General features: G+C 39.2%; 3 protein-coding genes, 2 long non-coding RNA genes and 2 other non-coding genes across 18 annotated transcripts; 6 read left to right on the top strand and 1 right to left on the bottom strand.

The window, feature by feature from the left end:
- The first annotated feature begins 8,066 nt into the window (after window positions 1-8,066).
- Window positions 8,067-61,626, top strand: LOC112858735 (alpha-fetoprotein-like). 9 transcript variants are annotated; one of them, XR_015250408.1, is made up of 15 exons: window positions 8,067-8,224; window positions 9,376-9,427; window positions 9,568-9,709; window positions 11,042-11,253; window positions 21,383-21,515; window positions 24,518-24,615; window positions 26,122-26,251; window positions 33,072-33,286; window positions 34,801-34,933; window positions 36,832-36,929; window positions 39,123-39,261; window positions 41,769-41,888; window positions 50,101-50,233; window positions 56,817-56,894; window positions 59,821-61,626. XR_015250408.1 is itself a non-coding variant. In XM_086704854.1 (15 exons), exons 1-15 carry the CDS (start codon window positions 8,140-8,142, stop codon window positions 57,184-57,186), a joined length of 1,962 nt encoding a protein of 653 aa, XP_086560980.1. In that variant the 5' UTR covers window positions 8,067-8,139; the 3' UTR covers window positions 57,187-58,650. The 9 variants fall into 9 exon arrangements, 7 of the variants coding, with proteins under 7 accessions (XP_086560980.1, XP_086560986.1, XP_086560983.1 ...); XR_015250409.1 differs by lacking the exon at window positions 59,821-61,626 and adding an exon at window positions 57,100-57,147; XM_086704854.1 differs by lacking the exon at window positions 59,821-61,626 and adding an exon at window positions 57,100-58,650 and having other exon boundaries at window positions 41,769-41,995.
- A 2,136-nt stretch (window positions 61,627-63,762) lies between these two features.
- Window positions 63,763-118,924, bottom strand: RASSF6 (Ras association domain family member 6). Of its 4 annotated transcripts, XM_086704864.1 has the most exons (12): window positions 118,687-118,709; window positions 101,520-101,618; window positions 89,412-89,565; window positions 86,137-86,215; window positions 81,832-81,971; window positions 76,067-76,164; window positions 74,443-74,627; window positions 70,467-70,568; window positions 70,069-70,120; window positions 65,063-65,181; window positions 64,859-64,956; window positions 63,763-64,757 (listed from the first exon to the last, which is right to left on the bottom strand). In XM_086704864.1, the coding sequence occupies exons 3-12, from the start codon at window positions 89,459-89,461 to the stop codon at window positions 64,682-64,684; spliced, it is 999 nt and encodes a 332-aa protein (XP_086560990.1). In that variant the 5' UTR covers window positions 89,462-89,565; window positions 101,520-101,618; window positions 118,687-118,709; the 3' UTR covers window positions 63,763-64,681. The 4 variants fall into 4 exon arrangements, with proteins under 4 accessions (XP_086560990.1, XP_086560987.1, XP_086560989.1 ...); XM_086704861.1 differs by lacking the exon at window positions 89,412-89,565 and having other exon boundaries at window positions 118,687-118,921; XM_086704863.1 differs by lacking the exons at window positions 89,412-89,565; window positions 118,687-118,709 and adding an exon at window positions 118,787-118,880.
- Window positions 74,946-81,689, top strand: LOC147581934 (uncharacterized). The gene is made up of 3 exons (XR_015250410.1): window positions 74,946-75,149; window positions 80,374-80,453; window positions 81,318-81,689. It is a non-coding gene; the product is annotated as an uncharacterized LOC147581934 (long non-coding RNA).
- Window positions 118,925-127,011: 8,087 nt separating the features above from the next.
- LOC112859122 (U6 spliceosomal RNA) lies at window positions 127,012-127,114 on the top strand. The gene has a single exon (XR_003223441.1). It is a non-coding gene; the product is annotated as a U6 spliceosomal RNA (small nuclear RNA).
- Window positions 127,115-128,730: 1,616 nt separating this feature from the next.
- On the top strand, window positions 128,731-134,551 carry LOC147581933 (uncharacterized). Its single transcript, XR_015249792.1, has 3 exons — window positions 128,731-129,298; window positions 130,559-131,942; window positions 134,319-134,551. It is a non-coding gene; the product is annotated as an uncharacterized LOC147581933 (long non-coding RNA).
- A 47,062-nt stretch (window positions 134,552-181,613) lies between these two features.
- Window positions 181,614-181,715, top strand: LOC112859132 (U6 spliceosomal RNA). The gene has a single exon (XR_003223451.1). It is a non-coding gene; the product is annotated as a U6 spliceosomal RNA (small nuclear RNA).
- A 29,953-nt stretch (window positions 181,716-211,668) lies between these two features.
- Window positions 211,669-215,354, top strand: CXCL8 (C-X-C motif chemokine ligand 8). Its single transcript, XM_025921942.2, has 4 exons — window positions 211,669-211,825; window positions 213,221-213,356; window positions 213,642-213,725; window positions 214,200-215,354. The coding sequence occupies exons 1-4, from the start codon at window positions 211,762-211,764 to the stop codon at window positions 214,219-214,221; spliced, it is 306 nt and encodes a 101-aa protein (XP_025777727.1). The 5' UTR covers window positions 211,669-211,761; the 3' UTR covers window positions 214,222-215,354.
- Window positions 215,355-240,046: the final 24,692 nt, after the last annotated feature.

The following is a 240,046-nucleotide window of genomic DNA, read 5'->3' as shown; positions in this document are numbered from 1 at the left end:
AAAATCTGTTATTCGTAGAGAGGGAGGAGCACCCACGATCCTTGACAATGGCTCTTTTCTCCCGCTATTCCAAGACATAATTGCTGTGAATGCTGGAGATGTAAGTGCTTGTCAGTCATGTCTCAGCAGAGCCTGGTGGGAACAGAGAGGAGACGAAGGTTGGTCATGGGCTCAGGGCCTGACTGTTCTCTAAACTTTTAATGTTCTTAGTGTTTCAGTGTCTGAAATTGAAGATGACGACCATTTAGTAGGTAATACATGAGAACAGTCACAGAATTTTTTTGGCAAAGCGTTTGCAATGAAGTCTTGGGATTTTGATTTATTTCACCAACAGATAGTTATTAGTCTCCCACTGTGGATACAAATGTGAGCCAATTAGAGATGGTTCCCCATGGCAGGGGAGACGGATAGTAAATAAGCAATCACATATGATGTCATAGGGATAGAAAAAGTCCTCTGCTGTGGGAGCACATTGCACAGGCACTCAATCTAAGTGAGAAGGGGTGGGAACATCAAATGCCTTCTGCCATTAACTTGCTGTATGGCCTCAGATAAGTTCCCTACATTCCAAGACCTCCATTTCTTTGTGTCATGTGGGAGAATATTCTCCACATCACAAAGGCTTTAGAGAAATGTATTAAATTACTGTATAAAGTACCCAACACGATGGCCAGCAGATAATAGATGTTTATTTTATAACGTTATTTTGTCCTTTTGCCATTTTCCAAACACTTCCATTTACTAATGAGGAGAGCGGGAAGAAAGTTTTACTCAGATAATGGATAATAAGTTTAGCAAACAGAAGCGAATCAGAGCACAGTTAGCTAATTCAATTTTGTACCTAACAGTGGATTCTGCTATGTGTCCAATACCGTGCTAAACATGGCAGATATGAAACCAGGGATCCAGGAACTTGCTGCCATCACAAGACTCTATGGTCACAGAGAGTATTGTCAAAGAACTCTCTACTGATATGCCAGAGAACACACTAGTAAAAAGCAGGTAAACAGGGTGATGTGAGGTAAGGAGGGAAAGGAAAGAGGATGGTTTCTTCAAAAGATATATTTTACCTAGAGAGGAGAGGATGTGGAATGAGGGCAACTCACACTTACTCTGTATTGCTCAGACAGAACTCACACCAGTGAATAGAACATACCAGCACTCAGCACATGAAGAATTTACTAGTACTAGAGATGTTCCTCAGCGGGATAAGACTCACGACACAATAATTAGTGCCAAGATTGCATGTGCATGAGCAACCCCCACCCAGGTTTCAGGTGGGATCCAGGGATCCAGTCCTGGTCTTTCTAAGTTTTCTTCAAACTCTCTTTCTATGACTCAGATAAGAATTAGGTTTGTTATGGGGCACCTGGGTCGCTCCGTCTGTTGAGTACTAACTCTTGATTTTGGCTCAGGTCATGATCTCATGGTCATGAGGTTGAGCCCCCCATTGGGCTCTGCACCTAGTGCGGAGTCTGCTTAAGATTCTCTCTCTCTTGGGATGCCTGGTTGGCTCAGTCAGTTAAGCGTCTGACTTCAGCTCAGGTCATGATCTCGCCATCCGTGAGTTCGAGTCCCCCGTCGGGCTCTGTGCTGACAGCTCAGAGCCTGGAGCCTGCTTCAGATTCTGTGTCTCCCTCTCTCTCTGCCCCTTCCCCACTCATGGCCTGTCTCTCTCTCTCAAAAATAAATAAACATTAAAAAAATTTTAAAAAGGATTGTTATATCTTCAAAAAAAAAGAGATTCTTTCCCTCTCTCTCTCCCTCTCTCTCTCTCTCTCCCTCTATCCCTCCTCCACTTGCATGCATGCACACCCTCTCTCTCTCTAAGAAAAAACAGAATTAGTTTTGTTGTGAAATAGTATTTATTAAAAATCATCACTGTGTCTTATACTTGTATACCTTCCATTTTTTATCTGAAAAGTCAGTGTGAAGATCTCATTCTTTCAGAGAACAAATTCTGTGCTGTCTTTTGAGTATTATCACAAAACTCATCCCCTTGCCTTTGTTTATTTTTTTATTTTTTATTTTTTCAACGTTTTTTATTTATTTTTGGGACAGAGAGAGACAGAGCATGAACGGGGGAGGGGCAGAGAGAGAGGGAGACACAGAATCGGAAACAGGCTCCAGGCTCTGAGCCATCAGCCTGGAGCCCGACGCGGGCTCGAACCCACGGACCGCGAGATAGTGACCTGGCTGAAGTCGGACGCTTAACCGACTGTGCCACCCAGGCGCCCCGCCTTGCCTTTGTTTAAATAATCCCCACTACTTGTTTTTCCTCTGGTCTGAAATTCCATCATTAGTCACTGACAAAGGACTTCGCATCTTTTTATGTTTTCAAGAATCTCTTGTTCTGAGAAGAAAGTTCCAATAGGATGTTAGTTTTCTCCAGTTTTTTAAAAAGAAGAATTAGTTTAACACACATATATGTTTTGTTGTGTTTTTTGTTTTTTTCATCAGCTCCAATCAGTTGATAGTGTCTCTCTTGTGGCATTGTGCAGTGAATAATCCTAAGGCTGAGCCAAGGTTCAAAGAGAAAGAGTGCAGTGATCAGTTAGTAACGTCTGCAGTGGGTGACAGTCTGTCAGAACTCATCCAAAGGATTTGTCACTCCTGAGTAATAAGTCCGTTTCTGATTGTTCCAGGAGGTTCAGAGTAAGGTCTCAAGGGCATGGCTCTAAGAATGTACAACAGAAGAGATGCTGGGCATTAGAACTGTCTAGAGGACCCCGAAGAGGATTATAAAAACCTGCCAAAGATATTTTTTCCTTTGTTGACCCTAGTTTTCCATCACACATCATCCATATTCTTTATCATTGGCCAATGTGTCCCAAACCTAAATAATAACAGAACTGTCATTAGTTTTCAGGTAAATATATCTTTCTTACTTGTAGTATATTTTTTGCCTAGGAATCCAGAATTGAGAATATATGGGTAGTAGAATTAAGCAATGGACTGACAGTCTTAGATCTTATCTGGTCCAAATCCTCCATATATAAATGAGGAAACTAAGGACAGGAATTGTTAGAGTAGTAACCAGTGATCTCCCATTTACAAAACTTTTGGACTTTACATTTATCTTAGACTTTTTATTTAATCAGTAATTACCTGTTTCTTTAGATTCCCAAACTGGATGTTAGGTAAAGGGGACAATAGCTGAGGAATGTTGACATCTCAGTTTTCAATACTAGCTCTTGGGTGGTGTGGGCTCCAGAACCAGACAGACCTGAATTTCTACTTGTGGATCCATGAGTAAATTATATGATCCTGATTCTGTTGTTGCTACTGATCATTTTTTTAAATTAAGTTTTTAATTTTAATTCCAGTATAGTTAAGATACAATGTTATATTAGTTTCAGGTATACAGTATAGTGACTCAACAATTCTATACATTACTCTGTGCCCATCATGATAAGTGTACTCTTAATCTGCATCACCTATTTCACCCACGCCCCCTCCCACCTCCCCTCTGGTAACTGTCTTTGTTCTCTAGAGTCTGTTTCTTGGTTTGTCTCGCTCTCTTTTTTTTTTTCCTTTGCTAGTTTTGTTTCTTAAATTCCACATGAGTGAAATCATATGGTATTTGTTTTACTCTGATTCATTTTGCTTCTCATTATACTCTCTAGCTCCATCCATGTTGTAGTAAATGGCAAGATTTTATTCTTTTTTATGGCTGAGTGATATTCCATTACAAATATATATATATATATGTATGTATATATATATATATATATACATATATATATATATATATAAAATGGCAAGATTTTATTCTTTTTTATGGCTGAGTGATATTCCATTACAAATATATATTTATGTATATATATACATATATATATGTATATATGTATATGTAATACATATGTGTAATATATACACACACACACACACATATATATACATATATATACACACACACATACCGTTTCTTCTTTATTCATTCATCTATTGATGGACACTTGGGATGCTTCCATAATCTGGCTATTGTAAATGATGCTGCCATAAACATAAAGATGCGTGTATCCCTTTGAATTTGTGTTTTTGTATTTTTTGGCTAAATACCCAGTTGTGCCATTGCTGGATCCCAGGGTAGTTCTATTTTTAACTTTTTGAGGAACCTTCATACTGTTGTCCACAGTGGTTCCCCAGTTTGCATTCCCACCAACAGTCTATCAAAGTTTGTTTTTCTCCACATCCTCATCAACACCTGTTGTTTCTTGTGTTTTTGATGTGAGCCATTCTGACAGGTGCAAGAGAACATCTCATTGTAGTTTTGATTTGCATTTCCCTAATGATGAGTGATATTGAGTGTCTTTCCGTGTATCTGCTGGCCATCTGGATGGCTTCTTTGGAGAAATGTCTGTTTATGTCTTCTGCCCATTTTTTAATTGGACTATTTGTTTTTTGGTTGTTGAGTTGTATTGTTTCTTTATATATTTTGGATACTAACCCTTTATCAGATATGTCATTTGTACATGTCTTCTCCCCATCCAATAGGTTGCTATTTAGTTTTGTTGATTGTTTTCTTCACTGTGCAGAAACTTTTAATTTTGATGTAGTCCTAATAGTTTACTTTTGCTTTTATTTCCCTCAGGAGACATTATCCAGAAAAATGTTGCTATGGCCTATGTCAGAGAAATTATTGCCTGTGTTTTCTTCCTGGATTTTTATGGTTTCATGTCTCATGTTTAGGTCTTTAACCCATTTTGAGTTTATTTTTGTGTATGGTGTAAGAAAGTGGTTTCATTCTTTTGGATGTAGTGGTCCAGTTTTCCCAGCACCATTTGTTGAAGAGACTGTCTTTTTCCCATTGCATATTCTTTCCTCCTTTGTAGAAGATTAATTGACCGCAGAATTGTGGGTTTATTCCTGGGTTTTCTATTCTGTGCCATTGATCTGGCTGTCTACATTTTTTAAATTTATTCATTTATTTTAAGAGAAAGAGAGAGAGAGAGAGCAAGTGGGGGAGGGTCAGAGAGAGAGGGAGAGAGAGAATACCAGGCAGGCCCTGCACGGTCAGTGCAGAGTCTGATGTGGGGCTTGAACTCATGAACCATTAGATCATGATCTGAGCTGAAGTCAGATGCTCAACCAACTGAGCCACCCAATCTGTGTGTCTTTTTTTGTGTGTGTGCCAGCACCATACTGTTTGGTTACTACACTTTTGTAATAGAACTTGAAGTCCAGAAGTGTGATACTTCCAGTTTTGTTTTTCTTTTTCAAGATTGTCCTTTTGGGTTTTTGTTTTTGTTTTTTTTTTTTTTGTTTTTTGTTGTTTTTTTTTTTTGTGGTGCCACACAGATTTTAGGATTGTTTGTTCTCGTTCCATGAAAAATGCTGTTTGACAGAGATTGCATTAAATGTGTAGATTGCTTTGGGTAGTATAGACATTATAACAATATTTGCCCTTCCAATCAATCCATGGGCATGGAATGTCTTTCCATTTCTTCGTATTGTCTTCAAGTTGTTTCATCAGTGTTTTATAGTTTTCAGAGTACAGGTCTTTTTCCTCTTTGATTAAGTTTACTCTAGGTATTTTATTATTTTTGGTGCCATTGTAAATGGGATCATTTTCTTAATTTCTCTTTCTGCTGCTTCATTATTAGTGTATAGAAATGCAGTAGATTTCTGTGCATTGATTTTGTGTCCTGTGACTACTGAATTCATTTTTTCAGTTTTAGTAGTTTTTTGGTGGAGTCCTTAGGGTTTTCTATATTTAGTATCATGTCATCTACTAATAGTGACAGCTTTACCTCTTCCTTACCAATTTGGATACCTTTTATTTCTTTTTGTTTTCTGATTACTGTGGCTAGGACTTCCAGTACTATATTGAATAATGATGGCAATTGTGGATATCCTTGTCCAGTTCCTGACCTTGGGGGAAAAGCTCTCAGTTTTTCCCCATTGAATATGGTGTTCACTGTGGGTGTCTCATAGATTTATTATGTTGAGGTATGTTCCCTGAAAACCTACTTTGTTGAGGGATTTTATTATGAATGGATGTTGTACTTTGTCAAATGCTTTGTCAAATGCTTTTTCTGCATCTATTGAAATGATCATATGGTTTTTGTCCTTTTTCTTATTGATGCGATGTGTCACACTGATTGATTTGTGAATATTGAACCACCCTTGCATCCTGGGAAAAAATCCCACTTGATTGTGGTGTATGATTTTTTTAAATGTATTGTTGGATTTGGCTGGCTAGTATTTTGTTGAGGATTTTGTCATCTATATTCATTGGAGATATTGACCTGTAGTTCTCTTTTTTAGTGACATCTTTATCTGGTTTTGGTATCAGGGTAATGCTGGCCTCATAGAATGAATTTGGAAGTTTTCCTTTCTCTTCTATTTTTTTGAAGTAGTTTGAAGAGGGTAGGTATTAATTCTTCTTTATGTTTATTTAGTTTTGAGACAGAGAGAAACAGAGCATGAGTGGGGGAGGGGCAGAGAGAATGGGAAACAGAGGATACGAAGCAGGCTCTAGGCTCTGAGCTGTCAGCACAGAGCCTGATGCGGGGCTTGAACTCATGAACGGTGAGATCATGACCTGAGCCAAAGTCGGACGCCCAACCAACTGGGCCACCCAGGCGCCCCAAATCTTCTTTAAATGTTTGGTAGAATTTGCCTGTGAAGCCATCTGGCTCTGGGCTTTTGTTTGTTGGGAGATTTTGGTTATTGATTCAATTTCATTCCTGATAATTTTTCTGTTCAAATTTTCTATTTCTTCCTGCTTCCAACATGGCAGGGAAATCCAAGTCCTCTAAGTCTGCCTGTTTTCTGAAGTCCCAGGCGTCTGTAATAAACCAGATTTCTGGTGTCTCTTATTGAGGATACCATGGTTAGCATGCTGGAGTCAGTTCTTGCAAGGCTTCCAGATTTTTCTGCTCTGCCAGTAATCAGGGCTCCCAAGTATCTCTTAGTGAAGGATATTCCTGCAGTCTGCCAAGCCGTGTCCTTGAAAACCAGTCCAGACTCCTCCACCTGTACCTTATAGATAGGCTGCATGATGTGTTCCTAGTCTTCTCCAGGACTCAAGGCTCCCAGGTGCTGCTTTTGGCTGGCTTCCCAATCCCATGAGCAAACCCCAATTTGTCAGGGCAAATCTAAGTCCTCTGTATCTGCCTCAGATATAAGCCTCAAGAGCAGGATACACTAGAAAGTGATTTCTGGTTGCCTGTCCTAGGTCATCAAAAAAATTCATTCCTTGAATTGATGGAAGAAAAGGCCCAATTTCATTGCCAACTCCCATTTCTCATAGTGCATTTTTAGCACAAGGATGCACTTCATCTGCACATTTGCATCCTGATGGCTTCATTGGTCCAGCAGCTCCACGTAGTACTTGAGTTTCAAGATACCTTGAGTTTCGTGATGCTCTCAATCACATACAGCCACTGGGCCAAGAGCCTGTCCATGTTGTTGTCTTGGTTCACTCTCATCAGTGCTGTCAGCAGCTTCATGGTCTTTAGACAGACTGCACAATGTGTTGCTGGCCTTCTCCAGAACTTGAGGCTCCCAGGTGCCACTTTTAGCTGGCTACCAAGTATGGTGGACAGGCCCGTATGATCCTCAGTCTTAATGTCTTCTTCAAGACACAAGAAAAGTGTTATCTAAATACAGTCATATAAAGCACCAGATTCACAATAAGCACTCAGTAAATTAGGTCCCATTTCCTTGGGTTTGCTTCCGAGGCCTATGTTTCCCACTCTCACCAGGGACTTGAAAATGTGCCCAGCACTGGAATCAGGGCTTTAGCCATTTATTTGAATCTGTTGTAGTTCATGTTTACTTTCCTCCTGCCACTTCAGAACTTTGTACATGTCAACAAGCATTTCCAGGAAATGAGATATTTACCAAAGGCGCATATTGATTATTACAAGGCCTACATGGTATAATCTTGAAAAAACAAGTAGATTCACATGACTGATTTTAAAATCCAGTATTCATTAATGAATGCCATCTATTAACAATATTTCTTCATTGTCATGAGATTCTTAAATTTTATCAGGGTCGTACTGGCCTGGAAAAAATATTCACCAGGAAAAGGTTAATTATTAATAGTAATTACTTGAAAAGAGTATAAAAGGATTCTTCATTTTTTTCAGGTGATAGAGCACCCTCTTTAAAGTTTCATCTAAAATAATGAAGAATCTTAGACCCATATGTTTTCTTGTTTTCTTCAGCTACGTTCAATGCCAAACTCTACAGAGAAGTTTACTAGCTGCAGGTAGGGATCCTATTTACATTCTATATATCCCATGTGCCAGGAAGTAAAGGCATAGCAACTACTTAAATATGTATGGAAAGGTTTATCTTTCTCAGTGCTCATCATTGTCAATAGAGTCATTGGAAATGGCTAGAAATTAATTTGTGGAACGGATGCAGAAAGAGAACTAACATATTGAGGCAACACACACAGGAAGACCTCGTTTTAGTCTTACTTCCATTCTTGGTGATGGAATGATCCATTTCAAACTTGTATTTGAAATCGGATAAATGATTTTGGATAAAGTAATTGTATTTATAGTAGCAGGAATAATATTATGATCTATCTTCTTCAGTACCTATTCTGTGGCAGGCACTGTACTTGGTGCGTCACACATGTTTCCATTTAATCCTAACAAACATCCAATGTGGTAGAGTTTATTTACATTTTGTAGATGGAGAAGCAGCAACTTTGAGAGCTTAAGTAATTTTTCCAAGGCCACAGTCAGTATTAGAGCTAGAAGTTGAACTCAGAGTAACTGACTCCAGAATGTTTCTCTATATTAACAGGGCAAGTAAATAACAATGATTTCTTTATTTCACATGTAGCTGCTAAGCTCTTTAGGAGCTATTAGTATAAGCAGAAGGTATTGTTTTCAATACAGAACGTGTGTGTGTGTGTGTGTGTGTGTGTGTGTGTGTGGTGAGTGGAGGTGATAAGAAAGATAAAGTTGATGAGTAAATCCAAAATGGGTGAGATAATGTCTTTGCCAAATGAATCCTGTTGAAGTGCTAATGTTTGTATGTTTGTTACCAATGTTAAACCTTAATTTTCTTAACATTCCTTGGATGTTCTAGTAACTTCTAATATAAAGAGTTAAATAACCAAATCACATTAATTAATTCAAGTGTGTCAACACAAGTACATGCAACTTAATGGGAGGCCAATGACAGATTTCAAGTACACAATATATTTGAACAGAAATAAGTTATTCACAGAATGCAGTTTAAACACAAGTGAATATAAACTCTGGTAACTTGTTTTAATTTTTGAGGGCAAATGGAATTGACCTGGAAATTTATAAGTGAAAAAATACACATTTCAGAATTATACAGGGAGATTTCAATTTTGAAAATATCCTCTTGTGCAAATAAAATTTCATTTTTCTTCAGCCTTGAACCACACTAATAGCCAGAATTATCTGCAAGAGAACTTAAGAGACATGTGAGTTGTATTATCGATATTCTTTTGTCTGAAATTTGAAATCATACTTATTCTGGAGGGGGGAGGGGGCAGTGATCTCACAACGATGGGGGAAGAGTTTTGATTCTATCTTTAGCACTCTCACAAGTGTTATGTTTCAGCACTAGCATTATGGTTGCTCAGTTTCTTCAGAAATCAACTTATCAAGAAGTACAAACCATAGTTGAAGAGTTGGTAGATCGCGCAGAGAAGTGCAAGGTCCTCAAGCCACAGGAATCACCGTCCGAATGCTCTCACCAGTTGGTAGGTGAATCATGTTCTGTCTTTCTCTCTCCCTTTTTTTTTTAAACCGAAATTCCACCCAGAAGGTGTTGTTATGAGGTGGGGTGCTGAACAATTAGGTAGGGGATTTTAAGGCAGCGATGTGTATGTGAATCACACTCAAAATGTAAATTTTATAGGTTTATAAACCTACAGTTTTTCATTTCATTGCTGGGAGGTCAGACTCAGAGAACAAAACACTCAAGCGACTATTATAACCTAAAATGCCAATTTGTTCGTTTAAGTTGGTTGTTCTTCTGCCTCTAGAATACTATTGTCTAATATCCTTATATAAAGGTAACTGGGAAATCAAAGTACTAACTTAAAAAAGTTTCTAAGAGAATATGAAAAAGAAGAAAGAGGTGAATATTATTATAGGTTCCTTTTACCAGTTAGTAGGAAATCTTGGGGACTACTACTATCTCATAAAGTATGTCTGTCTTGTAATTAGTGAATTCTTGATAAACACTAACAACATATTTGTACAGTCTACAGATTTTATGGATCACTTACCTCATGCCAAACACTTTAAACTACAAGTCAGTGGTTTTCTTATTTCTTGGGAGGTTTTTCTTTTTAAGTCCATCTTCTTGGAGCTAAAACTCACCTATCTTTTACTAGACTCTAAGTAGACAGAAAAATTATCAGTCTTATGAGAAACACATTTTAAATGAAATGCTTCTGCCAATGACTAGTCTCACTTACTTTATAGTGATTACTTCTTATTTCTACTTCAAAAGATGGCCTTTTTTTTTTTTTTGCCCTTTCCCCCAAATCTAGAAATATATGTCTTTTGAGGTTTACAGCATCCCACACATTTACTGCCACTCAAAGGTATTTGAAAACTAACTAAATTATCACATTTTCATTTGAATATTTGACATTGAATACACACTGCCTCAGAGTTGCATTCTTAAAATAACTTCCCATGGAAACCAAACTGAAAACAATTTGGAAGCAAGGAAAGCAAATTACCATCTATTTCTTGGTGGATAGTTCTCATAAAAAAATACCTGAACTTCGTTAGGCTCTATAATTTTGGCTTGTGTTTAATACCTCTTAACAACTATATGAAAATGAACCAATTACATAGGAAAGGAGAGAGTGATGAATTCCTTTTGGCCCATGTCAGTATGTGGGAGTTTAGACTTCAAAACCTAAAAAGCTTTTGCTCTAAAGAGCTATGTCCAGGGACTGTTAAATACAAGTTGTACACTCAGTGGTCTTTTCCTGAAATAATTCTTTAACTTTCCTATGGTTAGGGATGTAGATCATACATTTTTCACCTTTAAATTATTATTATTCCTCCTACAGATGACTACCTTCCTAGAGCATGTTTGTAACAACCAAGGAATGGCTGACAAACAGGAGTTTTCTGACTGTTGCAATATAAATAACAAAGCAAGACTCAAGTGCTTCCTATTATACAAAAAAGATGACACAGAATATAGCGATGTATTCCAAATTCCAAATCTCGGGCAGATCTGCGAGGTAGACAAAGACAATCAAGCATCAGTGAAGGAGAGGTAAGTCATTTCTCCTTGCCATACTCTCTGAAGAAGAGTGTTTTCCATTTTGAAGACAGATTTTTTTTTTTTAATATATGGGCTCTGAGAACACACTGCTTTATTACATAGAATTGAAGTAAAGGTTTGAGCTACAATATATATTTTTCTCCCTCAGAATGACAATTACAGTCTTAGTGAATATACAGGTCTGTGTATAGAGGCATTAAAAATGACTAGGATGAAAAAAATGTTTAAATAAATTTTAAAAATGACTAGGACAATGTAAAGAACCCACCTCCTTATTGGTTAGATTAGTCAGACCAGTAGCAAATGATGTTACAAGGTATAGCAATCAGGCCAAGCATAATAAACAGAGAGTACTGGGGACAGAGAGCAGGTAACAGCTCTGGCAAGAGGCTGGCATTTGGGAGATTCATCAAGGGATAGCAGAGAGGGTACCTGATAGGCATGGAGAGAGCCTTTCATATGGAACCTAGGAATAAGTGACAATTGCAGATTAGACAGAGATGCTTTTCTATTCATAAAGTCTGATTCTATAATTCCCACCTGGAGTGAATAGCAGTATAGCAAATGGGTAGGCAAGGTCATTTTTTCTTCTCATGAGCACAGAGGTCTATGTATGTGTGGTGTGAGCAAGTGACTGGGGTTTAGAGGCAGGTAACCAATGCCTAGAGAGAGAGAAATGACAAGGGAAACACAAAGCTTCAGTTCTCAAGGAATGAAGTTTTGGCCATCTTATCAAGATAGGTTCAGACAATGGGAATAAGGCAAAGGTCTGATTGCTGATTCTAGACTGCAAGGAGCATAGTAGTGATTTTATTTCAGATTTTAGACATAAAATTTTAGACCACAGATAAACGAGCAGACAGGATGATTTGATGCTGAATAATACAAACTCCTTTAATTCACCCATATAAGGGCAGAATTGCCCCCAGAGATTACTGAGCCTTCAAAAGGAAATTAATTGGCCCCAGCTACTTAGGTAGAAAGGACTAAGGAACAAGGGGTTGGGCAGGTTGCAACTCATCTGACTTCAGGGGAAACCAAATGGGAACCAAAATAGGACCCAGCTACCTATTTATTTGTAGTTCCTCCACTCTAAGGAGAAGTCTAAAATCAGGTTTGAGTTGAACATTCAGAGATTACGGAGTCTGACCAATACTCAGGCAGTGAATCTAGTCTCTTCTTGAGAATTTACAATGAAATCAATGTTGAGTTATGTTATATGTTAATCGTTTTTTTTTTTTTTTTTGCAAGTTTTTATTCAATTCTAGTTAACATGCAATGTAATATTGGTTTCAGGAGTAGTATTTAGTGATTCATCATTTACATATAACATCCAGAGTTCATCACAAAAAATGCCTCCTTAATATCCATCACCCATTTAGCCCATTCCCCTGCCCCCCTCCCCTCTAGCAACCCTCAGTTTGTTCTGTATATTTAAGAGTCTCTTATGGTTTGCTTTCCTCTCCTTTCCCCCACCTACTCCTTATTCATGTGTTTTCTTTCTTGAATTCCACATATGAGTGAAATCAGATGGTATTTGTCTTTCTCTGACTGACTTATTTTGCTTAGCATAATGAACTCTAGCTCCATCCACATTGTTGCAAATGGCAAGATTTCATTTTTTATGGCTGAGTAATCTTCATATATATATATACATATATATATATATATATACCACATCTTCTTTATCTATTCACCAGTTGATGGGTATTTGGGCTCTTTTTATAGTTTAGCTATTGTTGATAATGTTATTTTAAACATCAGGGTACATGTGGTCCTTTTAATCACTATTTTGTATATGTTGAATAAATACCTATTAGGGCAATTGCTGGATTGTAGGGTAGTTCGAGTTTTAACTTTTTGAGTGACATCCATACTGTTTCCAGAGTGGCTGTACCAATTTGCAGTCCCACCAACAGTGTAAGAAGTTCCCCTTTCCCTGCATCCTCCCAACATCTGTTGTTTCCTGTGTTGTTAATTTTAGCCATTCTCACAGGTATGAAGTGGTATCTCTCATGGTTTGGATTTGTATTTCCCTGAAGATGAGCGATGTTGAGCATCTTTTTCAGGTGTCCGTTAGCCATCTGTATGTATTCTTTGGAAAAATGTCTATACATGTTCTGCTCATTTTTTAATTGGATTATTTGTTTTTTGGGTATTGAGTTTGATAAGTTCTTTACAAATTTTGGATACTAACCAATTTATCAGATATGTCATTTGAAAATATCTTCTCATATTCTGTAGGCTGCCTTTTAGTTTTGTTGTTTCTTTTGCTATGCAGAAGCTTTTTATCTTAAGGAGATCCCAATAGTTTATTCTTGCTTTTGTTCCCTTTCCTCCAGAGATATTTGCTTCCATGTGTTTTTTATTTCTTCTTTGATTTCCTGGTTAACTCATTCATTCTTCAGTAGTAGGTTCTTTAACCTCCATTATTTGTGGTCTTTCCAAATTTTTCTTGTGGTTGACTTCAAGTTTCATAGCATTGTGGTCTGAAAATATGCATGGTATGACCTCAATCTTTTAGTTGTTATTGAAGCCTGATTTGTGACCCAGTATGTGATCTATTCAGGAGAATGTTCCATGTGCACTTGAACAGAATGTGTATTCTGGGGCACCAGGGTGGCTCAGTCAGTCGAGTGTTTGAATCTTGATTTCAGCTCTGGTCATGATCTCACAGTTGTGCACATCAGTGCAGAATCTGCTTTGGATTCTCTCTCTTCCTTTTGCTTTGCCCCTCCCACCCTCACTCATGTGTTGCACTCTCTCTCTCTCTTAAAACAAATAGATAAACTTAAAAAAGGAGAAAAGAATGTGTATCCTGTTGCTTTAGGATGAAATATTCTGAATGTATCTATTATATCTATCTGGTCCACTGTGTCATTCAAAGCCATTGTTTCTTTGTTGATTTTCCGCTTAGATGTTCTGTCGTTGTTGTAAGTGGGGTATTAAAGACCCCTACTATTATTGTATTATTATCAATGAGTTTCTTCATGTTTGTTATTAACTGATTTATATATTTGGTGTTATCAAGTTGGGGACATAAATATTTACACTTTTTAGATCTTGTTGGATAGACCCCTTAATTATGTTATAGTGCCCTTCTTTACCTCTTGCTGTAGTCTTTGGTTTGAGATCTAGTTTGTTTGGGGGCACCTAGGGGGCTTGGTTTAAGCACCCAACTCTTGATTTTGGCTCAGGTCATGATTTTACAGTGATGAGATTGAGCCCCGTGTCAGGCTCTGCGCTGAGTTTGGCACCTGCTTAGGGTCCTCTCTCCCTCTCTCTCTGCCCCTCCCCCCTCTCAAAGCAAGCAAACTTGAAAAATATTTAAAAAAATAAAATCTAGTTTGCCTGATATAGCTACGGCTACTCTGGCTTTGTTTTGACATCCATTAGCATAATAAATGGTTCTCCATACTCTCGTTTTCAATATGCAAGTGTCTTTAGGTCTAAAATGAGTGTTTTATAGGCAACATACAGATGGGTATTATTATTTTTATCCATTCTAATAACCTATGTCTTATGATTGGAACATTTAGTTCATTTACATTCAGAGTGATTATTGATAGATATTAATTTAGTGCCATTGTATTATCTGTAAAGCCAGTGTTTCTGGAGATTTTCTCAGTTTCTTTCTAGTCTTTTGGTCTTTCTTTCCTACAGAGTCCCCTTTAATATTTTTTGCAGGGCTGGTGTAGTGGTCACAAACTCCTTTAGTTTTTGTTCATCTGGGAAACTCTTTATCTCTCCTTCCATTCTGAATGACAGCCTTGTTGGATAAAATATTCTTGGCTACATTTTTTTCCCATTGAATGTATCATGCCACTCCCTTTTGGTCTGCCAAGCTTCTGTGGAGAGATCTGATGCAGACCTTATTTGTCTTGCCTTGTAGGCTAAGAATTTGTTTTTCCCTTGCTGCTTTCAGGATTCCTATCTCTGCATTTTGCAAATTTCACTATGATATGTCTTGGTGTTGGACAGCTTTTGTTGATTTTGATGGGAGTTCTCTCCTGGATTTGGATGTCTGTTTCCTTCCCCAGATTAAGGAAGTTTTCAGCTATAATTTCCTCAAACAAACCTTCTGCCCACTTCCCCCTCTCTTCTTCTTCTGGGACTCCTGTGACAAGAATGTTGTTATACTTTATGGAGTCACTAAGTTCCCTAAGTCTACTTTCATGATCTAATGTTTTTCTTTCCTTCTTCTTTTCAGCTTCACTATTTTCCATAATCTTATCTTCTATATTATTAATTAGTAATATAATCAGTAGTCTGATTCTTCCATCCTTGTTGTCAATACATTCAGTAGGTTTTTCATCTCAGTTATGGCATTTTTTTTATTTCAGCCCGAGTAGTTTTTAGGTGTTGTTTTTTTTAATTTTTTTTTAACGTTTACTTATTTTTGAGACAGAGAGAGATAGAGCATGAATGGGGGAGGGTCAGAGAGAGAGGGAGACACAGAATCTGAAACAGGCTCCAGGCTCTGAGCTGTCAGCACAGAGCCCCACGCGGGGCTCGAACCCATGAACTGCGAGATCATGACCTGAGCTGAAGTCGGACGCTCAGCCGACTGAGCCACCCAGGCGCCCCAGTGTTTTTTTTTTTTTTTTTTTTTTTTAATCTCTGCAGTAAGGGACTCCATAGTGTCTTCTATGCTTTTCTCAAGCCCAGCTAGTATCCTTATGAGTGTTGTTTTAAATTCTGATTCAGGAATATTACTTATATCTGTTTTGATTAGATTCCTGGCCATGACCTCTTCCTGTTCTTTCTTTTGGGATGAATTTCTCTGTCTTGGCATTTTGCTAGACTCTGTCTTCTGTGTGTTAGGAAATACTGTTGCATCTCCTGCTCCTGAGGGTAATGGCTATATTAAGACGAGGTCATATACTGTATAGGTCTTGGTACTTCAGGAAGATTTTTTTGGCGTATGCCTGTGCACTTTGCTGTTATGCTTTGGCTGCTCTTTCCCTCAGATCAGTTCTCTGCAGAGTTTCTCCTTGCCTGCAATGGGAAGCGTTTGAACCTTGTCCAGTGTGTGGTGAGTTTTAACTAGGTGTGTTTTGATGTGCTTGTTATAAACGGCTGGATTCTATTTTCCCTAGAGCTGAAGTTTGTAGCACTCTGTGATCAATAGACTTGGTGCATGTGGGAGGTTTGTGCTAGTCTTCTGGGGGAGAGTCTTGTTGCACTGGTTCTCAGGCACTCCTGTCCTAGTAAAGATGCACCTACAGGGCTCAGTGGGGTGGGGCTTGGGGTAAGTGGCTCCAGCCTCCACTGGGGGTGCTGTGCTGCTGCTTATGGAAATCCGTCTGTGCGGATGGGCTGGGGGGAAAAATGGCATCAGCTAGTTCTCTCATCCTGGACTGGGGACTTTGCACCTGCCGCTGTTTGGGAAGCCCTCAAGAGAGGAGCGAAAAATCTCTGTTGTGTTTCAGGCTTCCGTCAGATCTTTGCATTCACCCTGTCTGCGTCTGAGCCAACTGCCTGCCTTGTGGCATAGTACTCTTGTGTTTTATCTCGGGCACGGGCCTGGGTTTCAAAATTCCAAATTTTAGGGACCAGGCATGACACAGACCCATGCTAATCCTCTGGGGGAGGGTCTTGTGCTGTGGCTGCTGTCAATTTGTCCCAAAAGGGCAGTTTCATGAATACACAGGGGCTCGGAGTTTATGGTGAAGCAATGCCAAAAGCTGACTTCTGTGTTAGCTGCCCTCAGCAGGTGTCTCTGCTGCTATGCTGATTAATGGGGCTGCTCGATGGTGCCCACCATGTCTTTTGTCCCCTGAGAGGCAGTGCCACCTCTCCCAAATGCACTCCAAGAAAGGGAACTCTCTCTCCCAGTGTGGCCCAGAGGATCTTCAGAGCACCCTGTCCACTCCAGCGCCTCTGCCCTCCTCCACATGAACACTGGAAAGCTTATCAGCCTTTACCCGGTGATGGCCCAGACTTCTAAAACTTCAGACATTGAACTCCACTGCTTGCAAAAACTGTGATGATCAGCCTCTCTCTTTTTCCCAGTCAATGATTTTGTGGAAGTGTTTTTCTTGTGTAATCCCATGCATGCTGCTTTCTCTCTTTCTCTCTCTGCTCTCCATGATCAGGGTTCCCTCCCTTCCACAGCACCCACAACTCTTTTGTCCCCCAAATCAACTCTCCATAGCTTCTACCTTCCACAATGTGGCCATCTCTCTCTCTTTAGATGTGTAGTTTGTTCTCTTAGTTCTCAGATCGATTTCCTGGGTGTTCAGAATGATATGATATTTATCTAGCTGTGTTTGAGGGACAAGGCAAGCATAGGGTCCCCCCCACCCCACTACTCTGTCATCTTAACTCTCTTCCTATGATAATCTTTACTTATGTGCAGACAACTATGAATATTCAGGGGAAAAATAATTTTCTAACTACTTTTCTCCTAATTATAAGGCAATAACTTTGCTTAATTCTCAACCAAGGAAACAGTAACGTATATATCAAAGCTGGAGTGAAAAGTCAGCTCTTTCAGACTTTTCAAAAGGTACATATAGTATACAGATACACAAAACCATAGTTACTGTACCTTTGGATTATCTAAGAAAATTTCAATAGCAGTTTTAATTATTGTAAGCTTCCATTGTATGTCTGACTATAGAACCCAACTTCCGACCAAGCATGACCCTATGTTATCTTACAACAGGGACATTCCATTGTGTAAATGGCTGTAATTATTAGAAACCTTTTCCTTATACTAAATTAAACTTTGCCTTTGGAGATTTGAAATTAGATTGGCTCATATTGAATATCTTCCAAGGGAACTAAGTTACTGTAGTACAGTAATGAACTCTTAATTTAGCATGCACAGTAGAGAGCAGAGGTATTGAATGGCTTTGGTGAAATTTCATTTTGATCAAGAATTTTGCCTTATGTTGGGAGGCCCGGTATATGTTGATAATATCAGTTCTGCTCTTCTGTTTCTACAAGTTGGGCCTGAGAAACTCTGCTGATAGAAATCTATTGACTAAACTTCCAAGGGCTTGAGAGCCCCTTGGTGAGAATGAAGAGCATTTGCTTGTTTGTTTGTTTGCTTTCTGTTTTTGTTTTTGTTTTGCCAAGCACGCACCTACTTTTCTAAGTCTTGCTAATGAATCATGTTCAGTTCTATTATTTGGCCTATTTCTCCCCTTCCATGGTTTGTAGATGATATTTTCCGTTATAGGTTTTTAAAGAGCAAAAGGATAGGCTAAATTTAGTGTGGTAGCAAATAAGCAAACAATCTCTAACTTTCAGCAGCTCAATATGACTTTTTTTTTTCTTCACTCATGCTATCTGTCCAATGTAGATTGGTAGGAGGCCTGATTATCATAGTCACTTAGAGACCTAGGTTGAGAAAGACCCAACACTTGCTTCTTTGATTCCTATGTCAAGGGAAGGGGATGATAGTAAATCATGCACTGTTTCTTAAGCTTGTTTAGAAGAAATACTCATCATTTCTACTCAGACATCACTAACCAGCAAGTCACATTGTCATACCTCACTTCAGAGGGGTTGGGTATGTACAGTCCTACCACTTGCCTGAAAGGAGGGGAACTGGAAATATTTAGTAAACAACTCTAATGGCCACCATCTTGGTCCTCCACCAACAAGAAAAGATTTTGTACTTTTAACCAAAAGCAAATGTTACCACAGGATTGCTAAACACATCCGTTGTAAATAAGGTCTGTTTGGTTGGTGCTTCAGGTCTCCTGCAAAATCTCTCATCTTTCATTATGGTGCCATGATTCTCAATCTGGCCCTAAACTTCAGAAAGCAGCAAGAAATACTCTTCTAATGCAGTCACATGTGGATATAGTTCGTGACTCCAGAAACTCTAGCCACTTTCTTGGGTGTGATTTTGTTTTCTAGACCCGGTAACGTGTGGGGATTTCTCTTCAAATATTTTAAGCATTTCCTTGGCCATTTGTCATGAAATATAGTTGTTTTTTTCAATCATTTCAGGGAAGGCAACAATACCAACTTGTTGTTTGACTTCAATGGCTGCAGCAGCTGTGTCCTTAGCTGGTATCCCAAAAGAAATTGGAGTTAGAGAAGTTGCAGGAATAAAGATTTATGTGTTATCCAAGGAACTGGGGGCGGGAGGAAATTAAAACATGAACCAAGTCCCTGTTCTATCTATCATCTCCTCCATTACCCTTTTAATGTTAAAAACCTGGTTTTCTGGTGTCACCATTTTTCTGGTGACATATGCCTACTTTATAGACATTACATCTTAAACTTTTATTAAGTTTTATAATAATCAGGATGGACTAAGCTATTCTGTGGTCACAAGTAAATCCTATGTTTAGAAATAAGTCCTAAAATCCTAAATATTGACTTAATAAGGATTTATTTCTTGTTCATATCACAGTCTAAATCGGGTAGTTCTCTTTGGTGACTCTCGAAGAGTCTGGCTCCTGGCTGAATCCTGAGCATGATTTTTTTCAGGCCTGGCAATTACAGATGACATTCCTCATGGGGTAAAGCTGTCATTCCCATTCCAGATTGGAGCAAAACACATTTCAGCCACTGAAGGAGTCGCAGTCAAGGACTCAGTCCCTTCCTCCCTCCAAACTGGCCATACTTTTGTGCCTAGCTTCATTCCTAGCCCAGGTGCCTCTATTGAGACTTTCTAATGGGGAGGGGGGGAGATGAAGGGAGAAACTTGAAGAGAATTTTGTGCATGTTAGCTTAGCATTCAGAGTTTTCCAACTCTCAGACCTTTCCCTTCCCCTTCCCCCCTGCCCCAGTGTCCTTAAAACCACAGGGGCCTTTTGTTTGGGACTCCTTCAGGAGTAAGCCATCCTCACATCTGTGATGATCTACCTGATCCTTGACTGGTGCAGGTCCATGGGGTGGGGATGGGGGGGGGGGCGGGAATGGACAAGGGGACAGGGTGGGGAGTCAGCACTTTCTCCGGTTTAACCTCTTGCTCATACTATCCTCATAAGTGATTAAAGTCTTAAGTGTTACTTTCAATTCGTTTTAATTGGCTACTCTGACACTTTGAAGCTCATCTCTCTCTAACTTGGCTCAGTCCCTGACAATTCGTCTCCAAGCGGTAACTCAAGAATGCAAGACAGTTCCATCTCTATATTATCTGGAGCGTGTGTTTCCACGGTTACCGTGAGACAGAAAAGGAGAAAACGGGGGAACTGTGCTAAGACATTAACAGCCACACCTCAAAGCGGTGTAGAGCACACTCATTCATATTTCATCATCCAGGACTCAGTTATATGTTCCCAACCTAACTGCAAGGGAGGCTGAAGTAAGACTCTCCCTGTACAAACAGGAAAAGAAATGAATTTGTGTGAGCCTCGAGACAGTTTTTGCCTGTAATGTCCTCTTGTCGAGTATATTTGCATGCGTGTCTGTGGGGTATTTGGAACAAACTTTGCCATATAGGAGATATAATTATAAGTGAAAGGCAGACCTGAAGCCCAGGCTCTATGAGTAGGAAGAATGAATAAACCTGAGAGGGAAATAAAAACTGGGGACTTAGTAATAAAAATAAATAAATATAAAAATAAATATATAAAAATAAATAAAATAAAAAAGTAATAAAAATAATATAACTTAGTAATAAAAATAATATAATAATATAAAATAATAACAATAAAAAACTGGGGACCCAAATATTGGGGGGCACATCTTGGAGGGCAGTGACATTAACTTTCCTCGTCTAGAAAGAACTTCTGGATGATCTTGAGAGACTCCTTTACCTCCACCACTAGCTCCTAAGTGTAATCCTCCTGCACCAGCTGTGCAATTGTGCATTTACAATTCAGTTTGGACTATTGAACTTTCTACCTTCCACTCCTTATATAAAAGCGACAGGTTTTCATTATTTTTTCTTTCCCCACCAGCCTGGTAGTTACAGTTGGCCACTTCAAGGGCATTCAGGGAATGTCTGACTAACTTCACAGGGATCTGTCCACAGTGATGTGTGTGAACGTGTGATGCATTTATGTATACTGCTACCTCATCTCTTTCACCACGAAATTCTAGAAGTTTCAGGTTAACAAAACAAAATGAATCCTAAGTTTTTAAGAGACAGTGTTGGCACATGTTCTTGAATTCTAAATTTCACAACTCCGCGTTTGCCACATTACAGGTACATTTATGAAACATCTAGAAAGCATCCATTCTTGTATGGACCTACTATTCTGACCATGTCTGCTTGCTATGAAACAGCTATTCGGTCATGTTGCCAAGAAGAAAACAAAACTGAGTGCTTCCAGATAAAGGTAAAATATTTGTCAATTGTTATTTAGAGCCTTGTTATGCAAAGGGTGGATGTGAACTGGCATCACACCTACCTTCTGGCAGCTTGTTGGAAATGCAGAACCTGAAGCTCTTCTCCAAACCTACTAAATAAGATTTCATTTTAACAAGATATGTAGGCAATTCATATTGTCAATAAAATCTGAAAGCATAATTTAGCATAGACAGTACTTCATTACAAATATTTAATATTCTAGTTACTATTGTTGCATAACAAAGCACCCCAACATTTATTGACTCAAGACAACAACGATCATTTTATTCTCTCTCATGATTTCTGGGGGTCAGTTCGGGAAGGGCTCATCTGGGCTGTTCTGGCTCATCTTTCTTGTGGTTGTAGTCAGACAGTGGCTAGATCTAGGACTCTGGGGGACTCTGGGGGTTAGCTCAACACCTTTTTCTTTTCATATAATCTCAGGGCCTCTCCATGTGGTCTCTCTGCCCTGGCTAGCTCGGGATTCCTCACAGCATGGTAGCCTCAGGGCGGCTGGACTGCTTACAAATGGCCCAAATCTTCAAGAATGAGTATTCTAGTGGATAAAGCAGAAGTTGTATGGCCTTTTATGACCTAGCCTCAGAAATAACTTCCGTCATGGTCTATTGGTTGAAACACCTCACCGGTTTGAAGGGGACAGTGTATATAGTGTACCTCTTGAGGAGCAGATTGTCAAAGACTCATTGTAAGAGGAACACAGACGGAAGATATTGCTGCAGCCGTCTTTGGAAAATACAATCTTACCACTCTTAATTTTAACCATGTGGCCTTTTCTCCTTCATTGACTAGTTCGATGATAAAAGTACTTTGTATGCATGCTCATTACCGGTTCTAAATCTCAACATGAAATAACCATCTTTACTAGAAAAGGCACTACATGGATTTTCCCAAAGGTTGTGTTTAAATGAGTAGTAGTTTGATAATCGTTTGATGAATTCCTCAAGACTAAATGCAGTGCTACTTTGTTCTGTTTCCTTTGATTTTCTCAGTGCAAATTTATCTCATATTCCTCAAACCCCTATTTCTCTATTCCTCTACACCTATTTTTCCTATGGAGCTCCTCATCATTTATCTGGTGTGAGAAATTAAATAATGTATCTAAAGAGTTCTGGCATATGCTAAGTACTCAATAATTATAGCTATTATCATTAAAGCTATTTATATGTATATTTCTTACCTCCTTTTCTATTTGTCCCCTAGTGATGCCTTCAGAAGCCAATTCTGAATTTTTAAGCAGGACAGTCTTTTTTTTTTCTTTTGGTTTTATATTAATTAAAAACAACAAAAAATAAAAGATCGTGCAGTCTTATGTCTCATTACTTTGCATTTCTGAAAAAAATGAACTTTTTGTGGAGTTTAGTTGTTTTTTTTTTAAGTAACTTATGCTTGCTCTTCTAAGTTACAAAGTTTTTTTTTTTTTAATTTTTAAATGTTTTATTTATTTTTGAAAAAGAGAGACAGAGTGCGACCAGGGGAGGGACAGAGAGGGAGGGAGACACAGAAACTGAAGCAGGCTCCAGGCTCTGAGCTGTCAGCACAGAGCCCGATGCAAGGCTCAAACTCACAAACCGTGAGATCATGACCTGAGCCAAAGTCGGATGCTTAAACCGACTGAGCCACCCAGGTGCCCGTAGTTACAAAGTTTTCTTAATCTTAACCTTTCTCACTGGAGAATTTTCCTTAATGTAAAACATGCCCCTATAAGTTAGCTAAGAGTTCTTCCCTTCTCTCCCCCACTTTATGATCTTTACAGTATTGCTGCTTCCAGGGTGTCTGTTCCCAGTAGTTCTCGCTTCTTCCTCAGAGAAAATTCCATAACCAAATGCGTAAAAATTGTGTCTATGATCAAAGAATGTGGTTTATGAGTTAAGTCTTCAGAGACTCTCTCATGAAGAAGTGTATGGGCTTGTTTGTATTAGATTTTAAATGAGTATAATACAACAAAATGACTAAAGTAATAATTATATGTGTAAGTATTATAAAAATATAATTAGCTACATTTAATCATAATTATTACATTAAATTATAACTGTTGTGCCAGTTTTGTGGTTTGAATATTGCCTTTGTATATATTTTCTAACTTGTTCTTAAAAATAGCACTGTAAGGTGCAGTTACCCAAAGTAAAAACAATCTATCGTCATTATAATTTCTTAAGTGAAAATATAGAACTGTTCTGAAATTTTAAAATATTACTAATATGCCCAGCATACAGAGATACCAATTTGGTGTATATCCTTTTATTCATTTTTCCACTCACAGATTTTATTTTGTGCACTGTTGTGATCACACTGAATATATAGCTTCGATTTGAGATTTAAAAATGCGAACTTTTTATTAAGAGTAAACATTTTGTCAAAATTAATATGCCATTATTTACCTTACCGTCACTCTGCTGTTGAGACAGTTTGTCTCTAAATTTTTGCTTTCATAACAAAACATGCATGTTCTCATTTTTGCATAATTATGTTTTTATTTATTTAGATGAATTTTTTTGCGATAGTTTCCAAAGTAAAAATCCTAGGTTGAAAATGGCAAACATACTTGAGGGGTGGGGCGGGGGGACTCCATTAATATATATTGCAAAACTGGAGAGCATGTATTTTAGATTTGCAATAGGAAACATGTGCCAGATGGCAGAGCTAGTAACTTGAATAAAAATAAAACACAACTGTAAGACATTGTTGCAATTTATTCTAGTGCTGTCTGGACTTCTGCTTGCTCACTTTCTTGTCTTTATATTCTAAAGGTTTGAGCTTCTAGACCAAGTGATCTCTGGGAAGTGAGATGCTATTTTATGAAACCAACCAACCACGTTGTGCTTTTGGATTTGGTATCTTTTAAACAAAACAATAAGGACTTTCTAATTTTGAGATACACAACTTTTACTTTTCTTTCTTATTTACTAATGACAAGATTAACTTTTTCTATTACTACCACATGTCTTTGATCCATTGTTTTTCTGATTACAGTTAGAACCCATCAGGAAATACGTGAGAGAAATATCTTTGAGGCATCACCATTTATGTGAAATTGGGATTAAATTCAACCACAAAGTATCAAAAGCAGTGTAAGTTACTGATTGAGATATGTGAACTTTGTTGCTGTGGGATCACCCCATTTGATCAAACTCATTTGAAAAATCAATTTTCTTTCTTTCTTCTTTCTTTCTTTCTTTCTTTCTTTCTTTCTTTCTTCTTTCTTGTTTATTTATTTGAGAGAGAGAGAGAGAGAGAGAGAATGAGCAGGTGAGAGGCAGAGAGAGAAGGAGACCAGAATCTGAAGCAGGCTCCAGGCTCTGGGCTATCAGCACAGAGCCCGAAGTGGGCTCGAATGAAGTGGGCATGAACTGTGAGATCATGACCTGAGCCGAAATTGGACGCTTAACAAACTGAGCCACCCAAGCACCCCATTCTGGTCAAAAAATCATTTTTCTTTCATTTAATAATGTCTTTCAGTACAAACCTGGTTCCTTTCTCCATACGGATGCTACCTGCCTGTTCAATAGGGCACATAAAGCTGGACTTGAAACCACACTATTCCTCATCTAAACCCACTATTTCCTGCCTCAATTTCTTCTATCTGCTCAGATCCCTAAGCCTCTGCCTTAGTGCGCAAAAGATTCTGTACGTTCAGATGCAGGCACTTAATCGTTCTGCATGATAAAGGCTGGAAGATAAAATGTATTCTTGTCTCTGTGAAGATAAAAAGGATTTTGGCTCCAGTGTCTTGCAGTACAGAAAAATCGAGGGGCTTCTGGGTGGCTCAGTCAGTTAAGTGCTGACTTGGGCTCAGGTCATGATCTCGCAGTTCGTGATTTCAAGCCCCTGTATCGGTATCGGGCTCTGTGCTGACAGCTCAGAGCCTGGAGCCTGCTTCAGATTCTGTGTCTCCCTCTCTCTGCCCCTACCCCACTTGCACTCTGTCTCTCTGTCTCTCAAAAATAAATAAACTTTAAAAAATTGAAAAAAAAAAAAGAAGAGAAAAATCTAGTGACGTTTTCAGGGTAGGGATGGAAAGTGTGGGAGAATTTGATGTTACTCCGTGTGCCTCTTTCTTGGCCCAGATGTATCCTTCCTTTTATCACCTTCTTCCCCAATTTGGGACAGACCTGAGCTGCATGGAAGCTTAGTTCTCCTTATAAGGCAGGCCCGTTTTCCCTCTTGCCAGGGAAATTTCAGGGATGCTGCTCAGTTGTTCACAAGGACAGGCAAGGGAGACCCAAGACTCTTATAATTATTTTCTTTGTGATGAAGGATTTTACTTAGAAAGTTGGGTCAGAGAAATTTCCAAATTACCCATCTAAGCAACTCAGCTTCTTTAAGCGATAATTTAAATGTTGAAAATGACTATATCTTGCATGATCGTGAACCGAATGGTGTTTGTTTTGTGATTGACATCTTTGCGTGGCTCTGAGTGCTATCATTGAAGAAACAGAAAGCATTTAAAACATAGTCTCTTCATCCTACATTTGCAAATGTGTTTCTATTATTTTGGTTACTCAATGAACTAGAACTAATTTTAGAAAGCATTGAACTCAAAATACGGTTTAAAATGCACTTCTTTTTCTTTTCAGGGAATTGGTTCTGCTGACTAAGAAACAACCGAAAGCTAACTTTTCTGAAATTGCCAAACTGGCCGGGGATGTTAAAAATCTGCATCAGACCTGTTGTGAAGGAGATGTGGTAGCCTGTGTACTTGGCAGGGTGAGAGCCTCCCCTTTCTTAAAACTCACTCAGCCTTTAAAAAACTTGGGCACTTGGGTGGCTCCGTCGTCAGGTGTCTGACTTTGGCTCAGGTCATGATCTCATGGTTCATGAGTTCGAGCCCTGCTTCATGTCAGCTCCTAGCCTGCTTCAGGTAGAACACAAGCCCCACTTCTGGTGAACCCCACTTCTCTCTTTCTCTCCCCACCTTTCTGCCCCTCGTGAGATTCTATCCCTCTCTCTCTCAAAAATAAATATACAAAAAAAAAATTAAAAACAAACAAACAGAAAGAAACTCTACTCCGCATATTTAGAAGGAGTCCTGGCTTTTCAGGACAGGCTGAGAGTGTTATTTGTATGATTAGGTGAACTTGGGGGAAAAGTAAGAGAAATTGGGGGGCTGACAGAATCAATCATAATTAAAATAAAACAAAACAAAATCTTTAATATCCTTTACACAGAAACAATACCTGCGCCAAGCCAGGAACTCCAGAACAGGTCCATTTGTAGTTCTGCACCATGTCAGGAATGCCAGAACAGTCTTGAATAATTTCATAGCATTGGCTAGTGTTCACAAACAATATAAAATAACTGTGGACTGCTCTGGCATTCCTGTCTTTGTCCAGACTTTCATGGACAAAGTTCAAAGTTACTGGCTTGACAAAGATATTGTTTATGTGTTAAAAGATTTTCATTCCAGGGGTGCCTGGGTGGCGCAGTCAGTTAAGCGTCCGACTTCAGCCAGGTCACGATCTCGCGGTCCGGGAGTTCGAGCCCCGCGTCAGGCTCTGGGCTGATGGCTCAGAGCCTGGAGCCTGTTTCCGATTCTGTGTCTCCCTCTCTCTCTGCCCCTCCCCCGTTCATGCTCTGTCTCTCTCTGTCCCAAAAATAAATAAACGTTGAAAAAAAATTTTTTTTAAAAAGATTTTCATTCCATTTTAGAGATGGTTTTGTTTTTAATTAGGATGGATTCTGAACATTAGTAAGTGTTCTTTTGTCTTCTGGGGATGATCATTTGATTTTCATTTAATTTATTCGTTGAATCATAGTAACAGATTTCTTAATTTTTAACTATCTTTAGATTGCTTAAGTCAATCTCCTTTTACTGTATTTCTGGATTTTATATGGACATAATTTCCAATTTTTTGCATTTGTGTTTACATGTGAGATTGATCTAGAACTTCCGGGTTTTGGTATTCAGTTACGCTAACTTCCAAAAATTTCATTGTTTTTCCTTTTGAAGTCTCTGAAATAATATAATAGTATTGGGTCTTACCTGTTTTGTGAAGGTTTGAAAGAACTTGTCCATGAGACTGAAGCAGAGACTGAGACAAGAAATTGGTGTGACAGCTTTTCCATTTCTTTTGCTATAGATTTCTTTTAACATTTTTCAGTGGATCCTCATTGTTTATTAATTCTGTACTTGTGAACTACTTATTTGCCAGAATTTATTTGTAACCCCCAAATTAATACTCAGAGCACTTGTGTGGTCATCCACAGACCGGGGCATGCTCAGAACAGTGGAGCATTTGAGTTGCCTGATGCACAGGGTCCCAGCTGGGAGGGAATACGACCAGGCTCACCTTCTTGTTTTAGCTCTCATACTGTAAATAAGCTTCCTTCCTACAGTCTAGTGCCACATTTCCCACATTTTGTGGGTTTTTTTTTGTGGGTGATTTAGCTATTTGAAGTGGCCCCCAAGCCCAGTGCTGAAGTGCTATCTGGTGTTCCTAAATGCAAAAAGTCATGATGTGCTTCTAGAGAAGACAATGTGTTAGATGTATTTCGTTCAACATTAATAAATCAACAATATATATTAAATAAGGTCTTTTTATTTAAATAAATTTTTTAAGTTTATTTATTTTGAGGAGAGGAGGGGCAGAGAGAGAGGGAGACAGAGAATCCCAAGCAGGCTCTGTGCTGTCATCACAGAGTCTGATGTGGGGCTCAAATTCATGAACCGTGAGAGCATAACCTGAGCCAAAGTCTGGCACTTAACCAACTGAGCCACTCGGTGCCCTAATAATGTGTCTTTAAACAGAAACACACACAAAACAAAGTTACGTCTTGATTTGTTGACAATGAAAATGTGACCAGGGGCTTATAGGAACCTGATCCTATATTCCCTTAGGGCTCATTATTCAGTATTCACAAATTCAGTGAATTTCAGACTGTTGTGACTAATGAGAATCAACTGTACCTTTTTGTGGTCAGGTTTTATAATATACATTTTTTTTTCAACGTTTATTTATTTTTGGGACAGAGAGAGACAGAGCATGAACGGGGGAGGGGCAGAGAGAGAGGGAGACACAGAATCGGAAACAGGCTCCAGGCTCTGAGCCATCAGCCCAGAGCCCGACGCGGGGCTCGAACTCCCGGACCGCGAGATCGTGACCTGGCTGAAGTCGGACGCTTAACCGACTGCGCCACCCAGGCGCCCCTATAATATACATTTTTAAAAATGTTTATTTATTTTTGAGAGAGAGAGAGACAGAGTGTGAGCAGGAGAGAGCAGAGAGAGGGATACACAGAATCTGAAACAGGCTCCAGGCTCTGAGCTGTTAGCACCCAGCCCATTGTGGGACTCAAACTCACAAACTGTGAGGTCATGGCCTGAGCCGAAGTCAGACACTTAACCAACAGAGACACCCAGGCACCCTATAATATACATTTTTTTTTTTTAAAGTTTCCTTTGTCAGCATTTTCTTATTTACCTATTAAGTTCCACATAATATTATTATTTGATAATTAAAAACATCAAATATGTAATTATACTTCCTTTTCTCCATGTATTTTGTGTTTTCTCCTTTATTTAATTAGCTTTGCAAACCTCCTGTTTCATGTATCAGTGTTCTCCAAGAGAAAGTTCTGGAACTTATTTATTATTTCTACTGCGTTTATGCTTTTAATTTTATTCTCTCAGGTTCGCTTAGGTGTTTTATCTCAGCTGTTGGGTTGACTTCTTAGATTTTTTTGTACTTACTCTTTTTTAATAATTTTGTTAATAAGAATTATTTCAGTTGTACTATCATTTCTTTGATACACTCTATTCCACTAGAGGAAGGAAGGAAGGAAGGAAAGAGGGAGGGAGGGAGGGAAGGAAGGAAGGAAGGAAGGAAGGAAGGAAGGAAGGAAGGAAGGAAAGAGGGAGGGAAGGAAGGAAGGAAGGGAGGGAGGGAGGGAGGGAGGGAGGGAAAGTAGGAAGAAGGGAGGGAAGGAAGGAAGGGGGGGGGAAGGAAGGACAGAAGGAAGGAAGAACTTTAGCTCTCTTTCTCTCCCTTTCTTTCCCTCCCTTCCTCCCCATCTCCCTTTCTTTCTTTCTTTCTTTCTTTCTTTCTTTCTTTCTTTCTTTCTTTCTTTTTCTTTCATTCTTTCTTTCTCCGTTGAAAACATTTCAATTCCAGTGTAGTTAACATATAGTGTTATACTAGTTTCAGGTATGCAAAATCGTGAGTCAACAATTCTGTGCATTACTCAGCACTCACCATGAAAAGGATACCCTTTCTACTGTTTATTTTTTGTCTCGATCTAATTCTCTTTTAATAGAGTATTTCTCCCAATGCTTTCAGGAATGTTGCATGGATTGTACACATTTAAATTGTATGTCCTAGAAAGCTTTTTTGTTTTTATCAATGTTTATTATATCATCCCATGATGCTTCACAACACCACACCAACATAAAAAACAAATAATCTTTATACTAGATGTTTTAATACTAAGTGATGTGAGTTAGTAGGGCTTAACAGTCTATTATAATACCCAGTCCATGTAATTCAATTTTACATTGTAAAGTTCTTTCTCTTTCTTTGACTTCAAGGCACTATTAGACTGACATTCTGGGACTGTATAATAATTGCTATAGCACAAACTTTTAAAAAATGATTTCTGTGTGCCAGGCATTAATTTCAAGCATTTCATTGTTACTTAATGAACACTTTTTTTTTTTTTTAGTGCTTAATCTGTTCCAGGCTCCTTTCTTTGTCCCTAATAATTACTAGTCTGTTTACTTCCCACAACCATAAGATGTTAAGTATTATTTTAACCCCACTTTATAGATGAGGAAATTGAGACATGGAGAGGCAAAGTAGCTTGCCTAGGTCACACAGTCAGGAAGTAGCAAAGTCAAGATTAGAACTCAGGAAGTCTGACTTTAGAGCTAAAGCTGTCAACCACGGCAACTGGTTTATTTTTCCAGTCAAATAAATTCTCAGAAGCATTTACTATTTCTGCATAGGGGTGTCTAGAAGGTAAGAAATGGAGGGAGAGGTTTTTCATCTACCTGGAATGCCTGTTTTCTTACAGTTCTTCTCATCAATTTTCTTCCCCTCTTCTACTACGCTTTAAAAATGGTTCTTGGCCTTTTCCTTTCTTATTTTACACATATGGTCCAAGATGGTTGGCCATCTTTCATTCTCCTTTTCCATGACCTAGATGAGTTGCTGAGCCATGAACTACATTTTCTGCCTGTCTCACAACTTGGTGAGGGCAACCTGACTGAGTTCTGGTCAGAAGTGATTTATGCCATTTCTAGGCCTGGCCCATAATAATCTCCTGGCCCAAGCACCCCAATCCGAAGGCAATGTTAGAAACCACAGGTGCAAGATGACATAGCCTCTGTCAGCCTGGAACTACTCCTACCCCCAACGACTGCCTGGAGGCAATATGACTGTCTTCTCACAAGGCATTCTTTCTTTATTAAGAAAGGAACAAACCTACTTCTAGTAAGTCACTGAAAGCCTGCTGGTTACCTAACTAATGCACAGACTCTCCCCTAACAGTCTCAGTGTGACCCTGTTGATATAGCTTCAACTTACTACTTTCATATTTAGACCTTTTGCTCATTTTTCTTCTTTTTTCCTGAGTCCTTAATCTAAAGTCCTAACTGCTTAGAGGAAATCTCCATGCAGATGCCTAATAGATGCCTTAAAACATCTTAACTCTTTGGTGTCCCTTTTCGGCTATTCTCTTAAAATCTGTTAATTTCTCTTGAATATTAACTTCAGTAAATAGCGCTAACCTCAGTGTCCTACACCCTTCTAGATTCTTCGTCCTCACCTCACCCCCTGCCTCCAATCTAATTATCGTTTATGAAAATCTTGTCAATTCTATGCGTCAGCTCTTACGTCTGCCCAATCATTCATTTGGTTCAAGCTCCATAATTTCCTTTTTTCTTTCTTTTTCTCTATTATTTTTCTCCATTCCAAGTTTTTATTTAAATTCCTGTTAGTTAACATCCAGTGTAATATTAGTTTCAGGTGTAGAATTTACATACAACACCCAGTGTATTCCTTAATCCCCATCACCCATTTAACACACCTCCCTGCCCACCTCCCCTCCGTTAACTTGTTCTCTATAGTTAAGAGTTTATTTCCTCATTTCCCTCTCTTTTTTCTCCCCTATGTTTTTCTGTTTTGTTTCTTAAGTTCCACATATGAGTGAAATTATATGGCATTTGTCTTTCTTGGATTGACTTACTTCGCTTAGCTTAATATGCTCTAGCTCCATCCATGTCTTTACAAATGGCAAGATTTCATTCTTTTTCTTTTGAATTATTTATTTTGGACACAGAGAGAGCGCCGTGGGGGAGGGGCAGAGAGAGAGGGAGAGAGATCTGAAGCAGGCTCTGCACTGACAGCAGAGAGTCAGACATGGGCTTGAACCCACAAACCGCAGGATCTTGACCTGAGCCAAAGTTAGGCACTTAACCAACTGAGCCACCCAGGCTCCTCAAGAGCTCATTCTTTTTTATGGCTGAATAATATTCCATTGTATACTTATACCATGCCATCTTTATTCATCTATTGATGGACAGTTGGGCTGCTTCCAGATCTTGGCTATTGTAAATAGTGCTGCTATAAACATCAGGGATAACGTATCCCTTTGAATCAGTATTTTTGTATCCTTTGGGCAAATACCTAGTAGTGCAACTGCTGGGTCATAGGGTTGTTCTATTTTTAACTTTCTGAGGAACTTCCATACTGTTCTCCATCATTTCTCAACTACATTTTCTCAAAACCCCCCAAATATCCGATATATCATTTCCCCAAATATGTCATATTCTCTCACTTCCAAGATTTTTATATATAAAGATGAATAACTTTAGAATGTTCTTCCTTTTCATTGGTTTCCAACTAAGTTTATTTGTCCATCAAGACTCAAATTGTTTAAGATCTTCACTCTGACTCTATCCAGTCTGGATTGCCAATCTTTTCTCTTCCAAAGCATCACATATGCACTTCTCTTACAACTTCTATTATACTGCATTACGATTGTTGTTTAATTATTTGACTCTTGAATTAGATTGTTTCTTAAGTGTAGAGAGATTAGCTTATTCATACACACATGCACATAATATTTGCGTGTAAATTTGTAAAATTTAATATTTCTAAATATCATTCACACATAATATTTGTAAGTAAATATGTTAAATATGTAAACATAATAGTAATATGATAATATATATGGTAAATGACAGAGACAAAATGCTTTCCAAACTGGAATCCTAAAACAATAACCACAATAGCAGGACAATAAAACTCTTCTCTTCATTTGTATTTTGTGGGGCTAACCATGGACACTATTATTGTGTCTGTCTCCCTTTAAGTGCAAGAGATGTTGAAAGAGCTTGTGACACTTGAGGAAGATCAAACAGAGCAGCTCTCCTTATTAGAACAATTCACTATAAATGACCTTTTCAGTCTCTCAATTTGCCAAGAGTAAAGGAGTGCCAAGTTTTTCTCTGGTTTTCTAGCAAGAACAACAAAAATAAATAAGTTCAGAATGAAGTCATCAAAAATAACTACCTTTTCATGTTTTATAGAGCCAGCTTATGAACGATACCTGTTCTAAACAGTCGGCCCTATCCAGCAAAATCACTCCCTGCTGTGCACTGTCCGTGCCATTCCGAGGGGAATGCATTATCAACTCAGAAAATGATGACAAACCTGATCTTTCATCTCTGCCACTCAGCAGGTTTACAGAAGACCGATTTGTATGCAAGCAATTCATCGACAAGCAAGATGATCTCCTGCCAGAGTAATACATATATACATATGTACATATGTATATATATATGTACATATATGTATATATGTATGTATATTGTAAAATCTTACTAATGGAATACTATACTTATGCATTTTGGGGGGAAAGGTTGTAAACCTGAATGATGACGGAGGCTGGCCCATGACGTAAATGAGTGGCTGCATGGGAACGGTGATCCAGAGGAGATGCTTTGTGGAGTCTAAAAGGTGGCAGTTATTTGCACAGCTCCAGCCACCTGTTAGCATGTGGGAACGCAGGCTTTGGGCTGTTGGGTCCACTGCATTTTGAAAGAAGCTGGAAGTCGCTTGATTTTTTAAATACTGACGACTAATACAGGTATTTTTAAGAACACAATGAGGGTTAAGTGTTTGCAAGTTTTGCTCTAAGGGACTCATCTCTAAGGGCTTCAGATTGGAACACCTGGTCAGTTCTTCTATTCTAATTAATTTAATACCTATTGCCAAAGCCATGGTGGGGCATTTAAAGATTAGAGAGATGGGCTATTAACATCTCCGGTGTCCGTTCAGAAATGCATACTAATTTGTGCAAGACAAACTGATTTCAATATGTAATATTAAAACAATGTTGCTGTGTGATTGAAGTATTTCCAAAGTCACTTTGTGAAGCATTATTTGAAGCAACTAAACTCCAACAAAGCGTAAGAATTTGAATTTTCTCCAAAGTTCTTTGTAGAATGACTTTAGCTATATTTCCAAAATTACATTTGATACGGCTTATAAAAGTAAATGTCACTGCCTGAAAGTACTCATTCCTAAACTTGCATTTGGTACTGGAAAAGTCGATAGGCTCACCTTCCTAGTGGAAATCACATTAAACTATGAATTGGGAGACCGGAGTTCCAAGTCTAGTTTTGTCATGCATAAGCTTTGGAATGTAGGTCAAGCCACTTAATTTCCTCAGGCTCTAGTGTTCCAGCTATAAACTGAGGTGGCTGGATAAGTTTGCCTCCTGTGATTCTGTGATTCCTTTGTAAATATCCTAGAGTCCAAATTTCTCTTTCTTGTGACACAGAAGAATGTGTAGCTTATGCTTGGACTACTCAGGTTTGAATGTTTATCTGGACAAGAGGGGAAGATGGTGATTTAATACCTAGCTGGCACTTTCTTTCAAAAAAAATTCTAATACTTATAAAATCTAGCCTCAAAGATGCCTGAGAAAAATGTACTCTCATTCAAACACTTGAAATTAATTTCTCATAAAAGTTCCTGTGCCAGGAACCCATCAGCCAATCAGATTGTTTTAGTGTCAGATTCTGAATCTGACACCCACTCCTGTGTACCTTTGGAAAAATCACATAATTTTACTGACTTGGTTTCCTTCTCTCAAAATGAAGTCAGTAAAGCCTCCTTGCCATCCTCTCAAGGTTTCCAAATGCCTAAAATCAGTTACAATATTGAATAAATTTTATAATCATAATTGGCTTTTGAGAGAAAACTCACGACTTCTAAATTTTACTGTTTACTATCTGTTTCATATGGATATAGGTTTCTTTATGAATATTCAAGAAGACATTCAGAATTGGCACTTTCTGTGATTTTAAGAGTGTATACAGTATATCAAAATTTATTGGGAAAATGCTGTAAATTAGAAAATCCTCTGGAATGCTATAGCCATGGGGTAAATTCCTTTTTATTTTTTAACTTGTTACTCACAAGTGATTACAAACATGAGAAAAATTCCAGTGCTGTTAGTAGTGTCCTATTTTGTAAAATGATTGTGCATATTCTTGTTAATTGCGAGCACTGAACAAGGAATGTGATTCTCCTCTAAACCAAAGGCCACATCGTCATACTGTAGCAGTTCTCTATATGAATCCCTGTCTTGTACATTCTGTGCTTCACGAAACCTTCTCTGTGCAATCTCCTCTTTTAATGAGTGTCTCCTGGGCATGGTAGCTAGCAGCATTAAAGCACAGTGTATTAGGGTATGGGAAGGTTGACAGTTTCCAACAAGCAGTCCCGGAAACCGTCCTTATTTCAGGCCAGATGATGTTGTTTACAGGCAGTAGCTCTGTTATGCATTTGACATGAAAAAAGCAGGTGACCTTACAAATCTGACCAGGTGATCACTTATCCACGGATTACCAGGAACCAAGTGACTCTGGCTTTTGTTATCTAAGCAGTGGCTTACATGTTTACAGAGGGTGGGGTGCTGGTGGAGGCTTGAAGGCATCCCTTGTCCTGTCTGGGCCCAAGCAGGTACATCTACCATCTTTCTGTTTCTAGAGAGAAGGATCGATGAAGGTAATTTAGTCCCCTGTAGGTGAGCACCCTTTTGTAGCCAGTAGACCTCCACAATAATCACTATGATAATAGCATAAGCGTGAACGTTAATAACAGGATAAGCATGAACGTTAATAACAGGAGCGTGGGTGTTTAGAGTTTACAAAGCGACTTTACCATCAGCGTCCTATTTGATCCTGACACCAGTCCAGTGACATAGGTAATGCCAGAATTATTAACTGTATTCTGGATGACGGTATTGAGTTTTAGAAGGTTTAAAAGACTTGCTCAATATCACACAGGCAGTAAAGGACAAGGGTAAGTGTTAAATCCAGGTAAATAGTTTGCAAATCTGGTAACATTTTCACTGTAACAAACACTGCTTATTAGGATCAGGTGCACTGGGTCTGATTGGTTAAGATGATAACCAGTCCTCCTACTGAAGAGTTAAGGTTAGAAGGTCGCTTGTATTTTCCCACTGGAATTTTATGTGCATGGCTGAAGAACTCTTTGAACTTGCGGTTACTTCTGAGAATTCCATTTGATTCATTTCAATGTGTATTTGTGGAGTGCTGTACTATATTGAAGGCTGGTAGATGTTTTTATTAAACCATGACTTCTTAATATGTATCTCTATTTCTTAAAAAAAAAATTTAATGTTTATTTATTTATTTTTGAGAGAGAGAGAAAGAGAGACAGAGTGTGAGCGGGGGAGGGGCAGGGAGAGAGGGAAACACAGAATCTGAAGCAGGCTTCAGGCTCTGAGCTGTCAGCACAGAGACCGATGAGGGGCTCAAACTCATAACTGTGAGATCATGACCTGAGCCGAAGTCAGATGCTTAACCGACTGAGCCACCCAGGTGCCCTGAATCTGTATTTCTATTCCTATATCTATATCTCTTTATCTGTGCTGTTTATGTAAAAAGGCTGTCTTATTAAATATAACCAACACACTCTGACCAATCAAACTTAGCTCTATAAACTACCTTTAGGAATGTCTTTTTGGCTTGATGAATGATTGCCTTATTCTTATAAAATACGCCATTTAAACCCACAAATGAGTTTATACACCAGAAACTAAACATCAATCTCGTACCACTTCTTTTCTCGGCAAAGTACATGGACATTCCTGCTTTACCAAAACATGTTTTTCAAGATTTGCAAACTCACTAAGTAAATAAAGCCCTGGATTTAGGAAAACAGTTACATTAAACTGTTACAGAAGACGGTTTTGCAATCTTACCTCAAGATATATTGCTACAGTGATAAACATTGATTATCTTTATTTTCCAGAAAGAGATGTTCCAAAGAGTGGTTGGTGAAAGCCATGAGCGTATAAAAAATCACTGTGATTTACGTGAGAAATTAGGAGATGCTAACTTCCATGACAGGTATGCTTCCAAGATATTGTCCAGGTTTATATGTTTGTTGGTAGGTTTTTGCTAACTCCTGATGCTGAGAGCTGCTATGAGTCTACATCCAACCTTAAAATGTCAGAGGCCAAGGAAAATGTGAGTTGAAAATTAACCTATCTTTGTCTTAATAATACAGATATCTACACAGACTTATGTGCCTTTACCTGGCTCTCCAGGCCAGTTTCCAGAATTCTGGTCAACACCCACAGGTTAGGGAACCAAGCAGGCCTTGACTCCCGTCCTGCAGTCTCTTCAGGGTCCTCTCCCTCACACTCCTCCCTCATATCCCTCACACCCCTCCCTCATATCTCTCCCTCACACATTTAGTTTGGGGGGCTTTGCCTGCAGGGTTTTTTTAATGTTTACTTTTGAGAGAGAGAGACAGACAGACAGAGTGCAAGCGGGGGTGGGGCAGGGAGAGAGAGGGAAACACAGAATCCAAAGCAGGCTCTAGGCTCCAAGCTATGAGCACAGAGCCCAATGCTGGGCTCCAAGCCACGAACTGTGTGATCATGACCTGAGCTGAAGTCCGACGCTTAACGACTGTGCTACCCAGGCACCCCTGCCTGCAGTTTTAAGTCAAAGCTACAACAAGCTAACTTAGGGTCCCTTTGTCAGTGTCAAGTCAGTTCCTATAGCAAATTTAGTATTTTCAGCACCTAGGGTAGAGATGAATGGATACCATAGCTATTTGCCAGTGAGAATACATGAACCTCTTGTGTGCAGAGACTGGTGGAGCCCACTGTATTTAAAAGATTGGTATATTCAAAAACAAAAACCAATTTTTAGTAATCTTTAGGATCTTACTGTAATAGTCTATTTAGAAGCAGAGTGTTGGGGAAAAAATCAGTTTGATATAGTGTCCAATAATATCGAGCTTAAAACAGGTGTCCAGAATAATAGATCCAGAAAAACGTATTCTTTCCGAGAGAATATTTGGCTTATTACTTCTATGTTATGTTTGGTTGCAAATATCTGGTTTAAGGATTAGATGTTTGGTTCTCAAACTTTACAATACATCAAAATTACCTGGAGGACTTGTTAAAATACAGCCCCATCCCCAGAGTTTCTGATTCAGTAAGTCTGGGATGGGGCCTGAGAATGTGCATTTCTAGTAAGTTCCCAGGGCTGCTGATACTGCTGGTCTAGGAGTCCCACTCTGAGAACCACTGGATTAGGTTGCTTGTTTCATTGGATGTTACAACTAAATTCTTTCCCTGACTCCATTTCAATATAAAATGCAATGATCGAGTCTGATTTTTTGTTGTCTTCACATCTGGGTCTGTAAGAGTCTTCTTCCTTAAAAAACCTTTCTCATGTCCCTCTGTTCTCACCACTTTCCTAGTTCAGGGTATCAGCGTCTCTCTACTGAATTTCCGGAATAGTCTTCAAACTGCTTCTTCCTTCACATTTGCTTCTTGCTCACCTCCATTCATTCTTTACATGGCAACTATAATTACCCTAAAAATAATGCAGTTCTGATTCTGTAACTGAGCTTTCTTTCTTGCTCTGTTTCTGATTCCCAATTTCCTGCCCCCCCCTCCAAAACAAAACAAAACAAAACAGAACAAAACAAAACCCACAAAACAAAACCAAAATCACATTCGGTGGCTTCCCTCCCACTTGCACTCCCTTTCACCTGGTTCATTTTTGTTGTTTTTAGATCTCAGCTCACGTGTCGTTTCCTCCAGGAAGGCTACCTGACCTGCCTGGGATGGGACTGCTTGCCATTCCATGTGTATCTACAGCACTGTGTACTCCCCTCACTACCTCAAGGGTACCTGCTATCTTGCCCAGTACGGCGTGAGCCCCAGGAGAGTAGGCACTATTTGCTGATCACTGTTGTAGGCCCCTGTTCCTACACATTGTAGACAACCAATGCAATCTTTAATGGACTCTGTATACAATTATTTCAGAAGCTGTCATCCAAATTAGCTGTCCTAGTATCTTTGGTGGATCAGGGTAGAGCAATGTGTGAGGTGAGAAGAGAATCCCAGGTATATTGATGAAGTTATTGGGCCATTGGAATAAAGATTAAAAAGAATTAAACCCAGTTTAATGCTTTGTTCAGCCTAACCCACAGCTTGTCAAATATTAAGGAAAACTCTAGAATTCTTCCATCATTGGCACATAGTCGTTGCCAGGAGTAAGAGGAAATTATTCTTTCAGGCTCATAATCCTTTATACTAAGAAAGTCCCACAACTATCTGCTCAAGAGTTGGTTACATTCACGAAGAACATGGCAGCTGCTGCCACCAAATGTTGCCCACTGAGAGATGAGCAGCGATTTGTCTGCATGGAGGACTCGGTAAGCACATCTGTGACTTCATGTTTGCCTGTTCTTAAAGTTCTAATCCCCAACCTCCAGCAATCCATCTCATATTTGTGGACACATTCATGAACTGTCAATGGAGCATAATACTTCTGTCCCCAGGAGAAATTCTTTTAGGCCAACTCATGCCAATTGTCTTGATTAGCAGCAGGGGTAAGACTGTCACTTCCCTAATGGTGGCAATATCAGATTCAACACGTCTTTGTCTGGATCATACCCTAGGGTCTAATTCTTGGATTTTCAAGTCAACAAAAATGACTTTGCCAACAACTTCAAAGATAATGCTGATTTTAAACTAACTCGAACGTATAGGAAAACAACAACAGCAACAAACTAGTCTTCTTCCCATGTTTCTCCTTTAATCTTACATAACTATCACACTCACAACATCTCTGGCACCAAGTGTTTTCCCCCACGACAAGCAATTCTGTGTGACACCAGCTGAGTATCCTACAATTTGTCTCATTCTGACACCATCTGTCTGGAGATAGTGTGAGATCCCACAGGTTAAGGGCTCAGTCCTATAAGACTGCTCCCATCCCACTTCAGATAACAATTACAAGTCCAATTGTAATTCTGTGTGATTCTGTGTGATTCTGACTGGTGAGCTATAAAATCTGAGGTTCCCATGACTCCCTCCTCAGGTTTGATTAATTTGTTAGAGCAGCTCGCAGAACTCAGAGAAATACTTACTTAAGTTTAGAAGATAAGTAAAATGTATGATAAAGGATACAGGTGAACTTCCAAATGAAGAGATACATAGGACTGGAAGAGGTACATAGGGTCTGGGAGCATCCTGAGTGCAGAAGCTTCTGTCCCTGTGGAGTTGGGGTGTGTCACCCTCTTAGTATGTGGATGGGTTCACCCACCTGGGAGCTCTTCAACACCCATACTGCTGGGATTTTATAAAAACTTCCTTATGTATACATGATCAATTATTAACTCCATTTTCAGGCCCTCTCTCCTCTCTGGAAAATGGACGGGGGGGGACTTAAAATTCCAAGCTTCTAATCACTACGTTGTCTTTCTGGGGACCAGTGCCCATCCACGAGCCCACACAGAGTTGCCTCATTAGGACAAAAGATTCCCCTAGTGCTCTTATCACTTAGGAATTTACAAGGGTTTTGGAAGACGGTTGGCAGGATCTAGGGTCAAAGATCAAATATTTATATTTTCTATTATCTCACATCAAACTCACAAGTGTTAAATTTATTAGACAGAATACCAGTGTGCTCATTTACAGTGGAAATGTCTTTCCAATGACAGCAATAATTGGGCCTAACAACTAGACTGCACTTTTTCCTGGATCAGAATACTTGTGACGATGAATTAGGATATGACTAGTGCAAATGGAATCAGAAGAAGGGAAAGAATAGTCTTAAGGGATATTTCTTCCAGGCTATAGTGAAGAATGATAAATTATGTCTTCCTCACAATGGAGAACATCCCTCTAGGGACCTGTATGCTCACATCTCCAAGATGCAGGCTCCAGATCTCTCTCCAGTGGTATTATTTTAACACTACTAAATTCTTGTGTGGTGACAGCTTTCTCTGCCCTATGTTCTTGATAGAACAATTCTTTCATGCTAAATTGGTCTTTCTTCTGATAAAATATATTTTTTTTGATTGCATATTTAAAACATTATTATCTAGCCTCGTCTCCCTTTTATTTTATTATAAATTTTTGTTATCTAGTGCCCTGCCTTTCTTGGGGAAGGACTTTCAGTTAGACTTCTAGATTCCTAAAGCCTTATTTTTAGGTAATCTCTTTGGTTACATTTAAAATGGATAAACTCATACATGAAATGTTGATGCTTATTGGCCTCAATGACTTCATCCCCAAATACCTAAATGATAGGGATTTGGGGGTAGTCGTACTTGGAAAGGCACATGGGCAGGCTTGCAGAGAGCATCAGGATAACAATCAGACACCACAGAAGCAAGGCAAGGTGACAGCTTTAGAAGAGGACCAGAAAATGAAGGAGATAATTGAAATAGGATCCAGGGATTTCTCTCATCATTCATTCATTCTGCAAATATTCATAGAGCATCTACCATATGCCAAGTTCTGTGGCAGTTACAGATGTCCACTTACAAAAAAAACAGAAACAAATTGGATTTGAGCTTCAGTCATATAACTGAGTCAAATTAGCAGTGCTGTTGACTTGAGGCTTGATTTTAATTTAAAAGAACATAAGAAACTCCAACCTTAAGTCAACACTGGTCTATAAACTGGACTGGAGAGGAACCTGGAAGTGGAGTCCAAGTGAGCTCAACTTGAGGATGAGAAGAGGGAGGACAAGTCTGGGAACAGGCTGCACTTGACCCTCCTGATTTTTCCTAAACAGTGAAATCCAGGATGAACTAGCAGAAACCAGAATCTGAGAATACTTATTAGCCCTATTCTCTATGGAGTAAAAAAAAAAAAAAACAAAAAATGACCACAACCTTATGGCTCTTATTTTAATTCTCTTCTGGGAAAGGCGAAACTAATTCTTGGAGCTTTATGCAGAAGACACGAAGCAGAGCCTATCAATGCTGGTGTGGGTCACTGCTGTGAGGACTCATATGCCTTCAGGAAGCCATGCTTTGATGATCTGCAGGTAGATAGAACTTACATTTCTCCACCTTTATCCTGTGACCAAGTCATCAGCCTTAAAGAGGACTTGTGCAAAGCTCGGGAGGAGCAATTCCAAACTGAGAAGCAAAAGTAAGAATCTTTGTTTAGTTTGTCCTCTAATTTGTTCTGCCAGCAGGGGAGCAGGTATGGAGAACGGTAAACTGGGCTCAGGTATAAACATTGTATAATGAACGGATCAGCTAAATGTTACATTGGAGGTCCAGTAGAATTGAGAATGTTGGCATATTTTGCAACCATGGCTATCGTGGTTGCTACCCCAATCAGATCGGTTAATGAGATTGAGTCTATTGGTCAGAAAATATTGACAGAGAAGTACATTAAAGTATTTTTCCTAACATGCAAAATTTGGAACATTTGCACGTGGGTGCATGCATGTATGCGTGTGTGACATATACATATATAATGCATATGAAAACATTTATAAATTAGATAATTTTGTGAACATAACTTATTACTTTGCAAAGTGCTACTCTGATTTGGCTGCTGTTACCAATACTGAAGCCTACTGGTCAGAAATGCTGCCAGTAGAATACAACGTCTTTACGTTTGAACAGGGTTTCCCAATGTGTATTCTAATGTAAAAGGGTTTCTGGATGCAGTCAGCAATGGGGTCTGTGGGTTGACTGCATGAGTCTGTTGATCTGGGGCGAGCCTCAACCATTCTCAGCTGGGCTTGCTCAGAAGACTCTATGGTCAGCTGCTAAGTCAGCTGGGAGCTGGCTGGCCTGGGCCACATGGTCTTCTGTCCTCCAGCAGGCTAACCTAGGCTTCTTCACATGGCAGCTGGGAGAAAGTGGCTGTGTGGAGGCCTCATGAGGCCCAGGTTTGGAAGCATGCAATGCCAATGCTTCTGTAAAGTAGGTCATGGGGGCAGCCCAGATTAAAGTGGTATGGAAATAGACTTCATTTCTTGATAGGAAGGGTTGGAAAGTCACATCATAAAGGACACGAATACAGAGAAAGATGGACAATTGGTCCATTTTTGTAATCTATCAGCCACTGTGGATCATTAATATAGCTGTTGAAACTATAGAAAATAACAAATGTCAAGATAATGGTGGAAAAAGAGGTGATTAACTGGGTCTGAAGTCATCAGAAATGAGGGGGATGACAAGACTTTCTATATGCGGCAGAAATAAGTAAAGATAAGGGGTGTCAGAGTTTGATGACTTGTACTTCAAAGGAGCTGTGGCTTTCAAATGAGAATGAAGGAGTTATATTGAAAGCAGTAAAAAAGAACTAGATACAAAGGTAAGTGGATTTCAAGCAAAAACAGTCTCATCTTGCAAGGTCTTGGGGGAAGTTATGTGCTCTGGGTAGCCTCCTGTTTTCGTTTAGAGCAAGACAGAGAAGTTCAGAAGAGAAGCTGTGGATATGGGAATGTTTTCTTTTTTTTTTTAATGTTTATTTTTGAGAGGGGGGGAGGGGGAGAGAGAGGGGCAGAGAGAGAGAATCTGAAACAGGCTCCAGGCTCTGAGCTGTCAGCACAGATCCCGATGCGGGGCTCGAACCCATGAACCGTAAGATCATGACCTGAGCCGAAGTTGAACGCTTAATGGACTGAGCCACCCAGGTGCCCTGGGAACGTTTTCTTGAGAAAGCCTCATGTTACAGAGGAGACAGAGGACCAAAAGAGCAGGGGATGGGTCAGATTAAGGGCATAGAAACATCAGCATGATGACAGATGATCTGGGAGGCTTAGATTTCTGGTTGTGACTGAGGCTGAGGTGACAGAGGCATCACGGGCTGAGCTTTGGAAGTAGCACACACAGCACAGAAAACTTTAGGGCAGCTGATTTGCTCTTTGCCACTGACAGCACAGGTGATTAAGATCTCACAGGCGGTTGGCATTTTCTCCAATTCTCCCCACTCCTGCGTAGACGGATCGAACGGAACTCATTGTCAGGTCTTAGTAAAGAGACTACTTGCTTGCTGCTGAAGACAAAGAATTATCTTTCTTAGTGGCATTGATCATCCATCTCTTCACTCCCATTCAGCTCCTGAGCTTAGAGCCAAGATATTCTCATGGTCCAGCCATTCTCCCTCAGCAGGAATTCTGCTGCTGGTGAATGTGATGTTAGAGGCCCCATTTGGAGTTGCCAAAAGTGACTGTTCTAGAAAAAGGCAAAGGGTGAAATTCTAATATCCCTGAATCAGCAGGATGCATTGAAAGCACTCCTACCCCTGACGGTGGGGCGGTTCCCTCCTAATGCCCCTGATCATGTCCTCAGGAGAAAGCATGCAAGCCCTCCTCCTCATTGTTCCTTCTCCCCCAGCTTCATTAGAAATGGTAGCTTACTGTATTTCTAGTTAATTTATTTACTCAAAGACATGCATTTGCAGGGTCTAAATACTAGGTCCAACAATATCATCTTGCCAAGTGAGGCAAAGGTTTTTTTGCTTCTGGAATGAATACATACTCATGGGCAGCAAGCACAGGTTGTTGCTTGGTCTGTTTTATCACAGTACTTGCAACTCCTACGCCAGCTGACCCTTGGAATCCTTTCTTCAGTTCCCCAAGGTGAGCTAATCACAAACTAGCCTTTAAAACCTCCCAGTCAACACCCAAAGACTGTTGAGACATTTAGTTAGCCATTCTTTCTTTAGTTCAGGCTTGATGTGAGAATGTAGAAGAAACCACGGTTGGAAGCAACCGTTAATTTGAAATGGAAGCAAGTTGTGCTATTATTATTATAATTGTTCATCGTTCTTATTATCTTTGACATTATTTAGTGCCTTAAGTACACCAGTTACTGTACTCAGCCCTTTAAGACGATATTTTTGGTCCTTGCAAATACCTTGCAATGTAGGTGTTCTTTTACTTCTAGCATGCAAATTTTCTTCCTCTTCAGGAAGTCTCTGAGTATAGATAGGCACCACTCTATGTATGGCATCTCATCAAATTCTTACACACAAATTTATGAGGGAGATAACATTATATGCCATTTTAATTGTAAGGAAACCGAGGCTCAGAAGGCAAGAAGACTTAGTATGAGACAATGCAACAGGTAAATATTTGTTGAGCTGCAATTTTCACCCAAGCTATCTGGCTGTAACTACCAACATATAGCTCTTAGTGTGCCAGAATCAAGGGGTTAGAATATTCGTTATAATTTCTTAAACATTGAGTTATTCTATAAAGGCTAGATAATAAAAAGTATAAAATATTAGGAATCGTCCCTGTCCTAGCGAAATCACTGTGTTCTCTGTATGGAGAAAACAATAGCATACAGATAGTTAATGTAAAGATTTCTGGAATATTCTGGGAGGATCCATATTGGGAGTCAAGGGTCAAGCTGGAAAAAAACCCTTCTTACTTCCTGGGATAGCGGCAAGGGCTCTGTATGACTGGCTATCACAGCATAAATTTGCAAAAACACAAAAGGGAAAACAAGCAAAGGAGTTTCTGGAGAGGAAAGAAAAATTCAGCAGGATAGAAGAGAAGGTAGGAGTTGAGATCATGTAATAAGACAGAGACAATAAAAAGGAAATAGAAGTTCCAAGTAAAAGAATTTAAAATCCAGTTAAAAATATTGAGTGGCAATGAGAAGATTTAAGAGAGTATATAAAGATTTAAGATAGTATATAAAGACTAGACTATGCTTTAAATGAAGTGGTGGGTAAATTTAATGAAAATAAAAGATTAATATCATAGAAATGAAAAACTGAAAACAAGTTGATGGTACTGAGAATCAAAACTAGGATTTAAGATTTAAAAAGGTAAGTTAAAAATTTTAAGCTAAAAACATAAAGAATTACGGGAACTTTTAAAAAAATTTTTATTATAATTTTTTTAAGGGAACTGTTTTTAAATAACAGCAGTAGGGTTGGTAGGTAGAAAGATCAGAGTGGGAGAGGAAGGAAGTGGTCAGGAGGGGTAAATCAACTCCAAGCAGGTCACAAGTATGTGACAATCTGGGGGGGAGGGAGTCAAGCTTTTAAGTGGCACAGAATCCCCCACTTTAGAAGCAGCAGCCTTTATATCTGGGGTTTTAAGGAGAGATATCATGACATCCTGATACCCCTGCTATGAATCTCATTCCCAGACTTTTTGTCTTCTCATAATGGGATCCTTTTCTTCCCCTTGCTGGTTCCAGGACAATTGGAGTGTTTCTCCTGGTTGAAAGAAGCAGTTGCTCTCTGGTGTTCTGGAAACATAGCAGTCTTGCCTGTTTTCCCCCTACTGGTCCCTCTGGGGAAGTGCCTTTGGAAACCAGCCCACCCAGCAGGACAAAGAGGAAAGCCGGGTGACTCAGGCATAAGTGAAGGAAGGGAGAGAAACTGTTGGGGGTGAGACTAGAGAGTTTGGGAGGGGCCAAACCATGAACACACTTGGATCTCACAGCTTGTGAGACAAGAGGAGGGTATAGACAAGGGAGCTTTCCTGCCTCTCCCGTTAGGTTTCTCTATTACTGTGAGATCCATAGCTCAAATCCTCAGGGAAATTGTAAAGATGCTCGTTAATTCTTTGCTGAATGAATAAGTGAATAAATAGGAGGAGAGCTGTGACAATGTACTATTTATTGTGGGAGTCAGGGAGGACAGGAACCATGGTTGGAAGCAACCGTTAATTTGAAATGGAAGCAAGTTGTGCTATGATTATTATAATTGTTCATCGTTCTTATTATCTTTGACATTATTTATTGCCTTAAGTACACCAGTTACTGTACTCAGCCCTTTAAGACGTTAGTTTTGGTCCTTGCAAATACCTTGCAATGTAGGTGTTCAAACTTACTTTTTATAAAGGTCAGAGAGGTTAAGAATCTCACTTACCGTCACACTAACTAGTTGAACCAAAGTAAGTTTGACTTCAAAGTCTGTGCCCTCTTTATGATATTAGAAGGAAAGAGAAGTCCAGATTTTGCATGAACCAGTGGTAAACCTCGTCCCCTTCCTATACCAGCTTCTGGACTTTTGGTGCTGAATGCCCTAAGCCAGACTACAGAAGCCCCAAATGAGTGTTTGGAAATAGGGTCATTCCCACAGTATAAGTATCCCTGACAGCTAGTGTTTATTGCCTGGGACTTAAGTAATCCTATGCTTTCATGGATAGGTCAGTGAATTTCATCATCATGGGTAATATTGTTTCTATAAGAAAGTATATTTTAAGACAAAACCCACCAAATTCCAATGGGAAATAGCCTGTATTTCTCCACCTTTACTAATTAATTTCTTAAAAACCGATACTGATTATTCGAAGGTAGGGTAAACTTCTTTGATTATTTATCTAACCATACAGACTTAAATTATATAGAGGCACTTAGAAACGAATACAGCATTTTCTTTCAAGTGGGATCAGGTTTAGGTCTAATTAGAAGAGTAAACATGTACAGAACAGCTGGGTAGAAAAAATGCTGATACTATTCTATTTCTTTTTAAAATATTGGTTTATGTTATTATTGAAGTAATGCACAATCATTGCAGAAAACTTAGAAAGTACACAAGAGAGAAGGAAAAATCATAATGATTTTATTCCAACACTGCAGAGTTACCCATTATAAATATATGTGTAGTATAAGAATATATGTCACATATGTATGCAAGTGCACACTCCCGCAATTGCCCTTTGTGGTTCTAATATTTAATAATACAAGTTTTGCACAGCTTTGTGACTACCTGCTTCCACAAATTTCAGTCCCAGCAATTATCCCTAGAGTCCTCAGGGGAGAGCTTATGAAACTCCCTCCCCCTCCCCCTTGGAGCATTCTCCAAGCATGCTCTCCCTGGCACCACTCCTGGGCCACTGGGAACAGTCGTGCCCTCCAGGGGCTGCTGTCGCCTGCTCAGCTGCAGACTGGATCACTTGAAATGACAAAGCTACTTTATGTTTTGTTGTAAGAAGAAAGACAGCCCTTTCCCCTGACTCCCAGGATTATGCCCTTTCAGCAGGTACCAGGGCGGGGCTGCTCCCGTGTGTCTTCATGGTTTGCAGAACTTTAACGAAAGTTCTCTTACGGTGCTTTTTCAAAGAGTTACCCTGATCCCATGTGACTCAGAAATGAGTCCAATGAAGTCTTGGTTCGGGAACCACAGAATCATTGCTTCTTCCACTGACCAAGCCTTTCTTCCAGGACGGGAAGGGTATAAGCCTGACTTCTTGTGTTGGGATGAGTTCTCCCACGTGGTTCCCAATCCTCATGCCTTCTGGGAGGGAGGCTCACTTCCCTGGTTTGCTGTAGGTGCCCAGAACTATAACACTCCCAGGGAATGTTTCTAATGCAAAATGGAGAGGACATAGAACCTTATTAAAAAGCTAACAGACAGTATTGCATGGGATAACATCGGTAAGTTATCGCACCTTGCCTGGATCATAGTAAACATCAGCATACTCAGAGGATGTTGGCCGTTGCCATTATTTTTAATATTTCTGGGGGGAGGTGGCGGGGGTGTGAGAGTTGGAGGAGTGGGAGAGGATGAGGCTGAAACGGCTAGTTCAAAGAGGCATGTCCCCTGGGCTGCCATGTTAAGCTGGATACCTTATTTTATTGTTTAATGGGATCAGCATGCTATGGGCAACAGGGCACGGCTGTTTTTGTAGGTCCTGAGGGCACTGCTTGATTGGGCTAGGCTTGAGAGCTGCGAATGGCCAAGTTTGCTTTACCCACGTCCCCCTCTTTGCTCCCGGTGCCTGCCTTCCCTGCGAGTGACCATGCTCACTGCTGCACAGTGCCTGAGCTGTGCCACTTACATGTGGGGGACTTCGCTGTTAGTCACTGCTGGGCAGCAAAAGGTGGTGGCATCTCAGTCCATGAGTCGAATGACTCAGCAAGTTGCTTGGGCCAGCGGCCCACATTGAGGTAGCTGGGAGAAGAGGAGGGCGTGTCTGGGGCCCAGAGTGAACCTAACCACAGTGCGTACCTCCTCTCTCATTGCCCGGTCTCTCTTCTCCCTCTTCTCCAGCTGACGCAACTGGACACAAACTGTGGCTGCCACATGGGGCAGCCCACCCCAGGCAAACAGGCGTTTGGAGTATCACATTGCACTTCTATATTAGCCTCCATTTACCTGTCTGTGGGCAAAGCCTAAAATCTTTACTATCTGGAATTATTTACTGGACGTCTGGTTTAAATTGTCATAGAAATAGCTACTTAGAGCTTTGAGATATTTTCTTTCATACCCATCCAAGGCACAAATAAGGCCACTAGGTAGTATACATGTGAACTTGAAAATGAAGAATAAGGAAAGGTTTTTGGTGAAACAGTAGAAGACGGATTAATGTATATTTTCCCTACCCTTCATGCCTTATTTTCCTTGTGGTTAAATCTGTCTTGGTCCAAAACAGTAAAAAAAAAAAAAAAAAGAGAGAGAGAGAGAGAAAGATAACATTGGAAGATTTGGAATACTATTTCGTCAAGTAGAGAGACAGAAACCAAGTTACACTTTTGAAGATTCATAGTGGCAAGAAACTACAGTTGTGGGGGAAACTCTTTTGTGAAGGAAATCGGAGATGACTGTCAATCCATTATAGTTTCATATTAGTTTATTGGTTTATCATTAATAACATATGAAAGACCCTCAACTTCGAGGCGTGCTATACTTGTAATATTTATTTGGAAGTTAGTTGTTCAGAATAAATGTTCATTACAAAATGCGATAGGAAAAAGCATTTAATTTTAAGATATAATCTATTTATCATCCAATGCAATGAAAAAAGAAAACAAACATGTTTACCCTAGTAATAGTCATGTAAAATAATTAAATTTAATGTATCAATTATGTTAAAGAGATGTGCTGGAAGAAAAGTATGTTGGATAAAACACAGAGATGGAGATGGGCAGTGTGAAAAGTATGAATACACCATGGCATTTTCAGGGCTTTTAAATATTTTTAAAATGTATTTATTGTTGGCAGAGAGCATGTGGGTGCATGTGTGTGGGGAAGGGGCAGAGAGAGAAGGAGAAAGAGAGTCCTAAGCAGGCTCGGAGCTGTCAGTGTAGAGCCCGACGTGGGGCTCAATCTTGATGTCACGGGAGATCACGACCTGAGCGGAAATCAAGAATCGGATGCTTAACCAACTGAGCCACCCAGATGCCCCAGGCCTTTCATAAACTTCAGAGTGGGAGTGACAAAGAGGCGTGGGTGGTGTTCAGCTCTAAGTTAGCAGGGCAGGTGTGCAGGCTGGCCATCTAGAACTCAGGCAACACTTGCATTTTTGCCACTGATTTCCGATTCAGGCTCCTGAGCAATCTTGTGAAGCAGAAACCACGGGCAACGGAGATGCAGGTCCAGTCAATTATTGCAGATTTTGCTCACCTGGTGGAGACGTGCTGCCAAGCAGAGGAAAGTGAAATGTGCTTCAGAGGAGAGGTATCCCTGTTTCCTTGTCTATTCTCTTAGGATTTATTGAAGTTCTAAACAAAGTACTCTGTCCATTCCAAACGTGAACGGATTGGGAGAAAAGCACAGTGTAGACGGATTGGTGTAATTGACTACATTTGGGTTCAGGGTATGTTACTATTTATGCTTATTTGAGGAAACCAGCAGAATTGAATACCAGAGTCGTGGCACCAGATGGAGGTGGATTGGGGGTGGGAGAGAGAAACATGAACTGAAGACTTTGGTAATTGTAGAGAAATGGTGTCCTTAAAAATAGAGTGAAATTTTAAAGAAATGACAGTTTGAAGACCTTATGGGCAAACTGTAGTTTTGTTCCAGAAATTTCTGGGGGGCACAATAGGGAATAGTTGCCAAATGTAATTGGGGCTTAACTAAGGAATCAGGGACAAGGGTTTCATTTTCTTAGTGGCCAGAAGATCATTGGAATAGGGGTGAAGACTACAGAGAGGAAAGAGAAATGACCAGAAAAGAGTGCTCGTGCTTACTCACCAAACTGACTACTACATTAGTTTCTGTAACTAATCTAATTGCGTATGGTTACCAAGTAAATGATTTTTCCTAAGATGGTAAAGTTATAGGACTTAAACTGCTAAGAATATCACGGTAGGCTGTGGCCCAGAAAATTCATGTCAGTTCATGGAAGGGACCTAGGACAAACTGCTCTCCCAGGGACGTGATTCAAGGAGCAGAAACTCAGATATTGTAGTATCTGAGTAAAGGAATGCAAGTGTGTAGTTAAAAAATAATAATAATAAAGCAGTCTTTATAGTGAAAACAGGCTGTGGATGGTTCAGATGGGGGATACGTCTAGCAATGGCCAAGGGAAATGTTTTCACAGGTAACAATTTTCCTGAATGCCTTGATTACCTTCAGTGGCTCTTTTCTACCTATTCAGCTAAACTGTACATGTGTTTATGTTAAAAGTCACATATCTATAGTCTAGCCAAGGGCAGGCAAACTACAGCTCTCAGGCTAATGGACTCCACTTCCTGTTTATATAAATAAGGTTGTATTGACAGCCTTGCCCGTTTATTTACATATTGTCTATGGCTGCTTTCTGTCTATAACAGCTGAATTAAGTAATTGCAGGATTGAGTGGCTGTGACAGAGACTGCGTGAACTGCAAAGCCCTCAAATATTGACTATCAGGCTGTTCACAGAAAAACTTCACTGACTCCCAGATTAGCTGATACAAAAAATCAAAGTAATCACCTATGCTAGAATCTATTTATTTTAGTTTTTTTTAACGTTTTATTGTTGAAAGACAGAAAGAGAGCTCGAGCAGGGGAGAGGCAGACACAGAATCTGAGACAGGCTCCAGGCTCTGAGCTGTCAGCGCAGAGACTGATGCGGGGCTTGAACCCATGAACCGTGAGATCATGACCTGAGCAACAGTCAGACGCTTAATTGACTAAGCCACCCAGGCGCCCTTCTATTTATTTATTTTAAAGCCTTTTTACTTTTTGTAAAGCATTCAGAAAACATGTTTCCATCTAAGCGACAACTCCATAGCCACACAGATCAACACTTTGAAGAAGGGCCTATTCTGGGAACTCCCAAGGGAATTTTCTTGAGGCATTCTTGCTCCTGAGTGAGAATACTACTTGCTCAAACTGTTTAACCAATGGCCTGCTAGGAAGATTTCTGTGCGCTTTCCCCCACATTTTTTGCCTAACAGTAATCTTCAACTTAGGGGTTGAAAAGCCCAATATCTTCCCCTTTCCCCCTTCCTTCTCTACTTTCCTTTAGGATTTCTCTCCCCCAAATTAAAGGAGAAAACAGAAGCTATCTGAAGAATATATCATGTTAATTATAATTTGCCAGAATTACTTCTTCAGATAAAAATGCTTATTATCTGTAATTATGCATTATCTCTAAAGTTTGGTCAAGTTGATCCTTGTATGATTATCCTAAGGCAGTGAGTCTGAAACTTTAGTGTGCATTAGAATCACTTACAGAGCTTACTCAAACAAAATCAGTGTTTTCCACCCCAGGGTGTCTGATTTCAGTAGTTCTGGGATGGGGTCTGATAATTTGCAGTTCTGGGTGCTGCTGGTGCTGCTGGTTTGGGGACCACTTTAAGGATCACTTTAGTAAGGTGCAAGTAGATAATCATAAACTGTTCCCCCGTTCCCTCCCCATGTTTCTGAATTGTCTAATTCTCAGTGAGAAGTTGGAACCAAGGACGGTAACAGAAATAATGAAACAATTGGAAAATAACATATTTATAAAAGGAAGTGAAAGGATTTGTGGATATTAGATATGAAGATAAGACTGGAATATTTACAAAATAACCTTATAGTATATAAACAGGCTTAGCAAAAAATGTGGGAATGGATGATAAAACTACTTTAGAATCTTATCCTCAAGAATTTGTGCAAATCTCCATGCTTCTGTGTTTGTGAAAGGAGTCTAGGTTTGACAATAGGGCAGAGGAATAATGCCTAGAGACTCCAGGAGCCTCCATGGAACCACGACCCCAGAAGCTCAGAGGCTCAGCCAGTTGGCAGTCTGTGGCTGTTCCAAGTTAGCTATAAAAGACTAACCACTCCAGGGACCTACGGGCATTTTCTTTGTTTTCTTTTCTGACATTATAGTAGTCAATTATGTAAACCTGTCCTGCCTGCTAAAAGAGAGGGTGAGCAGGTTTGAAGACTGCCTTTCTAGCTCTGGCTGTTGGGAGGACAAAGCATTTTTAGATAAGATGGAAGACATAGTTTGAGAAGGAAGCCAAATTCTAAGGAGAAAAAGGGTGAATCAACAATGTTGGAACGTTGACAAGAGAAAAACGAATATATAAGAGGAAAAAAAAAGAAACTCGGCTGTACAGGGTGAATTTGGATTGTCCAAAGAACGGGCATCTCTCACATTTCATGAAATAATAACACAAATTGTAGACCTCAGCAGGTTCAAGGAGAAAACCCTACTCACAGATACTCTCTGCCAGGTCAACGGGGAATGATAATTATAGCCTGAGATATTTCTCTGTCAACCAGCAGAGTATAATATAGAAGAAAGCAAACATGAATTAGCAGAAATGCGGGCAGGTTGGAACAATGCTTTGAAAATAATACATACAATTTCACAATGAAAAAAAGCGAAGGTCTACTTTTAGATGCGACTTAACACAAGTTCATGGGAAAAGATCTGCTGGGTAAGTAGTCTGTACCCAACAACTTGATGGGTCTACTGTCAGAGCCACTGTAGTCTTGGATGCATTTCCAAAGAAAAAACAAGGACCAGGTTAAGCAAGGTGATAATCCCAACGTAGGTGGATCAATGTGGGTGAACTACCAATGCAGGTGGTCACAGGTTACTATGTTCAGTTTGTTGTAATACATTACACAAGCTTTGAAAATTATATAAGCAATACATGAACACAACAAGAGCTCAAACAGAACACCAGGGTACATTTCCCCTTCCCAATTTTGAGTTCTTTCATCTAGTTTTCCTAGTGATTCCCATCATCACCTTGATAGTTTCCTAAAATATTCAAATTATTCACATCACATAATGAATATGGTGTGCTTCTGCTGACTTCAAGAACCCTATCCGGAGACTCTTTCTTAATTTATTTAAAAGTATTTTTAGTTCTTTTATTGCTTCTATTTCTTGGCCCTTCAGTTCCAGTCAGCATCTAGTGATTCTCCCAAACATAAGTAACATGTCTAAACTTCCTTTGACTTCCTGCCAAGTTTACTTTTTAAAGCTATACCATTGTTCTACATTGTCTGGGTTTATGTATCTGCTTATTAAATACAAAGTTTATATGCTTTGTTCAGAAGTTAATGCTAAAAACTGGAAATGACTCAATAGTACATTTAATTGTGTGTTTACTTTGAATATTACTTATATCAGTACCATGAATGGATTGACCAACCGAATGATTTACCCTGTTAAAAGGTGTAGAGATTAAATGAACACTCTTCTCTTACCACTACCAGCTGCAGAAAATCATGCCACTTTTATTTAGTTTCACATATTTGGACTGTGATTTCCTTGTAGACCCTTCTGTATTTGAGAGTTTCTAATTGCCTTTCTTTTTCTCTGTTGGCAAATAAAGCACGCACTTTCATCAGATTACTAGAATGTTTTAAGTTCTTAATAAGACAGTTTTTTAATAGAATATTCTGTCATCTTAAAAGAATTTTTCAAAAAGCCCTCTGAGCTAATATTTCAATCAGATGTAGTTATTTCTGGACTTATCCATGGCTATTCACATAGGGTTTCATTTCAGTGTAATCCTGGGTAAATTGGACTATTTCTAAATACAATTTTTTTGTTTTTTTCTTGGACTAGTTTACGTTTTGTTGGGCTACATTCTTAACATATGTACATATGTATGTATGTATTATTTCAGAATAATATATAAACTTTCTGGGTCCTTGTATTTTATTATTTTTTAAAGTTTATTTATTTATTTTGAGAGAGACAGACAGACAGACAGACAGAGAGAGAGAAAGCCTGGGGAAGGGCAGAGAGAGAGAATCCCAAGCAGGCTCTGTGTTGTCAGTGCAGAGCCCAACACAGGGCTTGATCCCACAAAACATGAGATCATGACCTGAGCTGAAATCAAGAGTCGGAAGCTTAACCGATTGAGTCACCCAGGGGCCACTGGGTTCTTGTATTTTAAAATATTATTTTGTCCATATATTTGCACAGTATTTTTGCTGATATGTCAGTGGGGGCTCTTTAGGTGTAAACAATAGGATCAAATTCTGGCTAAGTAATATTAGTTTACTGAAAGAATAGTGATGGCTACAGTTTGAAAAACAAGCTGAGCAGTAGACCAAAACCAAAAGCAACTCAGAAATTAGTGACTTTCTGGTATTTTACTGCTATGACATATCATCATTTCATTATTCTTAGCCCCTATTTTTGCACTTTGATATTTTGGTCAATGTCATACTGATAGCCTTTTCTTCCCCCTTAGCCGTTCATCAATATCTCTTACATTGATTTTTTTTTTTTCTTTTTAGCATCGACAAGGCTTTCTTCTTTTTTAAAAGCATTTTTACCATTATTTCACTGGGGTCTTGGAAGAGATGAGAGAAAACACATTTTAAGGGGATATTAGCTGATTGTTATGTCCAGAGAGTATCTAGAATGAAAAAAAAGGATTGAAATGCATGTCACAAGGATATGGAGAAATTGACTGGTAATGGTTATCCCAAAGTCTTAGGATGGGTGACCTGTTAGCAGTCTACCAACATGTCCAGGATTATAGGACATCAGAGTGACTAATTTGATGTCAGTGTAAGGAAAATGTTTCCTCTTTCTTTTCTCTGTTCTCTGCATTCCATCACCTCATGGAACATGAGTCCATGCTTTCTGTTTCTAAATCTTGCTTGTGCTTTGCCTCAAGATGTTGAGTTATCATCCCTTATTTCATGTAGGACATTTCTCATTATTACAGTAGTTTTTCAGATTCCTTTCTTCTACCTTACCTTACCTTTACCAGAAACGTTTTCCCCCCACCTCTGCATCTGTCATCATTACAAGTGAGAAATTTACCAAGGAACTATGGAATAAATAGGAATAAATAAAGTCAGGAAGGACGGATATGGAGAAATAGGACTTACCCACTAATATTAGGTTCAGAGCAAATGGATAAGATTAAATATGACGGTCTTGAGGTTGAGCTTATGGGAAAATGTCCCATGAAGATTGATTTAAAAAGTCATGGGTTCCCAGAGAAACAAAGATTCCTTAAACTGCAGAGCTATTTTGAAAACCAAACTTAAATAGATTCCAGTCTCTAGATAATTTAGATGTGGTACTGTTTGAGGGTAGGAAGAAAGGCTAAATTAATAGACTTTTAACCATGTCCCACAGGGTGCTAGGAGCTCTGGGGAGTTCAGGTCACCTATCCACTAGGGTGCGCGGGCTCGTGTGTGTGTATGTATGTGCGTGCACACGCACACACACTCGCTCATGCACTAATCTTAGCAATGGAATTCTAGGGGCCCTATTCCCACTTCACTAAAGATCACTTAACTTTTACCTATCTCTCTGGGCTTCCAAGAATGACTTTCATTAGAATAAAGAGCAAACAGGTAAAAATTGGGGAAAACTGCTGGACTTAGAATAGAGGTCAATACCAGTGTATATGAAGATGGTAAGGACACGGATCAATGTTCGTGGTTTTGATCCTTTTGAATTCTTATACCTGATTATATAATGATTTAGCATGGGATTAGCCTAGAGCAGTTTTAAAATGCATTAAGAAACTGATGTTGATTGTTTTTACCCTGCGCCAAAAGAGTCCCATAATTTTGTGAGGAAAAAGCAAAGTTTTTTTTTTTTTTTAAATCCAAATCTGGGGTCCTCAGAGTGAGAGAGGCATTGCAGTTAAGTAAGAGCTTAAGCTAAGGGACTAGGCTGTGAGAAATTCTAAGATCTTGAGCAGTGAGCACTTAAGAGCCCCCTCAACAGGCATATAACAGGTAAGTCTTAAAGATTTTTCTGTTTGGGGATCATAAATGTTCGGGTGTCTTCTTTTGTTCTGTTTTTCTCTTTCTTTACCGATGTACTTATTTGCTTTCTTTTCTAGGGGTCCAAACTGATTGAAAAGTGCCAGTCTCTCTTTGGGACACAAATGATCCCAGAAAATGTCAGTGTGGAATCTTTGGTGAGATCCGCTTTTTATTTTTCATCAGTAATCAAACCCATGTCTGAGATTCAAAATAAGATTCAACAAAATCATTTCTTAGCTACTCACAATGTTACCCAAGAACACTAGCGCGGCTACACTAAATCTCTCCTTTTCTACTCAGAGAAGCCTACTTATCGTAACCCTGATACAACCAGCTTACACTCTTCCTTTCTCCCCTAAGCTTTCAGCTTCTCAGAAGCAGCACCAGAAATATGAAATCAAGGGGCCTTTCAAAGCCTCAGGTAGACGCGATGGGCTGCCACACTGAGCTGGAAACTGGCTGCTGGGATTCCAGAGTGAAAAAGACCCGCCTGCAGTTTGGAAGTTTCTGTCTATATCACTGCTGAAAATGATTATTGATGAACTGAATGGAATATGCTTTATAATAAGTTAACTTTGGAATTGCTTTGGCTTTTTTTTTTTTTTTTTTTTTTTTGAGAAAGTGTGGAACCGGGAGGGTACTTGGAACTGCTTATAACATTCATTCATTGAATAGACTTTTAGTGGGTCTAGTGTATGAGGCGCTATCCTAGGAGCTTGTGATACATCGGTGACCATGAAAAACTAAACAAAATCCCTATCTTCCTCATGTTTACCTTCTGGGGGAGGTTGGTGAAAACATATCTTTCCTTCTTTTTGTCTCTCTCTCTCTTTCACCATCAGTTAGACTTGAACTAACTAGGACTTTGCCTTGTGCCTATGGCATTGAACACATGATGAAATCAAGAAAATATTTAACGTTCTGTTTGCCAAGAGCCTTTGAGTTACTTGCAAAGCTACAAAAGGTCATAACTGAGGTGGGGAATAGGTTCTGTTGGCCGTACATTGTCTCCTACGTGCCAGATAAGTCTGCTTTTGCAACAGCCGGTGTCCTAAAGACACATAATTACACGTAACTTCTTGCTTATTATTGTCACTGGCTACAGTAATAATAACTAGCATGGTGCCAGATACTAAATTTTTACCTGTAAAAACTCATTTAGTCCTCATCATAATCTAATGAGGAAGGTACAATTAGTAACCTTCCCATTCTACAGACCAAGACGATGAGCACAGAGAGGTTAAGTATCTTGCCCAAGTATTCACAGATGGTTTGGAACCAGGTTTCAAATCTAGACCATCCATCTCCAGAAACTGGGCTCTTAATCAGTGCATTTGTGCTTTTTTGTCATGCCAAGGAACATCATTATCTAAAAACTCAATAGCAGAGTAATCTCCCTAAAGCACTGATTGCAAACAGTGGTAGTTTTCTCTGCACAATGTTGAGAAGAGAATGGCTAATTCCTTCTGTGAACAGCGAACCAAATAGCTCGCTCTGTCGCCTTTAACCATTGATTCTGCCACCAACGCCTCAGCCTTGGAAGAATCCCCCAGAGGTTCATTCAATTTCTCATTCTTTTTTCTCTATCTCTTTCTTTCTCTCATCTCTTTAATATATATTTGTTAATTCCTTTTTCTATGTGTGCTCATTTCTTTCTTTAAACTTTGAAATTGAGTTCTGACCCCCTTGGCCCATTTTTCTCATCCTTCCACCTTTTATCTTTACCCTAGGTATGTGAGGCTGACATTGGAATGCAGGAGCCCTAATGTTTATTAACTTAAGCTTTCGGTGATGATTTGTATGGTAGTCTTTTCCCCAGCAATCCTAGGATCAATGACATAATGAACTTATCATTTGGACTTATGTTTATTTTTCCAGATTTTTTTGTGTTTAATAAAAAATAAGCAGTAATAGTGTAGTGCTTACTAAATAAGTGAGTTATTCTGATTAGAGAAAAAATTCTCATTATATTGCATCTCACCTTGATTTTAAATAGTTTTACCTCACTCCAGTGATTTCAACGTGTTCATATACATTAGCAAATTAGATGTGAAAAAACGTTTGCAAGTTCCTATTGTGTCTAATACACTGCTAGGTGCTATAGAGAAGAATATGAATTTACTAAGACCAGATAACTAATGCATTTATACAAGAGACAAACACATAAGGAATTATAACAAAGGGCAGATTTCAAATTTCCAGTGTCACAAGAGCAGAGCTAACTGATAATGTGATTCACAAGAGTTTGAGTTCACAAACTGTCACAGAGACCAGGAAAAGTCATGGAAGAAGTGACCCTGCCCAACGACTAGAAGTTAGGCAGGGTTTGAACAGATAGAGAAGTGGTGGGATGTGAGGTGTTTTGGGGAATGGGGAGTGATTCAGTTCGGTCTGTTGTAAGACAAAAATTAAGTAGTTGTGGGCAGTGCGATCCAGTGGAAGATAGGGATACAAGGGTGGGTGGGGACATACTGTAGTTTAATTTTAACAACAGTTAAGGTTTATCACATTTTTAATGTGTAAGGTGCCAGCCTTGACATGTATTATTCCTATAACTCCCACAACCATCCAGTGAACTACTATCCCATTTTACAGATGAGGACAAACAAGAATGCCAGACAGAGAGAGTGTAGTTTAGGGTGAGGCCATAGATTATGGGGGTTGAGAGTGTGGATTCCGGAGTGTGGTTCAAATCCTACCCAGCTTTTCTAAAGACCTTAGCAAAGGTTAGACCTCCTAACCTCTCCATGGCCTTCCTCATCTATAAAATAGGGTAACGTCTTTGTGGGACTATAATAAAGACTAAACCAGCTAATGTAGGTAAAGCTTAGAACAGTACTTGACAAATGGTGAGTGCTATTAATTTGAATGATGTGAAATTGCCAGTTTGGTAGGTTAAATATTGACAATTTCAAAGGGCTCAATCAATCTAATAGGTGTTAACTATTATTATTTAGAAGACAAATGAAAAAGAAAAGAAAAAAGAGAAAGAAAAAAGAAAAGAAGAAAAAAGGACAAATGGATGCCATTGAAGGGTTTTGTTCTAATGCATCCTATTCCTTTCTTTCCTTTCCCGTGTAGCTATAACAACATGACAGTTACACCTGCCATCTTGTCCACCTCATAGACTGCCTTGAAAATGGACTTCTTCCCCGTTCAGTTCCTGAAACCAATGTGAACGGCCCTAAGCAAAATTCCATAGCAACACTGCCTAACTGAACATTTCATATAGCCGAGAGATAGTAAAATATACCACCAAATCAGAGAAAACCATACAGAAAAGATTCTATATTTCTTTAGCTACTGGGTCCGATTTGTGAAAAGGATGCATATATACAGGAGCTTTTAGAAAAACATTTCATATAACTCATTTGCACATTCTTTTGTTCACTGATTCACTAATTCATTAAGTCTTTTATTCAACTGATTTTTATTAAGCACATCCTATATACAAAACACAGCATTAAATTCAGCCAAGTATACAAAGATGAATGTAACAGGTCCTCTACCATTAATAAGTATAACATTACTGGGGTTGAATTTGAACTAATATGTAACTGGTAGTAAAAAACCTGAGCCACCTGAAGCAAGGATAAAGAGTTTTATGACAAAAGTTTATACTCTTGTATTATGCAAAGATGCCTCCGAACAGATTTTTCTCTCTGAAATTGTATTGCCATGTAACAAATTATCCTAAAATTTGGCATACTACAACAACCATTTATTTTCTCATACATTTTCCAAAGATCAGGAATCCAGGAGTGGGTTAGCTGGGTTTTCTGGCTCAGGGTGTCTCAGGAGGCTGTAGTCAAACTGTTAGGGCTGTGTCATCTGAAGGCTTGACCGGGACCAGCCCATGGCCCACTCATCTGGCTGTGGACAGGAGGCCTCAGTTGTTGCTGGCTCTGGCAAAGGTCTCCGTTCCCATGATGCAAATCTTTCTCTGGGGCTGCTCTCGCCATGGTAGTCGGCTTCCCCCAGAGCCAGTGACCCAGGAGAATGAGCGAGAAGGACGCCACAGCGTTATATGACCTAGTTGCCCAAATCGCACACTGTCACTTCTGCTGTCCTCTGCTCATCAGGATTGAGTCACTAGGTCCAGTCCATTTGCAAGGTGGGAAGGATTAGGCCCCACCTCTTGAAAGGAGGAATATCAAAGACTTTATGAATATATTTTAAAACTACCACAGAAGCGAAGTTAATGTCTTATTAAATAATTTTATTTTTCTGCATCTGGTAGGACTCTGTGCTTGCATATACTTGCTACTTCTTGTTGGTAACTTTCTAATCATAACTTATCTATGCCTTAATTCAAAAAGTAACACGTGTTTATTATAGGCTATTTAATAAGCATAGAAAAATAAGAAATGATTCACCCATAATTCTACAATTCAGATATAGCCACATCTAATGTGTTTTTGGTTAGTGTACACACACACAAACATATTTTATGGATAATAGATATTTTGAATATCTGTATGTATATTCTTATTTAGATATCGGATATGTAAGAAGAATTTCTTCCATAATTACAATTTATTTGGAAACATAATTCTAATAGCTGCATAATATTCTGTGGGTAAATGTTTTTTTCCTTCTGTTTTTTTCCATAATTTTGAAAATTTAGGCTATTTAATTATTTTTATCACAATAGCAATATAATAAGTATCTTTGCACAATGGCTTTGTATGACTGATTATTTCAATATAGGATCCTCTAAGCTGAATTATAGGATGAACTTACTGCTGAACTGCTTTCAAGAAAAGTTATATCCACTTGTATTTCCACCAGTAATCTCAGTGGCCATCTGATTGTAATTTGCTGAGTATTTAATCTCATTTCTTAATCTTTTCCAATAGAACAAAAAGTGCATTTTGCTTTTCTTAACTTTGTGTTTTGATGACATCCGAGTTATTTTGTTGACTCTGTGCTCCAAATTCATCCTTAGCTGTTGGTTCTTTGAAAACTGATACGGACCCTTTAGAATTATTTTATTAACTCTCTCCTCCAAATTTGTTCTTAGCTCTTGGTTCTGTGAAAATGGATATGGACCCTTTAAGTGTGTTTCCTTTGCATTGTGCATGATGCCTTGCTTCGTCGGTAGAGGGCGCTGAAGAAGCATTGTAGCGGGAAATTTGGTCTTTCCAGATTCCCAGGGCTGACTGACAAGGCTTTGGGGAAGCCCCCTTTTTTCCTCCACTGCTTTGCCCAGAGTGCTTTCTCCAGGGCAGTTTGCCTGTAGGGTGCAGCTTTCTTTACCGCTTGTATCCCCAACTCCTCCATCTTTCGATTTGGTTTGTGGTGGCACAGCCTGGAGCTGAGCACACATCTGTACCTGAACACAAATCGCTGCTCTCCGCACCACCCCCTGGATTCAGTGCCTGCTCACAGAGAGGGCCCCCAGAGGTGGCCATCTAGTAAGCTACCTGACCAGCCTCTGTCCCACACAGCTTCAAAGATACTGCAGCCCAACTGATGCACAGAGTTGTACTGGGTTCCTGCAAAGGAGGCCCCTATAGCTCCCAATCCTGGCACACACACTTCTGCTTTACAGTTATTCTCCTATCATCACAGCTTAATTAAAAAAAAAAAAAAAAAAAAAAAAAAAAAAAGGCCATTTATTTATTTTGAGAGAGAAAGAGACGTGGGGGCGGGGCAGAGAATTCCAGGCAGGCTCAGCACTGATGGCGGGGCTCGATCTCACATACCATGAGATCATGACCTGAGCCAAAATCAAGAGCCAGACGATTAACCCGCTGAGCGACCCAGACCCCCCACAGCTTAATTCTTTATATTAAACTTCTCCTGCTTAAATCACTGTGTTTCTGTCTCCTTACTGGATACAGTTGATCACCATTAAGATACAACTTTCCTCTCACAACACACCTAGTAGCTCTTTGTATTTCTTCTGTGATTTTACTTTTCATGTGTTTTTTCTTTTTTTCTATCCATGTCTTGGAATTTTTCTTACAGATCTTGTAGACTTTCAGTATATTGATGATTAATCTTTTGTCATTTAGGACAGGTACTTGACACTGATTTAAATTTTTATAAGTATACTGAATTTTAACAATTTAATTTGCCCTACTTTAGCAAGATGAGACCTTTTTCTGAATTTTAACAATTTCATTTGCCCTACTTTTTTAGCAAGATGAGACTTTTTCTGAATTTTAACAATTTCTTTTGCCCTACTTTAGGAAGATGAGATATTTTTCTTTTCTTTTTTTTTTTAAGTTTATTTATTTTGAGAGAGACGGGGTATGTGAGCAGGAGAGGGACAGAGAGAGAGGGAGAGAGAGAGGATCCCAAGCAGGGTCTGAACTCATGAACTGTGAGATCATGACCTGAGCTGAAACCAAGAGTCAGATGCCCAATCGACTGAGCCACCCAGGCACCCTGAGAACATAATTTCTTATTAACTGATAGCTGGAAAGATAATGATGCAAGCCTCTGTTTTCCTCAATAAAAGATTTCCTAGGACTCAAAGGTCACAGCACACTTTTACCTTCATTGAGTTTAGGTTTCGGTTTTGGTGACACTAGGAAGTAATAGCTTTGTCTAAAAATGTTTCGTATTTTAATTTTGATAGTCTTCGAACTTGGGCTTGTTACATACAACCTTTTCCCTTAGTACATGTAATGTAATCAAACCAGGTAACACAATGCCTGTGAGGAATGTGAATGAAAGTGGTTTAGGGAATGGACCAATGTTGCATAAAATTCCATTTTAACATAGAGTTCACAAATAATATCATAGATGATACTTGTGGCATTACCAGTTTTTTGTCCCCCCTTTCTTCAAGTCAGTTTTAGCAGACTTTTAAGTATCTTGGGAGTTGTGGGATGAGTTGTCTTGGAGAAAAAGAGCAGAGCTCCAGAATCCCTGCCTATTTTTTGCTACAAGTTGTGTTATCCTTTGTTTTCATCTGGCAACAAATGGTTATTGTGGATCAACTCTTGTCCTAGCCCATTAAACGTATTAAGTCTCTGTGGTATACTTGTTTGGAAAAATAATGAAAACCAGTTTAACTGACTTTTTTAAAATGCTTAAGAACTCAGGGCACCTGGGTGGCTCAGTCAGTTAAGTGTCTGACTCTTGATTTTGGCTCAGATCATGATCTCAGGGTCATGAGCTGGAGGCCCACACCAGGCTTTGTGCTGACTGTGGAGTCTGCTTGAGATTCTCTTTCTCCCTCTCCCTCTGCCCCTCCCCCCTACTTTCTCTCTCTCTCTCTAAAAAAAAAAAAAAAATTGCTTAAAAATACTTTTTGAAAGTCATGAGAAGAACAGAAAAAAAAAAAAAAGAAGGGTTCGGGTTGAGGAAATTGCAATTTGGATTTCTTAACAGAAATCCAACCATCTTTTCTATCCCAAAGGACAGATAGCTCTGATGTTACAAATAGCCGAAAGCCACCAACCATATAGAGACAGCCCTGGGTTTCATGAAGAAGCTAGAGTTTGCACGGAGCTGAGAAACATGATCACTCACTATCAGACTCCTTTGTAGGGTAAGAGTGTGCTTCCTTTTTATTTCAAGAGCTGGCAGCTTTTACTCCTGAATCAGTTCTGAGAATCCGTTGATGATTTTTTAATTCTCTTGACAGTTCAAGCTGAAAGAAGTTTACCCTACATGATATCTGAAGACATCATTTAGATTCAAGTTCATGGAGTGTTTTACTATAAGAAAGTATTTTGGATACACAGTATCCAAGCTTGTTTCAGTTCCTGAAACAAATTCCAGCTCCTTTCAGTGCAACTGTGAAGCCTAGATCAACTCATCACTTCAAAGAGAGACAAGCTTTTTCAACATTCAATTTTCCACAGATTCAAGTTCACAGACATTTGTATGAATGCAAGTATGGAATTTGTGCATTCATCAAATAGTAATATCCCTCTAATTTTGCTGAAGTGTTTCAGAGTTCCAGCAATTACAGCCTGGTCTGCTAAACGGTTGTCTCAGTTTTTACTACCCGTTTACTTTGGAGACATTTCATTATAATAGCCTTTTCTGTACTGAATCTGAAAAGGAGAAGGAGAAAAAGGGTATTAAAAATTGAACACAATTTGTGTGCTGAACCTCTTATAGGAATAGGCACCCAGCATACATACTCCCAACTTACTTTGTTATTGTTCTTTGAATCTCTCTTTTCTCTTCTTCATTTAATCTTTGAAGGATGGATTCCAGGAGAGGGAAATGAAAGTTAATGTACTGAGCCACCTGAAAAGGGAAACAAAACAAAACAAAACAAAAAAGAATGCAGATTCTGTGAGAGGTGCTGGGTCAGGAGGAAGCAAAGAGAGATTCAGGGTGACAGTATCCATACATCACTGCTAATTTCTTTTTCATCTTTGTCCATGAGGAAAATGCGAGCATTCTCTTTGGAAGGTCCCTGCACGAGCCTATGCAGTAGCGGGACATCTGTCTTCTTTAGCCGCCTCCGCTCTACAAATGAAAACAGGAATCAACTATAGTTAGCAGTCCATCGTAGAGAAAAAGAAGAAAGACAAGTTGTCCACTCATTTTGTTTCTTTAGCTCACGTGGGGAGAAGACCTAAGAAGAACATACAACAGGAGGCACTCATTCAAAGGAGTAAATCGAAAGTAAAACCTTTAAAAGAACCCAAGGAGAACTTCTTTGTCTTGCTAGATCTTAAGGTTTGATTTATATCTCAGATAATTCAATCTTGCCTTTAGCTTGGATGTTCAGACAAATCTCCAGTGCCATTTATGCTTTTACCAAGTGACACACCTAAAAATTCTTCATCATTTGTCATTCATTCATTCAGCAAATATTTATTAATTCTTTCCTAGTTCAGTTAATGTATTTCCATCTTTCCAGTTGTTTAGGTCCAAAACTTTATAATTATCCTCAATTATTCCTTTGTTTCTCATCTCAATCAAATCCTTGGGTCTTCCTTAAAAACATGTTGAGAATGTCTTTCACATCACAGGTCAGTGTTTTTATTATTTCATTCATCTGTGGGCTTCATCCATGCCATGATAATGAGATGAGAAAGGAAATAACTTCCAATTTGGTATATGCCAAGAATTTCAAATTTCCAAAAGTTATAAATACTCCCACTCACAAAAGCACTTCCAACTTTCTGTCAAAATAATTTCACATCTGTCATTTCATTTTTATCAGAATGAAGCACGAACAGAACACTGTGTCCTTACATTCATCTCCTTTCCTCCTTTCTCAAATATTTTTTGAGTTCCTACTATGTGTCAGGCATTGTTCTCTGTGCTGGGCACCTTCTAAAACAAAGCAGAGTAAAATCCACTTACGAAACTTACGTTCTAGTGGAGGACACAGACAACAAGGAGGATAAACCAATGAAACATATCATGTATTAGTGATAAGTACTCAGAAGAAAAATAAAGCAAGGAGAGGGATAGAAAGTATGGGTCTGTGTAAATAGGTGTGTACAGGGGACAAGTATGCAATTATTGGTAGGGTGGCCGAGAAAGGCTTCACTGAAGATGTAACATTTGAAAACAACCAGAAGCAGATGTGGTATGGAACCATGGAGCTCTCGGGGAGGTGTGTTCCAAACACAGTAAGTAGATAAGTAGAGCATCCTACAGGTCAGTGCATGCCTAATGCTATCAAAGAGCAGCAAGGGACCAGGGAAGCTAACATAAAGATGAGGAAAGGAATATTAAATGTTGAAGTGGACACGTACTGGGACCAGCATAAAGACTTTGGCTTTCTTGCGGGAAGGGAGACCCCTGGAGGATGAGAAGTGATATGACATTGTCTGACTTCTGTTGTTAAAGAACAATCTGCCTGGGTGGGTGGGGGAGAGGGGAAAATGGGTGAGGGGCATTGAGGCACTTGTTGGGATGAGCACTGGGTGTTGTATTTAAGCCAATCTGACAATAAATTATAAGGAAAAAAAAGAACAATCTGTCTGCTATGTTGAAAGAGACTGAAAAGGGAAACGGGTAGACCGGTTAGTCCTTTCTACGCTGTCATCTAGGAAATCAATTATGTCAGGCACTTAAAAGTTTCAAGAATCAGAACTGTGCTCATCTCCTGGGTGGGACTTACCCCAGGAAAAAGTCAGTAATGTTATCCGTTCTTGTTTCCACAGAGTCAGAGTTCATTGTTTTAATTCCTCTGCATTTCTGAGGCAAGGCTACAGCCCCGGTAATTTAGCTCATCTTAACATACTAGAATCCTCTTCTGACCTCTACATGTGGTATAACTGCCTCCGCTGTTTGTTGTGTTCTTAATATTCCAGAGCAAGGTTTCTTGCTTCATGAATTTGCTTCTGGGATAATTATTAAGAAATACATATTCCCAGACTGTTCCTAGATCTGGATGGGTTTGGGAGTCTGTATTTTAAATGAACTTCTCAGGTAATCCTGAAGTGCACTAGAATTTGAAAAACACTGTTATAGATCCTGGGCTTAGTAGATGCGAGGTGTTAAAATGCACCTGCCTTTATTTTCCAGATTAATACCTAAATAGGTGCTATAGGTTCCATTCTTCTCTCTGTTCCTGATCCCTAAAAGGTGCTACTTAGGGTTATCTTCTGTTCTGGATTTTGTGTGCAAGCATTTTTGACACGAAAAACAAAATGAAACATGATTTTCACAGATAAAGTTTTAACGAACTACAGTTCTGTGGTGAAAATAAACATTTTTTTTCTAATTATAAAAATAATTCACGCTATCAGGGAGAGACACGAGGGGGATGTATGTACAAATTTTCAGTTATTATGTAAATAAGTTCTGAGGATTTAATCTCCAGCTTGGTGACCAGAGTTAATAGTATGGTATTGTACATTTGATAGTTGCTGAGAGTAGATCGTAAGCATTCTCACACATACCCAAAAAGCCTTAATTATGTGATGTGAGGATATGTTAATTATCTTGATCTTGGTAATCATCCCATAATGTATATGTGTATCAGATCATCACATTGTACTTTCAATATAGCAATTATATTTGTCAATTATTCCCGATTATTCCTCAATAAAGTTTTTTAAAAAATTTTTTTGATGTTTTATTTTTGAGAGAGACAGACAGACAGAGAGCAAGCGGGGAGGGGGTGGAGAGAGGGAGACACATAATCCGAAGCAGGCTCCAACGTGTCAGAGGGAGTGCGACGTGGGGCTCAAACTCAAAAACCGCTAGATCAAGACCTGAGCAGGAGTCGGAGGGACACGTAACTGACTGAGCCACCTGGGTGCCCCTTCCCCAGTAAAGTCTTAAAAAACCACGTATGCTACTGTAATTGAAACTATGGGGAAAAGCAAAAGGCAGAAAGTAAAAATCACCTGGAATCCCAGAACCCTGAGACAATCAGCCTTACCCTCTGTGTGGCCAACCCTTCGTATATCTCTTTATGCACACACACAAACACACAATACGTACAGGTGGTCATGTCATACTTGCTGTTTTTATCGCAGACATATTTAAAAAAAAATGATTTACTTGTTGTTTTTGTTTTTCCTTCTGTGCTCCTCCTTCCATCCTCTTTCTTGCATTGTCCTGACCCCCTAACGGGGTAAGTGGTGTCAGTGACTTCATATTTATCATTTCATACCTTTCTTCCTGATCATATGATCATATATACCCCTATATTTAAATAGGGGTTTGTAATTCCTCTAGAAAAATGGGATCATATGATATACATTTTTAGTCATGTTGCATCTTTCATGTAATATATATTATGGAATCCCCTCAATTTAACTGGTATAATCTGACACATTCCATTCAATGGCTGCATAACCACTTATTCAATCATTCTTCTGTGCTGGGTGACTTTGTCTTTAAATTTTTGTCATTATAAGTAGCCTTGCACATAAATCTATAGGTACTAGTCCTTTTAGTTTTGTGGAATAGATTCTCAGCTGTGGCATTGCCAGGTTAAAGGGTACTTATACTGTAAATTTTAATAATATTGTTAGAATGAGTTCCGAAAAAGTAAAGACAGCCATATTTTCACCAAAACTGCATGAAAATACCCTTTTACCCTTCACCACACCACACATAGGTAGAATCCTTCAAAAACATTTCGCCAATCCGATAAATGTGAGATAATATTGCGTTGTGGGTTCTATTTTCATTGAGTTGTCTTTTTGTTGTCACTTTGCAAGAACTATTTGATATTATACGTATTAAATTTTTATCTGATATTTTTCGTAATTTGCTGTTTCTATCTTTTACATTTTTATAAGTTTGTCTCTGCTTTTTATTTATTTAAAAATTTTAAACATTTTATTTATTTTTGAGAGAGAGACAGAGTGTGAGTGGGGGAGGGTCAGAGGAGAGAGGGAGACACAGAATCTGAAGCAGACTCCAGGCTCTGAGCTGTCAGCACAGAGCCTGACGTGGGGCTCGAACCCATGAGCTATGAGATCATGACTAGAGCTGAAGTCGGACGCTTAACCAATGGAGCCACCCAGGCGCCCTTGTCTCTGCTTTTTATTTTATACCTTTTAGTTTTTTCCGAAACAATTAGAATATGAATATATACACACACCCTTAGAATTTTTACACTTTATATTATATTTCTTACATTTAAGCTTTAAATTAATAAGGACTTTAATTTTGTATATGTTTGAAGATCCGACTTCCATTTTCTTACAGTTGTCCTGGTATCAAAATGTATTATTTTATTCTGTTCAATTTCCAGCTCAAACATTCTGACACTTAAACTCTAACTGGAGATATTTCTACAATTTAATATATAATTTTTTTCAACTTAAGAGTTTTCAAAAAGATCATTTCACTATTGCCTTAGATTTTTCTCTAATCTCTCTTCCATCCTGTTCCCAGCACCCCACATAAAGCCTCTTCCCAATGCTAATCTTTTACTCCCTACCACCAACTTCTGCATATTTTTCTCTACTGAGGAAGAGAGAACGCTCCTACAGTGTGTCAGACACTGTGTAAGAAAGAGGTAATAACAAGATCAGAGACAAATGGTATGCATTGATGACTGCAGTAAGAGCTAGAAGGAGAAGGGAAAGCCAAAAAGAAAGAGGTCCAGAAGTCAAGGACTTCAGTGTGTAACAATTCTTTGGAACTCTCCATAGACTCTCCCAGGCACTGACTGCCATTCAGGAAATTTGATGTCTGGCCAAAAAGCAAACTCTTTTGTATTATAAACTCTTCTAGGATATCTTATTCGTAGGTTATCTTCCTCTGAAACTGTGCAATATGAATAACCTTCTAAAATACCCTCCCCACTTTTCTTCTTCTTCCCTTCCTTCCCTTTCTTCCACAGAAAGAGGGTTAGCTGCTCTTGGGCCTCCCCTGTGGGCAGAAAACTATAACATACTGGAATCGTGTAAAAAGAGGGATCACGCTTACCTCCTGTTGCAAAAATAATGTAAAGTGCGAAATCCTGGGCACTATTTTCAATCTGTCAATGGAAAAAAAAATAAGCAGACATGAATTCTTTCATATTTGATTGATTGGTCATTGGCAGATGTTTTCTGAGCCAGCCAGACCCCAAATCTGTATCTTTTTCCTCAGTTTTGTTATACACTTTTAGACAAGAATCCTTTTCTGCTCCCTGTTGAGAGAATAATATAATCTCTCAAGGCCCAATTATGAAAAGGTGTTATTCGTAAGAAAGAATTCTTCGGAAACGAACCATTTAATTTAGATGTACATGTTCATAGGTCTTTTTCAGAAGAGTACATTTATGTACCTATAGTTAACTTATATACAAGACAGTTATAGCTCAGTTTAGTGATAAAGATTACCTTAAATTTTTGGAGAAGTTGCTCAATTACTTCTTCAGTTCTCATATTACTGTTTATTCTGACTTTAGTTTCTGATCCAAAGGCTGGAGTGAAAATTGATGTCTAGAAACAACAACAACAAAATATTGCCATGGAAATTCTGAAACTTACATCAAACTAACAAGAATCAATATGGTGAAACTGGCCTCCTTCTCCTTCTCCTTCTCCTACTTCTTTTTTGAGGAGCCTTATATTATATTATATTATATTATATTATATTATATTATATTACTTTATTGTCAAGTTAGCTAACACACAGTGTACACAGTATAGTCTTGGCCACCCCTCACCCCCATCAACCCTCAGTTTGTTCTCTGTATTTAAGAGTCTTTTTGGTTTGCCTCCCTCTCTGTAACTTACTTTTCCTTCCCTTCCCTTTATGGCCATCTAAGTTTCTCAAATTGAGAGTGAAACATATGATATCTGTCTTTTTCTGACTGACTTATTTCACTTAGCATAATATCCTCCAGTTCATTCTTTTTGATTGATGAGTAGTATTCCATTGTGTGTTTGTGTGTGTGTGTGTATGTGTGTGTGTGTGTGTGTGTGTGTGTGTGTGTGTACAACATCTTTATCCATTAATCAGTTAATGGAAGTTTGGGCTCTTTCCATAATTTGTCTATTGTTGAAAGCATTGTTATGAACATTGGGGTACATGTGCCCCTGTGAATCAGCACTCCTGTATCCTTTGGATGAATTCCTAGTAGTGCTATTGTTGGGTTGTAAGGTAGTTCTATTTTTAATTTTTTGAGGAACCTTCGCACTGTTTTCCAGAGCAGCTGCACCAGGTTGCATTGCCACCAACAGTGCAAGACGGTTCCCGTTTCTCCACATCCTCGCCAGCATCTGTTGTTTCCTGAGTTGTTAATTTTAGTCACTCTGACCAGTGTGAGGGGGTATCTCAATGTGGTTTTGATTTGTAGTTCCCCAATGATGAGTGATATTGAGCATCTGGTGAAACTGGCCTTCTTATGGGCAAAGAAAGAAAAATCACAAATCACCAATTTAAAAGTTTTGTTTTCTTGTGTTTGCTTTCTTTGTTGTTGGATACTATGCATCCTTTTAAGCAACTTTACATTGTTTCTAGAATTAAGTTAGGTAAGACATCATTCGAGGATGTTCAAAACATTTTCACTAGATAATCATACCATTCTTCAATGTGGTTCAAATATTTAAAATAAATTAACTATAACTAAGAACAAATAAAACCTAATATTAATAGTGTTCCAAGACTCTAGAAGAGGGGGGTGGTGGGTTCAGCAGACATGGAGATGGGTGGGTTCTGGGTGGCTCAATGGAATGTTAGATAGATGAGCCTTATATTGGGAAACCAGTAAATAAATGTCAAAATAAACATTAAAGTGCATATATGCACAGCACTTGTGTGAGTAGAAATATGGATATGGAAATAATTTTTCAAAGTAGATATATGGAGGCTGTCTGGAATAAACTCTTGCTAAGTATGAGAAAATTCAATGTTCATGGACGTTGTGAGGCATTGATGAATCACTCTGTGACACATAAGACCAGTGCTTATGAGTTCTGTGGAGCCCTGGAGAGCCATACGTTCATCTAGCACTAAGGCAAGGATATGTTACATATGTGGCTTGATGTTGTTTATAAGAAGAATCTTTATGGAGTTTGGCAATGGCACTAGATTAGGATTTAGGAGAACTGGATCATAGTGTCTTCTAACTCCAACTTTGTCAACTCACTTCACATTGAGGCCTAAAGAGGCCTCAAGGATTTCATTTGTAAAATAAGAGAGTGGGACTAGATGACCCCAAGAGCCCATCTAAAGTACCAACATACAATGAATTTGGAATCATGTTTTTCAGAGGTTTAGGTTAGTTTTGTTGGCCAATACACATAATGAAATAAAATCATCTATCCTTAGTGCACGGATAGAAATATACCACAGGTCAAGTCAATAGTCATAACTTATATACAATATCATAATCTAACCCTCTGAAATGAGTGTTATTCGCGTCCTAACAATATTGGTGTTATCGTGGGGTATCATGATATAAAAACACATCTATGACTCTATCAACTTAAACTCCTAGATGCCTCTCACTGCCCATCCATGGATAGAATGTTTTTTGGTTTTTTTTTTCCTGCTAGTTATTACAATGCAGCGACTGGCATCTGTATGAAATATGTGTAGCTTGATCTCTTTTAACGAACGACAATAAAGCTAATGTAAATTGAGTTCTTCCTTTGTGCCAGATGCTGTGCTAAGTGCTTAGCTCCCCTTATTCCATTTAGTCCCATCAACAACCTTGTAAAGTAGGAATGATAAAGGCTAAGAGATGGAGGTAGCTTTAAACTTTGCTCAGCAAGAATTTGAAATCAGGTTGTCAAGCTCCGGCACCCAAGCATTTAGCCACTACACCGTGCTGCCAACTTAGTGCCAATTTCATTCTTAGTACAGGGGTCCCATCTGGAAGCCGCTCATTTGGAACAATGTGGCTTTCACAGCCTTCTTTAACACAAATCGCCCCACAAGATGATGACACGGTGTGATTCTGAGAAATAGAAACCAGGACAATTGGTCATTGCACATCTATGGGGGATTGTCAAAATTACTTTATGGCTAAGGGTAAATGCTTGAGCCAGTAAGATATCTAATTTGAACAAAGAATTCACGAAGGAGGTTGCTCCCCACCAGTCTCCAAAGGCACACCGTGGATATGCTCCCAAGGGTAGAGGAAGGAATAAGGTAGAAAGCCCTACAGGAAAAAAAGCTTACGATGAATGAGATAACATTTTGTATGAAAGGGCTCAGAATGGTACCTGGCACAGAGCAAGTGCTTTTTAAGTATTTATTAAATGAATGGATGAATAATTGCTGAAGTACCAGACAATGAAAAATTTGAGTTAAAAAAAAAAAAAAAAGACGACACATTGCCTACCTCCGGCAAAGTGAAATGTCTTACAAAAACTGTGGAAAAGAAACACATAAATTTAACACATTAAGTGAAAAATCAGAATAAAAATTATATCAGAATAAAAATTATAAACAACTAATCCTTGCATAAAAATGCTTGCATAAAAAAATATGTGTATATGTACAAGACCTGGAAGGAGATGTGACAAAATGAGAAGTTTGATTTATTGGAATAATAGGTCTATGGAGTTTTTTCCCCTCTATTTAAATGTTAATGTTCAAATGTACTTTGAACCAATCTCCATCGTAGCATTTACATTATTCTAATGCCATTTGTCGATTACTGATTTCTTTGCCCAACACCTGAGCTCCATGCTGGCAGAGGCATCATCGGAATCATCTTCAGATCCCCAGTGTTTGGTACAGAACCTGCCACTTAGATAGGGCTCATTCATCACGGTGGTTAATAACGGGTTCTGGAGTCAGACAAAGCTGGTTTCAAGTTCCGATCTGCTACTTAAAAGTAGTGTGACCTAAGACAAACTGCTTAACCGCTGTGAACCTCAGTTGACTCACGTAAGGTAGGGAAAATAATGGTACCTGTTTCATAGAATTGTTTTAGTGATTGATGAAATAATCCATCAAAATCCAATTTAAAACAGTTTAACACCTAACACAAAGAGAGTACCCAATAAATATTAAATACACTACCACTATTTTATTAGTACTATTTTAATTATAAGTTGAATTGAGCGGTGTTGTTAAAATAGACATCATTTTCGGGGGCGCCTGGGTGGCTCAGTCGGTTAAGCGGCCGACTTCGGCTCAGGTCATGATCTCGCGGTCCGTGAGTTCGAGCCCCACATCGGGCTCTGTGCTGACAGTTCGGAGCCCGGAGCCTGTTTCAGATTCTGTGTCTCCCTCTCTCTCTGACCCTCCCCTGTTCATGCTCTGTCTCTCCCTGTCTCAAAAATAAATAAAATGTTAAAAAAAAATAAAAAAAAATAGACATCATTTTCAAATGACATTAGCGGAATCAAAACTCACTTCATGGTTATAGAAGTGCCCATTAATAGAGGCCCTATGCTTCTGTCTGTCTTTTCTGTCCATCATTGGAGGCTTCATCCTTTTTCTCACCAGGGTTGCTTCACTCATGGTGCGATAGAGCAATGGGGATTCTGGCTCTTCATCTGCATAAGCCTTCAGAGTGCTACTGGGATAAGATAAATAATCTAGGAAGAATAAAGATTATAAGGCCATATCATTTAGCTGCCTACCTCTTTGGGTGAATTTGTATATGTATTTAATAAGTAAATATGCAGCTAAGCAGTGAACTATAATGCTTCAAACAGTGAGAAATAGTATTCCATTTAACCTTGGGATTTTAAAGAAGTTTCTATTGTAATTAGAGTACCAACCCATAGGCATGGGAGATTTCATTTTCTTCTAGCATTGGTGCTTTGCAACTAGGTTTTTGTGGTATCTCTGGTGCCAAGACACCATAGAATTCCCTTAGAATTTAGAATTAGAAATTAGAATTCCCTTGGGTTTAGATGAGTGTTTTCAAAGGGCTAACTGGAAGGACCCTAATATAAAAGATGCCAAGGGCCATCACACAAAAATAAGGGAATCCTGGAAGGAGCATCATGGTTGTTATTGAATATGAGTTGCTACAGAGACAGCAGAGAAGACTGACTTGAGAAACGTTTGGAAAAAATAACTCAACATTGGAAGTTGCTGGTACATTCATGAAGGTAATGTCGGCAGGGTACTATTTTCAGTCTGAAGTCAGCCTGGTAAGATGGCCACCCCAGAAACGTGAACTCTGCTCCCAACCCCAGTCATCAGCTCCTCCTTGTATCTCTACATATTATATGAAAACCAAATCTATGTGAGATATATGACATCATACCAGACACTTATCAGAGTCTCAGTAAATGACAGCTAGTAATAATACAACTATCACATCATCATTATGACTACTGATGTCACATGCCATAGGAGCTGCCATTTACCATTGGTTTGTCATGTTTGATATGAATTCATTTGATGTTCAAGTTGATTTCTCTTTTTCAAATAAATGCTTGAAACAACTGGAGTCAATTACAATATACAATGTAATGTACAATATACAATTACAATGTTGTTGACAATTGTCAACAACAATATACTGGAGTCAATTAAATATATTGACTCCAGTATACTGGAGTCAATTAAATATATTGACTCCAGTATATTTGCCTCTTTCTGGGAAGTGTTGTCACGCAAATATCCATTAACTAAGACATTCAGCTTCTAAAAAGATGTAGAATTTAATGTGAGGGGCTTGGTCTGATATAAAAAGCTGCTGAGTATAATAAATGATCCCAACTTTGGGAAAAATATTAAAGAATTTTATGTATACAAGTTTATTCAAACCATTAGCTTTCCCTAACCTAGTAAATCTAAGTGACTTGATGTAATTTTAAAAATCATCGTATTTTTATGTAGTAAAGTTCTTAAACATCACATGAGCACTGTAGTGACTTAAATTAGTATGATCCTAAGAGATATTTTTAACATAAGAGTTTTATTAAATAGTGGTGTGTAAACTGTTAAATTTCAGAGAAACGTTTAGGATTCATGATTTACATAAAAAATGTCTCTCCATTAATAAAAGTTTGATACTGACCTTCTTGGGAATCTGTTCCTTTAGATGCTGGAATCTGGGTTCTGTCCAGCTCACTAATACGGTAAAGATCATCAAATTCCCCCCAGCGTGTCATTCCCCTGAAAAGTAATAAATCTTGTAAATGGCATCAATTCTATTCATAATAAGCCTTATGATGATTTTCAGATTTAGAGTATTAATATGATACTGAGGGACTATGGTAGGCATATCCTAAATTATAACAATTTTATGATATTATTAAAATTATATTTATACCGGGATGGTCAGTGGGTATTTTAAATAATTCCTGTACTGATTTTGAGCAGATCTGATATAATAATTGAGTAAACCCTGAAACACAAGGTTATATAGATTCTCTAAAATGTGTGTATGCAAATGGAATTAGTGGAAACCAACATAATCCATCATTACACAGATACCTTACAATGCTCTTAGGAGAGTTTAGATATAAAACTGTTCATTCTGCCAACATGCTTTGAGTTCCTATTGCATTCAAAGCATTTTTGGGTAGAGTGGCTCTCAATAAGATGCGGTGCCTACCTTTAAGGCTCTTTACCACTAAGAATGCAATTTACAAAGGAGGAAAGTGTATGGGAAGCTTCTTTTCTAAAACATGATTTATATATAGGACACTAACAATTTTCAATGCATTCTAATAATTACAATACATAAAACTGGGCAGCTACTTATTTTTACCAGCTGGACCAACAGTCACTTTTACTTCATTTATCTGGTCTTAGCCACGTCACTTCTCTGTGTCCTTATCTATAAGATGGGGATGATAACAGTGTGAGGTTGCTGAGAAGATTAAGTGGGTTAATTTGTGTAAAATTCTTGAAATAGTGCCCAATACAGAGTAAGCACTCAGTATGTGTTCAAAGTTATCATTTTCATTGTCTTCGTCATCAGAGTCACCTGTATCCATTTCATGATGGGTGAAGAATCATTAGGGATCCAAGATATTCTTGGGTTTCTCTAGGTTAATGGATACTGTTATTGCTGGGATTGGTCTTATTCTTACTAAAAATCTCTTCCATAATGTCTGTTTTCCTTATGACCAAAGACTGTAAGTGGTGGCATATGCTCTATCCAAATGTGACATTTGTAACATTGCTTCTATCCGAATGTCACTGGTGGCAACAATAACAAAAAATGCTTATTCAGACTAGTGGTGGTGAATATGACAAACACGAGTATTTTCTCCTTGATCTTTGAATTCTTTTCATGTCTTTTTACAACTTTTATGTCATTTGAGTCTCATAATAGTCTTATAATGTAAATAAGGTAATCTTAACATATTTGTTAGTTAATTTTTCAGTAAGCTCTACTATCCAGAACATAGCCAGTTAAAACACATGTAAGAAAAGTCCAAGAACTACAGGTAATAATAACTAACCCAAGGGAAACCTCTTCAGGTCCTGACTCAGATTCAAGTTATTCTTACGGTAGATAAAATTGCTCATCTTCCCCAATCGCTAGGAAATTAATTATCAAGAGGAAGCAGATGCTATTATCACAGAAAGAGTGGTAGTCATGGGAAAAGCCCAATATCCATAAAAAGCAGAAACTAAAACGGCAAGGCAGCCTGATGCTATTTCATACGGGGGAAGATGAGAAAGCCCAAGAGTGCCTGGCCAGTGGTATTCTATAGATCCTTGGTAATCTTGGTAGACTGGACACTTGTCCTCACTTTCTTACAGTTTAGTGGCATCACACAAATACAGGGGACAAACATGGCTCCATATATGAGTGTCTGGCCCTTTCCCCTCTCTACCCATCTTAGCAGAAAACACCAATTTTGAGCTCTGGATTGTGTAATTTGAAGAGTCACCCATGTGCAACTGTGCACATGGCTACGCTTGAGGGCAGTTAACCCGGAGTCGTTCAAAGAAAACCAGGTGGAACTTTATGCAACATCAAATAGTTTAACTTGCTCAAGCGCAAGACTGTTAGCATTGCCCTGACTATGCTTCAGGATGTATACGTTGGTAAATTTGAACTGTGGGCAAGTTTTCAAATGAGTTGCAAAATACAAAAGGAGGTAGTAATTTGATAGACAAATGGGATGTGGTTATTTTTGTACCTGCGTTGGGAGAAAAAAAAAAAAACCTACACTATAAATGTTATTCAAATGTACACCTGTCCAGTTTCTGCTCTTTATGTCATTCTGTCATGATTTGTACAAAATGTGCGAAAGCTGATTTTAGAAAGATTAAAAACAGCAATGAAAACTAGTGCAAGTAAACATAACCTCAAGAAGGCTTGGTGGTTTTGTTTTGTTTTGTTTTAGGTTTTGAAAAAATTTCAAAACAAAATACTTGGACCAGATATGAGAGATCAAAGTACTTCCCACAGAATTGTTTCCATAAAGGATCATAAGGGGTCACAGTTCAAACAGACTGATTTATATTTAAGCTTCTACCACTCCCCTTAAGCTGACTCAGTGTGACTCATTTCTAAGTTAATTAAAACAAACTAGCAGGACAAACTGATGATTCTCTCAATGGGTGAACAGAAAGACAAGATCACAGCCCTTCCTGCAGCCGAGTACACAACTTCCACGCCCGTCCTTTATTCTACATACACCCACTGAAGATACCACATGAGTGACCATGTGAGACCAGAGGTAGAAGTTCTGCACACAGGGGCTCCTGGGTGGCTCAGACGATTGAGCATCTGACTCTTGGTTTTTGGCTCTGGTCTTGATCTCACCATTTATGAGTTCAAGCCCCGAGTCAGGCTCCGCACTCTGTGGAGCCTGCCTGGGACTCTCTCCCCTTCTCTCTCTCTCTCAAAATAAATAAGTAAAACTTAAAAAAAAAAAAAATTAAAAAGTTCTGCACACAGAAACCCAGTATGAGAAAGGAGAGTTGAGGAGGGTTACAGAGTGAGGGAATAGTTCCTTTTATTTTATTTTTTTAATGTTTATTTATTTTGAGAGAGAGCAACCACATGTGCACACATGGGAGGGGCAGAGAGAGAAAGAGAGAGAGAGAATCCCAGGCAGGCTCCACACTGTCAGTGCAGAGCCTGATGCAGGGCTCAATCTCACCATACTTGGGATCATACCTGAAGCCAAAATCAAGAGCTGGACACTTAAGCTACTAGGCCACCCAGGTGCCCCTAGTCCCTTTCTTTATATGATTTCATTCAAGGCTCAGAATTTAAATGAATGCTACCCTTAAGGATGGCAATCAGAGTGAAGGTGTCTAGGACCAGACTGAAACAAAGACAGGACCTTAGGTGGTTTTGCACCCCACTAGGGAACAGAGGCCAAGGAACAGCCACTCCAAATTATATGCACCTTCCCACTGAGTGTTCAGCTGCTTCCCACGGAGGATTCTTGGCTAATGAATCATGACAATCTAATCTTGCTTTTGAGTGTGAGAGGAGTAGGATCTCTTTCTGATAATTCTCAACCTCCAGAAAGATCTGATACACCACAAGTGTGCCCTTCACTTCATATGTTCTCCTGGTAAGTTTCATTACTGTGGTAAAGGGCAAGCAAAGTTTTCTAGGGAATACTTTCTCAACTTTAAACTAAGGGAAGTAATTCCTCTTTGGTTCACAGCAATGTGCTGATAAACAATGAAAACCACAGTTGGTGTCCATGGAAGGCACATCGTGAAAATATTAACTTTTAATCTGCCACAGTGTATGGACAGGCATCAATATCACTTTGTCTACCTGGTCTCTTGAAACTTTTCCCCACAGTGAGGATTTTTAGGAACAAGTGTTTTGAATTTTAATTTGAAAAAATTAAAAATATCTTGGGGGTAGCTATTTAAAAAAAAAAAGACAATGTGGTAATACGAGTACCTTACTGTATCTTCTTGACATCTTCCCTTAATGTGCCATACTTATTAAGTTTTCATGACTCAAATAATTAAATTGCATCAAAAGCAGCTGGCTGCTCAGAGAACTTTGTAATGAGTTTTTCGGCAATATGACTAATGATAGCTAATTTTGCCAAATTCATTTCTTGTGCAGTTATCTAAAAGCAGAGCCCAGGGGTAATTTCTCCTTTTAAAGGATGCTCCTAGTCACTTAGAATCATCAGCCCCATCGGTCACCTAAGGACCTGAAGGGGAGGGTTGCAGGGCTTCATTAGGCTGCCCAAGTCTGTGGTCCCCCTTCCGCTCTTCCACAAATGCTGGACCCTTCGCCCATGGGCAGCCCTTAGCCTGGATGGGAGACTAGTCAGAAGTGGTAGACAGAGGCAGTTTTCACAACAGAGCAGAGGTGATGTAGCTACCAGGATCATGGGGGCTTTATTCAATTTTGTATTTCGACTCTCTTCATTCCAGGCACACTGCTACGCACCCCAAATAACAGACGAATAAGGCATGCTCCGTACCCTGAAAAAGCTCACAGGCCAGAGCACGAGGTGGGTGCATAAAAACACAATTAACGGCGTGTTTTGAAAAACTGCCAGTGCACCTAGGAGAGACTGAAGGGTCAGAAAAAGGCTTTCTGGAGAATGTGTTACCTGACCAGAGTCTCCTAGGACTGAGAGAGGGGAGTCAGGCAAACGATGTTGAAATGCAAGTAGACTTTCCAGGAGTCAGGAAAGTAAGAGACTGCATGGCATGTGTAGGGAATTAGGAAATGTTCAGAACTGCTGGATCATGTTTGAGAACATTGGCAAGGTGCAAATCATAGCGGGGCGTCCAGAGAAAAAGTGGGGCTTCCCTCAAGGCGATCCTTGGTTTTCCTTGCTTATAGCCCAAGATCAGATTGAGGAAAAGGTCCTGGCAGCTCTCTTTCCATCCTCTCTTCCTAGAATCCCAGCCCATCCAGTTATAGATGGCAGGATGGGAGAGAAGTCTTGGTCCTCCCACAGACGCACAACAGGGGGAGGAGTCAGAAAGTTAAGGATTAAAAAGGAGGGAAAGTGGGGAGGAAGGAAGAAAAAAAGAAAAAAAATTACATGCACGAGTCCTTCTCAGAGTATTTATTTTTCTAAAAATTGCAAAGGATAATGAAAAAAATCAGCCCAACTTAATGTATTCAAGGTACAGTTGCATAAACCCACACAGAGAACTGTCTCACGTTGTTACTGAGCTCCAACTGCACTTTGTTGTGCCCTGTTGAACAAGATCAGGACAATCAGGTGGAGCATAATTAAATCTCCTTTCTAGAAAGAGGAAGAGCCCTCTGTTCCAAGGAAAAGAGAAATTTAAATTTTATCTCCCCTTTTGGTGACAAGGCCAGGCTAACGGGCTAATGAAATTTGTCTTTTCTAACGAAGGAATGCAATCTTCCAGGAGAGAAACAACACAGCAGAGAGGTAGACCTGAGGTCCAGCCCAGTCCTGCTACATGGTAATTGGACATCTTGCACAAATTACCTAAACCCTTAGAGCTCTGGGTTCTGAACACCTACTTCACAGAATTGCTGGGGATTAAATGAGATAGTGTTAGAAGCTTTAGAGCTCCCATCTTTAAGAGTGCACACAATGAATGTAAGTCAATATGAGGATGATCTTCTAAGGAGTTAAAATGTGAAAGATAGGGGTGCCTGGGTGGCTACGTCGGTTAAGCGTCTGACTTCAGCTTAGGTCATGATCTCGCTGTTTGTGAGTTTGAGTTCCTCGTGGGGCTCTGTGCTGACAGCTCAGAGCCTGGAGCCTGCTTCAGATTGTGTGCCTCCCTTTCTTTCTGCGCAACCTCCCCCCCACCACCACCCGTTTGTACTCTGTCTCTCTCTTTCTCTCTCTCTCAAAAATAAATAAACATTAAAAAAAAAAGTGAAAGATAGCTTACCTTTTGGGAAAGACATCTGGTGATTTCAACCTAGTAAAAGAAGGGATTTGTTTCTCATCTTGTATTTTTAGCTGTATAGGCCGTTTTACTCCCCAGAAAATGTCCAACATTCCTTCAACAATTAGTTTGCCATCTTCTGTCTGCAGAAGAAACCAATCATCTCAAACATTGTTTTTGTTATTTATAGAAGGTTAATCTTTTAACTGAAAATGGAGAGATCGAGTCTATAAGCCATTTTAATAGATAAAAAGAAATTCCCCGATAGGGTTGTTTGGCTTTTCAATTTATCCTCAAAATAATTCAATTTTGGAAACATTCTTTTATTTTTGAAAACAGCTCTAACCAGTAAAGTCATAATGGTAATGATATGCCCACCAGAGGGCAGAGCATGTTAAAATGCTTTCTGAACTCGAGGATTCTTCAATGAGGTAGAAGGTTAATTCTATTCAACGTAAAATTAAAGCAGAATTGAAAACTATACTAAACTAGAAATCAGAAGAATAGCTCTTCAGAGATTTAGTGGCTATTTGCTCATTTCTGAACAGGAAATTTTTAACTCACGAAATTATTATGCAGAATGAGTTAGAAATGTATGAAAAACAGTGTAAAATGTATAACAGAAATTACATATTTGAAAAAATCAATAGCATTTGACTAATTTTTAATTTGGAAATGTAACAAAAGAAGGAAATTCCATGCAAACACGGACTGTGAACACTTGCTTTTTCTGTGGGTGTAAATATTAATGCCAAAGCATAGTCGCATAGAATATATTTTCTAATCTATTTTTCGCTTGTATATGTAAAAGTCTTTCTGCTATTAAAATAATGTTATCATTACAGAAATGATAACATAAAAAATGGTTTCAAAAAATACAGAAACCAAGAAAAATCACATTCCAACCATCCAATAATTACTATAACATCCAATAACTACTGTTCTTATGAAAAATCAATTATCAGAAAATGTAAAGGACTTGTTATTTGAGAGTGTAATGAACACTCCAGACTCTGGAACTGGATAGACCTGTGTTTGAACCTGGGCTCTGTCACTTCCTCACTGGGTGACCTTAGACAAGATGCTGAACACAGTTAAGCCTGCTGCTTCTGAAGAATGGACATCATTATAGTCCCTAACTCATAGGACCTGATATTTAATAAGCGCTTCATAAATGTTGTTGCTTATTATTTCTTGGGCTGATAAACTAACTTCAGAGTTACTCCTGAAACAAAGTTATGCTCTTTCTCCCGCTTTTGAGTTCACATTTCAGATTACTGAGAGGTCGGGATACCCATCAGTTGTTTTGAACAACCAAACATAATTTAGTCTTTGAAATGGCAGCACATGATGCGGGTCCTACTTTTAGTTACCGATGTATAGCATCCCTTCTTTGTTTAATTATACTTCAACTGATCCCCTACATCAAAAACTCACAGAATAACTGCTCTTCTGAGATGATCGCATTCTTGCTTTCAAGAAGAAACACTCCAACTGTTATCAGATAACGTTAGGTTTTCTCATGTAAGGAGTATCAGAATATTTCTTTTTGAGACAGAGAGGAAGAGTTCACATGCGCCCACGAGCAGGGGAGGGGCAGAGGGAAAGAGAGAATCTTAAGCAGGCTCCATGCACAGCGCCCAGCCCGATGTGGGGCTTGATCTCACAACTGTGAGATCATGACCTGAACTAAAATCAAGAGTCAGATGCTCAACCAACTGAGCCACCCAGGTGTCCCAGGAATACAAGAATATTTTTTTTAATTTCACAAAGCATCTCTTTATAGATGAACTAAATATGTCACCGAAGGCTTGTTTACACTAATTTAATCTCATTGTCTAAATCCTTAGGCTTCTTCTCTTCTAGATCTATACCCGTATCCTTGTCAGTCTCTAAGATCCTTATATGCCATCTCTAAACTAATAGCTTCCAACTTTATATTTCTAGCCAAACCTTCCCCCTAAACTCCAATTGTCTGACTGCCTTCCTGACATCAAACTTAAGATGCTCCTAATTAACTCTTGATCTTTCTCCCATGAATATTTTCCTCTCCAAGTCATTCTGTTCCCATCTGGGTAAATAGCAGCCTTATCCTTCCAGTTGCTCAGGCCAGGAATTTTAGAGTCACCTTTAATCTTTCTTTTGTACTCAACATCCGATGCAGTAGCAAATCTTATGAGCTCCACCTTGAAAATATATCCCTAACATGACTACTATACTCACTGTATCCACTACCATGGTTCTGGTCCATGCCATTTCATTGTTTGCCTGGATTACTGCAGGAGTTTTCTTTCTCATTCTTCTCTTGGCCTTTCATATGAAAGGCCCAAGCTTCCCCATAGCTAGAGAGATTCTTGTAAAGTGAATCCTTTCAGATAATGTCACTGTTCTGCCCAAAACTCCCCAGTGGCTTTCCATCTCATTCCAAGTACACGCTCTGGTCTTCACAATGATCTAAAGACCCAGATGCTCTGTTGCTTTCCTCTGCAGTTATCTCTCTAGCTGCATCGTCTACTAATTCCCCATTCCCACAAGCTTTCTGCTCCACTGGCTTCCCTGCTGTACTTCAACGACACTAGCTCAGCTCCGGCCCCTTGTTGGGGCTGCTGTCTCTGCCCGAATGTGCGTCCCAGAGGCTTCTGCAAGGTTTGTTTCTTCACATCTTTCACAGTCTCTGGTCAAACGCTCCTCTTCCCCTTCCCCACTTAGATCCCTGAGCTCTCGTCCCTGCTTTGCTGTTGTCCCTGGCCCTTATTACCATTTGATATACTACATATTTCGTTTCTTGTCGGTGTGCTCTAGTGTAAGAAGCATCGAGGCAGGATATTATGTCCCATTTCTTCATTGCTTTATCTGCAGCTTTTACAACAGTGTCTGGCACATGGTAGGCAATCAATATTTGCTTAATTAACCAGAGATTAAGAAAGCTATATGTCGTCCTCCATATTGCCCCCTTTAATGGTGTCTATTATTGAAATTCAGTCAGAATGCTTTGAGAATTCTGGACTCTCACTTTATTGACCAGTGAGTAAAGCTGGAAAGGTTAAGCAATCTGACAGTCTTACTGTGGACTTTACTTCACGTAATTAAAAAAAATTAAATGACTTTTGTATGGTAAATTGAACACTGATTTGCAGAATTGGGAAGAACATGCCTCACATTATACGTTCATAACATCAAAATTCGAACATTTTCCTCAAGGAAACAAACTTCTTCACATCGTGAACTTTGTAGAAACTTGAACTAAAATATAAATAGTCATTTTTTTAAAGTTTGGATTTTTTCTTAAATTATCTTCACAATGATATAGATTAGAGATCTAGGATATAGGATGATATTGAAATAATTAAAAATTAGGCCCATTTCTTTGTAAAGAGATTAGTTATTTCCTTTTTCTATTACGTATGGGAAGGTAACTGAAATATTCAATCAAACTAAATCATTTAACTTCACTAGTAAAGGCCAGAGTGGCTAGTAAGTTTCTCTGTGTTCAACTGCAATTTTAAGCCAAATCACAGTGGCCTAAACTCAATGTTGTACCATCAAATGTGAAGATTTTAATAGAAGGTACAAAATTCCAATGTTCCTTACGGCCAGGAAGATACTGTAATGATGTGAAGCGAGTCCCATTAGAATGCAAGGCTAAGTGGAGAGATCTGTGGAGAACGAAGCATTCAAAGAAGGAGAAGAAAAGGAAGAAAGGAAAAGTCTAAGGCCAGTTTGCACTCCTAAAAATACTTTCTAGATTCAGGACTTTTCTGAAGTGTTTCTTTCACATTTTAAAATTTGTTATTATACCATAGTACACAGTCATTGGAATCTGATTCATCTTAACAACCAAATCAAACTATGTTACAGCCTGTGTCATATTTATTCGAGCATTCCCCAATGGGTATGGACTGAAGATACTCTCTCCATTACAAATGATGTCACCACGGGATAACACCACCTTCTCTATCTGTTCTGGCACATTTGCAAGAAAGTATTATAATAGCTTTCTAGTGGAACTGCTGTTTAAAATCTATTCATACACTGTTTTAAAACTAGAAAGTAAACAGGTCATTAAAATGATTTTTAAATGCTTTTCCTGTCCCCAAAGCTGCTTAAAAGGTCACATGTCCCAGGACTGGGATTTGGTGATAGAGTCTAAATACGAAAGTCATGATCCAGTCAAAGATTCACCTGTTTTTCCAGACCACTTGTGCTGCTAGATTATAGACTCCAACCCATCCTGATTCCTTTATATAACCTCTATGGAATTTCTTTCTGTGAATTAAACCGTATTTTGCATTAGTTTCATAGGCTTACCTGTCCACATAAAATATGCAGGTTTTTCTGGTTCTCGTAAAAAATGTTATAGGTCTTCAATAAAGAGTTGAGTTGTTCCCTAAAAAAAGTTACATTTGGTTATACTCATGCTCTTGGACAGTAAAAGGCAATAATATTCATTCAGCTCGCATAGGTATGAGATAGGTATGGCTCAATGGAATCCTTACTGTTCTGTGGTTTTACCTTAATGCAGGTCATTGAAAATGGAAGTCTTCTTGGGACATCGACAAATGCTGGAGGGGCTAATTCACAAATAAATCACCAAAGGAGGGAAAATGAGGGGAAAGTGGTGAGAAGACTGTTGGTTGACAGGAGACAGCCATAAAATAGAGATTTGGCTTCACATTTCTTTTTGGTTTTGCAACATTTAAGCAGCCTACATTAAGCACCTAGTATGTGCCTGACATTGTGTTTCCCACCAGCGGTATAGTCACCATTCAGGAATGGTCGCTGCTCCCGAGTTACTTTTCCTGTGAGGCAGCTGGGCTCGTGGGAATACTGGTTCCTGACACTCTTCTCTCCTCTCCCCTGCCACCACAGCCTAAGATCCTTACCCTACCTAACCTACTGGTCCAAGCCATCCTCTCATCCCTGGATTACTGCAACAGTCTCCTAAAAGCCTCCCTGATTCTGTAATCTGTTGTAACAGTAGGTATTATTTTGGTGCAAACATAATCATCTCTCCTTGGCTCAAAACTCTCCAGTATCTTTTAAAAAATGTTTTTAAGATTATTTATGTATTTTGAGAGACAGTGAGAGCTGGGGATGGGCAGAGAGACAGAGAGAGAGAGAGAGAGAGAGAGAGAATCCCAAGCAGGCTCCTCACTGTCAGCACAGAGCCTGATGTGGGACTTGAACTCACAAACTGTGAGATCACGACCTGAGTTGAAATCAAGAGCTGGACGTTCAACAGACTGAGTCACCCAGGTGACCCTCTCCAATTATCTTTTCATTATTCAGAATAAAAGCCAATAGCCTTCTGGTGACTTAAAAGGCCAGATGTGATTTGGTCTTCTGTTTCCCTTTGATCCATTTCCAACTATTCTTTCCTTCACTCACTACACTCTCTAGCCGCTGGACTCTAATATTCCTTGAATATGTCAGACACATTCTCACCTCAGGACATTTGCACTTGCTCATCCCCATCTAGAATGAGCTCCCCTCCCCTACCCCTACTGTCACACTGTTAGCACATTTTCTTTAACGTTTTACTCAGAAGTCCTTTTTACAAGGAGTCCTTCCTGACCACTTGATCTAAAGGTTTGCCTTCTCTTAACATTCCTATCCTGCTTTCTTATCTCTGCTCCTTAGTCACCATCTAACCTTACACGTATTTTACTTATTTGTCTTATATTCAGTCTCTCTCACCGGACCGCAGCTCCACGAGAATAGGTGTGTTTGTATATTTTGCTTGCGCTACGTTCCATGTGCCTGGAAGAGTGTTTGGCACATAGTAAGAACTCTATGAACACTGGTTGAATGAAATGATCAGAGAAATTCTTATTCCTAAAAATGGAAACATGCCAAATAAAGGGGGAAAAAACATCTTTACATAAACAGTTTTATGGGGGATGGGGTGGGAAATCTCATATTAAATTTCCAAATATATCATTTGTTAAAATTCCTTCGATCTTCAATATCTGTTTCCCTCCCATAAGAATATTGGCTCCATGAGGGCAGCAATTTTGGTCTATTTCATTCATTACTGTCTTCCTAGTGCTAGAACAGAGACTTGATCAGAGTAGGCTCTTATTCAATAAAGATTTATTAAATGCTGAATGACAGAATTCATGTATATTGATTTTTATGCTTGATATCATGTAGACATACTCTTTCCATCTGACTTTGTAATTTTATTTTATTAAAAAAATTTTTTTTAATGTTTATTTATTTTGAGAGAGACAGAGTGTGAGCAGGGGAGGGGCAGACAGAGAGGGAGACACAGAATCTGAAGCAGGCTCCAGGCTCTGACAGCCCCCAACGGGGGGCTCGAACTCACGAACAGGGAGATCATGACCTGAGCCAAAGTTGGACACTCAACCAACTGAGCCACCTAGGCACCCCTCACTTTGTAACTTTAATACACAGATTTTCAAGGTTCAATACACTTCAGTTGCCACATAAAAAAAAAAAAAAGTTCTACAGAATTCCTCCATGCTATGGTTCCATTTCCAACTGAGTTACTTTAGAATTTCAATGTTAATGAATATTTCTGTTCTAAATATCATTGCACACACAAGGGATTCGTTCCCTTGGAGTCATTACTGTGGGATATCTCCTAAAAATTATTGTACTGGTGAGGAGCATGAACACTTTTTATAGCTCTCATTATTGAGTGCTAGGGCAGCCTATAGAAATTTCTGGTTCACTTGAGATGCAATTCCTGATATGCGGAGCTGTGAGGGTTGTTATTAAGGCAAATGAATTTTTATATAATCTTATTCCCTCAGCTTCTGTTTCTGATAAAATTGCATAATAGGATATGGTACAAATATCCTTCAAAGTATTTACCTAAGAATCATGTATAATTAGAAAGATATTCTCAGGGAACAAGCCACTTGGAAAATGTTTCTGTACCTGAACAGAACCTGACTAAATCTTCCTCTACAGAAATAAGTCTCCAGATGACCCAGGGAGTCAGCAAACTGCGGTCCTAGCTTGTCTGTTTTTATAAATAAAGTTTTATTATAATGTAGTCACGCTGATTTGCTTGCTTCTTGTCTGTGGCTGCATTCCTGCTATAAATGCAGAGTTGAATAGTTGTGACAGAAACCATATGACCCACAAAGCCTAAAATATTTATTATCTGGCCCTTTACAGAGAGGGTCAGCCAACCTCCACCCCTCCCCAAGTATAACATAGGCTGTTGCTGAACACCACAGAAGTCATCCATATTTTTCTTACCATAAGCAGGATCATTCTGACCGAATATTAATGAGACTTTGAAGGATTCTGGGATAAAGTGAAGAATTAGACCAAAAAAAAAAAAAAAAAAAACAAACAAACACAAAACCTCACAAGTTATGTAAACAACTATAGCAAAAGTGAATACATTGCAAATATTAAAGCACCATTACATTTGATTTGTATATCCCTTCCCAGAGGAACTTTTGAAGATGATTCTTTTGCTCATCTGATGGAACAGTGGGTCTAATAGAACGCTGGCAGTAATGAAACCCAGCCTGCAACATTGTGATCTTACGCGTTGGCACCGAAGGCACAAGGGCTTAAGAAGTTATTGTCAAGTCGATCACCTGTATCTGCGGACTGATTCAAACTGTGTCTTCCAACAGTGAACGGTCATTCTCTCATACAGTCATATAGTCACCATGTGAGCTCCATCAAGGGGTTTCATTCGTATTCTGAGGATGGGTGAGAGCTTCAAGGATAGATGCTTCCTACAGTGAACTTCGGAAGGGAGGGATGAAACATGAAGCGTGTGAGGAGCTTACCAGGCAAAAATACCTTTCACAAGGACATGTAGCTATTTCCACAGTTTTTGTGGAGGAAGCTCAGAGTGCCGGGATTCTAAGGGTAGAACATGTAAATGGGGAGTGGTGAGCATTGAATAGCTGAAGAAGCAGGCAGGAACCTTGTGAGCCATTTTAAGAAGCTTAACATTCACCCTGCCAGCAGGGGGCAGCTACGGAAGGTTCTAGGCAAAAGAAAGACATGATGATAAGGGCCACTAGGGAACTTACAGAAGACAGATTTCAGGACAAGATGGAAACAGAAAGATGTTTGGGACTATTGGCAAACAGTACTGGGATAGAGGTGCAAGATCAAGGCTGTGTTCTATGGATATGGGGTCAAGTGTCCCGCATGTACAGAAGGGTCTGAAGTCTAGATGGGACCTATACATGATTTAGGACATCTAATCACTAAAGCGCTATCTAGGCAGTCCCTAGTCAGGAAAGGGGACAGGGATTTAATACACTCTGTGCCTTGTCAATGGTAATTATAATAGATTTTTCTGGGTCCATTTACATGTCACATATGGACCTTCCTTCCCCCATCAAAAAAGGAAACAGGCATCTGTGTACCTTTTCTTCTCAGCCGCCAAAAAAGCTCCCCACCCAGCCTAGATCAGACCACTTAGCAACTATTCAGCTGCCCTAACAAAGCTATAAAATGGGTGGCAAGAAATAGATTCCACATGCAATCTTCTCAGTTTACAATTCTGTGATATTTAGAAGTCACAGAGATACCCAAGAAACAAACATCAAATAGCCTATACAGTTTATGTTTGATACCTAAAACAATGACTTTCCGAGAGCCTGGTTTTTTGGAACATGAAATACCGCATTATAATATATAACAAGGGGTGTGTGTGTTGTTTTTTTTTAATTTTTTTAACGTTTATTTATTTTTTGAGACAGAGAGAGACAGAGCATGAATGGGGGAGGGTCAGAGAGAGGGAGATGTAGAATCTGAAACAGGCTCCAGGCTCTGAGCTGTCAGCACAGAGCCCGACCCGGGGCTCGAACTCATGGACTGCGAGATCATGACCTGAGCCGAAGTCAGCCGCTTAACCGACTGAGCCACCCAGGCGCCCCAAGGTGTGTGTTTTTTTTAAACCACACAGTAAATAATATGGATTAGTGTTTTTACAAAACTGAGGAATGGCAAACTTCCGTATAAACTGGACTTCCAACCTACATGAAGACATAGGATCATAAGCTTCCCAAGACGGAAGCTGGCACCGTGTGCTGGCTGGGCAGAAATCACATCTTGATAGTTGCTGGTGGACACCCAGAATTATTCACTGCAGCTCGTGAAGAGTGCCAGGCAGGAGAGACTTGATACAGGGGTGACAGGTGCAGAGGAACAATGCATAGGAGGGCCCCAGGCTCCTGTTCCTTTAAGGCTCCCAGGTTGGTTTTATGAGCAATAGTGGATCCAGAATTCACTGTAAAATGCTTAGGTGAACTTTGTACTTTGTGGCCCGAACTGCAGCTGCTCAGCAGATGGGAATTACCCACATAGTGACGTCTGCCATGAATAATGGACTTTGCAAGAAATGAGCTCCTCAGTCTTATCATGCTACTGAGCTGGCCGGAAGAAACCATTTTTATTTGATCTTATAAAAGTGTAATATTCATGGACGTGGGACAGCATGACGGATGGAACGGAGTTACGCCCTGCATCCATAGACAGAATGGATGTCAAATATTAGTGGCAATAGAATTCTCTCTCTAGTTTCAGTAATGATTTGCAATGTAATTAAGTGGATATTCGATCCCTTTCCTGGCAACCAAAAACCCTGGCCCCCTCTTTGCTAAGTGATTCTGACTATTTGGATCCAATAAAGGCAAATGAGAAACACTGTTGTACAATGTAACCCAACACAGACTTCAGAGGCTACACATGACACAAACTAAACCAGAGAAAAATACAACCCAACTCAGCCACCAAAGGCATATTTGGCCACGGCTGAGCTTCCTGACTTTGTGTTACTTCTGCCTCCTGGAGACTTGTTGAAAAGTGTCCAGGCTCCAGATCCGGCCGACCCTGAAATGCATTGTGACAGCAGTATTAGAAACAACATCCTGCTGTGCATATTTCCATGTTTAAGGACAGGAGCCTAAATCATTTGAAAGAATATCTTCAAAGAGTTGAAAAATTTAGGCAGAATAAAAATGCTAATTTGCTGCCTTACACATTTAGTTTTCCCCATAACACACATGGATTTTTTTCATAATGTTAAATTCTAGCAATGAGATCAACAATTTCATGTTAGGTTACAAAACTGAATTTAAAACTTAATATGTTTTTAATAAAATAGTTATGAATTAAGCATGGAAAGGTAACAAATTGACCATTTTTCTGGGAAAAAAGATTGTGACTTATTTTATGGGTCATAGTTCTGTATAGTTTCCAAATTTCATATAATAAGTGCATAATGCATTTGTAATGTTGTCATAATTTTACTTCCAAGAAAAATATAAAATAGGGGCACCTGAGTGACTCAGTTTGTTAAGCGTCCAACTTCGGCTCAGGTTATGATCTCGGGGGTTGTGAGTTTGAGCCCCGTGTCGGGCTCTGTGCTGATAGCTCAGAGCTTGGATCCTGCTTCAGATTCTGTTTCCCTCTCTCTCTTTGCCCCACCCCCTGCCTGTACTCTGTCTCTCTCTCAAAAAATAAATAAACATTAAAAAAAATTATATATATTTATATATATATATATATATATATATATATATATATATATATATATATATAAGCTCCTGTATGTTTTTGGAAAGGTGGAACCAGGAAATAGGAGGACAACAGAAAAGAATAAATGGAGACTTATCATTAAGCCCTATGCCAAGACAACCCATCATTCCATGTTACTGATGTCTGCATGATGTCTGCAAGCAGAAGCAGAATACTCTTAACCTGCTTTATCCTTCATTACTGTCAACTTGAATCCTGGAATTCAAATCGCAAACTTCTGCAACTGTTCTATAAGCGGCTACAGCTCTGGGTCTTTTTTTTGCCTTTAGCCTCAGCTCCTGGCTCAATGAAGAAAGAAGACTACCTTTCCACCTTTGCATAGAGACCTTCCTCAGCTGGCAAAGTAGGTTATTCACATTTCCATTGCAAATGAAGGGATTGGATTCCACAGTTTGAAAAGAGAGAAGGTGGGAAGAGGAAGGAGGGCTGTTTTGATTTGACTGCAGGAAAAATGCAAACCCTAACTGATCAGGGACCTCTGAATTTGTCTGCCTCTCCCGGCTTCCTTTGAGGAGGCTGCTCTTTTTGAAAAGGAAGGGCTCCTAACATTTTTAGTAATTCTGCTAAAATATCAGTAATTGTTGCTGGCGGTCAGGATGATGGTGCCCCTGACTTGTTTGCTTTGTTCTCCCAAACAGTTCTATCCTAAGACCTAACTCCCTCTTCAGTGCTGACAACCCACAATAAAAAGGGGCTGGGAGTTTCCTGAGCTCCACTAGTAATCTAATCAATACGATAGTACAGGCAGACCTGCCTCTCCTCCACCACACTCCCCCTCACTGCTTTTGGCCATATTGTGACTTTTGTATTTTCTGGGCATTCATCTTTTCTTGATAACGCCTGTAAAAAATGGCCCTGGAGCCATTAGTGGATAGACGTGTCAGTTTCTCTCGGGTCCTCAACCCCTAGAACTCAGCTAAGGGCAAAAGGGTTAAAGATTAAGGAGTAATTTCATAGTATTAAAAAGAAACTGGAAGTGATGGCTAGTTGGTAGATAACAAAACGAAGAAAAATGCCCAAAGTGTTTTCTTGAGGATGAAAACTCTACCCTTGAAGACAGGGGCTTTAGCTACTCAGAACAATGCCACTGGGCGTTGATAAGACATAAAAGAGGGGATAAGAAGGGAGAGGCAAAGGACTGTGTCATTTGTTCAAATACCGGTGCTTCTGAAGGAAACAGGAATGTGCTCCAGATCTGATAGCGGATTTTTGAGAGAATCCTTTCATAAGGGTAAATCTCAGTATTTGATATATTAACACACTGGCGTGTTTTCCAACAGCCTCAGACGAGGGAAGATACTTATCTATGCCCTTTTCCTCTACAGTTTGGCTTCCAAAGATTTTTATGAAAAAGATTTTAAAAAAAAGTCACAACCTACTATATTCTAGTTGGCAGCTGCGAGGAGCTGCCTCCATGTCAGACCTTGTTCTCTGCTGTCACTTGCAGCAGCTGAACCCTTATGGGCAGCCCGAGCAGTTTGTGGACAGGGAGGAAAGAATGAGGGAAGTCTGTGCTCTGTCTTCTTTGGCCGGAAACACAGAGAAATATGGCCTCTGGTTCACAGCCCTAACACTACTCACAAATCAGGACTGATGCTTCTATTTCTATTCCAAACCAAAGTAAGGACTTGAAACCACCTCCACTTTGATGAAATAGTCCGTTTTCTTGTTCTGGCTGAGTGTTTTGTCTTTTTAAAAAATGTTTATTATTTATTTTCAGAGACAGAGCGAAGAGGAGGGGCAGAGAGAGAGAATCTCAAGCAGGCTCTGCACTGCCAACACAGAGCCTGACGTTGGGCTCAATCCCACGAACCTCAAGATCATGACTTGAGCCAAAAATCAAGAGTCAGATGCTCTTCCAACTGAGCTACCCAGGTGCCCCTTGCTGTAGCTGAGTGTTTGGAGAGAACAGGTTTATGTATAGTGGTAGTGCTTCGAACCAGAGACTGTATTTACCTGTTTCCTTGCTTTCTCAGTTCCTGAGCCTGCCACATTCCTCAGTTCTGTCCCCCTTTCCATCTCAAAGCCAGCAATGACCATGGAGTCATTCTCACCAGCCCCACTCTGACACAGGCTCCCCTCACAGAGCCCCCTTCCTGTCTCATCTCTAAAGACCCTGGGGATCACATTGGGCCCATCTGAATAATCTCTCTATTTTAGGGTCAGCAGATTGGCAGCTTGAATTCCCTTTTGCCATGCAACTGTAAAATATTCACAGGTTCAGGGGAGTAGAATGTAGCCATCTCTGGGAGGCCATTAATATGCCTATCACAGGATTTAAGAGTGGCTCCTCTCATATCATCTGAACACATAGGAGGCATCTTGTTAGAAATTAAAATCTGGGGGCGCCTGGGTGGCGCAGTCGGTTAAGCGTCCGACTTCAGCCAGGTCAACGTCTCGCGGTCCGTGAGTTCGAGCCCCGCGTCAGGCTCTGGGCTGATGGCTCAGAGCCTGGAGCCTGTTTCCGATTCTGTGTCTCCCTCTCTCTCTGCCCCTCCCCCGTTCATGCTCTGTCTCTCTGTGTCCCAAAAATAAATAAACGTTTGAAAAAAAAATTTTTAAAGAAATTAAAATCTGTATTTTAACCAAGATACCCAGGAAATCTGCATATACATTAAACTCAAGAGGAGCGCTGATGGAATCAGTTTGCCCTTAGATATGAAACAGTATTTAAGGGTAGCACATGTCAAAACACTGAGCTCCTAATTTAGTTCTTTGAAGTTTAGTTCCCATAGGAATGCATCATCAGCAAGAATTTGAGGGATTACTATATAACAGATGATGTAATAGATGCTAGTGATACGGCAAACTATACAGTGAATGAGACCCCCTGCACTGATGGGACTTACATTCTGAGGGGAAGGAAGACAGAGGAAAACAAAAGAGCAAAATACACTAATTTTGGGGGCGTCTGGGTGGCTTAGTCGGTTGAGCGTTCAGCTCCGGCTCAGGTCGTGATCTCGCGGTCTGTGAGTTTGAGCCCTGCTTCGCGCTCTGCGCCGACAGCTCAGAGCCTGGAGCCTGTTTTGGATTCTGTGTCTCCCTCTCTCTCTCTGACCCTCCCCCATTCATGCTCTGTCTCTCTCTGTCTCAAAAAAATAAATAAATGTTCAAAAAAATTTTTTAAAGAAATACACTAATTTTACATAGGGATAAATGCTCTGAGAACAATAAAACAGGATCATGTGACGGAATGCATAGTGGAGGACGTGTCAGCAAGGGTGATCAGGAGGCCCGCCATATTAAGCTGAAATCTCAATAATGGGAAAGAGCCAACCATGTGAAGAGTCAAGGAGACTGTCCCAAGCAAGAGATGCAATGCCCTGTATACAAGACTAAGCTTGGCATGTCTGAAGGAGAGAAAGAAGGGAAGAGTGGTTTCAGATGAGGTTCTAAAGGTCTTCCAGGCCAGATCTCTAGGGACAGGGAATGGAAGCAGGAAGCTGCTGCAGTTGTCCAGGCAAGAAATAATGGTGGCTTGGACTAGGTGGTGAGAATTGTTTGGATTCTGGAGGTGGAGCCAATTAGATTTGCTGTGGGGCTGGGTGTAGAGATGAGGGAGTGGCACAGTTGGGTTGGTATGTAGCTTATATTGGGGTCTTATGCTCCCATGAGTTAAACTTTCATTTCGTTTTTTGCTTTCTAATCCAAGTCTTATACATTTTTGTAAGCCAGTTGAAAAGTAAACGCAAGTGTGCCACACAACTCTGGTCATTACTGGAGCACACACAGGCTGGCTGTAAAATAACACCCTTTGTGTATGAACAGCTGGAGGCTTGTGTGCTTGTTGAGGATGACGACCTTGGCTCCACAGTCTGATGCCCCTTGTTCCCTAAGGATGAGGAAATGATCTATCTACTCTGTTAATTCATTAACAGCCTCTTGGACCATTAGGATTGTTACCAGAGTGCCTGAAACACAGCAGGTGGCCAGTGATCCTCGGGGCCATGCACATGAGCATGAGCTGAAGACAGGAGCTCTCCTGACACACAAGCTCTTACCTGGCTCTTCTGTGACGCTGCCATGACTTTGACCACTGATTCTCCTTACGTTTAAAACAATACAGGGGCACCTGGGTGGCTCAGTCGGTTAAGCGTCCAGCTTTGGCCCAGGTCATGATCTTGTGGTTCATGAGTTCGAGCCCCACATCGGTCTCTGTGCTGACAGCTCAGAGCCTGGAGCCTGTTTCAGATTCTGTGTCTCCCTCTCTGTCTGCCCCTCACCTGCTCATACTCTGTGTCTGTCTGTCTCTCTCTCTCTCTCTCAAAAATAAAGAAAACATTTTTAAAAATTAAATAAAAATTTATATTAAGGGACCTCCTTGTTTTTCTTCTGCGTGTCCTCCATATACTCCACACTCTATACAGAGCACAGAGAACATACCATAGCATATGCTGTGCTTAACATCTTTAAACGTCTTCCCCTTGCTCTTGGGATAAAAACTACAAATCTTTATCACAGCAGGGGAGGTCCTGCTCCGTCTCTTTAGCCTACTTTGAAGAGATGCATTTCCCTGTGTCTTGTACCTCACCCACACTGGGTCCCCTTCACTTGCTGGAACCCTGAGCTCTCTCTGGCCATAAGGACTTCAGGCAGACTCCCTATGTCAGGAATGCTCTCCTGCTCACTTCCTTAAACTCGTTAGCTTCCTCCTTGGTCAGATATCGGGAGCCCCACCCCACCACCCCCGCCACTGTTTAGGCTAGTTCCTTATTCTCTAAAGGATCCCTTTCCTTCTGAACATCTGTGTCAGTTTGTTATCAATCAGGCCTTTAGACCTGTAGTTCTCAAAGTGTGATTCCCAGACCAGTAACACGGGCACCACCCGGGAACTTCGACATGGGAATGCTCATGCCAACCCAGACCCACTGAGTCACAAGCTGGGAGTGGGTCCCTCAATCTTTAGTGTAGCAAGCCCTCCAGGTCATTCTAGTGAAGGCTCAAATCGGAGATCCGTAGCTCCAAGCAGTTCTTGTCTTTTTTTGCTCAAAATTCCATACCTCAGTTTCTAGCACAACTTCTGGCTTGTGGTGTGTTCCCAATAATTATTTGTTGAGGGAATAAAATATAGAAAATTAAAGCCTGACCTATTTTTAGAGGGGGAAAAAAAAAAAAAAACCTTTTGCCAGTGCCACCATTTAACATATCCAGAAATTCAAGTAAATTCCGTAAGTTAATATATTTCTAGTCTTTGAATTTTGATTTTATCAGATGCCTATTGAAATATTTTCAGTGTATCTTGGACAGATGGATGATCTTACTGTTTTCTAACTGACCAAAGTGATAAAATAGGTAAACGTGGAATAAGTAAATTGGGTTGGGAATAACAGTCACATTGATATGCTTCGTGATTGTCAATGCTCATTGAAAAATATCTGATATAAGGAAAGCTTTAAAAAATGAACTTTTTTCCCATATCTGGGGGGACCTTATTCACCTTTTTTCTGACGTAATAACTAATGTAGTTAGTATATCCAATTTTTCATTATGAACATTTCTGTTATTTTCATTAGGTTATCAAACCTCATAGTGGAAATGTTAAAATAAATTTTTTAAAAACGATCTCCATGTAGAAAAAATTTCTCATTTTTAAAGGAGATGGTCCCAACCATGTCTTGAACTTTTTGTCCCTGACTTATTTTATTTAAAAAAAATGTTTATTTATTTTTGAGAGAGAGAGAATGAGCAGGGGAGGGGCAGAGAGAGAGGGAGACACAGAATCTGAAGCAGGCTTCAGGCTCTGAGCTGTCAGCACAGAGCCCCATGTGGGGCTCAAACTCAGAGACTGTGATATCATGACCTGAGCCGAAGTTGGACGCTCAATCGACTGAGCCACCCAGACACCCCCCTGACCTATTTTAAAATCCTGGTTCCTTAAAAAAAATGTCAGAGAGGGCTCTCTTATCCTTTATTAAAGACAAGAGTTAAGAGTTAAGTGGCTGACCTTGGCTCAGGTCATGATCTCATAGTTTGTGAGTTTGAGCCCTGCATTGGGCTCTGTGTTGACAGCTCAGAGCCTGGAGCCTGCTTTGGATTCTGTGTCTCCCTCTCTCTCTGCCCCTCACCCACTTGCTCTCTCTCTCTCTCTCAAAAATAATAAGTAAACATTAAAAAGTTAAAAAAAGACAAGAGGCCAGTGGCCTTCGGGAGAAGGGTGTCCTCTTTATAAACCCACCTGCAGGGCACGCTGGGGCACGCAGTGTTTGATCCAGTTTCCTTGATTAGAGAAGACCCTGGCCATGGAAACTGAGCAAACATTGCCCTCTAGCTCTACAGGCCAGGTAGAAGCAGCCTGTGGAACATTGGCTCTTTGTGCTGAATTTGTGCTCAGAGGTGCAGGTGGCTGGTTCCTTTGTTTCAGCAAAGGGTGCCCGGCCAACATGCTTGGAAAGAGACACCGTGTGGAATAATGCACTTTCTGCTAAAATTTATTACATCATGCTCATTAAAATTATTTACTAAGGACAGGAATGCACACATGGCTTGTGGGCTGTGGGTAGCCCTGCAGCCCACAGAAGTGTGCATTGGGCTCCCCGAGGAGGAGACAAAGACGAAGGAATCCAGAGAATCAAATCTGATCTGCATTCTAAAACCGGATTTGAACTTTTTTCAAGTACTCTGGTTGGCATTTACTCACCTCTCAAATGCCCTGATTTCAGCTTAGCACCTGAAAGTACTTTGAAAGCAACCATATATATATTTTTTTGAAACTCTGCTCACTTAGAATATTTACCATGTGAAGCAGCAGACCAGTGATGACCCCAGGCAATGAAAACGGCAACTGGAAACTTAGTCATCGGAGCGTGAAGCTGACTTATGCCAACGCCATTTACCCAGGGAAGTTTCTAAACTCAGAGAATCCCCATTCAGCAGTAAGACCTAAATGTTCCATTGCTGCTATGCTATTAATGTCACAACCTCTTATTTTATCGATCAAATGTAGCTCTCATGCAATGTGCTGAGGCCAAAATCTCCATCGAGTGGATTCTATTTCCCTATTCGTTTCCATTATTTTCACATGTTTTTGTGCAGGAAAATAAAAATCCCTAATAAGTTTGTAATCTCTGCCTTGTTCGCTGGAACAAAGCCTAGCGCAGAGCGGGAGCGGAATGATTACTCATCCAGTGACTAAATGAATGGAGGTGTCTGTCAGATTTGTGACATGTTGGATATCCTGGGTGGTCGGTGGTATTAATTTCTGACAAGTGTTTTGTACAGATTTCCCCGGGCTCTGGGATTTTGTTTATTTCAGGAGGTCAGAAGTTCTCGAACTTTAATCCTTTCCTCCTCTGAGCAGTGGTTCTTACACTTCAGTATGCATCAGAACTATCTGATTAACTGTCAAGGGGAGCCCGGGGTCTGCACTGTCAACAACTGTCTGATTGGGAGGTGGGCGGCCTGTGGACCACATTTTGAGAAGTGCTATCTTCAAGTCTGGCGTTTGTGTAAATGTAATAAAATTTTACTGGAGTTCCAGCTGATATGTAGATACCAGGGCCTGAAAGGGCTGCTGGGCTACAAAATATAAACTGTCAGTCCTCAATTTGGCCAATTCAAAATATGACATAAAATAAGGGTCTTCAGAATTGCAGACCTTTCCTTGGAAATATTCCCCCCCCACCCCCACCCCCAAAAAAAGTGGTTTCATTCTCTTCCATCAAAATACCTGAGAATCTGATTTTTTTTTTTTTTTAACCTCCACTACTGATACCTTGGCCCAAGGCACCATCATCCCTCCCCTGAACTTTCAGCTCCTTGATAATTTCTCTGCTTCCACTCTTATGCCCTCTTCTGCCACACTGATCCAGTCACCCAAGTGCTCAATATCCTTCAATGGCTTCTCATCGGTGGGAAAGATGAAGTCTCACAACGGCCTACGAGATCCTGCGTGCTCTGGCCCATGATGTCAGGATCCTTCGCTTCTGCTGTTCCTCCCACTTCGTTTACCCCAGCCTGGCTTCCTCCATCCATATAGGCATGCACCTGCCTCAGAGCTTGGTCTTGGCTGTCCCCTTTGCTCCCAGCCAGATACCTACACAACTGGCTTGCTCACCTCCTCCAGGCTTTTCCTCTAATGCTACCTTCTCACCGAGGTTTCCCTGGACATCATATATGAAATCATAACCCCCAGCTGGCCACCTCCAGCACTCATTATTCCCTTTCCCGCTTTATTTTATTCTTCCTACCTTTCAGTGTCTAATAATATATATATTGTTACTCATTTATCTTACACAGCAACTGCATCCCCCTTTGAGGAGGCCACCCCACAAGGCTAAAGGTTTTGTTTGGGCCATTGCTGAATGCTCAGGGTCCAGAATACCTGTCTTTGGGAAGCAGTTAATACATACTTGAGGAATGAATAGATGAATCCACTGTCTTTTACTTCACACCTTCTTCCCACCTCTTATATTTCATGTTTATCCTCCGTTCTGACTTTAATTCCATTGTTGACCATGTTTGTTCTCTCTGCTTTCCTGTGGCCCGATCCAGCATCAATTTATACCCACCACCTCCTATCATTTGTTTGGCTTTGTTTCTCTTCCCAGTGAGACATGGGTCATGTTTCAGGGCCAATTGTGCGTGTGTGTGTGTGTGTGTTTCCCCGTCTTTTTTTCTCATCTGCTTTTGCTCCAACTCAGCCAGTTCAGTGCTCAGCTTTACTCTTAGAGTTTTCAAATTCCTGCTCAGTTATTCCCAAACCAATATAAGATGCTATTTGCTGTGTATAAGAAAACCACTGTGGATGTTCTATATATTGCATAACCTAACATCAAGAGGGACACAGTGAAAATGAAGTGTGTCCTAAGGAGTAAGGGAGGGAGAGAAGAGGATGGGAAGGCCTGTTTTGAGCCCCTGGACCAATTCTTTGGATATCCAATTTATGAGGAGACTTAGATCTGTTAGTTAAGGCTGCTCCTGAGAATTCTGCCAACTATAGTGAAATTAGACCACTATTTATAAAATATGAGTGATTGTTCCATGAAAGGTTATGTGTTAGCAGTCTTTAGGACTAGTACTCACTGTCTGCACTGTTGATTCATATTGATTTTGTGGTTCATTCATCATGCTTAGAATGACAAAGTCCTGGGGCTTAATCCACCAATGACTGCTGAGTAGGATAACACATACAGGCATATAATTACCTGGTAATGAATGTCCTCTCATTGATGAAGATCCAGGAAGAGCACTGGTGAGCCATCATATTCAACTTTTCTCCTTTTTTGAGATCATCTGAGGATACCCTAAGACGTGAGGATAACATTAATGGTATACTCCTGTGATGCATTCATAAATTAGTTTCTGACTTAAATTGAAATGTTTTGCTTTGTCCCCGGTGAGTAAAAGTATTTGGGACAAGTTTTTTAAGTAGTGTTTCTTCTATGGGCATGAGGGTTGGGAAGGGAAGGAAAGAGAAAGATTTTTTTCTTTTTTTTTTTTTTTTTTTACCATGTGCCACAGATCTTATACTCTGTCTGTGAGCCACTTTCCAGATGTTATCTTACTCAATCCTCAGACCGTCCCAGCAGGGCGTGGATGTTATTACCTCTATTTCCAACACTTGGTAAGTAGTGGGACACATAATTTGAAACAAAGTCTGAATCTTGAAGGCCTCTAATTTTTTTTCTTTTCACCAACATTGTTTTTGCATTTTGGAAAGGTTACACAAATTCCAATTTTTGATTTTCTATTAGTTGGCCCATTCCAAGATTCTTTTCAAAGATATATTTTTTTTTTCTAAGAGAATTACTATTGAGGATAAGTGAGATGCCCTCCAAAATTTCAATTGTTAGAAAGTAGGCTCAGTTCAGCATTTTAACTATAACACATTTTGAGTGAGTTTCTAAATGGCATCCTGTAAACCACCTTTTCATGACTTTTCACAAAGTGACTTGCTTGACAACAAGTAATAATGTCTTGTTTTCTCTGCTCTTGTCCCCACTTGACCTTTATAAGTTTTAAGATGTTTACGTGTTTTCCTGTTTTTGTTATCCATATGTGCTTCTGAGAAAAATTCATTTTATCTCTCATGATATATTTCTCATTTGAAATTGAAAATTATATTCTTCATGTTCTTAGGGAAAATAGTAAAGGAAGAGGAATGTATAATTTAATTTTAACAATCTCTGAATAAAGATGATAAAGAGGGCATATGGGCCAGAAGTATATAACTTCACTTCCAGTCTTCCCCTTGGTAATCAACTTGAGAGACTGACAACTATGGAATGGAGAGATAGGGAGAGAGGAAGGCCAACAGGATAGAGAGATATTTCTAAGAAAGTATAATACAAACCGCAATGTTGGCCCGTGTTAAATGCAAATGATTTGCAAATTTGTAAGTGAAACCCCGGGTCAAAATTGTGCTGATGATCACTTTACAGTTGATGGCTGTATTAGCTATGCTCCTGGTAATGAATGTATCTGGTATGGTTAAATTTGGCATAACTCCTGTCAGGAATTCTACTTCTGAATTTTTAGTATTTGATTTGGAATGCACTCTAAGGATTTTTTTCATTTTTCGATTTATCCACAGTTCTGGTACTACCAGGTTTTAGTGATTCAAAAGTTATGTTCCTGCTCGCTCTATAAATGCACAGGTGTGCTTGGGGTGTTTGAAACTGCTGTTTTTTTGGTTCGGATCTTACTTTTTATTGAGAAGTATAAAAAAGAAAAAAAAAAAGAAGAAGCTACATGAGGAACTTTGACCGTCTGGAATAATAGTTTCTGAAGCCTTGCTGGTTTTACAGTTTCTAGTAAAATTTTCAGAAATTTATGAAAAAAATTTAGATGTCTTGCTCTTATTACATTTTTCAAGGAAATTTCCAGAAACTTGTGGAAAAAGAATTTCAGTCAGTTTTAAAGTTCTGCTTACTTGACAGCTCAGTGTTATTCTCTTTAAGAAGATACTAAAGTCCCAAAGGCTTCTATAATCCCCCCGCCCCACCAAAAGCATTTTATAATCATTGAAATCATTTTGGCAACATGGGAAGACAAGATAAAGTAGAAAAGAAATCCTGGATCAATGTTTGGAGATGTGCAGAAAAGACGAAAATGCACCAAGTAAACTAAAAAACTACAGAATCAGTGGTCCAAGGCAAGGGAGGATTGGCCAGTTTGGTAAGTCTGTTTTTGGAGTATTTCTAGAATGAGTTCTCTCCTATATGGTTCTGCGCAAGGGAATACATTTCTTCTATTACAGCCACTCAACCCAAATTGACTGAACTGTGCCCCAGTCCTGCAAACACAATTTTAAGTTTCCAGGCATCTAAAATCAAGCTCTGACTCGCAAGTGTTGATTAAGTGTGATGTAACATCCTTCAAGTTTCCTTCAGGCTTTGGAAACCGTGGTCAGATGTGAATAACATCCTCCTTTATGTCTTCATCTAAATGGCATTTGGGTGTGACCAGAGATTTTAAGTATAATGTTTTCCAGTCATTCCATTTTGCAGAAATTACATATTTAATTACTATTGCTTCAAGCCTATAGAATCATAGGGGATATAGCCAGGATAAAAGGCTAGGCTAGAGAGAAAAGTTCAATTTTTATTAAAAAAAAAAAAAAAAAAAAAGAAGGGTAGGGACTTCCTCCTTTTACTTCCAAATTAGCTTAATTTGGTTGGAGTAAGGTGTTTGGAAGGTATTTCATATCATCTTTCTCCAGGATAATAGCAATCCTCCCACCCACTGCCCAAAACAAAGAAAAAAGAAAAAAAGAAAAGAAAAGAAAAGAAGAAGAAAAAAAAAAGGAAAGCTATGTTCACAAATTCTCTGATGCATTATAGCACATTATTTGAAAATATATAATCTATTTGAAAGCTATGAGCACATCTCACTGGGAACATTGTAATAGTCTCTAAGCTGAACGCCTCTTTATGTTTTTACTATCTGGACCATCATATCATCTTCTTGTTCACAAACTTTCCTGGGATTTCATTCTTAGCAAATACAGTCCAGGTCTCCTAACCTGACATTCAGGTTTTCTGCAATTCCACCAAAACATCTACTCTTCTAAACTTAAAATTGAAGATTTTCTCAAGTACCAGGCCTACTGGTCCAATGGCTCTCAAGCCATTGAGTCTCTTGTCACCAGTTAGTTACCTCACACGAGAGGGCCCTCATCACCACAGGTTGATGTTCAGATTTCTGTTTCTTCCTAGTCTCTGCTCAAGTGGGACTTATCAAGTCTCTCCATAGTCTCTTATCTGCACTGCTCTGATGCCATTTTCTGCTTTTCACCTTGTATCATTGCTCTTGATTTATACCTTTTCTACTCCTATCTTCTTGCTGAAAGAACAGTGTTCCTCTAGTTGGGGATGTCATCTTCTTTGACAGCTCATCATTGGAAGGGGGGTCTCTTGGAGGACTTGTGATGAAAGGGACAGAAGCTTAGCCATCAGGCAAATCAACTCTATAAGTCAGAAGTTACATGGGTATTTTAGGCTGCCTTGCGAGAAAGATACAGCACGTTCCAGGAGCCCAACAGATCCCAGTTACTCATTCGTAGGATTTGGTCTGGGCTGTTTCGTTATATAGCCCTTGCTCTTGCTTCTAAAACCTGAGTTTTGACTCTAGATGCTATCATTTGAATCACCCACAAAAAAGGTTATTGTTGCTCCCTACTGAGAATCCCCTAGTGGTAACCTCATCGTCCAAACACTGTCTTCTCCTGGATATCTATTATTTACCATTTATTCTTTTAATTTACCCCTCCCTTCACCTCTCCTCCCATGTTCCAATGGCCTGTATCTTAACAAATGGTTCATTTTCTCTCTGAGCAGCATTTGACAAGGTTGATTGTTTCCTGCTTTTGAACTCCCCCCCCCCTTTTTTTTCTTGAGGCTTTTGAGACAAAGCAGTAACCACAACAAACTTGCCTTGTTTCTTTGCTATTTCACGGGACTCCACATTTTAGTCTCTTGTCCAGACTCCTCTGCACAATCACAGAATGCTGGTTAGTTCTACTAGCCTATCCTCGGCCGTGTCCTCTTCTCTGTCTACACTTTCTTCCAGATAATCGAATCCGTCTCTAACCCAACTTCCCTGCTGAGCTCCAGACCCATGTCACTACCTACTTAATCTGTGCTTGGAAGTCTAGAAGATATCTCCATGCAAATGGCCCAGACAGGACCATGGACTTTCTTCAGTCTCCAGAATTCCCTCCCTGACAATTCTTTCCCATCTACCCAATTTGGCACCATAACTAAGACTCAGTTTTATCTTTTCCTCTTTCATTAGAACGAGATTCTAATTCAAAAGTAAATCCTACTAATTGTACCTCCAACATATCACCTGAACTCAAAAGCTTCTATTTCCAATGCTACCACCCTGAGTCAAGCCATCATCATCATCACCACCTTAACTCCTGAATTTCTGCATCAGCCTCATGGCTAGTTTCCCAGCATCCACCAGTGACTAGTCTTCCATTCTCCACACAGAAGCTAGGATGATAATTTTATTAATTGTATTTATTTCTTATTTATTTTTATTTTATTTATTCTTTTTAAAGACTGAAATAAATCTCATCATCTGATGATTAAAAACTTGCAATGACTTCCAAGAATGAGATAGAATAAAATATAGCTTCCTTACGATTACCCACAGCATCCCATCAATCTCTTCAGTGTTCATTCCCTTCATTACTTTCCTCATTGATTACCTTTTGTCTACATTGGCCTTTTTGCTGATTTTCCATCAGTCCCTAAGCTCATTCCAGTCTTGGGGATTTATACTTGCTACTCCTCCTACTTAGAACACCCTGCTCTTAGACTTCCACATCTGTTTTCCATCATGCTGATCGTGGGCCAAGTTTATCTCTTCATTCAGAGGCTTTCCCTAAGCAATTCTCAGTCAGCCACTACCACATGATTTCCATTTAGGTATGTAACAGTAATTGAAAGGATCTTATTTATTTACTTATCTGTCTTCCCCAACCACAACATGAACTTCTTTGGATCAGGGCTTTTTGTATTTATCTATATACATCCAGCTCTTAGGATTTTGCCTGGAACATGCAAGGAATTCAATTCATATTTGCTGAGTGACTGACTAAATGTAGAATTGCAGATGTGGCCTGAGTAATTGGTATTTGTAAATCTTTCTTGACCTCAAAGTTAACATGATAGCTTTGCTGAGATTAGAAGTTGGGTATATATTGAACTGAAGAATCACCAGTGGAAGTTTCTTACAATCACAAAGTGACATTGACAGTGATGGGCTGAAAATCACTGCAGGAACTTTCTGGTTGGCTTCCTATTTGTATTTATACGAAAATAGCTAAGGTGTCATTAAAGATACCAAACAATTGCTGTGGAATTATATTGTCAAACTGGTGAGCTATGCTAAAGCCAATCAGAAGATTTCAGGTGTGATTAAAGGATTTCAAAAGCACTTACATTATTCTCTGACCTTAGGAAGGAAGACAATTAAATGGAATTTATGGGGGAAAAAAAACAGGATAAAATTTTTTGTTCATTCGCAATATATTCTAATTAAATAGGAATCATATTGGCCATATCTGAATCTAAAAATTGGCTCAACAAAATATTCAAACAGTCTAAATACCCGAAAGGTAAAAGTCTCATTTTATTATTAATTGCCAAGGTGAGAAATAGATCTGTGAATTCAAACAGTTTCCCCTCTCCAATCCCATTAACTATGACTCATAGTAATTTAAAACCTGGTAGGACATTTGTGAATATCTCCTAAATTATAGAGACTGGGTAGATTTAAAGATCTGAGCTAGTTATCTCAAAAACCTTAAGAGCACGATAAGAGAGGTCATGATTAGCAGAGATGAGGATTTATGAAAAAAGGAAAAATGATAATTCTAGAAGCTTAGAGGTCTCATGTTGGACATTCACAATTTGCTTGGTAGGACATAATAAACTATGCCTTGAGGAGGAAGGTAGTTGTTACAAATCTACGTACTTTACTGGGAGAGTGAATCACACAAGCTGTCTGGTCCTCGGGCCAGAGTTTATTGACTTTGTGTATGAAATAAGATTATTATTGAATAAGTTTGGTTATTTATTTTTTCATTTTGTCCAGATAGGATGGAGCTCATGAGACAGGAAATTAGGTCAGCAATCAAGTCCTAGAGAAATAAACAGTCCTGGAAATACTAGATGGGTCTAAGCTCAGATGGGCCTAGGTGGCTCGACAGGGAAGGGTAGAGACTGAGAAAGCAAAGCAAAGCAGACAAGCAAGGTCTAAGCAAAGCAGACAAGCAAGGTCTAAGCAAGCAAGCTCCTTCTCAGGAGCCTGAGAAGGCAGGATCAGACAGCACCAGCTCGCAGTTCACAGTGAGACCTGGGAGCATCAGAGAGCACCTGTGCTTTGCCTCCACCTGCTCTGTATCCTGCCTGTATCCCGCCTAGACGTGTGCTTGCCTGAATTGGCCAGGTACCAGAAGGAGGCCAGAGGATGGGAGGTGAATCCCAGCCCCAATGAACTCAGATGGGCCAGTCACTTAAAGTACCTTCCTGTGACCTATCATGGATTAAATGGCCACTTGTTTAACAAGTGGAAAATTTGATTCACTCCTTTGTATAGCAAACAAATATTTCAGGAGTTCCCTCTCTGCGCTTGCCCCTGTGCTAGGCACAGGAAGCGTAGCCTACATCTGTGTCTGTAGCCCCTTATTCCTGGGATCACTGGTGCATGAGGTGCCGAACAGTCAGAATTTTACAATGAACTAAAAGAATATAGGTGCTAACTTCCCAACATTCCCCAGCCAAAGGATATTTTTCCTGCCTCTGAAATTACACAGCAAAATATCTGCAGCTTTCTAATTACTGCTTTCTCTAACTAAATTTTACTTTAGTTAATTTGACTATTCCTTTAGAACAAGATTATGGATTATTTCGTTTTTGTACCTTCTAGAGTGAGTGTATATATGCAAATATGTAGGTAAAAACATATATAAAAGAATGAATATATGCAATATATAGGGAGGCATATTAAAATATTAACTATAAAGCTGTAAGCTATGAACTCATGAATGATAATTATTTTCTTTTTGATTTCATATGTTCTTTCTAAATCATATACAAGGAACATATCTTACATAACAACACCATAAAAGTTACTAAGAAAAAAAAAAGAATGGAAAGTAACACATTGGAATAGCAAATGTGTATTTAAATTATGAAGTAAGATTATATTCAGCGCAGTAAACATGAAGGTTTTTTTTTTTTTTTAATCATTGTTTTGGCCGGAAAAAGCAATGGAAAGTTACAAATATGTATTCAGTTCCAAAATAAAGTTTTTTCTCTAAACTCTGACCAGGAACCTTAAAGTTCAGAAGAACAGATCTATATACAATTACATGACTTCAAGGAAATGAGAAAAAAAATCTATAATTCTATCCATTATCCAGTTCTTAGTAAAACAGTACAAGAGTCCAGAGAAGTGTGGTTTCTGGGAAATATCCGGCTCTATCTTGCTAAAGAATTTGCCTCATTTGCAAAGATGGCAAAAGTGAGAAGCTGACATACAAAAACTATCACTTTATTAAGTGATATTTATTACAGTTAAGAAATGCTTGTTTTGAGATGCATAACAATGTATCATAATGCTTGAATATAAGACGGGACTCAGCAGGGTATGGATCAAACACCCAGCCTTCTATGCCATTCCTGTCAGTCCCAGTGGAATCTCATTTGAAATGCCAACCTTTAATATTCTATTCCATATTGACAGGACATTAATGCACTGCCTTGACTGTCCCCAGAGCTCCCTCAAGGCACAGGAACTGTAACAGAAGCACATGGGTTTTCAGCCACTTCAGGACTCAAGGCATCTTGCCACCACTCGGTCTGGAGGGCAGCTGCTCAGTCTGCCAGAGGCATGTTCTGGAACTGCTGCTGTGGTACCACTCAAGGATTCTCTGCTTCATCTAGTTTCCAAGAGGAAATTCTAAGCTTGACTTCACAGGGACGGTGAATCATTGTTCTTGTGCTTATTTGTGTGTTGGCTGCAGAGCGAGCACTTTCTGCTCTTGAGCCCCATTTACTGGGCTCTGGGATGGTGACGGGGAAGGTGATTAAGATGACACCGTCATCACTTAAAAGGGAGACATCGTCACGTTCCACTATGGAAAGCAGTGGCATTAGTCTGCAATTTGAAATGATGTTATGGGGGCGCCTGGGTGGCGCAGTTGGTTAAGCGTCCGACTTCAGCCAGGTCACGATCTTGCGGTCTGTGAGTTCGAGCCCCGCGTCAGGCTCTGGGCTGATGGCTCAGAGCCTGGAGCCTGTTTCCGATTCTGGGTCTCCCTCTGTCTCTGCCCCTCCCTCGTTCATGCTCTGTCTCTCTCTGTCCCAAAAATAAATAAACGTTGAAAAAAAATTTTTTTGAAATGATGTTATGAAGTGATATAATCACCGTATCTGATAGCTTTGAAAGACACAGATGAATTTCTGCCACAAAACCCAACCCTCTCTAACACTAGACCTTAGGGCAAAGGGAGAATATTCAGAAGTTCTTTCTCAGAGGTTGTATCTTTGATTGATCTATATTTGAAAAAAATTTTTTTTAATCTAAACTTTAAAAAAATCATAATTCCAGTTAGCTAACATACAGTGTAGTATTCGTTTCCGGTGTACAATATAGTGATTCACCACTTCTATACATCACCCAGGGCTCATCATGACAAGTGCTCTCCTTCATCCCCACCACCGATTCCCCCATCCCACCACCCCCCACCCCTCTGGTCACCATCAGTTTGTCCTCTGTAGTTAAGAGTCTGTTTCTTGGTTTCTCCCTCTATTTTTTTTTTTTCCTTTGCTCATTTGTTTTGTTTCTTAAATTCCACATATGACTGAAATCACATGGTATTTGTCTTTCTCTGATGGACTTATTTTATTTAGCATTATACCCTCTAGTTCCATCCATGTCATTGCAAATGGCAAGATAAAAATGTAAACATTTATCTTATTTATTTTTAATGTTTTTTAATGTTTATTTTTTTGAGAGAGAGAGAGAGAGAGAGAGAGAGAGAGAGTAAGCTGAGGAGGGGCAGAGAGAGAGAAAGAATCCCAAGCAAGCTCCACACAGTCAGCATGGAGTCCAACATGGGGCTCGATCCCATGAATCATGAGATCATGACCTACACCAAAACCAAGAGTCAGATGCTTAACCGAATGAACCACCCAGGCATCCCCCAAATCTAAACTTTTATAGGAAGCTCCTGTATTTCTAAAAATCCTAAATTCCCTACCTTCAATGAATCTGTACAAGTAAATTGACTATTAGGACTAGATTTCCATTTCAGTGAAAAGTATAGGGTGCTTCTTATTTTAGGAAAAGTGAAAACAAGTATCAAATATGAAACTTTGAATTACATGCTAAAAATATTACATATGTGTTACACTATCTTCCATATAATTGGGAAAGCTCATTTTTTCTTAGTCATTGCTGGTTATTTCTCTCTCTCTCGATGGACCAATACATTTAATAGTATATCTTAAAGGTGAGAATGTGCAAGGAAGATGGCGGCGTAGGAGGACGCTGGGCTCACCGCGCGTCCTGCTGATCACTTAGATTCCACCTACACCTGCCTAAATAACCCAGAAAACCACCAGAGGATTAGCAGAACGGAGTCGCCGGAACCAAGCGCAGACGAGAGGCCCACGGAAGAGGGTAGGAAGGGCGGCGAGGCGGTGCGCACTCCACGGACTGGCGGGAGGGAGCCGGGGCGGAGGGGCGGCTCGCCGGCCAAGCAGAGCCCCCGAGTCTGGCTTGCAAAAGCGGAGGGGCCTGACGGACTGTGTTCCGACAGCAAGCGCGACTTAGCGTCTGGGAGGTCATAAGTTAACAGCTCTGCTCAGAAAGCGGGAAGGCTGGAGGACAAAGGGAAGGAGAGCTGCTGAGCCCCCGGACGACAGAGCTCAGTTTGGTGGGGAACAAAGGCGCTCGCCAGCGCCATCTTCCCCGCCCATCCCCCAGCCAAAATCCCAAAGAGAACCAGTTCCTGCCAGGGAACTTGCTCGCTCCGCGCAAACACCCAACTCTGCGCTTCTGCGGAGCCAAACCTCTGGCAGCGGATCTGACTCCCTCCTGCTGCCACAGGGCCCCTCCTGAAGAGGATCACCTAAGGAGAAGCAAGCTAAGCCTGCCCCTCCTGCCCCTGTGCACCTTGCCTACCCACCCCAGCTAAGACGCCAGATCCCCAGCATCACAAGCCTGGCAGTGTGCAAGTAGCCCAGACAGGCCACCCCACCCCACAGTGAATCCTGCCCATAGGAGAGGGGAAGAGAAGGCACGCACCAGTCTGACTGTGGACACAGCGGTGGGCTGGGGGCAGACATCAGGTCCGACTGCGGCTCCGCCCACCAACTCCAGTTATACACCACAGCACAGGGGAAGTGCCCTGCAGGTCCTCACCACACCAGGGACTATCCAAAATGACCAAGCGGAAGAATTCCCCTCAGAAGAATCTCCAGGAAATAACAACAGCTAATGAGCTGATCAAAAAGGATTTAAATAATATAACAGAAAGTGAATTTAGAATAATAGTCATAAAATTAATCGCTGGGCTTGAAAACAGTATAGCGGACAGCAGAGACTCTCTTGCTACAGAGATCAAGGGACTAAGGAACAGTCATGAGGAGCTGAAAAACGCTTTAAACGAAATGCATAACAAAATGGAAACCACCACGGCTAGGATTGAAGAGGCAGAGGAGAGAATAGGTGAACTAGAAGATAAAGTTATGGAAAAAGAGGAAGCTGAGAAAAAGAGAGATAAAAAAATCCAGGAGTATGAGGGGAAAATTAGAGAACTAAGTGATACACTAAAAAGAAATAATATACGCATCATTGGTATCCCAGAGGAGGAAGAGAGAGGGAAAGGTGCTGAAGGGGTACTTGAAGAAATAATAGCTGAGAACTTCCCTGAAGTGGGGAAGGAAAAAGGCATTGAAATCCAAGAGGCACAGAGAACTCCCTTCAGACGTAACTTGAATCGATCTTCTGCACGACATATCATAGTGAAACTGGCAAAATACAAGGATAAAGAGAAAATTCTGAAAGCAGCAAGGGGTAAACGTGCCCTCACATATAAAGGGAGACCTATAAGACTCGTGACTGATCTCTCTTTTGAAACTTGGCAGGCCAGAAAGAATTGGCACGAAATTTTCAGTGTGCTAGACAGAAAAAATATGCAGCCGAGAATCCTTTATCCAGCAAGTCTGTCATTTAGAATAGAAGGAGAGATAAAGGTCTTCCCAAACAAACAAAAACTGAAGGAATTTGTCACCACTAAACCAGCCCTCCAAGAGATCCTAAGGGGGACCCTGTGAGACAAAGTACCAGAGACATCACTACAAGCATAAAACATACAGACATCACAATGACTCTAAACCCATACCTTTCTATAATAACACTGAATGTAAATGGATTAAATGCGCCAACCAAAAGACATAGGGTATCAGAATGGATAAAAAAACAAGACCCATCTATTTGCTGTCTACAAGAGACTCATTTTAGACCTGAGGACACCTTTAGATTGAGAGTGAGGGGATGGAGAACTATTTATCATGCTACTGGAAGCCAAAAGAAAGCTGGAGTAGCCATCCTTATATCAGACAAACTAGACTTTAAATTAAAGGCTGTAACAAGAGATGAAGAAGGACATTATATAATAGTGACAGGGTCTATCCATCAGGAAGAGCTAACAATTATAAATGTCTATGCGCCGAATACCGGAGCGCCCAAATATATAAAACAATTACTCATAAACACAAGCAACCTTATTGATAAGAATGTGGTCATTGCAGGGGACTTTAACACCCCACTTACAGAAATGGATAGATCATATAAACACACGGTCAATAAAGAAACAAGGGCCCTGAATGAGACATTGGATCAGATGGACTTGACAGATATATTTAGAACGCTGCATCCCAAAGCAACAGAATATACTTTCTTCTCGAGTGCACATGGCACATTCTCCAAGATAGATCATATACTGGGTCACAAAACAGCCCTTCATAAGTTTACAAGAATTGAAATCATACCATGCATACTTTCAGACCACAATGCTATGAAGCTTGAAATCAACCACAGAAAAAAGTCTGGAAAACCTCCAAAAGCATGGAGGTTAAAGAACACCCTACTAACGAATGAGTGGGTCAACCAGGCAATTAGAGAAGAAATTAAAAAATATATGGAAACAAACGAAAATGAAAATACAACAATCCAAACGCTTTGGGACGCAGCAAAGGCAGTCCTGAGAGGAAAATACATTGCAATCCAGGCCTATCTCAAGAAACAAGAAAAATCCCAAATACAAAATCTAACAGCACACCTAAAGGAAATAGAAGCAGAACAGCAAAGGCAGCCTAAACCCAGCAGAAGAAGAGAAATAATAAAGATCAGAGCAGAAATAAACAATATAGAATCTAAAAAAACTGTAGAGCAGATCAACGAAACCAAGAGTTGGTTTTTTGAAAAAATAAACAAAATTGACAAACCTCTAGCCAGGCTTCTCAAAAAGAAAAGGGAGATGACCCAAATAGATAAAATCATGAATGAAAATGGAATGATTACAACCAATCCCTCAGAGATACAAACAATTATCAGGGAATACTATGAAAAATTATATGCCAACAAATTGGACAACCTGGAAGAAATGGACAAATTCCTGAACACCCACACTCTTCCAAAACTCAATCAGGAGGAAATAGAAAGCTTGAACAGACCCATCACCAGCGAAGAAATTGAATCGGTTATCAAAAATCTCCCAACAAATAAGAGTCCAGGACCAGATGGCTTCCCAGGGGAGTTCTACCAGACGTTTAAAGCAGAGATAATACCTATCCTTCTCAAGCTATTCCAAGAAATAGAAAGGGAAGGAAAACTTCCAGACTCATTCTATGAAGCCAGTATTACTTTGATTCCTAAACCAGACAGAGACCCAGTAAAAAAAGAGAACTACAGGCCAATATCCCTGATGAATATGGATGCAAAAATTCTCAATAAGATACTAGCAAATCGAATTCAACGGCATATAAAAAGAATTATTCACCATGATCAAGTGGGATTCATTCCTGGGATGCAGGGCTGGTTCAACATTCGCAAATCAATCAACGTGATACATCACATTAACAAAAAAAAAGAGAAAAACCATATGATCCTGTCAATCGATGCAGAAAAGGCCTTTGACAAAATCCAGCACCCTTTCTTAATAAAAACTCTTGAGAAAGTCGGGATAGAAGGAACATACTTAAAGATCATAAAAGCCATTTATGAAAAGCCCACAGCTAACATCATCCTCAACGGGGAAAAACTGAGAGCTTTTTCCCTGAGATCAGGAACACGACAGGGATGCCCACTCTCACCGCTGTTGTTTAACATAGTGCTGGAAGTTCTAGCAACAGCAATCAGACAACAAAAGGAAATCAAAGGCGTCAAAATTGGCAAAGATGAAGTCAAGCTTTCGCTCTTTGCAGATGACATGATATTATACATGGAAAATCCGATAGACTCCACCAAAAGTCTGCTAGAACTGATACATGAATTCAGCAAAGTTGCAGGATACAAAATCAATGTACAGAAATCAGTTGCATTCTTATACACTAACAATGAAGCAACAGAAAGACAAATAAAGAAACTGATCCCATTCACAATTGCACCAAGAAGCATAAAATACCTAGGAATAAATCTAACCAAAGATGTAAAGGATCTGTATGCTGAAAACTATAGAAAGCTTATGAAGGTAATTGAAGAAGATTTAAAGAAATGGAAAGACATTCCCTGCTCATGGATTGGAAGAATAAATATTGTCAAAATGTCAATACTACCCAAAGCTATCTACACATTCAATGCAATCCCAATCAAAATTGCACCAGCATTCTTCTCGAAACTAGAACAAGCAATCCTAAAATTCATATGGAACCACAAAAGGCCCCGAATAGCCAAAGTAATTTTGAAGAAGAAGACCAAAGCAGGAGGCATCACAATCCCAGACCTTAGCCTCTACTACAAAGCTGTCATCATCAAGACAGCATGGTATTGGCAGAAAAACAGACACATAGACCAATGGAATAGAATAGAAACCCCAGAACTAGACCCACAAACGTATGGCCAACTAATCTTTGACAAAGCAGGAAAGAACATCCAATGGAAAAAAGACAGTCTCTTTAACAAATGGTGCTGGGAGAACTGGACAGCAACATGCAGAAGGTTGAAACTAGACCACTTTCTCACACCATTCACAAAAATAAACTCCAAATGGATAAAGGACCTGAATGTGAGACAGGAAACCATCAAAACCTTAGAGGAGAAAGCAGGAAAAGACCTCTCTGACCTCAGCCGTAGCAATCTCTTACTCGACACATCCCCAAAGGCAAGGGAATTAAAAGCAAAAGTGAATTACTGGGACCTTATGAAGATAAAAAGCTTCTGCACAGCAAAGGAAACAACCAACAAAACTAAAAGGCAACCAACAGAATGGGAAAAGATATTTGCAAATGACATATCGGACAAAGGGCTAGTATCCAAAATCTATAAAGAGCTCACCAAACTCCACACCCGAAAAGCAAATAACCCAGTGAAGAAATGGGCAGAAAACATGAATAGACACTTCTCTAAAGAAGACATCCGGATGGCCAACAGGCACATGAAAAGATGTTCAGCGTCACTCCTTATCAGGGAAATACAAATCAAAACCACACTCAGGTATCACCTCACGCCAGTCAGAGTGGCCAAAATGAACAAATCAGGAGACTATAGATGCTGGAGAGGGTGTGGAGAAACGGGAACCCTCTTGCACTGTTGGTGGGAATGCAAATTGGTGCAGCCGCTCTGGAAAGCAGTGTGGAGGTTCCTCAGAAAATTAAAAATAGACCTACCCTATGACCCAGCAATAGCACTGCTAGGAATTTATCCAAGGGACACAGGAGTACTGATGCATAGGGGCACTTGTACCCCAATGTTCATAGCAGCACTCTCAACAATAGCCAAATTATGGAAAGAGCCTAAATGTCCATCAACTGATGAATGGATAAAGAAATTGTGGTTTATATACACAATGGAGTACTACGTGGCAATGAGAAAAAATGAAATATGGCCTTTTGTAGCAACGTGGATGGAACTGGAGAGTGTGATGCTAAGTGAAATAAGCCATACAGAGAAAGACAGATACCATATGGTTTCACTCTTATGTGGATCCTGAGAAACTTAAGAGAAACCCATGGGGGAGGGGAACAAAAAAAAAAAAAAGAGGTTAGAGTGGGAGAGAGCCAAAGCATAAGAGACTGTTGAGAACTGAGAACAAACTAAGGGTTGATGGGGGGTGGGAGGGAGGAGAGGGTGGGTGATGGGTATTGAGGAGGGCACGTTTTGGGATGAGCACTGGGTGTTGTATGGAAACCAATTTGACAATAAATTTCATATATAAAAAAAAAAAAAAAAAAAAAAAAAAAAAAAAAAAAAAAAATGTTATTCATATTGGAGATAGTAGAGGAACATATGTACACTAAAATAGAGTTTAACTAGGAAGACTTAATCTAGTTATGTGGTTAGATAAATTAATCTCATATTAATCTCAAGTACAGTTAAGTAGATTTATCTCAGTTGGGGTTACTGTTTGTTTAAACATACAACATTACAAAATGTTAAATCAAATAATTTGGTTTAAGAAGTTCCAACCATATCTATTTGGCATAAAGTTATATTCTAAATAGGTTAGAATATTTTATAAGCTTTTAGCTATAAACACTAACACAATTAAGACCCAGAGGACAATAACATAGTAAAGCTCAGTTTGGTTGGCTTTAGAATTCTAGCGAATATCCAATTATAAGTACATTGGAGAATCTCAAATCTGCAGTTTGAAACAAGAATCCATCAAAACAATGATGATATTAAGCTGGGATCAACTGCAAACCACTTAAATGTATATTAATGTAATGAAAATATAAAATGTCATCAATGAAAATACGTTGCTAGTTGCAACTTCTAAGTTTGTTCCCTTCTTGAAATTACCAACATTAATATAAAACTAACAGCAACATTAACAAAAGTGCCCTTTAAATAAAATTTCATAAAGGTCACTTCCCTGTAATTTAAGTTCAGAGGTGAAGACCAACAAACACAGGTATTGTTCTTGTGTGCTTCTCGTCCATAAACACAAATGAAAGTCTATATCACTTCAATACAAACAATCCAATATGGGTGCTACCATGGTCTATTTTATCAAAGTCATTCAAGGGTTATCTGTCTTATAAAACTAAATGTCACAGGTTGCACAATCTGGGGTTGTGTGTAAGTCTCCTACTACAAAATTATATTTTCTGCTTAGAAATAACAGTTAAAATGAACGTGACTTTTCCAAAGCAAAAGTGATTGAGTAGCAGATAATTTTGAATTTGCCACTATGTACACTATTTGAAAAGGAGCAAGAAGCCAGGTGATTTCATTGCTGTAACTCTTTGCCCACTGGCCATCCGCTCATGTGTCCTAGACCCATTCTCTGGAAACCAGTTAAGCTTTACCACCTCCACACTGTCTGGTCTCCCCAGCTTAGCTCACCCTCCCTGATCTGGCCCTTTTGGCAGAACTGCTAATTTCTTAATCCTAACTGGAGGTACCACTTATAGGATGCTTGCTAAGTGTTTAATTCCCATCAAAGCCCCATTGGCATATCCTGTTATGGGGCTTGTTTTACAGGTGACAAACTGAGGCTTGGCTAGGTTAAGTAACTTGCTACGGGACAAACTAATAAGTGGCAAAGCCAGGATTTGAACTTATGGCTCTCCTGCTTCAGAACTTGTATCCTTAACTCATGGGCTCCCATTTAATTATGCTTATTCATTCATTCATTGTTTGGTGAACTCTTAAATTACAGCAGAAATCGTTTTCAATTTTTGGAGGGATATGTCTCTGTAGCTCTGTAGTTTCTGAGCGGAAAGTTTAGCGGAACCCTCACTTAAAAGGACCTTTCAAGTCCGCTGATTCAAGAGAAAGGGGGATGTGAGGGTTAAGTGCAATTCCAGAGAAAGCGCTCTTTGAGCTATTTCCCTTGAGGAAAGGGAGAAGGGCTTCAGTGGCCACACTTAAGTTCGTGCCTTTCTCTCCTCCCCACATGCTTACCTGCGTCAGGAAAGGGTATTCTGAAAACAATCAAAAAGGAAAAGCAATGTCTGAGTTTCAACTGGTCTGATGCATGCCTACATTCAACTTGGCTGCCCGTGGATGCCGCTTTCTAATAACATGTCCTCAACCTGACCTGGGGCGGGGGGTGGATTAGAGGGGTTCTTTTCCCCAGGCCCATATGTCACCTGTTATTCATGCCAGGAGAAGGCTTTTTACCTGAGTTGTTGAGCTGAACTTGCTCCGGAGAGTTTGTTCCCCTGCTCAGTCACAGATTCACCAATTCCGAGCGTCCCTTGGAAAGGCAGGGCTCCCTCACCTGTCCTGGAGGTCGGAGCCAAGTGTGGAGGAGGGGCGACCCGATGCCCCGTGCTGCTCAGCTCTGCACCTGGCAGTGCCCTCCGCAGGATCATCGAGCCCCAGGAGCTGTTAATTATTACCCCTTTTCGCCAGAGCAGGGACGTGTAAGAAACCTGAGCCACTCCCTTTACCTCAGTGCATGTTGGGAGTGTTTACTTTCTTTCTTAGGGGCAGCTGATAGGAACACTCCTTTGCTCCCTGACACACATCGTGAGAAGTGAATTGACATTACCCACTGAATTGGACTGACTCTAACCTCGACTCTGTGCCGAGATTACAGGTGAAGGGTCCCTAAGAAATGACACTACCTGGGAAGGAATGTCATTATTCACACGTCCTTCTTTTAAAAATGTTCGCTTTGAATTAGAAATGTCTCAGGCTTTCTTTCACTTGTTCTATTGCCAGCTCCTTCCCTGCCGGCACCTTTTCACCCAGACTAGTGGTTCTCACACCTCAGGGCACACCAGAACCACTTCTGTAACTCGCCGAACCTGCACGCCTTGCGCCTCTGCACCGGTGAGCCTCTGATCTTGTAGGTCTGGATAGACCGCAGGCACTGATATATATATATATATATTTTTTTGTAAGTTCCAAAGAAGAATCTTGTAAGTATCAACGTTCAAAAACTGTTGTAATGAAGTACAAAAGAGGAATTAAAGAGTTATTTAGTCATTAGGCTACTGACTGGAATTTGGGGACTTTGCTTTTCCTCAGTACCTCCAATTTCAAAATGGGCACCAAAGACTTAGAGACCCTCCAATGACAGATACTGTGGAAATGCAAAGTGCTTTTATTTACACACACACACGCACATACACACACACAAACTTTTTAGTATCATTGTTCATTTATGTTTCCCATGTAAAGCAACTATTGATAATTTTTAAAAAAAGTTATTTTACAAGTGTAAATCTTAGAGTCCTCAAAAGAATTTCAATATAATTCAACAATGAGTTCAGTAGGCACATGTGACCTCTGGTGTCCTTTGAATTCAAATGTCAAAGTCATAGACCATTTTTCTAGATTTACAGGTTACCTGTTTGATCAATGTAGTGTTTTAAGGATTCTGTACGTTCAAAAGGTCAGACAGTTTATCTGTTTAACTTGTGTGTGAAGGTCAGGAATGATGAGTTTTATCACGTTGGGGGGTTATTTTAATAAACTGAACAGAATCAAGCAAGGGGCTTATTAGATCACAGTCAAAGCTTCTATAACCTCTTATATGAGGTCAGTGTAAGTTGGGATTATTTGTGGGTGTTAACTTGATTAGTTGGCCCCATAATCCCCTGCTGTATGGACTGACCTTTGAATGATGGCTAACGGGCTCCACAGTGTCTCTAGCCTCCAGACTCCAGAACTTCTTTGTCTAAGTTTATGCTTCACCTTCACTGCCTGCACTCTTATGGGGATCATTTGCTTATTATCAGTATCAGGGCACCTCTGTTTTGCATTTTTTATCACAAGCATCCTTGAAGCCTTTATTCTGACTTCTGGTTTCCAACTAGTTACCTTTAGTTAGAGGCTCAGTGACTCATTTTATTTTCGAGTACTTACCCTTCCATAAATATATACATTTTTTTATTTTGTACTATAAAACATATATAGTTACACATGTGCAATGTGGAAAGTTGCAAATCACAGACATATAGAAGAAAAGCCACCTACAATCCCAACACTCAAATATATAAACAATTTGGTGTACGTCTTCATTGATGTAGTTTCTCTACAGGTATTTACCAAAATGCAATTAACTTTGGCTTGATGTTTTATAACCTGATTCTATCACATAAAACATATTATGAACTATCTACCATATGTCAGTCGGTTGTTTTTTTCCTGCAATGTGATTTTAACTAGCTGCACTATATTACACCATATAAAGTATTATTTAATCAGTTCTTTATTGTGAAAAATTCATATTACTGTAAACAAGACTGCAGTAAATGTTTATATATAGCAGCACACAACGTGATCATGCCTTTTAGATACATTTCCAAAAATGAAATTGCCAACTGAGAGGGAATTGTGTATTTTTAAAGAATTTCTTTCCAAAAAATGTCAACTTTATACCCCTAGGATAACTCCTAGATTCTTCTCATTTTTTATTTACCAATCAAGTCCTATTTTAAATATGTACATTATTGATTTTATGTAAGATTAAATTCCTTCTATAGATTTACCCTGTATTTTTGCTTATTTTACTTACTGTATTCTTTGCTCATTTTTTCCATATTGATTTATTAGGCACATCAACTCTTCATCATATATGCTATGAATATATTTCACAAGTATTACTTGCCTTTTAATTTTGTTTATTGTAGATGTTTTTACATTCAAAAGTTTGAAAATTTCAGTATTCAATCTATTAATATTTTTCCTTATCAGTTATATCTGTTAAAAAGGTTTCCTGCCCTTGAAGTATATAGTATGCATATTTATTTTCTTCTAGCTTATTTATTTAGATATTATTCATATATTAAATTTAACATTCAACACATCTAGACTTTGTGATGTAAAACTGTGCTTTTTATTTATTTTTATTTTTTGGTTTCGGGAGTAGAATTTAGTGATTCATCATTTACATGTAACACCCAGTGCTCATCCCAACAAGTGCCCTCCTTAATACCCATCACCCATTTAGCCTATCCCTACCTCCCCTCCAGCAACCCTCAGTTTGTTCTCTATATTTAAGAGTCTCTCATGGTTTGCCTTCCTCTCTGTTTTTATCTTATTTTATTTTTTCCTTCCTTTCCCATATTTTCATCTGTTTTGTTTCCTAAATTCCACATATGAGTGAAATCATATGGTATTTGTCTTTCTCTGACTGACTTATTTCACTTAGCATAATACACATTGTTGCAAATGGCAAGATTTTATTCCTTTTTATCACCGGGTAATATTCCATTGTATATATATACCATGTATATATATGCCATATCTTTATCCATTCATCAATTGATGAGCATTTGGGCTCTTTCCATAATTTGGCTATTGTTGACAGTGCTGTTATGCACAATGGGGTACATGTGCCCCTTCAAATCAGCATTTTTTGTGTCCTTTGGATAAAAACCTAGTACAGTTGCTGGGTCATAGGTTAGTTCTATTTTTAACTTCGTGAGGAGCCTCCATATTGTTTTCCAGAGTGGCTGCACCAGTTTGCATTGCCACCAACAGTGCAGGAGGATTCCCCTTTCTCCATATCCTCGCCAACATCTGCTGTTGCCTGAGTTGTTAATGTTAGCCATTCTGACAGATGTGAGGTGCTATCTCATTGTGGTTTTGATTTGTATTTCCCTAGTGATGAGTGATGTTGAGTATATTTTCACGTGTCTGCTTGCCATCTGGATGTCTTCTTCGGAAAAGTGTCTGTTCATGTCTTTTGCCAATTTCCTCACTGGATTATTTGTTTTTTTGGGTGTTGAGTTTGATAAGTTCTTTATGGATTTTGGATACTAACCCTTTCCTTACATGTCATTTGCAAATAACTTCTCCCATTGCCGTTTAGTTTTGCTGATTGTTTCCTTCACTGTGCAGAAGATTTTTATCTTCATGAGGTCCCAATAGTTCATTTTTGCTTTTGTTTCCCTGGCCTCCAGAGACATGTCTAGTAAGAAGTTGCTGTGGTCAAGGTCAAAGAGGTTGTTGCCAGTTTTCTTCTCTAGGATTTTGATGGTTTCCTGTCTCACATGTAGGTCTTTATTCCATTTTGAATTTATTTTTGTGTATGGTGTAAGAAAGTGGTCCAGTTTCATTCTTCTGTATGTCACTGTCCAGTTTTCCCAACACTATTTTTTGAAGAGACTGCCTTTTTTCCATTGGACATTCTTTCCTATCTTGTCAAAGATTAGTTGGCCATACATTTTTGGGTCCATTTCTTGGTTCTCTGTTCCATGGATCTATATTTCTGAAAAACCGTGATATTTAAATCTAACAATTTTTCTTAACTAGTAGTTTATTAACCAAGTAACATTTATTAAATAATATAGATTACAAACTCCACAAGGCAAGGACTATGTCTTATTCTCCCTTGTATCCCCAAAATATAGCACAGTGACTGTCAGGCTCATGGTTGCTCAGGCCAAATGTTTAATAGTCACTTTTGACTCCTTTCTTTCCCTTCATCCACTCCCAGTAAATCAGCAAGTCCTGATGTTGTATCTTAGTCTCTGTATCTTCACTACCCCCTAAATTAGGCCAGGATCACTTCTTCCTCAAACACTGCAATGTCCTCCTAATTGGTCGTTGCCTTCACTCTTGTCTCACTATGTGCATTCTCCACCCATAACCAGCAACATCTTCTACAGACAAAAATCAGATCACAATACTACCTCTGATTTCCTTTGCTGAAAACCTTTCTGCTGGTTGACCCCCACATCCAGGGTAAAATCTAAATCTGAACTCCTTTCCATGGCCTCAGAGGCCCCCATGACCAAATTCTTCCCTATTTCTTTTACTTGATTGATTCTGTTTCCCTGGTCCTGACTCTATAGTTGCTGCTCTGGCTTGATTTTTGTTCCTGAAACAGACCAGGCCTCATTTCCTTTGCTCTTGTCATTGTCTCTGCCAGAAAGCTCAGCTCTCAACACAGCTGGTTTCATTTTTCTGGTTTTTCTTATATGTTACCACCTCAGAGAGGCCTTCCATGGCCATCATATCCTAATAAGGCCTCCAATATTTCTCTAACACAGTCCCCTATTTTATTGTCCTAATGGCAATTATCACCATCTGAATTCATTTTACTGTTTTATTACTGAGCATGTATTTATTGTTTTGGGTGATTTATTTTATGTCTCCTCTCATTAAAACTTTAGCTCTAAGAAAACGGGAACTTTGACCTCTGGGTTCATGGCTCTGTCTTCTGTGCCTAAAACAATGCTAGGCCCATGTCAGAAGTTTAAGAAACACTGGTAGAGGAACAAATAATAGTGGCTTAATAAATACATGTTGAGTATATAAATACAAATCTACTTTTTCCCCAACTTGAAATGATACTTTTAGCAAGTATTAAGGTATATATATATTTTTAACACAAGTCTAGAATTTACGTTTTGTTTCATTCATCTATGTAGCTATACTGGCATTAGTTTCTTATTATTCTAACTTTATGGTACAGCTTAATGTCTGGAAGTACAATCTGATCATCATTTTTTTTCTCAAATGTTCTCGATTAGTCTAGCCTTATAATACGATAAATAGCGGCTTACTAAAGCATAATAATGATTTAGTTTATATTTTGTGATTTCACCATTAACCATTGTTGCTGGCAATTTCTCCTAGGCCAGCAGGTTCATACATGTTATCAATTGACTTCAGGTCTAGGGGAGAAAGGCTCCTAAGAGGAGATAGTTTTCTTGGTTAATACCTTCTTTTAGGGTACTCAAGTGAGTGCTAGATTGACTACAGGAATAGCTCTGCTTTGTTCATGCCTCCCTATATTCTTTGGAGGGATGTTTCTAAACTGGTTCTGGGTTTGGACATGTGACTTGCTTTGGTCAACGGGTCAGTACCAAGTGATATAAGCAGAAAGTTGAAAATCAGCTGGGCCATGGGAGTTACTCTGTTGATTAAGCTTTGTTGGGCTCTTCAAGTCAGAACCACCATATGAACAAGGCTGGGCTAGCCTGTAGGATGAGGAGAGACCCTTGGCCCAGTAGCTCCATTACCATAGCTGACAGCCTAAAGGCAGAACCACTAAGCTAATCTGCAGCTGACTAAAGACCCAGAAATGAGTCCAGCTGAGAACAGCAGAAACACCGTCCAGCTGAGCCCAGCCCACATCGCCAACCCATAGAACTATGAGCTATTTCAATGGTGGTTGTGCTAAGCCACTATGTTTTGAGGTGGTTTGTTTTAGAGTACAATCTAATGAATACATCTGGTGTGTTTTGTCATATACACAAATACAAACATGCATGCATGCCAATATATCATTAATTGAAAGTCGGAAGAAATACTTAGATTATGTTGTGTTTCTACTACAATTCTGTTGCAGGAATACAATGACCCATAGCAATAGAACAGAAAAGGAGGAAAAAAAGAGATGTGGGTTATCATTAGGTTAGGTCATTTCCACAGACCACTAAATCACTCCTGAAAAATATTTAGAGATGATTGTAACTTGAGGAAAATACACAAAGAACAATAAATTACCTGATTCTAATACTGTGTGACCCAATTGCTGTGGGCCATTCTTATCAGTTTGTTTCATGGTCTCACACCTCATATTGTATCTGAAGCTGTACTTGAGGCCTATGCTAGGCACTAAGTGAAATAAAAAAATGAAGCAGCACAACTCCAAACATTGACGGGACTCCCAGTAAAAACCAAACTGGATTGCATTATTAAGGAAGCCAGCCATTCATAATGAGGCAACATGGTAAATTACTTTTCCAATATGTAATGCTTAAAATAAATATATTTTACAATTGGGAATTTTTATATTCAAGATCTTAGTAAATTACAACAATGATAATGTTAATTCTCTGGGAAAAATCCTGACATTTGTCTTGAACTTGAGGAGTAAACCATCATTTCCTATTTAGATTAAGGAACATGTAATTTATTTCCTATGAAAACAAAGGCTTTTGAACTTTGATTTAAAAAAATAAAAATTTTTCTTTGTTGAGAAAAATAAGATAAGGGAAGAGAAATTCCCTTTTAAAATTCTCCCCAAAGTTTAATTAAAGCCATGCTGTTTTTGATGATTGGGTCATTTAAAAACTTTTACATAGTTGATGAATTAAAACAATTTTTTTAATGTTTATTCATTTTTGAGAGACAGAGAGAGACAGGGAATGAGTGGGGGAGGGGAAGAGAGAGAGGGAGACACAGAATTCGAAACAGGCTCCAGACTCTGAGCTGCCAGCACAGAGCCTGACATGGGGCTCGAACTTGTGAACCGTGAGATCATGACCTGAGTTGAAGTCAGATGCTTAACCGGCTGAGCCACTGGGCGCCCCATAGTTGATGAATTTTTAGAAAGGCTCACCCTCTGTTGTTGCATTGCAGGGCTGAACAGTAACTTTTGAATCAGGCTATGATTTGTCTTCATGATGGGGATAAATGCCACACAACTGCGTTCACAACTTGAACGATGAAAAATAATATTGAGAATGATCCAAATAATTTCTATTTCTAAGCACTTTTCCTCTTTAAGAGAAAGTTTCTCACCTTCAAGATACACTGTTTTTCAACAGTGTAATGGCAAGTGGAAAGAATTCAAATTACCCAGTCATTCAAAAACTGCTGTGTGCCAGTCAGATGCAGAGATGGCCACATAGAGATGCACAAGGCAGTCTCTGCCCTCAAGAAGCCACAATCGTCAACATGGACATGGACTGCATTCAGTCTTCTCTGCCACAGGAGAGAAGAGATTTCAAAACACACACACTTTCAAAATTCAGTGACAGAAAGAAACCTAGAGCATGATGGTGTTTTGATAGATTTTAAGAGGTGGGAGCCTCAACATTTTTGTTTAACAGATAAATGTACTCTTTATTTTTTTATTTTTATTTTTGTAAGGTTTTTATTTATTCTTGGGAGAGAGAGAAAGAGACAGAGACAGAGGCAGAGGGTGAGTGGGGGAAGGGCAGAGAAAGAGGGAGCCACAGAATGCAAAGCAGGCTCCAAGCTCTGAGCTGTCAGCACGGCACTTGAACCCACAAACCATGAGATCATGACCTGAGCAGAAGTTGAATGCTTAACTGACTGAGCCACCCAGATGCCCCATAAATGGACTCTTTAAAGGAATGGAGAGTCCTTTTCAAATGGAATAAGCAGTCATCATTCTCCCACTCCAAATGTTACTGCCTTTTAATATTGGTAATTGTGTATAAGCATAAAGACATCCAATAGAAGGTGACAGTGATTGCTTTTTTCCGAAATATGGCAGTTAGTCAATTTGATTTGTATATCATTCTGTTTCTTCATTCCTTCTCCCCGCAGCGTATGCACACAACTTCACACTCTTCCAGTTTTGGAAAAAGATGAATAAAATAACAGCAATAGTAATAATAATAATAACACCATATAAGCAGTTAAGGTCAATGTTCTTACATCTCCGTATAAGCAGTGGAATGATACTGAAAGTCAAGTCACAGCCTGGACATTCTTTAATGGTGTATTGTAATAGTGACCATATTTCGAAAGAAAAACCGTAACATTTGGTCTGCTTTCTGGGCAGAATCCATGAATTTAGGAATTTGCTAGGATTGGAATGATACAGAGAAGATTAGCATGGCCCCTGTGCAAGGATGACACACAAAATCATGAAGCATTCCATATTAAAAAAAAAAAAGGAATTTGCTAGGAAATCAGGGACATATGAATGTTAAATTAGTAACACAGTTCTCATTTATTCAGACTGTGAGTGATGTGTTCTTGACCCCTGTCTGTATTATTGCTAAGGGACCACACTTTGGATAGCTCCCATCATCTCACATATATCGAAACCACCCTGTTGCTTATAACACACACTTGACACAGCAGTCACATGTAGAAGTAACTAAATGTGTGTATGTTTTTTTTTTTTTTTCTCTTTTAGTTTTTCATTTAAAAGTTCTCATACTCTGGGACACCTGGGTGGCTCAGTCAGTTACGCGCCCGACTCTTGATTTCAGTTCAGGTTGTGATCTCACAGTTTGTGAGATAGAACCCCACATTGGGCTCCGTGCTGACAGCACAGAACCTGCTTGGGATTCTCTCTCTCTCTCTCTCTCTCTCTCAAAATAAATTAACTAATTTTAAAAAAGTTCTCAAACTCTCACAACTGTTTTTCTATCCCCCGATAACTCTAGTTACATATGGTCATATATCTTAGGCATAGGTGCTTGTATAGTTTCAGAAAACAGGACGTGGTTGAGCTTATGTTGGCTACACCCACTGTAAGTAGCTCCTGGAGCATATCCTGTTTGCATCCTTCCCGGGACAAATTCCTGTGACATCAAGTAATTCACAACATACTGGTGGAGCAAGGTTAAACACTTTAGTAATGTAATTATGTTTCTTCTGGGTAGTGTCTGTTTATTACTTAGAATAAAAAGGAGGGGCTATTAAAATACTCTTCTTTCTAACTATATATGCGTATGATGCCAGTTTTTGTCAATATCGTAGCAGGTTAAATGCAGAAACAGATAGGAGAATTAAATGCAGACACATAAAATTAAAATTTAATGACTGGAAATTGAAAGACTGAAAAAAAGACTGAAAAAAAAAGACTTATTTCTATTAAGTTAGATAGAAAAGAGATTTGCCAACTACAAAACAGTGACATTTTCTTCAGTACATTTTTTGTTTGTTTGTTTGGGAAAATATAGCCATTTTTGATAACATAGAATTGACATGTAGTGAATTTATATTTTTAAATAAATTAACAGGTAAATTGATTTTTTTCTCAGTTTTAATTTCTAACACAGTAAACATCTACAAATATAATCTATGTAAGCAAAATTCTTTGGGGTTGTCAATAATGTGGAAAAATGTAAAGAGATTTCAAGTAACTAAAAAAGTTGAGAATTGTTGGTTGGGAACAAAGAGATGCGTGGGACCTAGAATAGTACATTTGGGGAGTAATCAGCATTTAGCTGGTGATTGAAATATGAATGTGGAGGAAATTGGCCAGAAAAAGTTTACAAAGGGAACAGAAATGACTCACAAGGAAATGATGAACTTTAGTTTCTTAACCTGTCCAAGTGTCCCTCATCTACAAAATGTGAATAGTGTTCTTTGCATTGTTGTAAATGGGTCAATGTTTGTAAAGCACTTGTTATGAAGAAGGTACATGATATTTACTTTCTATTTTTCTTTCTTTCTTTCTTTCTTTCTTTATTTATTTATTTATGTTTGAGAGAGGGAGAATGCACAAACACATGAGCAGGGGAGGGGCAGAGAGAGAGGGAGGGAGAGAGCATCCTAAGCAGGCTCTGCTCATGTCAACCCAATGCAGGGTTTGATTTCATGTGAGATCATGACCTGAGCCAAAATCAAGAGTCGGGCACTTCACCGACTGAGCCACCAGGTGCCCCTGAATCTTTTATCTTTCTTAATTTGAATATAGAATTAGTTTCTTAGACATTTCCAATTGAGCAGTCAAGCACTCCTAGTTTTCTTTATGCAGGAGCAAGTGTAGATGGGAAGCAAGCGGGGAGAGAAAGCTTGAGACAATGAAGGGAAAGGTAAGTGTAGCTTGTCATCTGCCCTTACTGTTTTCGTATGGTTCAAGCAGCCCCTGCCTTTGAGATGACTGACTTTATTACTTCTTTTAAATTGGGTTCAAATGTTCTAGCTATTTTTTCAGTGTGGCAGAAAGAACAGAAAGACATTGGTATCAGATGTGATTTGAATTCTGCTTGTGCTCCGTACTGGTTGTGTGACCATGAGAAGTTACTCCACTTTTTGGAGCCCTAGTTTCCTACTCTGTACAATGAGAAGCTTGATAGAGACCTTGGGAGTCCTACTGTACAAGGCCATGCAGGTGAAGTGCTATGTACCTTACACGTAATCGTTGCTTAGTAAGTGAAAACTATACTGCTGTTTGCTGAGACCCAAGCAGGAAAGGGCAAAGATCTCTAAAGCAAGAAACCCGACACTTCCAAGACTGAAGTGCAGCATTAGAACTGAGAGATGGAACTAAAGGGAAAATGAAAGTAGATTGTGAATACTGAAAAACAATTTTAGAAAAAAAAATTCATAGTTTGAAGGTTTTATTTTTCCACTGTGATTCAAACATCCGTTTTAATCCTTTCCAAAAGGAGAGACATGCGTACAAATCTGTATCATCTGTACCTATATCACATGTACCTATCTGTCCATCTACTCACCGAAGCGAGTACATGGACTGGCAGCCACTGAAATTCAGGGTGCGTTGGGCAGAGGGTAGGAAGAGTGGTTTCTATAGTTGGATGGACAGACAACTATGACAGAAGAGAGGTGGAGAAGTCCCCGCAAATTCAAAAGCTGAAAGCATCTGCAATGTTATTCATACGAACACCCACATTTTGCAACTGTGGTTGTGCTGTGGTCTGCCCGGCTCCATTTCCATGGAATCTCTATGTAGGTTATTCATTAAAGGCCAATTTATTTTCCTACAGTGCCATGAAAATGTTGGAGGCAGCACAGCACAGATAGAGACGGTTCAGGCTTTGGAACCAGGAAGAAGTTGGTTTGACTCTTAGCCCTGTGAATTTGGGCAAATTAATTAATGCAACCTGTAGTACTGAGTGCCTACCATGTCCCTGGCATTGTACTAATTTCTTATGACATGATAATGAGCAAAGGCATCTATAATCCCCACTCTTATGGACCTCACAGTATCAAGAGGGAGATAGACATTCTTTAAAAATGACACTAATGAATATATGATTATACTCTGAGATAAGTTCTAAACTGCATTATAAGTCACAGGGTGGAGGAAATGGCATCCAATCAGAAGGAGCGGCCTATGCAAAAGATCTTTGGCGGAAAAGAGCAGGGAAAATTAAAAGACTGAGAAAAATTCAGGGTAGCTGGAGTGAAGACAGCCCGAGGGGGGAATCAGAAGCTCCAGCTTCATTGTCTGTAAACTGAGAATAATAACACATAAGGTTATCTTATGGGTTAGTGAGAGCATGTGAGATGCCCAGCCAATGGTGGCTATTCATTAAATTGTGGCTACAATTACAATTACGTAATTGTTGCAGAGATGAAGAGTTTTTTTCAATTGTGTAACATTTGATCAACTTCTCTAACATTTCAGTTGTGCTCACCCTTTACGACCAACCTGGCAGATACACTCATCCCGGTGCCTGCAATGCCCAGAAGACTTACAGTTTGGGGAGAAGTGTGGTATTTTCTTTTGGTCTTGGACTATGTAGATGCCTGTCAATGAGAGAAGGAATGTCGGGTGACCATTTTTGAAAGGAAGGAAGGAAGAGGTCAAAGAAACCCAATGTTATAAATCTTTTTTTTTCTCCCTAGACTGTCTTGAAATGTAACATTCCATTCCCCTAATCTGTCATTTTTCTATCCCACAGGCAAAGGTCCCAACCCCCATTGTGTACCTGTAAGCAAAGATCTGAACAAGGAAGCTACTGCAGAAAAAGCTCTTTTAGCGGTATCAGAGAATTAAATTGAATTGCAGAATTAGGTAGCCTTGAGGATGCAGTATTATTTAGTTGTTTGTTTGTTTGTTTTTTACGTTTTCTATAATGAATTTTTGTAAGTCCTTTTTTAAAAGTTTATTTATTTCTTTTTGAGAGAGAGAGAAAGAGAGAGAGAGAAGAGAGGATCTCAAGCAGGCTCCATGCTGTCAACGCTCAAACCCATGAACAGTGAGATCACGACCTGAGCTAAAATCAAGAATCAGATGCTTAACCGACTGAGCCACCCAGGTTCCCTTAAGTTTTTATTTAAATTCCAGTGAGTTAACATACGGTGTAATATTAGTTTCAAGTGTACAATGTAGTGATTCTACACTTCCATGCAATACCCGGGGCTCATCACAAGTGCCCTCCTTAATCCTCATCACCTGTTTAACACCCTCCCCCCACCCCACCTCCCCTCTGGTAACCATCAGTTTGTATTCTGTAATTAAGAGTCTCTTTCCTGATTGGCCTCTCTCTCTCTCTTTTTTCCCCCTATGGCCATTTTTTGTTTGTTTCTTAAATTCCACATACAGGTGAAATCATATGGTATTTGTCTTTTTCTGACTGACTTATTTTGTTTAGCAGAATACTCGCTTGCTCCATCCACGTGATTGCAAATGGCAGGATTTTATTCTTTTGATGGTTGAGTAATATTCCATTCTATAAATATCCCACATCTTTATCCACTCATCAAAGGACACTTGAGCTGTTTCCATAATTTGGCTATGGTTGGTAATGCTGCTGTAAACACTGAGGTGCATGTATACCTTTAAATGAGTATTTTTGTGTTCTTTGGGCAAATGCCTAGTAGCTCAATTGCTGGATCATCGAGGAGAAATGGATAAATTCCTAGAAACAAGTAAACCACTGAAACTGAAACAGGAAGAAATAGAAAACTTGAACAGACTGATAACCAGCAAAGAAATTGAACCAGTGAAAACAACACAAAACGAAAACTCTCAGCCAACAAAAGTCCAGGACCAGATGGCTTCACAGGTAAATTCTACCAAACATTTAAAGAAGAGTTAGTACCTATTCTTCTCAAACTATTCCAAAGAACAGAAAAGGAAGGAAAACTTCCAAATTCATCCTATGAGGCCAGTATTACCCTGATACCAAAACCAGAAAAAGGCCCCACTAAAAAAGAGAACTACAAGCCAATATCTGTGATGAACATGGATGCAGATAGTCTCAATAAAATACTAGCAAACCTAATCCAACAATACATTAAAGAAAATCATTCACCACAATCAAGGGGGATTTATTCCTGGGTTGCAAAAGGTTCAATATTCACAAATCAATCAATGTGATAAACCACATTAATAAAATAAAGGATAAGAAGCATATGATTGTTTCAATAGATGCAGAAAAAGCATTTCACAAAGTACAACATTCATTCATGATGAAAACCCTCAATAGAGTAGTTTTAGAGGGACTACACCTCAACATAAGAAAGACTTTAAATGGAAAATCCACAGCTAATATCAGCCTCAATGGAGGGAAACTGAGAACTTTTCCTCTACAGTCAGAAACAAGAGAGTGATATCAACTCATACCACTGTTATTTAATATAGTACAATCCTCAGCAATCAGACAACAAAAGGAAATAAAAGGCATCCAAATCAGCAAGGAAGAAGTCAAACTCTCACGATCTGCAGATGCCATGATACTCTACATAGAAAACCTGAAAGACGTCACTCAGAAATTGCTAGAGGTGCAGGCCCCCAGGAAGAGAGCACCTGCAGTCCAGGAATGGTAGCACTAACAGCCTAGATCCAAATTCCTCTCCATTCCTGACGTCTCTGCAATCTTAGCCTCCCCATCCCTAGAAACGGAATACTGATGAAAATAGTAATAGCTGTTTCACAAAGTTGTTGTCAGGATAAAATGAGTAAACACAGTGAATGGGAAAAACCTTTAGGAGAGCTTTTGGCACAGAATAACTTTCCCCCCCAGTTTTATTGAGATATAGGTCACATGGAATGCTGTATATGCTTAAGGTGCACAATATAATGTTTACATACATTACATATGTATCACTTACATATATTGCGAAATAACTACCATATATAGTCAGCATCCATCATCTCTTATAGAAAACAATAAAAAGAGAAAGCAAAAAAGAAAAGATTTTTTTCTTGAGATAAGAACTCTTAGGATTTACTCTCTTGTTTTCAGATAGATAGATAGATCTATATCTCCCGAAGCAGTGTTAGCTATGGTCATCATGTTGTACGTTTATATCCCTAGTACCTATTTATTGTATAACTGGAGGTTATACCACCTTCCTTCTATTCCTCCAAACTCCCCCTATGCCTCACCTCTAATAACTGCTAATCTTATCCCAATTTCTGTGACTTTGGTTTTGTTTGTTTGTTTTTAGATTCTACATAGAAGTGAGATCACCTAGTATGTGTCTTTCTCTCTCTTTTTTCATTTAGCTTAACACCCTCAGAGTCCATCCACGTTATCGCAAATGGCAGAATCTCCTCGTTTGTATACATACTGCAACTTGTTTATGCGATCATCCATCTATGAGCTTAAGTTGTTTCCATATCTTGGCTATGGTAAATAATGTTAGCGATTAATTTGACGCCCAAAGTAGTTGTCAGTTTTTGCGCCTCCCCCTTCCAACATATACACACGTGTACTCATATACACATATAAATATAAAGATAAATACACACACGAGGTTTTGATAATCTTGATGTCAAGCTGTGTATAATCTTCTTAGGGTGCTTTATACAATTAAAAGAGCTTTGGCGTTAATGAGTGTTCAATACCGTAGCTATCAAAGGCAGTAGACAAGAGGAAGAATGTTTTAATCCCCACAGCATCTTTCTAGGGACTAGTGTTGCTTCATGATAGCCAGTGCATGAGGTAGCAAGGAGGGGGGAAGATTACTGTTTGAGTAGCTCTTCTTCCACTTCCTAATTTCATGTGTCAACATCAAGCACGTCAATCCTACTGGCTGCCCCATCCCCTGGCATCCGCCCCAGCAAAATTAAGGCCTGGGAAAAATCGAAAGAAGATAGAAGGCAGGGAAGGGAGTTAAGAAGCTTGTTCCACTTGCAGGCAGTTAAGCATCTTGCATCCAGACCAACGTCCTGCGACCAGGACTCAGGGTGTGTTTCTGGGCTTCAGTTGCACAAGAAGGGACTAACACATCAGCACCTCCTTTCCAAATTCCACATCAGCTGTCATCCGAAGCAGTGGACTGGCTTTTTTAGCCTCAGGCTCCTGTGGGTACAGATCCCTGGAACCTGAAACTTAGGGGCTCACATTTCCATTGCAGTTTTATAGCCAGAGGGTTCCCTGGTTCCTGTCCATCTCTCACTTTGAGTCTGGTTTTGTTGCCATTATTTTCTACAGTTGGGGAACTTGAAGCCACAGGAACCCATGATGTTGAACTCCTGATGTTGAAACTGCAGTTCCGGGCCACAAATCACCAGTTTCCCCTTTTACACGTGTTACTGTAGTTGACCCTTGAACAGGACAGGTTTGACATATGTGGGTCCAATTAGAGGCGGGGTTTTTTCAATAAATACAGTCCAGTACTATAAACATTTTTTTTCTGCCTTATGATTTTCTCAATGACATTTTCTTTCCTCCAGCTTATTGTAAGAATATAGGATATAATACATGTAGTTTACAAAATGTGTTAACTGACTGTTCATATTATTGGTATGGCTTCTAGTCAACAGTGGGCTATTGGTAGTTAAGTTCTGGGGGAGTCAAAAGTGATACAAGGATTTTCAAACATGCAGGGGTTGGTGTCTCTAACCCCCGCTTTGTTCAAAGGTCAACTGTATCTGACCTATTTATGGCCTGTTGCATTGCAAATTTGAACACATTTTCTTTGCTGTCACCAAAGAGTCACAATATTCCTGACTGTCTTTGCTCTAATCATTTGACTGAACCGAGAAACCGCTGTAAGAGGAGATGTGGACACTCCCAAGGGGGTGAAATGTGGCTCAACATGGGGTAAATGGTAAACCCCGTATTTCACGGCCATTTGTTCTCTAACTCAAGGGCGCCAGAACTCAGCCCCAACAACGTCCCTTCTAAGTAAGGGCTTCTAGATTTCCCCAGGCTTGGGGAAGACCCCTGGCTGCAACCATTTGAAGCCACACCCCTTTCATTGCCATTGCGTTTCTGCTGAGACCAAGGCTGATGCCCAAGCCTGAGTGTTTTATCCTGAGGCTTCCCAAAATGTCACGCCTGGAGGGGCCAAAGTGGTGAATACATCTAGGAGGAGAGGCTTCCTGCTCCTGTCTGCCCCCTGTCACTAGCCTAAATTCTACTGTTCAGGTCCAGGCCTCAGAGAATCCTCCCTCTGAAGGCTGCCTCTCTTTCTCTGCCTCACTTGCAAATCTCAGGAACAAAGGAGAGACTTCTGGTTTCTTGTCTGGAATGTAAGGAGCTTAGATGTCACCGTTCTGCTAACAACAAGTAAAAACCTGAACTGACCAAAAATTTTTAAATCCATAAGAGAGAGGGATTAGCGGGGCCAACTGCTCTCCGGAAAACAGGTAACCGTAGAGAATCACAACTCACCAGAAGAGAAACACAGGAGCAGAAAAGTCCAGGCAACCAGTGCCGGGGGTAAGAAAACCTGACCTGAAATTGCTGAATTGCTGGAGGCTCCTGTGGACAAGTCAGAGAGTTAAAAACTCCATGTGGGGCAAGGGGTGGGGGGCACGCCTGGGTGGTTCCGGCCGTCCATTGAATGTCCAACTTGGGCTCAAGTCATGATTTCACAGTCCATGAGTTTGAGCCCAGCGTCAGGTAGTGCAGAGCCTGCTTTGCATCTTCTGTCCCCCCTCTCTCTCTGCCCCTCCCCCCAAAAAATAAATAAACATTAAAGAAACTCCAGGGGGATCCATTATTGGTGGTGGAGGGGTCACTTATGTGAGTTTAACCTCACAAAATTTTTAAGACTATGATTAATGTGAGGACCTGGTAGAGCTCTTGGAGGTAAAACTCATATAACTAATATGCCGAGTAGGCAACATTGCAAGAGCAGAAGGGCCGTGTAAGCAGAGAGGTGGGAATTGTAAGAAAGAATAAAAAAGAAACGCTGGGGATCCAACACACTGTAAGAGAAATGAAGAAAGCCTTGGATGGGCTCGTAGGTAAACTGTACATGACTGAGGAAGAAACTCTGAGCTTGCGGATGGGTCAGTAGAAACATCCCAAACGGAAAAACAAAGAGAAAAAAAAAAAGGCTGAAAAAGACAGAATGGGATATCTAAGAACGGTGGGGCAAGTATGCATAATGCGAATACCCCAAGAAGAAGAAAGGGACAGAAAATCAGGAGCTATATTTGAAGCAAGAATGATTGAAAATTTCCCCCAAATTAATGTCAGACACCAAAACACACAGCCAGGAAGCTCAGAGAACACCAAGCAGGATAAATGCCAAAATTAGTATTTAAATTGCAGAAAATGACTAAAACTATTAAATGAAGCCAAAGGAAAAAACCTCTTACCTATAGAAGGGCAAAGAGAAGAATTACATCCAACTTCTCCTTGGAGCCCCAAAACATAAGAGAGTGGGGAGAGGTATTTAAAATGTCCTGAAAAATGAAGGGCACATGGGGCACCTGGGTGGCTCAGTCGGTTAAGCACCTGACTTTGGCTCAGGTCCTGATCTCACTGCTCATGGTTTCAAGCCCCGCGTCGGGCTCTGTGCTGAAAGCTCAGAGCCTAGAGACTACTTCCAGTTCCGTGTCTCCCTCTCTCTCTGCCCCTCTGCCACTCATGCTCTGTCTCTTTCTCTCAAAAATAAACATTAAAAAAAAAAATGAAGGGCACCTGGATAGTTCAGCTGAAAAAGCATCCAACTCTTGATTTTGGCTCAGGTTTGTGATCTTGTGGTTTGTGGGTCCAAGCCCTGCATTGGGCTCCATGCTGGCAGTGTGGAGCCTGCTTGGGATTCTCTCTCTCTCTCTCTCTCTCTGTTTCAAGCTAAATAAACAAATTTTAAAAAGACGTCCTGAAGAGTGAAGTCTTTGTCTCTTTTCCTGTATTTCCTCAAATTCTTCTCTCCCAGTACAACCCCCATTAAGTTAACTGTGGCTCTGTCTCCCAGTTCAGTAGATAAATTGAGACTACCTTGTGATTGAGCCACTGAGTCAATCACAATCAAATATATATACATTGGGAGTGTCCCAATGCACTGTGACAAGTGTCCGTCACAGAGCAGCATGTAGGAAGACAGACCCTGTGCTCCCATGGGACTTACACTCTAGTAAGTTCAAATGGAAGTTGAAGGGTATAAAAGTAACCAACCAATGCGTTGAACCTATAGTAGTCTGATTTTTTTCAGTAATTTCATAGTTTTCAATTTCAAAATTTTCATAATAAATTTTTAATGTAGAGTAGAAAGAATTTACAACAAATACCTAAATATTCACCACATAAATTCTGCAATTAACACTTTATTATACTTGTTTTTAAAATTGTATATCAATGTATCCATCCATCCATTCTTTATGGTCATATTTTTAAGAACATATTTCCAAGTAAATTATAGAAATCAGTTTGTTTTACTCCTAAACTTTGTATGCATATCATTTTTATTAGCTAGAGTTCAATACTTGCATATGAACAAATATTGCTTCTTTTTGAGATGTAACTTACATACAGTGAAATGAGCATATCTTAAATATTCCATTGGATGAGTTTTGATGAATGCATATACCCATGCGACCCAATCCTTTATCAAGAAACAGAAGTTACCGTCATATCAGAAAGTTCTCTCATTTGCCTTCCCAGTTGATTCCTGCAGAGGTAACCCTTCAGAGGCAACTGCTGTTCTGATTTTTTCCCATACAGATTAGTTTTGCCTATTCCATGTGGATGGAATCACACAGTGTGTAGTTTTCGTGTCTAACTTCTTTTACCTATTATCATTTCTGTAAGTTTCATTCAGGTAGTTGCCGTTTTCAGAAGCATGTTCCTTTTCATGACTGAGTGATATTACAGTATATATACTGTTGTATATCCAGGTTGTTTATCCATTCCCCTACTACTGGACACCTGAACTATTTCCACTTTTAAACAATTATGAATAGAGTGGCTCTGAACAACCTTGTATAAGTTATAAGCTGGTTTTATAAAACTGTTCTTTTCTTCTCATGACAACTGTTGTCTACATATATGGCTGACTTCTAACGTTATATCTCTAGCCTAAATCTGCCCCTCCACTACAGACTTTTTTTTTAATTTAAATTTTAGTTAGTTAACATAAAGTGCAATATTGGTTTCAGGATTAGAATTCAGCGTTTCGTCACTTACATACAATACCCAGTCCTCATCACCGCAAGTGCCCTCCTTAGTACCCATCAGCCATCTAGCCCATCTCCTACCCATCTCCCTCTGTCAACCCATAGTTTGTTCTCTATCATTAATAATCTTTTGTGGTTTGTTTCCCTCTTTTCTCTTTCCCCCCCTTCCCATATGATCATCTGTTTTGTTTCTTAAATTCCACATATGAATGAAATCATATGGTATTTGTCTTTCTTTGACTTACATTGCTTAGCATAATACATTCTAGCTCCATCCACGTCATTGCAAATGGCAAGGTTTCATTCTTTTTGAAAGCTGATGAATATTCCATCGTGTATATATACCACATCTTCTTTCCAAACGCCAACTCAACGTCTCCACTTGGATTTTCAATGGGCATCTCAAATCTAATGTCTGGAAGCCAACTCCTGCTCGGCACCCACCCCAACTGCAATTTCTCAATCTTCAGTAAATGAAAAATCTATCCTTCCAATTATTCAAACCATAAAATACAGACATAGCCCCAACGTCTCTCTTCCATCATCCAGGCAATGGGCAAGTCCTATTTGTTCTATCTCCAGAATATATATAGAAAGTTCCAACTATTAGCACCTCTTCTTATCATCTGGTCGGAGGCATTATTGTCTCACTCATGAATTTTGGAAAACCTAATAATTGTTCTCTTGCTTTCATTCTGCTTCTCCCACATAGCCTATTCTTAGCACCATAGCCAAAGTGGTCCTCATAGAGCACGTATTTTAGATCATACCATTCATGCTGTTTTAAAAAGCTCAACCGACTCCTTATTTCACTCAGAGTAAAAGTCCTGCAAATGTCTCTCAAGGCTCTGTGCAGTCTGGCTCTCCATGACACAACTGGCCATTTTCCTGTCCTCTCCACACTGCTCAGGTTTTTTGTTTTTTGTTTAGTGACATTGGCCTCCTGGTGGTCCCTCAGTGTATTTGCAATCACTGTTCCCTCTACCTGACCTATCTTTCCCCAGAGGAGACACAGCGTGCTGAATAGTCACCATCCTAGAGATTCCTTCTTTAACCACTTAAAATTGCAACCCCACCCCCACCCAGCACCACCTGTCTCCCTTCCCTGCATTATTTTTTCTACAGCACTTACTGATTTTCATTTTTCTGTTTGTGTATTGTTAATCTTCTTTCACTTGAATATAATCCTCATGAGGACAGGGATTTTCATCTCTTTTGTTCACTGCTGTAATCTTAGTGGTTCTAATTGTGCCTGGAACACAGTAGACACTAACAAATATTTGTTGGCAGATTAAAATTGACACATGAATGAATATGCTGATAATTATATTTACTTTAAATTTTTTTTAACGTTTATTCATTTTTGAGAGACAGAGCAGGAGTGGGGAAGGGGCAGAAAGAGAGAGGGAAACACAGAATCAGAAGCAGGCTCCAGGATCTGAGCTGTCAGCACAGAGCCCGACACGGGACTCGAACCCATGAACTGTGAGACCATGACCTGAGCCGAAGTCGGACGCTCAACCGACTGAGCCACCCAGGCACCCCAATATATTTACTTTAGACTACATTATTAGGTAAAAGACATGGTGCCAAATTTTAATAAGTCCTTATAGTATTGGGCCCTCTATTAAAGAAGGGAGTGTCCTTCTGGTGATGGTGGATTATTTTGCAGTTTACCAAACATATACTGAAGCCCTTCTTGAGGCCTTAAGACATAAAGTTGAGTAGTATTCCCATCTATAAACTTGAACATCTCAGGAGAATACTATATTTTGGGGGAAACTTTTAGCCTAATAGGCAATATGCTCCAATAGAGAATTTTAAAAGGACTATTTCCCTTGAGTCTTGCGGAGCCCTTTTCTTCTTGTTTAGTTGCATGGAAGCCATTGACAAAATATATTCCTTTCTTCTGCCTCAAAGTGGCATCAGTCTAAATGAGCATTTATGTGTATACAGGTGTTTTTAATAATTATGTCAGGGTCTGGGCAGTTTTCCAGGAAGGAAAATCTTTTTTACTAAAGAGCTGTTTGGTTCACGAAGGAGAGGTCCAACCTTGCAGCACTGTCCACCCAAAAGCCATGGGCCATCGGGAATCAGGACAGTGACTCAAGTTGTTCAGGTTCTGCTGTCCCTGGAGCACTGCAGAGAGGCAGTGCATTGGCTGTCAAACTTCAGTGCGCTTCAGAATCACCCAAGGACTTGTCAGAACACAGACTACGAGACCCCAGTCCCCGGGCTTCTGACTCAGTCCTTGGTGAAACCTGAGAACTTGCATTTTTTAGCAAGTTCCTGGCTGGCTCAGGGATCAGACTTTGAAATACAGATTTGATGTCTGTTTGCTGCTCCTCTTTTCCCCAGCTGGATTTGTCTGCTGTGCCCAGATCCAGGCTCCCTTGCTTCACATCCAGGGATGCTGCCGGTGGCTGAGGCACTGGAAGCGGCGGATGGAAATAAGCTCAGTCTCATTCTTCCTGCTGAGCTTTGCTTCTGTGACTATGAGAACTGACATCTCCCGCCCCTGGCAAATGGTGATGACTCCACAGACGCACCGGTACCGAAGAATTGATTTAGTTTCTTCATTAGTCCCTCAGATGAAGAAAGGGAGAAAACCAAGACCAGCAGGAGATTAAGCCACTGGTTGTGAAACTTTAATACACACATAAGACGCTTATTCAAAACTCAGCTTAGGGGCGCCTGGGTGGCTCAGTCGGTTGAGCTTCCACTTTGGCTCAGGTCATGACCTCGCGGTCTGTGAGTTCCAGGCCCCCCCCCCCCCCCCCGGGGGGCTCTGTGCTGACAGGTGAGCACCTGGAGCCTGCTTCGGATTCTGTGTCTCCCTCTCTCTCTGCCCCTCCACCACTCATGGTCTGTCTGTCTGTCTGTCTGTCTCTCTCTCTCTCTCTGTCAAAAATAAAAATAAACATTGGGGCGCCTGGGTGGCGCAGTCGGTTAAGCGTCCGACTTCAGCCAGGTCACGATCTCACCGTCCGTGAGTTCGAGCCCTGCGTCAGGCTCTGGGCTGACTGCTCGGAGCCTGGAGCCTGTTTCGGATTCTGTGTCTCCCTCTCTCTCTGCCCCTCCCCCTTTCATGCTCTGTCTCTCTCTGTCCCAAAAATAAATAAAAAATGTTGAAAAAAAATTAATAAAAAAATAAATAAAAATAAAAATAAACGTTAAAAAAATGTTTAAAAAATGCAGATTCTCCGCTAATGCCACCATCACCTCACAGGGGTGCTGGTGTATGAGGTCTAAGGTAGCTTAAGAAACACTTGGGGTGCCTGGGTGGCTCAGTCAGTGGAGCATCTGACTTCAGCTCAGGTCATGATCTCACAGTCCGTGAGTTCGAGCCCTGTGTTGGGCTCTCTGCTGTCAGCACAGAGCTCCCTTCAGATCTTCTATCCTCTCTCTGCCCCTCTCCCCCTCACATGTGTTCTCTCTCTCTCTCAAAAACAAAAAATAAACCTTTTTTTTTTTTAAAAAAGTAATAACATTTAAACTAACACCCAGATGATTCAATTATAGGTAATCAGGGGACCCACTTCCAGAAATATTTAATTAAATAGTCTTCCCAAGCTCACCCAATAATAGCATACATGCAATAGAATCATGTCTCGTTCACCGAACTATGTTCTTGAACGTCTACTCTGTGTAAGCAAAGTTCTAGGCCATGGTTCACAAGATTGATTGAATCACCCATGCACTTTCAAGTATAACGTGATGTCTCTTCCTATCTTCCTCAATGAGTCTGATAAAGAATTCTGGAGATGAATTATGCTTTTTCTGTGCTTCGATTTCAGCCACTGATATTAACGAAAATGACAATCATGGGCATCAAGGATAGGCATCAACTTAAAAAGATAATAGCAAATAGCGTTTTCTCTAAGGCAATCCAATTAAATACCGTTAGAAACCCATACCATACGATACAATGTAACTTAATGCAATTCAGTATAATACAGTATAGTACAATACAGAAAAAACAACAACAACAACAACAATGCAATGCAATACAGTGAAATGTCTCACTGCCCCTGCAGTGCAGTGAGGTTAGCGAGAACCTCATCTTAGGTCTTGGGCTGCGGTGCCCTCTAGTGGCAGAAACTGAAATGCCTTTTTTTTTTTTTTTTTTTTTTTTTTGGTGGCAGCCACAGCCGCATTTTCCATTGTATAACCTTCAACAAACATCCTGTTAGGAAAGGAGCTGGATTCCGGCTGCTTTATTCTACAGCAGAGGTCATGGATTCAGAGACTTACCTGAGCTGCCACCGGAGCTGGTTAAAAAGTAACTAATCGTGCTATCCATACAACAGATTGTTTTCCATACATTCTGTTGATTTGTGATGAATAGTAACTAGCCTTTTCGCCCCAGTCTGCAGACAGGAGACTGGAGTGGCAAATACAAGAGTGTGAGAAACCCTCAGAAGGATTAACATAATAGAAATATAAAAATGAAATATGTAATAGAATTTAACAGGTATAGAAAAGTCTGTATTCTCGAACATAAAGTCACCTTTTCTCCATGGTTGGACAGGCACTGCCGGTGCTTAGAGATAGCAAGGAGAAGTCAATGATTAAAATTCCTTATTTCACAAAATGTTCACGCATAATTACAGTTCATTCAATTCATAGTTATTGAGCAACCGCCATGTTTTAGGCTCAACTGAAACACACACACACACACACACACACACTAAGCCATTTCATCTGCATAGTAAGCCCCCTTTCCTCCCAACCACATTTGCTGAGAATGATGGTACCTTTCTTGGTGCCAAACACTGTGTTAAGTACTAGTGGAGCTCATAGTCATGGGCTGATTCGTTCATCTCCTTTGAGGGAAGTGTGTCCTCTGATTGGACATGAAATTATGTGGGATACCATACCAGTGGCTCAACGCTCAGGGGATCCACTTGGGTGACTCTTGGCACTCTTTTGCCCAGTTTTGATGGTCAATAGACAAGTTTAGCAATCCTGGCTTGAGAAGGCCACAGTGATCAGGACTTTAGGCTCTTCAAGGACGAGTTTCTGGATCATGGCACCAGGAAGACTCAAAGTCAAGCTGAAGAGAAAGGTAATCTACAAGGGATAATGGAGAAGGGAGACAATATCAGTCAATCCCAAGACCATTTGCAGTTCAGGGAATGTAGTTCTTCCCACTCAATTTCTTCTCCCACATTTCTTCCAGGAAGAGAGACCCCTAAGATCCTGGAAGAGCTGCTTCCTGTAAGTACGTGAAGAAGTCGATCCCGGCAGTGCTGAGGGTCAACCGCAGTAGACATGAGCTATGCCCACAGATTCTCCTGCATTGCCCCAGTTACTGAGGTACTATGAGCAGATGGCCTGTATCTCAGATCCTTCAGCGTTTGCCTCAGCTGTGGAGTCACCCCGCCAAGGTCAGACCTTTCTGGACCCTTCCATTGGAACCACTGGTTCCAGAACCAATGAATGATATGGTGGAGGTATAAAGACTCATTTGACTCAAAGCAGGATTACTCTGATGGACCATTGCAGCTCTAGTAATGATTGTTTAAGTTATGACTTAATAGACTAAAAGATTGAAATGCAAATTTACTTAAAGCTTCTGTTGTTGTTTGAAATTAGGATGCAATTAAATTTAAAAAAAAAACTTGATGATAGCATCTTAAGTATGTAATTTTTCTTTTTTAAAATATGTTTCCCTACGGCCCATGCTTTGTAAACATCTCCACACACCGCATGGGCTATATGGGAACATGTATTTTGACACATGCTACAGCAATCTCCACGATCCTTTTGAAAAGCAATTAGGCCACAGGTGTCATGGGGGGGTATAAACATATACATGGGCTTTGAGTTAGCAATACTGATCATGAAGCTTTATTCTATGTAGATATTCTTTAGAAAGAGAAAAATAACATCTTTCTTGGGTATTTGTGGACTATTAAAAATTCTGCCCAGTTTTTCTTGGCATAAAATAATAATTCAGCTAATTTTGAAATTTTATGTTGACCCAGTCTAAAAAATGTATCTAAACTTGAATGGTGAAGAGGAGAAATTTTACCAACTTGCTCTAATGAAAGTTGCTAGGTTGATAAAACAATTCCCTACTCACCTGCACGATAACTTTACAAATCTTTGGTCAGTCCCTTTGGATCTGTTTCTTTGTTTCTTGGGAAGATTTGCTTTATGTGATTAGATACTGGAAAACGTGTCTGGTTTTGAGAAAGAGAAAAGCTGCCCCTCACATCAGGGGCCAGTGCTGGCCTGGCACTCCCAATGAGACCGCAGTGTTCTCCTTTTGAAATAAAGGATTTCACAGAGCACCGACATCAGAGAAGCCACTCTGTGACCATGGTGGACGGAGACACAAACGAGAGCATTCCGTAACCACGTGTGTACACAGACAAAATCACAAACGTGACTCAAGCCCCCCAAATGGTCCAACATCCCCCTATTCTGGCTACTCAGAGTGTTTGCTGCTTGGTTACAGTCTCAGGTGCTCCAGACTTCCCCAAGCTGGATAAGCTTTATTTACAGACCCAGTCAGAGGATTGCCCCCTTCCTGACAACATGCAACCCAGAACAAAGCTCTGCTTCCCAGCCCTTTCCCCAAATGTCCTAACACGAGTGCCAATTCTAACAGAAGTTTTCCCAAATGTCATTTTAGTGAGACACCCCTCCCCATGGTGCACTTTCTCTCTCAAAGAGCAACACATACCGCTTTGCTCAACTACAGTGATGTTCTGCTGGGTTGGGGACAGGACAACTTCTTTACTTCACCTGTGAGTAATTTCAACTTAAACATTGGCTAGAATTGATCAATTGATCTTAAATGAAAAGATCAATTGATCTTAAATGAAAAGATCAATTGATCTTAAATCAAAAGATCAATTGATCTTAATCTAGACTTCCAGGTTAACTTCTCTAATTTACATAGTGTTTTCCTTCCTGATTTCCTCAACCTTCGGTACGCTTTTCTCCAGACAAGTAATAGGTCAACAACAATTCTGTTAAATGTTTGGCATTCTTCCTCCTCCCCCAATATTTGCATATATGCATGTAGGTGTATATATATAAATGCATAGCTATTTATATTTACATATTTCTCTCTTGACACAGTTTTACTGAGAGAGAACAATCCAGTTTGTGTTTGGCTAGGTGTACTTCTTGTCATTTCCTTGTACGTCACTTTGAAACTTTGAGGTTTCCTACTAACTTGAGCAGAGCGGATCCAGCCACCTGTGGGTAGGTAGAAAGATGCCAGCAGGAAACAGGCAGAGAGGTAAATAGGATGTAGGTTGGAGAGGGGTCTCTTTTAATGGCAGGTGCTCTGGTACGGTATTAGATGCAATAGGAGGAAGTTAAATTTTGCAGCTGTCAGTAAGTAAGGTCAGTGGAGATACTGAGTCATGCTCCATACATCTAATTCTTTGGATTCCTAAGGAAAACTTCACGGCGGAAATAGTTTTAAATGCAACGAGAAACAAGCGGTTGGGTCATATTTTATTTCTCAACATCATTTCCTGTTCTTAGAAGGAAACGTACCTATGACTGATAACATTTCCTCCAAATTCTCAGAAAATGAGGCTTGTTTTCCTTGAGTTTGACATAAATTGTATTTCACACTGTTACACAAGTTGGTGAATGGTAATATGGTTGGCTCAGTGTGAATGTCTTTATTTTTATGAACCGATCATGATGAATTTCAAATTACACAATCTACATGAGCTACCTGACAATAATCTTATCACTGCTTTGGTCTGGAGACAATTCTAGATCTTTTTGTTTTTTAATCTTCAAGAAGATATCTACAATGAAGCCCTTACTAAAATATAGCATGTAGAAAGTAAATCCTTCTTCTAAAGTTATTTCAGGCACCAAACTGTACAGTATCGGTATCTACATGTCAGTTAAGAACTTTCAGTTGCAAAACATCTGAGTAAATGAGACTTAATAATGTGGATTTATTAGCTCATGTAACCGAAAACAAAGGAGGATCCAGCATCAGACATGTTTTAGGCAAGATCTTGGTTCTCTCTCTTCATTCTGGCTTTATCCTTAGCCACCATGTGACCCCACAGTCACAAAGATGGCTACCCGCAGCAACTGCTTCCTTGTCCATTTCCAGGGAAGAAGGTAGCACTTCTCACAATATCACATGATGTGTCCAGTTCTTCATTCAGGTTGAACCAAGGCACATTGATCATTGTTGCAAGGGGTATGAGACTATGCCGACTGACCATCACTTGGGGTTGGAAGTGAGTAGTCCGTTTTAACATTGTGGTTAATGCATGAATATTGCATGGTTACCACAGGTATTTCCTTAAAGGAAATCAGAGATCTGTTGGGCAGGGGAAAGAGACTAGATGCTGGTCTGGTCTATCTAGGTAGGACTTTCCATTTTAAACCTTATCCCTACAGGAAATGATATCTCCTTTTACCTATAGGTGGCAGTGTTGGGCTAAAAAACACGGGCTCTGGACTTGGGTTGCAGCCCTTCATTTCTTAGGTCCACCAGTTATAAGCAGTATGGTTTTATACAAGTCACTTAACCTGTACACGCCTCAGCATCTTCATTTGCAAAATGAAATTAACAGAATCCTTCTTGCAGAGCTGATATGAGAATTCAATGGAATGATGCACAGACAGTACTTAGCATAGGGCTTATTTTCTAAATACAGGGGACAATATATTTACATGTAAAATAGTTATTTGATGGACTCCTTATGGCATTGTTTTTATCTGCTTAGGCATCTGCGCGCTGCTCACGACATTTTGGAAAATTCTCTACCCATCCCAGGTCATTTTTGTCGGTTAATAAATTCACTTGAGGCAGACTCAGTTCTTGGACCCTGAAACTAAAGAGTGCTCTGATCCTGAAGAAGTGACGCATTGAGGTACATTGTGGCATGAACGTTTAAAAAGAAGCCCCACCACGTGTTCCTGTGGGGACATTCCTTCGCAGGCTAAGTTATCATTCTTACACAGTTGAGAGCTGGGTACCAGTATCATTTTCCTGGTCCTGTATCGTTTCTTATAGGGAAAATTGCCCCATTGAGGCCCATACAGAGAAATAATGTTTTGATTATTCCTTCCTTACTTCCTTATGCTCAAGTAATTAGAAAGTTGAATATACTCACATGGCAATAACGAAGTGATTTTCTTTTGGTCTGTAACGCTTTCATTTCGTTTGAATCGAGGCTAGAGGTGGGGTGGGGGCAGTGGACAGCAAGGAGAAAGGAGGTGAAGTAACCCTGATTACTTGTTTTCAGGCTCACCCAGTTGAGTGATAAAATCAGAGCTTGGACTGCACTCCTTTGGGAAATGTATGTAAACTCTGTAGTGTATGAAGAAGGTGAATTAGGAGTGATTGCATCAAATAACTCTTTGCTTTTTCGAAGTGATTTATCTTGTATATTTTCAGAAGTGATAAACTTGGTGAATTCGAAATATGATTTATGTTCATACAAAAGCAATTAGATCAAGGGAAAGAACATCACCTCTGGAGACAGAAGGACCTGTCCTCAAATCCTGCCAGCACCGTTCATCAGCTGTGCGACCTTGGAAAATGCCTTAATATCTCTGAGCCTCAGTTTCCAAAACTGTGAAAGAGGGACAATAGTATATTCTTTGTAGAGTTTATGGGATTATCAGAGGAATAGACATAGCTGTCTAGCACAGGGTGCAATAGATATGAAGAGCACAAAAATTATTCTTCTTTATAAAGATATAAATATCTTCCACATGATATCATGTGGAATATCTTCCACAATATATCTTTATAAAGATATATTGAACATGTACAGCTGTAAGGAAAGATCTACTACATGATGTAAATCACGCCTGCGCTCAGAGTTCCCTGATTTCTTGTTGATGTCCTACATCTAATCACAAAGCTTTCTCCTGTCACAGGATCCCATGGCTGCAGGTCTAAAACTGAGAAACCTACATACTCCTTAGTGTCACTGAGGGGAACAAATAAGCTGGAATGGCCGCCATCAGCTCACCAAATCAGTCGTTCTCAGCCTTGGCTGCACATGGAAATCACTGGAAAACTTTAAAGAACTTCAGTGTACCGACTGGACCCTAGCACAACTAAATTAGAAGTTCTGAGGGTTGACCTAGCGGCAGTATTTTTTTAAAGCTCTGCAGAAAATTCAAAGTGCAGCCAAGGTGGAGAATCATTGCTCTAAGCCATTGCTTTTCAAACTGTAAACTGCATACAAATCACTGGGTGTCTTATTAACTCACGGGTTCTGATCCTGTAGGTCTGGGCATGCTCAGTTCCGACATGCTCTTAGGCATTGCCAATGGTACTTATTCCAGGACCCCACTTGGGGTAGCAAGGCTCTGAGATGCTTATTTCTCTCTCTCTTCCTGCCACTGTCCAGTTCTGGAGAAGAAAAAAAAAAGCCTTTTGTAAAAGATACATTCTGTTTCCCAGAAATTGCTTCTTTTTCCCATTCAGTTTTGTTGAAATATAATTGACATAGAGTGCTATGTAAATTTAAGATGTTCAGCATAGTGACTTGACCTACATCTATTACAAAGGGATTACCGCAATGTTTAGCTAACGTAACAGCACCTCATATAATTATAATTTCTTTTTCCTTGTGAGGAGAGCTTGCATGATTTGCTTTGTCAGCACTTTTTTTAAGTTTGTTTGTTTGTTTGTTTATTGATAGTGATCTCAACAGCCAGTGTGGGGCTCGGACTCATGACCCTGAGATCAAGGACTGTATGCTCTTCCAACTGAGCCAGCCAAGCACCCCTGCTCTCTTAATTTTTTCAAATATACCACATAACAGTGTTAAATATGGTCATCATATGGTACATTACACCCCAGGACATATTTATCTCATAACTGGAAGTTTGAGCCTTTTGACCACCTTCACTCAATTCCTTTGTCCCCTACGCTCTGCCTCTGGTAACCACAAATCTGTTCTCTTTTTCTGTGAATTTGCTTTTCTGGAGGTTCCATGTATAAGTAATATTATGCAGTACGGTAAAACCTTGGATTGCGAGTAACTTGTTCTGTGAGTGTTCCACAAAACAAGTATACATTTCTAATAAATTTTAACTTGATAAATGAGTGACATCTTCCAATGAGAGTAATATGTGATGCCCAGTGTCACATGATCACCACTGAGCCAATGGTTCTTGAAGTTCGCTTTGATATGCAAGTGCTTTGGGTTACAAGCATGTTTCTGGAACTAATTATGCTCACAAACCGAGGTTTTCCTGCATTTGTCTTTCTTTGTCTGACTTATTTCACTTAGCAGAATGCCCTCAAAGTCCATTCATGTTGTTGCAAATGGCAGATTTCATTCTTTTTTATGACTGAATAATATTCCATCACACACACACACCTCCTACATTTTCTTTATTTGTTCATCCATTAGTGGACATTTGAGTTCTTTTCATGCCTAGGCTAATGTAAATAATGCCGCAATGAACATGGTGAGGGGCATATATCTTCTTGAGTCAGAATTTTGTTTCTTTCAGATAAAGAAGTGGAACTGCTGGATCCTATGGTAGTTCTATTTTCTTTTCTTTTCTTTTTTTTTTTTTAATTTTTTTTTTTTTTTTTTTTTTTAGCGTTTAATTATTTTTGAGACAGAGAGAGACAAAGCATGAATGGGGGAGGCTCAGAGAGAGGGAGACACAGAATCTGAAACAGGCTCCAGGCTCTGAGCTGTCAGCACAGAGCCCGACGCGGGGCTCGAACTCACAGACCGCGAGATCATGACCTGGGCCGAAGTCGGCCGCTTAACCCACTGAGCCACCCAGGCGCCCCTGGTAGTTCTATTTTAAATTTAACTCCATAGTGTTTTCTATAGTGGCTGTACCAATTTATATTCCCACCAACACTGCCTCAGGGTTCCCTTTGTCCACATCCTCACCAGCATTCACTATCTCTGGTCTTTTGGGCAGTAGCCATTCTAACAGGCATGAGGTGATATTCATGGTTTTGACTTGCACTTCTCCCAGGTGGCGCTTCTTCTCCTGAGGCCACCGTCATCTTTATCCATGCCAGGAGAATGTTGTTCTTTCTCCAGGAGTATTTCGAATTGCCGTAGCCTTCTTAAATTAATTTTGATATGTGAGAAACATATACCTCTGTTTTCAGTTACAGGATGACTCAAAATTTGGTCAGGAAAAAGAAGTTGCTAAAGTATTTGACCTAATGCGGACAACTTCAGACATTTATTTGATTGCTCTGGAAAGTTTTTAAAGAAGGTAATTTATGCATAACTAAAGATCAAGAAGAATGCTTATTCAGGCAATGTTTGTTTAGATCGAAAACTATCAACAGTTGTTGATACTTCTGACATTTGGATTTGAATACCTAAAGCAGTTTTAAACCGAACAGTCTTGTTCTGAATCTTTTAGCTAAACTCTACCAGTTAGAATGCTGTTACCTGCCCTGCTGCTGACCTTGACTTAAGGCATAGAAGGCAGAAACTCCTGAACAAATTTGGCACTTGCCCAGTATATGTTACAGGGATATCCACTTTAGTGGTATGCCAGGGCAAGAACCAGGACATTTAATATTCATTTCTTCCTTTCTCAGTTTTTTACTTCTTTAGCCTGGCCTAGAGGACCAAGCCAATGGCTTTTGAATCAGGTATATCTGTGTTTGAAATCTCAGCCCTTCCTATTAGTTATCTTTGAGCCTGGGACAATGTACTTTGTTCATTTATGTCAAAAATTATTTATTATGATCTCACATAAGAGGAAGCCATAAAATGGTTGGTTTTAAGGGTGGCTCAACAGATTGATCGTGTTATTAAGGCTCTAGTGATCCTATCACATAGACAATGTCGACAAGATGGGGGTGGCATCTCCAGGTATCATACTTGCACAGAACAATGTTCTTAGTAAAAAGAGAACATATCTATCATATACTTCTATCTTAATACAGAAGACAGTCCTTCCCAGGAGCCTTTCTAGTATATTGCTCTATCATCCAACTTCCCAGAAATAGGTCACAGGTCAACCCCTAAACCAATCAGTAGCAAAGGAAAATGGGATTGTCCTGTTGGATTAAGATCAATCATAATTCATCTCTGGGGGACAGAATTCACAGTGTCACATTGTGGAAAGTATACAGTCAAATCAGGATTTTCTCAGTAGGGGAGAAGGGGATAGGCTATTGGACTAACAACCATTAGTCTCTATCACAAAATTCATAAATGTTCTTCTCTATTCAAACTATCTCTGAAGTACGCAATACCCCTACTGAATACTTCTAATTTTCTTATTACCACACTTCAGGCAGTTTGGTAATGACTTTCCAGCTTGTTGTGAATGTACCAAATGGTGTTGGCTTTGTCAAATAACTCCTGAATTGTCATTGCTTGGCATATATAGATACGGGATTAAGTTGTTTTTGTAGCACAAAGTCCTCTGTCTGTCCCAAGGTCGTTGGTGCCGATCAGTCCCAGAGTCCATAGCTGAAGGATATCAGTAGTGCTGGGAGTCAACTCATCAGATCCTTAATCTCACTAACACCTATGTCTGAATCAGAGCAAGGCATAAGGGTGCAAGATTCACTATAACTTGTTTGGCTGGTTTTTATGAGTCAATGGATTAACGTTGAAAGTCAACTCATTTCTCTGTTTGATAAAGATGGAACCTATATGTAATACTAAAAATTTCTTTGAGCACCAGGCTGACTCAGTCAGTAGAGCATGTGACTCTTGATCTCCGGGTTGTGAGTTTGAGCCCTATGTTGGGTGTAGAGATTAGTTAAAGAATAAAAATTTTAAAAAATAATATGCATTTCTTGAAAATTAAATACAGATATTTGAGGCAAGTTGGAGGGAAACAAGAATCAAGAATAGCTGCCAATAAGGAACTTTAGAATATGATTTTCTGGAAGGCATAGACCTATGACTTCTCTATCCTCAGTCCCTATCGGTCACCTGATATGACACTTTACATTCTGTAGGGGGAAACTTCAGGGAAATTCATATATGACAGAGACCCTTCTTCCCTCCTGAAACATAAGCACAGCATGCCAGAGGGGCATGTGCGTCAATCGGCAACTCTAGGCGGACATCCTGACCTAGGGTCTCTCAGTAGGAGGCTGTCCTGTGAGGCTGGCCATTTTGGCAGGCCCTGGCTGGGCCAGTCAGTTTGTGCTTTTCCAGTCATTCTCAGTCTGGGTCGCTCTTGCAGTCTTTTCTGAGTGGAAGGCTAGAGCATGAACTTCTTCCCCTAGGGCTCCTATGACTAGGAATTGTCTTGTGCTTGAAGCTGACATCTTGGGAATAATATTGAATTGGAGCATGAGGGTGAAGATCCCAGACTCTGAAGCTGTATTTTCCGAGTTTGAGTCCCAGCTCTGCCACTTGCAAGCTGTGTGGCCTCAGGTGAATTGCGGAACCTCTATTGGCCTCATTGGCTCACTTCCTCACTTTTGTTATAGGGCTGTATTGAAGATGAAATGAGAACATTGTCTGCCACAGAGAAAACATTATGTAAGTGAGATTATCATCATTTGTGTCCATTCCAATTCAGACAAACGTCAACATTTGCGATTTGCATGGGGCCTGTACACCAGTGGCATCAACTTAGAAAATTGCTTGGCTACACAAAGTTGGTGCCAAAATAATCTGTATAGTGACTAGACTGTAACCACCATTTTGCATCGACATTTCTGTTTTAACATTTCTTAAATATCTTTCTTATAATTTCTTTACTTTCGAGTTCATTAAAATTTTCAAGGGCTGGGGCTTTCTTTATTAATGTCTTTACCCAATGCAGAAGTGCTACATGTTTGTCAAACCAAAAAATAGAGTGTTTTCAAAATTAAAAAAAAAAAAACAAAACAAGACTGTTGAAAGACGAGCCCTTCACAATATCACAACAAATAACCAACCAATTCCATCACAAGCCTCTGGTTTCAGAATAGTTAAATTCTAGGGCTGATTTCATTTTTAGTGAAATAATCTGGTGACCTTATCATATAATCTCTCCATCTAACATCCATATGACTTTAGGATCCCTAAACCTTGTCACTGCCTTTCATCTTAAGGACGATTGTCTCCTAGGATTGCTAGTGGCTTAGCTGAAGACAGAAGTTGTGGTATTGAGGACCAATCCCTATTTAGAGATTAGGAAGACTCATGAACAGGTCATATGCAGTTAAGATGTTTTTTAACCAGTGAAATATCCAGTTGGCATTATTTAAATAACACAAGAGTTTCTGGTGATCAGAAACCGTGCAGTGATGGACAAAATGTTGGTGAAACATGGCAGAGTGTCCTGGTCTAAAAGAGAACATTCTGGTCAATTCTCTAGTCATTGAAAACATGCATCTACATTATGTTCTTGTAGGTGACTTACAATGGATTACCTCAGTGGGGCAGTGGGTTTGGCCCAGGTATACAGTGCAGCAGAGTCCTTGAATGGACTGGTTCTGGACGTGGACTCATTGGGATCAGATCAAAGCATTTACCTTGGGTGTGACCTCAGACTGGTTCCTTAACCTCTCTCGGGATGTATTTTCTTGTCCAGAGAATTGGCATAAACATAGTGCCAGCGTCATTAGTTTACTTTGAGCATCCAGTTTGAGAAGGCATATAAAGTGCTTTGCCCAGAGAATGTATGGTAAGACCTCCGTGCATTTTAGCTGCTTTTTTCAGTATCGTTTGAAGATACTTCCCACCTTAACTTTGCATTAGTGAATAACGTAACAATTAAAACAAGGTTCTTCCTGATTAACACCAAGTCCTGCTTTATTCAGGGAACTCTAATTTGTGTTTTGTTAAATGATTTTAGTACTCATAAGACCAGAGGTCCTGGAATTGGGAACTCATCCTATTTCTGTCAGAATCTGCGTGTCACCTTGAGGCCAGTTGTATCCTCATAGACTGTTCGTATCCAATGAGGCCACATTTTCCCACTGCTTTTTTTTTGTAGGCCAAGGAATTATTGAAAAAACTGTCAACACAAGAAAGTAGACACCTGGAAGGAGGAAGTGACTTGGCAGAAGCCGTTTCTGTAGAATTCCTACTCTCTTCATCATAACCAGCTTTAATGAGCGTTTACTATGTACTGGCATTGAGTTAGCACTTCACATGCATTATCTTGCTTAATCATCATAACAACCTTTTGGGTTGGGACTTACATGATCTCATTTTCATATAAGGAAACTGAAGTAAAGAGAAGTATGTCATTTGTTCAGAACCAGGGTGTACTGTTAACACTACACAATGTTGGATAGAAGGATTTTGTGTTGGAAAATTATTGTCCCTATGAGTCCTGTGGAGTGCATATATCTTTTGGAAAGGAAAAAATTAACTTCTTCTGAATTTGTCCCTTTTCTTTATTTCTAGATGATCATTTCCTTTTATGAACTAACCAGCTGAATTTTTCAGTTGCCTACCTGTAGAAACTCTGGCCGACCTCAGAGGGCTGCCAGCTGGGTTTGAGACACTACAATTTTATGTTTTCATTTTTAGGAAATCACAGAGAGGTTACGACTCATGTCCAGCACTTTAATTAGTGATCTTACATACTGGACTTTGATAGGTTTACCCTGGAAGGTCATCCACCAGGCAAAGCTAAAGACCACACACACACACACACACACACACACAGACACATGTCGTAGATGTTGAGATTCATGTGAAAGAATTTCTATTGTTGGGAAATATGGAGCAAACCTCTTTGTGGCATGTTGTGTCTGGATCCAGAAAGGATGTAAAGAGAGTGTGGGGTTCCATCCTCTACCGTCCTTCTGTGTTCGTGTTTGCTGGGGTGGTAGTGGTAGTTATGCAGCAAATGGGCTGTGCTTTCATAAGTTTGCTAAAGTTGCTGTAATACTAAGTTACACAGGTCTTTTCAGAGCCTTTATATGGTAACGTTTGTGGTAAATTGTCATAAATTAAGGTACCTGTATGTCGCTAGAATGATTTTTATGAAGAATCTTGTAGGACTGCTTTCCTGTGGAACACACTTTGAGAAGCCCTGCTAAAAATGGCAAAGTACATAGGCTCAGGGAAAGTCCAAGCTCTACCATTAGGTGTTGTGTAACTGGGAAAGTTAGGGAAACTCTCTGTACCTATTCTGTTCTTCATCAGTAAAATTAATAGAATAATACACCTACTTCATAAAGTTTTACAAATAGGGTTTTGCTTAGCATTCAATAAATGTAACTTAATCAAGTTACAATTGAGTCTTTCAATAAAGTACTTAATTGAGTCAATCAATTAATTGAGTCAATCAGTTAAGTACTTAATCAAATACTTAATCAAGCAACTTAATCTTATTTTAATCTTACTCCCTGGTGGGAGTGGTGGGGTGGTAGGGTGGTGGGGGCCAAAAGTAAAAGCGAAAAACCGAACCTTGATCATCGCCTTGTGATAGGGCATGCCCAAGTATGTTACTGACCTCACAATGCAGCTAAAAATAACACTGAACTATGTAATCTAATCATCAAGGGCAACCAGACATACCTAATATAGTGACTGGGGTCCGTGCACACCTCTCTTAGCATACAGGAAGCTCACGTTAGAAGTCTGTGACTCTGAGTTCTCACGCCCTGGCAATTGCTTACTTAGGGCTCACATTTTCTTCCACGAGAAGGCCCTGTGGCAGGGCTGCCCCTGCAGGTCAACGACTGAAGACCTCCATCTTGGTTGCTCCTTCCTTTGGGAACTCGGCAAGCCAAGATCCAGACACTTCAGTTTTGAGCCATCAACTTTGCTCTTAGCCAGTTTCAGAAACAAAAGAAGACAGTCAAAGGATGGCAAACGGTTGGTTAAAAGGTTAAAAATTGGGGCCCATGAGATGATGAGGTGTGCGTGGGATTGTAAATTGATAATACCACCCCTTTTTCATTCCTGTGGCCGCCAGTATAGAATTGGTGGGGTGAGAACCTGCTCCTTTCTTTGAAGGAGTATTGGACTCTGGACAGACAAAAGCATTCGCCTTCAAAAATTATCTGCCTTCAAAATCATCTTCATAGCCTCAAACTCACTTTTCCAGCATAGTCCAAGCAAAATCTCATGTGTTATCACCAAAGTAAAAAGCAACAGTAAGAGTCACTGTGGGGCTGAGGGCAAGGTGTGGCACTGTTTAAGTAAGGGGATCTTTAGTTAAGTAGGAAAGAGAGCCCAGCAAATCCCACTTCCCGAGCCATGGAGAAAGATGAGGGGTGGGAAGCCCCTAAAGCCTCTCTCTAGGATGTGAATTTTAGCATTGGTCCTAAATGCATTGGTTTAGCACTGGATTTAAGCAGCATACATGATGCCAACCTGAAAGTATTCTAACCAGGTAAGTGGAATTAATCACCTAGAATTCTCAGGGCAGCAATGGAAAAAAGTGAGAAGAGGGGTGCCTGGGTGGCTCAGTCAGTTAAGCGCCCGACTCTTGATTTCAGCTCAGGTCGTGATCTCACGGTTGTGGGATTGAGCCTCACATAAGTGAGTGTGGATCCTGCTTGGATTCTCTCTCTCCTTCTCTCTCTCCCTGCCTCTCCCCACCTCATACTCTCGAAAGAAAGAAAGAAAAAAAGAAAGAAAGAAAGAAAGGGAAAAGAAGAAAACAGTGAGAAGACCACAACAATAAATTGAAAGGTGAAAGTTGAAAAATATTTAAGAACAAAATTATTGACTTTGGAATTGATTATTTATTGGCGGTGAGGGAAAGTAGTCAAAGATAACTCTGTTTCTAACTGACATATTAAACTTAGGTTGTTGGCTGTCAATGCCCCAAAAGGCTAAAGAAAAACCTGTTAATCAAGCAATGCTAAGTTTATTACAATGTGACACAGTTTCAGTGACATCTCAAAATATTAAGGCAAGAACATTATAGAATTTCAAGGCCTGGCTAGGGAATTTTAAGGTACGGTTTACAAGGAGGAGGGTGGTAGGGATCAGTGGGCACACTGAGGCAAAATTCTTAAAGCAAGTCTTGATGAATAAGCTGTCTAACTGGCTTACAGTCTTAGCTTTCAGGAAAGAGTATTTCCTGGATCAAGAAGCTAAGTTGCTTTGCTTGGCACCAACATTATTTAACAGGGATGGAGTAAGTATGTGCAGTCCCGCTATTGTTTAATTTAGGGACAGGGAGTTCTCAAGATGTTCGTGGGGCCTTCAAGCAGATGAGTGCAACAGGCTGTCTAGAAACTTGGGGTAGCAATGGAAATAATGGCTTTGAGTCATCTGAATAGAACATACTTTCTGACACAAAGCAGGAACTCAATAAAATGTCAGATAAGACCTTCTTCAAGAATGTTCTCTATCCAAGTGCACTCAGGAAACTAAAAACCTGTAAGTCCTCCCAAAATGTTAGCGACTTGCCATCTAAAACCAAGAGAGAAAGAGAAAGTAAACATCTTCTGCTCCCTTTCTCTTTATTTTCTTTAGGATCTGTCAAGCTAAGAAAGTACACAGCCCATTATTATTATTATTATTATTTTGGCCTCCAGCAAAGACTGAGAAAGAGAAGAATGTCTAAATAATTCCTAGAGTTGTTTGTTTTTTTTTTTTTTTTAAGTATTTTTGAAACTCAAAGAATTCATGAATCTGACCAGTTAGGCCAAATCAACCAAACCAAGGCTGGGAATATTTTTTAAAAGGCGGGGAGAGATTCATGTTACCTTATGTATCATCTACATTCCTGTCAGGGCCCTTCCCTTAAACTTAACTGCTGCTTTGTTATCAGAACAATTGAGTGTGTAACATGCTTTGTAGCTATTTCCCCTAGAAAAATTACAGTTTTATGGTCAGAGCCAGAAAACAAGGAACAAAAGATCTTCTACATTGTCCATGATCTGTTAATTCCTCTTCTGAGAGGCAACTATCATCAAGCCTTTGGAAGGCATAAAATAAGAAAAGCCGGGTGGTAGAAAATGGTCTTGTCTTGACAATTTCTTTCTCTACCTGACCAGTGGTGTGGCTTCTTCTAAAGGATGATTAAATGTATTGAGTGCATTTAATCAATGCACTCAACAAATATCTGTTAGGCACCTACACTAAGCCAAGCATTGTTATCAGTGCTAGGATTCAGCAATGGGCAAATGGAAGTCCCCACTCTCATGGACCTTACTTTCTAGTCATGACACAAGCAAAGCATAGAAACAAATTAATATATTTACACGAAAACATATGTCAGGGGGTTATTAGGGATATGAAAAAAAATATAGTGTATGAGTGGATAGAAACCAGCAGGGGAATAAAGAGAAGGGAGACCTCTTGGATGATGCCACATTTGAGCTGACACTTGAAGGAGGTGAGGGGGTGAGCCAGGCATGTATCTGGAGGAAGAACAGTAAGTGCAAAGGCCCTTCAGCCATTCTGTGGGTATTAATGACATGGTAACGCAAGGAATTGTGCTCTTATTTCCACCTAAGTGGTAGTATCTGGTGGCAATTCTGTTGGACTAGCCAGGGACCCGTAGAGAGTGCAGCCATGCAAGGGCCAGGCAGAAACCTGGATGGAGTAAAAAAGGGAAGAAGGAAGAGATCTCGAATTTGTAGAAGTATATACATCCAAGCACGCTCATTTGCAAGTATCATGTACACTGTAAAACGGCTGTTTCTCCCACTCACCTGATTGTGCTATCCCAGATTTTAGACTCTCAGACTTGAGCGTGTTAATTCTCTGGGCTCTGACCACTGGCTGCAGCCTCCTCGTGGATACTTATTCTCCATTTTTTTTTTTCTTTCAGTTGATCCAACCTTGGTGCAAAGAGTCTTTTTCTCTATGGACCAGCTCTGTTGTTCCAAGGCTCCCTTCACTTCTAAGCATTTAAGGTAAGTGAGGATTTGATGAATGTAAAGGTCTTGACTCCAGGATTACCATTTGGAAAGTTTAGGTTATCGACAGTGTTTTTCTCACCATTCCCCCTACTTCCCGCCAAACAAAAATAAAAACAAACAAACAAACACAAAAAACAAAAAACTCAATGTGTGTTCTTCAACAATAAGGGAAACCTGTTCCTACTTGTGAAAAAAAAAATCTGCAAAGTACAAGCCCTCAATGATGAGAAACAGCTCTCTGTGGTGGTGTCCAAGGTCAAGCTAATGTTTTCTACAAATTAGAATCTCAGTAAATACTGGTTGAACTGAACTGAAAACAGCTCATTTAGAAAAGTTGTGACATATTTACTGCTCTTTGTGCTGATATCATCAGTTGGAAGGTGACATTTTTAGTGTTTCCAATAAAAACAGTTTCTTTAGAGATGATTTTAATGAGTTTCTCTTTACTAATACAATGTCTTCATTCTTCTGATAGCTCAATGCAGATATAATCTTAATCATTTATTGCCTAAGGAAAGCTTTACTGCAATGACTTTTTAATTTATTTTTTATTTTGTTTTTAGAGTTTAATGAAACCCAGAAGATCTCTATGCTTACTTTATATTCTGGAATATGAGGCCCAGAGAAGTCATATGGGGGGTAGGAACAAAGTTCCTGATTCTGACGTTGGGATTTTTTTCCAGGACAACGTTCTGCTTTTCGTGGTTTCCCATTATTGGTTCATATTGCAGAAGCACCTTCCCTTTTCTCAAGCAGTGACAATAGAGACAAAATACTCTGCAAGAAGACCTGGAGTCCTGCAGGCAACAGGTAGGTTCTTACTAGAACTGTGGGTCATAATTTAGCCCAAGACTGAGGCTGGATGGAGGAAGGTGTAAGGTGTTCCAAACAAATAGGTATTTCCAACAAACCAAAGGTGGCTGTTTTTCTTCCTCACTATATTCACTGTTCAGGTCATTTTTTTTGACTAAACTTGTTTTGTCATCACATAGAATTCTAGCAAATTTTCTACCTTAAGAATAACCTCATTGAAAGTGCACCTGGATGGCTCAGTCAGTTGAACCGACTCTTGATTTTGGCTCAGGTCATGATCCCAGGGGTTGTGGGACCGAGTCCTACATGGGGCTCTCACTGAGAGTGGAGTCTGCTTAAGATTCTCTCTCCCTCTCCCCCTCTGCCATTCTCCCCAACTCATGCTCTTTCTCAGTCTCTAAAATAAAATAAAAAAAAAAAGAATTAAAAAAAAGAATAACCTAATTGAAGCTCTCCAACAATTGTTCCATAGTCCTGTGGAATTATAGGATGACATCAGTTGATATTTTAAGCACAGTAACCGACTTCTTTTCCTACTAGTCACAGAGAATGATTTTAGGTAGAGTTCATTATTCTGTTACTTGCCTTGGCTAATGAGATAGGGAAGTGCCTTGTGTGTTGGCCAATTATTTATCTGCAAACAAAAGGACACATCTTAGGTAAATAGAGATCTCTCTGCTCAAAAAACAAAGGAAACTGGTTTTAACTCATCACTTTGACTGGAGTCTTAGCATGGGTAACTTTTAACATGTATGATTCACTCATAGAGAACAAATATACATCAAGAGCAAGGGTGACAAATCCCCCAGTCGTTAGGTGTGTCTCAGTCACAAATATATATATATATATATATATATATATATATATATATATATATATATAAAGTATATTCACTATTTTATATATAAAATTCAATGGATGATTATCTAAATCTCCAGCTCTCTTTCTCTTTTACTCTCTTTTAAAATCAAAAAGAAGTTTTGATGCATCAGATGGAAAGAGGCCTATGGCAACCGGGGGAGGTTCAGCACTGTGACAGTCATTACAGGGGGACGAATGTTTTGATTTCATTTTTGTCTCAATCAAGTATAGTATATTGATAATTTTGCAAGCACAATGATTACTCCACCCAAAATCTATGGTGGAAAAGAATGCTCACTAAAATAAAAGCAGGCAAAAGTATTTGCGTAATGGTCACACTAACCCAAATCAAGAGACAACTTCATTGAACTCCGCCTGTGTGCAGTTTGCATATGTCTCCTTTGGCAGGTATACTGGTCTCTCTCCCCCACCCCCCTCTTTATTTCATGTTGAACAATCCAGAGGAATTGTTCTATTTCTCCTTTGACAGGTATACTGGTCTCTCTCTCTCTGTCTCTCTCTTGTCTCTCTCTCTCTTTTTAATTTCATGTTGAGCAATCTGGAGTAATTGCTCTATTCCCTTTGATATGTTATTTCTTGATCTTAAAGAGTAAGAAGAAATTTTCCTCTGTCCAGAGTTCTTCTAGCTAGGCTAAGAATTAAATTTACATGAGATGGATTAACAGGCGAAAAGAACCAAAGTTGTATTACGCACACACACAAAGGCCCAGTAATGAAATCAAGACCTAAAGAAATGACCAAGGTAGGTAGTTTTTATACTTTGTATACAAAGGCAGTAAATCTGTGAAGAATTGACCTGTCCAAAGAAAACTTGAATTTGGGAGCTTCAAGTAATAAGAAATTCTAAGCAGAATTTGGGCTAATGTCATAGATTAGTACAAAGTAACAAGGTTTGTGTATATAGCCTTCTTAGCTCTAAATTTCCTACCTCTGGTGATAAGTATATCTCTTTCTTGTACCGGGAGGGTGTCTTTACATGACAGGCTTATTTCCTACTTCCAGGGGGACAGGTTCTGAGTGTCCTTGTATACACTGTCTCTTAAGTAATTTTTTTTAATTTTTTTTTTTTTTTTTTTTGAGAGCAGGAGAGACAGAGCATGAGTGGGTGAGGGGCAGACAGAGAGGGAAACACAGAATCTGAAGCAGGCTCCAGGCTCTGTGCTGTCGGCATAGAGCTCAATGCACGGCTCCAATCCATGAACTGTGAGATCATGACCTGAGCCGAGCTCAACCAACTGAGCCACCCATGCTCCACAGGTAACTTTCACTTAAAATAAATCAATATGCCAAAATGGCACATTTTGAGCAGCCTTTCCATGACCCCTACAATCTTTCTTCTTATTAGTCTTTTTTGTTGTATTTTATTTGTATTTTATTTGTATTTATTTGTATTTATTTGTATTTTAGTTATCCTGATGAAAGGCAACAGAGGAAAAAAATGGACCAAAAAATTGCCAATACATTCTTTTAAAGAGGTTATGATGTGTCAGGTGATTCTAGGACCCCCAGATATCAGTAATCTCTGCTTACCTAGAATTTACATGGAATTGGGAAGGGCAGAACAATAAACAATGAATGATGAACACAATAATTATTTCACAGTGAGAGAGTTAGTTTAGTTTGGGTGTTCAGAACAAGCCTCTGTTAGATGGTGATGATATTTGAGCTGTGATTTGAGCCACACACAACTCTGGGACAGAGTTTTCCAGGAAAAGCATAAGACCCTAAGATAGTACTGAACTTGGACTGTTTGAATATCAGAAAAAAGCCTGGGCAGCTAGGGCAGAATGAGCACCTCCTAAGAGGCAAAGATGGGCCTGAGTTTGAGCTTCTGAGAAGCTATGATAAAGAGTCATTATTTTATTCTAGTTATTGTGGGAAGTCATTGGAAGTTCTTAAGCAGAGCCATAATTTGATTTGAATTTGTGTTTTTTAAATGATCACCCCAACGGTTGTATCCAGATAAGAGATGTTTGGACCCAGGTAGTAGCAGTGGAGATGAAGAGATGCAGACAAGTTTGAGATGCATTTTGAATATCAAAGGTGTATTATTGATGGATTATTATTATTATTATTGATGTATTAAATAGCATTGTGACAGGAAAAAAGAAGAAATCAAAGATAAGTTCTTGGCTTTTGACTTGAGCAACTAAGTAGGTAACAGTACCATTTATCAACTTGAGGAAACCTTATGAATGAGCTGGTTTGTAGAGGGAGTATCAGGAGCTCTGTTTTGGCCATAAGATTCTAGGGATATTTTAACTTTTTTATTTGCATGACTGATGTATTGATCGCTTGGGGAGAGCTGGACAAGAAGGAGATGAGTGTTAAGGGAGGAGGGGACACAGAAGCATGAGGAAGAGGATGCTCACGGTTGTGGTGGTTGTTGACTGCCACACTAGGCAATCCAGCCTTGGCTTTGCTGTGTGTACCTCCCTCTTCCTCTTTCATGCCCTCTCCAGACCATCTTTCCTCCTGAAAGAGGGACACTTTCCAGAAAAAGGAAAATAGCAATTGACTATACATTCTTTGTTTTGCAATCCTCATTTGTCATTGAAACCCGATCACACTTTTCTTCATTTATTTTTCATTCTGGCTTTTACACTAAGGCTTCCTAGTCTATGAACTTCTGGGGTCACTGAGCCTAGGAATCAGGAAAAGAAAATATATAGTCTTATTGAACGATGGTTCAACACTTACCTCTTTGATATTTATATTTCAAGAAATATGAGTAATTCAAATGATTCATTTAAAGGAATGTTTTTTTTTAAACCATAAAGTAGCACTGAATACAGATCATGTCAATGATTCCTTGTGTTTCACACATTCAGTTGCCAGCTAAATTTTAGTTTTCAGAGGAATGTTACTTATAGTTACTATATAATATTTATGTCAATGACTATTATATTTTTAACTCTTTATTTTGAAATAGGTTAATAGGAAGTTGCAAGGATAGTACAAAGCAGTCCACTGTACCCCTCACCTAGTACCAACTATCATTTTAAAACTTCTAATATATTTGCCTTTAAGTAATTTGAAAGGGCAAAAATTCTCACAAGTAATCAGATCATTAGTGAAAAAAAAGGTATATATTTGCACTTTTTAAAATATATATCCAGAATGGAACTAATGGGTCACAAGTATGCCTATGTTAATTGTTGGATTTTTAAATATAAAAGGCATATGTGTTCATTGGATAACATTTTAATAATAAAACCGCAGAAAAAAAAGAAAAGAAGAGATATTTAAACTACCTATGACCCAAGAACTGATATATAAATAAAACAAAAAAAATTTATGCATAAAAATTTATGTATAAAGTCTCCTTGTGTGGGTGAAGGAAGAATATTCCCAGAAGAGGGGCAAGCTTGTATAGAAGCCCAATGCAACAGAGAACATGTCACTTTTAAGAACTGAGGGAAGTTCAGTGTGTGTAGGTGTTAGAGTATAAGCAGACAGTGTGGAGAAGACTATGGTGAAGAGGGAGATGATGGATCAGGTTTGGATTGACTGGTCTGGTGAAAACCAGAAGCCACCCAATGGGTGTGTCCAAGAGACAGCAGATGGTAGTTCTTTCATTCAGGAGAGAGGTCTAGGTTAAAAATACAGATTGGGAGTTATTAGCAACTCAATAGTAACTTGAGTAAGGGAATTCTAATGAAAGAAGAAAGATTCAGAGGGAGAAACACCAATATTTTTAAAACACAGAAGAAAAAAGAGACAGCAGAATAAACTGATGCGGTTGTAGCCATAGAGAAAATATGGAATCGGAATTGTGTAATGTTGGGGAAGCCAAGGGAAAAAAGATTTTCAAGAACAAGGGAGCAGGCAACAGGGTCAAGTACTCCTGAGTGGGCACATGGAAAGAAAAAAGAAAAAAAAAAGAAGTCTTAGATATGTCTACGTGCCTGCCCTACCTATTTTAATCACTATGAATGGTCACAGAGCTCTAGAAATGTAAGGTTCTCAAATGCTGAGAACAGTTATACTTACCACTACATAGGTGGTGAGGATTTCAAGTATTTTATTAGAAAGAAGAGGTCAACAAGGTTTAGATACAGATTGTTTTCATGAGTAAAAAATGTTAGGAATTGTGGGACGATAGAAGGATGGTCTGGCTGGACCCAAAGCACTAGGTCAAGGGGCTAGAAAGAGGTGGGGTGCCTCTAACCTCTGAACTCCTCTTGAAGCCAATTTAGAGGAAAAAAAGAATGGATAGACTTCTGAACTCATTTCCTGGGAGTGACCACTAGCAGGAGATGAAAAGGAATTGCCCATGTTAACACTTTACTTGAATGAGATTAAGAAGGTCAGAAGATTTCTTTCTGGGAGAGAAATCAAAGATGACTTTCAAGTTATCTCCTGACATTTTAGTCAAGTTGATTTGTGTGCTCTTATCATCATCAGTCATCCCTAGGAAGAAAAGAAACACACTGCTAATTCAGTGCTTTTCAGTGGTAATCAATACAAATGAGAGTGTTTTGGTGTATTACAATTTTATTTAGATAATGTTTTTGACTTGGTTCAAGCCAGAGTGTTAATGACCTAAAATGGGAACATTTCCCTGCCTCCTTTATAACTTTATTCCCCACCCCCACCCCCACCCACCTCTTTTGGTGTCTCCCAGGGAAGGAGCTAGAATCTCCCACTGCCTATTCTGAATATACATATATATTTTTTAAGGTATGAAAAACTAAAATACATAAGACAAAATAGGCCCAAGGCTCTTGGGCTTCTGGGCTGGGCTAGGCCTACTGGATTCTTCTATCAACAGCATGTTTGTTATTTCCTTCTTAACTGTACTTATTATTCTCTTTTGCTCAACTTTATAAACGTATGTTGAGCAAAGAATCTTATTAAGCCATAATATGGAGGAACACAGATGAAAGACGTGGTTCCATGATGCAGGGTCAAAGAACATCATATTTATCTCCATATTCCTGGCAACTAGTACATAGAAGGAGCTCAAAACATATTTGCTTAATAAACATGAGTGTTGCAGAGGCCAGGCACATATCCAAGTAACTTTAATACAGAACACTGTAACTCATGCTATGGCAGAAACATAAACATTTCTGAACATATTTGTGGAAAACACTCAGATCTGAACATAGGCATAGCACACAATTAATCTACTTGATAGTAAGTAAATAAAATCAAAGATTTACATGAAGTGAAACTCTAAGATAACCTTGAGGTCATCTAAGACAAATTCTGGTTTCACAGCTCATTACCATGTATTGCACACAATGTAGGGCCTCAATCAATTTGATTTTTATAAGCAAAATACATTTTAATCCACAATCTGGGGCATATGTCTGCTAAACATTTCATGTTTGCATGTTAAATTTGAAAAGCTGCTATTTGGCAGACCTCTGCATGCAATGTTTGATTTCATGTCTGAATATTGAATTATTCCATGGGAATTAAAGACATTCCTACAATGTAAGCACTTTGTATGCATTTGATACTGAAATATAAGAGTGTCTGTGGGGTGACTTCACTGACCAATCAACAGAAGCTGAACACTTAAAACCAACAGCACAATAATATGATTGTGTGTGATGGCTCTTTGAAAGGTTATATTTATGAGCCGGAATACTCTATTTTTTATAAAAGGCCAAGTGTCTTAAATTATGGACTTCTATAAAAGATGAAGTGTTGAGGTAATTTCAGATAATCCAATTAAGGTTAAAATTTCATTGATGTGATTTCAGAGAATCCAATTAGGAATAAAATGTCCCTTTCAAAGAAAAATTCTTAGGCAAGAAGGGTAATTCAACAAGTATTTCTATTAATTATTTTAGAATTGAAACCAGATTGAGGCAATGTTTTGTAGGAGAGGAGTGAGTGAAAGTCATTGTACAACTTGCCCTGTGCCAACCTGCCTCTGGCACCAGCATCGTGGTCTTTGGGAGCCTCTGCTTTTGTTTCCTCATCTGTTAAATCAGGGAGTGGGATTAGAGCAGGTGTTTACAACCATTTAGGTATAAACTCATCCTTATTATAATAAATGTTATCTAAATTTCTAAAAATGAAATGCAGAAGCAATATAATCCCTTTGTACACATAATTGGGTGGAACTCAATATAATGTCCTATCCATAATATAAGGCAGAAACAAAGAGAAATCAATTTATAATTAAATAATGTGTTTTTTTATAATGTTGAAGCATAGATACACTAGAAGACCTAATGAAGCAGACAGATGCATGTACTTACTTATAATGAGTAAGTTCACATTTAAGGGAAGTAAGTGGTTTAGAAGACACTCCATGTAAGAAGTATACAGAAATGAAAACCCAGGAGTCTGGATGTGGACACTAGAATAAAAAATAATGTTAGGTTAAGTGATAACAGAGCAGGCTGATTTGTAGGTAATAAAAGAAGAAAGGGAATGGAGAAAATAAGAGAGTATGACACTTCTTTGACAGTTTTATTTGCTGTTTCTTTGTAAAAATGTTTATTTAATCTTGATAGTTTTACTGCCAAATTTGGAAACAAAAAAGTGTTGGCAGAGTGAACAAATTGCTAATTCAAATACCAAGGGAGGGAAAGGGAATAGAGAGTGCTAAGGGACTGCTGCTTTTTAGGGTAGTCAGGAAACTTCTCTAAAGTTTTTGCATTTGCAAAGAGAACAGAAAGAAGGAAGGAAGGTTATGCAAGGTAGAGAAAGACCCGGAGAGAATGCGCTTAAAATGTGCAAGTGTCTATAAGAAGCCCAGTTTGAGAAGACTGCAGAAGAATCTGTAGGGCAAAGTACAGAAGTGGCAAAGGATGAGGTCAGAAAGGTGCCACAGAAGGAGATCATATAGGGATCAGAAGAACTTCTGAAGGGTGTCTGGCTGGCTCGGTCAGTGATTATGAGATCGAGCCCCACATTGGGTGTAGAGATTACTTAAAAATAAAATCTTAACTTTTATCTGAGATGGGAAGTCACTGGAGATATTGAGCTGAGAAGGAACATGATAAGACTTGTATTTTAACAAAAGTATTGTTTTCATTCATTCAGGATGAATATGTTCCAATTAAAAATAGAGTGTAGGGTTATAATAGAAGTAAGTAGACCAATTAGACCGAGGAGGAGGCTTTGACAGTACTCCAGGTGAGAGATGATGGTGGCCTGGATTTTAGTGGTAACAAAAGGGGAACTAAGAAATGTCTCAATCTTAGATATATGCTTGAGCAGGTTGGAGAATGGACTAGGTGTTTACTGAAATAGGAAGACTTAAGGAGAAGCAGGGCCATGTGTAGGAGAGAAAGCAGGAGTTTAATTTTGAAAATGCCACCTTTGAGATGTTTTCTAGGCACTCAAATGGTGACTGCAAAGATGCAATTGGAAAAGGAGTATGGAGTTTAGAGAGAAGTCTGGCCTAGAGATATAAATTTTGGATTTTATCAGTGTAAAGATGATATCTAAAGCAATGAGATTGCATAAGATTGTTCAGGGAGTGAATTCAGAGAGAAAAAAGAAATCAGACAATGGGAGTCCTACAGTTAATGAAGTGGATCTATTCATGGAGCTTCAGAAGGATAGCACAGAAGTAGAAAGGGAATCAAGGGAGAGTGGTATCTTGGAAATCAAATGAAGAAACATGCTTCCAGATCAGCTGTGTTTAGGGTTTCTGGTTGATTAAGACAAGGACTGATTGGCAATTGGAATTAGTAATGGATGGGTCTTTGGTGTCTTTGATAAAAATTTCTTGGGGCGCCTGGGTGGCGCAGTCAGTTAGGCGTCCGACTTCAGCCAGGTCACGATCTCGCGGTCCGTGAGTTCGAGCCCCGCGTCGGGCTCCAGGCTGATGGCTCGGAGCCTGGAGCCTGTTTCCGATTCTGTGTCTTCCTCTCTCTCTGCCCCTCCCCCGTTCATGCTCTGTCTCTCTCTGTCCCAAAAATAAATAAAAAACGTTGAAAAAAAATTTAAAAAAAAAATTTCTTAATATAGAATAGTGAAGATGAAAGCCTTAATTGAGCTCAAAAGAGAAACAAAAGTTAAGACAGCTAAGTGTAGGGGTGCCTGGGTAGCCCAGTCAGCTGAACAACGGACTCTTGGTTTCACCTCAGGTTGTGATCTTATGGTCACAATGGAACCCCGAGTAGGGCTCCAAGCTGGGCATGGAGCCTGCTTATGATTCTCTTTCCCTGTCCCTCTGCCTCTCCCCTGCTCATGCTCACTCTCTCTCTCAAAAAAAAAAAAAAAAGACAACTAAGTGTAGATCCTCTTTTGAAGAATTATGCTGTAAGTGATGGTGAAGAGTAGAGCAGTACACAGAGGAGGAAGGGAGGACAGGAGAGTTTTTGCTTATATATATATATATATATATATATGTGTGTGTGTGTGTGTGTGTGTGTGTGTGTGTGATTTTTTAAGATGTAAGATTACAGAATTTATAGATGGGGATAATTTCCTAGAACAGTGCTGCTCAATAAAACTCTCACTAGGTAGAAATGTCCTATCATTTAAATCTGTGCTGTGCCATCTTATATGGTAACCACTAGTCACGTATGGCTATTGAGCACTGGAAATGTGGCTAATATGACTGAGGAACTGGGTTTGAAGTTGTATTTGATTGCAGTTAATTTAAATTTAAATAGTCACACATGCTAATGCTGAATTTGGACAGCACAGGTCTAGAGAGAGGAAAGTTGGTGAAATAGAAGATGGGTCAATTGCTGTGGTGAGGACCTTGAAGAGCTGAAAGTGGAAGGGATCTCATACGTAGGTATGGCAGCTGGCCTTGATAAATACATGGGCAGTTGATTCATTTTCTAAGTTTATTTATTTATTTTGTGTGTGTGTGAGAGAGAGAGAGAGAGAGAGAGAGAGAGCTTCTATGGGAGAGGCAGAGAGAGGGGGAGAGAGAGAATCCCAAGCAGACCCTTCACTATCAGCACAGAGCCCTACACAAGGCTCGATCACAAGATCCAGAAGATCATGACCTGAGCTGAAATCAAGAGCTGGTTGCTAAACTGACTGAGCCGTTCAGGCACCCCCACATTTCTTTTTTTTAAGTAAATAATATAAATTTGACCCTACTCTTTATTCGCCTAGAGTTTTAGGAGATTTTAATTTTAGCCATAAATGGGGCTTTCTTAATTTTTGCCACCTATCTCTCAGATACTTCAATGATCCCAGGAGACACATAAAAAAGAAAATATTTGAAGAATGTTCCTTTGGTCTTGCAATCCCTGAAGACAAATTTTCTAAGTCCACATGGTCTGTTTAAGTGCAGAGCTACATGCTTGGAGCACAGATAGAGTAACCATGTTTGGAGCACAGAAATCTTTGCCAAGTTGGAAATTCCCAATCTTGTGTCTAACTTTCCTGGTGTGAAATACAACCATTTTCCCAGAGCCCTGTTACCTTTCTGGGCATCTGAGAGAAGTTCAGGATGTTTATTCCTAGTGGAAACTCAAATCAGACTGCCTTTTCTAGTCTTGGATAATGTACTTTCTCTTCCCTTCATGTCTATTTCTTTTTAAAGATACTCTCCTCTCTCTTCTTCTCCATCAGGATTTCTAGGATAACCTAAATTACTTTAGGCTTTTATTTAAAAAAGAAGTCTTTAGACATCTCCTTTAGATCCAATGAATTTAGAAATCCCCTGAGCTAAGAAGGAGAGATTTTTCTGCTTCACTGAGTTGTGTGTGATCTCACTATAATGGTACTTAGAATGAAGACAACAGTATTTCTGAGAAAGAAAAATCTCCTAATTCATGGGTCTCACAACGCAAGCTTTATAACAAAGGGAAAATTTTTTTATACTTTTGAATAGGCCCAAACAACTCCTTGGCTCTTAAGTTTCTTTGACTCAACTCATTTTTAAGCCCCATGACCTGCCTTGAGGACAGCCCTGTCATATCCTCTGGGTCCTCTTCCTATGGTCTATGCAAGGAATAGGGATCTGGAATCCAACTTTACTGGTTTAATTTTATATCCACTTTCTCAAAGAAATTTCTGGAAATAAGAAGAAACTTTGTTGATTCCATATTTAGCAAATTTGTTTTTTATTGAGCCCATTCTAAATGGCTTAATAGAAAACATATTTCCAGAGCTTCTAAGGTTAAAAGCAGAAGTTTTTGTTTTTGGCATATTCATTCATTGTCCTAAGTGGTTTACTCTCTAGATAGTTCATATGATTTTTGGGACTTGTTTCTTCTTTCTCCTTGGGGTAGCTCAGACATTTAGAAAAGTAGTCAGAAGATATCAAACTAGAATATTACGTAATATTTTATATGGTATTTTTAAAAAGTTTTATTGGGAAGGTATATAAACATATTGCCATATTTTGTATTTTCTTCTTATTCTTCCTCCTCCTCCTATTGTTGCTGCTGTTTCTTCTTCTCTTCCCTTCCTCCTTCTTCTAATCCCCTTCTCCTCCTCCTCTTCCTCCTCTTCCTCTTCCTTCTTCTTCTTCTTCTTCTTCTTCTTCTTCTTCTTCTTCTTCTTCTTCCTCTTGTAAGAGCACGATTGCTGAGAAGACAGAAAGTGGTTATGTGAGGGGGCAGAAGAAGAGGCTGGAAATAGGAAGAATGTTCTGAGGGTGATAGTAATACATTATTTCTTGATCTGGGTGGTGGTTACACATATGCTTATTCTATAATAATGATTTAAAGTATAGACATATACTTTATATACAAAGATAAGCATTTTTTTCGCTTCTGTGAATATGACAACTCTCACAATTTTTTTTTTAAAATTGAGGGACTACCATGGGAAAACCATGGTGAAAAAAGGTTTTTCACCTGCAGGGGAGAGACCTAAGAATGACCTGCCAAGGGTCAGGGTCACAGAATTCTGTGTATAAGTATTAATGTGTTTTTCAGTCATTAACCATGAAATTTTGCAGAAACCTTTCCAAATTGTCTGATTTTAAACAGGGAACTCTGGAGTTCTGGTGGTCTCCACAGAAAGGTGTTGCTTCTGATCTCTCCTGCTATGGAGCCATGAAGAGCTGAACTACCCACTTCCCTGTGGGGCTTTGAGGTCAATGTTTAAACTACACTTTTCTTTCCTGCATGCCTTTAGCATCTCAGAAACAACTTGTCTGAAATAGAACTCCTCAGTAGCAGGATGAGCTTTAAAAAAATTTTTTTCCTCCTGGGATTAAGTTCATTTTGGCTGAGATGACAAAGGAAAATGGACCATGAGATTGTTAATCTGAGTAATGTGAAGGATTTGATTGTCTTGCAGCTACCACTTCCCTCCAGCATAGCTTTCCCTTTATTCCTCTGTGATTCAGCAGGGAGCAGTTGGAGATGAAGGGCTGGTAATGAGGCCAACAAGAAGAAACCCACTACAAGTTCTGAGAAAGGAGTATACAAGGAAAAAGGGGCTTTGGGATAGGAGAAAACAGTAGGAGGAAAGGATGTAAGGTCTCTCACCCAACTCTAAGGGAATGACCAACTGGGTGAACCAAACGTCAACTACTGTAACATTGCAACCAGAACAGAAATATATGACCAAGGCAGTGGAATAGGGGCCAGAAGCCACTTTGGACTTACAAGCTGTTCCCAACTTGTATTTTCTTTGTAATTATTTTAGCTCTTTGTCAGACTAACATTTAAGCCATGTTGGATAAGGACCACACTGTTCCCACATGTCTTCAATTGGTACACAGTCCTAGAGACTCCACATGTATTCAGTTTACTGACTCTGTAAACATACAAGCTTCTAAGGAGGGCTCTGAAAGCCATGATAAGACAGCTTTTTCTATCATGGAACTCACACTATGGATGAGGAAGTGGGTCAGTAGATGAGGAAGGTGTCAGGTCTTATTCAGGCTCTAGGTTAGATCCTAGAGATGAAAGAAAGGAGTTCACATGGCCCCTTTGAGGAGTATACCTAGAAGTTAAAATAAGTAATCAAGGCAGAGAAAGAGTGTTGTATGTTATTTATAACTCTCTACAGAGAGTGTTGAACTTGGGGGAAGAGATTTAGAAAAGAATTCTAGCAAAAATAATTGAAAAGCTGAGTTTTGAAAATAACTAGTTATTATGATGATTTTATATTTTGTTATCTTTTTGAAAAAAGATTTCTTAATATTTTTTCCCCCTCTCACATCGTTCCTAGTATGGTATTTTGAACCCAGCAAGTACCTAATGAATTGGGAGAAGACCTTTGGGGGAAGGGACTAAGGTACAGCTTCAGTGGTTAAGGCTTCCAGATGAGACATTTATACCCGGGGTTTCAAGTTAAATTTCAAGGCAATTAATGAACATTTTAATTAATGTCACATTATGATAACATAGAACAGTGTGCCATGATAAGGAAAAAATGAAGAATCATGGTCTTGTCTTTCGTGAATCCTCAATGGATCTTTAAAATGGCAACATGAAGGGGCGCCTGGGTGGCTCAGTTGGTTAAGCATCCGACTTTGGCTCAGGTCATGATCTCGTGGTTTGTGAGTTCGAGCTTGAGCCCAGCATCGGGCTCTGTGCTGACAGCTCGGAGCCAGGAGCCTGCTTCGGAATCTGTGTCTCCCTCTCTCTGCCCCTCCTCGACTTGTGCTCTGTTTCTCTCTTTCAAAAATGAATAAATGTAGAAAAAAAAAAGCTTCTTAAAATGGCAACATGAAGTAGACCCACTGTGTGATGATTTAGGAACTTAACTCATCACACTGACATTTGTTAAGTCACTTAATTTGGCTTTAATAAAAAAATTACTATTGTTAATGTAGAGAACAAATCTGTATTTGTTCACTGAAGAGTTCTAAAGCATTGGAATTTCAACAGCAGGAAATTCATTTCCCGATGTGCACTTATCACTTAAGAGACATCAAATAGCTCATGAATTAATACGCCAACAGCTATTGTCATTCCTTCGTGGGGGACGTTCACCGTTGGGTTAAGAGGAGGCTGAGCGCCCAATGCTGTTCATCCCATGTCTTGGGATATGTTTCTAAAGGTATGACATTTGCATTAAATTTATAGGAGCAAATGTCATTGAATTAAGTGGAGAGGAATTGACATCATAGAATAAGGAGTCAGATGATGGTCCCAAGAGTGTCTGCTGTGCTTAACCTTCATCTAGAACTTCTGTCTGACATGCACTGACTCAGGAAATGCTGCTTCATGTTGTGTAGCTACTTGTCAGGCTTATGACTCAAGAAACTGAAGTATTAGCCAAATGAAACGTTGTGCAATTCAGGCTGCTCACTCACAGCGCATACAATTTTAAATATAATTGTCTGCCAGCTTTGAGACCCTGAAGAAGAGCAGAAATGAAGTAAGAAGTGAAATATTCTGACTTTGCCTGCGAAGGGCAACAGGATGCCAGCAGAATCAGGTCATGCCGTTTCCCCCACTTCTAGTGAAATAGTAGACTCATGACAAATTTATGCAAATACAACATGTAAAATAATTTCTGGAAGGCAATTTCTTTTTCTTTTTGCCAAATCTTTCCTTTTTTGCCAAATCTTTCCTAATATGGCTTATATTAGTTTGTTTTAGAACCTAGCTCTTCCAATTTTTCCTACAAGCTCGGGCCATATTATGTTTATTTCACAGAAAGGCCAAGTCCCTACAAGGAGGGCTGGGAGTGAGAGGCCCTGAGGCAGGGAGATAACACAAGGCAGTTTCACTGCTGTTCTAGTCTTTCTCTCCCACCCCTTCCAATCTCAGAATAGCTAGGTTCACTAAAGGAATCGTAATTATCATCTAAACCTGGGAGTGGAGGTGCCTGGAACTGACAGTGAAATCACATCTTTATTGCAACTCCCACTTGAAAAACTCTCTCCTCTTGTCTAACAGGATATGAACGTTGACTCCCTAAGTAAAAATGCAGTGGTCATTAATATATCAGAAGGAAGTTTCATGAAAATAAAATAAATGTCCAGAAAAAGGAAGTCTTCTGCAAGAGGATATAGTCCCTTGGTCCTATAGGAGCTCCTGGGGGTCTTAAAGTGTTTCCAGGTGTCATTTACAGCTCCTGAGTTCCACCTGCCATACCGTATGAACACACTGCCCTTCGGGGGCTCTGTCCTCCACTTGCACTGTTCTTTACTGGGTGGCTCCATTTTTTTCTCCCTTAGCTTCTAGTTATCTACTTTCACCCACTCAGGCAGCTCTTGTGGTAGAGGATGTTTGTCCTAGGAGTTTGTCCTTCCTGGACTCAACGGTGAAGGTGTTCTTTAACACCAACAAACGACCTAGCAATGAAGTATTATTAAAAGATCAAAAATTTATTTCTCATGGACTAGAGAATGTCCTAAACTGGTGAAGCATTCTGTATCCCCAAATTACTATATGCAGATTCCAAGTACAAATTCTCAGTGACCAGCTTTGGGCCCACTTTTATGGCTCCCACCCCATTTCTACCGGAAACACTGTTCCAAGCAACAACCAAAGAAAGTCTCCTTATTCTGGGGTAAGGTGTTCAATTATCCTAAGTGAAGACGGAGGGAGATAACATTTTACCAGGGGAAGGGTTCTAAAACATAATCTACCCCAACTCTTTCAATTTTGTTCAGAGCAAGGAGAGGTTCAGAGAGGTTGCTCATTAAGAGTTGCTTGTTGGTGGTAATCAGATCCCTAATTTCCACTCTCGGGCACTGTTAATTATACCATGATGTCTACTATGTTAACATTATTACAAGGGTCACAATAAAGTGCATTCAATCCAGCAAAAGGATATTAACTCCCTACCATGTACTACTATGGCTTACTCTATGCTAATCAAAGAGCTAGGTGCTGGGTGCACCCACAAAGACCCTTCTTTCCTGGAGCTCACAATTGCTGGAGAATAGATTGCAAGAAAAACACTGTTTGCATCATGGTTATGAACGTTAGTTGTCACAGTGTACAATGAGATAATTTACACTGGAAATAGATAGCTGCAATGTTGTTCTGCAAACATTTGCACATGTTTGGCATCTGTGGCATTTCCAGTTTAAGACTTTCTGACTGTATGAGCACATGCTTAGGTCTTGCCATCCTGTTCTCTAGTTCTGAATTTGTGGCCACAAGAATCATAGCAGGAGCATGGGCTACATAGAAGGCATGCTGGAAAGGCAGTCACCAGATGGACGACTACAAAATGCCAAAACAGGAAGTTACCCAACTGACTAGGAAAATTTGTTTTACATTAATTACTATTTTTTTTTACTTGCTAAGGAATCACACTGTCAGAGTTTCCTATGTATATTTCTGTATAAAAATTTCTGCTCTGAAAAACATTATCCAAAGGATACAAAAATACTGGTTCAAATGTACAGGCACATGCACCCAAATGTCCATCGACTGATCAATGGATAAAGATGTAGTATATATATATATATATGTATATATATATATATATATATATGTATATATATATATATATATATATATATATATAATGGAAAATTACTCAGCCATTAGAAAGAATGAAATCTCGCCATTTGCAACATCATGGACAGAACTAAAGTGTATTATACTAAGCAAAATAAGTCAGAGAAAGACAAATACTATATGATTTCACTCATGTGTGGAATTTAAGAAACAAAACAGATGGACATAGGGAAAGGGACAGAAAAATAAAATAAGGTAAAAACAGAGAAGAAGGCACACCATAAGAGACTCTTAACTATAGAGAACACACTGAGGGTTGCTGGAGGGAAGGTGGGTGGGGGGATGGGCTAAATGGGTGATCGGTACTAAGGAAGGCACTTGTTGGAATGAGCATTAAGTGTTATATGCAATTGATGAATCACTAAATTCTACTCCTGAACCAATACTGCACAATATGTTAACGAACTTGAATTTAAATAAAATCTTGGAAAGCTAAAAAAAGAAAAAACATTAATTACAACGTGAAATATAAATAAAGAAGCAGATGGGGAAACAGGGAAGAGACTCCCACAATGAGGTCACTGGCAGGTAGACTGTCTGTGGAGAGGCCTCCCCCTGACCTGGGTGAAAAACCCTCTAACCCTCTGCTTCCTTTGCTTTTGAGCTCAACCTTTTTTGCTGTTGTTTTTCTTTAGCCAGCAGAATGCTGGCTAAATTACAGATTAGGACGCTGGCATTCTAGATTCTTTTAAAGAAAATGTTACCTGTGCCACTGTGTATGGACCAAATTGTCTGAATTCTTCTACAGAGGAATTGAGTCTATAAAAATGACTTGATAATTTAGACAAAAGTAATTCCTCAAAGAGAAGTTATTTGTGTATTTAATACATGCCATGCTAAGTATTCTTTCCTCAAGAGGCAAGACCCAGCCCTTGCCCTAAAATGGTTAACAGTTTTGTTGGAAAGATACCATGAGATGGACAACTCCTGGTCAACTATGCTAAGTTTAAGAACAGTTCAGGGGGACCTCGGTGGTTCAGTTGGTTAAGCTCCTGACTCTCGGTTTTGGCTCAGGTCATGACCTCATGGTTCATGGGTTCAAGCCCTGCATTGGGCTCTGTGCTGACAGTGAGGAGCCTGCTTGGGATTCTCTTTCTTCCTCTGTCTCTGCCCCCTCTCCCGCATACTCTCTTTCTCTTTCAAAAATAAATAAATAAACATGAAAAAAAAAAAAGAGCAGTTCAGATTGAGCACCACATCATGGCTGTCTGGGATTTCATGTGAAGCCATAGTCAGAATCCCATTCATATGAAGGAGAATTCTCTCATTAAAACTATGTATATTGAACACTACTATGTGCCAGGTACTAATATAGACAATTAGGACACCCCTGTCAACAAATCGACCTAATTCCCCACTCTCAGGGGAACTTACATTTTAGCAGAGGCTTTGCTAGTGACTTTGATAGACTCCATCAGGGCTCATATCCCATGAAGCTTCACAGTACCCATAATAGGCCAGGTGTCTACAACAAAGTGGGTGAGTCACCCGAACTACGTGGAAGATCCACCTTGAGAAAATAAAGACCAGGGCAGGAAAGTATGTATGACTTCCTCTTGCAATTTAAAATGTTGCCTTAAGTGTTTCTGTTGAAATTTTCTAAGCCAGAGTAATCATCCATAGTCTGAGGGCACTTTCTATGAAACTGCTTGGTAAAGAATGGATCACCCTGGTATTGGCTGTGTGAGAGTCCCTGTAGGAGGGATAGTGGCTGGGTGGGTGGGTGTTCCACTGAGCCTGGGCCTGGGGATCTGGGCCCACCTTCTCAGCTCTGCACCTCAGCAGCTTTGCAAAAGACAGTCGGGTTCCCAGACTGTCAGACTCCAATGATCTAAATGCAAACAATTGGTAAACTGAATTGTTACACTGACGTGAGTGAGTATAATACACATATTGATGTCTAGATTATTGAATTTTGAGACTATAGTACGGCAAAGGTAACAAAAAGGGTGAAAATTCAAATATACATTGAGAATAGGCAATGTGGCTGGCTTTTCATGTGGTTCTAGTGACTTACTTTTTATACCAATCTTTTAAAAAGACATTATTGGTTTATTTTATAGGTAAAATAGCTGAGACTTACAGGGCTATGTGGAGTCCCACAGGCCATGAGATCAAGGTCCATAGGAATAATGGCAATACTTTCATAGCACCTTTGTTAACATGCTGACTGTTCCGCACAACACTGTCGGGTGGGTACTCTTTTTAATCTCCATCTTATGAAGTACCTACTGAATGCAGAGGTTAAGTAGCTCACCCAAGATCCCAGACTGTTGTTAGTAGAACTGGGATTCAAATTTAAATCTCTAAAATTCATAGGCTCTTAACCATAATTCTAATCTGTCTCTCTGAGTAATTAATTTAATTGCTATGAACTAAATATGTGTGTAATTTTTTAAATAAATTTTTCCGTATAATTAAAAAAATACATTTCAAGCTTTTACGAGTGTTCCAACTTTTCCATACGTCATTTTGTTTTTTTATATAATGAAGTCTTAAAAAGAATGGAAATAGACTGTCCCATGTTATAATCACATAAGGAGGAAGATTTTCCAAGCACTGCTAAAAACTCTAACTCCATCAATTCTACAGTTCATAGATCTTTTCTTCCTAGAATTTAATTTCCGTGTTAAATTTAATTTGTCTATCATTGCCTCAAAGCATCAAGAATATGCTGAAACAACACCCAGGAAAAGTAGGGGATGTGGCATGTACAGCCTTGAGCTTGTTAGAGGGAGGGCAAGAACTGTGAGGAAAGAACTCTGGTTCTGTCCTTTCCTTTCTCTGCAGGAGAAATCTTGACATTTCTAAGAGGAGAGCCAGGAGCAGTTCCTAGCTACTGATGAAAATGTTGGTCTACTGATGAAAATGAGCACTTTTCATTTTGGACAAGTTATGTTGGAGATTCCTATCACTTCCCAAGTGAGACACCAGGTTCAGAGTTGGTTCTTCAAGTCCAGAGCTGCTTGGTGCCAAGGAGAGCAAACAAATGGACAGATAAATAAATATCAAAGGCTGACAGCTCAGGGTCAGAGAGCATGAAGAGGCAGAAAGAACTGCGTTTTAATCCTCACTCTGTTAGACCTTCACATGGTGATCTAAGGTGTTTAATCTCATTGAGCCTCAATTGCTACAATTGCAAAATGCGGATTTATTCAACAGACATGTACTGAATGCCTACAACGTGCCAGATGCTGTTGTAGGTATTGGATACAGCCCTGGACAAAACATGCAAAATTGTCACCCTTGTTGAATTTGTATTCTAGTGTAGGTGGGGGGAGCAATGTAGCAAGTCAAGTAATAAACCGATGAAAAAGTGAAATATATAGGATATCAAATGGTTATAAGTATCAAAGAGAAAAATCAGGGAAGGTGTGATGGACTATCCACTGAGGGTAGAGTAGGGGAGCCAAGGATGTTGAAGGGTTAGACTTGTAAATAGGATGGTCAAGGAAGCCCTCACTGAGAAGCAAAGATTCTAAGGGAGGAGAAGAAGGGAGCCGTACAGATACCTGAGAGAGGCTATTCCAGCAGATGGAAGAGCTAGTGCAAAAGTTTTGAGGCAGGGACCTGCCTGGCGGGATTAAAATAACAACAATCAGGGTGGCTGAAACAGATTGCATGGAAATCAAGAGGGCACGGGGTCAATGGAGGGGTCAAGGTTTCAGACTGCACAACTGGAATAATGGAGCTTTCAGTTACAGAAATGAAAAATCTTGGGAAGGACCATACCTGATTTTGAACTGGTTAAGTCTGAGATTCCCAGTGCTGCCCAGGTGAGATGTCAAGAAGTCAGTTGGGTAGTCAAGTCTGCAGTCAGCCGAGGGGACCAGGCTGGACATATAAATGTGGGAGTTGTCAAGTATTAAAAACATTTCAAGTTAACAGAAGTGGGTCTAAGTAGAGAAGAGAAGAGGTCCAAGTTCTGAGGTCCAAAGCTTGAGGTCTGCCAATGTTTAGTGGTCTCAGAAGAGCCAGCGACAGAGTAAGAGAGGTAGAGAAAAGTTAGGAAAGTGTTTTGTCCTGGAAGCCAGGGGAAGAAAGGAAGCTGAGGAGGAAGAGGAGAGTTGCTAGGTCAAATGCCATAGTAAGTTAGTACTTTCTTCATAGCATAATGGCATCAAGTTAAATAAAAACAGTATTTGTACAACACAGCATAATGCCCATCACAACAGCTGGCACAAAACAAGAACCTAGTCCATGCTTTATTTCATTAAAAAAAATCTACTTGGACTTCCCAAAGTAAAATTTAATACCATTCATAATTTCATGGAGATATTTGATCTGCTAATAGAAAGCATGACTTTATATCTCCAAAGAGAGTGAAACTCTTAAAATGGGAGGAAAAAAACTATTTCGTAGAGGTATTTCATGAAAAGTAATATAGATTCTCTTTTATCCATAAAATGTATACTTTAATAAATCATAAAACTGAGGCAGTAGATTTGATATACAGAATTTTGCTTCATAAATGAATTTTTTTAGGACTAATTCATTTTATGCGTTAAAGGACAGCTAAAAGGAGGGAGAGATGAAAAGAAAATGGGATAAATAAGACAATCTTCATGCTTACTCTGCATGATACTCTGCCTGGTGCTTTATAACTGCATCTTCTTCAATTGGCACATTCACCCTGCAGATTGAAAATGGCTCATCCCAAACAGTGGAAATGGAGTGCCCGAATGTCTCTGCAGTGGTGATACCTGCCAGACAAGGTGTGGGCTGTAAGGCTGGCCATACAAGTGTTTTCTCCAAATGCCAAGAACCATTTATATTAAGGGAGAAGCTGTATTATTTACACTGAAAAGTAAAATGACCGAAGGATGGAGGTATGCATTTGTCCCCAGTGGTGTCTTTAGCCAACCAAAATTTTAGAATAATGTGAAGAAGTAAATGCAGAATCAGACTTTTCTATTTCTTCTGGCCTAAATCCTTCATTTCTTAGTTGAAGACAAGGAAGGCCAATGACTTTCTTCTGATAGGAAATGTTTTGAGAGTAATAGCAGATCTCTGCTTTGGGCTTGTGATGCCCATTCACAACACCTGTGAGCAGGTGAGCCCAGACTATCACAGAATGTACCAACCATGTGTCTGCAAACTGGATTTTCTGCGGAGTAGACTGTCAGAAATGGCCTTAAGGCCTTGCCTGTGGAGATGAATACAAAGATTGAACACAGATATTTTGAATAATCCTAGTAACTCATGGATTTAGTTTGAACAGGACACTGAGTTCTTCAAGGCCACCATTACTTAGTGGGGTTTTGTAAGCAGCTGTAAGATTGGATGCTTGTGTCCAATGGTGCTTACTATACTGCCTAGGACAGGAAGAGAGAGTGAATCCTGTTCTTGGGGCCTATACTGTATCACATGATAATTTAAGTACCTACTTTTTAACCCTCTATCCTTCTAAAATGTGGAGAGCGGAGAATATGTCTACAGTTGCCAAGATTGTAATCCTCACCAACTGGTTTATGGTTAGTACACAATAAACATTCGCTGCATGAATGCGTTGTGCTTTATTTCACAGACCTGCCAACCCTCATGTCCATAATAGGCTATAGAGATGCCCACATACACTACTTTTAATGTCACCAATTTAGTGCTCACTTCGACAGCACATATATTAAAATTGGAATGATACAGAGAAGATTTGCATGGCCCCTGTGCAAGGGTGACACATAAATTAACATCACCAATTTAGACCAAGAGATAGAGAGATGTGAACAATTGCTCAGGAAAATGTAGAGCCACGTATTTTGAAATTCAGAATCTTCAAGTGGGGGGGATTGTTGAGCCCACTGAACTCCATGCTCTGTGAGAGCAGGAATTGTGTTTATCTCATTCATCGTTTCATCCAAGAGGCTTCATAGTACATGACCTATATTATTATTGTTAATGATTAAATTTTAAACTATCAAGTTATCACAAAAGGTACTTGATGAATCGCAATGATGAAAATGGACTGAATTGGTGTTAAATGCTAGAAGTAAAGGTACTCACGAGGGTCTTGTGATGTGTTCCACTGGATGAATTTCTCTTCATCATCTTTTTTGGTAACAAATAACTTCTTAGGGCTGAACACTCAGCAAACAACCAAGAAATATTATCCTAAGGTAGATTTTACTCAAAGAAAACAAGAGATGTAAAAAAAAAAAATATCTTAAATTAATAGGAAACGGGCTGAGTCAATAGAACAGTTAATGTAAAAAATTGTGCTCAGAATCTGATTACCTAAAAAATTTGTATTTATTGTTATCTTGAACCTCTATGCCAAATGTTTTGAAAATGGTCTTGTGAAACTCTAGCTGTTTCAATAACATCTTGGAATATTCAAATACCAAATCTTTGTTGAATTAAATGGTCTACATAGTGGTTGAGCAAAGGCTAAACTGTTTAGGTCTTTATGTGAAATTAGTATTTTAATTTTCAATTATATCTGTATGGAAATATTCAAAATTAGAGCTGACAGTGGCCTCACTGAGATGTAACAGGGTCTCTCAATGTTGAAGAAGCAGTAGTATCAATAAAGGTTTTCATCCCCAGGAACCATATATGGGTATACTTTGTTATACCAGTGGTTTTCTTAGAGCTGTGCTATCAGTTACGGGTAATAGTCCTGTAAGAACAGAAACAAATGATACACTTTATCGTTCCTTTTTCACTCGTGAATCAGGTTATGTCTGCTATTCAATTGTGTAAAGATAAAACAAATTAGCTTATTAATCTCATAAAGGCAGAGATTCTTAATTGTTATCTGGAACTAAAGAAAGGTCAGTAAAGACCCTCTACTTGGCCAAAATGCCAAACTGAGCTACCCTTCAGGTTGGATGCATGTAGTTAAAGGAAGCATATTTATTATTCTGAGTGAATTTGCTTTTGGAACTTTACCACCTTGTAACATGAAGAGGACTAAATGGAGATAATGATGCAAAATAATTGTCACTGTGCCTGGTTCAAATAGACACTTGGAAATCTTATTTCTGGCCCCACTCTCTCTTTTTCTTGCTTTACCTGTAGAGCCCTGAATCATGACTATTCAGCTACATTATGTCTGGGTATCATGAGTGCTCAGCTCCCTGAAAGGAATGTCTTCAGATGTCTTCAGAAGATACCCTAAGTATCTTCTTCTTACTCTTACTCCTTCTCCCCATATCTCCTCTTCTTTCTTTACTCTAATTAGTTGAAAGTGGATTAGTTCCAACATGATAATAACTAGGTCACTAGGCAAAAAGTAACAGTTAAAGAAAGAAAGAAAGAAAGAAAGAAAGAAAGAAAGAAAGAAAGAAGAAAGAGAAGAGGGAGGGAAGGAAAGAGCAAAGGAAGGGAGGAGTAGATGAGGGGGAGAAAGGAGGGAAGAAGGAAGGAAGGAAGGAAGGAAGGAAGGAAGGAAGGAAGGAAGGAAGGACCCTATAATGTTATAGGCCATTGCTAACTTGTAATATTATAACTAAGATATCAAAGATGACCCTTTCCTTTTGCACTTTCTAGAGCCCCCACCTAGATTAAGAGGATCTTATTTCTATAATCAATATGCTTGTTCTACGAATAGGAACAAGTAAGACATTTTGCTTCTCCAAAGTGATTCTTGGACAAAAAGTCTTCATAAGCCACCATCCCTAAAAGTAGTGTGGTCAGGTCCTGACTGAAAGTGTCAGGGTGACTTTGACCAGATGAGGCCGAGGCAACCTAATGACCCATTTCTGTCTCCTGTTAATAACCTTTCCTAAGTTCTTAGAAAGCTCTCTTTCCAATAAAAGATTCTGTGTCAAACTTCCCATATTATCTTTAGGTTCCAGTTTGGGTTATTTTTCTGGATTTTGTTTTGGTTATCTATCAGTCTTTAGTGGCAACTCCAGGTTTTGATTTTGGTTTGAGATTTGTTTATCCTCTGGGTCCCAAATCTGACCCTCATTGTATTTCTGAACTTAGTGCTGTTAGGTCTTGGTTCCAGATATTTGTCTACTTGCTTTAGTTCCTGATTTCAGTTCTGACCTCTGCCTTTGGGAGGGAAATGTTTGTCTTTCAAATTTTCTTTATTACTCAAAATCCATTTAATTGTTTTCTTTTCCAAGAAGACTTTCCCAATCCTCTCAATTAGAATAAACTTCTTTCTTCTTGGCTCCAGGTTTTTTTTGTTTTTGTATCTCAAGCATTTCTCCACTTTTGCATTAAATGTGAAATTATCTTGAAAGCAAGGGTCTCCTTGCAAGTTCATGCTTATGCAATGCCCTAGCCAAAATAGCATCCTCAATTTACTGAATTTAGGTGTTGGCCATTCAACCATTGTGATGCCTTCTAGCGTCACAGTTCGAGTGCTGACTGTGGATGTCATCCAAAATAGAGCTGTAAGACATAAGGCATACAAGAACAGACATGCTGAACATCAGGATTTGCATGGTCAAGCCCCAAACTTTCATTCCAAGGAAATGAAAAACTGTTCTATGAGATCAGACAAAGGACAGGACTCAAGTTTGGAATGAATTTCTGAGAAGATTTGAGATCGAGGTACATGCAGTCATGTACCTTGGATACATGGATAGAATGCCCATGGATATGTTTTCTAGTTCCCATAAAACAAAGATGAAGGGATATCAGCTGAAGTTGAGATTAACTGTAGAGAAATCTAAAAGAACTACCACTTTTCACAGTGAGTAATGCACTTAAGTCATTCTTCTAACTTACCACTTCTTTTTTAATTTTTTTTTTAACGTTTATTTATTTTTGAGACAGAGAGAGGCAGAGCATGAACGGGGGAGGGTCAGAGAGAGGGAGACACAGAATCTGAAATAGGCTCCAGGCTCTGAGCTGTCAGCACAGAGCCCGACGCGGGGCTTGAACTCACGGACTGCCAGATCATGACCTGAGCCAACGTCCGCCGCTCAACCGACTGAGCCACCCAGGCGCCCCTAACTTACCACTTCTTAAGTGGTCTATATAAATTCACAACTGGCTTTGCAGTATCCTTCAGTAAACCAGCTGTGGTATGGTAGAAAGAAAACTTGACTTGGAATCAGGCAGTCTGATTTAGGATCTGGCTTTCCATTACCAGATATGTGAGCATAGTAAAGTCACTTAAATGCTCTAATTCTCATTTCCCCTCTGCAAAATGGGATTATAGTAGATCCTACTGGTGCCTATCCATAACCCCTTTTTCTTTCAGGCCATACACCCTTCCCTCAGCTGGTAGAAGTGCTGGCTGATAATGACTCATAGCTGTCCCTTGCCATAAGAAATGCCCTTGTGCGCGGTGGTTTATACACCACACTCCCTTCCTCTGATAGTTTACAGCCAGTGAGTAGCTGGCATTGGTGATGAGGAGTAATAAGGTTAATCTCACAGAGTTGTTTGGATTAAATAAAATAGCATACATGAATATGCCTGGGATGATAAGTTAAGTATTAAAATTAAAAAAAGAAAAAAAGAAAAACTAGAACTAAGAAACTGTAGTCTTGTATGGCTAATTTGTAAAGTTAGACTCATGATGTCAAGGAGTATAGTCATGACCTCTGACATTTTCTGGGTCAGAAGCCGGGGTGGAATGGTTGGCACATTTAAAAATGACAACATTTGTGTTCGCATACATGACACAATCTTTCTAAATCAGTAGAAGAAATGCAGCCTCATGGTAGTGCCAGTAACATGTGAGATAAAGAGGATGTTGCCCTCCATGTCAGGTTGTCCTCCCTACCAACTTCCTAGCAAGTTACATATATTCGTACTTTCAAATAAGTAGAATGTTTCACATAGCTCACTGCTACTCTTGACCCATTATGAGCAGATTTAAGATATAGTTTTATTCAGGTCTTCAAAAGAAGCAACTCGGTAATTCTTTCAGCAAATGATGGTGATAACAATTGTTCCATTTATTGAATGCCTATTGTGTGTGGATTACTCTTCATACACTCATCGCATTGGTCAATTTTTGGTTGTTATAATCACCCCAAATTTGCACACAAGGAACTAGAAATTCCTTTATTTAATGACTTCCTGAAGGTCACACCTTCAGAACAAGGGTTGGAAGCCAGGTTTATCTGACCATCCAGTGTGCTCATGGAAGCTGAATTAGGACTGAAGCTGTATTAGGGCTGCGTGAAGGTAAATCCATGTTTTCTGTTTTTATTTTATAATTCGACCCAGGCCTAACCAGAATGTGGAAGAGGAGTAAGCATCATGGTATAAATTGCTCTTAGCTCAAATATTTACAAAGAACCGCCAAGGGGATTACTAAAGGAGGGCTATTGTTTATTGGTGAATCATAAATGAGAAATTGAGTGGCGCAATTATTTCATAAAATCTGAGAATGGAGGCTAATGTGAGGGATTGTTCCTAATACCCACATATTTGACAGCTTGGAAAATGATATCCTCCCAACCCTGTGTGCAAGATTGCTCAAATTTTCAGTGTCACCGAGGGTACGTGGCTCAAAAGTAGGAAGAAGATGTGGCTAGTGATGGGTTTGGCAGACTTGGTAGCTGCAAAGATAAACACGAGCCACCAAGAGTGGGGATCAGGTTAACCTGAGTTGAGGAAACTAGATAAGAATGTTATTGCTAAACAGACATATTTCAAGTCTCCCATGAAATGTTTTTGGCACTATCTCCCTTTTCAATGAATGTTTTCCAAAATTGGTCACTGTTTAGAGAATGTTGATCATTTGCTCCTTCAGGGATGCTCCACAGACAAGATGGTGCCTGCTAATTGTGAAATCTATTCTGAAAATACATTTCAGAAGCACCAATGAATAACCCATAAAAATTCTCCCTGGAGTCGCATTCATTGTAATCTTAACAAATGCTCAAAATTCAAGACACTGATAACGATTACCTATTAAGGTATATCTAATCTGGAAATTAATTTAGCTAAACTTTACTAGATAGAACATAATCCACCCCCCCCCCATTCCTTTTACCTTTTAACTAATTTATTTTTCTAAGGCTGGTCAAATTATCCTAAGGCAAAGGGAAGAAAGGTCAAAATGGCACATCAATAAACTGAAGACTAGCTGGCATAACAGAGTAGGTGAAATAAGTAACAAATTTGGACTGAACATAGAGGTTATTGAAATCTTTCTTGGTAATGCTTGATTATTTTTTGGACCTGTATACTTAAGCCTGGTTTTATAATGGATCATATATGTTAATAATGCTATGATTTTAAAACAAGCACACACACATATAAGAAATTTGAATTTTTTTTCCTGAAATATACAACATTTTGCATTTTTTTTAAGGGAGAGAGATACACAAAAGTGAACTATATAATGGCCTGGTTATAACTATGCTTGGAGAAACCTCAACTTTTTGTAGGTGATCAGATTGAAGAACTTTAAAGGATATGACATCTACTTTTTCTGACACTTCCCTCAAATGAGACCAACACTTATTGAGTTTCCATATGTAAATTAGTCACCAGGACAACCACAGAAAGGAATGATAAAGGTGAGTCTAATCCCTATTTTAGTCACACACTTTAGTCCCTATAAGGTCACAGAACAAGCAAACAGCTGAGCAGGTGCTCTGAACCCACTTCCCTGATATCTCCGTTGGCTTAAACTACCTGGAAAGTGCTTTGAAGAAGAGAAATTGAGTAAAAGCATTTAATCTGTTTAATTATCAGCTTTAATACTGCAAGGTAGAGTCTATTATCTGATAGTTATCTGGATTCGTGAGCAGGCAACAAGATGATTTTAATAGTTACGAGTTCTATAAATACTTTATTATGAAAAAGTGACCCAAATCTCTCTGTGAAAAAAAAAATTCAAAGGAAAATGATTCGTTTAGGTCAGCTCAAAGTGATGAAATCTCAAATCAGGTCAGGTTACTGGATAAGGTTTTGTTTTTTGTGTTTTTGTTTTTTAATATAATTTATTGTCAAACTGGCTGCCATACAACACCCACTGCTCATCCCAACAAGTGCCCTCCTGATGGGGGGTGGGGAGAGGGGAAAGTGGTGGATAAGGGTTTTTTAATAGAGGTCCTAACATACAGCTTAGTTCTAGCGTCATCAATAGTGTCATTCCTTTTAATATTTAGAGGCTCTGCCCAACTTTGTAAGTAGAAACCTTTTGCCCACGAAAAATACAACCAAATATTTCGAACTCCTTAAATTTTAGCTGCATTTTAGCCTCTGAATGCACAACAAAACATTCTCCCAAGTGGAAAATAGGAGATGAAATTTGTAACGTCGAGTTTGGGCTAGAAGACTTCCAAGGACACTTAGAGCTCTCCAATTCTAGGTATGACCTTGAATAGCCCGGCAGTTGCTCCTCCTCGCGTGCAACGGGATGGCACGCAACAAACTTATCCATTCTGCCAGCGTCAACAAATAGGAGAACAAACTTTTAATATTAGTTATTACTTATTAGTGGTCTTCGTATTCCAGAATCCACATACTAAAGAAGTGTAAACTAGCCTGGAAACAAAGAGATTTAGACAAGTCTTTCTCAAACCATCATTACATACTGAGAAAGTCGGACAGACAAGGCAATATAATTATCTCAATCATTTATTTAGCATGAAAGTGTTTCCTGTGGTGCAGATGAATGCTGTGATATCAGACATGCAGCAAGGCTGAACGAGATCTAGTCCTGGAAGAGTTTTGTAGCTCATGGGAGAACGTGAAGAAGGCAGACTCTGGAATTTGATATCAGAGTTTGAATCCTCCTCTGCCACTTAGTTCCTACGGGACCTTGGACAAGCTGCATAACCTCTTCTGCCTCAGTGCCCTCATCTATTCCCGAGGCTAATAATGACACAAACTTCTTGAGTTGACGTGTGAGTCAAATGGTCCGCTACGTGGAAACACCAAGGAAAGTTCCTGGCAAGAAGAAAATACACTGTTCAATAGTCTCTGCTACAACTGCCTGAGACTCTCGTTTAATAGATGAGGAAAGTGAGAGCCATTAGAATAAAGTGGTTTTCTTTTTATTATCAGAGAATAGAGTCTGATCTGCCATAGACTTAGATCTATGTAATTAATCCCAATGGGTTCCACAGTGTGTAATGCCATCTGTTATTGACTGCTTATTTTGGACTTTAAAATCATTCTTTTTCCTTTTTTTTTTTTTTAGTAAAAAAGTGAGTTCAGTCTGACTCATGTGATCCAGCGCAGGATTACTTCAAGTGTGGCCTTATAAGTCATTGGAATATGTCATCGTCTATGTGGGTTAAGAGAACTGGGAATATTCTATGACAAAAATAATTTCTCTCCAACCGCTGACTGATGCCTGTAATTCCCTTTGGTCTAAGGATTTGTTCCCTGTTCGAATGCACAGCTTTCTCTTAGGGAGAACACTCTAGGTTTTATTAATCACTTATGTCATATTGTAAAAGACAAATCCAAAGGGAGGTTTTCAAAAGGGGACGGGAGAAGAGAAAATGAGGGTCTTGGGCCCTAGAAGCGGAGCACGAAGTGGTGTGGTTTGAGAACTCTTAGAGCGGGCTTCTCCACAATTTTGCTTGTAATCAGTTCTGCGCTGGAATATTCCTCAAGTAACATCTGTCCTGGAATTAATGAATCTCACTCTCTTTTGGGGGCAGTAAAGCCATGTGCGGGGCACAGTGGAAGAGGTAGATTTAAATGACACAGTCCCTGTCCCGATAGAGTGCCCCCTCTTGGTAGGAGACAGAATATAAATACACAGTTCACTGCACCTGACTGCTAAATACAGGGGAGCTGATAGGAGTGAGCAGGAGTCTGGAAATCACAGTGGACCAGCACTTCTGACTCTTGCAACCAGGGTACCTTTAATGGCACAGGGGGGCATTTGGAGCCTAGGGGTTGGGGACCAGCAGTAGAAGCCTGATGGCCCACACAAAGGTAAAATTTGGGGCACCCGGGTGGCTCAGTTAGGTGAGCGTCCAACTCTTGATTTTGGCTCAGGTCATGATCCTGGGGTCGTGGGATTGAGCCCTGTGCTGGCCTCATGCTGAGCATGGAACCTGCTTAAAATTCTCTCTCTCTCTCTCTCTCTCTCTCTCTCTCTCTCTCTCTGCGTCTCTCACCTGCTTGCTCACTCTCTCTCTCTCAAATAATAAAACAAACAAAAACCCCCCACAAAACAACAAGGTTAAAATTCCTTTGAAAGCATTTGTTTTAACGTATGCTTGAAATAACACACTTGAAATGGATCTCTGTTGTTGGCTACCTTAATTTTTTTGCTGCTTAAGCGTCTATTAGTCATCTAGCGAGTTGTTAATCATTCATGAGGTAAAAACTGAATCGTCATTTTGAGTTCAGCTCCCCACACGTGTGCTCACGTACTAGGTATTAAGTAATTTGTGCCCGGGCAATTACACCGTTAATGACGACGTAAAAGAAACAGATTTGGGTGGCCCCGTAAAGATTGGGCAACAACTGCAAAATAATAATAATAATAAAATAGGGAAAATTGATAGTGCCGGAGCCGGATCACTCCTGTTGCCCGGCTCTGTCTTTTTAGGTACTAGGAAGGAAAGCTGAAATCTAAGCTTGTTTAAGGAAACTGAAATTCCAAAACCGGGGTCTTTGAAAATACGGAGTCAGCAGGAATTCTTTCATCAGCTACCACCATAGAAATTAGTAGCACTTTCTTAATAGAAATTGCCCACGTACAATTATCAGCACTGTTTCAGAGACTGGCTTAACACCTGCACGTTTCACATGTGAAAATGAAACCAGAACGTTTTAGGGAAGCAGCACGTGGGTTCCCGGCTTCTTGTGTTTAAGGGAAGTGGAATGGACATTTTTCTGGTTTTTTCTCCGAATTTGGTAGTTTTAGATTTAGACTCGACATGTCATCTGCAAGAAAGCAGATATGGTTAGTAGAGTAGTAGGTGGAACTGAATTCGTCCCATGAAAACGTTCCCTTCGGTCACATTCAAAGGGGCTTTTATTCCCACAACACCGTATTTTCGATCGCATGGAGTTCTGCCTTTCTTGCTCCTTACCCTTTAGGAGAAATACAAATAATTTACGTACGGAAAACATCTTACCAAAATTTTAAGGCAAATATCATGTAGCTTTCTCTCTTTTTGTGACGCCTACTAGCAGAGTTAATGACAGCCATGTATGTAATTGGTGATTTATCCACGGGAAAGTAGTGTTTTGTTGTTCTTATCTGTGAGGCACGTGTGATGGAAAATTCATTGTGGAAAGGGGATTTGAAGGGAGATTTCCAAAATCCTTGGGAAATTCCACATGTAGTCAAGGGGCTCATACCATGATTCCTGTGGCATGTCATCAAGTGGCATTGCACAGAAATATATATTGAGTCATGCCTCAGAAATCTATCATCCTGGAGCCTGCAGAGGAAGTGGACTGTGGATGGTCACAGTTACTGCTTGGCTGCTGAGCCCGGAATGGCTTCCGTATCAGGATCCCTACAATCTTAGGATTCTGTTCAGACCTTGTTATACAGAAGTCACCGTCTAAAAGGGAGAAACAGACACACAAAATTACTTATGATACAGTATACTAGGTTCTAGCCGCAGGTCTTAAGTTCTGTTCCCTAGAAAAACAGCATCAACCTCACTTTGGAACTTGTAGAAATGCAAATTCTCAGGCCCCCTAGACCTTCTGAAATAGAAACCCTGGGAGTTTCTGAGCGCTGTGTGATTTGTGTATCAACAAGCCTCAGTATTATTATTTCCTGGAATTCCAGCTACTTATTACTTCTCCATAAATGAGATGATCCCAGACCTTTTTACCATCAACTATTGATGCCACTTCCCTCACTCCTAGATCTTTGGCCAACATACCCTGTTGCTCCATAGAGTTTTTTACAGCATTATTGTTTATTATTATTATTATTATTATTATTATTATTATTATTATTTTAGAACTGTGTGTATAATTCCTGTAGCAGGGAAATGGGCCCAGAGGTGGGGGGGAGAGAAAAAAGTAGCTGCCAAGGCAATCAAAGAATAGTCTTTTGCACAACTCTGTTCCAACACATTCAGCTGATCTCAGCAACTAGAGCAGTGAGGCATGCAGATTGTATCTTGGGGACCAGGGGGTGGGGGGTAGACATTGAAGATTAAAGATTGAAACCAGGAAAAGGCATGGCCAGCTTCGCATTTGGAAAGTTCCCCTACAGACATGAGTGGATGGTGGAGGGATGAAATTTGAGGTTAGACTATTTAGCAGATTTCTATGGTGACCAAGATCAGAGAAAGGAGGGTTCAGCCTAGTGTAGTGGGGGAGGCCTCCAATAGGGAGATGTTTAAAAGAGGTGACTTGGTAAAACTACATGTTATAATATACCACAAATGCTAAAACTCATGAGGTGTAGGTACAGACTGATAGTAAATGCTGACAAGAGAATGGAAGTTGAAATAAACAGACAATACAATGGTATGCACAGTAAAATACACATTTAAAAATATACACTTATAAACACAAATGCAACGTTGGAAGACGCATCTCAAAACTTTTATTTCTAAATGGACAGATTACAGATAATTTTTGTTTTCTTTTTTCTATTTTCTTTATTTTTTAAATGTTGTACACTGAATGTGAATCATATTTGTAATCAGGGATTACAATTGTTGAGGAAGGAAGGAAGGGAAGGAGGGAGGGAGAGAGAGAGGAAGAAAGTGTCATATTTGAGGGCTGAATGGGATAATGTATTGGGAGTGAGAACGGTTTTATAAATAGAGGTAAATTATGATTCCTGCAGGAGTCTTTTAAACTTAACCTGTGTAAACGTTTCGCCCGTGGCATGGAGCTCTGATCTACTGTGAGGCGGTAGCGGATGGAAGGGGCGGAGCTAGGGGGGTAACGGGGTTGTGCTCTCCCAGGCTGTCCGTTGGGTTAGCCAGAGCTACAAGTCACAAGAACGAGACGTGTACGCAGGGAAGTCGCCGTCTTTGAGTCTTAACTTCTTGGATGGAGGCTGCCCTCCCAAAGCTGTGCTGAGGACTGCCTGCCCAGACCTTGACCCTGCCCCACTGATTCAGAGCATTTGCTGCTCTAGTTGCTGAGATCATTTGAATGTGTTGGAACAGAGTTGCGCTAAAGACTGTTCTTTGATTGCCTTGGCAGCTGCTTTTTTTCTCTCCCCCGCTTCTCTGGGCCCATTTCCCTGCTATAGGAATTATACACACAGTTCTAAAATAATAATAATAATTGATGATGATGATGATGATGATGATGTAAAAACTATGGAGCAACAGGGTATGTTGGCCAAAGATCTAAGAGTGAGGGAAGTGGTGTAAAAGGTTCGGGATCATCTCATTTATGGAGAAGTAATACTTGGCTAGAATTCCAGGAAGTCATCATAATAACAATAAAAATACAATCATTTTTCATTCTACTAGGCACTTTACAAACATTATGCACAACAACAACCCTGTCTGTTTGCTTTTAAAAATTTACAGACGAGACAGACTGAGGCCTCAGACAAAAGTGCTTCCACTGTCAGAGTGTCCATGTGAACCAAGGTCATTTTTATTCAAAAAGCAGTACTAACAGTTCAGAAGAGGGACCATGTTGATGGTGGCCCAACAGCGAGCATGTACTTGATATCACCAAACTATATACTTAAAAATGGTTAAGATGGCAGGGCGCCTGGGTGGGTCAGTCGGTTGAGCGTCCGACTTCGGCTCAGGTCATGATCTCACAGTTCGTGAGTTCGAGCCCCGAGTCGGGCTCTAGTGCTGACGGCTCAGAGCCTGGAGCCTGCTTCACATTCTGTGTCTCCCTCTCTCTCTGCTCCTTCCCTGCTCATGCTGTGTCTCTCTCTGTCTCAAAAATAAATAAACATTAAAAAAAAATTTTTTAAAAAATGGTTAAGATGGCAAATTGTATGCTATGTGTATTTCACCACAACTGTTTTTTTTTAAAGCTGTACTTTATCATACATTGCATTGGTACGTATTCCAAGGATATTTTGATGTAACCGTTTTAACAATGGTGTCAAGGAAATGCCTGTTTTCTGGAGAGAAAAACCGGTGTCATAACACCCTCGCTCATTTCTTCCTTTCTCATCTCCTTTCTTCTTCTCTCACTCCTCCCCACCCAGAACAAATAGATGGACAGACTGCCCCCTTCCCCAACACACACATACACACAATTCGCAGCCCCGCACTCCCTGACCAGCCACTCTTGCTGGGGCTGCACCTTAATCTTCATGGTGTTTCTGAAAACAGGTGATTCAGAACAAGCTTGTTTGACTCTAACACTGGTAATGGAAGAAGAAATATCTGGGAAGCCAAATTTCCAAGAAGCTTTGGAAATTCTGATGAAGCTGAAACTGGGACAAGGTAGATATAAAGGCTGACAAGCCCAGGGGTTTAAATGCAACAGCTCATGCACGCACACACATACACACACAGGAAACAAGCTGGTGAACCAATAACATTTCCAGAGAAATGAGAAGTATAAAGAACAGAGGGCTACGTGCTTGCCTAAAATCCTGGCTACATTTCCTGAAACTTTCCCAGCCCCACCTTTTGGCAGATCTCTTGTAGACAGGAGTGTGGTGTTGCTGCTTTCTAACCACAAGGCGGGCTTGTGTTGGAACATACTGAACATCAAAAGATCCTTTGTGTTAGCCTTTACCACTAAGAAAACTTTCTATGTTGCCATGTAGATATGATTAAAGCTAACCGATGGTAGCTTACTACACATTACCTTACTGGGCTGCAGGATTCCAAAAGCACCCAGAATTAGTGCATGGCTTAAGACCTGCATCTGGAACGCTTATTTATCATAGGAAAGATAAAATATCTTATTTTCTCAGAATTTTTCCCCCCTGAAAAATGGCATATATGTGAAGGTGGGTAGAGCTTTGCTGTGCTATAGGGTATCTTCACAAAGCCCCTGAAAAGTCAAGGTGAGCACAAGCCACTAGCCCCTTTGCTCTCTCTTTTGAATACTAGTATATTGAAGGTAGAGAGAGGGAGAAGAAGAGGAAGAAGAAAAAGGAGAAGAGTCAAAACAAGATTATAAGACTTCTTTAAACAAATCCACTGCATACGCTTAATAAACTACACTACTTTATTTTTATGTATAATTTTTTAAAGTTTATTTATGTATTTTTGAGAGACAGAGAGACAGAGACAGAGAGAGAGAGAGGGACAGAGAGAATCCCATACAGGCTCTGCACCGTCAGCACAGAGCCCAATGTGGGGCTCGAACTCAGGCACAGGGAAATCATGACCTGAGCCAAAATCAAGAGTTGTTCAATTAACTGACTGAGCCACCCAGGGGTCCCCATAAATTACACTTTTAAGATTGCATAAGTATATTGCAATATATTCATGTTGTTAAAAAATATAAGCACTTCCTGAATAGGTGATGGGGATGAAGAGTGCACTTACCATGATGAGCACTGAGTAATGTATAGAATTGTTGAATCACTTTCTTGTACACCTGAAACTAATATTGATTTCATTATAATGTATGTTAGTTATACTGTAATTTAAAAGTAAAGCAAAAGGGAAAAGAAAAACTAAGAATAAAAAATAAAAGTAAAAAAATTGAATTCCAAACTAGGGTTGTGGCCTTTCTGCAGAGGGATAGAAGAACCAAACCTAAAAATACATACATATAATGGGAATGCAAGCTGGTGCAGCCACTCTGGAAAACAGTATGGAGGTTCCTCAAAAAACTAAAAATAGAACTACTCGACAACCCAGCAATTGCACTACTAGGCATTTATCCAAGGGATACGGGTGTGCTTTTTCGAAGGGACACATGCACCCCCATGTTTATAGCAACACTATCAACAATAGCCCAAGTATGGAAAGAGCCCAAATGTGCATCGATGGATGAATGGATAAAGAACATGTGGTATATATATACAATGGAGTATTACTCGGCAATCAAAAAAGAATGAAATCTTGCCATTTGCAACTATGTGGGTATTATGCTAAGTGAAATTAGTCAGAGAAAGACAAAAATCATGACTTCACTCATATGAGGACTTTAAGAGACAAAACAGATGAACATAAGGGAAGGGAAACAAAAATCATATAAAAACAGGGAGGGGGACAAAACAGAAGAGACTCACAAATATGGAGAACAAACTGAGGGTTACTGGAGGGATTGTGGGAGGGGGATGGGCTAAATGGGTAAGGAGCACTAAGGAATCTACTCCTGAAATCATTGTTGCACTATATGGTAACTAATTTGGATGTCAATTTTAAAAAATCAAAAATAAAATCAAAAACAAAAACAAAAAAAACATACATATAAGCACTTTGCAGTACATTCAGGCTCTCTGTCCATGATAGGATTAAAAAGTTCAAGGTTGAATACTAAAGATTCTATGAATATATCTCTGTGATTTAGGGTATGACCCTGTTCTGTGCTAACATCAAAGACGGGGTGTAAGAGTTTGTGTGAATGCAAGACCCTGGACAAATACATTCCTATCTCTCACCTGCACCCCTTTGATGAACTCTGTTTACAAACCACAAATGTTACTAAATAGATGTAATGGAGGTGGTGGTGGGACACATTTTGCTCTTCTAAACAACTTCCCACCCATCAGAAGCTTTTCCTGATACTCTTATAACCCTTAATTTCTAAGCTTAAAATGATCTTTTGAAATACAGTGTTCAGGACTTAGGGCACCACATTATAAACTCTCCATGTCCCGCCTGGCCCTCATTCTGCACAGGGGAAAGAGCCCAGGCTTCAGGGTTCAGAACTGAATTCAGATTTGAACACCATTTTTACTCGCTGAGCCTCAGCTTTCTCATTTATCTCAATGAGGATAATAGCACCAAACACCTAAATTTGTGGCAAAATTTAAATGAGTTAACTTGTGTAAAGAGCCTAGTATATTCAAAGCTACAGACAGATCCAACACAATCTCTTCCAAAGTTCCAATGGCATTGTTCTCAGAAATATAAAAAAAGATTTATAAAATTCGTATGGAACCACCAAAGACCTGAAATAGCTAAAACAGTCTTGAGAGAGAAGAACAGAGTTGGAGATATCACACTCCCTGATATCAAATTATCTTAGAAAGCCATAGTAACCCAAATAGTATGGCATCGGCATAAAAATAGACACCTAGACCAATGGAACAGAATAGAGAGCCCAGAAATAAACCCAAGCATATAAGGCAACCAATTTTCAATGAGGGTGCTAACAATATACTCTGGGGAAACCATAATCTTTTAAATAAATGCTATTGAGAAAGCTGGATATCCACATACAAAAATAATGAAGCTAGAACTGTATCTTACACCACATGCAAAAATCAACTGAAAATGAAGTAAAGACTTAAATGTAAGATCTAAAACAATAAAACTCCTGGAAGATAGCATAGGGAGAAAGCTCCTTGACGTTGCCTCAGCAATGAATTTTAGATTACAACACGAAAAGTGTATGGAACTAAAGCAAAAATAAACAAGTGGGATTACAACAAACAAAACTGCCTCTGCACAGCAAAAGAAACAATCAAAAAATGAAAAGGTAACCTACAGATTGGGAGAAAATATTTTCTGGCATGTAATTGTAAAGGGTTAATAATATCCAAAATATATAAGGAGCTCATACTACTCAATAGCACAAAATAAAACAAAAGAAAAAACTGAACCTGATTAAAAAATGAGCAAAGGACTTGAATAGACGCTTTTTCAAGAAGACATACAAATGGCCAACAGGTATATGAAAAGATGCTCAACATCACTAATTACCAGGAAAATAGAAATCAAAACCATAATGAAATATCACCCCACACCTGTTAATATTACTATCATAAAATAATAATAATAACCGAAAAGGTAACAAATGTTGGCCAGGGTACAAAGAAAAGGAAACCTTTGTACACTACTGATGGGAATATAAATTGGTATAGCCACTGTGGAAAATGATATGAAGTTTCCTCAACAACTAAAAATAGAACTACCATATGATCCAGCAATCCCACTTCTGGGCATATACCCAATGAAATCAGTGTCTTGAAGAGATATCTGTGTTCCCATGTTGATGGCAGCATTACTCACAATAGTAAAATATAGAAACAACTCAAATGTCCATTCATGAATCAATGGAGCAACCAACACATTCACCTTAAACTTATACAGTGTTATATGCCAATTATATGTCAATAAAGCTGGAAGAAAAAAAAGAAATTGTAATATGGAATATTGTTCATACTTCAGAAAGAAAGCTATCTTGCCATTTGCAAAAACATGGACAAGCCTGGAGAGTATTCTTTTTTTTTTTTTTTAATAAGTTTACTTATTTATTTTGAGGGAGAGAGGAAGAGCAAGCCAGTGACCACGGGGAGGGGCAGAGAGAGAGAGAGAGAGAGAGAAGGAGAGAGAGAGAATCCCAAGCAGGCTCCACATAATATCAGCATGGAGCCCGATACAGGGCTCCATCTCATGAACCCTGAGATCATGACCTGAGCTGAAATCAAGAGTCAGACACTTAACCCACTGAGCCACCCGAGCGTCCCTGGAGAGTATTATTCTAAGTGAAATAAGCCAGAAACAGAAAGAACAACTGCATCATCTCAATTATATGTGGAATCTTAAAAAGTTGAACACACAGAAACAGAGCAGAATGGTGGAATTATGGTGGGGAGGTAGGAAGTTACTGGTCAAATAGTATAAAGTTGCAGGTATGTAGGGTGGAAAGGTCTAGAGATCTAATGTACACCATGGTGACTGGTTAATAATGCTGTATTGAACACTGGAAATTTGCTAGGAGAGTAAATTTCAGGTACTTTCATCACACAAATAAATGGTAAGAGATCCTTTGTTTGCCTGTGGTCATCATTTCACTATCTATATGTATACCATATACGAATAGAAATGTTTTACACCTTAAACGTATGTTTTACACCTTAAATATATACGATTTTTATATTAAAAAAAAAACCCTTAGCACAGTAAGTGGAACAAAAATATTAATCTACCCCTCGCTCCCTCACCTCCCTTCCTGTCTTGGTGGCCTTTGCACCACTAACCCTATGGCCACCACTTCATGTAACTATAGAGTGTAATTCAGGAGGTCCACTCAGGACACAGTTGGAAAAGCTCTATTAAACACTATTTCCCCCAATTATTCTGCAACGTTAGTTTCAATACTTTCTCAAGTGTCTAAGTTCACAGAGATGCCATCCGTCCAATTGCTTACACTTAAAGTTTTCATCATCAATCATTTTTTTCTCATATTTCATACTCCATCCCCCAGGATTTTGTGCTCTCCAAAATATCCAGAATCCGACCATTAGTTACCACCTCTGCTGTTACCACCTTGGTCTGGTGTAAACAATTATCATCTCTCTCTTGTATTCCACGATCACCTGTAAGTGGTCATCCTGATTTGCCTTTGTCCTACTAAAAACCCTTCCCCCCGCCCCAGCAGCTGCATTATCATGCCTCTGATTTGCTTCAGACCCTGCAATGACTCTCTACTCAGAGTAAAAGATAACATCCCTGTAATGACCAACAAAGCCTATCTGATTTGGCCCCTTAAATCTCTGCCCTCCTGTTTTACTCATTCTTTGCCTCTCTGTTCCAGCCACACCAGCCTTCTCACTGCCCCTCAGATGCACAGCCATGCTCCCAACTCTGTTACCTCTAAGACTGTCCCTTTGCCTACACTTACCCACATAGCCATTTAGTTAGTTCCTATAGCCTTCAGTCCTTAGCTCAATCTCAACCTCTCAAGGAGGCTTCCCCTGACTCCCCAGTGCTATAATCTTCTCACCCTCTCACCAACCCGACACCCTGAGCCCGCTGCCCTGCTCTACTGCTTGTCCCCATAACATTTATCCACCTAAGACACTATTTGGTAGCCATTTCTATTTGTTAATCACTAAGACTTCCCAAGCAACTAGAAAAGGGATTGAAATACAGAAGGTGCTCTGGAAGTATCTGTTGAATAGATACATAATGGAAAAGTGAAGACTTTTGACATAGGTTTTCAAGTGATATCCATACAATTTGATGTTTTTGCTTTCCAGCAAATCCTGTAGGCTTGCTTGATTACTTTCTCTTAAAAAAATTTTCCACCCCAACCACATTACTTGTTTCACAACAAGTGGTCAATAGTTGCAACTTATCTAAGAGTCATGAGTAAACCAAGTAAGAGGAAATGGTGTCGGGAAAGAGACGATCAACCACAGGAAGCATTTCCTTTCATTCTGGGATGGGAATAGAATCTGATGAGGATTCTGATGGTAACTCACACCATCTGATGGTAACTCACACCATCCTCGTGACCTCCAATTCTGGGATTTTTCTTCGTCAAACCCCTTCACCTTAAGGTGACAAGAACCTTGCAAATGACGATTTTTAGTTAGCTTCATTTAAGGGCAAGTACAAATTAAAGTTCTGCTGAATCTGAAGTTTGGGCAAGTATCCTCTCCTGACATAAGTGGTCAAGCATCCCAGAAGAACTTTTCCATATAGTCCATATGCACTATGCTTCTTAGAATAATACATCAGACAGGGGGACTGTATAGGCAAATTCCCTCATTTTACAAATGAAAAACCTGATGCCTCGACAGGATGATGGACCAGACCTACTATAGATTATGTTGTCCCTGTCCTGCGTTGAATCCACTGAATTGAGACTGTCTTCTCCAACAGTCCAAGCACTCACAGGCAGCAGAGGATGGGGGCAAAGGATGTGTGCTCAAAACCAAGTCTGTAAGACTTACAGCCACGTGAGAGAAACTTCTGAGACAAGACAAAGTCTCTGGACTCTGGACCCTGTTTAGGTTCACATCCTAATTCTCTCTGCTGCTTGCCAGGTGACCCTCTGCAAGTTCCTTAATCTCCCTGAGTGTGTTTCCTCATTGGTTAAATGGGAATAAATGAGACCATAATATAAAGTTATTTTAAATGTTACAAAAAATAAAACCGAGGATGTACTTAGGAACAAGGTCTTGCTGGTGTAATTATGTTTTGAGTTAGGACTCTCTGCACTCATTGCTGAAGTCTAAGTACATTAAGTCCATAAAGGAAATGTGTCTTTTTAACTTTTCTCATTAAACTTGGCTTTCCAATACTCGCTTCATTTCTCTTTGGGTCTCTGCTATGTGCTTTTAAGGCCTTCCTTCCCTGGCTGGGTGTGTTATTTCCCCTCTTTCCTGCCCACTTTGCTTATATCTCCAGCTTTGTAGGAGATGGTTCCATGTCCACTCCTACCACTGGGGAAAGGGAAGTGCATGACAAGTTCATCCAGCAGGTTTGGAGTAGACAGGTTTTCCTAAGTTTCAAAATTCAACTAGATTTTAATGGGTGGTGATTTCCTTCTTTCTGTTTTAGCAACCATAAGGAAGAATTCAATTTTGTTGAGTAACATGACACAGTTAGGAAAAAGAACACTCTATATGTGGCAAATAGTAAATTATGCTACATGGGAAAATAGATTACCTAAAAACAAAAGGGGCTTGCATCCAGAAATCAGGTAACATAGGGCACAAGATTAAATAGAGTTGATTAAAGAATTATAGCCTTATTTTGCATCAGTTTAGAGAATCCTGAGAGACTGGCCACATCTCTAAGCCCATACACAATCTGAATTATTTCCCCAAATTTTTTTTCATGTTAAAACATTACATATTTTTTAATTACATATCTATTTTTTTTTGAACGTTTTTTTTTTTTGTTTTTTTTTTTTTATTTATTTTTGGGACAGGGAGACAGAGCATGAACGGGGGAGGGGCAGAGAGAGAGGGAGGCACAGAATCGGAAACAGGATCCAGGCTCTGAGCCATCAGCCCAGAGCCCGACCCGGGGCTCGAACTCACGGACCGCGAGATCGTGACCTGGCTGAAGTCGGACGCTTAACCGACTGCGCCACCCAGGCGCCCCAATTACATATCTATTTTGCAAGCTAAAGAAAATTCTGAAAGGTCTAAAATTTTGCCCCCTACATCAGCCACCTTTTGCCACTGGCATTATCTTTTGAGCAGATTAGCTAAGGAGGTTGCATTATTTGAAAGCAGTATTCAGCTTTCATCTTTTTTGGGTTTGGATTTTACTCCCATGGACAGCAAGAAAACCAAAGGTTATTCATACTTGAATTCATATAATATGAGGATTTTCTTCCTCCTCCTAATTCTTGTCCATATCCATCTCCACCATCTCTTTTGGGAACTTCAGGAATTTTTGTTCTGAAGTCTCTGTCCTGGACATATGTAGGGACAGTAAACAGTGGTCAGAAAATATTTCTCTTTCAGTTGATGTGATCTAAAAATAGTAAATTTGAAATTCACTCACTATGCAAGTGTTATACCTCCACTTTACTCTTTATTGATCTTATTCTTTAAGAATTTTTAATGGTCAGTGAATTTCCTGAAATAACGTACAGCTTTGTACATTTGGGTTTAAGTAAGCAAAAGGCCTATAACTTTCACTACACCTTCAAGTGATTAAATGGTTAAAATTTTAAAAAGTTAAGAACCACCGAGGTAATACCTAAAAAGAAAGCTGATCTGTTAGGTCTTAGCACATTTAAGGCTAACTAGACCAAACCTGTGGGACACCATTCGCGTTCACTCATTGACTTCTGGAAATACTGTATATCGTCTTTTGGACTCTCCACAGACAGGCGATGGAAAGAAGAGAGCAGCAGAGCCCTTCTCCATCAGTGAAGTCTACTCCATCACTGGAATTTCCTGCGCACTTCTCTCCGTCCCTTATCCTGCCTGTTGTATTGTAACCCTCACCCCAAACCCGGAAGCATCCTAAAAGCATTTGGATGGCTAATTCACCAAAGGAAGAAATTGTTGCCTGGCTGAGCTAGCTCCTGTTTTATCTATCCACCACTAAATGATAGCATGAACTGAAACTGTAGTTTCCATACTAGATTCTTCTGAGTTCATGTAAATAAAACAATAGACAAAGATAAACATTTTCAGTTCCTGTTGTTGATATTGTTCTATTGGGGAAGGTTCTGAAAATTGGGGAATTTGTACTTTCGTCCAAGAAATGTTTATAGAGCACTTGTTCATTGGGGGCACTGAGCCAAGAGCAGGCACACAATGTAAACAAGACAGACATGCTCTCTGACCTCATGGAATTTCCAGTCAAGTGAGTGAGACGTATCAACAAACAGTTACACAAATAGGTTGAATTTTCCTTACTTTAACAGAATTCACCAACACAGAGTTTGTACTCTGGACGTATTGTGTCTTAAATATTTCAAAAATCCCTAATGTCAAAGTCAGGAAAAGAACTAGTTAAGGTAAAACTCATATTATGAAACAAAAAACTTTAACACAAAGTTTTAAGAAGGAGAGTTGTGAGAAACAACATAAAGGAATTACAACGTAAGACTGATTTTCCACTTAAGCTACTTTCTTCCATATGCTGAGTTTCAATTTCACATAGCTTTAAAAAAATTGTTTTAATATATTTTTTTACATTTATTCATTTTTGAGAGACAGAGAAAGACAGAGCATGAGCTGGGGAGGGGCAGAGAGCGAGGGAGGCACAGAATCCGAAGCAGGCTCTGAGCTGTCAGCACAAAGCCTGACGAGGGGCTTGAACCCACAAACCATGGGATCATGACCTGAGCTAAAGTCAGATGCTTAACCGACTGAGCCATCCAGGCGCCCCAACCTTAAAGTGTCACATGTCTATAAAAAGCAAAAGATTAAAATAATAAAGGAAACTTTGACAAAAGAAGAAAACTGTTCTTATGAAACTATAACACCTTAATTCAACATTTTCGTAACTCTTTTTTCTTCTGTCACTTGAGTCAATTGCTTCTGTGACTCTTGTTTACCTCAAGACATTAACACACACATAAGTCCAGTCATTTCTAATATGGCAACTTCCCTTTCTGCCAAGTGATTTCATTTCCTATGATCTTTACTTCACACGAAAGAAACCCTAGTGACAAATAATATATAATTGTTATTTCAAAGATATATTTTATTGTAAACATGAGAATATACAGTCCAAATGGTTTTAATATAAATCTAACAAAGAAAATGGTTGAATAAAATTTTGCTTTATAGATTAAATAAAAAATGACTATAAGTAAACATTTATGTTTTTTTTCATACTGAAAGATCTCCCAAGTTCACAATAAATGCCTATTTCCACAATCAGCCTCTTCCTCCAATCCCATCCTTTAAACTCCATCTCAAAATCTCCATGGATTTAGGGGATAGAATTAGAAATGGTACTCAGTCCTTTGTGTATATGAATAGTACTTTTTTTAAAACACACGAATGTAAATTGAATTATTAGGTATAAAAAAGAAAGTTCTGCAAATGGAGGGGGGAGAAAGCAGCTAGGTGTATGCTCGAAGAGATTTGTTGTGTCAATACATCTTTACTTTTTGATTGGTAAACTTTTACAAAACGACGTGGTTCTCCCAATCCAGGCAAAGTTAAGTGTGACTTAAGTGACAGATTAGAGGGGAAGAAAACTAGCATTCACTGAGTATCTCCTATGTGCCAGGCACCATTCTTGACATTTTTTGTATGTATTTCCTCATTTAACTCTCACTGTGAACCTATGGAACTGGTGTTATTCTCATTTTTCACACGAGGAAAGTGAGACTCAAAAAAGGTTAAAAAACACTTCTCGTGGTTGTTTGGCTGAGAAGTGGTAAAACTAGGCTTGAAGGTCAGTTTGTCTTAGTTCAACACCCATGCATACACTTCAGATTAAGTTATTCTGACTTGACATTGCTCAAAACGATTGCATTTAGCTATTTGATCCTCTAACTTGTCAAGACTGGAAAATGCCTTTTCTTTCAATGTAGAACACTTTTAGCAGCAAGAGCCATCTTTACTTAGCTTTTTTACAAATTGTAAACTGGAGATATTGGAACTTGGAAATGGAACTAAAATGTCCTTGAGGTACTATGGCAAGTAAGTTATGATATTAACAAAGTAGAGATAAATGTTTATTATCTATAAAAAGTAAAAAAAAAAAAAAAAAAAAAACGTGTTTTACACCTTTCACTTAACTCTGAGTTTCATTGACTAAAATTTCAGGGGGTAGATATTTTCTATTTGTGATTTAGCATTAATGGCGTTGTAAGTCAACTCATTGATACATGTTCGGCATTTGTCTATGGTTCTGTTAATCTTGAGGATTGCTGAGCTGGAAGTAATTTCTTCAAAAGGAAGATTAGGAAAGGTGGCTCAGATATTAACAGCAGCAACTGCAACACCAGCATAGGGTCAACTTGCTCAAGGTGTCTTGGTTAATAAGTGTTGGACACGGCTCAAACCCAAATTCCTATCACTTCAAAGCACATTCTGCTCTATTACATAAATACAGCTTTTTGGTGGGTAGGGAGATAAGAAAAAAATAGCCCTAATTCTAAAATACCTATTTGCAGTGGTGGGGAGGAAGACTCAGATGATTTAACATACCAAAAGACACTCAGTTTTCCTGTGTGGGGAGTTTGATGAAAGAAGTTCTGTATCAGTGTGGAAAAGTAAATACCCATCTTTATGTTGGCTCTTTTTTGAGCTCTTCTCTCTCTTGGATGATAGATTTGGTCCCATGGCTGTGAGATCTCTGGATGCTTTTCTCTATTTGCTAAGTGTTTCTCATGTCTCAGGAGCTGGTTGGAACTTAAATAAATAGCTAAAAGATTGATAGATCTATGAACTCTGCATTCATCCCTAGAGGGTACCAAAATATGTATATTTATGTGCAGCTTTACTAGTCAGTGAAAAATTTCTCTCTACTCCACTTCAAAGTGGCATTTCCTCAAACATGCTGATTAGCCCTTTCCCCTACTCAGCACCCCATTTAGTCCCACTCACTATGCAATGACTCAACAGGAATCCTTTATAAAGGTGGAACAAGACTAGAATTATTCCCACTCTACTCACTTTGTTCTTGTCCATCCTTTTGATGGAGAGTGGAGTTCAAGGACATATACATCAAAGTTACATTGTGAGAGATGAACAACATTTGCAAAGAGGTAATTTTGCCTTATAAATTAAAAATAAAAAAAGGTTTTCCCCTCCATTAAAAAAAAGTGAGCACCTAGGTTAACTAGAACTCCTGAGCTCAACCTCTAAGGATGATGTCAGGACGCAGACAAGACCCTGAGCCAAAGAAGGAAGGAAATGAGGAGATGAACCAGAGGGAAATGAGGTACTTCTGTAAGTAGGACTCAGCAAAAGTACAAAGGAAGCCCTGAGGGAAAAGTAAAAGCGTGTTTGTAAGTCCTTAGAACTCTGAGCTTCTTGGTGTCACTAGTATGATTGGGTCCTAATCATAATGGACTGGTTTATTCATGTCAGTCTGTCCATGTGAGAATATGTGTTCACTGAACAAGCCGGCACTACTGAAGCAGAGACTAGGAATTTTCTTTTAAGATGCAGGTCTTGCTCACATATCTCATCCTGACTCTTCCCTTTCTTCAGTCCTACCCTTTTTTCCATACAATGCTCTACAACTTCTGAACCCCAATAGTCATAGTCTCTTACATCTCATTACCTTGTAAGTACTTGCTTTTCCCTCCATTAGGAAGGCAGTCACTCCTTTTCCCCACCCCTCTGATCTTCCCATCTCCCATGTTAGGTCACAGTTGTGAAGCTGTTTCTTCAGAAAACCTCCATTCATCAATCAAAACTGCATCAGATGTCTTATTTATTTGCTTCCAGATCTTTCCACAATTATCTGTATGGCAACACCCACTGCTGTATTGTACTTGCTTGTGGAACTAAGTATCTATATTCTGCACTAGACTGGAAACTCTGTGAAGTCAGAGACTCGATCTTATTTATATAGTATTCCCAATATGTAGTAAATGAATAGATGAACAATCAAGTTCCAGAAATAGTGGAATTAAAAACAATATTGTACTCCATTGAACTGTATTGTTTCGAAACATGTACTTTGCTATAAAAGGTAATATAACTCATGTGCTGTTTTGTCCTCAAATCTTAGGTTGGTTGTAGGAAGAGAAAGAAAGAAACATGACTACAGGCATACCTCAAAGAGTGCAAGTTTGGTTCCAGATCACCACAATAATGCAAGTCAAATCAATTCCTTGCTTTCCCAGTGCCTATAAAAGTTCTGTTTACACTATGCTGTAGTCTATTAAGTATGCAATAGCATTGTGTCTAAAGAATAATGCACACACCTTAATTAAAAAGTAATTTATTGCTAAAAATGCTAACCATCATCTGAACTTTCAGTGAGCTGTAATCTTTTTGCTGATGGAAGGTCTTGCCTCAATGGTTATCTGTTGACTGATCAGGGTGGTGGTTGCTGAAGGTTGGGGTGTTTGTAGCAGTCTCTTAAAATAAGACAATAATGAAGTCTGCTGCATTGATTGACTCTATGAATGATTTCTCTGTAGCATGTGATGCTGTTTGATAGCATTTTATCCACAGTAGAACTTTTGTCAGAACTAGAGTCTTTCTTCTTAAACCCAGCTGCTGCTTTCTCAACTAAGTTTAGGTTATAGTCTAAATCCTTTGTTGTCCTTTCAACAATCACCACAGCATCTTCACCAGAAGTGGTTTCCACCTCAAGAAACCACTTTCTTTTGCTTATCCATAAGAATCAACTCCTTATCGAATCCAGTTTTATTACTGAGATTGCAGCAATTCAATCAACATCTTCAGGTTCCACTTCTAATTCTAGTTGTCTTGCTCTTTCCACCACATCTGCAACTATTTCCTCCACTGAAGTGTTAGTCCCTCAAAGTCATCCATGAGGGTTGGATTCAACTTCTTCTGAATTCCTGTGAATGTGGATATTTTGACCGCTTTCCACAGGCCACAAATGTTCTTAATTGCATCTAAAATGATGTATCCATTCCAGAAGATTTTCAACGTACCGTAGCCAGATACACTAGAGAATATAGCCTTATAAAATGTATTTCTAAAATAATAAACCTTGAAAGTTGAAATTACTCCTTGATCTAAGGGTCACAGAATGGATGTTGTGTTAAGCAAGCATGCGAACAACATTAGTCTCATTATACAGTTCCATCAGAGCTTTTGGGTGACCAGGTAGTACTGGTACACCCAATGAGTAGTACTATTTTGAAAGGAATCTTTTTTTCTGATCATTAGATCTCAACCGTGGGCTTAAATATTCAGTAAACCATGTTGGAAACACATGTGCCGTCATCCAGGCTTTGTTGTGCCCTTCAGAGACCACAGGCAGAGTAGATTTAGCCTAATTCTTAAAATCCCTAGGATATTGAGAAGGCAAATAAGCATTGCCTTCGACTTGAAGTCCTCAGCTGCTTTAGCCCCTAACAAGACAGCCTGTCTTTTGAAGCTTTGAAACCAGACATTGACTTCTCCTCTCTAGCTAGGAAAGCCCTAGATGGCATCTCTTCCAATAGAAGACTCTTTTGTTTACACTGAAAATCTGTTATTTAGGGTAGCCACCCTCATGAATTATCTTAGTTAGACCTTCTAGATCACTTGCCACACCTTCTGCATCAGCACTTGCTGCTTCAGTGTGCACGTTGACGTGGTGTAGATCACTTCTTTCTTCACACTCCATGAACCAACCACTGCTAGCTCAAACTTCTCTTCTACAGCTCCCTCACCTCTTTCAGCCTTCACAGAATTGAAGAGAGTTAGGGTCTTGCTCTGGATTAGCATTTGGCTTAAGGGAATATTGTAGTTGGTGTGATGTTCTACCCAGACTGCTCAAACTCTCTCCATATCAGCAAAAAAGCTGTTTTGCTTCTTATCATTCATGTGTTCACTTCTAATTGCCTTCAAGAACTTTCGCTTTGCATTTACAACTTAGCTAACGGTTTAGCATAAGAAGCCTGGCTTTAGGCCTATCTTAGCTTTTGACATGCCTTCCTCACTAAGCTTAATCATTTCTAGCTTTTGATTTAAAGTGAGAGAGGTGTGACCTTCATCTCACTTGAATATTTAGAGGCCATTGTCAGATTATTCATTGGCCTAATTTCATAATTGTTGCAGCTCAGAGAATAAGGAGGCCAGAGAAGAGAGAGAAAGATGGGGAGTAGCTGGTAGGTGTAGCGGTCAGAATACACACATTAGTGAGTTAAATTTGGCATCTTCTATGAGTGTGGTTGGCAGCATTCCAAAACAATTAAATGGTGACCTCAAAGACCACTGATCCACAGATCACCATAATAAATATAATGAGAAGAAAACATGTGAAATGTTGTGAGAATTACAGTTGTGACACAGAGATAAAAGGTGAGCAAATACCGTTAGAAAGATGGCAGTTATAGACTTTATCTTCAAAAGGTTGCCACAAACCTACTTATAAAAAACACAGTATCTGCAAAACTCAATAAAGCAAAGCATGATAAAACGATGTATGCCAGTACCGGGAAACCAAACAACGTCTTTGGAAAGCACTCAAACATTACATTTCCCTCCCCACTCACTCACTGTGTGGACAAACTCACTGCTTTATTGAGCTCCCTGGGAAATATGAGAGATGTTGAATATACTGAATTGTTTATAAATTGTGCACTTGCCCAGAGTTGGACTGAGTTTTAGTTTCTTTTTCTTAGTGTCTCTTCCCTGAGAAAACACAGACTAATCTCTGAGAACTGAAGAAGGATGGAGTCATAAAAAGATGGCTTTGTAGCCTAGTGTCCTGAAGAAAAGTTCTATGAACTCCCCTTTTGTGCATGTGCTTTTAGACCAGTGTTCAAAAGAGTAAGTTTTGGGACCATCAACGCCACAACTTAGATATATGAACTTGGAAACATTGTGAAGTGTCCTCATCTGTTAAATGAGGACATTATTACTTATCCCACTGCTGTGAGAGTTAATTAATACACCCCTCCCCCACACACACACCCATACTGTCCCTGACATCAAGTAAATTCAAGTGATATGTAAGAAGTTGAGCTGAGATCACTACACAAATCTTTTTTTAATGTTTATTAATTTATTTGTGTGTGCGTGTGTGTGAGAGAGAGAGAGAGAGAGAGAGAGTGTGTGTCAGCATGATGGGGGAGGGGCAGAGAGAGAAGGAGAGAGACAGAATCCCAAGCAGGCTCCACACTGTCAGTACAGAGCCCGATATGAGGCTAGAACTCAGGAACCATGAGATCATGACCTGAAGAGTTGGACACTTCACCAACTGAGCCACCCAGGTGCCCCTACTACACAAATCTTTCAGCAAAGGAAGTTTTCTTCCCAACCCACAAATGTTCAAATTCTGAAACATTATTACCCTTGCTCTAATTTTCAATCTTTTTTTTTTTTTTTTTTGGTCTAAGAATTTAATTTAAATTTTATATCAGTGTTTAAGCCAGTTACTGCCTCAAGCATTCTGGAATTCTATAGATTATAAGACTCTCCATATTCCAGATTTTCATTTGAAAGAGCAACTTGAGTGCTAATGCTGTCAGAATTTTATCTGGAGCTTTAATTTTAGCAAACCATAACTGGAACTGATGATGTTTCTATTTTATTGTATTGTTACCTTACATGGTGTGAGCTGGTTCAACTGGTCTTTCAGCAACTGATCTTCTTTCAGGAATGCCTCTAAGGCAAATGAGATTTTTAGGAAATCATTATTGGTTGAATATCCTTGCAGTTTGGAAGTGGGTAATCTGACAACAATGAGAAATATAAGTCATAACTCTTGGAATAGGTGAGAATTTACCAGTTCAAAAGTTCAGCTAGGAAGTTTACATATATTAACTTTATGCGACAGGGTGGGGTTATTTAACCCATTTTATAGATACTAGAAACTGGAACTCAGAAAGTTTAAAAGCCACACAAAAATTAGGTGGCTGACCGAGTTTGAACCTGGATGGTTTTTCCACTAAGCATACACGGTTTGCCTTTCCATTAGATACTACTTAATTCTACCCTTATCAAGTAGCCCCAAGGAACCTCTTCCTGGAGCACAGACATATCCTCATTCATGTGTCCTTGAACAATGTTTTTAGGTAGAATGTGCTGTTCTCCTTCATCTTCTCCTTCTTCTTCAACACCCTGCTCACACTGCTTCTGGAATACTCTGTCCTTCTGTCCCTGTTGGAATTAAAATCTCGGTACCACTTGTCTGTTCTATAATACAGTCAGGTCTGTGTATTGCTTTCTTCTTATGACAGACCAAACTCTCTGATAACAAGTACTTAATCTTGTCTATCTCTAGATCCCCACACTACTCAGAAGTTACTTGATAAATATTAGTGGAACCAAACTGAAAGGTGTGCCTTTTCATTCTTTCAAACATACATTAGAAAACCAAATCTTTTGAAAACTTGTAATACTCTCCTTGAGAAGAGTAATGGTTTCTGGAAACTTTCCAAAATATGCAGAAACGGACTTCTCAAAATTGTGTCTCTAATAAAAGTGGTTGTCAAGATTACTTTCTCTATCGTTACAGCACCTGTAATTTCCCTAGAGGAATGACCATACCCTAAAAGAGTTATCACAAATGACCTTTCTCTAACAATTGCCAGATGGGACTCCAATAAATTTATTTATAAATTAAAAAAGTACATCTGATAAGAATGTGTCAAAGAAGAGAAGCTTGAATGTGTAACAGTTATTTTGAAACATGGTTGAAAATGTTTTTAAATGAAATACATTAAATAATGTTAAAGATCAAATAGAATTTCCATCGTGCCAAAAATCTGATAAGAGACATGTTCCAGGAGTGGGATGAGTCAGGTCTGCTCACAAAGGGCAGACAGACGGTTGCATATTGTGGAATTTCCTCTGACATAATTCAAGAATGAGGGTGCATATTCTCTGCTGCTGTGAATAATATAAAAAGCCACAGAAGCTCTCCATCCAACACAAGTCCTCTGGGACAGCAGAGCTCACAAGCGTCTAGGACAAGAGCCAAGAAGAAACCAGAACTAAAGCACCTTGCGTCAACATGACTTCCAAGCTGGTTGTTGCTCTCTTAGCAGCTTTCATGCTTTCTGCAGCTCTGTGTGAAGGTAAGCATGCCTTTCTGATCTACCAGCTTTCCTGTGTCTAAATGTGATCCTTAGATTGCAAGATTATCCTTCCTGCTTTAATAACATTCTTCTTATTCAAGAAAAGGAAATAATATTTACAGTCATTTCATGTTCAATTGAAGTTTTAATTGTTTAGGCTTGATCTATACAACACTTAGAAAAGTATAAAGCTTGATTAATGTCAACATTCTGTTCCTATCATTCATATTCTGTAGTATGCATACATTTAATTTAAATCTATAATTTAGAGTGTATCTTATTAGAGGCTACAATCACCCATATTATTATTAACTAATATCAAGTATGGTAAACCTGGTAATTTTACCCCTTGTGCTGTTTTAGTGACCAGCTTCAGACAACTATCAATTCCTATTTGGTTTAAAGACACCCTGACAAATTGTAAACCTTTTGGGATCCCTCCTATGAAACAAATGCAGTTAGAAATATTCATAACGGGGCGCCTGGGTGGCTCAGTCGGTTAAGCGTCCGACTTCAGCCCGGGTCATGATCTCGCGGTCCTTGAGTTCCAGCCCCGCGTCGGGCTCTGGGCTGATGGCTCAGAGCCTGGAGCCTGCTTCCGATTCTGTGTCTCCCTCTCTCTCTGCCCCTCCCCCGTTCATGCTCTGTCTCTCTCTGTCTCAAAAATAAATAAACGTTAAAAAAAAAAATTAAAAAAAAAAAGAAATGTTCATAGCATGTAGTTTCTATATATTTTTTCTTTTCTGTTAAGCATTAAGGATTTTCCCAAGATATGAGATATCTTTGTGCAACTTACTTATCTATTTTTATTAACTTTTTCTGAAGGCAATTTCTCTGTTGTTGAATTTTAGTTTACATACTGTAGGTAACATTGTGGCATCATAGAAGGTTGCACAATATCAAGTAGAAAAAAAAGTACTGTGAGGATGTCAACATTTCACAAAGGCAACTCCAAGTCTTGATGCGGGAAGTCAATCAATTCTGTCATTAGTGACAGTTTGTTATTTTATTTCATTTTTATTTTAAAAGAGAGATTGAGAACGTGAGTAGAGGAGAGGGGCAGAGGGAAAGAAAGAGAGAATCTCAAGCAGGTTCCAGGCTTAGCATCGAGCCAGATACAGGGCTCAATCCCATGGCCTTGGGATCATGATCTGAGCTGAAATCAAGAGTTGGACGCTCAACCAACTGAGTCACCCAGGCGCCCCAACAATTTTTTTAATTGAATTTAGGAGCTAAGAGAATATCCAGGCTTCCACTCTGAGAATGAGTTTACTAAAGATGAGATGTTTACCAAACATCCCATCACTAAATGATCAGGTTGAAATTAAGGAGAGAGTAGCCAGCAGAGCTGTATCCAGGTTGAAATTAATCCTGAATTGATTTTTTTTTTCACAGCTGCAGTTGTGTCAAGAATTAGTTCAGAACTTCGATGCCAGTGCATAAAAACTCATTCCACACCTTTCAATCCCAAATTAATTAAAGAACTGACAGTGATTGACAGTGGCCCACACTGTGAAAACTCAGAAATCATGTAAGTACTTTCAAAAGTGATTAGATATTTTACTCCAGCAAACCTATAATTGAGGAAGGTAGAAGTGTCATACAAAGTTCTAGGTACAGGAACACAGCAGTGGGCAAGACAAGAAAGAAATTCTTTGTCTCCATGACATTTACATACAGTACCTCTCATGCCTCGTAGCTAACAACAACTTGAACTCAGATTTTATGCCTATATTTCAAGAACCACGACTCGAATTGACAACGGGATGTCTGAAACCCACTAAATACTGATTCAATCATATCTCTGTCATTTCAGTGTAAAGCTCGTCAATGGAAAAGAGGTGTGCCTGGACCCCAAGCAAAAGTGGGTGCAGAAGGTTGTGGAGATATTTTTGAAGAAGTAAGTTGTGTTTTTTTGTTTGTTTGTTTTTAATTTAGATGCTTCATTTATTCTGAGACATACAGTCTAAAAGTTAGCCTCTAATTTTCTTGTTTCTGCTGGAAGACTACTCTCTAGGGATCTGCCCCTTTGACTTAACAAAAAAATAGCGGCAATAGTGAGTTTGTTGTTCTCAAGACTGGGAAGACCATCCGTCTCAGTTTGTCAGGGCAAGTCTGGGCTTAAAATGTCATGCCATGCATCATTAGTATGGTTCCCTCAGAAGGGTCTCGGTTTGGATGATAACTTATCTGGTCTTTCTATTTATAGAAACAATAGTTTCAACAATAGTTGACAATTAGGACATTTCTAACACACGAATATCTAGGACTGTATTAATTTCCATAGTAAATGTATTTTCAAGATCCATACTCTCTTCCTGATTTGAATAATGTTAATTTACAAAATTTTGATTTTAATTTTACTTCTTTTCAGAGCTGAGAAACAAAATGCATAAACAAACAAACAAACACATTCTCCATGGTTTCCAAGAATTCTTCAATAAAGATGCCAATGAAACTTCAAGCAAGCAAATTCACTTCAGCACTTCATGCAGTGTGTGGGTCTGGTGTAGGGTTGGTTGCCAGATAAAATAGAGTATGCTCAGTTAAATCTGGAGATTAGGAAAAACAATGAATAGTTTTTTTCCAATGTCCCATGACACTGTCCCATGCAATATTTAGACACACACACTTATGTTAAAAATATTATTTATTGTCTACCACAAATTCAAATTTAACTGGAAATCCTGGATATGTTTTGTAGTTATTGTTACATCTTTCAACCTCAACCTGCTGGCCAGGATACATGAATCCCTGTCCTTGTTTCCGTATTTATTCCTCAACTGGAGAAAAAGTATCAGTCACCATCCTACCTCACAGAGACGTGAGGACATGTGGAAGCACTTGAACTTTTTCTCATGTCAGGCGAATTATTATGTGCAAGTGAAACTTGTTTGCTTATTTATTATTTATGTATTTATTTAAGACACAAATAGGGGAATCTCTCTGTATAAATTGGGGAAAATGGGAAATGAAGCATTGTTGGTAGGATAGTATGACAGTAGTGAATTTTTATTTATTTTGATATTAAATGATGTGACATTAGGGAACTATGTTGATCAAGGGTACCAGATTTAGCAAAATTGAAAACAAACAAGAGACCCAATTAATTTTTATTTCAGATAAACAATGAATAATTTTTTAGTATATGTATATTACTATTTATCTGAAATTGTAATTGAACTAGAAATCCTACTTTTATAGTCCTAGCCTTGTCTTGTCACTGCCTGCCTTGTACTGGGCTGTGTTGAATTGTAAGAATCCTGAATTATAATTGTTTCTCAAAGAAGCAAAAATTCAACAAGCAAAATTAACCAAATAATTTCTTGCTAGTTAAAACTTATTTATTATGTACAAATGGATTCTTTTAATTTTATTTAAATTATTGTGTTTTTAAACACTGACTTTATTTTCTGACTTGAAGATGCTTTTATGTATTCCCAAAGAGATTTTTTTTCTGCTGTTTGATGGTGTGGAAATCTAAGTGTAACTATGAAACAACTTAAAATAAAACTTATTGTCAAAGTTATTGGGTGTTTGTCTTTCTTTAGTAGTTTTAAAAGTTATTGTTTTATAACTTTTTATATTAAAAATAATATTTTGCATTAAAAGACATAAATGTACTATCAACAATAGCCAAAGTATGGAAAGAGCCCAAATGTCCATCGATGGATGAATGGATAAAGAACATGTGGTATATATATACAATGGAGTATTACTCGGCAATCAAAAAGAATGGAATCTTGCTATTTGCAGCTACGTGGATGGAACTGGACGGTTTTACGCTAAGTGAAATTAGTCAGAGAAAGACAAAAATCATGACTTCACTCATATGAGGACTTTAAGAGACAAAACAGATGAACATAAGGGAAGGGAAACAAAAATAATATAAAAACAGGGAGGGGGACAAAACAGAAGAGACTCACAAATATGGAGAACAAACATGGTTACTGGAGGGATTGTAGGAGGGGAGGTGGGCTAAATGGGTAAGGGGTACTAAGGAATCTACTCCTGAAATCATTGTTACACTATATGGTAACTAATTTGGATGTAAATTTAAAAAATTAAATTAAAAAATAATAAATAAATAAAATAAAATAAAAGACATAATGCTTGGGGTGCCTGGGTGGCTCAGTTGGTTAAGCGTCTGACTTTGGCTCAGGTCATGATCTTGTGGTCTGTGAGTTTGAGCCCCACATAGGGCTCTGCTGACAGCTAGGAGCCTGGAGCCTGCCTCAGATTCTCTCTCCCCTGTCTGTCCCTCTCCCACTCTCTCTCTCTCTCTCTCTCTCTCTCAAGAATAAATCAACATTAGAGAAATTTAAAAAAATAAAAACTTAAATGCTCCCTCTTAGCATTTTGTATATTATGTGGAACCTTACAAACCTTTGTAGAAAAACAGAAATCTTGTCCAGAGATGGGTTACAAACAGTAGTCTCTTCCATAGAACAATGGAAGTTTTCTCAACTCCTCATTGTATTCCATTTTGCTAATAAGGCTGACTTCATATTTTTAACTAACCAACCCAGGTGTCTGTACAACTTAGCACAGCTGAGCACTCAGTGAAAGAGGGAAGTGGATACTCATTACAAAGCACTTCTTAGCTAATTGAGGAGTGAAACTGACACATATGAGATAAAGAAGATTAAATATGATCAAAGACCAAGCATATTTGAAAATAAGTAAAAAAGAAACTCTTAAAAGTAAAAATACAACAATTTGACTGAAATACTCAGTGGAGATGTTTTATAACAGATTAGACACTACTGAAAAGAAAATTAGAGATCCAGGAACTAAAACCAAAGAACTTTATTTGGAATTCATATCCAAGAATTAAAGAGGTATTAATAATAAAAAAATAATTAAAATCATGGAGGATTGGGGATAAGATCTTACAAATACCTAGTTGAGTTTTTACAGGTGGAGGAGAGAGGAAAGGGTGAGAGACAGCAATGAAAGTGACAATGTCAATGGCTGAAACTTTTCCACAAATGATGACAAATAACAATCCACAGCTTCAAGAAATCCAACTTACAGATGCCTAACTTTACATTTCTACTCAAAAGAGAAGGATCTTACAGCTTTGATTCACATTTATCTACCTCCTCACTCATTTACTATTGCTTTGGGGTCTTTTAAGCCCACTTTGTTTGAAAGCTCCACAATGTGGAAGGAGGAAGAAGAGTATTCTCTTATTTTTTCATGCATTGGTTCATACTGCAACTTTTCCTCTGTCATTTTTCTCCTTACAACTACTCAGGTACCTGCCACTGCCATTCTCTCTGTGGGTCAACATTATCTGTGGTGTGGACCAAAAAGCCCATTCGTTCTCTCCTCTGATTCCCAATACACTTGAGCACAAAAGTGTGCAGAATAGTAGCATCAATAAGAGATTTATGAGGGGCGCCTGGGTGGCGCAGTCGGTTAAGCGTCCGACTTCAGCCAGGTCACGATCTCGCGGTCTGTGAGTTCGAGCCCCGCGTCGGGCTCTGGGCTGATGGCTCAGAGCCTGGAGCCTGCTTCCGATTCTGTGTCTCCCTCTCTCTCTCCGCCCCTCCCCCGTTCATGCTCTGTCTCTCTCTGTCCCAAAAATAAATAAACATTGAAAAAAAAAATTAAAAAAAAAAAAAAGAGATTTATGAGTAATACACAAGAAGCCACCAACTGGAAATTCAACCCTGGTACTCACTGTTCCTAAAAACATTGTTTCTCAAGGTGATTTCTTCTTGCCTGTATTTCTTCTCAGACGGTGTGAGGGGGCCTCTTTTTCCTCAGAGTTCTGCCTAAGTTTCATTTCCACAGTCTCCTCTTTGGATTCAAGTTCCCTTGTCCCACCACCCTTTGCAGTCTTTTATCTTACGGATCTCATACACAGTGAATAAAACAGATAACAAACAATTTTAGCATAACATTCACAGGAAAAATACAGGATTTCTCAGAAGCATATAGCAAAGAGTTACCTCACCTAACTAGACTACACTTCACTGAGAAAATCTAAACTGGAGACTGAAGGATGAGGAGAAGTTAGCCACACAAAGGGAAGAAGGATATGTGGGCAAAGCTGGTCTAGACATCAGGGGAGAAGTAATTTGTAGGCAAGAGCATGACACAAATTGAGAAGTGAAAGAATTTCAGTGTGGCTGGAGTTTAGCATGAAACAGAACAAGTCCTACAGATAAAGCTGTGCTAAATGGACTCTGGAATCTGTAAGGGGCTGAGATTTGGAATTGAAAACTTCTAACAGATTCCAATTACCGTCATTTTAAATTGCGAACATTATAGGCCCTTCTTCTTCCAGAGTCTCCTCCCAAAAGGAAGTGAGAAGACAAAAGGCAACTCAAAAGTCTGACCTTGGGGGACTTTTAATGCCATTTGTAGTATTATTTTTATTAGAGGTAGTAATAAGTATTCACCTTAAAACTGAATTGTAAAATACATACATAGTACATGCAACAAACAAAATCAACAAATTTTTATAATTGCTGGTTTGTTTGTTTGTTGCTAAAAATGCATTGAGAAATAGATGCATAGGTTAAAGTTACCTAAGCAGAATCTTTTATTCTCAAGATTTTGGTAAATAAGCAGACAATGTGAATCAAAGAACTCCCAACCTTACACGAAACCTCTTAATGTGTTAAGTACACACCTTTAATATGATCAGTGTCTGACCCTGAAAGCAAGGTGAAGACATCTGCACCACCAATCTGATAAATCTTAATAATGACTCCTTATTTAAAAATCTAATCATTAATTTCATCTTTCTTGCTTTCAAAATACACTAAAGGATTTTATCCACTTTCTCATCTATGTTGTCACTGCCATAGGACAGCAAAATATTCCATCAAAAAGGCAATTCATGGATCAAACTGGAGAGTGGGCATCATGTAAACAAGCCAAAAAGGAAAAATGGAAAAGAATAAGAGAAAGTATGAGAGTGCAAGAACGAGAGAGAAGGAACAGCCAGTCAATTTGCTGAACTGAAAATCTTTGCTTTAGCGAAATTACGTATATAGACATGGATTTTATTTGTACAGACACAGGCTTAGACTCAAACTTGAGCACGCGATCTATTACTCCATCACTTTAACCCATTTATGTGGAATACAAATTGTAAGTCTAATTTTACCAAATAGAAGCATGAGTGCAAATATACATACACACACAAAATGAAAAGGAATGGAGAGGTAAGAATAAAGTGCTCACCTTAAAACTGCATTCATTGTAAAGCAGTATAATACATAATACATGATATGCACAACATACGAAATCAAGTAAGTTTCATAATTGCTGCTTGTTTGTTTGCTAGAAATGCGCCAGGACATAGATTCATAGGTTAAAGTTAACAAAGCAAAATCTTTTATCATCAAGATTTTGGTCAATAAGTTGAAAGCATTTTTTTATTATAATACATCTATTTTCCATCGGGCCTAGGTTTGAAAATTTCAGAAGAAAAGATGAAAAACAATTTTACTTTTCGCTTGTAGTAGTAATACAGCAAACCAAAAATTGCTTAAGACTGTATTAACCCTGCAATAACAAAAGAAAGCTTTAGAAGCAGTAATTTCTCCATTACTCACTTAAAAATACAGCAGACAGCAATTGCCTCAAGTTTAGCAACCATCAGCTAAATTTGCAGATCACAGACAACAGATAGGGAAATTTTTAATGTAACAAAGTAAACACCAGGCTATTTCTTCCCACAAGATTTACAGATGGAGCAATTAGGTATTCTCCAGAAGATTACTTAAGGGTCAAAGAACCCAACTCTCAGTGAATGAAGAAAGAGATCTTTCTACACTTTTTGCATTCCCATAGATAAAAGTCAAGTGGATAAATACTATTGTTACAAGACCTTCTAACATGATTTAGCAAGATGATGTTGGAAAATTAAGATGGGAAAACATTTGCAGATGATATTTCCATATAAAGTCTGCTTCAGACCTACCTAGAGGAATGTTCTAATCACTCTGTAAAAAATTACGGAACTTGGGCTAAAGATCAGTTTAAATGTGTCTAATAAGTCTATTTCATAGGGCATGGTTAGGTCATGCTTTTTTGTTTTTCAACGTTTATTTATTTTTGGGACAGAGAGAGACAGAGCATGAACGGGGGAGGAGCAGAGAGAGAGGGAGACACAGAATCGGAAACAGGCTCCAGGCTCCGAGCCATCAGCCCAGAGCCTGACGCAGGGCTCGAACTCACCGACCGCGAGATCGTGACCTCGTTGAAGTCAGGTGCTTAACCGACTGCGCCACCCAGGCGCCCCTGGTTAGGTCATGTTTTAATCATGTTATGATGCAGTTCTTTTCACCTCTGCCTACCTTTACTTTTTCATTATGCTTCCAAAGGTTTCATCATGCCCCTTACAAGAATCCTATATGGAAACATGTTTCATTAAAGTCACAACTTGTTTCTGCTCAGGTTGTCTACTGGTCTCCAGCAGCTTTATCATGATTTACGTGAGTCAACCGTCTACTGACTTTCCACACTAGTTTCATTCTTCTCTACTATATGCCGGTCACACTTATTAAACAGCTGATTTGAAACTTTTTAAAAATGAAGTTTGTGATTATTGATTCCACTTATAAATGTATCTGGACGGTTACAAGATCCTCCCGCAAAGCTTGAATGAGGACTCTGCGCTGACGTGAAATGGACACGGACTTCTCCTTATATGTCCTTTTTCTAGCACCAAAGTTTTCCTGAAGAAATTTTTTCGCTCTTCCTAAATTTAGTAAATTTCAGTTTACTAAAATTCTGTTTCATTTTCTTTAATCTCAAAATAAAGGTAAGAATTAGTAATGGTTACTAATTAGAATTTAAATCATATCTTCTTCACACGTAGTATTACATAACTTTTATATAAACCGTGTGTTTTCTTTCTCAGTCTATATCTTCTCCAATTGCTTAAAATTTTGACCAGATGTTATAGTGAACAAAGATATATTAACTCTGATTTAAAAATATGGTATGCTCTGTGTGTGTTGTGGTAGCAGCTTTCAGATAAGCAGGGGAAGAGACTATAATAATCTATGTAATAATGAATTAGAGTTAGAGATACCAATATGAATTCATATTCAGTATAGATATACATGGATCCATATGGGAATATTTACAGTATTTATAAACAGATATATATCCTTCCTTTGTCAGCTTATACACCTAGAAATGATGACACTTAGTAGCAACAAGCGCACCATTTTCTGACAAAATGAACGAGGGCTTTTTGGAGAACTGTTTGATCATAAGACTGGGTCAAGAACTATGTATGGAATCTTAAGTATCTTCTAACATCAGAAAGTAAGGAAGTGCTTCCCTCCAAAAAAATTGACGAGGACATGTCAAAGAAGAGCTAGAACCAACTGAAAGCTGGACCAATGGCCAAAGCTTGAACAAATTGAGAACAAAATAAAGCAGTACATTATAACCCCAAACATAATGCAAATATCCATGAGTCCATATGGATATAAATAAATGGTTGAGTAAATAAATGAATGGAGAAGAGACAAATCTCCCATGCAGAAGAATTAAAAATAATTTACATAGATGGAAGATAACTATGTACTTGGAGGTGTGAGCTGTGCATAAGGACTTCATTCAAAAAAAAAAAAAAATTATGGAAGGGAGAGGAGGAAGACCACAGAGGAAAAGTGCCATTTTCATTACATCTTCCTTTTCCATCCACATAATTTATCACGTTGATGTCGACCTTGGTTGACACAGTATTTTTCAGGTTTCTCTACTGTAAACTCATTCTTCCTCCTACAATATACCTGATCAGTCAAAATTGGTCAGACCAGTCAGAATGTCAAGGTTATCTTAAACAAGGAAATTCTGAGCAACCGTTATACCTAAGAGGAGCCTAAGAAGGCATGGCAACTAAGTAAAATATATCATGGAATATTAGGTAAAATCTATGAAAATCAGAGTCAAGTATGGGCTTTGGTTAATATGAATTGTCTTGGTCACTTTGGGCTGCTATAAAAAGTATCATAGTCTGGGTGGCTTATAAACAACAGATATTTATTTCTCACAGTTCCGGAGGTTGGAAATCCATGCCAACATGGTTGGTTCTAGTAAGGAGCCTCTCCCCAGCTGCAGTCTGCTGAGTCCTGGTTGTCGTGTCACACGGCAGACAGCAGAGTCTGAGCAAGCTCTCATATCTCTCCTTATGAAGGCACTAATCACATTAAAGAGGCCTCTACTCTCATGACTTAATTTCTTCCTAAAGGCCTTGCTTCTTAATACCATTACTTTGGGGGTTAGGATCTCAACAGACACATTTGAGGAGAAAAAACACTCAGTCCATAACAATCATGTAATGATATTGGTACCCGACTAATGTAAGATGTTAATAATTGTGGAAACTGGACGTAGGACATATGAAAACTCTCTGTAATATTATCTCAATTTTTCTGTAAATCTAAAGCAGTTCTTTAAATATAAGTCTATTTAAAAAATAAGTAGGGAGATGAGAAAAAAATAAATAAATAACCTATAGCATGTAGTAAGTTGTAGTTTTCTGCCAATAATAATAAACTTGGTACATGGGCTATGAAATTGGTCTCTAGGGAGCATGTCCCTTAGGCAGTGATGGAGCTAAGCTTATCATTAATCACATCTGTACAGCTTTGTCTTTCCTTCTTTGAGGTTTGCTCTTAGAGTTATACTGGGCTTGGAGAACTTGCCAAATCTCTATATGTGTTTTGATAATCATATTTGATGAACAAACAGGTTAGAAAAATGTATGTAACATCTAAGTACCATCAGCAAGAGGTCATAGGGATTATGGTGAACTGGAAAACACATGGTCTGCCTAGAGATATAAGAATTTAAATGATCTTAAAACACAGAACTTGCCAAGCCAAACTCTTGGCTGCCAGTTTGTACCACAGAATCAACTGATAAAAACTAAGCCCCCAAAGAAATTTTGTAATCTAATAGTAAAATCTGGCACTATATATAGTCCTCTGTGGGGAATAAGCTTAGTAATTCTCTGAGCCTGCACTGATGGGTTAACAAGATATAAAGAATCAGAAAGCCATAGGATGCTCACACCCAAGTTTGGGTAAACAAGATTGGGTAAATAAGATTAGGTAAATCGGGAAAAGGCCCCCAGTATACGACAAATGGGGCAAAGACCCCAGTGTAGGACAGACGGGACACAGGCCCCCAGTATAGGACAAAGATATAGGACAAGAGCAGAAAGCTGCTTTCACAGGAAGAAAGGACCAATTTAGGTAAACAGGTAAATAGGGCTATAGACAAGCTGGTGAATATGCCCAGAGCAGAGCTACTTAGCAAAAGAAAGATGCCTTGTTGACCCTGAGGTAGCATGCTCTCTCTTTCTTGTCCCCTAGGCCAGTTAGGTAAACAGAGGTGGGGCCTCATGTTAACTGGAAACAACCTTCCACCAAGCACCAGAATCTTGTTTTGTATTGACCCAAACACCTAACACCCGCATATCTCCAAAACCTCCTTCTCCCCACACCCATGAATTAATGTTCATGGTTTCATTGTCTCTCTGTAAATGCGCATCACACTTGTAAATCTTCTGATCCTAATAAAAATGGAGCAAGGACCCTTACTCGGGCTCTTATCTCCTCCTGGACATTAGCCTCTCTTGCATTTTTAATCCTGTGCCCTACTCTCTTGCTGGACAAGAGAGAACTCCAGACCCAGAGTCTACAACGGTCCTCTATTATTGAGTCTATTGTTCTATTTATGTCTACTTGCCTTAGATTAGGATCAGATAATAAATGTTGGACTACATATGTTAAACACAATATGTTTTAGGGTTGTTTATTTTGTTTTTGTTTTTTGCATCTGGAATAGTAGAGTCAAGAAATGCCAAAAAAAAAAAAAAAAACAACAGCAACATTCAAGAAATATGATTTAAAAGTCAAATTATTCAATTCTTCACAATGCCCAATTAAAATGAAATGCAACACAAGAGAGACAAGGTCTGAATGAGATCAAGAGAACAAAGTGTTAACAACTGTCTCCTTTTCACTCTGTTTTCCCCAGTTACCTATCACTAGCTCAACAGATGGGCTAAGCCTGAACTTCAATCTTCCCAGGTTCTTAGGCTTATACTGACAGGATGAATAAAAATATAAATACTAACCTCAGGAGCAAATTCCAGCAACCCAGTCAATGGGCCATGAGCTCTAATAGTCTTCTATCTAACCATGTTTTCCAATAATTTGTCCTAATCAGTCCTTAAATTAGTATCACCTTATATCTATGCTTTGTACTGGAGCTGGCCAAAAAACAGGACTCATTTATGCATGCATCACTTTGCATTTTATTTATAGTTACTCTATCATTAACCCCTATCCTCTTCAGAGCTTAAGGTTCTAGCTTTAATCTCAAGCATTAATTGGATTAACCAGATTTATCTAGTTCCAGGCAATTCCACTCTTTGAGTGGAGAGACAATTCTTCATCCTCCTTGTCCCTCTCCCTCCTCACAGAAATCTTACTACATTTGGACATGCTCTCACTCCGAAAACAAACAGCCATTGTTTGGAATTTCTTGCCCACTTCAATGGACCTTCTGATACTACAGACTGAGAGTCCACTGTCTTCTGGAAATATCATAAACCATAGAAGTGCCTTCCCTGGGATTTGTTGCTACAGTTGACTTAACTTGTCTCCAGTCCTGTCTGAGCTCAAGTGCACTTCTCAGCCACCATCTGTTCTCCATCCAATTTCAACTTCCTACTCTTCTCTCTTGTCCAATGTTAATAAGATCTTAGTATGATTTGAATTGTTTTGACATGAAATGAAAACAGAAGAAGGGAAGAAAGACATATGGAGATGGAAAAACAGAATGCAATAAATATGAGGTCTGTGCATAGAGAATAAAATATGGAAGCAAATTTCCTCTTACTATGACTTTATTTTGTCTGACCTGCAACTCAATAAGACTTGACTAGCATTCAGTAAAAACAAAGCTAAAGGCTTGCTTCTTGAACAATATAATATTTTCTTGCCTTGCTCTCTGTTTTGGCAATCCCGGATTCTGAGCATTTCTTTTTCCTCCTAACTACACTCCCCCACTTTTTCTTTAGATGTAATAACTGAGATTGGATTTAAGTACTGACTCTTGGCTTCCCTCCTTGACTGTTATCTGTGCTGTCCTTTGAACTGTGTCTGCCTCTGACTGTTCAGAATGTCCTTCAGCTTAATTCTAACATAACCTTGAGATCTTTTTATTTAGTTCTCAAAACAAGGAATTTGGCAGCCTGAGACAGAGATATTCTAGAAAAATTAATGTTGAGTAGAGACAGGTGAAGAATAATTAATGGAATTCAGATAAGCTATCCTGGATTCCCAACTTAAGAAGCATGAGTCTGAATTCAAGCCTGCCCCATGTGTATTTCTTTACCACTTTTATTCAAGTTAAGAATTCTTTACATAATTTCCAAAAGTCTCCATCCATCTATTATTTATCTATCTATCATCTATCGATCTATCTATCTATCATCTATCTATCCATGATCTATCTATTGATCATTTATCTATAAAGGTAACTGGAATTTCCTATTGTGTTAAAACTCTTTCTTGTGATAAAATACACATAATGAAGCATACCATTTTAACAATTCTTAGGTTCACAGTTCAGTGGCATTAAGTATATTCACGTTCTTGTGCAACCATCACCACTATACATACCCAGGACTTTTTCATAATCCCAAATTGTAATTCTGTGCTCATTAGACAATAACTCTCATTCACTCTTCTCCTCCAGCTCCTGTCAACCACCATTCTTTTTTTCTGTAGCTATAATTTTGACTACTCTAGGTACCTAGTATAACTGGAATTATACAATTTTTGTCATTTTGTGACTGGCTTATTTCACTCAGCAGAATGTCTTCAAGGTTTATTCATGATGTATCATGTGTCAGAATTTCTTACATTTTTTAAAGTTGAATAATATTCCTTTGAAGGTATATACCACACTTTGTTTAACCATTTATCCATCAATGGAATCTTGAGTTGTTTCCACCTTTTGGCAATTGTGAATAATGTTATGAATGTGAATTGTGAGTAATATAAGAACATTGGTGTACAAGTATATGTTCATGTCCCTGCTTTCAATTTTTTGGAGTATTTTTCCAGCAGTGAAATTTCTGAATCATATGGTGATTCTATTTTTTAAGTAACCACCATACTGTTTTCCACAGCAGCTGCACCATTTTATATTCCCACCAGGAACACACAAGATTTCCAGTTTCTCCATATTCTTGTCAACATATGTTATTTTCTTTCGCTTTTTAAAAATATTACCCATCCTAAAGGGTAGGAAATGGCATCTCAAAGTTATTTTAATTTGAATTTTCCTAGCAATAAGTCATGTTGAGCATTTTTACATGTGCTTATTAGCCACTATATATTTTCTTTGAAGAAATGTCTATCTGAGTCCTTTGGCCATTTTTAAATTGAGTCATTCAGGTTTTCCTATTGTTGAGGTGTAGGAGTTCTTTATTTATTCTAGGTACTAATCCCTTATCAGATATATGATTTGCAAATATTTCCTCCCATTCTATGAGTTGTCTTTTCACTCTGTTGATAGTGCCTGCCAGATATGCAGAAGTGTTTAATTTTTATGAAGTCCAACTTATCTGCTTTTTCCTTTTGTTGCTTGTGCTTTTGGTATCATATGTGTTAAAAATTTTGTAATATTAGATATTTCCCCAGTTTGTTCTGTAGGATTTATACTATCTGGTGCTCTAAACTCTAAGAAAAGCATGTCTTCACAAGAAGGCAAAATCTTGAGAGCTAAAATACAAGGAGTTCTTAGATCCATCTGGGGATTGTTCTCTTGCTCATTGTTCTCATGATCAAACATCTATTAATCTCTGTAAACTCATAAGAAAAATATACAATTACTGAATTGTTCTCTGAGGTGGTTCAATTTTCTCTCTCTTTCTGGAAATTTCCCTGCCAGTAATTATTGGGTATGGATTATTATGGTATGGAGGAGAGTATAAGAAAAAAAAAAAAACTTCCATAGGAAAAAAGGATTTTAATCTATATAAAGATTTGAAAAAAATTTACAGTTTTGACTTGCCTTGAAATGTACCATTTTTAACTCCATGGTGCAACTGTCATCATGAGGTCTTTAAAACTTCCCAAGATTCTGCAATGCTGACCAGTTTCTATACTTGTTATATTAAGCTTCCTCTAAAAGCTTAAGGAGATCACAGTCACCAATGGGGTATAATGCTAAGAGCAGTAGTAAAATTATTTGTGATTTCTGAATTTTTATGAAAATGTTGAGTAAAAAATGTCAGATGTTTTATGCAAACAGTATATTACTACAAATAGTGACAAGGCACTTTTAATAAAATATTTCCTTACTTTCAGTATTAATACCTACTTTCTCTTCTATATTTCTACCTATATTTCTATATTTCCACCTATATTTCTCTTCTAAGTTAGTAGTAGTCATATTTAATTTTAGAAAGAAAAGAACTATATGCATTTATAATTATTTTATTCAGAGATAGAGTGCTGCCACTAAAATTTGTATATAGATATACTAAAAAAACTACAATTAAAACCTCACATAAACACTTCATGGAACCTATTTTCACAGAAGCCCATGGGCCATACAAAATTAAACAGAAGGATTGTTTTAAATGTAAGGAAAATAGTCCTTACTATATCAAATTTAATGTCAAAGGCTTATAATCTTTGAAGGCCTGACAATAAAATGTATATTTTACACACACACACACACACACACACACACACACACACAGGCACACTGCATTCTTATGCCTGTTATTTAATTGATACTTTTATATTCTTTTATTTTATTACAAGACTTTGAGAAAGATAATATTACCACATTCTGAATTGATAAGACTAAAATTCAGAAAATTTAAGGAACTTGCTTAAGGTTACCTTGAGCCAAGATTTGGACTTAGGTCATTTGTTCCCAAAGTCAATCTTCTCTTTCCATTGTATCACAATATCTTGTTAGGCTCACTTAAATTAGTTTCATCAGAATTCATTATCAAACATCTATTAATCTCTATGAGGGAAACTTCAGGTAATAGATAGGAGTGAGTAAACTACTGTTTCTTTCCTTAAGAAGTATTAGGTAGCAAATTAAGTAGTCATAGGTATTATTATTTGACATAGGTACAAATGTTCAACATCCCACAGGCATTGGCAAATGCTTTGCAACTCTGAGTGCTCATAGACAACTTCCATTTCTGAGTATTTAGTATTCATAAAGCCATTACTTTATAACCTAGATGCCAGCTGGAGCCATCCTGCCCTTGGGATTTGATTAAACTTGACCTAAGCATCATGTCCAAGTCTTTGTAAGAATTCAGAATCTAGACTGTCAATGCATTTAGAAATCTGTCATAATACTAGTTGGAGAGGAAAGGGGCCCATTGAAAATCATATGGTCTTCTGTATTTCATCGATTTGGGGTGTCTGGGTGGCTCAGTCAATCCAGCTTTGGCTCAGGTCATGATCTCATGGTTTCTGAGTTCGAGCCCTGTATCAGGCTCTGTGCTGACATCTCAGAGCCTGGAGCCTGCTTCAGATTCTGTGTCTCCCTCTCTCTCTGTCCCTCCTCTGCTTGTGCAGTCTGTCTCTCACTCAAAAATAAAGAAACATTTAAAAAAATTAAAAATTTATCTCATTGATTCATCTCTTCTACTTTTTCTCCTCCTTTTCTCATCTCAAGTTTTTCCATTTTCTCACATGAAGTAATTCCACTCACATTTAGCACCCTTTAGAAAATTCACCTTTCTCCCTACTTTCCCATTATAGTATTTTTTCAAAAATTACAATTTTATTTTTACGAGGAATTCTGGTAAATAAAAAACATTGTTTTCATTATGTTTTCCTCTTTCTTTCTCCCTGATCTCCATTATCTAAAGACATTGCATTTATATCAATGGAAAGGATTAGTATTTAATTTAACTATAGCATAATCATATTGAATAAACTATATCCAGTATCTATGGAAAGAACTGGAATTGGCTATGGTGAATTTTCAGTAGGAATTGGTATGACTACTAGAAATGCTAATATTGTAAACAGGTAAAGACCATATTTCACTGTGGTGGTGGTGATGGTGGTGGTGATTAACTATTGATACTCTGTCTCACCAGATCACTTTAAAAAGTATAGATTCCTTCGGGAGCCTGGGTGGCTCAGTCATTTAAGTGCCCGCATTTTGTTCAGGTCATGAGCTTATGGTTTGTGGGTTTGAGCCCTGAATCAGGCTCTGCGCTGATAGCTCAGAGCCTGGAACCTGCTTCAGATTCTGTGTCTCCCTCTCTCTCTGCCCCTCCCCTGCTCATGCTCTGTCTCTCTCAAAAATAAGTAAGCATTTAAAAAATTTAAAAAGTATTGATTGCTTTTACTAGGGCTTTAAATGTTATTTTTAAAGAGAATTTTTGGCCTCTCATTCTGCAATTGTTAGTATTAATATTTTTTTCTTAAAAACAAAAATTAAAATAAATATATTAATATATAAATATATTAATAAATAAATATATTAAAATAAATATATATTAAAATAAATATATTAAAATAAATATATTATAAAATAATACATATGCCAAATGTTGTAAGGACTGTACAATGTATGAAATAAACAAGACATATGTTCGTGTCCTTTTGAGATTTTTCCAAGCACTGAACCGTGAAAATGCAGAGTTGGAAGGGCTATTAATAATCATCTAGTCACTCGTTTCTGAGAAAACAATCTGAAGAAATGAAAGTTGCAAATTCATTGATTCTTGCTTGGGAAGAGTGACATGTGTCAACCTCCTAAAATAATTCTTCCTGTATGGTTGCAAAAACCTTCTCCAAGCATGTAGCTCACATTTACTCCAGTAATAAAGATGACTATGAGTAAATATATCTGGATAAGACAAGAATTTAACCTGTAATAATTTGATTATTAGTATATGCTATTGCCTTGAGCCTTGAGAATTATATAATCATAAGGAACACCTACACTTCCTTACTTTATATATAAATATATATATATAAGCTAAATATATATATGTACGCTAATATACATTAGCATACATATATATTTATGTATGCTAAATATATATATATATTTATATATTATATATTTAGTATATATATATTTATATATATATTTAGTATATATATATTTATATATATAAATATATATATATTTAGTATATATATATATACTATATATATAGTATATATATATTTAGTATACACATAATATACACATAAGCTAAATATACACATAAGCTAAATATACACATAAGCTAAATAGATAGTTCTGGAAAAAATGTAGAATTTGAATTTGTCAGTCTAAAATCAAAGCATACTGTAGCAGTAGGGATCAGTTGGATACTAAGGAAAAGCAAAACCGGGACACTTAAGAGATTTCAGAAGCCTATTTATGTCTTTCAATTCTGGAGATAAAATTAATGCTAGGGATGATAATATTCATGCTTCCAAGTAAAGGTACTACGGATATCTTATTTGTTTGATAAAATAAAATAAATTTGTGTCCCTTTGGAAACAAAGCTGGGCACAGTTATTGTACAAATGGCTAAATTCTACATTATAGGATAACAAAAATTTTATGAAGCCTGGTTAGAAAGGAGAGAGAAACCATTCGCCCTTGCAAAGCCAACAGAATTGGGAAACCGTTGAATGAGCCTCTTATCTTGATAAGCTTCAGGGAAAACCAGTAGGAGAAATACAGCATTTTTGCCACCCCTACCTGTGGTAACTATGTCAACAAAGACTTGTCTTAGCAGAGTTTTTCCAAAGAACACATTCAGGTAACAACTATAGTTGCTAAAATTTGCATCACTGATCCATAGGTAAAGTGTTACTTTAGGAAATAGTCACACAACATGACAGAGAAGTAGGGGGCTCCATACTTCCCGCATCTCTCAAAGAAGTGCTGAAGCCAAAGGACTTTGAACCCCAAGAGTCTGGGAGGGAAAGAGACTGAATCTACCAGGAAGAAAACGGGAAAATTTGAGAGACCATAGGTGGGTGAGTTAGAACTGAGGGAGAAGAAACGGCCGTGTAGGCATGGAGGGAAGGGATCCCCTTCTGCAGAGGGACAAAGGGAGGAGAAAGAGCAGCTGGGGAAGTGTAGCACTGTATCTGGACAAGAGAAAAACCTCGGACTGTGACTGAAAGGGATCCCATCTCTAACTGTAGGGCTTGCTCTGGACTGGGGCCGGCTCCCTGTTCACACACCTGGAGAGGAGGGGAGCCAGCTCTGGGTTCAGCAGGACCACGGTAGGAGTGCAGTCCACGGTAGGAGAAAGCGGCCCCCTCCCTGGAGTGCTGTGGGACAGGACAAAGCCTGCCTGCATCCCCCACCCCGGTGAGGTCAGCAGCGTAGTCTCCAGCAGGAAAAGGCAGTCCTCCCTGAAGTGCTACAGCACAGGCAAAGCCAGCCAGGACCACGTACCATGCCACACAGAGAGGGCTTCCCCAGCGCCAGAGCCCATGGAGTGGATCTCTGAATCCTAGCCAAGCGCAGGGTCAGGAGAGTTGGCGGAGCAAGAAGGACCTCCCCATCTGCACCCATGGCACAATGAGGACAACTCAAATGGAGTCCACCGGGTTGGTGGAGAAGAGACTAGGGTATCACCAACTCCCACCACCACCACCAAGGCAGGCTTCAGGGTTCGTCCGTTGGGCCCACAGCGGAGGCGGGAACAGCCTACACCAAACCACGCCCCTCCATGCCTGGGTAGCTGTGTATCTACTGGAGCAGGACAGACCGTGTGGAATGAGACAGCTCCTCCAGACAGCGCTGCAGCATTGCCTGGATTAGCTCTAGGTCAATTCTGGATATGTAGGTATATTCTCCTTACCGTTTCTCCTCCCTATCTCTTCCCTCCTCTAGGCTGATTACTCCAGTTATTGGTTTGTCTAAACAGACGTATTGAATCCATTGTCTTGACACATGTTGTACACCTCCTTCTTTACACTCCTTTCTCTCTCTCTGGAATAACCAAGCCATATAGTTTTGCTGTCTGGGTAACTTTGTCTTCCTTTCTTTCTCCCCGTCTCCTTCCTTATTTTCCTTTCTCTCTCTCTGGATTAAGCCTTTCAGTCTCTCGGCCTAGTCAATGTTTACTTTTTCTTTTTCCCTGACACTGTCATTTTTCTCTTTGTCTGGGCTCTTCCATCAGCATCACCTCCACATTGTTCTTTACTTGTAGCCAGCATTTTTAGGTTGTTTTTTTTTGTTTGTTTGTTTTGCTTTTGGATTGTTTCTAGTTTTTTGGTTTTGGTTTTTCTTTTCTTTCTTTGTTTGTTTTATTTGTTTGTGTGTTTGCTTGTTTTTGCCTCCTATTTGTCTGTATCTTTGTTTTCCTTTACAGGGCTACTCCAAGGAACAAATCAAAACACACTGGTGGATGGTCCAAAACATCATTACAAGTAGGGAAATAAAATAAAATAATAAATGTCACAACAACAGAGAGTGGGTAACACTCCAAAACCACCTCCTGAAGGGCCAGGCCTTGGACAGTGTATGATCCCCCCCCCCCCACCTTTTAATATAGCAGTGTTCACAGGTACATAGCACACAACACGCTTTTAAAACCCATAAGGGACAGAAAATTAGCCAAAATGATGAAACGGAAGAATTCTCCTTGAAAGAAATTCCTGAAAGAAAAGACAGCTAAATAATTGATCAAAACAGATTTAAGCAATATAACTAAACAAGAATTTAGAATAATAGTTATAAAATTAATTGCTGGGCTTAAAAAAAGCATAAAGATCATCAGAGAATCTATTACTACAGAGATCAAGGGACTAAAAAATACTCATAATTAATTAAAAAATGCTATAAATGAGGTGCAAAATAAAATGGAGACAGCCATAGCACAGATTGAAGAGGCAGAGGAGAGAATAGGTGAATTAGAAGATAAAATTATGGAAAAAGAGGAAGCTGAGAAAAAGAGAGATAAAAAAACAACAACCCAGGATTACAAGAGGAGAATTAAAGAACTAAGTGATTTAATCAAACAGAACAGTATCCATATCATAGGAATTCCAGAAGAAGAAGAAGAGAGAGAAGGGGCTGAAGGCATACTTGAACAAATCATAGCTGAGAACGTCCCTGGTCTGGGGAAGGAAACAGGCATTGAAATCCAAGAGGCACAGAGAACTCCCTTCAGACCTTACTTGAATGGATCTTCTCCACAACACATCATAGTGAAACTAGCAAGATACAAGGATAAAGAAAGAATTCTGAAAGCAGCTAGGGATAAACGGGCCCTAACATACAAAGGTAGACACATAAGGTAGAAGCAGACCTATCTACTGAAACTTGGCAGGTCAAAAAGTAATGGCAGGAAATCTTCAATGTGATAAAAAGAAAAATATGCAGCAACCCTGTCATTCAGAATAGAAGGAGAGATAAAGGTTTTCCCAAACAAACAAAACCTGAAGGAATTCATCACCACTAAACCAGACCTACAAGAGATCCTAAGGGGGATTCTGTGAGGGAAATGTTGCAAGGAGATATCAGACATATCTCTACAAGCATCAGAGTATCACTAGTATCAGAGATATCACTATAAGCATGAAATCTACAGATAACACAATGACTCTAAACCCATATCTTTCAATAATAACATTGAATGTAAATGGACTAAATGCTCCGACCAAAAGACAGGGTATCAGAATGGATAAAAAAAACAAGATCCATCTATTTGCTATTGACAAGAGACTCATTTTAGACCTGTGGACACCTTCAGATTGAAAGTGAGGGGATGGAGAACTGTCTATCATGCTACTGGACGTGAAAAGAAAGCTGGAGTAGCCATACTTATATCAGACAAACTAGATTTTAAATTTTTTTTTTTAACGTTGATTTATTTTTGAGATAGAGAGAGACAGAGCGTGAACAGGGGAGGGGCAGAGAGAGAGGGAAACACAGAATCTGAAACAGGCTCCAGGCTCTGAGCTGTCAGCACAGAGCCCGATGCGGGGCTCGAACTCACGGACCGTGATATCATGACCTGAGCCGAAGTCGGACGCTTAACCGACCGAGCCACCCAGGCGCCCCAGACAAACTAGACTTTAAATTAAAGTTTGTAATAAAAGATGAAGAGGGGCATTATGTAATAATTACAGGATCTATCCATCAGGAAGAGCTAGCAATTATAAATGTCTATGCACAGAATTCAGTAGCACCCATATATAAAAAACAATCACAAACATAAGCAACCTTATTGATAAGAATGTGGTAATTTCAGGGGACTTTAATACTTCACATACAATGATGGATAGATCATCAAGACAGAGAATCAATAAAGAAACAATGGCCCTGAATGATAAATTGGACCAGATGGACTTGACAGATATATTTAGAACTCCGCATCCCAAAGCAACAGAATATATTTACTTCTCATGTGCACATGGAACATTCTCCAAGATAGATCACATACTGGTCACAAAACAGCCTTCAATAAATATAAAAGAATTGAGATCATACCATGCACATTTTCAGACCATAATGCTATGAAACTATAGGAAAGTCTGGAAGACCTCCAAAAGCATGGAGGTTAAAGAACATCCTACTAAAGAATGAATGGGTCAGCCAGGCAATTAGAAAAGAATTTTTAAAATATATGGAAACAAATGAAGATGAAAATACAACAATCCAAATGCTTTGGGATGCAACAAATGCAGTCCTGAGAGGAAAATACATTGCAATCCTATCTCAAGGCCTATCTCAAGAAACAAGAAAAATCCCAAATACAAAATCTAACGTTACACCTAAAGGAACTAGAAGCAGAACAGCAAAGACACCCCAAACCCAGCAGAAAAAGAAAAATAATAAAGATCAGAGCAGAAATGAACAATATAGAATCCAAAAAAGAAATAAAAACGAGTAGAACAGATCAATGAAACCAAGAGCTGGTTTTTTGAAAAAAAATAAACAAAATTGATAAACCTCTAGCCAGGCTTCTCAAAAAGAAAAGAGAAAGGGGATGTAAGGAAGATGGCGGTGTAGGAGGACACTGGGCTCACCGCATTCTGCTGATCACTTAGATTCCACCTACACCTGCCTAAATAACCCAGAAAACCGCCAGAAGACTAGCAGAATGAAGTCTCCGGAGCCAAGCACAGACGAGAGGCCCATGGAAGAGGGTCTGACTCCCTCCTGGTGCCACAGGGCCCCTCCCGAAGCAGACCTCCAAAAGAAAAGTGAGCTGATCCTGCCCCTCCCACCCCTGTGCACCTTGCCGATCCACCCCAACTAATACGCCAGATCCCCAGCACCACAAGCCTGGCAATGTGCAAGTAGCCCAGACAGGCCTCACCACCCCACAGTGAATCCCGCCCCTAGGAGAGGGGAAGAGAAGGTACACACCAGTCTGACAGTGGCCCCAGTGGTGGGCTGGAGGCAGACATCAGGTCTGACTGCTGCCCCGCCCACCAACGCAAGTTATTCAAGACAGCACAGGGGAAGTGCCCCGCAGTTCTGCACCACTCCAGGGACTATCCAAAATGACGTAACAGAAGAATTCCCCTCAAAAAATGTCCAGGAAATAACGACAGCTAACGAACTGATAAAAAATGATTTAAACAATATAACAGAAAGTGAATTTAGAATAATAGTCATAAAATTAATCACTGGGCTTGAAAACAGTATATAGGACAGCAGAGAATATCTTGCTACAGAGATCAAGAGACTAAGGAACAGCCAGGAGGAGCTAAAAAATGCTATTAATGAGCTGCAAAATAAAATGGAGATGACCACGGCTCGGATTGAAGAGGCAGAGGAGAGAATAGGTGAAGTAGAAGATAAAATCACAGAAAAAGAAGAAGCTGAGAAAAAGAGAGATAAAAAAATCCAGGAGTATGAGGCAAAAATTAGAGAACTAAGTGATGCACTAAAGAGAAATAATCTATGCATAATTGGTATTCCACAGGAGGAAGAGAGAGACAAAGGTGCTGAAGATGTACTTGAAGAAATAATAGCTGAGAAATCCCCTGAACTAGGGAAGGAAAAAGGCATTGAAATCCAAGAGGCACAGAGAACTCCCTTCAAACGTAACTTGAATCGATCTTCTGCACGACATATCATAGTGAAACTGGCAAAATACAAGGATAAAGAGAAGATTCTGAAAGCAGCTAGGGATAAACGTGCTCTAACATATAAAGGGAGACCTATAAGACTCATGACTGATCTCTCTACTGAAACTTGGCAGGCCAGAAAGGCATGGCAGGAGATCTTCAATGTGATGAACAGAAAAAATATGCAGCCGAGAATCCTTTATCCAGCAAGTCTGTCATTTAGAATAGAAGGAGAGATAAAGGTCTTCCCAAACAAACAAAAACTGAAGGAATTTGTCACCACTAAACCAGCCCTACAAGAGATCCTAAGGGGGATCCTGTGAGACAAAGTACCAGAGACATTGTTACAAGCATGAAATCTATGGACATCACAATGACTCTAAACCCATATCTTTCTATAATAATACTGAATGTAAATGGAGTAAATGCACCAACCAAACGACATAGGGTATCAGAATGGATAAAAAAACAAGACCCATCTATTTGCTGTCTACAAGAGACTCATTTTAGACCTGAGGACACCTTCAGATTGAGAGTGAGGGGATGGAGAACTATTTATCATGCCACTGGAAGTCAAAAGAAAGCTGGAGTAGCCATACTTATATCAGATGAACTAGACTTTAAATTAAAGGCTGTAACAAGAGATGAAGAAGGGCATTATATGATAATCACGGGGTCTACCCATCAGGAAGAGTTAACAATTATAAATGTCTATGCGCTGAATACGGGAGCCCCCAGATATATAAAACAATTACTCACAAACATAACCAACCTTATTGATAAGAATATGGTAATTGCAGGGGACTTTAACACTCCACTTACAGAAATGGATAGATCATCTAGACACACGGTCAATAAAGAAACAAGGGTCCTGAATGATACATTGGATCAGATGGACTTGTCAGATATATTTAGAACTCTGCATCCCAAAGCAACAGAATATACTTTCTTCTCGAGTGCACATGGAAGATTCTCCAAGATAGATCACATACTGGGTCACAAAACTGCCCTTCATAAGTATACAAGAATTGAAATCATACCATGCACACTTTCAGACCACAATGCTATGAAGCTTGAAATCAACCACAGGAAAATATCTGGAAAACCTCCAAAAGCATGGAGGTTAAAGAACACCCTACTAAAGAATGAGTGGGTCAACCAGACAATTAGAGAAGAAATTTGAAAATATATGGAAACAAACGAAAATGAAAACACAACAATCCAAACGCTTTGGGATGCAGCGAAGGCAGTCCTGAGAGGAAAATACATTGCAATCCAGGCCTATCTCAAGAAACAAGAAAATTCCCAAATACAAAATCTAACAGCACACCTAAAGGAAATAGAAGCAGAACAGCAAAAGCAGCCTAAACCCAGCAGAAGAAGAGAAATAATAAAGATCAGAGCAGAAATAAACAATATAGAATCTAAAAAAACTGTAAAGCAGATCAATGAAACCAAGAGTTGGTTTTTTGAAAAAAGGAACAAAATTGATAAACCTCTAGCCAGGCTTCTCAAAAAGAAAAGGGAGATGACCCAAATAGATAAAAAAATGAATGAAAATGGAATTATTACAACCAATCCCTCAGAGATACAAGCAATTATCAGGGAATACTATGAAAAATTATATGCCAACAAACTGGACAACCTGGAAGAAATGGACAAATTCCTAAACACCCACACGCCTCCAAAAGTCAATCAGGAGGAAATAGAAAGCTTGAACAGACCCATAACCAGCGAAGAAATTGAATCAGTTATCAAAAATCTCCCAACAAACAAGAGTCCAGGACCAGATGGCTTCCCAGGGGAGTTCTACCAGACGTTTAAAGCAGAGATAATACCTATCCTTCTCAAGCTATTCCAAAAAATAGAAAGGGAAGGAAAACTTCCAGACTCATTCTATGACACCAGCACTACTTTGATTCCCAAACCAGACAGAGACCCAGTAAAAAAAGAGAACTACAAGCCAATATCCCTGGTGAATATGGATGCAAAAATTCTCAATAAGATACTAGCAAATCGAATTCAACAGCATATAAAAAGAATTATTCACCATGACCAAGTGGGATTCATTTCTGGGACGCAGGGCTGGTTCAACATTCGCAAATCAATCAATGTGATACATCACATTACTAAAAGGAAAGATAAGAACCATATGATCCTGTCAATCGATGCAGAAAAGGCATTTGACAAAATTCAGCAAAGTTTCTTAATAAAAACCCTCGAGAAAGTCGGGATAGAAGGAACATACTTAAACATCATAAAAGCCATTTATGAAAAGCCCACAGCTAACATCATCCTCAATGGGGAAAAACTGAGAGCTTTTTCCCTGAGATCAGGAACACGACAGGGATGTCCACTCTCACCACTGTTGTTTAACATAGTGTTGGAAGTGCTAGCATCAGCAATCAGACAACAAAAGGAAATCAAAGGCATCATAATTGGCAAAGATGAAGTCAAGCTTTCACTTTTTGCAGACGACATGATATTATACATGGAAAATCTGATAGACTCCACCAAAAGTCTGCTAGAACTGATACATGAATTTAGCAAAGTTGCAGGATACAAAATCAATGTACAGAAATCAGGTGCATTCTTATACACTAATAATGAAGCAACAGAAATACAAATAAAGAAACTGATCCCATTCACAATTGCACCAAGAAGCATAAAATACCTAGGGATAAATCTAACCAAAGATGTAAAAGATCTGTATGCTGAAAACTATAGAAAGCTTATGAAGGAAATTGAAGAAGATATAAAGAAATGGAAAAACATTCTGTGCTCATGGAATGGAAGAATAAATATTGTCAAAATGTCAATACTACCCAAAGCTATCTACACATTCAATGCAATCCCAATCAAAATTGCACCAGCATTCTTCTCGAAGCTAGAACAAGCAATCCTAAAATTCATATGGAACCACAAAAGGCCCTGAATAGCCAAAGTAATTTTGAAGAAGAAGACCAAAGCAGGAGGCATCACAATCCCAGACTTTAGCCTCTACTACAAAGCTGTCATCATCAAGACAGCATGGTATTGGTACAAAAAAACAGACACATAGACCAATGGAATAGAATAGAAACCCCAGAACTAGACCCACAAACGTATGGCCAACTAATCTTTGACAAAGCAGGAAAGAACATCCCATGGAAAAAAGACAGTCTCTTTAACAAATGGTGCTGGGAGAACTGGACAGCAACATGCAGAAGAATGAAACTAGACCACTTTCTCACACCATTCACAAAAATAAACTCAAAATGGATAAAGGACCTGAATGTGAGCCAGGAAACCATCAAAACCCCAGAGGAGAAAGCAGGAAAAGACCTCTCTGACCTCAGCGGTAGCAATCTCTTACTTGACACATCCCCAAAGGCAAGGGAATCAAAAGCAAAAATGAATTACTGGGACCTCATGAAGATCAAAAGCTTCTGCACTGCAAAGGAAACAACCAACAAAACTAAAAGGCAACCAACAGAATGGGAAAAGATATTTGCAAATGACATATCGTACAAAGGGCTAGTATCCAAAATCTATAAAGAGCTCACCAAACTCCACACCCGAAAAACAAATAACCCAGTGAAGAAATGGGCAGAAAACATGAACAGACACTTTCTAAAGAAGACATCCAGATGGCCAACAGGCACATGAAAAGATGTTCAACGTCGCTCCTCATCAGGGAAATACAAATCAAAACCACACTCAGGTATCACCTCACGCCAGTCAGAGTGGCCAAAATGAACAAATCAGGAGACTATAGATGCTGGAGAGGATGTGAAGAAATGGCAACCCTCTTGCACTATCGGTGGGAATGCAAACTGGTGCAGCCTCTCTGGAAAACAGTGTGGAGGTTCCTCAAAAAATTAAAAATAGAACTACCCTATGACCCAATAATAGCACTGCTAGGAATTTACCCAAGGGATACAGGAGTACTGATGCATAGGGGCACTTGTACCCCAATGTTTATAGCAGGACTCTCAACAACAGCCAAATTATGCAAAGAGCCTAAATGTCCATCAACTGATGAATGGATAAAGAAATTGTGGTTTATATGCACAATGGAGTACTACGTGGCAATGAGAAAGAATGAAATATGGCCCTTTGTAGCAACGTGGATGGAACTGGA

Source organism: Puma concolor, chromosome B1 (assembly GCF_028749965.1).
Source record: "Puma concolor isolate L17-30 chromosome B1, mPumCon1.1.hap2, whole genome shotgun sequence".
Taxonomy (NCBI): domain Eukaryota; kingdom Metazoa; phylum Chordata; class Mammalia; order Carnivora; family Felidae; genus Puma; species Puma concolor.
This window is presented reverse-complemented; position numbering and strand designations above follow the sequence as displayed.

Coding starts and splice junctions, on each gene's coding strand:
- LOC112858735 (XM_086704854.1), top strand. CDS start 8,140: ATGAAGAATCTTAGACCCATATGTTTTCTTGTTTTCTTCAGCTACGTT. Junction 9,428..9,567: donor CAAGAGAACTTAAGAGACAT/GTGAGTTGTATT, acceptor GTTATGTTTCAG/CACTAGCATTATGGTTGCTC. Junction 56,895..57,099: donor ATGTCAGTGTGGAATCTTTG/GTGAGATCCGCT, acceptor TTCTCCCCTAAG/CTTTCAGCTTCTCAGAAGCA.
- RASSF6 (XM_086704861.1), bottom strand. CDS start 118,880: ATGATCCTGCGGAGGGCACTGCCAGGTGCAGAGCTGAGCAGCACGGGG. Junction 101,619..118,686: donor AGTTCAGCTCAACAACTCAG/GTAAAAAGCCTT, acceptor CTCACGTCTTAG/GGTATCCTCAGATGATCTCA. Junction 81,972..86,136: donor TGCATATTTTATGTGGACAG/GTAAGCCTATGA, acceptor TTTCTTCTGCAG/ACAGAAGATGGCAAACTAAT.
- CXCL8 (XM_025921942.2), top strand. CDS start 211,762: ATGACTTCCAAGCTGGTTGTTGCTCTCTTAGCAGCTTTCATGCTTTCT. Junction 213,357..213,641: donor TGTGAAAACTCAGAAATCAT/GTAAGTACTTTC, acceptor CTGTCATTTCAG/TGTAAAGCTCGTCAATGGAA. Junction 213,726..214,199: donor GTGGAGATATTTTTGAAGAA/GTAAGTTGTGTT, acceptor ACTTCTTTTCAG/AGCTGAGAAACAAAATGCAT.